General features: G+C 43.3%; 3 protein-coding genes and 1 long non-coding RNA gene across 14 annotated transcripts; 3 read left to right on the top strand and 1 right to left on the bottom strand.

The window, feature by feature from the left end:
• The first annotated feature begins 49,061 nt into the window (after positions 1-49,061).
• ABCA1 (ATP binding cassette subfamily A member 1) lies at positions 49,062-139,503 on the top strand. Of its 3 annotated transcripts, none has more exons than XM_052700350.1 (50): positions 49,062-49,214; positions 64,310-64,450; positions 68,763-68,856; positions 72,495-72,636; positions 73,372-73,493; positions 91,218-91,339; positions 94,317-94,508; positions 101,082-101,168; positions 105,727-105,967; positions 106,562-106,701; positions 107,377-107,493; positions 110,419-110,607; positions 111,436-111,641; positions 111,724-111,900; positions 112,374-112,596; positions 112,824-113,045; positions 113,649-113,853; positions 114,403-114,516; positions 114,965-115,136; positions 115,683-115,814; positions 116,326-116,465; positions 117,814-117,951; positions 118,491-118,711; positions 119,171-119,243; positions 119,647-119,849; positions 120,562-120,610; positions 121,485-121,598; positions 121,949-122,097; positions 122,776-122,900; positions 123,316-123,414; positions 124,468-124,654; positions 124,809-124,903; positions 125,322-125,354; positions 125,917-126,022; positions 127,004-127,078; positions 127,383-127,552; positions 128,745-128,922; positions 129,480-129,595; positions 129,683-129,827; positions 131,048-131,171; positions 131,746-131,875; positions 132,002-132,122; positions 132,294-132,356; positions 132,814-132,920; positions 133,315-133,456; positions 134,569-134,703; positions 135,307-135,410; positions 135,550-135,642; positions 135,829-136,072; positions 136,278-139,503. In XM_052700350.1, exons 2-50 carry the CDS (start codon positions 64,382-64,384, stop codon positions 136,416-136,418), a joined length of 6,786 nt encoding a protein of 2,261 aa, XP_052556310.1. In that variant the 5' UTR covers positions 49,062-49,214; positions 64,310-64,381; the 3' UTR covers positions 136,419-139,503. The 3 variants fall into 3 exon arrangements, with proteins under 3 accessions (XP_052556310.1, XP_052556308.1, XP_052556309.1); XM_052700348.1 differs by having other exon boundaries at positions 121,946-122,097; XM_052700349.1 differs by lacking the exon at positions 49,062-49,214 and adding an exon at positions 58,493-58,605 and having other exon boundaries at positions 121,946-122,097.
• Positions 139,504-140,227: 724 nt separating this feature from the next.
• Positions 140,228-148,022, bottom strand: NIPSNAP3A (nipsnap homolog 3A). Its single transcript, XM_052700422.1, has 6 exons — positions 147,883-148,022; positions 146,625-146,832; positions 142,511-142,672; positions 141,606-141,755; positions 141,128-141,214; positions 140,228-141,017 (listed from the first exon to the last, which is right to left on the bottom strand). Exons 1-6 carry the CDS (start codon positions 147,949-147,951, stop codon positions 140,941-140,943), a joined length of 753 nt encoding a protein of 250 aa, XP_052556382.1. The 5' UTR covers positions 147,952-148,022; the 3' UTR covers positions 140,228-140,940.
• A 4-nt stretch (positions 148,023-148,026) lies between these two features.
• Positions 148,027-161,112, top strand: LOC128089237 (uncharacterized). The gene is made up of 3 exons (XR_008210462.1): positions 148,027-148,111; positions 159,608-159,774; positions 160,450-161,112. It is a non-coding gene; the product is annotated as an uncharacterized LOC128089237 (long non-coding RNA).
• Positions 161,113-164,612: 3,500 nt separating this feature from the next.
• Positions 164,613-284,407, top strand: PSD3 (pleckstrin and Sec7 domain containing 3). 9 transcript variants are annotated; one of them, XM_052700354.1, is made up of 19 exons: positions 170,523-170,705; positions 175,504-175,612; positions 187,529-188,597; positions 189,762-190,154; positions 202,458-202,664; positions 202,769-202,849; positions 206,151-206,263; positions 208,705-208,763; positions 212,654-212,743; positions 236,521-236,564; positions 247,716-247,909; positions 251,611-251,681; positions 257,742-257,899; positions 258,785-258,929; positions 262,386-262,529; positions 268,405-268,545; positions 279,872-280,048; positions 281,668-282,657; positions 282,744-284,407. In XM_052700354.1, the coding sequence occupies exons 1-17, from the start codon at positions 170,538-170,540 to the stop codon at positions 279,980-279,982; spliced, it is 3,297 nt and encodes a 1,098-aa protein (XP_052556314.1). In that variant the 5' UTR covers positions 170,523-170,537; the 3' UTR covers positions 279,983-280,048; positions 281,668-282,657; positions 282,744-284,407. The 9 variants fall into 9 exon arrangements, with proteins under 9 accessions (XP_052556319.1, XP_052556314.1, XP_052556313.1 ...); XM_052700359.1 differs by lacking the exon at positions 170,523-170,705 and adding an exon at positions 164,613-164,724 and having other exon boundaries at positions 281,668-284,407; XM_052700353.1 differs by having other exon boundaries at positions 281,668-284,407.
• Positions 284,408-287,284: the final 2,877 nt, after the last annotated feature.

The following is a 287,284-nucleotide window of genomic DNA, read 5'->3' as shown; positions in this document are numbered from 1 at the left end:
ATTCTTCTTGAACTCCATGAGGCCTTTTGCCCTGGGAGGCCTGTTCCAGTGCCTAACCACCCATTTGGTGAAGAACTTTTTCCTAAGTTTTCGGGCTAATTTCTCTCCTCCTTCTTCAGAAGAAATCAGAATCAGAATCTTCCTCAGCAGTGATCAAAAGGTGTTTTTAGTTAGCAGTGTCACCACCGCTGTGCTGAATTAATCCCCAACTCTCTGCTCAATTGCAATAGAATACAGAAGTCTGCTTTCTGACAAAGCTCTCTCCTTCTCCTCCAGCTTCCTCATACCTGCATCCTGCTTGACATGTTACTGACTTGTGGAAAGCTCACCCACAACCTGGCAAAAGTAAGAGACTGAAAGAATTCAACTGCTTGGCACTCAATTTTCAAAATGCAAAAGCGCTGTAAATGTCCTGTAGGCAGATGTAAAATTCTCTTAAAGAAGAGGATTGGGCTCTGCACTCAAGGAGTCAGGAGTCTGGAAGCTCTGATGGTCTTCTTCAGATGTAACAGAAGGCAATCAAATTTATTTGCTGAAGTTGCAGTTTCCTCTTTCTGAGTTAGTCAGTCTGAGGGTCTGGAAATGTTACTTATTCGAGTTCTCGCTTTTGAATCTTATTGTGATCTTCACTGCCTCTTTCTTGTGTACTTGCTACAAGCCTTCAGTGATGCTTCAGACCTCTAGTGCAGTGGGCTAGCCCATCACATGCTATTTTTAACTAGGCAGAGTCAGCATCTGCACAGAGAATGAATCCACAGCCTCCTCTTCCTTCTCATCATTTACATACTAAATAAGTCTGCTTTTTGGGAAAGTAGTGTAAACAATTTATGGGCAGATGGCACTATTTTCTTTGCTAGCTAGACAAAAAAAGATGTAAACTTTCTGAATTTCAGAAAAGTTTCAGTACTGTTTCTCACATTATCCTTCTGGACAAATGTCCAGCATACAGCTAGAGAAAAGAAATAATGCAATGGGTGAGCAATTTGCTGATGGGTCAGGCTCAACGGGTGATAGTAAATGAGTTACATCAAACCGAATTTATAAACCAGAAGTCTGAGTATATCCATTACCTTCAGAGTTTCATCCCAGTACAGAAAAGGTACTTTAAATACTTGCTTTAATTACATTTAGAGGTAATTACTTGCTCCATGATGAGCGCTACATGAGTATACTGAGTAAAAATTGGCCCTTCTGTTCCCTGACCCTCCCCTCCTCAACATACAATCCCAGTGCTCCTCACTCCCATTCAGGTCCCAAACACCTCCTGGCAACAAACAGTATGTTGCACTGAGCTCTGCGCATGGCGATTGTCTGATCTGTGCCAAGCAGCCCACTGCCTACAGCTCAAAAAATGTAAGGGCTGGGTTCTGCCTGTGTTGGGAGGCAGCAACATCTGTCTGTCTCCTCTGCCACGTCTCTACTCTTACATCTACATTTACAATATAAGTAACTTTTCTGTTTAGTCGAGAGGATGTTCAGTGGGTTAAGAATATGCTACACTGAGACTACCAGAAAAGGAGATGCTTTAGTACCAACTCGATTTTCTTAGGAAATCAAGCTCACAGTACAGGATATAAATCAAAGGCCTGCATTATCCTACACTTTTCTCTCATAACATGTTGCAGAGCAGCAGGATAACAAAAACATCACAAAAATAGCTGGGTTTAAATATTGAGCACGCGTTGACTTGCAAACCATAAGCAACTACTTTTTCTCATGATTTGTCTCATAACAATCAGAAACTGTGCTGTACCATTTGTCAGCAGAACTAGCAGGGACTGGAGTCAGGGTGAAACATTTCAGAGGAAGAACATCTTCAGAAGGAGTAGAAGGAGTATGAGCTGGTGGTACGATCACCCTATCAGCAAATGGTCACTTCTGTGGGCCACTGTGAAAATGCAGGCAAGTAGAGTCCTCAGACAACAGTCCTTGGCTGCCTCATACAATTTACATTGAGACAGGGAATGCAGTCTTGGAAAAAGGCCAGTTGAAGGAATCTGTTGTAAGCTGTATAGAGAAATAAGACTTTCTTGGACAAATCTGCCATGGTAGACTACGGAGTTCGGGTTTCTCTTGAGATATAGGTTTGAAAGATATTGTTGTGTGTATTTGAATGTGTTTTTTTATTTTTTATTTTTTCTTTTTAGTATTAGAAAGAGATTTTCAACATAACTCACTAAACATTGGCTTATCAAGCTGAGAAGTCAGAGATACTGTCTCTGTATTTTTCTCCAGGTTGAGATTCAAGCATGGAAAAGCAAATCAAAAATAGAGCAGATACCTCTTGAGTACTTTTGCCAAAAGCAGAATTAAATCCAGATCACAATAATGTGGAGAGTGAAGGACATTACATGTTTTTGCATGTGTTAGATATTAAAGTGGCAGTAAATCAGAAAACCATAAAAACTAAGAGTCAGCTATCTAGATGGAGAAACTACACTCTACATCAGGACTAGATTTAGAAGTTTTGTAAAACTCTTGGAAGCAATTAACAGCCAGCACTGTTCTGGCATTAATATAAAGGTCAGTGTTATCTTGAGAAATTCTTAGATGTGAGTGACAAGGCTGGACATCACTGTCAACTATCTTGCAAAATGTTCACTAGAGACTTCGGGTTTGTGGTAAACATTACCTTGTTTGGATGACATTTTATCTGAGCCTTTTCATTTCCAAGATTCTTTCTAAGAAGCACAACACAGCCTCTGTTGGTTTCATGTAAACCTCAAACACTTAAAAAAATGTCTGTAGATGCACTCAATAAACAAAAGTTTGAAAAGTGCTGAAATCCAGGAACTTTCCAGTGACATTTCCTCCTAAGATGCCTAGGCCTTTTTAAAAAGCCTGAGTAACAGAACTGGTAATACTTCTGTGTGTCCTTTGCAGCTTATCAATGTCTAGTGCACACTGCAGACTTTCCCTTTGTGGGCAGGCTGAATCAGTCACCCTGCTATCCATACAACTATTTTTACAAATCTTGAAGGAATTCTCTAACTTTGTAATTGCTGTCTCCATAAAATTTGACAGTTGTTTTTGTATGGTTTTGGAAATTATAAGGGAAATCATAGAAATCTGCAGCATGTGACTGCTGAAAATCTGTTTCCCATAAGACACTACCAGGATACAAAAACTGAAAGTTGAGCAATCAGGAGTTTCTGCTCTAAAGCAACATGCTTTACATTTGGACATGCTTCCAACATCAGCCCAAGGCTTCACTGTCTTGCCATAACACTACATCCATGACTTGATCTGTCCTGACACTCAGCAGTGTGCCCCAGACCTGAGTGCAGTTAAAGCTCGCCTGTCCTTTCACAGAATTGTAAAATCAAAGAATCATAGAATCATAGAACGGTTGGGGTTGGAAGGGAGCATTAAAACAATCTAGTTGCAGCCCTATTTCTACAGGCAAGGACACCTCCCTCTAGACCAGGTTGCTAAAAGTCCCATCCAGCCTGGCCTTGAATGCTTCCAGGGAGGGGACATCCACAACTTCACTGGGCAACCTGTCCTAGGATCTCACCACCCTCGCAGTAAAGCATTTCTTCCCAATATCTAAATATACCCTCTTCCAGTTTAAAACCATTTCCCCTTGTCCTGTCGCTACCTCCTTTATAAAAAGTCCCTTCCCATCTTTCCTGTAAGCTTCAGGTACTGCAAGACTGCTATAAGGTACCCTGAGAGTCTTCTCCAGGCTGAAGAGTCCTAGGTCTCTCAGCCTGTCCTCAGAGGGGAGTGCTCCAGACCTCTGATCATCTTCGTGGCCCTCCTCTGGACCTGTTCCAACTTCTTGTCCTTCATGTGTAGGAGGCCTTAGAACTGGATACAGTACTCCAGGTGGGATCTCATGAGAGCAGAGAGAAAGAATCACTTCCCTCAATGTGCTGATCATACTTGTCTTGATGCAGCCCAGGATACAGTTGGCCTTCTGGGCTACAAGCACACACTGTCTGCTTGTCTTGAGTCTTTCATCAACCAACACTCCCAAATCCTTCCCCTCAGGGCTGCTCTCAAGCCATTCTTTGCCCAACCTGTAACTGTGCTTAGGATTGCCTTGTTCCATGCAGAACCTTGCACTTGGTCTTGTTGAACTTCATGATGTTGGCATGGGCCCACCTCTCAAGCCGTTACTGGTCCCTCTGGATAGCACTCCTTTCCTCTAGTGTGTCAACTGTACCACTCTGCTTGGTGTCACCTGCAAACTTGCTGAGGGTACACTCAATCCCACTGTTCATGTCACTTACAAAGATACTCAGTACCAGCCCCAGCTCTGATCCCTGAGGAACACGACTTGTCACTGGTCTCCACTTGGACATTGAGCCACTGACTGCAACTCTGAGTGCAACGATTCAGCCAAATCCTTATCCACCGAGTGCTCCGTCCGTCAAATCCATTTTTCTGCAGTTTGGTGAACGGGATGTCACGTGGAACATTGCCAAACACTTTGCACAAGTCCAGGTAGATGACGTCAGTTACTTTTCCTTTATTCACTGACACTGTAGCTCCATTATAAAAGCCACAAAGTTTGTCAGGCATGACTTGCCCTTGATGAAGCCATGTTGGTTACCACCAATCACCTCATCTTTATTTTCCACCTGCCTCAGTAGGGCCTTCAAGAGGATTTGCTCCAAGATCTTGCCAGGCAAAGAGGTGATACTGTCTGGTCAGTAGTTCCCTGTATTTTCTTTTTTCCCTTCTTGAAAATGGGGGGTTATGTTTCCCCTTTTCAAATCAGTGGTGATATAGGATGATACAGGTTGGTTTGCTAAGCAATAGGGATTAGTACATTAGTTTAGCAAAAGGAATTCATAAGTGATAGTTCAAAAACTATCCATTTTAGCTTTAGTGGATGTCTTGTTTTTTCTTAATAATTTTGCATTGGGGACATAACAGAATACTTTTATCTTCTGCCTCAATGATTTTGCCTCATGAGAAGTACTGGAGTCACCACAGAATAGTTTTATTTTTTGCCTCAAGACGTGCAAGGACTTTTTCCTTGGGTTCCATATGCAACGTTTTTAAAAAACAGCTCACTGTGGCCTAACAAGCAATGGAAATCTTTCAAACTCGTGAATGAAAGTGAGTCAAAGTTTTCCATAATGAAGCTGATGGTGTAAAAAGGGGAAGAAGTGGATGGGCACTTGACCACCCTACATACCACTGAGCATGCCCAAAGGGACATTAGCACATATCTGAGACCTTGGAAAAGAACGAATATGTATGACAATGCACTGCATATGTATGTTGTAACTGTATAAATGCTGAACCTGAACTCTGAGAGGATGCACTTGTTCGTCAAGTTGTCTGATGCGCATCATGAAGAATAAAAGAATGCCACTTTCTAACACCACATTCGAGATAGAGAGCTTTCTTCATGTATTTCAGATGACATGGGAACTTCACCAGATTGCCATGATCTTTCAAATATGATGGACAGTGGCTTCATAACTTCATCTGCCTGTTCCCTGAGAACCCATGGATGCATCTCATTAGATCCTATGGACTTGTGCACCTTCAGGTTTTTTAGATGGTCTTGAAGCTGGTTTTTACTTACAGATCTACCTTCTCCAAGTACTCAGCATTGCTTTCTACAATTTGGGTGGTGTGGCTAGAGCTCTTGTTGGTGAGGACTGAGGCAATGAAAACTGAGCAGTTGAGCTTTCCTCATATCCTTTGTGACTAGGTCACTGGTTTCCGTTTGGAGAGGGCCCACATACTCCCTGACCTTCTTTTTATAGTAATATGCCTGTAGAATTTCTTCTTGTCCGCCATTATGTCTGTGGCTAGATTTAATTCTGTCTGGATTTTAGCTTTTCTAACCTGACCCTTGGCTGCTTGGATGGCTTCTTTGTGGTCTCTCCAGGTAACCTGTTCCTGATTTCACTTCCTATGGACTTTCTTTTTGAGCTTAAGTACAGGAGCTTCTTGTTGATCCACAGAGGCCTCCTGACATCCTTGCCAGCCTTCTTTTTCTAAGGATGCTCTGCTTCTGGGTTTGGAGGAAATCAGCTTTGAATACCAACCAGCCTTCTTGGTCACCTCTTCCCTTCAGGGCTTTCCTCCCAGGTCACACTGCCAAGCAGTTCCCTGAAGGGTTCAAAGTCTGCTCTCCTGAAGTACAGAGTAGCAAGCTTGCATCACACCCTCTTTGTCACACTGAGGATTCTGAACTCCATCATTTGGTGGCGTGTCCTTGAGCTTCACATTACTCACCAGCCCCTCCTCATTGGTGAGGAAGAGGCCCAGCATAGCACCTTTTCTTACAGATTCCCGTACTACTTAGAAGAGGAAGTTATCATCAACACATTCTGGGAACCTTTTTGCTTTCTGGTGCACTGCTGTGTTGCCCTCCAACAGATACCAAGGTGGTTGAAGTCCCCTATGAGAACCATGTTTTGTGAATGTGAAGCTGCTCCTACCTGTTTATAGAGGGCCTCATCCACTCCATCTTCCTGATCAGGTGACCTGTAGCAGACTCTGTCAGAGATTATTTCTGAACCTTTGTCTCAAAGCTTATTTTGGACGACTTGGACAAGTCCAAGAAATCTTTTGTTTGAAGACTTGCAAGCCAGGGGCTTGCAGAGAAAAGCAGTTGCTAAATGGCCAATGAGCAGCCTTTTGTGGGCACATCTGGAGTGAGATAACCATCCAGAGAACCTGCATGCCCACAGGTACTGCACATGACTCTAACCTAAGTGCCCAGGAATGCCATACTGGCAGAGGATTAAAAAAAAGACACCGACAACCAAGGAGGGGTGTGCCTTATATTGGATGCCTCTTGGTGTGGTACTTAACTGCTGCCTGATTCTCCTGGGTCTGCTACCTGAGAGTTGTCTGTTTCCCCTGGATCCACTCTTAGTTAAATAATCACCAGCCTTTCCCTTCCCCGTTACTTCAATTGACAATAAACAGGTCAGATGACATTTGCCCTTACTTGTGTCTCACTTGAGGTATATCAAAGAATCACCCCCTCACTCTGACGGTCAAAGCAAGACAGACTCCCACTACAGTGTCTCCTTTCCTTTCCTTCCCTTTAACCCAAACCCAAAGCTCTCTGTCAACTCCTTATCTATCCACAGGTGAAGCTCCATGGACTCCAGGTGGTCAGTGATGTAGAGGGCAAGAACCCCTCCCCTTCTCCAATGCCTGTCTTTCCTAAAGAGTTATATTCACCTATTCCTACATTCCAGTCATCCCACCATGTCTCAGCGATGTCAACCACATCAGAGCCCTCTGTGACATCATAGCTCTCTTTCCCCATCACTTTGCTCATCTTGTCTGTCTGCAGGCACATTGTTCACAGTTCTGCTGCTGTTACTAGGAGGAAAATTCTTAGGAGTCCCAGGATGTGCAGAAATGTCACATATCCCCAAGCGAATCAGGCACATCCATCTGCAAGCAGCCTCCTCACAAAGTTGTCATTATGTCTGTGCAGCCAATGCACTTGTCAAGGATATCAAGAGTATAAGGCAAAAGGAAGGACACCTTGAAAGTATTTGGTTGTAATGGAATTCTAGATAATTTTTAGGTGAAAGGCATCTCTTTAGATTGAATATGATTGAATATTTATACCCCAAAATGTGATTAGATCCTCCATTCATTTGCTAGTTCAGGTGCAATAGATGATGCAGGAAGGCATATGTTGAGAGGAGATGTAGTACAGGTAGATACCAGGTTCATAGAAGCCAAGAACTCTCTCATATTTATCCCAGAGCTTACCTCCTCTTTCTGGTGGTTTTTATACCACTCACCATTCCTGTCTCTTGCTCCTCATAAATTTGGGTAATAAGTATAACATATATCTCACTAGGTTCCCTATGGAGAGCAATTAAAACTTTAAAGATATGAATGTTTAGCATTGTTTACAGACCATCTGGAGACAGGAAATGTAATCCATACAAAGAACGCATTTTCTGTGAAGGGAGAGCCTTGAGAGAGAGTGTCAAAACGAACACTTTGCTGTGGTCCTCACAACAAGAGAAGAAATACACTGATGTTTGTTTTACCTGCTGATTAAGTATTGTCACAGGCAGAGGAATTAAAAATAAATGTGGTACCAAAACTTGGGGAATTGGTGCGTGCTTGCCAGGACAAGAATGAAATGTGCATGGGAGCTCATAAGGAACCAGAGAATAAAACAGCTATGCTGGTGACAAAAAATATGCTCTTTATCATTCAGAACAGCTGTTTGCTGGATAGTGGCCCATGCTCTGCTGCTCTTCTGGGAAAGCTGTTAGTAGAAAATATTCTGAAGTAAATCATTAGAGATGGAATTAGTTAGCATTGTGATGTGAACACTCTAAGAGAGGATAAAATCGTTCTGCCTTTGTAAATTATACTTCTGAAGCAAATTTCTTAGGAAGACTAATGGAACAGATTTTTTTCCCTGCTAGGTTCCCAAACAATATAAAGCAGCAGAGCTCCCTAACTTCAGTGCTGTAAGGCTGAGACATAGGCTAAGGGAGGATGAAACAAACCATTCATGTTAGAGAACTGAAGTTTTCTAAATGGCTTTTTTGAAGTGCCTTGTTAAGGACTATTGAGGCTGAAATCCACAGGCTGAAAAAGCTCTGAGAAAGGTTATCGTTTGGTTACTAGCTAAGAAATACAAGCTTCTCTCCTATTAAAACAGAAAAACCTGCTGCGAACACTACCATTTAAGATACCTAAGGGAGAATAGGAGAGTTCTAGAAAGACTAGTAATAATGTAGCAGTAACACTTCTTCCCTCCCCATTTTGCCCCATTCTCCTGCTGACTTCATAGTCCACAAGCTTCCCATCCTGAGAGCACAGGCAGAATCACTGACTTCCATGAACCTGACTGATTTTAAAAAGATAAACCTGTTTCAGCAGCAAAACCCAAATATAAAAGGAAGGGACTGAGATTAGAAGGGAAGTGGATCTTTATAGGTAGGTCACACCAAAAAGTAATTTGTTTCCATGGAAACCACAACAGACACAAAGACTGTTTGATAGAGCAAATTCTCATACAAAATGCTATTTTTTCAACATAATCACCACCATTAGCTTTGCATTTTGGCAGTGATGAACAAGTGCTTGCATGCTGTGCTTATAAACATCTGTACCACAGGAGGTGACCTTCTGTCGGTGCTGCCACCGCTGAAACACACCACCCACCACTTCACTGTGCTCACACCACTGCTTGGTGTCCATAAACATTCACCAACTATTGATGAATGTCAGTGGGTGCTATCTTTTCTGCATGGAGGAATTCAGTGACGCACCTTTGCTTCATGTGCATTTCCATGTTGGACACCATTCTGACAGACTGCCCCTCTGCTGCCACCTGTCACACAGCAACAACAAGTAATGGGATGTTGGTGGGAAGGTTCAACTTTTGCTGTCCTACTGCCAGCATCTACCTCTGATGTCATGGACCAATATCATAACATGAGAGGCATTACTTTCAGAACAGCCCTCCTGTTAGTTCCAGCTGGCAGCATAAAATGGATAGTCCTTAGAAGAAACCCTTATGGGGACCTCTTACACTGGGGCAAGGTGAGAGCAGAGTGATGTGGAGAACTGTTCTTTCAGAATCAGGTTTGCAAGTACGAATTGTTCCGCAAGCTATCTCTGTGAAGCTGCTGTCATGTTGTCACTTGTACAAACACATAGCTGCGGATGAATGCCAGAAGTGGAATCCTGTCTTCACTGTCAGTGGAATTCCTTTCCTCTCCTTTGCTTCAGAAGAGCCAGGATTTCCCTTTTGTGTTGAAAACTGCTTCAGAACTACTTTTTAGTAGAAGCATATAGTCTGTGATATCAGCAATATGCAGCCCACACCTACAAACCCTAGCAAGGCTATATCCCTGTCTACTCACAGCAAGCACGAGCCATCACTAGTACACAGCCATCACTGTGAAACACCAAAACCTCTTGTGCAGTTGGGTAAAGGCGCACACTTTTATTCCAATGAGCAGACTTAAAGAACTACAGCAAGTTTTCATGGAGCCCATGACACTGATTTTTGGCACATATGGTTGAATGGGAAATGGATGTTTATGTTCAAAGTAGTACTGACCCAAACCTTCTTGCTTATTAGCAGGCACATGAGGAGCAAATATTTCTGCTGGTGTATTTACTTGTGGAAAAGAAATTTTACAGGCGCTTGAACAGTAACAGCACTTAGTCATTCTCCAAGGACAACATCTACAAAAGCAGCAAGTGGCACAAGATGAAAGCTCCAGCATTTCCTGGGCCAACAGGGTAGAACACAATTGCCTGCCTCATCAGTTTTTCTTGTGGCTTGTGCCATCCTGTTTAGAACAAAATAATTGACAGTGGAAAGAGATGCTTTCTTTATGGTGTGCAGTCCTACCTTTCACCACCTTGAACCCTGTCATTATACCTAACGCGTTGTTAAAACCTTTTTTCTCATTTTAATTAGGTACTTCCCAACTATAGGGAGTTAAATTATTGGGGTAATATTCCAATGAGCACAGAATCCTTAGTATTTTCCTGGACAATTAAGAGTTGAACAAAAGAAAAGAGAGTTCATGGTTCACTAAAAAGTACACAAGTTTACACAGAAGCAACTATAGCAATGGTTTGGCTTTGGTCTTTTTCTCTTTTCTTTTCTTTTCTTTTCTTTTCTTTTCTTTTCTTTTCTTTTCTTTTCTTTTCTTTTCTTTTCTTTTCTTTTCTTTTCTTTTCTTTTCTTTTCTTTTCTTTTCTTTTCTTTTCTTTTCTTCTCTTCTCTTCTCTTCTCTTCTCTTCTCTTCTCTTCTCTTCTCTTCTCTTCTCTTCTCTTCTCTTCTCTTCTCTTTTCTTTTCTTTCTTCTTTTTTATTTGTTATTTATTTATTTATTTTTAATTTGCTATTTCGTATTTCTCATACTCATAGAACAGTGATCAAAACTCTAGCGTGCAGGACCCAAAGCTGAAAGAATTCACAAAGCTAGTCTGATTTCCAAACACTAAGACAATACATACAAAGAGGCAACTGACAGCTACATGTAATCAGAGACAATGGAAGCCTGTCCTACATTCAGAATTTCTAAAAACTATTTAATATTCACAGTATATTTATGTTCTTATGTTGAAACACACAGATTAGATTTATTAATGCAACCTTCAGTGTCTTTGAGCACAGTGATTTGTTCGGTAGCATCTGAACTTAATGGTATAAGTGGCTCAAGTCCTTATCCTTCCTCTCCTCCAAGAAAATGTTGTCCACAAGTGGTGAGTCAGGAGCACTGGCAATGTGTGTGAAAGTGTTTGCTATTTTACATTTCTTATACTTTAGAGTTTTAATGATAGCAAAATCAAGCACTTCAGCCTTCGAAATATTTTACAAATTCTGTCAGTCACACATCTCATGTGATTGTTTACGTACAAGAAAAAGAAGGCATGGCAGTCAGGTTTGCTCACCTTTTGTTACCAGCATTGTGTAAATTCCAGGTGAATGATATCAGCTACATCCTGGATTAAACAAGAATCTTGTGTACATGAGATTGGACTAGGACTTTCTTCCAACATTTGCATAGCCCAAGGACAGGTGAGTGTCACCTAATTGTAGATAATGTTCCCCACTGAAAGACGGATTGTTGAAAGAATGCAAGGGAATTACTGAAATGGTATTTGTTCCACCTTGATTGCTTTAGGCTTCCTCTTTTTCCTTTCCCTTTTCCTTTTTTTCTTTTTTTTTTCTTTTTTTTTTCCTTTTCTGCTTTTTTTTTTTTTTTTTTTCTCTTTTTTTTTTCCCCTCTTTTTGTAGAGAGTTCATTAACATTTTCAAAGTATCTCCACTAGAGACCTCATTATAACTAGATTATTTGAAAGCCAAAGGATATGTAAAAATAAAGAAGTGGTAGCATCTGCCAGGCTGGGCAGACAGAAACTCCCCTGGGATGTAAACACTGTGATAATCCTGACTGCCTCAAATCACACCATCACCATTTGTTCAGTAGCATTCTTCTGTGAACAGAGATCATCTACAGCCTTGCAGTGAACCAAATAGGAGCAGTAATTGTATCACTGTCCACTGAAAATGTTCTTAGAGGGTGACATGCAAGAACATGCACAAAACCAAAGGGTATGTGGGGAGGGTAAAAAAAAAACAAGGATGACTAAGGTTGACCAAGGATGACCACAGCAAACTGCAGTGATAATTCAGTCTTCCATATTCTGAATGGTTGAGGCTGGGAGGTGGAGGGGGAAGAGGAAGTTCACAGCAAGAGTCTGCAGGCACTGGTCAGCAGCTTCCAACACCTTAATGACAGTACTCTCTCAATAGTCTTCAAGTGTTACTCAAAACATAGTTGTTACGAAGACAACAACCAGCAAAAACTCAGCTTGTGAACATTTCAAGAAAATGGCTGATGTCTTTATTTGCAAAGATGTGTATAGCACTGGGTCCAGTTTTATATGGGATGCTATAAAGTGTTTGCAATTGTCCATACAAAGGCCTGCCAGCAGAGCGCTGTTCTTTTATCATGTAAGTCATGCCATACTACCTCAAAGTACTGATGTCAATTTGGCTGAATTTCATTAGATTAATTAATGGAAGGCTAATAAGGACAGAGTGAATATTCAGTTTATGCCTGAGGAAGTCCTTAAAACTCAGACCATTGAAAGATAGCAGAGTATATTGGGGAGGAATTTTCTGTAAGCCTTTAAGAGAGAGAAGCTTGGATCAATGGAGAGAAGGTGGATCAATGGATACCTTTTCTGATACATCTTAGATTTGTTGCTGAGCCTACAAGTTACTATTTGACAGAGTTGGATTGCTGTTGACATTTCCTATCTCTTGCAGCGGTCTAGTTTTCATTTTGTTTTCTGTAGACAACACCTTTGCATGCATCACACTCTTTTGTCACCTTTTGGCCCTTCCAGAAAAGTAAGACAGCCGTAAGGTTTAATCCACTTTGTTCCTTGTACCTCAGTAACTATCTAGGCAAAAGAAAACAATGTTCTATCTACCAAATTATTTATCACCAGATTACTTTAATATCTAGCATTTTTCCTGGTTGTTCCTTGAAAGATACATGTTCAGGCCTCTTATTTAGGACTAACTTCTGCACTATGCTGGGAATATTTGTGGCCAAGTAACACTCAGAACTGCATCTCTCACATAGTACTGGCAAAAACAATTACATTCACCTACTAGTAAATGTAAAATTGTTCTGAATCTAGATTGATTTCAGGAAAAAAATAGAAAAACAAAGGGAAATGTTGTAATTTGTACTTTGCATTTCAGCTCTTAATTTTATGATTTACCAACATATGATTTGTTTTGGATTGAACCAGAATGATTATCTATGCAACTTTATGTGGGATCATCAGAGAAAAAGTTCATTATTTGTTTATTCTGACTTAGAAGATAGAGGTTCAGCTTCTACATCTACCATTGCTTTTCAATATAATCTTGAATACTTCATTCCATATTCATGCATTCTTTTATAAAATGAAGATGATATTTACAGTCTCCTTTACAAAATGTTTAGAATTGTATGAATGAAGTTCACTGTAGGAGATCTAGATTGTATGTTATTATCCAAGGGAGAGACATGAGATTTATGTGAGTGTCAATCACTGTTTTCATTCACCTTTTTCTGAAGGTATTTCTAACTCTTCTGATGCAAAAGGTGTTGGAGCTATGAACAAAATACAATTCAAACCGCAGAAATCAAAACACTGGTAAAACACACACTGGTGATTACTAATGGTCACCAGAAACTGGCGTTAGTCTCTTAGTCACTTCTTCATTAACAATCCTTTAGAAAAGTAAAAATGAATTACAGACAGCAATTTATTTTTTCATGGTGCTTTAGTACAAATAGGCTTGATCTAGAGAGTACCACGCGTTTTTCTTTTCCCAGGGAACTGCACAGTGTTTTACAGTAGTAGCTGTTGTCTGTATCTGAGCATTTAGCACCCTCATAAGCATGGAAGTAGCATACCACGAGAAAAGTTACTAATAAGAAGTATCCTTTGAGTCTTTCACTTTGCTGGAGCAAAGAAGCATCAGCGTGAAAATTGAGATCAAGTTCCCTTTCTCTTTCCTTGTGCAGGACTGTGTTTATACCTAATACTGCCTTATTCAGGGTAGAGCTGCTACAGCACAGCACATAGTTAAGCCTTTTGTTGACTGTTACAAACACATTTGCAGTTTCTGCTGAAGTTCTGCAAAGAAAACCAATACAGTTAGTGGTGTGACAAGCTAACTGATCACAGAAAGAGTTCCTGGCTGTATATCATAGCCAACTGCATTCAGCTCCTGGTCTTCAGATCAAACAGTGCCCATGGTTGCTGGTGACTCTAGACATAGGTGATCACATCCACACTTACATAATGCGATTACTTTTACTGTTTTCTATGATGTTCAGTTTGTTGTTGTTGTTTTTTTTTTTTTCCCCAGCCTGGCAGCATGATATTTCTAACCAGAAACTGAAAAGGCTTTGCCTGAGGGCATGCATTCTGGGACAAGGCTGACAGTGTATATGTGGCAGACCTGAGATGCTGCTTTATCCAGCCTTACGACTGGAGTGAGCCACTTCCAAAATTACATTTAGACCTTATATGAGAGGGAATTAGCTTGCTATCCACAAAAAGCAAACAAACCTCTAACCAATCTAACAAACAAACGAGCAAAAAACTCAGAGGATTACATGAACAAACATTTATTTGTGTAATGGATATTGATCAGGGAAGAACAAAAAGGAATGAGCAAAGGAACTAAGTAGTTCAGTGCAGATATGTACCTTCAGAAAGTTATTCCAGATATTTTTATGGAATGAGGAAAGAAGGGGAGAGTTCCTGGATGAACAGACGATGATTTAGAGAGATAAAAATATTGCAATCACTCACATTAACGTAGGGTTCTAAGTAAGGGTAATCAGGCCTTCTGGCAACAGGAGACACATACCAGAGTCCTCATGTAGTAGAGAACCACAAGCAATGCACCACACAATATGGAAGATTAAGAAGGTAGGGCTTCCCAGGGCTGTTTACAGATGGGAGGTATTATTGAGCACCACGGTCTGATTGCACCGTAACATTAGGAGTGGTTAGCTTATTGACCTCAGGGCAATCTGAGACACCCTCAGACAATTTTTGCCTTATTTCATCTTCATATGGGGTCTGGATTACCCAGCAATCTCCACCTGTAAAAATATTACTGCCTAGCACAAGAACTGCACCTGGAATTCACAGTCTATTCAAGGACATTGGTCGTTCACTGCTTAAAGACTTTGTGGTAGGACGGACTCCACTTTCTTGCTTTTTATCAAGGAATTAAAGTAAATTCATTCACTTTTAAAAATGGCATGTACAGAAATGATGAGATGTGCAAGTTTTAAAGAAGTGATCCTTTCAACACGTACTCATCCTTTGGGTCATACAGGCTAGAAACTTGGACTAAGAAGAGTGAACATATTGCGATTCTGGAGAGAAGGAGGATTTAGGTTGGACATCAGGGGAAAATTCTTTATCCAGAGAGTGGTGAGGTGCTGGAACAGGCTGCCCAGAGAGGCTGTGGATGCCCCGTCCCTGGAGGTGTTCAAGGCCAGGTTGGATGGGGCCCTGGGCAGCCTGGTCTAGTATTAAATGGGGAGGTTGGTGGCCTTGCCTGTGGCAGGGGGACTGGAGATTCATTGATCCTTGAAGTCCGTTCCAACCCTGGCCATTCTATGATTCTGTGATTCTGTGAGGATGATCTCACAGAATCATATCTCACATCTCATGGATTTCTTGCTGAATTATTTATCTTTGACAAGTAGACCAAAACTGAACATGGAGCCACTCTTGATGATCTCAGTAAAATAGGCAAATCGGGTGATTAAAGATAATTGCATGTTTTTGTCATAACTGGGTTTCTCTTGAAGAACTGGTCAAATAATATAGTGGAAAGCTCTGTGGTGAAAAAAAAAAACAAGACACATTTATCAAAACAAAAAAAATTCCTGTCAGAATATGTCAGCACTTGTAGTGTGCTTAGTTATTTTAAAAATGCCAGTTATTTTTGAGTAAATTATTTATTATCTCCAACTAATTTTACTTTTATAAAGCTCTGAGTTTACTCTTCGCTGTAGGAGCTCTTAGGATCAGACTTTCATTTAGAAGTGTTAAAGCAGTTTGAATGTTCAGTACTTCCAAAGCTGAACAACTAGGATAACTGATAAGCAGAATTACATGCAAAATAGCAATCAGACACGGTTTCTATTGATCCATGCCCAGTAGAAGACACCTATTAAACTTAGGCAAAGAGTCAGACTGTGTGTTTGCTTTGCAGAGATTCTCCAAATCTCCTTGATCAGTAAGTAAATGAGTGACATATTCAAATGAAATAAGAATGACTAGTAGCCAAAAACAAAGTTTAAAAGCAACAATGGATCCTAACTAAGCCTCGTCTCTATTTGTAAGATGTTTTCTTCATATTTACCCATTTTGTGAATCAACCATCTCCAGTTCAGAACTTTGCATAATCATTCACACAGTAATATTGCTCATGCATAATCATTCACACAGTAATATTAAGCCCCATGCACAGAACATGCTGAATTTTGTGATGATTGTAATATTTTTTGTTTAACCTTTTTCCTAAAGGAGCTATAAAATAGCATCAGCCTTGATTACTATTTGAGGCATACTGCTCTGCAGAATAGCAAAGTTCCCATGTATTGTGTCCTGACAGATTTAATATTTGGGGCTTAGCATGTGTCAGTCCTCCTTCAGCGCTGAGTATGGATACCTGCTCCAAAACTGCTTTGAACCTTCTCCTGTATTTATGATGTCAATACAGATTTCTAGACAATCAATTTGAAAATACCAAATCATTATGTGCATCACTCAGAATTTTTCTGCTTCTAGGCAACCAATATGAAATCTCTTAATAGTCTCTGACTTCCCGAGGCAGATGTCACATCTCTGGAGAATTCTGCATGTTTTTTGGAGGTCTGGATGTTACTCTACTGCATGTCTGGCACATGGTACTGTTACATCTCAGCTGGGTACAAAGCTTGGGACTCACTTCAGGTATTGTGTTTATTTAGCTGTAAAGGCATTCTAATAATGAGAGCTATCCCTAATTATTTTTTAAAGTAGCAAGTACTTATTCTGTGCAGAGCAAGATGTGATTCTAACACAGTGAGGTAGTGTGTAACAGGAATAATAGCCCTGGTACAACAGCAGAGACTGGTTCTGATCTCAGATGATGATCAGTTAAAGAAATGCAGGCTTGCAACTGGGCAAAGCATTTTGTAGGAGTGATAAAAAGTGCAAAGTTTTTGCAAACATACAACTCACCATACGTAGTAAAGTCAGGTGCAATGTTACAGGTCAGTGAAGAAAGAACAAAGTTTGAAAGCATCATAGAAAACATCAAATATGTGAAAAGTAAAAGAAGAGTGAAAAACAAAGATGAACATTGTATGCCTTCTGGCAAAGGAATTTGGATGCCACTGATTTTATTCTACCTCTTCTCCTCCATCACAATGGAAACTCTTAGTACTAATACTTAGGCAAACATAACCAAGGAAAAGGTGTGGAAACCAAAAACTGTTTAGGTTAACAACATTATTTTAACTATGTCATTACTGAGAATGCCCACATTCTGGCATCAAGGAGATTAGAAGAGCAGATGAAGATGCCAACCGTCGTAGCTGTAACTGCAGGAGCTTTACTTCCTGAGAAGTTCTTAAATATTAAGACCCCTGTTGACATGAATAAAAGAGGTTAAGTTAGCAGGGCTATTAAATTGTGGTAACACAATCGAAGGATGGTGGGTAATACCTCGTGGGCAATGTATAGTGAGTCTCCCAGTAATGAAAGAATTAACAGAAAGAACACAGAAGAGTACTGATGTGGGGTCAGAAGTTCTACTTGAAGCAGTAAGAAGATACATGGTGGAAATTAATAAGTTATTTATTGCCAAAAGTATTGCCCAGGGGTGCAGAATTTATCTTAAAAACAATCTTGAAATTCAGAAGAACCACCTCCTCAAGAGACATAAGAAGGTGTTCTGTAGCTGGGAAATACTGGCAAATTTATTTTTCTGAGTTACTAAGGGTGAAGGGTGCAAATATTTGTTGGAATTGATTGACGCCTTTTCACAGTGCCAAACCAACAAAGCAAGAGAAGTAGTCAAATTTTTACTAAAAGAAATAATTCCAAGATTTGGGATTCCAGTCAGATAGAGGACTTCATTTTGTAGCAGAAACAACCCAAGGAATATCTAGGCTCCTGCAAATGAAATGGGACTTAACATATCCTGTTGAAAGCACAGTCAGAAGATCAGAAGAGAGAATGAATCAAAGATTTAAAAGATAGACTGGAAAATTAAGTCAAGAAACACAATTGAAATGGGTAGAAGTTCTCCTTTTGGCACTGCTGAGGACTTGAACAGCTCCCAGAGTTAGGGAAGGAGTTAGTCCTTCTGAAATCTTGTATGGAAAGCCACACAGAATCATAGAATCATAGAATCACCAAGGTTGGAAAAGACCTAAAAGATCATCCAGTCCAACCATTTACCTATTACCAATAGCTCCTACTAAACCATGTCCCTCAACACAACATCCAGTCTTTCCTTGAACACCCCCAGGGTGTGATTCCACCACCTCCCTGGGCAGTCCGTTCCAGTGTCTGACCACCCTTTCTGAAAAGTAATACTTCCTCATGTCCTGCCTGAATCTCCCCTGCCGTAGCTTGAAGCCATTCCCCCTGGTCCTATCACTAATGACACGAGAGAAGAGGCCGACCCCCAGCTCACTACAGCCTCCCTTCAGGAAGTTATAGAGAGCAATGAGGTCTCCCCTGAGCCTCCTCTTCTCCAGGCTGAACATTCCCAGCTCCTTCAGCCTCTCCTCACATGGCCTGTGTTCCAGACCCCTCACCAGCCTTGTTGCCCTCCTTTGAACACGTTCCAGGACCTCAATGTCTTTCTTGCAGTGAGGGGCCCAAAACTGGACACAGTACTCGAGGTGCGGCCTCACCAGAGCTGAGTACAGGGGGACAATCACTGCCCTGTTCCTGCTGGCAGTCCTGTTTCTGAATCAAGCCAGGATGCCATTGGCCTTCTTGGCCACCTGAGCACACTGCTGGCTCATGTTCAGCTGAGCATCAATCAATACCCCCAGGTCCATTTCCTCTACGCAGTCCTCCAGCCACACCGCCCCAAGCCTGTAGCGTCGCCTGGGGTTGTAGTGGCTGAAGTGCAGGACCAGGCATTTGGCCTTGTTGAACCTCATCCCATTGGTTTCAGCCCAGCTCTCCAGCCTGTCCAGATCCCTTTGTATGGCCTCACTACCACCAGGTAGATCCACACTTCCAGCCAACTTGGTGCCATCTGTAAACTTACTGAGGGTGCACACAATGCCCTCATCCAGGTCGTCAATAAAGATATTGAAGAGGACAGGCCCCAGCACCGACCCCTGGGGAACACCACTCACAACCGGTTGCCAGCTGGATTTGACTCCATTCACCACCACTCTCTGTGCCCGGCCCTCCAACCAGCTCCTTACCCAGCCAAGAGTGTATCCATCCAAGCCTCTGGCTGCCAGCTTCTGCAGGAGAATGCTGTGGGAGACAGTGTCAAAGGCTTTGCTGAAGTCTAGGTAGACCACATCAACAGCCTTTCCCTCATCCACCAGATGGGTCACTGGATCATAGAAGGAGATCAGGTTGGTCAAACAGGACCTGCCCTTCATGAACCCGTGCTGGCTAGGCCTGATCCCCCGCTCATCCCACACATGCAGCATGATCTCCCTCAAGACAATCTGCTCCATAACCTTCCCTGGCACCGAGGTCAGGCTAACAGGCCTGTAGTTCCCCGGATCCTCCTTACGACCTTTCTTATAAATGGGAGTCACGTTGGCAAGCCTCCAGTCTTCTGGGACCTCACCAGTCAACAAGGAGCGCTGGCTGATGATGGAAAGCGGCTCGGTTATCACCTCCGCCAGTTCCCTCAGCACTCTCAGGTAGATCTCATCTATACAATTGACTGTGATAGATGATCAGATGCATGTAGCTGGTTATCAAATATTTACTGAATATCTCTTGTCTTTGGGAAGAGTTCTTTTGTCTCCCTATAGATATGTGCAATTAAGAAGTGCCCCCGGGTGGTCTGGTGCATTTCTTTAAACCCAGAGACCAAGTGTATCTCTGCACTTAGAATGACAAACGTTTCTTGGAGAAGTTGAGAGGTCCTTAGCTGGTGACCCTAACAATAAATACTGTGGTAAAAGTAAATGTGATTCAATCCTGGATTCATTACACCGGAATGAAGGCACATCCACAGGAGAAGCAGGGAGCTGAAGAAGTCCATTCTCTGAAGCTAAAAATCAAAAGAAGTACATGAACTGCCCTTAGAGTAATTTGAATACCCATTTAGGATTGGACTATACTCAGAGAATATTGTGCTTGTAACCTCGATTTTATTCATTCTATATTTTATACATTTATGTAACAATCCAGATTCACTTAAAGAAAAAAAACTAATGAACTAAGGGTATGACACTCTTCCATTACCTTTGGATGATTGAGAAAAATGAGGAAAGCTTATGGGAACCGGGAACTTGTGGGATCAGAATCTGTTTCATAAAAAAATCCAAAAGACAGTTCAGGTTGCTAATATGGCCAATGACTGGGCTTGTTCTCATCTTCCAGAACATGCCAACAGAGAATTTAGCATTAAAATGAGGGGGCCGTACAGTAATTAAAACTAGTTGTAGGTAGATAAAAAGTGATAGGATTTCTACAGATTTGGAAGAAATATGAAGGCAGGGAAAAACACTGTATGAGGTTCAGAAGGACAACACATCTTACGGGTCTGAATAAGTCAAATCGTTGACTTTCTGGTTCCCTGATTTAAGTTCATGGAATAAGAAAATCATAGCAACTGCATTGCAAGTAATGCCAGCTTTGTCTGTCTGTGTGTTACATTGCGGTGTATATATCTAAGCGTTGCTTCATGTTGATTAACAAAATTTCAGAGGAAATGAGAGTGATCTAACCTGTATTAGATAAAGGGGGAACTGTCAGTAAGAACTGACCTTTGTACAAATCTTTGCATGTGTACCCTTGTAAGAAATATGTACTTTCATCTAAGTCAGGATTGTCGTCCTTAATACTGCTGAAGTGATTAAGTAGAGGAACACTTAGTCACAATGCGATGACTAAACTTGTCTTTGAAGATAGGAGCATCTTGAGAAAAACGTGTAGTTAATCCACATGTGTAGCTAACCTGCAGGTAGGGAGGTCAGCCCTATATTTAACAGACCAACTGTGGCTAAGAGGCTGTATTGGGCTACTGGACAAGAGATAAAAGATTTTTGTCACCATAAACATTCCATTTATTTTTTATTTTTTGTTTTTGTAAAATGTAGTCATACACAGCTAGGAAGTGAATATTGACGTTTTTTCTATGGATTTTCCAGCATACAGAAGTTTCTAATAATTGTGGTTTATCTTAATGGCAGGCTTTTCTGTGGAATATCCATTTTAAAAAGTTGTTTTTAATGCTATTTCCAGTCTGATGAGACTGAAAAATAAAAAAAAAAAGGAAAAAAAAAGCAACAAAAAAACTCCCACAACAGTAAAAGCATTTCTGCAGTACTTGAGAAATAATCATCTGTACCATTATTTGTATTCTTGTAGTACCCATTAAATCAAGCCCTCATTGTGCCAGCTGCTGTGTGTAATAGGACAGTCCCAGTCTGGCTGAGAGGGGATGGATTGGGTAGGAAAGTAGGAAATGCATGTGTACAGGAAATTGGGCTCTGAAGTGGCATCGAAGAGTTTCCTGGTACCTGAGATATGCAGTTCTATACTCTACCTGTTGACTTACCTTGGATAGCCCCTACTTTCATATGTCTTTTCCTCCTGAAATAACAGAGCAGAATAAACAGCCATGGCTAAGGAGAACTCCATTAATCTATCTTCAAAGTATCAGGAAAACATTTTAAAAACATATTCACATGCTTTTTATTCTGCTTCCCAGAGATGTTCTTACATGGATCAAATACTTATAAAACCTGTGATTCACTTTTTTCTCACAAAAGGAAATTAAAAGCTTGGTCATACAAGTAGTCCAGGCGGCTCTAATAGAGTGCTAACTCCTGATGTGAATAAACTGCAGTGCTCTATTATGCATGCACAATCAGAGCCCTCTTACAACATCATAAACTACAAATCTGTGCTAGCCAAACATGTTTTAGACTCAAAGGCAAGATCTGAGACATGAATTCTTGTTGCTTAGCTACCAAAGTTCTCCAACAACAACAAGCAATTCCAGCAAAAACAAAAAACCCTATGCAGTGTCTGTCAGTCAGTCCTTGGCACTTGTGTCACCTGCACCCCAAGTATTCAGGAGACTGACTAAAACAGTGAAATATGAAAATGACTTCTGAGGTCCAATGGCAGAAGATGTGCAGAAATAGCTCATGAGTCTTCCATTCCCTGCAGAAGCAGCACTGTGAGACTGCAAAAAGCATCATGAGCTGTTCTCTAATGCTCCCTCTGCTGATACCAGAAACCGTAACTTGCTGAAGTGCAGTGCAAAATGTGAGTGAGAATAAAATATCCTGAAAAGTATCAGCCATTCACCCTCTTTGAGTCACAAGCCCGTCTCCCCCAAAGCTCCAGTTCCTGGTGTTAGCGAGAGGGAGCACTAGAGAACAACTCATGGTGCTTTATTTCCTGTGGATATAAAAGCTGCTTGGATGATCCCAATGGAAGGTGACAGACAAACCCACTGAAGCAGGTCCTGTGGCAAAACTGAATGTAACCACACCCACACATGTCCTCCAAGTAGGACTAATGAACCATGGCAGACACACATCAGGTTGGTGATGCTAACACTAGCAGACGGAGATTTTTTTAACTGAACTCTGAATAATGCCGTGTTTGCCGTGAGGGCTGCAAAAGGATTACATTTAGCTAAATGCAAGTGGACATAGAGAGTGATAGGAATTTGCTTGAGGGTATTGACTTGTTCATTCAGGTGAAGGAAATGATAATAATCTATTTTAGTATCCATAGGTGTTCTGAGACTTACCTGCATGTAGGACAAACCTAATCACATGCCTGAGTCTTGTGAAATAGTCCAATCACATGCTGGGGCAGAAAAGAAGAAAACAAATGCATAGGAACTTAAGCTTGCTGCTCATGGGAACTCTGGAGTTTATGGTAAAGCGCCTCTTCTTCCACCCACCTTGAAATGCACACAGAGACACTGGACCTGTTCTGGCATTCCTCTGTCCTGGCAGCTGCAAAAGGCTGTGCTGGAAAAGAGAAAGTTATGCACTGTAAAAGAAATCCCAGAATGAATGTGTGTGAAACAGAAAGGTGTAGAGAGGCCATAGCTAGATCAGATCTGACCCCATTATTTTTTCTTCTTTTATTTCTTTTTTTTTTTTTAAATTACAATAAGAATTTCTAAACTCATCTCAGCATCAGGGCAGTGCAGTGGTGTCTGCTCTGCTTTCCACACTTCCAATTCCCTGCCTGCTGCTCTTCCAAGTTTAAAAATCAGCAGCAATCCCCAGCTGTATCAATGCAAATACACTAGCAAGCCAAAGGGCACAGAGGAGACCTTCCCAGCTCAATGTTTGGCTGAGGTGAAGAATAGGATTTAGGTCACAGGACCATGGGGTGGGACAGGCTGAATAAAGCGGGTGTAACCAGTCTCATCCTCTCATCTTGTTTGGATTCAGCTCCTCTTTCCCCTCTGAGTTTAGCCTTTGGACTAAAGCTTAGCCTCAAGCTTACAGTGTTGGAGTGGCAGTGCTTGTGGCACTGCTGTAAACAAGCAGCTTTCAGTTCCCAGAGCAGGACCCAGTCGCTGGCTGCGGGACTTGCTGAAAGGTTCCCTGGCACCACTCCGCCAGGCTAAGCAGCTGAGCCTCCACAAGACAGTTCTTTCAGTTGATCTGTTGGTCTTGTTTGTGTTTCAAAAGGCAATCCTTCCAGTTGGCATGGAAGATCACATGGTGAGAAAAAGCTGTACAAGCTGCAGCTGTTATCTTAGTTTGGTAAGTCTCTGCATCAGAGGTGCTATTGGAAAATGTCCCCAGGAAAATTAGGGTGAAAATCTTGCCTGAGATCTGGAAGTAGAAAACACAGTGATTTAAAAGCCACTCTGTTTCCACACTGCTTTGTGTGCTGCGACTGCAAAGGAGGTGCTTTACAAGCTCTAGGACACTGAAGTAGTTCTGGATTTCACAGCAGAGTGGAAGATGAAGACCTATCAGCATTGTGCTGGTGGCATCCTGTTGGCCCACCAGTCCCTGGCAGCACTTCTAAACAGGCATTGTGAGGTGGTCCTGCTGATAGACTGAGGAGAACTACAAAGCATGTCCATACCTAGGCTGGGCAGCCATGCATACCTCTGATAGGAAGCACAGAGTGCTGCGGACACTGAAAAGGCCAACAAGCTCTGAGTAAGGTTTTCAGTAACACTGAAACAGCTTTACAACTTGTCCCTTCTTTGCTTGGCAGATTGCTTATGTTTGCACCTAACAATGAGGCCCTGGTTCCAAAGAAAAGCCAGCACGTTTCAGAACCCAGCTGTCTCTTGCCTATTTTGGCATATATTGCCTTGCAAACCAGATGCTTTCTTTAGTTGATATCTATTGCAGAAAGAGGAATTTTGCATTTCCCTATTTCTCTGAGTCACGGCAGGAAGATCTGGTTTTGCTGTGCGGCCTCTTGCAGTGCATGCCATAATGAAAGAGCTCTTTGTCGGGTTACTGCAGTTCAGAGCCACTTGCCAAGCAGTGCTGCTCCATTCCTAGCACAGCCGCTGCTCTCCTGACATGGAGGAAGTGCTTCTGCAGCAGAGCACAAGAGAGTACCTGAGAACAGAAGATAACGGTTATGAAATAGATAAATAGTCCAAGCATGGGAGGGTAACAGCAGCAGTGGTACTCTCAAAACTGACAGCACTGCTACATCAATTTATTTACAAGCAGATGGCATCCTGGGTTCCCTTGACAAGAATCAGGAAAGGCCAAGCCAGCTCAGTAAAAATAAGCAGCCTCCTTGCAAATGAGAGCTCTCAGTCCTCTGGGAAGGCCTGGGGAGATCAGAGATGTAGCTCAGGAGCAGACATCTGCATGTTACATCAGTGAGGAAGAAAATGGAAGCATAGCTGCTTCTAAATCAGCAGGCACATAAAGGTCAGGGAACCAGCGAGCTCCCGGCGTGCACTGATTCTTAATGTGACACATTTTGTGACTGTCTTGAAGGCCTTTGGTAAGAGCTGAAGATAATGTGGCTGAGCAACTGCAGTTATAGTACTTGAGGGAAAAGGGAGAGTCTTGCTTCCTTCACTTGATTCCTGGGTAGTGCTGAAGTAAATGGGCACCTGGGATGAGCAAAGTCACAGCAACATGACTGGTTCCTTTATACCTCCTCTTCCATTTATTTCAGTTTGGTTCTCCTCCATATTTCTCTCATTGAGTGCTAAGGGAGATGTCCCTGCAGATGCAGGACTGGAAAAAAGAAGCAGCAGATACCTCCAAGAGGCCATTGTAAGCCCTTTCTGCACTGTGCTCGCTCCAGATGGATTGGTGCTCTCTGCAAGTTCTGCATCATGGACCAGGGGTAGGCTGAAGAAAAACTAGTGCAGGTTCTCTCCAGGCTCATACCTGTCAGGTCTCAAATTTTCATAGCAAAACAAGATAAAAATTTTACAGTTCTCCAGAATCAATCTGCCCCTGTGAGCAGTTTGTAGGAATGTATGTTAAATCCAGAAACTGACGATGGTGGTTCCACTGTGCTGAGCTGACCCAGGTGTGGTTTTGGAATCTGATTCACCCATTTGGCTATCACAGAAGACAATGAGTTCCTTTAAATTCTGGTAAAAAGCAGATGACCATTACTGAAAGTGGTGTCTTTCTGCAGAGTTGTCACAACATAGAGAAACTGCTTCTGACATAAAAGGGGGACTGTGTGAAAACAGGGCTGTGGAAAGGAGGGATATGTTTCCCCCAGGGTAAGAGGTGCTCAGCTTCATCCAATTGGGTGAGGAGCATTTTTGCTACTACAGCTGTGTTGTTACTTCTAAGCATGGTGAGAGATTACAGCCCCTTTCTCACATTTGCCGCGTGTACAGGAGCTGCAGACCTGCAAGAGCTTATCCAAAGCACATGTGGCAGATGCATGACTCATCCGGTTTTTGTACAGAATTAGTTCTGTGCATGGCTTGTGTCAGCCTGTTCTGTGAAACCACTTCCTTAATTTACTTTGTCTAGATGTCATGGCTTAATCACTTAGTGTTGAAACCAATCTGGGGTTACAATAAGTCATTCACCTTATGTCTGAATGCAGGCTGTATGCGCAGAATAAATTAGAGGTAGATTTTCAGCCTCGCATCCATATGACTTCATCAGGAATAATATTCCATGTTGCAGAATACATTCACATTATGTAGGACAGGTTTGTTTAACAGCTTAGCACTAAGAAGTTCCAGAGAAATAAAATTGCCATGTTCTCCACACAGCTCAATCCCCGCTGATCCATGGACACTGGCATGGCTGGGTAAAGGCATGGAGCTGTGTCAGGGGAGGATTGGAAGGGTTAGGAAAAGGTTCTTCCCCAGAGGATGGTGGGTATGGAATAGGCTCCCCAGGGCAGTGGGAATGGTCCCGAGCTACCAGAGTTCAAGGAATGTTTGGACACTGCTCTCAGACATGGGGTTTGTATTTTGGGTGCCCCTGTGTCGAGGCAGTGGTTGGACTCAATGATCCTTGTGGGTTTCTTCCAACTCAGGATATTCTGTAATTCTGTGATTCTCTTCTCATAATGCAGGGGATGAGGATCATTATCTTCTTCCTCAAGCCTAGCACTGCTGAGAGGCCTAAATTTTCCCTTTGTGAAGTATTCTCCTGAGCACATACTTTCTCATGCTTTTCCAAACACTGTCCTGTAGTTGCCTGGCTCCACTGTCAATGTGAAGGACACTAACATGGGTGTAGCTCATTCTCACATTCCAAGGGCCTTCCCAGCACCAAAACTTGGATAAAAGCCCTTTGTGTAAATAAGATCTTGTGGTATGACCGACTTGCAAGTACTGTGAAGGAGCAGGCTGGGAAAGAAAGAAAAGCCCTAAGAGGCATTTAGCAGCCTGTGATTTGGTTCCTAGGCTCAGAGGCACAGCCTGAGGGCATTGGGACCCCATGAAGGGGCTTGAGGCAAAATTAGGACCTGCGAAAGATGGCTGACCTTTGGTAAACCGAGCAGCTGGCCTTTGCATATGTGGTTAGAAAGCAGGAAGAACTTGTGGCCTGTAAAGCCCATGGTCTTGCAACAGCTGTGGGCAATCTGTGACAGATCCAGTACAAGCACATAAAACACACTCAGCTAACCCAAGCTTTCAAAGAGTTTACCTTCAGGTGCCAAAGGGAGCAAGCATCAGCTTATGGAGCAAGTCTTCTTTTTCCAAAGGAATGAATCAGCAATTTCTGCAGATCACCTGGAGGCTGACTCAACTCTGGTCCTCCGTGAAAGGGCTTGAAAGGGGCTGATATGTCTGTAAATAGTGGCCTTCTTTAAAAGAACAGATTTGGGACTGGGTGGGCAAGGTGGGGGTATGGGTAGGACAGCGAGTACATGGCACATTAGTGACACTTTCACATGCACAGTGCTGTTCTCCTGACCTGTGTGGTTCCTTCAGCTTGACCCACGGACTATCCAGTAGTGATTATTTGCCTCTATTTGTGCCGGGGAGGTTCAGGTTGAATATTAGGAAAAAATTATCCACAAGAACAGTGATGTCCAGATTGGTGGTGGAGTCACCGTCCCTGGAGGTGTTCAAGAACTGTGTGGATGTGGCACTGAGGGATGTGGGCATGGCGGGATGGGCTGGTGGATAGATGTGGTGGCCATAACAATTCTATGATCTCAGTCACTTAATTGTCAGTGGTATTTTCTCACAGTTTCTACACAGTTTCTCACATTTTCTACACTGCTGAGTAGGACTAGCCTTTGTCTCCACAAAGAATACTCAGAAAGCCTGTTTTCAGAAAATTCCAGTAGCTGACTGTGCATATTGCTCTGTTGTCCTGTTCCAGCCTCCAATAGCAGGCAGAAAGAGCAGCAATGTTCCACTTCAGAAGTACAGTTTATAACACTGCAGTTCCTAACAGCTGGATTTTTAATACCATATGAGGAGAGAAAGCTCCTCTGTTACCCACTCTGGTGAGAATTCAGCCATGGGTCCACGCAGCACAGCAAGGAGGGTGCTTGGAGAGGAAACTGTGGTGCACACAGCACATAACAGCCCAACACAGAACAGCAATGCACGGAAATGTCTTCCATTCACCGCTCCAGCTGAGCTCAGCATCAGCCTCCACACCGTTAGGATGAACTGTGAACACATGAAGCCAGAACGTATTCCTAAGCAGTTCTACTCAGTCTCCATCTGTGTTGAGGGCGCTGTGTGACAGCAGTGATGTGTTCTCAAGGATGCCATTATCCAGCTGCTTTCACAAACACGGAGGTTTTGAAATAATACATTCTTCCCAACTCGCTCCATATGAGATGCTCTGAAGGTTTACATCAATCATATTTGTCCTTCTCCACTAGGACACACCGGCATCCTCTCTGCACTGCTCTCTGTTCTGTTCTGTTCTGTTCTGTTCTGCTCTGTTCTGTTCTTTTCTGTTCAGGCTGAGGGAGAGCAGTTCTGTGACATTAAATGCATTTACATGCAGTGGTGGGCTGCTCCAACCACCTGTGCCTGGAATGGCCACTCTTGAGCCAAAGCGTTGGCACAGATCTCAAGAGAGAACAGCTGAGTGCACAGGGGGCTCTTAGTGAGGGACAGAGGGGATGAATGCAGACAGTCTCGCTGCACTTAGAGGAGGAAATGGATGCAGCTCATGTTCATGCAGTTCAGACACAGAGCTGGGACATGCTGTACTGAGCGCTGTGTTTTCTCTATGTTGTTGTAGTTGCCACACTTACTGCAGCCTATGGCAGATCAGTTGAGCCAGGTGATGTCCTCAGATTCAGTAAAATCAATGTTTTGAGATTAAATCTACTGATCTCCTACATCTCCTGTTCACAAGAGATGGAAGTGGTCATATGGTTTTCATTAGTGCAGTCCTGTGTGAAGCACTTGCAGTGCTCCTGGCACCACACTTCTGCTCCACCACAATGGCTGCCACCCCCACCTCTTAACCACTGTGTGTAGGAATGAGATTCCAGAGAAGGGAGAGGGGATGAGTACGGGGACACAGCTCTGCTTCTGCCGCAGCCGCAGAGCCTCAGGGAGCAGAGGGGACATCACGAGGACGCAGCAGCACTCGCTGATCATCCCGAGGGAGAGACAGCTGCAACTCCCCGGGCTGTATTAATGGTACCGGGGCTGCTCTGCAAGTAATGCCTCCGATTGTATTACGCTGGCTTAGTTAATGGTAGTTACTGTGTGGGAAAACAGCGTTCTGCAGCCGAGAATTTGTTCTACCAAATAATGGGATTGTACTTTTGGTGTCTCTTGAAGTTTCCGTGGAAATAAACAGGAGGCATTACTTTTGGAGCGACCACTGCGGAACCTTCCCCCCACCCCCGCCCGCCTCGGGCCAGCAGCCGCGCGAGGGTGGAGGTAGGGGGGAGAGGGGGGGAGGAAGGAAGCGGATCCGCGCATGCGCGGGGCGCAGCGGCTCTTCCTCAGGGCGTTGACACAGAGTTACCTCTCACCTACTTCCCGGCGCCGCGTCCCGGCGGGGTAACTAGCGGTCAAGCGGCGCGCATGCGCAGTGACGGAATGCAGCGGGAGCAAGGCGGCCGCTCGCCCTTCCCCCCTCCGAAGCCCCCCTAGCACGCGTGGCCCTGCTGCAGACCCGAGCCCTCCCCTAGCCTCGGGAGGGCCGCGGAGGTTGCAGCCCGGGTGACGACGTCTGTCGATGCCGTGGACCCGGCTGGAGGGGGTGCGGTGTGCTGCCGCGCCGGGGTTACTGCCGGTCATCGTCCCCGGCGCGCTCCCGTGGCGCGCTCCCGCTGCCGGCGGCTTCACGCGGGCGGCGGTGGGAGGGTGCGCTGCCGGGTTACTGTGGGGCTATGTTGGATTCAGAGGATCGTGGAACAAAGTCATGGAATCGTTAGAGTTGGCAAAGACCTTTAAGATCACCAAATCCTACCATCATCCCATCCCCACCGTGCCCGCCGACCACGTCCCTCAGTGCCATGTCCACACGGTTCTTGAACACCTCCAGGGACGGTGACTGCACCAACTCCCTGGGCAGCCTGTGCTACTGCAGCATCGCTCTTTTGGAGAATAATTTTTCTAATCCAGCCTGAAATGCAGCCTGGACACAAGGCTTGTGCTGGTGCAGCGGGAGTTTCAGTAAGGAAGGACTAATTCTGAGGAGAACTTTGAGCTCGGGCCAGGCGCAGAGCTCAGGAGGGATTTGGGAAGCCTCCAGGCCAGCACCAAAATGCTTCTTCTGAGCTGGGGTAGTGCATGATGAGGGAAGGAAGGCAGCTGGAGTGTGTTGCCATTTTTTGTAGAAGCAAAGTGAAATTTGCACACTCACTTTGGAAGAGCTGTTAGGTTGCTGGTAGTGCTGTTCCTGGCACACATGAAGCTCACACAGCAATTTTTAAAAGAGAAAAAGTGTAGAGAATGTCAGTGCAATACACAAAGCCCGACCTGCAGGACACAGCTGCTATGTGAATGTTGTCTTCGAATCAATAAAGATAAAGATACAAGCCACCTAGGCTTCAAAACAGCCATCTGTATTCCAGATATTCATCACATGGCTGTTGCCCATCCAAATGGGTCAGCAGTGACCTGAATCCACTGGGAAACTGATGGTTTGGGTCGTCCTGGGTTGGTCCTTGGGTTGTCTGTTTGTTACATGTGGGTTGACCCTGGGCGGTCCTTGGGCTATCCTTCGGTTGTCACTGAGTTGTCCTCAGGTTGGCCTTGGGTGGTCTTGGATGATGTTTCGGTTGGCCTTGGGTTGTTGTTGATGTTGTACCTTAATTTTAGGAATGTTTTTAGTATGTTTGACAGCAGGATAGGCCCCCAAAGTAATCCTTCCACTGAATAGCAGAGACCAAAACTGAAGGAGATTCAGTCTTGCAAGAATAATAAGATCCGTGTTTGTTTTCTACTGCTCCATAAAAGCAATTGAAGTACAGCATAACTGTTGTTAAGTAGCTACAAAAGAGGTGACAGAAACACTTTCCTGCTTTCAGAGACTGTGCTTTACTCCTACTTAGCTTCTTAATCTATAGCGCACACTGACATAAATTACAGAGCATTGTACAGCAATGTAAAATCAAAGCAGTAAAGGATTTAGGAGGAATGTTTATTTGCTATTAGGAGCAGCTTTCCCCACGTACTCTCTTGTGATTTGCTATAAAGTTAACTGCTTTCGTTGTTGTTTTTCCCCTCTTTGTCTTTCTGCATTTTCCCTGGATCCACCGCCCTCCCCTTTCAGACTTTCTCCTATTTCCAAAGCACTGATGGATTTCTTTCTCTCAGCATTCTGCTGCTTACAGGCTGCTGGGTTGAGTTGCTTGCTGATCATCCCTGTGCTGGACAAAGGCACAAGTCAAAGGGAAATATTTAGATTGCAATGGGAAGCAAAAGGGAAGTTGGAGCTATCATTTATCATCTTTACAGCTTTAAAGATACTCTTCCTTCCTCTCTGCCCCCCATCAGATTGCCCACACCTGTTGATGTGGATTTTCCACTCATATTTGTTATCTTTCACTTCAGGGATATTTAAGGGAAATGGCACAATTGCTGTTTTCTGAGTACAGAACTGTCTGGGGGCTCATTATCCATACCGGTGGACCCTTTGGCTTCCTCACCTGCCTGTGAGCTGTGGGAAGCTGGAGATGAAGTACGCTGAAGAAACACTGTTGAAGACAGTTTTACAAATGCATTTTATTACTTGCACAAGAAACTCTCGACAGGGGCCAAGTGCTTTTTTCAGCAAGTTTGCCTGTGAGAACCAAGAGGAATCCACGCAAAATAAAGTCCATGATGAGAATTAAATTTTCTAAGCACTTTCTGTGCTCCCGTTCCCCTCTTCCTGGTTGTTTCTTGTCACTCTAGCCCAATGTCCTCTCAGCTGCAGCCGCAAAGAAAACTGTGCTCAGGGCAGCAGTGTCTCCTCTCCTTCCCTGCCTCATGCTGTCTCGTTTGCTAGCAGCACTCCTGTCCTGCTGTGTGTTAAGATAGTTTTACAATAACTTGCCACCTGGAATCCTGAGAGGACTGTTCTTTAGAAGGGTATTTTCTGCCCTAGGTAGAAAGCCCATGCTTCTGCAGCGCTTCAACAAGACAGGTCATGTCTTTCCAGCTGGGAAACTAAACTGGGGCCTGCTGTAAACTAAGTTCCTTTAAAAATAGCATGGGGATCCAAGTGAATTTCCTTGGAAGTGTAATTGGAGCTTTGTTTAATGGAATTTTCACTATCTGGCCCACAAAGTCAAGAACTGTCTTGTATGTCAAGTTGAGATGTCCTCACAAGTCCAATACACTGAAGACAGCAGCTAGGATCTTCAAGTGTTCATTTCTGTCTTCCCTTTTAGAATCAGAAAGCATATCTGTAAGGAACTAGAGTTATTTCATCTCACACTAGGGAGTTTCTGGTCAGATTTATTTTCCTCATTAGCAGGAATATTGCAGAATCATAGAATCATAGAATGGTTTGGGTTGGAAGGGACTTTTCGGATCATCTAGTTCCACTGGGACACCTCCCAGTAGATCAGATTGTTCAAAGCACCATCCAGCCTGGCCTTGAATGCTTCCAGGCAGGTGGTCGTTATGGTCAAGTTAAGACTTTGGCCATCTAGCAGGGATTTCATGAGTAGAGTTCCAGAAAGATTTAACCAAATTGTACATGTGATGAAGAAGATGGATATTAAGGGAATTATGTGAATTAAGGGATTTATCGCGAGATGTTCACAGCATACACAGTGAGCATACACAGTGGGCCCGGTGTGTAATAATGTTTCTATGCTTCAGGAACTGTCTTCATACTCTGTTTTAAAAAGAACTTAGAGGACTATTTGCCAAGTTACTGGCTAGAAGTCTCACACATTAATGCAGTACAAACATCAAAATGTAGGAATTGTCATAGGCAGTAAATGATAATGATAGTAAATGCTTTGTGTCAGCTGGAGATAAGGTCCTGAAGCAAACTATCACTAAGAATGCAAAGTCAAAAAGAGGAGAAGTGGAAATTAGTTGTCGTACCACAAGCTTCTCTCTCCAAGCAATACTGACTTCTGAGCTTCTTTGTTTTCAAGTGGGTGTTCAACGTATCTTAAAGTAAGTGGTGAACATTTCTGTGTGTGAGAGAAACCTTGTATTTTTCTCTTTCTAAATTCTTGCTAAATAATCAGCCTGTGTCCCACAGTGTGCACACAGGTACTGGGAGGCTCACACCCATGCAACCACATGCACTTGATTGCAAGGAAAGGGGATTTCAAGCCATCTCTGGTGGTCCTGCCCAGTACTGCCTGGGGATTGTCAGTGCAGTGGTCAGCACTGTACATATCTGAAACAGCATTCAGCAGCAGAAGTTTGGCTGTGAAAAGAGTTCTAGCAAGGCTGTGCATCTTTCTTTTATTTTTTCTATTCCAAAACGGTACCACAGAGCGTTGAGCATAATGAACAAAATGAATTCTCTGGCACCAACAGTTCCTTACAGCTTACAGATCTACACTGCATCTAAACAGCCTTGTGCTGCGAACAAAAGCTTTCCTATTGGAGAAGTAACTCCCTTCAACTTCAAGAACTGCGCCGAACTCAGTAATCTCTTCCTGTTCAACATCTGAGGAATTGAGAGGTTTAATATTAAAAAGAAAACAAACACCAAGATATCTACAGCAGGGCAATTTAGAAGCCGATAGTTCTATGTTGAATCAAACGTGGAACAGAGCCTTCTTATCTGGGGAAGTGAGCAAATTAAATTTTTGTTAGTGAGAGCATGATTATTGCTTTCCATCACATGCTGCTTATTTCATTTTCCCTTCAGAGCCTGTAACATGCTCTGGGCACTGTGGAAATAACAATTCTTTCTGTGCAACAGAAGCACATTCCTTTCTTTACGTGTAATTATCTGTTAGCAATAACTTACAGTTTTCTGCCTGGGTCTGTGTTTTGGCTTTATAACTGCAGCTTGTTGAAGAGACGAAGTAGCACATAGACAATAAATGCAGCTATTTAGGAGTTAGAAACATACAGGAAATCACTGGGAAATTTCTACAAGAACTTTCTACAAGAATATTTTCCTGAATAATCCTTCTGATTGCCATAACAAATCACAAATGTGACATTTTAGTGTGGAATTGAATAAAACTCTAAATCATATGGCTGAATCCCTTGTTCCTGGACTTCACACCGGAGCCTGCACTACAATGCAGGCTGAATCAAGCAGCCCCACGCCTTCCCTTTGTTTGCCTGATTTCCATCATGGGTGATTCTCCTGTGAACTCACTGCAGCTTCTCATATCCTACCAGATGTTGCATTAAGTTCAGCCATTTCCAAGGGAAATAGTGGAGAGGGGAGATGGAGGGAGAATGCCCATACCTCAGACACACGCTTTGAATTTGTAAGATTTATGGGCTTAATGTTCCTTCCTCCTTTTTCTATTCAGTTGACATGGGGAGGAATACATGTCGTTCCAGCTTTTACATGACCTCATCGTACAGCCCATGAATCCTAAGCATGCTGCTTGGTGCAGTCTGGGGTAGGTGTTGTCCAGGAGGACTGCTTTATGGTTTCAAGTTGGTGCCATTCAGTGAGTGTGCAGTACACACATTTTTCCAGACATGATATTAACAGTAGCCAAGATACAAACCCCAGTGCAAGCAGGCTCTGTGTTGGACTGCAAAACTGCACACACACTAGAGAGATGCTCTAATCATGAGTAATTGTTGAAATTCTCTACTTATTATTACTTGAGAATTTCTTCGAATTGGTCTCTAACCTGACAGGAGGAGTCACAGCCAAGAGTGGAAGGAAAGTTTAGAATTGTGTACCCCCCTGGGGACATCTGGGTGATTTTGCAGGGTGCAATGATAAGTCCTTCTTCTGGAGGGAAAAAGAGGAGGATTTTGTGGGAGTCTTTCGCTATCAGGGAAACCTGTCTCATCCTGACTTGCTTTTCCTGTGATCACTGACTTCTGGCTGTGGATATGGGTGACACTGGTTACAAATGGTATCTGTCCGGCTAATTCACCGCTGACAAAAAGTTTTACTTCTGGTTTGTTAGTATCCATACACACTTTGAAAGAGATGTTCTGTTTTAACCATAGTTTTACACCATTAGGGTATCTTGAATTAAGTGATGCCCGTATCTTCAGTGGCAGTTACCCTTTGCATTTTACAGCCTGACAGTTTTGGTCCATACACACACCAGACAAAAGCAATTACGTCCTTTGGTTTGCATATCTCTGCTCAAGTCAGGAAACATTCAACCCATTTCTGCTGCTGTGCTGTCAGAATAACAACAAAAAAGGTTGTTAGAGGTAAACAAAAAATCCCACCACGTGTCCTTTCATTTCTTAATTTCTTCCCATAACTTATTTGGAAGAGTTTCTTCACATTATTTTTAAATTTCCTTTGTTGAGCCTATGCAAAGTGTTCATTGGAGCAAGAGGGGGCTAAGGGTTTTTTATAAAGAAGAGACCCAAACTTCACGTTTTACACAGTACTGGGTGATCAGCACTCTGTGCAAAGCTCAGTTTGTGTATGGCTTTTGTGGCAGAAAAAAAAACTGTGTGTTGTACGTCGTAATTTGTAACTGACAGTTCCTTCAGACAGTCTTCCTGCATCTAAAATTACATGAAAATCCTGGAAGCACAGGAGCTCAGCCTGACATATACCCTCATGTGATGGATATGCAGGGACAAAAAGTGTGATGCCAAAGTTTCTGCTAATTTAAAAAAGCTGTGACCTAATATTGCACACATTTCTTTGGATTTATCTTCAGCTGGAAGGGGGATATTCTCAGAGTACACTGCTATGTCTCAAAACAACCACCCTCCTACTGAGAAGTGCTTCTGCTTTGTGGCATGGTTTCACGAAGGTTTAACTTTCTTTCTTCGTCAGTGCTAATAAACAGCAGGGAAGGGTAGAAAAGTAGAGGAGAAAGAACTGTATGTTAAATAGGGCAGAGTTAGGAAGATCTGATGGGGAAAACACCTTGGTTGAAAATAGAAGAGCCAGGCCAGTAAGAAGAGGCTTGTTGGTAAAGACCTCTTGGGATAAGTTTTAGGAGAAGGATAGAAGACAAGAGGATTTTTCAGCACAGTACAGAAAAGGAAATGAAATATCAGGGAAGTTTCATTTTCCTTTTAAAACGTGATTGTTTGTTAACAGCTGTTACAGTAAAAGGAGAAGTCACCTGGCAAAAACTCTTTAAATGTTACAGAATCACAGAGTGTAGGGGTTGGAAGAGACCTCTGGAGATCATCGAGTCCAACCCCTGCTGATGCAGGTTCCCTATAGCAGATTGCACAGGAAAGTGTCCAGGTAAGTTTTGAGTATCTCCAGAGGAGGAATTTCCACAGTATCGCTGGGCAGTGTGTTCCAGTCTCTGCCAGTCCAGCTCTGTCACCCTCACAGTGAAGAAGTTCTTTCTCATGTTTGTTGGTAACTTCCTGTGTTCCAGCTTGTGCCCACCGCCAAAAGGAGCCTGGCTCAGTCCACTGGACACCCACCCTTCAGATATTGATAAGTGTTGATAAGATCCCCCCTCAAGCTTCTCCAGATTGAACAGTCCCAGATCTCTCAGCCTTTCCTCGTACAGGAGATGCTTCAGACCCTTTAATGGACTCCCTCTAGTAGTTCTCTGCCTTTCTTGAACTGGGGAGCCCAGCTCTGGACACCGGTGCTCCAGATGTGTCCTCACCAGGGCAAAGTAGAGAGGGAGGATCACTTCCCTTCATTTGCTGATGACGCTAGGGCTATGCTATAGTTAGAAACAATGTGTTAGCTGGCAGTCTCCGTGAAGACTCTAAAGACAAGACCTGGCAAAAATATACTGGCTTACATGCAGGTGTAATAACCTCTACAGCAGCTTAAGCTGGAGGCCCAGAACGATGGCTTTTGGGACTGTTTTTGGCTTGATTTCTGTTCTGGAGGCATGGTGTTTGTTCTCTACTGCGGCCAATCTTCTTGTGGTTTTATACAAGAAAATCAAACGCAAGTGGGAAAACAATTACATGAGCCTTTATTCAAAGACCAATACAAGGCACATATGAATGAAGATAGCCCTTATCCTGGCATTTCATCAGTTTTGAGTGCTTGACTTTTCCACCATCACAGTTTTCCAGTGAGGACTTGTGTGAGCATATTTGTGTGATGCAGTGAGATCCTTTGCCCAGGAGATGAGGAGTTAAACCTCTCAGCCATTAAAGCACTGGACAGCCCTTCAATGAATAAATAATTCCTGGGCATATATTCTCTCAAAGCTTGGCCAAATGGTAGTTTACTTCATGCACACTGTGTGTGTCCATGTTGTAAATTTGTTTTTTTCCTTACAGTGTAGGGCAGCTCTAAGTCATGTTGAGTTTGAAGTGGTGATACAATGGCACATGGAAAAGGAGGGATGTTTTGCAGTAATTAGTCATATTTAAAACATGTCCCAGCAATTCAGCAATTTGAAAAAGCAAACTTCCAGTCTGTATGTGCCAGGCTTTCATCATGCTCTTGCACTGGTGTAACCTAGCTGGGAGCATCACATGTGCCCTAGTTTATTCCATGACAGATCTCAGCTCAGTGAGAGCAGGGAATGTTAGTACAGGCTGGGGATGGTGAGAAATAAAGGTTGTCTTCTTATGGGGAAGAAGTTGGGAGGAAAGGATGAGAGCAGATGAGGTTTGAACTGATATTAACACTAAAACACAGTACTTATTCTGACAGTATTTTTCTTTCATTCCAGCATGGAAGTTCATCGATAACTGCTTTTTACTACAGTTTTTCCTTGGGACAAATATGGATGAAATGGTTTAGAACCCAGTCTTGTCAGAGAGAAAGAGACGTAACAGTGCACTTCAACTAGATTCTCACCCTTGTATAACTTACATACTTTCATTAAAACCAGCAGATGAGGATTCATCCATTTGCTTAAAACTCATTGTGTTTGGGAGAAATTAATTAAGCTTGTGAGAATTTGAAGAGTGCAAACTTCGCTATGAAGAACTGTGTGATTTCAGCCACCCTGATGCTGCCTTGCAGTCTGGTTGAAGGTGTGCAGAACTTAGGTGCGATTTTCATGTGGTAGAGGGGTGCTTCTCACATAAGTTTTCCTAACAGAAGAGTTTGGCAACATTTTCCTTTAGTACTTGCATGCAGGGCCCTGGTCTAATGCAGTTCCATATAAATTGTTAGTGTTCCTGGAACTGCTCTAACTGGAATCTTTGATTAGCAGAAAGTACAGCCATCTTGACCTGTGATTACATAAAAAGCTGAAATGAAGTGTCCCCTCCTTCCTTTTACCATCTGCTCTTGAACTGATGTGGGAGGAAAGATGAGGACTGATTATGTCCTATTCGTTACCGAGTACTCTCCTTTATTCTACATTTACATAGAGCTGAAAAAAGGCTTTGACTGTAGCCAGTCTCCACTGATAGAAAATAATCACTCATCTTATACAGAGCAGTAGGGAGGAACTTGAGTCAAAGGTGAGTGACAGTGATTTGTGAAAGTGCCAGCAGTGGGGTCATTCTATGTATTGGTTTGCAATGCCTCTCTTCTATACCATTATTTTGATGTAGTCTTGCATTCAGCCTCTACTTCATGGTCATATGCAGCCCTGAGTCAGTCTGCACATCTTAAAGAACTGGGAAAGGCTGGCCATCTGCCGTGTACTGCTGCTGCCAAGATTCCTTGGAATATTAACAGCGAGACAAAGCCTAGCTGCCGGCAGTCTCCATCTAGGAAGCACCAGGGAGCACAAATGAAAAGATGCAAATACAAAAACGGACTCTGCAAATCAATGCCAGGAACAAAAAACTGAAAGGGACGTGATTCTGAGATTCTCAGGAAAGTATGATTCAAATAGATTAGGTTTACATATGTGGTTCTGATAATGCATGGTACAGAAGGCAACATGCAGTTAGGTGGGAGCCTATTACTGTTGATATGTAAAGGCATGGGTTAAAACTAGAGTTTAGTTTCTCTTTTTCATAAAATCAGCTTTGCTTTTTCCTTGATTGTCTTTGATTGTCTTCACTGCTTTTCCTCAGCAAATGGCTTAGGTGCACAGGCCCACATACTCTCAAATCTTAGACGCATGCCAGAAAAATGACTAGTAAGAATGTTCTCTGAAAGCGCAGTATAAATTGCAAGGGGATATGTTAACTGTGTCTGTCCCACTCCTTTCACTTGCCAATTCCAAGGAGAAAAACTCCATGCTTGAAACATCTTTTTGTGCATGTAACCTATCAAATAGGAAGCACATCTACGGACAGTGGTGAGTCACTCAAGTCTCCAGAGCCTGTTCCACTTGGTAGAGGAGCCAACAACTTCTGCCCTGCTGGGATGTCTTGAGACCTGAAATGCAGAAGCTTGCACAGAGCACTAGTAGTGGTTATCGTATGGGCAGTACACTCACTCTGTCATTTCCAAGATGGCTTATACTGTGCAAAAGGAAAAAGCGCCTGAAAATTCCTCACCAGTGGACTTCTTCCAAGCAGCTACAGCATGATGGGATCTCCTGTAAGAATAGGGCTCCAGCAATGCTTTATAGGGCCCCCAAGCCCTTCTGCAGCTTCCCTGTGGCAGAGCACTGCGGTGTGTGCAGCTGAGCACACTTGCAGCGCAGATCTGTGCAGGTATGCTTTACAGCTCTGTTCCTTCCCTTCATGGGGAGAGCAGTGTGGAAGATGGTGGGAAAATCCCTTTGGAAGTCATTTTTTCCACCCAGGATCAACGAAAATTTAAGCTTTTTCTTAACAGGATTCTACATTAAAATGCCATGGGTTATCATCCAGGAAATTAAAGGTGTATCAGAGTAAAGATATCATGTAAATCAAAATGGATTCCTGCTTCCTGCTGCCATTCACTGGTGGGTTGTGCTCAGTTTGTAAGCTGGTGTGTAAGAGAGGTTATGTTCCAGCTGCAGCCCAACAGGGACACACCTGCACTGGGGCAAGAGCAGATAAGCTGCTTAATGCAGACAGGATCCTTAATTCTTAAAACTGACCCAAAGAAACCCCTGAAAGAACATTTAGATTTTTTTTCCTCTGGATGGAGTTTGTTCTTGTGTAGGCAGGAGGAGAATGCATCCACAAATCACTGCTGTTTTTTTTGTCCGTGTGTAATGAGCTTTGTGGTCAGAGAGAACTGATGAAAACATTGATAATTATGCTTTGATTTATGGTTGGTACAAAACTGAAACGTTTGTATGTTTTATGTGTTTGTTTAAAGTCTTAGATTTTTTTTCCTAGTTCTTCCTAGCTTTTATTCATTGTCTTTTAACTTCAACTGAAAGAATGGTAGCAAGAGCAAGGGAAAGAAAGAACGAAAATAGAGTACTTTTGTGTTATAGTTTAGGTTAAGAAAGTATTTGTTTTTTATTCTGTAGACAGCAAATGTTTTCATTTTTATTTTGATAGGCCAGTTCTGGAGACAGAAGAGTCTAAATGACTTTCCCAGTTAGCTCTCCAACCGTTGCTCCATCCACGCAGTCTCAGATTTCCCAGCTATAACGCCCTTCAGCTCGTGTTGCTACATATGATCTGCTATGCAGGAATCCATCTTGGGCACAGTATTTCTTTATTTACGCAATGTTACTTGCATACATCTCTCTTCTCTTCCCACTGCTCATATGCCTGAACTGTAATTGCATAGAGAGGAGTTTGCATAAGCTTTCTGCCTGTAGAGATTTATTTATCATGAATACTGAAGCATATACAAACAGACCATTAATACGTCCTTCAAACAGTACCCTAATTATTGTGTGCAGTGTTTAGAAGTAAACAAGGATAACTGGTAAGGTGTTGTGACTACACACCTGTCACTGCTGTGTCCCAAAGACATTTCAGAGCGTACTGGCAACTTTGAAGGTACTGTGTGAGGAACTGACTCAGTTGTCCATTAAAAAGGACAACAAAGTAGGAAAATCAAAACTGAAAGACAAACCCCAAAATTTCAAAGGCAGTCTTTGAGAAAATTTGAGTGAATTATTTAAAATTGCTTCAGAAACTTGGACAGCCACTTAGCTAACTTGTGGAGTCCGAGAGCAGCTTTACCTCCATGTAGCAAAACCACAGAACATGCAGTTGGACTGCACCAAATCTCTGTCAGAGAACAGGGAAAGCCTAATCAATAGAGGGTGAATCTGAAGAAGACTGAACTTCTTCTGTGGAAGGAATCTATTGACGATAAGCATTTATTGTAAACGAGATCTCACCTTTTGTTAATAGACATCCATATAGTTCCTTGGCTTTCTAAGACCAAAAAGTGGTTACGTGGAAAGGAAAAGAACAGTGATCACATATGCCTAGTTCTCAGTGAAAAATTATTTGCAGAGAAACTGTATATTTGCAGGGGAAATATTGTAGTACTCAGTTAATGAACCCAGTGTGTTTACAGGAAATACAATCCTGCATGAATGGGCGAGACCTGGAACCCCTCAGATTAATCTCCAGTGATTGCAACCAAATCTCTTACAGCATATGAACACTGACATACGTCTACAAAGATATATTGGCTCCTACCTCCCTATGATTATAGCAACATGTAATGACTGACCTACTAGAAGCACTAATGGAAAAAATGTTTTTACAGAAATGAGATAGTGTATGTTTCCTATATGGTTTTTCTGATGGCAGCTTCTTAGGAGTTAGTACCATTTTGGACTCCTGCACTGCGAGAACTTGGCAAGGTGATATTTCATGTATTTTAATAATAATTAAGAAAAAAAAAAATCTACCAAAACTTAAAAACGCTTGTTGATCTGGTGGTAAACTGTGGGAGGGCTTTAAATGATAGCATATGTGTTAAATTTGCCTTGCAGCTACTTGTATCTTCCCCTTCCTTTAGTGTGCCATATGCACCAGCCTTCTATTCTTTTACGTAGCTCTTTGGCAATTAATATTTTTGGGTGGATTAACCAAAATTGACGTGATTAGGAATCATTTGCACAGCACATTTCTTTTTGGTAGGCTACAGTGATTCCTTATCCCATGCATGAACAAAGAGCAGTCCTGGAAATCTCAGTCAAAACATTTGTCCCTGGTCATCTGGGATACCAAAGTCAGAGTTTTAATACTGGACAGTAGACAGCATTTCACACTTGGGCACACCATGTGGGGATAAAGAGGAAAACTATCTGGGATATAGTTTTCCATGTGGATCATGTTCTAGAGCCCTTCTGGAAATGTGCCATAGATGTTCCTCCAGCAGCCTCCAGGAAGGTTGCTGGTATCCTGACCAGCAACTGCACAGTTGCTTGTACAAAGACGAAAAGCAAGTTAGAAACAGCACTTGCAGCAATAGGACTAGTCCCTACAGCTACTCACTCACTCAGTAACAGAGAGGGGTGCTCAAGACAAGCTTAAGCTCAACTATCGCCTTTTGCTACAGATGCTATTGAGAGAATTAAGAGGCAAGGGGGGATAAATACCTTTTTATTCAGATTCAGACCAAATAATCAGGAACTGACTCTTCTCAGAGCCAAGAAGGAGACAGTGTCTGCAGCACACGTTGGCTACACCCTAGATCCGGCCCCGGATGCCTGCAAGTAGCTAGAGTATGCAGAGGTCAAGCCTGCTGCCTTGATAAAAGAGCTCAGAACATTCAGAAAGTGAGGCTACTTCAGAAGGGCAAAATATAATGTCAGAACTTGAAAGTGGCCCTGTTTTTTTTTTTTTTTAATGTGGAAGCACAGTGCTCAGCCCAAGCATAATCTAGTGAGAGGAAAACAAGTTAGGCTGTACAAAGCAGACTGCCATGTCTGTCAGTAAGTGTGGAAGTCAGCTGGAAATTCTGAGCAGCTCTGGAAAGATATGGGTTTGAATAGAGATCCTTCATTCTCCAATGTGACTTCAGCTTGATGTCCAGGGAAGTGGCTGAATTGAAAAGACGCCTTTAAGGCTCAACTGTAGGAGGTGCTTCTCCAGATGGATGAACAGAAGTAAAAGGTAGCCTCCACTCTGTCTCTGAGAAGAGTTGCCCCTGGAAAAGGAGGGGTAGGAGAGGTGTCTCTTGTCTCTTGGAAAGCAAGACCCCTGCGGGATGGCATGGATGCTCAAAAGCTTGCTAAAACTGGGTACTTATGGGCTTGTTAAAGGCAGAGGTGTGAAAAGAGGAGAAAACGGGTCTTACAAAAAATGTGATTTCTTCTTCAAGGATGCTGAATTTCATAGCAAGCAAGAATTCTGTATCTTCCCTTCTCAAAGACATGAAGACACTGTCAGGTTAAGGAGTCAGGCACTTTTTCAGCTCCACGCTGCAGGTTTGATGGGAACAGAGCAAGCTGGAAGAGGTTGTTGTGAGCCTAAAAGTACGACTCTTCTTGGGTGGAGGCCAAGGGGCTTGCTAGCCTATATATTGCAGTTCAGCAAAATAAAACCTGCCAGAGTCTGAGGATGGCCTGTTCTGTGTATAAGTCCTTTGAAAGGACCAGAGCTAAGGTATGGCCTGCGTTCCTCCATGGCCTTTTGTTGCTGAAGCGGGCAGAATTGGTATGGGACAGTCCCTCCTCCCTTTCCTTCTGGTTCACAAGGTGGGTTTGAACACTTGACAGTGCCCTTCCTTCTCTTCTTGAGTTTGTTATCTAGTGAAGGAAAAACATCACTTCCTGAGACTAAACCCCCCCCACCACGAGGACTTGCACTGAGTGCTGTGGTCTGCAGCTCCAGATCAAGGGAAATGTGGTAATCAGGGACTAACCTGTCTCCACTTACAGCTTAGAGGGAGCACTGGTGGCTTCTGCCATCAAATTCCCAAATGCACATCTCAACTGGCTTATGGAGGTGCCCTAATACATCCTCCCTATATAAAGGGCAGAAACTCTTATAGCTCCAGTTCAGGAGTCCTTATCAGGCAAACAGTTCACTGAGCTTCCTGAGCACTGATTTAAATAAAGATTTTTGATAATTCAATTCTTTATCTCTCTAAAATCATTGTTTAAGAAAACAGACAACTACAACTAATACGAAATAGCATTTGGCTGGCCACAAGGAAACATTTGAAAGTAACCACTTTAATTTATATTTCAAGGGCTAAGTTGCTGAAGTTTAAACCAGTTCATTGATTTCACATAAGTTAAGATTTGTCCATCAATTTCGAAGCCATATGGCATCCTTTTATTCAGCTTTCTTTGCATTTGACTTGGTCCTGTATCTGCTAGACTTCACTTCTGTTTTGTGGTGGAGCTTGGCTTCCTTGTTCTATCCACTGAGGATGTTACTAGAATGAACATTTTTCCCTGGGTTGAAGCACAGAAATTTTCAAGAATGGGCTTTGTTCACCTTGCATTTTTAAGCTGTCCATAACTAACCATTCAATTGCATTAATTACACAGAAACACTAGCTTGTACAGGCCAGACTGTCCTTATGGAAGTTGTATGGCGATGTACACATAAAGCCCTCTGAAGCATTTTTCTGAAGGAATAGCATTTGTTTGAAATGTGGACAGTTGCACAAAGGAATACGGAAACGTTAACAGAAAAATGTACACATGCTGCTTGCCATTATAAGGTGTACCTCTGGGGAATATGAGAAAGGAATAAACTTAGTATAAAATTAGAATCGCTGTGTCAGGTATATTTTAATTGGCAACACTATATATTTTCTTTGCTCTTCAAACTATAGGTTAGACCTGTGATTTGGGAAAATCAGCTTGTTTTTGGCAAACTGAAAGATTTTTACCACTAAGTATTTGGCTGCATGTATATTTTACATCCAAAATATAGTAATTTTGTTGAGTGAATCTCACGCTTCTTTACTGTGTATACAGATAACTATAGATGTAATTTTGCACGTGCTTGTATTTAATGCTAAGCACTTATGGCAAAGCTGTGTTTGTGGGAATGGACCTCTTCTTAAAATAACAGCAGTAATTTGGCAACTAACCTTTGCCAGAGACAGTTTTTAAATCACCCTTCTTCAACACAAAATATGTTGCATTAAGAAATGTTACTCATACTACTTCAGCTGTGACTTGGATTTGCCTGAGATTCAATATATTTATGTTGTACTAAAAAGATTTAGAAATATCTAATTAATTACTGAAAGCAGATCGAAACATACGTTTATACAGAAGGATAGAGAGAAGGTTCTGTCCTCCATCAGGCACTGGAACAGCCTGCAGCGTACTTTGTTCAGAGGGCACAGTCTTCCCAGGTTCAGCACTTGATATGGTACAGATAAGCACCTCAAGGCTTCCTCCCTGCATGGTGGAGAACAGACAGGTCATTAAGACTTTGCAGGTGCTTTTCCTTCTTTCCAGCTGGAACGGTGTGTCTTGTAGACTGAATATTGCCTCATTTTGTGTTAATATGATGAGGGGAAAAACGCGAGCATAGCAGGATGCACTGAAAAGCCTGATGCAGTCATTTGTACTCACTGGACTGTAAATCAGGCTAGAGTGACTAACTCCCATGTTAGGAAGTATAAATTGAAGATGAGATGCTCAGTGAGAGTTTAATTTGCTATAAAATAATAACAGTGCAGCTATTTCTTACTAAAAATTAGGAGTCTCTTTCCAGGAAGGCCTTACGAAAACTGTCACCTCAGCTGACTCAGATACTGCTAATCAAGGGAAAGAATAAAACAACACAGAACAGATGCTTGAAATGCTGACTAACCTTCACTGTGTACCCCAGAAAACAACACAGAAGATTCTGGAAGCTAATGTTATGCTCAAGAAGAGGAGATCAAAACTCTTCAAAAAGTACGCTTTTTAAACAGACATCCTACTAATCTGTTATCTTCCCTCCTTCCTGAACCAAGCCTTAACTAGTTCATCTGGATTTAAAAGATTTCCAGGTGAGATGTTTCATCTCAACAGCTGACTGCAAAGGGTGTATCAAACAGTGGCATTCTTTATTTCTGAGCTCTACCTTAGAGCTCTTGTGTTCACAGCAACACAGTTCTTGTGTGACTGGCTGAATCGTCTCTCTCCTCTAGCGTCTAGGTGGCAGAGCCATCAGTCTTGCAGGCTCAAGAAGTTTTGCCCTGTAGAAGTTACCAGTAAGGAGGAACAACTTCCCCTCAGCAAGAACACAGTATGTTCTCAAATTTTCAGTTCCACCCCTTCATTCCACTACAAGTTATCTTTTCCATGAAGAACAATTTTCAAGTTCTTTGATCTCTTGTTGTGCACCTCTGTAGCCTTTTCCTTGCACCCAGCCTTGGACCAAGTATGAACTGCCTCTTCCGGACCTGCAAAAAGAAGATTGCAGTGAAAGTGAGTGAGAAAACTAGCCTCTGGAAAAGAACAGGTCATGTGTGATCTGGAAAGGCATGTCATGGGAGCTGTGCTTTGGGCAATACTGGCAGGCTCTGAAATGGATGATGATGGGCCCTCAAAGGTCTGCTGGCTGTGGAGGACCCATAGAGAAGCTGAAGAGCAGTGGAAGGCAAGGAGTGGTGGAGGAAGTTGAGTAGAAAACAAGGGGCAGTAGAAAGAAACCGTTGCACAGAGCCTAATGTCCCTCATTGCCTTATGGAAAGAATTGAGAAGGACTGAACATAACATTAATGGAAAGCAAAAGGTATTGGGGCTGGAGAGCAGGTAAGAGTGGTGTTTAACTGGAACAGGATTTGTGGAAAGGTCAGAAGGGTGTTCCCCAAAGTGTTTAATTGTTTATAGTGACTTGACTCTTGTCAGACAACCAAGAAAATGTAAATTTGATAAATGCTGTCCAGTGGCACACAAAGATGCTTTTGGACCAGGTATTTAGCGAACTCAATTAAGTACTCCATTTTCTTCCAATTCTTTACTGGAAGATGGATGTCTAAATGCTTTAACAGTTGACACAGATGCTGATTTCCAAAATTAAAGGAAGTCATCCCTTCTGATGATGTTTAAAACACCAACTCACTTTCCCTGGAGGAATCTGATTTAAGGAGCCGCCATCACCAGGACAATTTCCAGTCCGTTTTCAGCACTCATATCAGCAGTAAGGCCACTAAGTGTTTTGAAAGCCCTACCCAGTGTGCTCCGCTCTGTTTCAAATGTTTCATTGCATGGGATGAGTCCTAACATCCTGCTGATAATTAAAGTAACTATACGCTTCCTCCCTGTGTTCTGAGCAAATATGCTGAAATTATGCTACAGTTTAAAACTATGATCCAGTAAACGTTTGGAAAAAGTGCAAAGATTGAAAGCTATAGTATATAGTGAAATCTGTAAGCTGCACTTACAGATTAAAGACCTACAGATTAAAGACCTAGTGCTTGTTTCAGTTTTGTAACCAGGTGAATGCATAGCCAGTATGTCTCTTTCGATCAGTGAAGTTGGGCAGCAGCTGCACTGGGGAACTTCGGATCAGAAATGGGGTCTAGCTTTGTGTTTCCAGTCCAAAGCTCCTCATTATGATGGTGGTTGAGGGAAGGAGCATGGGTTGCTGTTGAAATGAATGTCAGCTTCCATTCAGTGCAGAAGGACGTGCATTGTTAGTCTGAATATTTTCTGCTGTATAAGACATTCCAGTGAATAGCATTACTTCAGATCACAGTCAGTCCAAGATCTCTGGAGGTTGATGTCAGGTATTCCTATTTCTGTGCTCTTCTAAGAACATGCAGTTTCCTCAGTAACCGTGGATCATCCAGGTTGCTCGTAATGAGGCAGAGCATTAACAACAGCATGTTCAATAACATAATTGACTTCACTGTGGATGAGCAATGGCAGTGCATTATGTCCTTAGAGGGAACCATAATTGTCTGTCTTTTGTGCATTGTTGTCATTCATAGGGTGTCTTATGCAATGGAAATGCACTTCTATGCTTTCATAGATTGCAGAGCTTCCGAGTGCCCTTGACATGTACTGAGCAGACGCTTTAGAATGGGTCCGATGAAGGTTGCTGTTTTTCTGGGAAAAGAGCCCAGCTGGGAGGACAAGGAACCTTGAAATTGGTAATTGCATATGCTGTTTCTCAGGTGGCCACTTGTGAGTTCTTGATTGGAGCAGGTGCAGCTGGGCAGTGTGAATGTTTAAGATGGGGTCATCTTGTTTTTTTAAAGTTTGTGAACTTATTTTGTCCAAGAACTGCCTCAGAAACTGACTCTTGATGGATGAAGAATCAAGCATCTACTTTCATGGTTCCTTGCTGTTTCCTGACCAAGTGACACGGACCAGAAGTTCTACTTCTCCTGAAACTGCTGTTGCTGGTAGTGATGTGTTAGCTGGGCACCTGAGGATGCAACCAGTGCCCACCTCGTGCTGTCTGGTGGCACCTGATGCAGGGGCCAGTGCAGGTGAGGAGCTGAGTCTGGTGAGAGCACAGGGCTCTCCCTTGGCCTTTGTCCTCCCTTTCACTTTGAATGTTAGCAAAAATTCCTTCTCCCCAAGAGTGGTGTTGCAGTTGCTCGGGCTGCCCAGGGAGGTGGTGGAGTCACCGTCCCTGAGGGTGTTCAAGAACCATGTGGATGTGGCACCGAGGGCAGGGTGGAATGGGCTGCTTGTTGGACTTGGTGATCTTAGTGGCCTTTCCAACTCTAATGATTCTGTGATTTCCACAGACCAGTTAGCAGCCGGCCGCGATGTGCGGGAGCCGCACTGACCCCAGCCCAGCAGTAACCCTAGGGAGTGCCGTGCAACCCATGCCTTGCCGTGGGTCCCCCAAGCAGCGTGCGGTGTGAGGTGGGCACAGCACCGCAGTTTGTTTTCGGCTGCAGCGAGCACACCCACATGCAAATCGACGCGTCTCCGCCTCCCAAACATCGGCGGCGTCCCTTGCTGCGGGAGGAGAGTGAAAAAAAAATAAGGAAAAAGACGAAGGAGACGGGAAAAACAAAAAGTGGAACGTGGAAGGTCGGGGGGAAAGAAAGAAAGAAAGAGGAAAATAGAGAAGAGGGAGAAAAGGGGAAAGAAAAAACGATTCCAGGCGCTGCCCGGCTGTGGAAGGGGCGGGCGGTAACGCCCCGCCTCGGGCTGCCCCGCGCCGCCCTATAAAGACTCGTCGAGGGACGCGGGTGCTTGGGAGCGGGGCCGGCGTCGGGGCCGGTGTCTGCTCGGTGCGTGGCAGAGCTGAGCTCGGGAGAAGTGGAGCGAAGCGAGGCGGCTCGGCTCGGTGCGAGACCGAGGGCGGCTGCCCAGGGCTCCCCGGCCCGGAGGTAGGCTCGGCACAGCACGGCAGCGGTTGCGTTGGGTTAGCGGCACCGCTCGTCCGCGCTCCGCCTGGAGCAGCGTCACGGGGCAGAGGGGAAAAAGCGATTAACTTTTTTTTAATTCTTTTTTTTTTCTTTTTTTTTCTTTTTTTTTTTTTTTTCCCCCTTAGTGTACGTAACTTTACTGGGAATAGCTAGAGGGGCGGTAGGGGATCGGTAGAGGGCTGATGCGTTTTGTTTGTTTCCCCCGTCCTCCCCCCTTCTCCCTCTAGAGTGTGTGTTTATAATTTTGTCGTTATTTTATTCTAGCTGATCTGAACAGAGCAGCTCTGTCTTGGCAGCGCTCGCGTAGGGCTGCTCCAGCGACCCGCCGCCCGCCCCAGCGCTGGCGGGCGCCGGAGGCTAGCGGGGGGCTCCGATCCCCTTTGCACCTACGCGGAAATCCATGTCGCTGAGCGGGGAGTGGAGAGCGGGTGTGTAAAAATAATAACAATTCGATCCCGCTGCTTTTGTGATGGGCAGGAGGCACGACTGCATGCAACAGATCTCACCTCTGCGTGCCAGACTGTTGAGAAGCTTGAACTGCTTCGTTACAGCCTATCGTCAGCCCCCTGCAAAGCGCTAGTGCTTGGTTTTGGGCGTGCGTGATCGCTCGGATTCTTAGGTCCATCAAGAAAGATACTCTGATTATAGACTGAAAGTTCCTATTAAGCGCTATTTCTGTCTGTCTTAAACTATTCATTGTCTGCCCCCCTCCCGCCCCTCTTCCCCCACCCCCCACCCCCCGAGCTGTTAGGCATGGAGACTTCATGGCTGTGTAGATCAATTTGGGGGATCAAAGGCTGAGCTTTAATCTGTTGGAATAGATGTTACTGGAGCCTGAGAGATGTAAACCTGTGCTTACGCGCCTAGCTGAATTTGAGCTGGTTTTGAAAATTACTGGTATAGATTAATACATTAAGGTGCAGTTAGGAGGCAGCATGCAGAGATATGTCCGTGCTTGTACAGCAGGGAACAGCCGTGTCTTGGGCATGCTCCATTAGCAACAGATGGCCACGCATGCTGTCTTGAGGCTTTTCCTAAGTGAGCAATCCTGCTGAATTTTGAAGAGGGGTAATGTAATTAGACACACGGTGCGGGTGCTTTCTGTTTGTTGTGCCACGGACTGGGAGCAGTGTTGTGTGCCGAGATGTTCTTGTGCAGCACAATGTGGTTCTGCCACGTCCCTGCAGGCTGTGGAGCTCAGCCTGGTGTGGTCTGCTTGGCCAGCAAGGAGCCCGCTGCCTTCACTAGCAGTGCTTCACTGCCTTGTTTGTCTGGCACTTGTAGTTTGGGTGGGCTGGTTATGGGGCAAGTGTTACAGGTCTGCTCATTCCAAACTGTGGGTAGAGGATTGCCTGGAAAATTTTTTTGATTCTGCCTGGAAAGCAGAAGTTGCATGGTAGAACTCAAATTGAACTTTAGAATCATAGAAGCATTAAGGTTGGTAAAGACTTCTGAGGTCATCTAGTCCAACTGGCCGCCTACCACTAATATTACACACTAAACCGTGTCCATAAAATACCATATCTACACACTTCTTGAAAACCTTCATTCTCCCACCTCCTTGGGATTATGGAGAGGGAGAGCTGTTAAGTCTTGCTGATGTTAGCATTATCCTAAAGACTCCTAGGGGAAGAGGGGCAGAGGCCACCATGGACCTCTAACAGCTGGATAGTGGAAGCCTTAAGGGCCCCAGGCTTCAATACTTTTGTTTAACTTTGGAAGTTGGGAATATATCATGCTAGAAGATGATAAAAATATGTTTGTTGGAGGTGTTCTGTGGGGTATTTGCTATTTTTCAGAGATTGTGGCTGTCCATATTTGCAATTGCAGTGTTGTGTCTGGCCCCAACTGCTCGCAGTAACTTTCCCTTGATGCATTACTATTGAAGCTCACGTGCCTGAATAGTATTTTGTGTGAAACAAGCACCTCAGGTGCCATTCTTTGTAAGACTGTGGCGTTTGCAGGAGTCTTGGCAACCTTTGGCTATCGGTCTTGGCTTTCCTCCAAACTGAGCAGCGGTACAGGCAGGCATGGTGAGAGCCTCCTGGTGGTCTCCTTACCCAGTGGGACTGGGGTATGCTTGTAGATGAGTTTGTCATGGGCTGATGCTGGCCAGCCTGTTTGGTAATGCCAGTTTTGTCTTCGGAAACCTCTTCAGCTCGATTCTGCTGATGTGAGCAGAGATCTGGTCTGGCCCCTCTCCATCCTATATCACAGGGTGAGTGGGACTGGTCCCTGGTGAGGTGCTGAACTGCTGAAGTTGGAAAGACTTGAGCTTATTTTCAAAGATAGAAAAAGGACAATGTTACTGTGGCCTTTGTTCTGGAAATAGCCTGTTCTCTACTTCCTGGGCCTCACCCTCACCATGTGAGCCTAAAGCAGTCCACAGATGCTGTAATAACACCTCTGTGGCTTGAGGAAAGCAGCTCTGGACCTTCTATGTAAGTGACGTACACAATGTCTCATGTGTGAATCAGGTGTGATAGGTACAACTCGGGATGTGGGTTCTCCCTTGCCTGCCTCCCTGCAGAGCTTGCTGGCAGAGGGGGGCCTGCAGAACCAGGGCAGGAACAAGGCCAGTCCCCAGCCTGTGCTCTTGCTGGATGGGATGAGCTCTACTTCTGTTTATCAACGCAGGCTGCACCAGGCAGGTACAGTGCTCCTTAGGGTGTGGTTTCTTCAGAACTTTAATCTAGTGTAATTGGGGGTTGCTGCTGAGCTGCTAATGGCCCTACTTCACCTCCTCCAAGAGCTGGGTCTCTGTCTGTCCGTGTTTTGTTCTCTGGGCTGATGCTAAAGTTCACCAACCCAGCGTGACCAAGCTTAAAATTAACTTTTCTTTCTGAACTTCCAGATGAGGGAGTTCTTTCACTGAGGGATAGAAGGGTTGAAAACATTTTTAGCTAGGTGATTCTTTAGCATCCTGTGCTCGGATTGTGGGTTCGTGAATGCTGGTGCTGGCACAAAGATGGTGACAGGAGTGGAACAGAAGGGGAATCAGACTACTAATTTGTTTAAGTAACCTTGGAGCAGGAACCATGGTGTCTGTGTAGGTCTCCTAGGCTGGGTGGCGCTCCAAATCCTGAAATAAGACTCTTTCTCCAGGTCTAACATGGTAGAAAGTTGCTGAATTGTTGTCTTTGAGATTATCATTTTTGTATCTGCTGAATATTTGAATCCTGAATTCTTGAAAGTTTGCTATGTTGTTATCTAGAACAGTTGTGGTTACTAAGGACAAGGATTATAAATACCGTGATAAGATTCTACTTGTGGTGTTGAGATGTTCATCTTAAAAACTCAAAACATTTGGTATTCTGTTGCTGTATGTCCTATAATGCTGCTGGCTCTAGGAGGCCTGTACAGATCAGCTCAGAAGAATTAGCATGAATTGAACCACTGACCAGAATACCCTCTTTCTCTTCATTTTTCGGGTCTCCTTTTCTAATGAAAGGTAACAGTAAAGCCAGACCTGTCTTTTTTTATCGCTTGTCTTAGGGCAGGAAAGATGTGAGTTTGCCTCAAGGAGTGAGGGTGAGACAGAGTAGGATGGAAAGCTGTTGATGTAGCTTTTCTCAGACAACAAACTAATTCTGTAGGAAAAATAGGAGCATTCAGATCTTAAGATTTATTGAGTTATTAGTGAAAAGGCTTGATCATGGATTATAAGAAGAATGTACATCAGTCTGAATGGTATAAACATCCATACACAAGCTGACCTTTTTCCTCTTCTGTTATTTTCTGGAAGAGTATTGCTTAGCAGAGCTCTATCTAATCCAATAAGAGATCCGTTTGTGTTGTGCTAACTTTGTTAGGGAATGATTGTCCTTAGCCAGAAAGAGGAGAGCAGGAGAGCCTTTCCAAGACTGTTCTGGTTTGAGCTAGATAGCAAGGTCAGTCTTTTGGAAAGAGCAAACAAAGCCAGAGCCTCTGACCACACGGTTCAGAGATCATTCTGGAGGTCTGTCTTCCTTTCTATCAGGCAGAAGGCAGGCAGTGTTGTATGGAAGATAAAGAAGTGGCCCAAACCAGCCACCACCCTGTTTTCTTGGCTCTGAAATTTTCTGAAACAATCTGAAATTTTATTTGCCCATTTCCCAGTGAAAGGCTATTACTGGAAGCTGGAAGGCAAGCTGTGCAATTAATATTCATTAGCATTCTTGGCTGTTAGTTTAGTAATAGCCAAAATTAAGCTATGTGTAAGGTCTCAGAGCAACAGTGGTGGCGGTCAAGGTGACCAACAAGACCCCGGGACCAGGATAACCTGTTTTCTAGCAGCAGCACCTGTCTCATGATGACATGCTTCTGTTCCCTGACTCAATGTTGTTATAAATATGAGATCATAAAAGCTTATATTTCACAATGAAAAAGTGAAAGTGTTTTTTTTCTCAGCTGCAGCATTTCTATTTTTTGGTAAAGACTATTAGCTGAGTTGGTCATGTCAGCAACCAGATTTAAAGCCCAGCTTTTTAGATGTTGCTGCTGCTTTTGCAGGTGCATTCTTATGCCTTCAGAAGAAACAAACAAATTATTATACATATATTTTCTCTGAGAGATGTATTTGTGGGGAATATGTTTATGGATATGTCACTGGCTCTTTTTCTCTTCCGTGTATTGTAATTATGCTGCCATAACAGGAGTCCGGTATAATTGCTAGTGGAAAGCAGAATTTAGAATCAAGTTTGATTGGATTTAAAAACAACAACAACAAAAAACCAACAAATCTCCCTTTGCTCACGCAATAAAACAGCAGCAAGCTTTGATGTGTGCAGTATGGACATTTCTTTCTGGTGGAGTCAAAGTTCAAAATCTAGTTCTCTTCTAGGTGAACTAGATGAATTTGAACAGATAAATTTGGTTTTAAACCAAATTTGTTAAACTAAATTGATCTTGCATTTCAGAATTTATGCTACCACTGGGTAATGTACTTTTTATCTAATTCATTTGTTTTAAAGTATTTTTGATATTTTAATAGCAGTTCCTACAACCTTGCTTACCAGGTCTCACAAACCTATGGAGATATTCCTTCTAAGAAAGTAGTAGATATATTTGGAGGAATTTGGATTTATTCCCTCCAGAAATAAATAAATAAATATAATATAATATATATATATTCACTTGTATACCAGCTGTCACCAGATTTCTTCAGATCTTGTTTTTTCCTTGTTTTTTTTGTTTTTTTTTTTTTCCATCCCCCCATTACTGTGTCTTCCAGAGCTTTGTTCACAGCTCTTTTAACGTTAGTCTTAGTCTTCACCACTGTAGCTGTCTTCCCAGTTGTGTTCACATGTAAAACCAGACATAACTTCTGTCAAGTGGATTCTCTGTGGGAATGTGCTCTGAATCCAGTGAAACTTTCTTTGCATCATTTAGGACTTCATAAGCTCAACAGAAAATGCGTGGCTTATATCCATTAACAACTTGCAGAATTGTTTTGTTTATACTTCTCTTACAAGCTTACTCTCTTCCTTCTGGTATTTAGTGCCACTTCTGCACCCTCCCAAAGCATTTTCCATTCTGAGTGCTTTTGCCTGAAATTGAGTAGACCAGTTCTTCACTTTTGTGCTTAGTCCCTTGATATTGTTGGAGCAATCTAGTGGACCTCTGTCCTGAAGCCCGTATGAAGAAGTGTAGCTTAGGTTTGAACAGATTGTCACCTTTAGCTCATTCCATCAGCATGTGTGATGTTATAATAACCACATTGTCGCTTATTTCACATCTGTTCACTGGCTTGTTGACCTTTATGGGAGTATGAGTTGAACGATTGGAAGTGAACAATATAATCTGTGTGGAACAACTTGTTTCTTGTGGATTAGGCAAAGAGAAAGGTTTGCACACAGCATTCTGGCAGCACACCCAGCTATGTGCCCAGTCCCACACCTGTCACAACAGGTGCGCTGCTTTCATTCTTACTGTGCATGTCAATTATTTTTGTTTTGTTCTATGAGTAACATTAGAGATAAGTGGTTATTGAATCTTATCATTTGCCAAGATTGAGCAGAAATTTATTTCTCTTTAAAGTGGGCAGTCATTACTTTCAAAAGCACCTGGATTCCTGTTTACTCCTGTGTTGAAATACTAGCTTTTAGGTCTGTGCAGTTAGGTGGTTAGCAGCATGAGAGCTGAAGCCGTGTTTGGGTCTGCCTGTTGTAGAGTTTCAAGGATCAAACTCTACTCACAGTGGCATAAAATACAGCCTTTGCCAACTTTCTTCTGACAACATCATTTCCTTGCATTGTGCTGCAGGCTTTTTCTTGGCTGAGGCTTTTCTGCATAGTTGAGGGGTATTTCTGTCGTTTTATCTTCCATAACCTGTATCTATGAGACATGTGTCAGTGCAGTTGTGTAGATATCAGGCTTCACAGTGAGCTTATTCCTTATGGCAGAGAGTCTTAAATACACCAGAAGGATATTTCACACAGCAAAAGCCATATTGTGTTCTGTTTTGTTTTTGGACACGTGCTGGTTCATGACGTGCTGGTCCCAGATGGCAAAAACTGAGAAGAGAATAACAGTAAAATTTCCTTGGATGGAGCAGACATACATCTCAAATTACAGTACCAGTCTTCGCTGGGTTGCTTACATCCTTACCTTCCCCCAGGACTGAAGAACAAGCTACAAAAATAAAATATAGGAGAAGGCACTCTTTGGCAAATCAAACAACCAAAAAAACTTACAGAAGTGATGGCAAAGCTGTGAGGCATGGCACCCTGGCTCTGGAGATGATACAAGCACCCCAGTGATATCCCAGCCATTCCAGGATGGGAATCTGCATTGCCTACCAGTGTACACAGTCGTAAGCCAGATCTATGGCTGATTCACATAGATGAAGTAATTCAGTGATCAGGGTGCGTGGAGCAGGGGATGGTGGTCAAAAGTTTTTCTAGCTAACACCCTCTGAGCTCATGGATTTCCTTTCCCAAAAGCTGAGAAGGGTGATGACTTTCTTGAGGGAGCTCTGTGTTTCTTCTGTGCTTGGAGGCAGCTGCCAAGCAGAAAACCGTCTTCTGTAAAGTGAAATGCTTAATCCTTTTTCATGTTTGAGAAGATAATGTCCATAAACAGGATGCATCAGCAGGAGAAAAAAGTGGCTGATGCTGTGCAACAGAGCTTTTTGCCGACTGTGCCGACAGTACTACACTTGCTCAGAGATCAAAGCCTAATGGCATGAATTGAGCTTGAATGTCACAATCATTATTTTAGCAGGTTGTTCTATTACTTCTAGATTCCACAGCAGAGAAAAGCTCATTCTTTGGGATTAAAAAACAAAAAAACACCAAACAACAACAACAACAACAAAAAAAAAAAACAAAAAGCAAAACAAAACAAAAAGAAACACAGAACCAAGCAAATACGGACTATGGATCTTGGACATGGGCCATGATAAAGTAAATCATCTTTTTTTTTTTTTAATGTGTGTGTGTGTGAGAAAAGTAGAGATGCTTACTGTAATAGGAATATCAGAATGTTTCATGTGTTTCAAAGTCTCCCAGTGGAATTTAGTGGTGTTTTGTTTTTTTTTTTAATATTAAAATAATTGGCTGCATTTCTTCTTAAGTGTTATATTTGACATTTGAGTAATTCCTCTCGCTGAAGTGCGTGACACAATCTCTTGCCCATGCCCTTCTTTGAATCAGTCCAGCTGTGGCAAGCTCAAGTTTTTCTATTGCAATGGAGCGCACGTGTTTTCACCATTTCACCTTCTGAACGTGCTAGAATTAATGAGAACCAGTTGTTGTGGTCATTCTGGTAGGAAGGCATGCTCCAGTGTGAACTGGGACAGGTTTTCAAAGCAGCTTGGCATGTTCTGTCACAAGGGAAGTTTCTAAACATCGTCCCTTTCTGAAAATGAGGCACTGCTGACTGGAAAAATGTAGTCCTATTTGTATTAAGGAGTTCCTGTAGGCTGGTGCTCAGGTCTTTGGGAAAATATCTCTTGTGGTTTATTTCTGATACATTGCTATGCGCCCACCTGTGCCCCACAAATGCATTCTGGGGCCTACGCTTTGTCAGAAGGAGGAAATGAGAGCTGTTGAAGAGCTCAGGGCCAGCATTTTTAGTGCTCTTGATACTCATTCTGGGTATGACTTTCGAAATGGTCTCTGCTCTGCTATTTATAGCTGGGCTTTCAGAGATACTCAGCACAGAATATGCTGACTTTTTAAAAAATCAGAGTGCTTGTTCGTGGTGCCTGGACTAGATACCATTAGAAGCCCCTTGCCCAAATGCTTGGGATGCCAGATTTCTGTCCCTAACATCACGTTGTATTAGTTCCAGTTCTTGTCAGAGTAAGATCTGGGCTTTCTTCTCTTGTAATTCCTACTGCAACAGGCAAAGCCTAGCGCTGGGCTCTTTTATGTGACTAATTGTTTTAATAGCAGCAGTTAAAGCAGATTGTGAGTAGCTATTTTCTTGTCATGTTGTGCTTAAAAGGAGCAGTCATTTTCTTCCAGCTGTCTCTAACCTTCTGTGAAGCACAGCCCCCTTAAATGAAGAGAATTCATCTGTTCAGTGTTATGTAGCTGTGTGTATGGTGCTGTAAGGATCCTGTGACTAAGTGAGATGCAGTGCCTGCATTTTGTTTGGGCGCTGGTGGAATTTCAAGAAAACGTTCAATCAGCTTCCCAATATTTTGGCCCTGTGCCTAATGTTAGGGAGTTGTAGAAAGCTTGGCACACACTCATCAGGAGGAAAAATGAGTCAAACTGGTTGTGGATTACCATGAAGCTAAATCTGAAAGTGCTTCTGTCATACAAATCATTGTTATTTTATAGGGCAGATGGCCACAATAAAAACAATGTGCTAGTTGTTTGCAGTATTAGTAGGTGTTGAAGAACAAGGCCAGAATGTGTTTGCTACCAAACCTAAGGCCAGGTAGTCAATCTGTGTAAGGTGATGTAAATTAGTCAAGGTCCGTGCCAAGGACTGCCAACCAAATATTGTTGTTTGTAGTCTTGCCTGCTGACCCGGAAGATTTCCAATCATATCGTTAGTAACAAGCAGTTGGTGTAAACATGATCTGGGTGATTTTGAAGAGGAAAGCCCTTCTCACTGAATGAACTCTTAGGTAGGATAGTAAACTTGGCCTGATATTCGTCTGGCAAATGGGGAAAAAAATGGAAGTCCTCTGTGGGGAGGTTACGAAAGAATTGCTTTTTTCAGTGTCTGTGTGGCCTCCCTGATAATGATCTTGCATCCCAGGCATCAGGCTGCAGGTTCAAAGCTCACACCTCCTCTGCTGACCCTGCATTGCTCTTATTGCTGCAGAATCTAGCAGTGCTTAAACCAGGAGACAAGTGTGTAGCATCTACTGGTTGTGCTTTTATCTTTGCCTTTGCTTTGCTTGGCACTCCAGGTGAGTTGTTTGAACGTGCTGCTAATGCTTTTGAAGGCATCTTTTTTGTAACTTAGTTCAGAATGTTGGATTTAGAAGGTAACTTTAAAAGGTCAGTGTTGTTATTCCTAGAAAAGTATTATCGTTAGGGTACAGCTTCCCTTCTTCTCTGAAGCTCCAGTAGATTTTGAGATTTTTGACTTCTTGAGAAACTTAGAGTCTTGAATGTCAATTTTGCTCCTATTAGTCTTGCAGACTTTACCTGAGTTGTTCTGATTGTAAAATGGGCTCTACTCTTAATTCTTCATGCATTGTCTGTTTCTGCTGTGGAGATTATCTCTAATTAGGTCCATAACAGTGGGATAAGTGATTGTTTGCATTTGTCCTCAGTCACTCTTTGTCAAGCATAATCTCAACTGCTCTGGGACTAATGCTCCTTTTCCACCTCCTATTTATTGAAGTTTAGAGAAAAGTGCTTTTTTCTTTCTGGAAATGGTGGAGGTTTAAAACAAAGGTTTCTTTCTAATGTTTGTCTTGCTGCTTATTCCTTCTTACAGCCTGAGGCTGTAAGAAATAAAAGTGGATGTGTGAGTCTCCTGACCACAGCTACTAGTTGGAAAGAAACTATAAGCTGAGATCCAGGTATTCTGCAAGAAAGCAGCCGGGATGTTAGACCCTGATTTGGGTGATGTAGTTCAACTCCTGGCGCTAATCAGTACCTGTACTCCCAAAATGCCCCGACAATTCTCTGACAGGTTGTCTTGTTTGAATCAAATTGTCAATTTGAGGCACACACTTCTCTCTTGCCTTCTGTCATGGTGACCTGATCTCAGTTGGTGGCATATGGAGCACTGGGAGGGACTTTGCTCTTGGATCTGGGCTTTGCAGAGTTGAGGTGGCTCACGACACTGTTTGCTCCATGAAGTGCAGCTTGGTTCTACATAAAGGAGATAAAGTCATTTCTCAGCCTTCACCAAAAGGACTGTGTTTCTGCTCACAGCCAGTGCTCTTTTCCTCAGCTGTCCCATTTCTTTTGAAGAGTGGCTGTTTGATTTGGTAGATACATAAAGAAAGGCTGTTGGTGTTAAGCAGATGTACAGTTTTTCATTTGAGGTTGTGTGTGTAATGTGCTACGCCATGTTTGCTTGCAGTAGAGAGACAGTAATGGCTGTAGTAGATGTATGTTGCACCCAGCAAACAATGTTCTGTTTGTTTGTTTGTTGTTTTTTTTTTCCTGTCAGAAGACATTATTGAATTAGTATTCTCCATGGCTGCTTGGTCTATGGAGAGCTGCCAGTGGTCGTAGCTTTTGTAATGTGGAAATCTGGCCAAGAGAATGGGGTGGAAGGCTTCTAACTGCTTTCATAGCAGCCTGTGAGTCTTTTTAAACTAGTACAAGGTTTTAGGTCTGCTGACCAGGGCTTGGTTTAAGTCATTGCTGGAGATTCATAGGTTCTGTATCCTTTTGCCAGAATCCTGAAATGTTCCAGTCCCATAAGGTTCGGTAGGTTTGCTTTGTTCCCTGTATAAATAGTGATTTCTTCTCCAGGGGAAAGGTTTTTTTGCCCCCAGAAGAAAGCAAACAGCTGCATTGTTTGCAGAAAGCTGCTTTTGAAAGCTGTTTTATGTTTATTTAGTACAGACACCAGGCATGGGGGTGGGGAATTGGTTCTCTTCCACTTGACCTTTTTTTCCTCTTAATATCTACAGCTGTAAAAATACATAGCTTTGTGTTTAAGGCTGATTGGGTCTGGGGATTTTCAGTGTACCAGCTAATGGACTTTTCAGTAGCCGTTTTAGTCTTGATGATTGTGATGGTGCTTATCTAGACAAGGTTGGTCAAAGTGTTTCACTGTCAGCATTTTCAGAATTCATCTCTTCATGTATTTTTCTCCTAAAGTGATTTTTGAATTGCACACTCAGATGGAGTCATAGACTTATAGGTCTGGAATTCACAGGGAGTTTCTGCAGTGGAGAGAAAAGCCATCTGCAGGGACAGTCCATGGGACAAGCACATGGAGACAACTCTGTCCAAAGATCTGGGGGAGCATTTGGATGCTGCTTTTGCTCAATGGCACCTGTGAATTGAGAGGATTTGGAATGCTTAGAAAAATAGCATGCTATGTATATGAAGATCTGAGCGGCACGCTGGTAGGGCATGCTAGGAAGCTTGTGTACTAGTTTATTGGCTGGTTAGATGTGAGATGGCCTCATGGTCCTTTTAATTGGCTGTCTGTTCAACCAAGTTCTTGTTGCTCTATCTGCATGTTGCACAGGGCATGTGTCTGGATTCAGTAGGTTGCTGTAAACATCCATTATGCCTGATCTACTAGACAGCTACCAGGTGTATCTCAAAGATGTGGGCAATTTGAGTCTCTCCTGGTATCCTCCATTTTGTCTAAGCTGTGCAGTTGTGTTGAGGAGGTGGAGGAATGCTGAAGCAGATCTAAACAAGAACAGTTTTCTGAGTGATGAATAGAAGTAAACCTCTTGCCTCTAAGCTTACAACTGCTGTTGTAAATGCACTGGAAAACTGGAAGTGTTCACACGGTGGAAAAAGTTGGCTGTGCAAGTTGGATATCTACAGCAAAGACCTTTATGCACCTAGGTTGCACTACCTATTACAGCTTAGGTAATTGTTCCAGCTTTCACATTGCTTATAAAAATGAGTGGGTTTTTTTGTTTGGGTTTTCTTTTTTTTTTTTTTTTTTTTTGTGGTAGGTTCAGTCTTGGCAGGTATAAATCCCTTTCAATGGAGATGTTGTTTCCTGAGATGCAAGGTACTTGTATTGCTGTGGCAAATTCATGCAGCTTTTCTTGTGCTAGACAGAAATATTACTGCTTTTTTAGAGGGTGAGAGTGATCCATGGTGCTCACTGCTGGCTAACAAAATTTTCCTTAAGTGTGATATAGAAGGAAAACTAGCTGGTGTCTGTGGACTTTAGAACAGCAACTACTAAACAGTGAGTTGGGTTTCCCTGTTGTGTTGTACATCCTAGATGAGCCTGAAGTGAAATACTGGTGGACTTCAGATCCAGCTGAGCTGAGAGAGTTGGGTCTGCCACTGTTTTCTGTGTTTCTGGTTTGTAATCCTTGCTTTCCGACTGGTAGAAGAACGTTTGAAATGTCACTAACCCATTTTTGCCTGGGATTTAGTTTGAGCAGCGTTTCCTGAAGCATTAGTAATTCAGGTGAACCTAGTTAACTTGTATCAGCAGTGAACCAAATGTGACAGCCTCTGATACAGATCAAAATTGGAGACAGATACAAGCATCAGCAAAACCTGGGTAACCCCATCTGCAAGAGACCCTGGAACTTGAATGTCTCTGAAGCTGTAAAACCAGCGTGGCTGGAAGAAATGGAACTGGGCGCACTTTGGGTTCAGTTTTTGTGCTCTCAGTGAACATCTGGTGGTAGGACTTGTCTCTTTGGTTTATGTAGAGACTTAGCTTGTCGTGTCAACACAAGGGACAGGTTTTCCAATCATCAGGTACCGTCCTTACAAACGGCTATTTTTGCCTTATTTAAAACTTGTGTGCAGACAAACTGGCCTTGCTTGAAAGCCAGCACATTTCCTTTGTTCTCTATAATGTTTAGCTGAACTTTATAGAGAGCTGAAATCCAAGCAGGCACAGCCAAGTCTTCCTAGTTGCACAGGTTTCTGCTGGTCAGCTGAGGGGTGTTAAATGATCAATATGTGCCCTTATGTCACTGCAAAGCACAGTATGAGCCCTACAAAGTCTAAAAGCATTTTTTCCACATTTTGGATCTTGGGGACTGCCTGCAATTGCAAAGAACTAACATTTGGATTTCACCTGGCATGGATAAAGCCTGCTACCCTGTAACTAGCTCAGACAGACCTAAACTGCTTCAAATTCTATTCTGTCTTTATGAAGAGTATTAAAGTGAAAGAGTTGAACGTAATTCCATTGAGAAGCCAAAGGTCTCTGCTGCACCCTGCAAGATCCTTCCTGCTGTCTTCCTGGTGGAATTTGGTCTTTAGCTGTATCTGGTAGAAAACACTGGGAAGTAGTTTGTGGCAGATCATTAATTGTATTACAGAGTGGCATTTTTATGTTGTTGATATGCTATTAGTTGTTACAGTACCTCACTCGAGTGCATCTGGGAGTTCACTGTCTACCAGGTAGATGTGCACGCAGCTGGAACGTGCTAATGTCAGGAGTTCCAGCCAGAAGGAAGCACAGGGTAGGGGGAGGAAAGCTCTCCTGCCAGATCAGCTGGGCATCTCTCCGTGAAGAGCAGCATCTGCAAGTACTGTTCACTGCAGTGAATTATAGCAGCGAGCCCCTATTGGCTGTATGCTCAGCTGCCTGTGTAGAGACATGAGGTTCAATTTGTGGGTTTTTGTAGGTTACTGTTCTGTTACTGTACTGTCTGTTACTGTTCTTACTCCCTTATTCTGGTGTGAAAAACAATGCTGTGCTGTTATGATCCTACAGTGTAATTTTCTGTGGAATTCAGCATGGTGACTAATTATTTCATTTGTAGTGTTTGGGAAACTTTCATGTAGCAGAGACCTATGCTATACGACAACTTTTTAATTTGCTGTTGTAATAATGGATGTAGTTGTGGGTAAAACTTAAAAGCTGCAAATACTCATTAACTCAAAGCTGGCATCCAGAATTGCTATATCTAATCTAATCTTCTTCCAATGTGAGAATGGGCAGAGCATTTCCTGAAGAAGGCTTAAGTTCATAGTGTGTTTGTGGGTTTTGAAAACATTTTCAATGCAGTTTGCAGTCAGGCATGCAACTCTGAATAATAGGTCTGTGATAATGGTATGTGGGACATGAGAATCAAAAGCATGTGTTCCCACTTCAGCAGATGTTAGGGGGAATGGTTATCTGGTAGTGTGCTTGGATTGGTTGCTAGTTGTCCTGTTAACATTGAACCTGTCAACAGAATGTATTCAGGAGCATAAATCAGAATTAATTTGCTGTGAATTAGTTAAATCCCTGCATGGACACTTACTCAGAAGGAAAGTACTCTTAATCTGAAGTAGCTTAATCTCAAAAGTAAATTAAGCTATTCCAAATGAATTCTGAAATAATAATAATAATAATAATAATAATAAAAGATTTAATGGCTTTCAATCTACTGTAAGCTCATCTTTGTATATGAGCCTTCCTGAAAGTCTCTGTGTACCCAAGCTTATGCTGTGTTATTATTAAAAACCACCAAAGAAGCTAATGTTTTTCTGAATCCTTTTTACGTTCTCATACATTTGCAAGGTGCATACTGAATGTGCACTGCTCACAACAGCTGTGGAGACCAGGTGTCTGCAAGACCCTAAACTGACTCAATAGCAATTGTCCATTCACTTTATCCAAATATGAATGGCTTCAGGGTCACTTGCTTCCAAGGAGATGCACTTTTCTCCCTTGCATGTTAAGTGTGTAGCATTTTCTTCTACAAGCAAATGTATTAGTTGGAATGCCAAACAAAGACATACCTAATTTGGCAACATGTTTTTCACCACTAGAAAAGTAAATATGGAGAGAAGCTTTTTGCTTTAAATCTGAGCTAACTTGAACCTATGAGACTTGACTAGAGTGCACAGAGAAAGAGAGCAGATGTATGGGAAATATGGTGAGGGGCTGGCTGCAAGGCTTCATGAGCTCACGGAGCACAGCCTATGCCTTTTTCTGTCTTGTTGCCTTTTCTCATCTCACATAATTTCTCCCTTTGAACTCTTGCTTTCTAGTTAATGCCTAGCCACAACATCCTTGCTGTGTACTGCTGCTGCTGCACAAAGGGAGGAAGGCATTGTTGAAAAATGATGGCGTTTTGGACGCAGCTGGGATTGCTGCTATGGAAGAACTTCACCTACAGAAGAAGACAGACTGTAAGTATTAGCCAAAGAGTTTTTTGGTCTAAGTTACAGCATTGTGGCTTGCTTGTCAAGTGAAATAAGGGAAAATTTCCTGTGTATTAGTGTTTCAAATCTTAGAGGATCCTGGCAAAACAGCTGATCTGCATTTTCAGAGAGCTGACTCAAATCCTTAGCAGATAGAAGTGAGGGGGTTTGGAGTTGTTCCTGAATGCTGGTGTGTCAGAGTACTGAAATACTTCTACGACCTGGCAGGGAGGGATGTAAGTCCAGTGCCTCTGTTGTGACCTGCCTGCTCCTCAGGAAGAGTACTGTCAGGCTGTGGTTCTGTGACATGGACTCTAAACACTTTTGACTGCTGTAAGCTGCAACAACAGCAGAGAAATTCAGCCACTTCGTAATGTGGCCAAAGGTCTAATGGTTGTTTTCCCAGTGCTGGGACCTCTGCTAGAGGCAACAGCAAGCATTTTTGATCTCTAATCAAGGAGAGGCACACAAGCCTGTTGTGAAACTTTTCAGCGGAAGGCTTACTTACTTTAAGTGGTTGGCATGAGACATGCTCTCACATTTGTGTAGAGACAAATCCAGGCAACTGACACTTTGCTTCCAAGGAGCATTCTGATTAGCCTCAATGCTGGCCTCACTATCTGTTATCAGTATGGAACATAGCTGTTACAGTAAGCAGTAAGCAGCAGGAGTCTCTCTGTGTGGAGACAGGAACAGCGAAGCGTGGATCCAGTGCATTCTCCTCAAGGCCTTCTGTCTTAACATTAAAGAGACCTCACAAGATGCTGTAACTTCTGCACACAGTTAAAGCCAAAGAAGGCACAGTCCCTCTAGGGGTTTCAGGGGTAACTGTGTTACACTGGGCCATGTTCTGTGGAACAGGACTGTGCAGAAGAGCTGTCCCATTAGATCTGACCTTGAGAAGGCATGAGCAGAGAATGCAAAGGGAACGTTAGCTACTGAGGTGGTGAGTGGAAAGTGGTGTCTCTGATAAGCTTTCTGAACCCTGCAAATGTCAGGGTGTTTGCCAGCTGTCTGGGGCTGGGTTGCTTTAGAAACTGAGAGTCACAAGGGAGAGACGGCTATCATATTCGCTGGTGGAGATGGAAGCAGTCTCTGAAGTCATTGCTGAAATGTCTGAGACTTGCCACTGAATTTGTGTCCTGCGAATTCAGAGCTGAATGTGTCCCATTCTTAAAGTGCTCAAATAAAACCAGAGAAAGGATTGTTTGGGTCTTTTTGTTTGTTTTTTTTTACCTCAATGTCTCTGGTTACAGGGCTGTCAAGGGTGGTGGGAAGTTGTATGCAAGTGGCATGTTTTTGTCCTTATCCAACCAAAAGCCTTGATCTTCCAGGACAGGGAGCCCATCTTATAAGCTGTGTGCCACATCAGCCTTAAGGAGTGATGCTGCTTGCTCTCTTGTATTGGGGGGGTGGGGGGTGCGATTAATATCCTAACCTTGTGAACTGCTTCCTAATTTATAAGAATGTTGCAGTGGATTGGAGGAAGTAGTCTCAACAGTGGCTACAGCTCTTCAAAGTACATACTTTTCTCAATTACTCTAAAAGCCTATGTATCCTAGGCTCTTAAAGCTGAAAATACTTTCTTCTCCCCCTGGTACTAGCAGTCTTACTCTTGTCCTCTCCCATACTGGCTTTATGAACTTTGGGAATCCATGGAGATTGATGGAGCCTGTGTGGCAGTGCATGAACTGGTTCTACCAGGAGGAGATTTCAGAGGAGCTGAGTGCTCTGCTGAGGAAGATGGCTTTTTTTCTCTGAGTCCTCTGAAATTAATGCATCTAGTCTGAAAGTTATTTGAAGCAGTCTGGCATAGCACGTCCTGCCAAGTAGCTGTAGGGTGGGCAATAGAAGTTCATTCAGGTTTTCAGCAATGCCACAAAAATGCAAAAGGCATCTACTTGTAAGCAGAAAAAGACCTTTCTGTTGGTACTTCTGTCATGATCTTGGATCTGTTCGGCTATTTTTTGGTACTTCTGGCACCTTCTGTATCAGTTTCCTATTGAGTAGCCCGAAGGCTACTGCATACAGTCTGTACTGTATTATTAGTCAATTCATAGCAAAGGCAGCCTATCATCACAGGTTTTTGTAATTTGTCTCCAGAGTTTTGCTCTAATGTTTTTAATTTGAGCTTCATCTGCAGGTATCAAAAGGGAAGACCCATTAAACAAAGACAGGGAATTACAAGAACATCTCTTCTAGCCATGCTGGTCTCATGGTTGAGCAGTTGTCATCTATTAGGAGACCAGCATCATGAGTTTTCTGGCAGTGCTGCTCAGACATTTGTACTTACTGAAGGTGTAGCCCAGAAATAATTTGATTCCTCTTGTTTTTCCCACAAGAAGTCTGATTTCCTTTGCTTCTGACTGAACTCTCTCTTCTGCTGCAGTGAGTTTGGGCTATGTTGCGAAAGCTGGGTCCAAAGCTCAGCCTGACGTGTGCAATTCAAGCGTTACTTTGTACTGGATTACTTCCAACAGTGTTGGAGTGGGGGGAAGGGGGTACACAGGGGGAGAGCAGGGAAAGAATCATGTGCAGGGTTCACTGTTGTGAAAAAGCACTGTCTTCTTCCTGCTGTCTTGCAAGTGAGGAGACCTCTCCAGCTTGCATGGCAAGGCTGATTACCAGCTGGTAGCTCCTTGCATTGAAGCTGAACCATGAAGATGAGGACACTGGCGGGAAATGAAATGGGATTAGTTCTTGCTCAACTGATTTCCTGTTGACAAAGTATTGATCTCAATATTTAATGGTATCTTCCATTACCAGCCAACTGATACAGATTGGACATGCTTCAGGAACTAGTCTCAGTTAAGTTATGAGTAGCTTATTCTGGCCCAGGTGCTGCTGTCTGCAGAGGTCGTGTTCCTCCCTTTCTTCCAAGGGGGGACAGGGGCGGCGGAGAGGTGATGCTTGGATTCACTGTTCACTGTGCTGGTCTAGTGGCTGCAGTAAGTGAGGAGACTCAATTTTCATTATGTCTTTAGTGTGAGCCTGGGTCAGGCACATCCCTTTTGGTGTTGGTGTGTCTGTCTTTACAAAGGCAGCAACATATGAAGAGTGGTGGTGTAATTACTGCTGTGGGAAGTCTAGGAAGTGGTAGGGAAAGGAAGCTTCTGTGCTTTAGGAATGAAAGGAAGAGGCTTTGTTTTTTTGTTGATTAGTGTAAAGGGCTGTCCAGAGGTCCAAGCTCTGTACTGAAGTTCTACATATGCATTAAGCTTGACCCCATGTTTCAACAGTTTCTGGCTGTGTCTCGTGGAGCATCATTTCAGTGCAGCTGTGATAAATTGGTCTTCAGCTGCAAATATGCAGCTGATCCAGTCCAAACGGCCTCCCTCGTCTGTTCTCCTTTTGCCTGTGAGTTGGGAAGGCTGGAAGTGTGTGTGCAGGCATATGCAGAGGTGTACAGCACTTTGCATGCAGCATACACGTGGTCGCTTTCTGGATTATGCAATTAGCCATTTCTGGCTGTGCAGCAGAGGAGCTGGGGTGGATGTTTCTCTGTGCAAGCCAAGGCTGAGGCCAGTGCTTTGTCTCTGCAGCTGCAGGAGAGAGGCTGCTTGGGCACCCTGGGCAGCCTCTGCAAACCGAGCTGGTATCAATCTGCCTCCAGCGTAGCGTGGTGACATTTATAAGATGCCTGCTCCTTACCAGCAGATAGGGTGACACAGAGGGCTGTAGGGCATACCAGAGCACAGCCACCAGAGCCGGCAGAGGGAATGGCTTGTGCTGCTTCTTGGCCTGTTGGTGTCCTAGTGCTGAGCATCTCTGGCCTCTGGGAGTCAGACAAAGGTTCTTGATAACAATATATTTATCTAGCAGAGAAATTAAAGGATTTAGCGTAGCTATGCACTGGCACAATATTCATCCCTAATATTAGGGTAACAGCTGAGATGTTTATTGTGAAGATGGAATAGAAGTGCTTCCCACTAGCTCTAAAATACGAGGCCAGAAAACCAGCTGATTTCTGGGAAGAGTCATAGGGAGATTTTCTTCAGATTTCTTTCAGATTTCTTTCTTTCAAGGGATGAGGAGAACTAAAAAAAAAGCCAAAAATAACCCTTGTTAAATGCATCAAATTCAGTCTTGCAACTCGCCTGTATCAACAACAAATGAAAAACCTGTAACTTTTCACTGTTCTCTGAAGTTGTAGGAGCAAACTTTTTGGTCCTGGAATGCATAACCAAAGGGGTGTGAGAATGTGCTTGCAAAACTATGCTGTCTTAGAAGTGGATTGTACTGGAAACTCTGTTCTGCCCTGTATTTTGGATATGACATTTTAATGCTTTGTTGTTTCCAGTTCCAGCTGCTGATCGAAGTTGCTTGGCCTCTGTTTATCTTCTTCATCCTGATCTCTGTAAGACTTTCATATCCACCCTACGAACAACATGAATGTAAGTACCAAACACAGCAGCTGCACAGAGACTGGTTGTTATTTCAAGGCTAAAAGGCAGCAGTGCCAACTGGCAGGAGACAAAGATCAGGGGTAATGGTTGCATACCTCTTTGTAATCTTCAGAGAAGTTTTAGTGGCTGCTTTCCTTCAATCTTGGGAACTGAAGCATGTTCTGACAAGTTAATGTTCCTCGATGACTGTATTTTGCTGCTGTTTTTCTTGCCCTTGCTGTTTTTGCATATATAATGTTTTAGCCAAGGAATTGCTGTGGAAATGTGACAAGGCTGCAAAACCCACACAGAACCTAAGCTTTATTTCTCATTCTTGTTCTGCATGTGACTGTATAAAAAGAAAGTGGTGTTCAGATCTCTAAGAAAGCAATCTCATTTTCAGACAGTAACGTGGGCTAATGTATTACATAAAGGAACAGAAGAGCAATTCCACTCCTAACTGTACAGTGTCAACTTTCTATTCAGTAGATTGAGCAGTCGCACATTTATGGGAAAAACCATTGTAGTTTTCTCTTTACATCATAAATGGGTACATTTCAGCTTTTCTGTCAAAGGGAGCTTATTCTTGCTCTGCAGATGACTGTGGTGGTAGCCATTTGATTTAGGAAGCAGAACTCACTGAAGCAATGTGCTTAATCTTAAATGCGATTGGTAGTGATTTCATGTTTCAATTAGCTGACTATGGAAGAGCTCTTTGTTTATCTTTCCTTTGCCTGATTACTACAAGGTAAAGGCTAAGGGTCAGCGCAGCGTGTTTCTGGAAGGCACTCTGGATTGTTTCATTCTTAAAATAGGTAAAGAACTAGCTCTTATAGCACTTAACCCTGTGGTTTTTTGAAAGTATCTGGGATATTTTATGTTGCTTACTGGGCTTTAAAGCTAGCTTTTCAAAGTTTAAGTGCTAATAATGTCTGCAGCTTCCTGATGTGGTTTGGACACTGCTGGTCTCGCTCACTACCTAACTCTCTTTGTTTTGTGACTGGCAGGGTAATTGAAATTTCTCTAAATGCAATCTTGTACTTTTGTGCTAGAAATTCAAATTACCTCTCCTGACTGTTACAGTAGAACTAGAAGAAATGCCTGCACAAAGGATGTGGAGCTTGAGAGAAATAATACACATTTGCTCATTTGGTACAAAGAACTGCAGCAGTCTCTTGCTAGCTTATACCAGTTTCTTGGTACTTCTTGCCAGCTTTGGCTGTGCTGGATGTAAACTCAACCCTAGCAAGATCTGGTTTTTTTCAGCTGTTCAGAGTGAGTGTAATACAGGATTGGGACTGTTAGTTGTTAGCCTCTTTGTACATCCTTTGGTCTGGCACCTGTTGTCAGAAGAATTTTAATTATCTCTCACCTGTATTCCTTTTTCCTTCCCATTTTTATTGACTAAAGTTTTATTTGTCTTCTCCCTCTGTTGGCATCAACAATAGTAGAGTGGTGAGTATTTACTAACTTAAATTCACTCTTTCTGGTTAATTCCTCCCCTGTTCTCAAAAGCTTTCAGAAAAATGGAAACTAAATTCTTTCATTTAAGTCTGGATTGGTTTGACTGATTATTCATTCACTGACAGATATGGATATGTTGTGTAGTAGAACTTTTCTTTTGCTGGGTGTGAGCAGAGATGCTGGAAAGAAACCTTGAGTTCATGATGGACCCTGTGGCAACATTGCATGCCTTTAGGGGAACTGGATTGTTATCTGTGGTGACAGTACTGTGTGCTGTTACAAAATGGCTTACAAGTGAGGCTTAATCATAGCAGTAACAGAGCTTCATGCAAGTGCTTTGCAACCTCCAGACAGCCTAGTTATTTTAGTGGTACAGTTTGTTTAATAAACTGATAAGAATTTCAGCTCTCTTTCAGCAGAACCAGGGGTTGCACCATTTTTCTAATCTGACTTACCAGACAGGACTTTTCTTTCCCTGCTCATATGAGTAACCTTTTTCTGAAAACTTTAAAGATAGATAGGTGGCTTTCACCAGATCAGCCAGAGGAGACATTTCAAACTGTGATAACTGCCTGTCGTCACTTTCATGTCATCAGGGTTTTGTTTCAATGTAGTGTATAAGTATCTTTATCAAGAGGAACTTCTAGTGAGGCTGCTGCTGTGTCTTGTTGAGCTTGACTTTTCCATTCCTGTGAACCCTTCAAGACGTTCAAAATGCACTTCATTTGGAAGAAAAAAAAAAAAAAGACCAATATATAGAAGAGCTAGATGTGATACAATTGGAAAGGTTGTTCTGATAAATTGTGCCTTCTGACTAACACAGCTGTCTTAGAATCAGGTAATTCCTGCTTTACTCTTCTTTAGGAAACTGCATTTACATGCTTCACTGAGTTTAGAAAAATTACCATGAATTCTTGTATGTTCTTGTTTTCATGTTGCTTTTAGTTTTATTTTTTAATCCATGTAAAATTTTATCCATGTGAAGTAAAAGGCATGGAGAAGAGAGAAAGTATTTCTTTGAGAAATTTTAGGAAAATAATCCAAATGTTCAAGCATTTTTCCTTTCATACCCTCCCCATACTCTTCTTACAAAAACAGAAATGAAACAAAAGCCAGATAATTCAGGTAAATAGTGTTTCTATTTTGAAAAGAATACTAGGAACTAATAGTCCCCTTGGTACTGGAAACAATGAACCTTTGGTTTCCTCATCTTTCTCCTGGACAGAGTCCTTGCCTTTCTCCAGGGAGGGCTGACAATCTGCCTGTCTTCTCCCCACTGCTGTCTTCTCCACCATCTGTACTGTCCAGCCTTGTTGAGTTTAAGCAGCTCTAACTTCTCATCCTTTGAGGACTTGGTACTGCTGTGGCTGTGGGGGTAGCCAGCTACCTCCCCATCTGACTGCAGGCATGTGAGGATGAAACAGGCACAATAGTGTAAGGTTCTGGGAGCAGTGGATGGGGAATGTGAGTCTCAAAGTCTTGAGGAGCTGTCTTACATGAGAGATAGTGAGGAACAATGTAACATCCCTTCTACTCCCTGGGTGGGGTAAGAAAGCAGGTTCATTTGTGGAAAGCAGAGTGATAAGTCATCTCAGAAGCAGGATTATATGATAGAAGCCTTTCTTCTGGAGTCCGTGCGATTCACAGATACAAATGTCATACTGGTGGAGTCCTGCCATGGGCAGTTCATTACTGCTTTAACTCTCACCAGATTTTGTAACGTAAACAGGATGTGAATGTTGAAATATGACATAAGTAGGTCTTCAATAGCAAGAGTTGAAAACTTGTAATTGGTAGGCAGGTGTATAAGTGTTGGAACTCTGAAACTCAAACTGTTATGGAAGAGCAGTGACATACTTATCTCAGGTAAACCAACACAGGCAACTCACAAGTGCTGACCTTGTGCTTTTGCACTTACGATGCATGCAAGTGAGGAGAGAATTTTGAAAACAAAATAACCAGAAATAATGGTGCAATGTTCCTAACAAAGTGTAATTTTTAAGTGGAAGAGGTATGTTTGTGCAGAGAAGTTAACTCAACCTTTTTGAAGTTGACCATTATGCTCTCTTAAAAGCAGTGTGAGGCAATAAGCTGGACAGAATTGCTATTGCCCTTCTCTACTACATAGTTTTATGTCTATCATGTGTATTGTCTGTATCCTAACTATTGTGTTTTGGTTTTAGGTCACTTCCCAAACAAAGCTATGCCCTCAGCAGGAACATTGCCCTGGATACAGGGGATCATCTGCAATGCCAACAACCCTTGTTTCCGCTACCCAACACCAGGGGAATCCCCTGGTATTGTTGGAAACTTCAATGCGTCCATGTGAGTCTGCCTGCTTTTTCCCTATCTCTTTTCTCTGGGGAGCATATGGAAAGGGCATATTTTGAAGTCACCAGTTCTTTGTGTAACTCTGTGCTGTTGAGAGCCAAGTCTGTTGTCTTAGTGATCATTGTGAATTCACTCCACAAAAAGGTGAGATGCAAGGTCTGTTTTTCAGAGAGCCCTTTTCCCTGGCCGACAAACCTCTGAGATGAATGGTGTAGGAGTGAGAAACAGGATCTGATGGGACTCTCCTTCTTGTTTATTGCTGGCTAATGTATTACGGGAAGCTCCACTTACGGTCAGCATTGTTACACCCTGCCTTGTTTGCTGAATTTGTACTGTCAGGCCTGCTGAAGCTGATGCAGAACAAAAAGTGCCTTCAACCCAGAAAAACACTTGAAAAGGGATAATGGCATATTTAAAATATTGAGCTTTTGTGTGGAAGCAGTTAACAAGCAGCAGGAGGCCCTATCCATCCTAGTCTGAACTGCTTTCAAATGCTTGGAGGTTACTGACCTAACTTGTTTGACCCTGCTTTAGCAGTCATCTTTAATAAGGTTCCTTAATTTTCCCAGGAATCATCACCAAAGAAAGGGTTTGTTGTAGTGGAGAGAGCAGTGTCATAACTGAAGGGACTGAAGTTTAAAACTGGGACATGAAATTTTGTCTGTGAATACTGGCTTACAGAGCTGATGACTGCTGCTTTTTTTTTTGTTGTTGTTTGTTTTCCACCAGTGTTTCCCGCCTATTTTCAGATGCCAAAAGGTTACTCTTGTACAGCCAACAGGACACAAGCATAAAGGATGTCCAGACAGTCTTGGCAAAACTGCGGAAACTGGGAAACTTCTCTGGCTTAGGTAATGGCACGGCAGAAGGAGTCACCTACGTCTGATGTTTTTTGTCTAGTTAATTCTGCACATGTGTACATTCAGCATCTCTGCCCATGACAGGGAAACTGGAAGGTCCCCTCCGAACTAAGCCATTCTACGATTTCTGAAATGTGCAAGAACAGGAAGGTGCATGCTTATAACTGGTTGCTCATCAGTCTCTTTCCCATCTCTCAGAAGGAGCTTAAACCTCTCCAAGTTAGAGCTTTGTGTGCTCTTTAGATTATTTTGTGGAAGAGAAATGATGCCAAGGATAGCAGCTATTTTGGGTGTGATATTGCAGTCCTAAAACTTGTTGAAGTGAATTAAAATGCTTTCTTTCTTAAAGAACTTTAAGTGGTGGGTGTTTTGGAAAACACTACTTACTTTACTGTTTTGTCAGTGAAGCAACAAACCCCTTATGGCTGGAATTTACCCCTTTACTCCATAAGCTAATTAAGTTGTGATGGAGAGCAAATAAGCAGAAGTTGATGCTGGCTTATGGTTTGCTGACTATTCTCACTGTCAGATGACAATCAAATCTTCATTTTTCTTCTTGGTTTTTAGTTTCCCTGGGACAATTTGGAGTGGGATACTTTATTCTCTGCTATTGTCCAATAAGATTTTGAATTATAAATTCCAAAGAAAGTGTTTTGTCTTGAAGGTTCTTTAATATGTATCATAAAAACTGAAGATCTTTGTTTTCAGCTGACATAGGAAGATCTGCCATGTTTTCTTATCTGTCCAAATGAAAAGGTGGCTAGTGTGAGATCACACAGAAAGCTTGCAGCAGATCTGGGACTTGCAGCATCTTTACCCAGTCTTGGGGAATGTAACTGGTTTCTCATTATTGCTAAGTTTCTCTGACATGGCAACATGCTAGAATTTTTTTGGGTACTTTTCTCTGAAAGATTATTTTTCTTGGCTAATTTGTTGGTGCTGCATGCTTCTTTCAGAAGCAATGGAAATGAATGATTTGGAAAAAAAATACTTAGTGGAGCACAGCCACTGAGTGCTTTCATCTACAGTGAAAGCAGTCAGTGGCATTTCAGAGCTTTGTGCAAGTTGTCCCTCGTTTTACAATTATAGTGCTCTTTTCATCTGGGCATGACTCATGCTCCATGAAGGAAAATACCATGGTGGGCTGTGAATAGTTTCACGTGTCTAATGTGATCTGAGCATACTTTTAAGACTGAGGTATCCTTTTTATGTTCTTTCCTGTGTTTCTCAGTACATTGTGAGTCACTTTGAAATTGTCTTGTTACTGACAGGTTGCCAGATGTATGCTGGCTGTACGTACAGGCAGGTGTGTAAAGGCTTTGTCGTGGATCAACAACTCTCTCCCCTTCAGGGCTGTGAAGAATCCTGATGTGATCAGATGTGCAGGTGTTGGCGTGAGCTACTGCTTTCTTTCAGCATTACTTGTTGTTTACTAATGTGTAAACGACACACTTCATAGCAGGACTCAAAATCCGCAGTGCCAGGCAGCACCATTTTTTTTTTTTCACCTGAGTTTGGGGGGAGGAAAGGATATGTGGTGAACACAGGGATGAACCTGAACACAGACGATAATAAACATAATCAAAATCAGCTACAGCGACTGTATTCCTGAAGGAGAGATTGAAAGCACTTTAAAAGGGACTTGTCAAACCCTTGGTTTATCTCTGTGGTATTCTGGCAACAGCAAAAGTTGTCACCAGTGTCTGCATTGCTGTCTGCAAGTTAGATCTATCAAGGAGAGAAGATAATGGTGTTTTGTATTGAAACATGCAGTGAGCATCAAATATGGACATCTGTAAGAACATGATCAAATCTGTAAGCTGAAGCTCTCATTGCTGGGAAGGCTTGAGGGGGAGGAGTGATTGCAAGAAACATTTCTCACAGGGAGTATTGTACAGGAGAAAAGTCAGAATGCTTGTGTTTCTTTATACTGCAAAGACTAGAGTACTGACTGCAAAAAAAACAAGTGTCTGACAAGTCATCAAAGATCCTATTACTGTAATAAAGTAATTCAAATGTGTAGCTTAAAAAATCCTATATCAAGCCTCTGTGTCATTAGGGTGACAGACTGTCCATTGTTAGTATGGCTTGTAGGGAACAAAGCTTGTTTGTCCTTCTCATGATATGCTCATTTACAAAGCCTCCAGCCAGGAGGTCCCTTCTGCCCACTCTTAGGCTGGCTGATTCACTCTCTGGCAGCATGCATGAGACAGCATCCCTAATCTTAAAAGTGTCTGTGTTTATCCTTAGCAACACTTAGATCCCTGTTGTGCTGCTCTTCATGGAAAGGTGTGAGGAACGGCTTAAATCCCCTCCTCTCTGAGATACTTCCCCCACTAAGCAAAACCTAAGCAGATTGGAGTGGTGAATGTCAGATGAGAGCATGCTTCCAAAACTGAAGGGATGCCCTGAGTAATTAAAAGCCTTCCGGTGTACAGGAGTAAAACTCCTTTGCCTACTTTTGTTCAGTCATTTCCTGCAATTAGTAGGAAGGCTGATTACCTGATGAGTTGATCTTTTTTTTTTTTTTTTTTTTTAAATTTGTAATACCTGGATGTATACAAATATAACTTTGCAGCTTGAATTTTCCCAGAGATTAACAATATGCTCCGTTGTGACAGGGACTCACCTGCAATCTCTGCAGCTCCCTCTTCTTTTAGGCTGGTTTGATGTTCATTTTCCACACGCTTCCATTGCTGCTTGAAACTTTGAAAAAAGCTTCATGATCACCATGTAGGCAGTCTATGGGTCTATTTCTTTCAGATGTTTGAATTGGTGAAAAGAGAGTTTGTCAAAGTCCTTTGTCTTCAAACTTGTTTTCAAAAACAACTTTCATAAACCAATGTCCAAACAGGGACTGTTGGTGTTTAAACTGAAATGAAGCAGATTCTGAAGGCCTGGGAAGGGCACTTACACAGGTGGGCACCTGAAGGCACAGGAAGGGCACATGGCACTTACACAGGTGCCAGGAAGTCAGGAGGAGCCTTGGTTAAACACATGAGGTAGGACCCGGAGATTTTCTTAGGCAGTGCTTTGCACTCATGCCAACAGCCTTTGTGTCTGTTGTTTCTTGGTGTGATGAGAGGTGATCCCTCGGAGCAGGTTAGTCTTCCAGGAGCTAGAGAAATGGTCTGCTCTGCTCCAGAGCTTTTCAGTTAAGAAAGGAGGGTGGGCTCAGTTGGAAACAGCCAATGCTGTCTGTACAACACCTTTTCTTGCCAAGAGAAAACACTAACCAGTGATGAGAGGGACTTCAGCACCTGCAGCTGCATGGGGACTCTGTTCATGGCTGCTTTCAGCAAGCCATGAAATCTATGTGGATGCGCACACATACCACAGCACAGTCGATTTTGTGTGCAGATGCCAATGCCCTCTCCTTGCTAGCAGTTGTCACATTTCTGTCCAAGAATGTCACCAAGGTCTTCAACGTAAATATGATAAGGTGAACTACAGATCAGAACAGAGAGTCAAAGACCTTGGTGACTGCTCCTCCAAGAGCATGACATGGCTGTTGGGATTGCAGCCTACCATAGGCTTGGCACACTGGAAACAGGCACTGGCTTTGTAACAGTCCTCAGCACTGCTTTAGTGGAGGATAAAGTGGTACAATAAGCATTCCTTCTGTTCTGGAAGGTGGAGGTACTGCTTGCTTTTGGCTCTGAGGCATCCATTCTTTTTATCCTCTTCCTTACAACGCTTCCAAACATTTTGCTCAGCAATGCCATGAGATAATAAAAATCAAAAGGTAAAGTTAAAGGCATCTTCTGTGGTTGTTGCTAGCAGTTACATATAGAAGGCTGTTTAGCTGGTGTTTACTTCATTGACTCTTAGTTTTCAGTAATCCCACAGGACACATTTTTATTTTCCTTGAATCCAACCCAACTAAACAGTAAGGGAGCAATGAAGTAGGCAGGGGGAAACAAACATTGCCTAAGAAATTGCATCAGATCTTGGGCTGTTATTCTACACGTGCCCTCCCTTTCCTGGTTGTTTGCTAGATTACTGTCACCCACAGTTTAGGAGAAACGTCAGCTGGATGGCATCATCTGCTGATGTTGCGCCTTGATGTCTCTAAGACCTGTACAGACAGATGTACAGGCTGATGGGTCTGTGGGAGGTCTGGTCAGGGCTAGTGGTGCTACTTCTGTTTCAACAGGTAAAGAGTGATGAAGGGTGTGGGCTAAACAGTGGCCTTGGGAGAGGCTTTCTGGTGGTATGTGACCTGCTGTATGATTATTAGGATGCTCAGGGAAACAGGATGTTCTGCATTATCTACTAGATGACTTTGAGGTGATAGATAGCTCCCTCTTCAGTGTCTTCTCCCTAATAAAAATAACTCCACACCCTCAAGCTAAACATTTGAATCTGTTCTTCCACCTTCTTGCATCTCCATAAGTAAGCAAGTTCCCTCCTTGATTTATTTGGAAGGATCCTAGCAAAAACCAGCCAGGCTAGAATGAGGACTAACAAACCGTAAGTCTGGCTTTTGTGCCCAGAAATACAAGTGGTTGCAGGGTAGCATTCCTGGTATCTCATGGTAGGTTGTAAATACACAATTGGATGATCTGATACTGTGCTCCATTAGTGGCACATGGATCCTTGCTTTTCCTTCAGGCTGGGGAAATGCCATAAAAATATTGCCCTGTGGTACTGGTGGAGCAATCATGACTCTCAGGGATGTTCTAGGAAGTCCAGTTGTTGAACACGGTTTACTTTTAATGTGTTTTCGGTATGTGTTACTTTGTGTTAACCCTCAGCAGAGCACCCTGGGAGGTTTTTGGCAGTCTCCATGCTGCTGCTCTCAGCTCAAGGCGTGCAGCCAGCAAGGGCAGCCCAGATCTGTTTGGAAACAGAGGTAATTCTGCTTTGGTCAGGTGCAGTCTGTCAGCATGGAGCGCGTGGAAGAAGCTGCCAGCATTGGATACTCAAATTGTTCTGTCATGTGCCGTGTGGATTAGTTAGTTAGAAGACTCAGATGCGTACAGCAGTTTTCCCATGTCTACCTCCTTACCTTTTTTTTCACATCTCTGAGTCTCTCAGCAGGCACATATGTGAGTGTCCTTAGATATATTTTTTTTTTCCTTCTTTGAGGTGAATTGGAATTGTGCAGGCAACTGTGAATCTGGTAGAAAAACCTTTCCAAAGCCTTGGAAGAGCAGTTGAAGTCCCTTACTACAGGTAGTGAGTGAAGCCTCTGTGTCAATCCAGAGAGTTCATTTTCTCTGTTCTAAACTCCAGCAGGTAGGCTAGCAGTCGAGAGGTACCAAGACTGAAAAGACTTATTACAGCATTATTCATCCCAAATTTTGCATTCTGTAGTTAGCTGTGCAACTTTTTTGTTAGAGACATGGCATAGTATTTGCTGAACTACATGTTGGCTCACTTATCACTTCCACTGAAGTCTGCTTGTGCTTTTCTTAATATTTCAGAGGTTAAGATGAGATTAAAGTAATAAAATATTGCTGGTAGAAGTTTGGGTATGAAGGTCTACTCTACTATTTATTATTAAGAGCATCTTTCTTGCTTCCTACATGAACTTACGGAGATTTTTATTGTGCATTGTGGTTACATGACTGTGCCTACAGGTTGGGATGGGTAATCAGATACAGAATAGTATGCATTGGTGTCTTGTGTTTCTGCAGAACTGGGCTTTGTTGCCTGATTTTGGTCTGAACTTCCCTTCAGCAGAGATGTTATTGTAGTGAGAGGCATAGGTAGAATATCTGTATGTGTGAATGTAAGAGGGAAACATTAAAGAACCTTTGGAAGTGGAATTCAGAATGTCCAGTCAGCATTACATTATGTCTGGCCTTCCTGTAAATGATGCACTGTAAATGATGAGCTTGAGTAAAATAATTCAGAATCCTGTGACAGAAAACAATGTTCCATGTTAAAAAAACATACAAGGAAAATCACAAGCATGTCAGCATTGGTCTGTGTTGGCAGAGGGCTGCACTAGCATTTTGGTTGCTTTAAGGCTCACTATCCTGATGGTGCCAGCTTATAATTTGTCTGCACCATAACCACCAGTGCCCATAGTTAAAATTTGCCACAGTGCTTTTACAACAGACTAAAAAAAAGTTTAAAACATCATTATACTTTAAAGGCACTGTGTTTATCTTATCATTAATTTGTCTATATACAGTAGTGATAAAACCAGAATTGCTTATCATGCTTTTCACAGCATGTTTGGTATCAGCTGCAGAAGCAGGACAGCAGGAGATTTCTAGCGGTTTCTTTAGTTTCCTAAAACTCTCTTAAGCCTGTTTTTTCAATGCTGACTGCTATCCATACCCTGCAAATAAAATCAAGTGTTAAATGAACAGTTGCATCTTTCATGCTATCCTATTATCTCACTCACATGTAGAAATAACCTTATCAGCAAAGCTTCCTAACAAAAGTATGTTGCTGAAAATGCATTCTCAGTGCTAACTCCACTTTGTGTTTATATTCTCCGTTCTCCATCTGAGAATTTCTGGGTTTGTTCTCAGTGACTCCTGATCTTGGTAGACTGCCTAATTTGTAGAAGATTGTGTTTGTAGCCAAACTGAGATTGGATGAGAGAAGGAGCAACAGAGCGCTAACAGCAAGCACAGTATGAAAGCAGTCTCTTGGGTTCAGCTATTCTCAGGGCATTTCCATAGACTCTCACATGAAAGTGGCTGTCAGGACATTGCCACAGCTGGAAAAATCCCTGATCTTCTTGGTATCTGACTTGGTACTGAGGATGGAGCATGTGATTTTGATCAGACCTACTGTATCTCCAAAGTTAATATTTAATTCTGAAGCCTGTTCAGGTAGTAATACATTTAATCTTCAGTGTGCACTACAAACATTTATTATCGAATTCTACAGCATCCCTATGAGTTAAGTAAATAAACAGCTGCCAAGGAAATGGAGTTGTCCTTTTGCAAGATAGTAACATGTGACATAGTTTTAAATGTAGTCAAGGTGCAGTAAACGATGCTAGCTTGGAAATACTGTTGATGTTGAATCAAGGTTCATTTTTATCCAGGCAATATCACTGTTTGATCACTTTCTGTGAAAGTCCATAAAAAATGAATTTCTGTAGGCTGCCTTTTTCATGAGCATTCTGTTTGATTTACTTATTTTTGTTCTAAAATAAGTGATTGTCAGTGTTGGGATTCTGACTAAAATCAAACATCATATTCTATCTCCAGCTGCCAAACTTCTTTGTTGCTTCAACAAACAGCAATATTATCTCCAGTCCTAACTTTCTTAGTGCAGCTACATATTATCAAGTAGTGATTGCATTTTTTGGGAGATGAATTTCTAGTTCAGGTTGTGTTTTCTGCTTGTATCACACTTTGCAAGTTACTTGTTCACAGAGTTGGAAAAATCCTTTGAAATGGAGTGAAATTGCTGCAGAATACAAAGACAGTACACGTTTTTATGTTAACTGAATTTTAGTAATTAAGTGAGCTTGTTAAAACTGAGTATTGCTTGTGCCTCTGTGGAATGAGATTCCTTAGCTGAGGAAAAATAAGTTCCACTGCAGGCTTTGCCCTGTTTTTTTTTTCATTGGCATTACTGAGGTTCATGTGAACGGTATTTGGGCTGACCTGTGACATATATCCTCTATAAACAACCAAAGTTTCTTCTCCTTTCTGTTCAGCTTCAATTTTAAGGATGATGCAATAAAAGACCCAATTATAACATCCTTTCCTGTTGGTTTCTTAGCTTTACTGCTCTTCTAAAAAGGTAACTTTCTAGAGGCAAATATGCTTAAAAATTAGATTTCTGTTGACAGTGGTAGAGGGTTTGCATAAGCACAGTCAGTGCAATCAGAACTTAACAAGCATAACCTGTTACACCTCAAGACCTCCCTTCCATGCAGTTCTCTATGTATTTTAGCATATTCCCCTTAAACCTAGTTGGACCACATCTGAGGCTGACTCAGCACACACATATCAGAAGTGGATTTGTTGATGGGGCAAAGATAGTTTATGGTGAAAATAGCAGCATCTCAATCTGGATTATTCTTATGATTTGTATCAACCACATACTTAGTAAAGAACCAGCTGGTATCTAACTAATAAAATGGCACTTCAGAACATAAAAAAGAAAAAGCCACCACCAAAGCCCTTTGTCACTCTCAGCCAAGGTATGTACATGAAAGAAGGGTGCCCCAACAGTTGTTCTTGTAGTACATGCGCAGGTGTGTGACATCATCAGCAGTCATCAGATACCTCTGCTCGTCTATGTTATTCCCTTCTCTCTTCACACACTTGCTTACTGCCCAGCTAGTTGGGAAAACATTAATTAGGGTGCTGTAAAGCCAGGGAACAGAAATCAAGACAGTGGATCAATTCTTTAAGCTCGCAATTGTCTTCATCTTCATCCATGCTGCCTTTCTTTTCACGTTGTTTTGTACTAGTAGCTGGTGAAAGTAAAAGAAATAATTTTATTAAGATGTCCGTGTAGGTAAGGCTCAAGGTTCCTGTATCAGAACACATTTTTCTTCCACTTGATTGGGCAGGTCATGGATTCTGAAATGTATAGGACTGTGCTTCTAAAGCAACAAGTGGCACTGCTCTATGCTGTGTTTACTTGTAATGTTCTTGTCCTCTGCATGAAACAGGTGGCAGTAATGTACTCCATGATGCATTTTAAATAGGCAGGATACCAGTACTGAAGAGAGAAAATGGTCAGTATATGTTCCATCAAGAATGACGCTAAACTGAAGAATAAGCTCCTCAGGCTACCCAGGCAAGGTCATTTCTGAGCTTGCTGATGCTGATATAAGTAGCAATGCAGCATAGTACCTGAGATACAATAGACGTGATCTCTGGCTAAGACTTGGTGTGTGAATTTGGGCAGGCCACTTCCACTGTGTGTCTGCTTTTCAAACTGTGTTTTTCAAAGGCTGAAAAAGTTGTGGTTTTTTTTTAGCTATTTTGAAATGCTACTGCTCAATGATCAGGAGCTGAATGGTTGCAAAGGTTTCCCTAAACTTGTCAGAGAACATATTTTCTTGTTCCAGTGCTGAAGCTTGATTCTATTTTCCTTTGGACTTGAACCTTAAAAACAAAACTGAGCTATGTTATGACTAGCTTTCTGATGTTCATCTAAATTGAAGCGCAGGGAATAGTCGTGAGGGTTGAGGTCTTTTAGACATAGGCATATGTTCAGAATAAGTAGATGGTGCTCCTGCTTAAATTAATTGAACTATGGTGATTGGCTGATGCTTGTAAATCTTCAGTATTTTGGCTGTCTTTTGGATTGGTTTGAGTCTGGGAAGCAGTTTGTTCTGGAGCTAGCTTTTGCTGTTGTATGCTTGCTTGAGGAGCATGAGGACTTTGCCCTCAATCTAGAAGTTACGTCGTTTCCCGACAGTAGGGAAAACAAGATGCACTGTGACATCTTGTTGACATCAGACCTGGTATCATGTTAAGCCAGATATGAGCTGAGTTTCCCCAAATCTGTTCTGAGAGCAAGGAAGGGAGCTGTGGCAGGATGCAGCTTTACACTCAGAGAAGGTGTGGCTTTTTTCTTCTTTCTTACAGTGCAGAGCCAAGCAGTGGCCCTGCAAGATGGCCAGGCTGTTTTGATCCTGGGCAGCTTTTCCTGTTATTTTGCTTACAGTTCACCAGTACCCATACAGGTTTTGTAAGGAATGTCTTTCAAACTGTACACCTGGTGCTGGGCTGCTGCTGTTTGGAGTAGTGTGGTGTTGCTTGGGTGATTCTGCCTGCTGCTCTGTATCAGCTGTTCTGATACAGGTATTTTCTGTCTTTGAGTTGCAGTCTTCCAGATGCTTGCTCACGTATCCAACTCATGAAAATCCTTCCACTATTAGTAATGGTCATCTGATTAAAATGTCCAGTTCTGCTCTTTCCTATGAGTTGAATTTCCACTGAATTTGAGGTCACTTGCCCAAGTATAAGCAATGCTGGACTGGGTTCTTGTTGGTCACAGCTAGTACTTCCACTTAGATCCATGATTTTTGATAGCATAATTTTACACCACGCATTCTCACAGCACTTTGCCACTGGCATACTGGTCTTTGTTTTGTTTTGTTGTTTTTTTTTCTTCTGAATGTGACCATTCCATTTGTTTTCCAGTCTGTATTTATTGATTTCAATGTATTTTATTGTGTCTCTGAGTTGATGTTTCAGAGTATTCAAAATCTGCATGTTATCTAGGGCATAATGTTCCTAGTGCAGTCAAAATCTAAGCCTTATTTTTAGCAACCAACCCTTACCTTCTGGCTCTTTAGAAGCACTTCTGTGGCATTGCCAAGTATGTATTTTTTACTTCTGAGCTGGATTTGAACGTCAGAAACCTTCTCCATAGCCTGAAACATGTTCTATATATCACTTTTGAACATTTGTTTGTTGTAATAATGAAGCATCATATCTAGTCAGACCTAAGGTATGTTATCAGGGTTGACAAGCCAGTTCATAGGCTGGGAGATGTGTAGCTTATCCTTATTTTGTGAAAAATAGCAAGAGAATTTTCAACCTGTTTTAAGTGACGTGTGATTCGGAGCTTTGCTTACAATCTGCTTCTGAAAACAGTGAATGTATTTGACTTTTCTTAAAGCCTGCTTCATTTATTGTGCTGTTTGAAGCCCAAGTAGTTGTGGTTTTGTTTTGTTTTGTTTTCAGTAGGCAAGCTGTATTTCACAGTTGTCTGTGCTGATAACACAGCAGGGGAATAGGCAAGAATATCTTCTGTGGTATTATGCAAGACCTGGAGAGCGTGGGAGCTGGTGTGCATCCCTTCCTAGAAGCTTTGGAGGCTGCATTTGTTCACCATGTGGCTTTTCACTTCTTCACTGATGGAGAGGCTTTCTATTCCATTTTTGTCACACAAGAGGGTTTTTGGGACTTCAGGTAGTACCTAAGCAGAGATACAGCTTTGTGTTTCTTGCTGACTTTCCATATAAGTTTGAAGCTACCTTAAACTGTCTCTGCATTCTTGAAGCCGACATGCCCTGAATAAAAGCTAACCAATCTCTTGTATCAGTGCAGTGTGTCAGCTGTGCTTTCTATCAGAGCGGTTGTGCTGGCTGCTTTTTTAAAGCCCTTCTAAGCAAAAATGCTACCTTAAAGGGGAATGGAGTTGGCTCCAGAGCAGCCTGCAGGTCCAAGTTGCATGCTGACCTCCCAGTACTTCTCTTAATGTGCAGCGGTGTTTTGTCCAGTGTTTACATTTGGCTCATGGTGAGCAAAGCAACAACCTTCTACTGAAGGTGCCAAAGATGGCCTGAGAGAGTGCTGTGTCAGGAGTTCCTGATTAGCAAGTTCAACAAATCAAAAGATCATCCTGCCTGCATCTTCCAATTCCCTGTTCCCTGTTTCTCCTCCTGATCTTCTTCTAAACTCTGTGGCTGTTTTACTACACCATAAAAATGAGCTTGAAATCTCTCCTTGTGCCAGAGATAGACATGCTGCAGCAGTGGGACTTGTCTCTTGATGACAGTAAAATAGCATGATTGGTGGACCTCAAGCAAGGTGAACCTCTGGCAGGGGGAACCACTCTGATGTGCCTGTTAGCTTTGGTTATCCAATCACTTCTTAGTTCTCCATACTCACTTCTTCTGACAGTTTTCATCACAACAAGCAGGAAGGACGAGAGTAGTGAGCCCCCTCTACATGGGGGAAGGAAAGGGCAGGAAAGTGAGTACCTGTGGAACAGTGCATACCTTTATTCCAGGAGACATCCTAGCTACTGGAGGTGGATAGGAGGCTGCCACCTCTCCATACACTTCACCAGAGGACATAACAGAAACATCAAAATACAAGACTTTTGTTAAATGAATGCTCTCTTGGGTGTCAGTGAATGCCTCCACAGACAGCACTGTTACGTTTGTGATGGACAAGGCAGAGACTTATAGCCTACTATGAAAACACATCAAGCCATGGCTGCAGAGGGAACATCACTTTGATTGCAAGCAAATTGGACTTGTGTTTTCACACGGGAAGATTCTGCACAATAGGCCTGCTGAGCTGCTTGACTTCTTATCAACAAACCAGGACACTGCCTTCTAACTTGTCCAGAGGGCAGTTTTTGCTCCTGTCAGTCTCAGTAGAGATACAGGCAGTTCTGAGAGCTGTTCCCACAACATAGGGTGACGAATGCCTGCAAGGAAAGGAAAATTTAAACCATAGTAGCTGCTTTTAAAAAAAACTGTGTGTGTGTATATATATATATGTGTGTGTGTGTGTGTGTGTGTGTGTGTGTGTGTGTATGTGTGTGCATATCATATGTCACTTGATCATGCTTTCCAGATATGCTGCTTGAAGCTAGGGTTATGAGGGTGGATGAAAATTTGCTATCTTGCCAAAGCACAACAGTAGGTCATTTGGAAGCTCTACTTTTCACAGTAGGCTGTTGGCTTAGTGGGGTATAACACTATAACAGACTCATTTATTAGGAGATCATGATTTCCTTAGGATGAGCATCAATTCATGAGTCATTCAGGTTTCAGTTACACTGTTATTTTGTTCAGAAGCCTCTTTTTATGGGAAGTAGCCTCAGATAGTTCTGGTGTATAAATCAGTGGTGGGTAATGAGTGTGAAAACCAGATGAGGCATACAAGTGCACCTGTCACTTATTTTCTGAGGAATACTTCCTGTATTTTCTATGGAAAAATTAACATGAAATTGCATTGCATTAAAACCCTGAGGAGATGCTCTACAGCTCTCTCTCTACAGAATAGTAGTTTTGTCCCAACAGGTAACCAGGTACTGTGATCTGAACCTTCTTCCCTCACTGATTTCTTCTTTGTGTACTTGCAGAAGCCTGCTGTCCCTAATAATACTAAGGCTTTATTAGATGAGAAATGAAGGGCCATAGTTTCATAAAAGCTTCTCTGTTGTGTTGATGCTTGGATGTAAGGAGCACAGACTTAGCCAAAGAGTAGTAGACCTGCAAACTGCAATGGATACGCACCAAATAGCATAACTGTTTTCTGCCCTGAATGTTCTGTGAGTAGAAACTGAAATCCCCTGAAGATAAATAGGCACGCTTGTAGATGAAACACACTGCCATGCTTTCTTTTTAGTTTCTAAATTAAATGGCACAAATCCCCTTTTTCCTCTTCCTTCTCCCAGTTTTGTGTATGGACTTGCAGCCTCTGAAGCTGGGAAGTAAACAGGATATCTGACTATCAGACTGTTTTCAGTTGGTTCAAGTCAGTTTTAAAAACTGGTTGAAAATCTGGCTTATTGTAGATCATAGGCAAAGACCCTTTCAGCACAAAACTCACAAATTGAAGTCAGACCTGGTGAGCTTTGTACTTTACAGCTCATTGAGAGATGTTGAAATAACATTTGTGTGCCTTTTATTTTTAGAAGGCAGTGTTCAGGATATGAAAACTGTAGCCACAATTTCCGTGAGGTTTTTCTGCACTATTGTTTCATTTTTAAAAGACACTGCATCATTACATTTCTGAAGGCAGATATGAGCCCACTGCACTTCCAAGAGAAGCTAGAAAGAATTGGAGGGACATTTAGCTGAACACTCCTGCTCTCTAACCTATATCCACTTTTTTTTTGGTCTTTCTTGTCTGCAGATGTTCTCAGTATTGCTGGAAGTAGTAGCAGTTTGCCGTGGGACTAGTCATGGTCATATAAATACTAAGAGCAGCAATTTAAAATTGGTTACTCACTTTATCTTCTCTTGCTCTCCTCTTCCACATCAACTGTGTTAAGAGCCTCTAAAAGTAGCTGGTGATGTGTTTCCAGGGTGAGGAAAGTAAAAACCTCTGACTCTGGAGAATGTGTGAACCACAGTCACCTTCTTCACTTCACAATCTTCACTTCACAGTTCTGATCTGCAAGGATGTTAGACTGTTTTATCCATGATGTTTCTCATGATCTCACGTAGCAGTGACTTGCTATTATTTATAGTGAACATCTTTTGTTTTCCACCTTAACATAACCAGTAATGTAGCCAAATGCGGAGGTTCTGTTCTTCTTCTCAAGTTCATGTAGATGTACTGAGCCTCTTTTTCTGTTATCGTCACACTTATTTGTTTCTGAAGCTAGAAACAACCAGCCTAGCTCTGTGCACAGAAGTGAAGGTACATAAAGAGCTGAGCTGTTGGGAAACTGTCTTGAACTCAGCCCTTTGCATTCATTTGAAACAACTGACTTGCCCTGTATTTCATGAAGCCTGCATTTGTGAAATGCTGCCATGTGTGATTGTCTAATCCTGACCTGTGATTTCAGAGAGGAAGGGTGGTTTTGTGGTTAAGGCACAAGACTGCCAGCTCTGGAGACTTCTGCTGGAGACTTCCTTGCGTGACTGAGGGGAGACGCTTCTTCCTGCCCTGCATGGGAAGTGGTCTGTCTTCCTGCTTGTTTCATCTGTATGGTCACTATCTCCTGCTTTGCTGCTTCACAATACCTGAGTTGGAGCTAGTCAGAACAAAAGCATGTCAGTACTACTAGGCATGCTGGCGTGAAGGTGCTAATTCATGTTTTATAAGCACAGGCCTTGTTTGTTTTCTTTGCTGTCAGCTTTTTTTCCTTTGGGGTCAGGATTGCAAGTGCAAACATAGTCTATTGTGAATACCATCTATCTCACAATTTCTTCACTGTGAGACAGTGACATTGATTGCCATCCCACCAGAGAGATGGTTGACGTCAGATCTGATTGTGTTTGAGCATAGTGGCTCAGTCTGACCTCAGTTTGTACCCACTTTTGTGCCTGGGGCTCATCTTGGTTTGTGGGACCTGGGGATCTCAACAGGAGACTGTACCGTGTGGTGGTGGTGGGGAGAGCCTGCGGGACTGGTTTTCTCTTGTAGGTGATGAGAGGTTGTCCTTTCATGGCAGCAGAGCATGGGGGATGTCTTTCTTATGTGCCCCGTGAGTGCTACAGCTGCATTGCTCTGTGTTGGCTGGGTTTCAGTAGCCAACCAGACAAGTGCTTTTTGTCAATCTCTAGTGGGAGAGAAGATGCATCATGTTTGAACTGACACATTTTGCCTCGCATTTTTTGAGTAACTTGATAGTGTGTCTAGTGTTTGATTGTAAAGTGTGTTTTTCTACTCCAAGCTTTTGCATTATTAGGTAAGCTTAGTATTAGCCTTCAAAAGACTTATCTGTTTCTTTTGTTTACTATTTTTAGCGTGGTTCTTTTAACTAATGCTCTTATGTTTCCTTAGGCCCTAGCGGGTGAGCAACCTTGTGGGAGAATGATTGTTTTCAAGAGGAAATCTCTATTAACTCTCATATTTTTTAAACATCCAGGGCAGGAACTTAGACTGATGCCAGTGACTGTTGCTTTTGCGTGGCTTCACGTGCAGGTCATTATGCATGCCTCCACGTCTGAGAGTGATTGCATGAGATATGGAGCCACGAGCACTAGAAGTGGGATTGGATAGGGTGAGGGAGGATGTGGGGATGGCTGGCTGTTTGCTGTGGGTGGTGCAGCGTGACCGTGGTGTTGGGGTTTGGTCCTTTGGTCTTGCAGAGCTCCCATGTGTTGTCTCAGGAGGACAAGGGTTATGACATGGGATCATGCCCAGCCAGCTGGAAGCTAAGTATCGTCCCACAAGCTGTTCTGATCACTTCACATGCTGGTAACTTTATGTTCTGTTCCCGTCATGTTTTTTTCCAAACGATGATGATAACTCCTTCAGGCATTTGTAGGAGTTTCCTTAGAAGGCAGCTTTAATTTTCAGCAAATTGTAGTGCTGAGCAAGTCTGGAAATACTTGGCATAATAAAAAGGAAAGGGAAAAATGCCTAGTTAAGTCTGGATTGGTTAATTACAGCTGTGGAAGATGGCAGGTCGTTCATTCCCATCACAATTGTGGAGAGGCCAGCAGCAGTCATGGTGCTGCTCACGTTGCTTGCCTGCAGACACCTACTGCTTACTTTCACAGGACAGGCTCAGCATCCCTGCTTTCTCCTCTGAAAAAGTAAACAACCAGCAAGGAAGATATGAAAAAGTGGGAAGATTATTGCTTTGCTGCCTTTGTTTTTAAAAGTGAATGGCCCCTTTAGGAGAAGCACAAAACTCTGATCAAGGACAAAATAAATTAAAATGCTTGCAAACATCTGATCTTCCCATGCCAGGGTGCTTTCAGCCAGCTACCCCTTTGTCCCAACAGTTTCCGAACTGCGGATGATCTCACCAAAAAAAAAAACAAACAAGGCCCAGAAGTGTTCGGGGAACTCAGTGCCCTTAGGAAACAGCCGAGGAATCAGGGCTGGGGGTGACGTTTCTTTCGGCCTCGGTGAGCAATCCGGGGAGCAGAATGCTGTGGTCCCTACAGCGGCAGCTGGTTTCCGTGTGAGGAGGGCGGGGGAGAGAGAAGCCTTCGTCCCAGAGTAACCTCTGCATCGCCTCGGTGGAGGGCGGTGGCGGCGGTGGCTGCTCGCACGGAACAAGACGACAGGACGTTTGTAACCGGAGATGTGGATGAGGGAGCAATGACCGCCAGTAACCCCACGTGCTACGCTGCCAGAGCTGAGTGCCTAGCAGCCTGCCTCACCGCCTGGCCTGCATCAGCCCGGGCCCTGGCATGCGGCAGTGACCTTGGCTCCATGGATGGCAGCCAGCTCCTCGCGAGGGTTTTTCCGCAGGGTGGGTTTTCATGCAGGTATTGCCAGCCCAGTGGAGTGAAAAGCACAGCAGGAGGGAAAAAAATGCCGTGTGTAATGGCAGCTGATGTTCCTGCCAGAGGGGCTGCCTGCGTGACTTCCCTGTCAGGGCATGCTCTCTGCTGCTGTTTGCCGTGGGTTCTTGTCTCTCTTCCTCCAGCAGAAAAAGCAGCATAACGCCCAGCTGGCAGGCTTGGCATCTCCTGGATATCCTCACCCCAGTAAATCCCACGAGGCCTCCTCTTTCAGCTCTTCTGGCATAGGTGCTTTCCTCATCCCAGCTTATTTAAGCATGGTGAAGAAAGGGCTGGTCTCTTGAAAGAATGAAACAGCATGAGGGGCAGTTGCTTAAGCTGTAGGTTTGTGAACTTTAATATTGGACGTGGATTATAATTTCCAGATGATTCCCCTCTGCTGCCGGGGAGGTACAAATTTGTTTTAAAGCTTAAAGCTCCAGTGCCAGTGGCTTCAGAAGGTGAGGCCTTGGAGAAATAAAACAAAATAAGAAAATGCTTGTAGAAATGCTGACAGAATGGTTGTTTCTTAAATTTGCATGTGTTCCCATATTATCTGTTTTCTTTGTATCTGAATATGTTAGACTGTGACATAGTTTATTGTAGAGTACAAATAGTAGTTGTGTAGAGTGCATCCAATAGTTACTATTAGCATTAAATATTAGCATTAAATACAGGTCAGTAAATCCCTCCGAGGTCCATGAACCAGCTGGATCCTGCATTCAATAACAACATAGGGATTAAGAGAAGCTCCATCTTTGTACAAGGCTAACACTGGAATAGGTTTCACCCCAGAGCAGGGGGACAGGTTGGTCTGCTCCATTGCTTCTGTTTCTGATCAGCATGCGTGCAAATTGATTCCACACAGTAAACAAAATTGATCTTAAAAATTCCTTTTATATTTTTTTAGATAGAGGCATTATAGTTTGACATCTCTAAAAATTACCGTTCTTTACAGAGCATTTGCAAGCAGCTTCTACTTTCTCTGTGCTATTGTTTATATAATCCCCTCTCCCCTATTTGTCAGCTTTTGCTTTTCCTGTCCAATGCTCTCACATTAATTTCCTTTTGGCTTTGCTCTGACTAAAATGTTGCTTTGTTGTGTCACCTTGCAGACATGAAGCTTCGGGATTTCCTGGTTGAAAATGAGACATTCTCAGACTTTCTCCATCATAATGTGTCCATGCCATCTTCTGCAGTAGAGGAGCTACTGAATGCAGAGGTCAATCTCCAGAAGGTAAAGAGCACTTTCAACCACTATTATAATGGTTACTATATTGTTTGTTTAATTGTTGTGCTGAGAATCCACAGCGCAGGACCCCTCTGTGCTAGGTGTTGTACAAAAACAGAGGAATATGTAATCCTCATTTCTCTCCTCCTCCTCCTCCTAATGCTCAACTTACTGTCTTATTTTTGTAAGCTGTAAAAGGACTCTAAGACCCATATGAAAGTATTTTGATCAGCATTAGTAAGTAGCCTCGTATCCTTCAGGTTAAATGGAATTTCCTCTTTCCCATTTCTTTTTTTTCCCCCCCCCGCCCAGTGAAACATTCGTTGTGTTGGTAGTGCTGCTGGAACTGTTCTTCTTTGATTAGAAATAAAAAAAAAGTGCTTGTTTTTGTTCTGCTGCTGAGCATGGACTGGATTATGGTTTGTGTGCCACTCTGCCATGGATTCCTGTGCAGCAGAGGGAAGTATGTTTTTTGTTCTGTGACCAACTCTTCAAGAAAGACAATATGTTGTGTAGCACATGTGATCTCATGTGACTGGACTGGAGGCCCTGTCTATCACTGTCAAGCTCAGAGTATTTTTTTTACTAGCCTGCATGAATTGGTCCACCTCTTGCAGCATTCTTTCTGCTGCAGGAATCAGATCTGGTTGCTTCAGATTTCAAAAGAAGACCTGTGGTCCTCTTAAGTCACTGTGAGTGCAGGAGGAGAAGGAAAACCATCCAGTGTGCTTCCCAGCTCCAGACCAGATCTCTTCTTTGAAATGGAGTGATGAATAGTTCTTTGAAACTTTGTTTTCATGTAGTTACAGATCTTGCCTGCTTGCACATATTGTCTCACCCTTCAGTGGCTTCTGTCAAGCCATCTGCTTCAGCACAGTTTGACAGCTAAACATAAAAGTTATAGATAAGTTGTACTAAGAGGAGTGGAAAAATTTTTTACCTGTTCTAAATAACAGGTTTTGTTTTATTTGAAACAAATTTGGTTGAAATTCATAGTAAATTAATACATGCTATGGATGGTTCTGGAAAAGAGTGACCAAAAGAGTTGAACTGGTTAGGTACTCATTCTCCCTCAAGTGATGGAAAAGCAAACAGATCTTTTAGCAGGCAGAAATGCTTGCTCTGATCTTGCACCATGTGACTGCCATTTTGATCGTGCTAGTACTGGTAAAACTGACAAAAATATGAACAGTGACTGAGGATGGTAGAAGGATTTGTTCCTCCTTGTTTTGGACTCATGTTGTGCCGGTGGAGATTCAGATTGGACATTAGGAAAAACATCTTTGAAAGAGTGATCAGGTGTTGAAACAGGCTCTAGAACAGTCTGCCTAGGGAGTGGTGGAGTTATTACTCCTGTAGGTGTTCAGGAAACATTTAGATGTTGCAGTAAGGGACATGGTTCAGTGGAAAATATTGATGTTGGTGAATGGTTGGACTGGATGATTTTGGAGGTCTTTTCCAACGTTGGTGATTCTACAGTTCTGTAGTTTTCTGAGTGAACGCTGAGACATGTTGATTTTCTGTATGACCACTCAGGGAAGTTGTTTTTCATTGAGCCCACATCTCCTGAAACTCATCCCAGTTCCATAGAAATATCCTCTCTTGAGCATGATTATGAAGTGATACTAATAATGCTGGCATAAAAAAAAAAAAGGTCTATTTCAGAAGGCTAGTTGTCTTGATGCAGGAACTATTCTGTTTATTCAGTCCAGTGTACAGCATAAAAACATCCTATTTTTGGCATCTGGATGCAGACTAAAGTTAAAAGTTTGCATAAGTGTTGCGTTAGAAATTTCAATCTCATCTGCTTGTTTTCTGAACATAGTGCACTTTTTTTCTCCTGGATTGTTGGTGCCCTTTTGGTTTTGAAAGACAAGAAAATTCTCAGACTTACCCAGCATGATTCAGGAATTGTTAACTCTTCTGGGATGTAAATCAATTCTCTTTATTTGTTGCTGGAGGTTGGGCAATTCGTGTTGGGTATTACAGAAGAACAGAAGATATGAACCATAAAGCTGATGTTCACAGCATGTTCACAGTAAAATTGTTAACTCCGTCTAGCCCCAAGGTAAACAAATAATCTTTTCAAAATAAGATTCCAGATTTTCCCTGTGTTCATCATCTTTATGAAGTGTGTATCTGTTTGCCAGGTACATATTTTTTTGTTCAGCAAATCCAGATGCTGTACTGACCTTTGTAAAGTAACAAACTTGGCTATTAGGGCTGAAAGGTACATGTGATTATTCAGAATAATTTAATGCATTTTCTTCACAAACAAGGTGATTCCTTGCAGATGAGTAAAACTTATCCACTAGCAATCCATCACCTTAAATAAAAATATGGCCTTAAAAAAAGACTCTAGGATCTTATCTCTTGTTTTTTTGCAGTCGCTAGAATAATTCTTATTTTGGTAATAGATTATCTGCCCCAAAACATTGCAAAATGCTTATCTTGGCTATTAGTAAAGAGATGTATCAGAGCTACAGGAGAAGGTGATCCTGATCCTGACCACACAAAAAATGTGACTGGCAAATACATATAGCTAAGGATTTTGGAATATAGGTCTGTTGCCCTTCACATATATTTGCCAGACTTGTGTCTTGACACAAGCCTTTTTTTTTTTTTTCGTCTCTATGGCTCACTTCCCAGAAGACTGAAGATTGGGAAATGCATGTGCCATTGGTTGGAGGAAATGGCTGCTGTGGAGGACAGGATTACTGTTGCTCTGTGCACGTGTGCAGGAATGTGGAGAAAGACCTGCCTCCTCCAGCATTTTTTCTCCCTGTACTATGAAGGGAAACATGTTTTTCTTGGAATTTAGAGTTGTGTATGGGTCAAGATCTTGCAACTTGTGGAGAAAAATGCCCTCTTCCCTCTATCTGGAATTGTTATGATGAATGGTTAGTTCTGTAGAGGTGATAACCAGCTTTGTGCAATGAAACCTGCACGTGGGGAGATTCATATGCTTTTCTTGCTTTTCTAGGTCGTAGTGTCTGGCTACCGAATGCAGCTACGAGATCTCTGCAATAGCTCAGCGCTGTCTGAATTTCTTACAATCCAAAATCGCTCAGTGGCCATGGACTCTGAAGTTTTCCTTTGCACCTTACCAAAGGAAACACTCCATGCAGCTGAGCAATCCTTCCGTGCTAACCTGAATCCTTTGAAGCCTCTTCAGGTGAGTCTGCTGGTCACACTTCTGAGAAAGCAGTCATTGACACTGATATTTTCAAGGGGTTTCAATCTGGGAATTTATTACTGTATTTTCAGAGTGAATTCTTTATTGGTATGAGGAAGAAGAACTGCAGTCTTTAACTCTGAAGCTTGAATTTCCTGCCCCTTCCGCTGCAGTATTATTTGAGTAGTGTAAATGCATGTAAACTATATTTAATTTGTCAAGAGGAGAATATTTATGTTGTGTAGTAACATACAAATGCTTGATTGTCACTATGTTTTGGTCAAATGTAGTATCTCAGCTGAAGTTATCACAGATGTTACACCAACTCCTGATGAGTACCGAAAATTCATTGCTGCAATTACCAATGGGTCACTGAGTGCAGAAGTTCTAGCCAGTAGCAGGCCACAACCTCTGAGCAGATTTAATTCAAAGAAAGAGTCAGCTTTTAAATACTGTTTGAAAAGTTGAACAATTAAATGGATTTTGGAGCAAGTGCTTCAAAACTCATTGAATTTCAAGAAAACACATAATTTATGGGGTATTTGGAGTTTGGAGCAGAATTAGTTGTTTATCCAAAGCATAGAAAGGATGCTTTATATTAGGTCCACAATATCTGGACAAAGGCAAAAGTTTTTAGAGGTTAGCAGTGAAAGTATCAGAGGGAAGGGACCACAGAACTCAGTGGTAAACAAACACTTTCTTGTCTGTACTGGAAGAAATAAACTTCAGCTGTGGGAGTTTTCCAGGTTTGACGAGCCTTTCAGATCAGAAAGTCATGTACCACTTGTTTGTCTTTGTCCCCAGTCAAAGAGAGATCATTAACAAGTACTGGAGTCACGTTACTGATCAGTGCAGTGCACTGTGGTCATCTATCTTTCTCTGCAGCTCATTTTCTGTTTTCCATATGTCCTTCATCCACATTTGTTCTTTCTTTCTAGAAGATCAAAAGTATTGAGAGATGGGGTAACCATATTGAAATCGCTCCTGAAACAAAAATGAGCTATTTTGAAAATTGATGGCTATAAGCATTTTCTTATGTACAGTTATATGTATATTTGTGCATGTACTTTAAATCATTCAGAGATTTTTAAGACTGAGTGGAATGAAAGTTGCCAGTTAGTACCACTCAGCAGTGATCTTCTGGGCCCTCCAAAAGACTGAGCATCACTTTTCTCATTTTTGGAAGTCTTTATCTGTGTCTCATTTATTACATCTCTATTGTTTACTGCTAAAAGAAAACAGTTATAAGCAGCTGTGATTGTGTCTCCTGGCAACAGCCATGTAGATAAAAGACAATATGTGCAAATTTGGCTGACTTCTGAGAAGCTTGTTCATGATCTCGGCTTCACAAAAGGCCAAGCCATGAAGCCAGCAGTAAACCTGTTGTGAATTGTACACTATCTTATAAAGGTCCATAGTTTTCTTCAGAGAAGTCTAACAGGCTAGTAAAATCTACTGTAATGCCTTAGTGAAATAAGACCAACAGGCTTCAAAATGGCAAAATGAATAAAATATTACTAGGATCATGTCGACGCATTTGAAACTTAGTGGCTTTAAAGGCTAAAAAAACTGCTTTGACCTGCAGTGACATCTTGGAACAAAGAATGGACTTTCTGTTCTTAAACAAAGAATGCTTTTGATTAATAGATTATCATTAAAGGCACTGGGGGTCAAATCTTGGAAAAGCATACTGAAGCTAGCATGCACTCTATCCACTGCAGAGCCTTCAAACCAAAAGTAGCAAGTTGATTGTCCCAGAGATTTGTTTTTAATTTTTTGCTTAATCTCTTTGATGTTAGTAAGTAAAAGTAAGGGCCAAGTCAGATGCAAGTAGTACAGAAATTTAGAGGTTGTTTTGTGGCTTGTGATGAGACCTGATCTCTACTGGTTTTTGAAGAGTCAGAGAAAAAGCATCTTAAAATAATAGGTTGATACTGTTGGGGTGATGGGGACTTTCAACAACATACAACAATTCTATAAATGTGGTACTGAGGTCTTCAACAGTAACACTCAATTTTTTCCACTTAAATATCTGGAAAGTAGACTGGCTGTAGTTTCTTGAACACTTCATCTGGAAAACTCAAGGCAGCATCCACGTGTTTGTTCTTGCCTATCTACATTCCTCTTTGCTGTTCTCTCTGCAAGACCGTGCAGCAAATTGCATTATGGAATCAGTTCTGGATTATAAGTGACTAACATGACTGTGTGTGGTGAAGGATGAAGAAGGGGTTGGTACAAGACTGGGAACCTGGTAGTTGGAGTGTGCGTGTTTGGATTGAGACCCCTATACCATCATTTGCTTCTACCATCCGTAAGCATTCTATGCACTTGCAGGCTGAGGGAGAAATAAGTGTTCAGGTAACTCATAGCAAGACAGTAATTATTGGCAAATTTTGAACAGAGCACAGTTTTAAAAAGAAAATTACTACAGCTGCACAGTGAATTGCATGAGCTCTGAATGTCACAGCAGTGCAAAGAAAGTTTTAAAAAATAGGCAAAATCTGAACATTTGTCTTTGCATACCTCCTCATCTCTTCTATCCAGAACAGCCTGAACTTTGCACAAATTGGACTAGTACAGTAAAGATAAAGGACTTCCAATTAAAACTGTACATGAAGCTTTCTAGCTCTGCAGTTCATCCTCTGTGTGACTTTCATTTAGCTGGCTCTCTTGGGTAAAAATACAAAGTCAAGATGGCATAGGCTTGGAGGTTCAGGTGTGCCTCCTTGTTCTCTGTTACATAAGGACTTATTTGGGCTGGGCTGTTTTGGTGGAAACATGGAATTAAATTAGGAAGTGATCACAGACTCGCATGGCAGAGGATCCACTTCACTTCTGCATGGGCTATTCACGTGTTTATAAAAGCCAAATTCAGTTTTCCAGGACTCATGTGCCAGTTTTCATTCATGAAGACCTTGTTCCCAACATAAGAAGTGAAGACCTTAGGACACTGTGTAAAGGATGATTGCAAGCTTGTCTTCTTGAGGTTTGTCTTCCACTGGATGTGCTCAGTGAAAATGAATTGAGGCAGGATAAGCTATCTGGGGAAAAAACAGAGAAATTGAACCCCTAATACCATGTACGCAGTTTGTCTTTTCAACTTTCTCTCTGTGCTTGACCAGCAAGTTATCCTGTGGAAGAACTCTGCAATTTGGGGAAGGTTACAGGATCCCATACTTAACCAAGAATGGTGTCAATAAGTCGGAGGTATTCCAACAGACTGATGTTGTTCTGGGAAAGGGCTCTTAGAGCATAAAATTACTTGTCTGTGCAACAGCTTTTACCTTCTTAAACCTCTCCAGTTTTGTAAACAACTTGAGGGGAGGAAGTTAAGTGGCAGAGACAATTGAAACTGCTCCTGTGGGATTTCATCTCTGCAGTGCTTCTCGAGAAGGGCTTCATTGCATTCACTTCCAGTGGTTTGCAATAAGTTACAAATATGTTGTGGCTCGTGTACTGTAGTGGTCCTGGAAGGAATATGGGTGAGCACATGAAAATCCAGTTGTTCTTTTCCCTTCATAATGCAGTTGGTATTTTGTCATATGATTAGCGTGAACTAAGCATCGAATAATAAGTGCATTTCAGTTGAAAAAATGGCTTTAGAAAATGTAAATACATGCTGTAGTTGAGCTTGTGGCTTTCCTTGCTCTTTTGAGTGTTTTCAGTGGAGCACAATGACATCATGATTTCAAGCAGCTGTACTTTTGGACTTCCACTCCCAGGAAACAAAAGCAGAAACATAAAGCATGTGATTTTTCTGCAAAGTTCAGTGTTAAGTTTCCACTAAGATCAGCGTAAAACTGTGGTAACTATTTCAAAGCAAACACAGCAGAGTGGTGTTGCTGAACAAAGGCATTTAGGTGTTGTGATGTAACAAATAACTGGATTATGTTATGACCTTTTGACACTTTGAATACAGATGTATTCTCCTGCATATTAAACAGTTGTGTATCGCTTTGAGCAGGAAAGGACAGGTATATTCAGTGCTTCTCTTGATTTTGCAATCAACTGTAGTTACCTGAAGTATTTCCCTAATTTGAGTCCTGTAAGTGCACACATGCAAGCACAGAATGAAGTCAGTGCAGTGTGTAACTCCAGAGTACTGAGAGATTTGCATGCCCTAAAGGACAGGTCTAGATGAAGGCAAGACTTACCAGCTGCTAGCACAGTAATTGTATGGGGGCAGTTCTGTTCAAAACCTGTAAGAATGTTCTTTCTGCCGTGTGCCTAGAGAAGACAGGTGATGTTTTCCAGCATTTCATAATGACATCAACATGTCATTACCCCCACACTGTTTTAGTGCAGCCACCTAGTAAATACACTGTCACAGTGGGAGTGATCTTACTTTAAATGAATCTTAATGTTCAGTAGTTTTGGTAAGCTTTTTTTCTTTATGAAGTTTTCTCAGTCTTTTTCAAAACCATGTTAACTTTTTTCTTCAGCACTGCATAACATCTGCATAATTTCTCCATTTTGGCTGAGTTGTCTATGAAGTAGTTCTATTGGTTTGTTTTAAACTGATACTCAGAATGGAAGTCCTCTATGATGAGGCACGGTGAACCATCATCTCCTATTCACACTCTCCATCCCACTTGTAATTCTGCAGACCTCTGTCATGTCCTGTATCTGTCATTACAGTTTCTTTTGGAAGAACTGTGGGCTGTTGTTCTTCCTTCAGAAGCCATTTGTATCTTAATTGTGCTTGCAGTCCTTTTCTGTACTTGTATTCTTTTAGAGGTGGAGGATCCAAAATGGCACTTAGTTCCTGAGAAATAGGAATGGATTGTGGAATTATATTTATGTTGACCTGTCTTATCATTCTATGCTTAAGATCTCATTCTAATTTTAAAATCTCTTTTTTGAGTGACAGTAGATACCCAGGGATATTTCAAGGTAGAACTGTCTCCTCTGCATGTACTTTACTTTGCAGCACTGAATTTTATTTGGCATATTATAACCGCATGTCAACATGAATCCTTTCACTAATCCTTTGCAATTCACTTTTGACTTTCACTGCTCTGAACCAATTAGTATCATCAGAAAACTCTTCCTCATCTGCCCCATCCCCGAATCATCATAAACAGCACAAATTCCTTGCAGAGCTGGATGAGGTGAATGGAGCTGACCAGGCTTGTCTACTGCATTAATCTAGGATGTTCTCCCTCATCTCATTGCTAAAGTGGTAATGTAGCTGCACAGCTTTGATTATTTGCTAGCTATACTCCTTCAAAAAAGTCTTGAAGGTCTTAGCCTGCAGGAATTTGAACTACTTCTCTTCTAGCTGGATTGGGTTATTGTTCATCTGAACCTTAATGCCTGTGTTCAGTAAAAGTTACTGAGAGCCTCCCTGAATTTACAGCTTCCTTTGAAGCAGGCTTGAACTGAGCACTCACCTGTTAGCTAGGTATAAATACCTCAGCAGCAGATCAGTGGAACAGTGCCATTTGCACCAGCTGACACTTACCAGCTTACTACCCTTCAGCATATCAGCTAGAACATATGAACATTTTTGCTTCCAGAGATTGCCATGGGGAAGATATGAAAATAGAAGGCTTCAGCCCAGAAGATTTCTGCTAAAATCAAGGGTCTCCACTATTCCTTTGTGTCACAGTGCTGTAACCTTAGCATGCTTTCAAATGTCGTTACGAAAGTGAAATCTTAGAAAATTATTTCAATCCTCTTTTCTCTGAAAAAAAGGATTGTGTCCATGTTATTAGGCTAGAAGATCTTGATGCTTCTCTTGCATGAAATGTTTCACATACATGGTAGTGCTTTAACATACGGAAATATAGTAGAAAGAACGAGAGATAAACCCAGGCATATCAGTTATATGGAGAACAACTGTAAAGAAAGAGCTGTCTTCAGTGGGTCCCCTAAGGCAAGGAAATCCTAGAGCAGTGCAGTTTCAAAAAGGTGTGCTATCCATCTCTGGAAACTTATGACTGTTTCTCTTTTGGTGGTGTACTGGTGGCAGTTACTTTACAAAACCAGGTTCTTTTAAAATATATCCTTGATTTAGTCTGAAAATATCAAGGCTTGATGGGAGGATTTTGGTGATTAATATTATCTGAAGGTAAAATGTACTGTGTGGCAAGATTTCTGAGCATCTGAGCTGGGGAGTCCCACTGAAATCTCTTGTCTACCAATTGGTATTTCCCTCCCTTTTTATATACTTGATTTCCCCTTCCTAGGACTGGTTTACAGGATTTCAGGTCAGTTGGCATATTGCTTTATAGGCTGTCCTTGTTCTCTGACCTGAAATAAAAGCCATCTATGCTGTAAGCATATATACATACACGTAGCATCCTACTGGGATGGCTATGGCTATCATGGTATCTATGTGCCCAGGCTGTGGGGAATGGAACAGGTGTCTCTGTTGCATTATGGAGCACTGAAGCCTGTGACAGCTTAAGTTCAAGGCTGCACAGAAAGCCAGTTCACTGTTTTCCCCATCAATCACTTTGCCTTGTAAACAGTCCTTACCACCTTTCTTTACAAGGGTGTTTACAGTGATTGAATTTCCTTACTGCTGGCTGCTAGTGACTTCCACTTTCTTTTTCTCTCTTCTTGCAGAGACAATTTTTCTTTAATTCCTCCTTGCGGGATCTGTCAGAAACTGTGGAGGCTTTGAGGGACAGCCTGGGAAAGCTTGTCAAGGAGGTAAGTAGCTTTTTTGTGTCAGAAGAATACCTCAAGATGTCCTAACCTGTCATCAGGTACAAGGAGTGCGCTTCTCCTTGGTGCAGTCAAAAACAGTCAAATCCCTTGCTGTTTTCTAAGCTCCCTTGTCATCCTACGACCATACACTCTGTATCAGTAGAAGTAACATCTCTATGCAACTCCTCAGTGCACAGAACTTTGAATTACAGGCACCATAAGAGTTTCTCAGGTGTGTGGCTGTAGATTGGGTCCTCCCAGGGGTGCAGGAATTAAGTTTTCTGTGAGGCTTACTTTCTCAGCAGTTACCTTTGCAATGTATCTGCTGACTAGCAGCACTTTGCAAAACTGCACTGAGAGGTTTGTCTCCTTTCTGTTTTTTTTCAGTCAGTTGCAAGCCATGCCAGGCCTCTGGGTTTTTTGAGAATATGGTGTGTGGAAGAAGTGATGTATGTAATTTAGCAGCTACAGGGTGCTCTTTGCCATTTGTCTTCAGAGAAGTAGTATTTTGGGGCAGAGGCTATGTTCTGCTATTTGTGGGACACCCAATGCAATGGCATCACAACACTGGCAGAGAAAGGCTCCAGCAAAACATTGGTTTGCAGAGGCATAGTGGCATTGTAGAGACTGTATTTGTTTTTGCAGGTGAAACGATGGATTAAGACAAAAGCCCTGCATGCCTAGTGTGAGTCAGAAGTCCAAAACCATTTTTTATTTTCAGAGCCAGAAGCTTATCTTAGTTGCTTTTGGTTGGCTCTGACTTTGAATCTGAAGTACTGCTACTAGGCAAAAACATTCTTTCCCTCTAGCAGAAATCGCAACCATCTAAACCAAACTGTGCCTCCTCCTCCCCTCCGCGAGATTTCCAGCCTGTGTCAAGCCAGCAGCGCGCAGCGAACGGCAGTAACCCCGCGTGCATGTGGAGGAGCAGGTCACTCAGGGTTAGCGTGCAGCCCTCCCACGGAGGGTTGGCTGCGGAGCCAGCACCATGCCCGCCAGCAGTCACTGGCACGTGTCCTGCGCCAGCTCAGAACCTGCTGCTGGCTCGCAGCTGCTAGGAAATTAAGGTGATTCCAGGACCAGCTTCAGTTAAGACCATGGCAGAGCTCTTGCCGGGGTGAGGGGGAAGGCTGCCCTTAAGAGTTTGGTTACAGCTGTTTCCCGTTACGTCACTTAAGCTTGCCTTGTGTTGCTTTTTTTTTTTTTTTTTTTTGCCTGGGATAAAAATAATTGAAACCATGTGATACTCAGCTTGCTGATGTGGCTGAAAATGTCCTAGGATAGCGTGCCTTTTGTTTGGCAGCTGTTTTGGGTAGGTCTACCTTTTATTCTGCCCCATTACTGTGCAAACAAAGGCATCATTTTCCTTGGCGTACTGTGTGAGCTGCTCCAGATGGCTTGACCGAAAGTTACTCCTTATTGTCTGGCAGGCTGATTTCTGCATGAAAAAGAGGGACTCACTCGCTTGTTTCATAGGGCAGCAGCTTGAGGGGGTGGAGAGAGCTATTGTTTGTGCCACGTCTAGAAGCCTTTCTAGCAAGGAATTTTAATTAGGGACTGGTCTGAAGAAAATATTCGTCTCTTTATGTGAGGACTGGTTAGATCTTTGTCCCTCTGCTCCTTAAATCAACCCAGGAGAGCAGATTAAACTCTGAGAGCAAGGGCAACTGTGAGGAAACACCCAGCCAGCTCTGATGTCTGGGAGAAGTAGTTCAGTAACGTTTCCAGTGGCATGAACAGAGCAGCTCTGTATATTTAGTATGAGATTGCTGGTGCCAAAGATGAAACAAAGCTGCTTGCTCAGACTTTGTTTTGAAAATTACACACAAAAGTACCTTCATTAATGCAATCCCTCTGCTGGGTAGTTAACACTCAATGGCAATTAACTATGCTTTCTATTTCTGTACTTTTTCTTATCCTAAGGAGTTGGTGGCACTTTAGCTAAAGACGCTGACTTTTTACTGAGGAAGAATTGTCTGCTCTGCCTAAAATACCAGAAGCTCTCCTAGGTGATCCTTTTTCTCTCAGAGAGTGGTCAGGCACTGGAATGGCTGCCCAGGGAGGTGGTGGAGTGGCTGTCCCTGGCAGTGTTCAAGAGGCGCCTGGATGAGGAGCTGCGAGATACGGCTTAGTGCCTTGTGGTAGCAGTGGTAATGAAAAGTTGGTTGGACTAGATGATCTTGTAGGTTGTTTCCAACCTTGTGATTCTATGATTTGAATTGGAGACTCAAAGTGTCATACCTGAAGCGTGGCCTTGGCCTTTCTTGGTTAGAAAACATCAAATCCACATGAGCATATTTAACTGCAGCTGTTGGCTCAGGTTTTTTTCTGTCATGTCCTTGATGTTAGCATCCTGCCAGTCATTCTGAACCTGTGTAGCCAAACTGATTGGCACTGGGGTACAGACAAAGACAGGAGCGAATACTGAGGAGATGAAAGGATGCCTGAAGCAAGTCTGGACACAAGCACCAAATCCCCAGGTTCTGGCTGTTCTCACAGCTGTCTTTCATCGTATCAATGTGTCATGTGTTTTTCGGCAGCTAAAAATAGAGACTCCTTGTGTATGTGACACAAAATACCTTTTGTTAAGCATCAAGAATTTTTGTCCAGATGTTGGCACATATGAAACATACGCAGTACTACAGATGAACACAAAGGGTCAGGCTTACCTACAGCGTAAGGCCAGAAATACTGGCTCTGCTTACATTGGGTGGAGTGAGATTGATCTGTTATGAGACACCATTGCTTTCTGGGTTGTCACTGGCTGGCTTTGCCAGCTGTCCTAGATTTTGAATATCTGCATTTTATTTAAACTAAGGTGTCTAAACCAAGGCACAGTCAGCAAAATTAGCAACAGGGCTTTGAGTGACTCTGAAGACAGAACAATTGGGCCATCAGAAGTTGTTTCCAAGATGCATCTGAAGAGTAATTGCAAATAGGTGTCTCACCAGCTCTGCTTGCCCTTATTAGTGCATGCAGCTATTCTGGGCCACACAGCAAGAGCATCACAGTTCATGTCACCTGATATTCAGTAGCCGGCAAGAAATCAGATCAAATGCTGGAAAAGATTTAGGTAAGAATAGAGAACCACCTGTGGAATATGTTACCACAACACCGTGTAAATCCATGGGTTGCCCTTGTGTTCAGTATGGAGTACCAACGTAGGTACTTTGCTTCTGGAAAGCAGCAGAAGAACTGGCAGTTCAGAAAAGGACAACGGAGACATGAAGAAGTGGAATCACTTCCACATACAGAACAAGAAATATGTGGAGAATCACCAGCCTGTTAAAGAGATGAGCTGGGGACAGGACAGAGATGTATAGAGTTGAGAACAAAAAAAGAGTAGAAATACTCACTCTGTGCCAGTGCAAAAAGTATGGCACTGAATGAAGCTAACAACAGCCAAGTTTAGGAGAGGGAGAGGAGGTTCTTTCCAGTGATGTGCTAGATGCTAAATATTTGCAAACATTCATGTTTACTGTGCATTAGCAAATAGACAGAAATTCTCTGAGATGAAAATACTGGTATCTGGAAGGATACCTCAGGAAGTATCTGTTCTTTGCCCTGCCTATTTCCTGACATCCGCTTGTTGTCACCATCACAGAGATACTGAGCTAGACTTTGAGTGTGTGTGGGCACACCTCTGTTTTCTTACATCCCCTGCCAGTCTGAGAATGGAAGTTCAGGGTAGCATAAAAACACTGTTTGTGGACTTGCATTGACTTTTTCCTTGTGGTTAGCCAAGCCATATCCCTGAGTATGGAGATGTTAATACAATGTCTGAGGCCATTGCCTGCTGCTTTTGTTCAGGACAGCTTCTTCAGGTCGTTCCTGTGCCAGATAAATGAGTCCCATAGTGTGCATCTTCCTAGCTATGAGTGCGTTTCATCTCTGTGCCAGGTGTCATGCAAACAGGACTAGAGAAGGCTTCTCACTGTGGTTGACTGCATATGGTGTGGAGAAAAGGCTTACACTGCAATCAGATCTGAGGCTGCAAGCTGGGCTTGTTTTCAGGGCTTTCTGTAAATGCAGTTGAAAGAGGAGAGAGAGGTACTGGGGCAGGGGCAGCATTACTGACCTAGGAGGTCAAACTTTCTGCCTGGTGTATATCAGGGGAGGCTTGCTGAGCTCGGTGGCATTGTGCCAAGTGATGCCACCAGCAATCCAGGGCCTGCAGCTCAATCAGGCTGGGTCTGATTAGCTGCACTTGCTCCATGTTATTTCCTTATTCCCTTTTCTGCCTCACTCCACCCTGGATTGAAGGGACCCTGCTGGAATGTGAGCTGTTGTGCAACTACATTCGAAGTAACTTCGATGTGAGAGCTCAGGGAGAGCAGGAATCGCGCAGAAAATTGTGTGGGTAAACTTAGAATAAAGAAGAGACTTTACATTTTCCCACTGTAATGGAGGGAAACATGCTTTCCCTGGTCTCTCCTTTTTAGTGCTGCATCCAGTAAGGTTGAAGAACAGATGGGTAATTTGAAGGAAAATGACAGGATTTTTTCCCTTCAGTAATCCAGTTCCTATCCCCATTTCCATTCTTCTCCCCCTTATTCTCCAGCTGCTGAGCATGAAGAGTTGGAGTGACATGAGACAAGAGGTGATGTTCCTGACCAATGTGAATGCCTCAAACTCCTCTACACAGATCTACCAGGCTGTGTCACGTATTGTGTGTGGCCACCCTGAAGGTGGAGGGCTCAAGATTAAATCGCTCAACTGGTATGAGGACAACAATTACAAAGCACTTTTTGGAGGCAACAGCACTGAAGATGATGTAACTAATTTCTATGATAACTCCACAAGTAAGTGTAACCCTGTCATGGCAAAACATCCCATCTACTCCATGGCTGCAATGACTACTATTTTCCAAACTTGCACCGATGAAAACAAGCGATCTTGAGGGTCAGCATATACCCTATTGTTTCAGAAGACTATATACATGCTGTCTGAGCAGCCAGCTGTTGTTCTCTGCATGTACTCTTAGGGACAGGGAGGGTATCAAGATGCAGGGGATTCTCAAGGGTCTTGTGTAGAATCCGGAAAGGCTGTTTGGACACTTGCTGTGAAATGGGGTCCACTGTCACATGCAACCTTTGAAAATGTGTCATTTTTCTATGCAGATTTTGCCTCTGTCATGCAATGAATGGATTTCATAAGCTGTGCAAATGAGTATGGATGTTATTGGTAGAGACTGTGCAGATTCTCTGCACTTGCTGAGCAAACTGTGAAAGTTTAGGGTGAAAAGGGCATTTTGTGGGTTTGTGCAGCAGCAGCAGAAGTTTTTTGTTCTGCTGTTCTGCTGTCAGCAGAACTTTAAAGTGCACACAAATGGGGCATGTGCCTCCTGCAGTTGTCACAGTGCTTCTCAGCTGCTCACCCCTTCCTCTCCTCCTCAGCGCCCTATTGCAATGAGCTGATGAAGAATCTGGAATCCAGCCCACTTTCCAGAATTATTTGGAGGGCTTTGAAGCCTTTGCTGATTGGGAAGGTCTTGTACACTCCAGACACACCAGCCATAAGGAAGATCATGGCTGAGGTAACTCTAACTCTGTCCTCTGATATGTAGTGTGAGATATGTGCTCTGACTGTACAGCTAAGCTGCTCTGTGTTAAATTCAGTCCAAATGCAAGCCTAGAAAGGATTGTCCACAAAGCACAGTGTCCCTAGTCTCTCACCTCCCATGCATTTGCTGTCAAAGGCTCAAGGAGAAAAAGCCAGGCTGAAATCTGTTTCTGCATCTTGCTGGAAATATTTCTAGTGGTGCTTTTTGATTTCTCGCAGACTTTGCAACTCTAATGTGGGATATGGGACTGGGAAGGACATTGGTAAACTATGAGGGGTCTTCTCCACTGCCTGCTTAACAGCTGATCCTTAATCATTTCTGATAGTGGCTTACCTAATGTTCTCTCTAATTCCCCAAACATCCTCAGACCCTCTTTTATTAAATGGGAAGAGGCTGCCTCTGTGTGCCTTTCATCTCCAAACAGGAAACATTCTCCACCAAGCCTTAAGCCCTACTCAGTCACAGGCACTTCTCTTTGTATTTTTCCTTCCCTGTGCACAAGATTTTTCTTACTCCCATCCTTGCTGAAGCTGAATTGCTGTTTGAGTATAAGCAATACTCAGTACTTGGTAGGTCAACACACCCTTTCAGCCACAGTGGATCTGAGCCACATTTTGGAAATAACCTTCCTCTCTTCTTTGCCAACAGGTGAACAGGACATTCCAGGAGCTGGGAGTGTTTCGTGACCTCGGGGGGATGTGGGAGGAGATAAGCCCAAAGATCTGGACATTTATGGAAAGTAGTCAGGAAATGGATCTGATTCGGGTCAGTATGCTGTTCTTACCAGAAACACAAGCATCGTTTTCTACAGTCAGTGATAAAATATTTATTGTAGATAATGCTTCTTTGTTGATAGTATGCATGTGACCCTCTTTTTGAAACAAGCTGTGACTGTACCATTCTTGTGTTGTGCTGAGCACTCCTCCATTTAACAACTTTCCACAGTCAGGAGCAGAGTGTGTTTAACAGCTGTTTCTAACCTACCTCTGTGGGGAAATGTGTTGTTTCTTCCACACTGTTGCTCTGATGTTCTATAAATATCTGGCCGATGGTATTTTTGTAAACTGTGGACCTGTGGAGTTGGTGACAGGTTCAGCTGCCAACGCTGTGCACTCCTCTGTAAAAAATGCTCTCTACAGCAGCTGCTCTCATGATAGCAACAAAGTGAGCTACCGTATGCCTAGATCAGATCCTAGAAAGTGTTGTGTGGCCTCAGACTCTTCTGAGTGCAATAAGATTTGAATGATTATTGTTCCAGAACTGAACCTAGATGCCTGGTGATCATCTGGCACAAACCTTGTGAAAACTTTTTTTGGGTTAGCATAGTACACTTTAGTAATAGTTGGGTGTCACAGGGAAAGAGGAAACATCACCCTATGACTTATCACTTCACAATACGCCATGCTTACAAGATCATGAACAAGGGGTTGAGCGTCTTGTTTGGATTTGACATGCTTTCTGCTTGCCTGTTGGCTCCCCAGAGCATTGCGGTTGGTGTAAAGTATGTATTATTTGTTAAAAGTACAAGAAGCTATGTTCACACTCCTTCCCTCAGTTGTAATTCTGAGGAGTGAGTCTTTGCACTTCTGTGCTGGGTGGGTGTTACACAAAGATCTCTCTAGATCTTAAGCCTTGAAGTTCATTCTTACTTTATTCCAATGATGATGGGCAGAATAGTCTCTGACTGATCCCATTGCACTTCCCCTTGAATGGGACATACTAGGGATAACAGTGACATCATTTTCTTTACTCCTGTGCCTCTGCTAGATTTATGAAATTTAGTTCTGTAGATGCTGGCATCAAGAGAGGTGAGAATCAAACCCAAACTGTTTGCTGAAGGGTGTGGTCAGAGTCAGCATTCAGTTACTGGTTTGCAATTGCATCAATATTCCTACTTGTTTGAGGGTTTTATTGATTTAATTTTTTCAAATGAGTCCAGACTTGACTGATAACACTGTTTTTTTTTTTGCTTGTTGTTACAGTGGTATGGGTCTCTTTGCAGTTGTCTGCTGCAGCTGATGGATTCAGCAGTACCCAAGCAGCATACTGCTAGGTTTAGAGATGCAGCATGGGTCACTTGTACATGGATAGGCTAAAACGTACGGCAGCCTGTTTAGGGCTGCTCTTATCTGTTGTTTGCAAGTCCCTGAGGCTGCTGTACTGCTGGGTGATTGTCAGTTCCTAGCTTTCTGGACTGTGGAAATGGTTGGGTATGTTTCATTCTGTAGAAGTAGAGGAAATTGCTTTTCTCACTGATCTCAGGCATTTGCAGCCCGATGCTAACTCCAGGGAGAACAACGTGTGCCCCCATCTCAAGCTGATGTTCATTTTTGTTGCTGCTTCAGGGATGATGAGGCTGAGCCTCTTGGCTGCAAGTGTGGTGCCCTCACTGCAAGTCAGAGTAGAGTGAGAGCCTCCAGAGATGAGTGCAAAGAAGGGAGCTGGTGTGGCCTATCCTGTTTGTTCAGATTTCCTCTTTGTATGCTCTTCTCTGTCAGCTTGGTCTGATCTGTTTTCCCAATTTGTGATTCTGTTTTTGTAACCATGTGACCTGGTGCCTTCTGGCTCCTTACTAACAGCTGCTCATGGGGAAGCTCCCTCACCTCTCCATTTTCTTCACTCCAGCAAAAAATTCAATTTCCTGTTTTTATTGGTTACAGTTTTTAGTTTTCTGTATTGTGCTGGCTTTTTTCCTCTCCTTTAGTTCAGCTGTAGTCCTTACAGCTGCCTTCCTATATGCTGTTACATTGCAGCTGACAGGTCTCAGTTCTGCTTTAGTGCCAAGCGCTCCAGCTCAGACTTCAGAGTGTTGCATATACATGTGGTGGGACCATAGCTCATCCTCTGAGAAACTGGGAGCTAAAACAGATAAAAACATCACTATTCACAGTGGGAGAGCTGAGAGGCAGGTCATCATTGCTGTTGGAGGCTGTGTCAGTGACTGGTGTCAGTGACGCAACAGAAAAACACATAAGAAAGCCACCTGGCCTTTGGTGCTGGTATTTCTGTTTAGCAGCTGAAGGATTCAGCCCCTCTGTGCCTTCCCCATCTCCATCCCAGTGGGGAGCAGAGACTTGCTCAAAGAGGCGAGCAGAGCTTGGCAATCACTGGTCAGCCAAACGCATCTCTGAAGATATTTCTTGGTTCTCTGTAACTTGCCTTTGAAAACCGGTTGGTTTTCAAAGAGTGTGAGAAGTGGGGAAAGCATGGATGGGGCTTTTTTTCTGCTTCAGCTCTCTCCTGCCCGATGAGCCCGGTCCAAGGCTGCCACCTAGGGCAGAGCAGGGCCTGGGCGGCGCAGGGTTGTGCGTGGCTCTCTGCTGCCCTCTCCATGGAAAAGGTGAGGCAGGACATTGAGCAAGCCAGCCTGCAAAGCGTGCCTAACAGCTTGTTCGTGGCGTGCAAGACCAAGAGGTACCCAGAGCTGTCGGCCCCCGGAGGCTGACCTACTCCGGAGAAATACTCTGGAGAAATAGACTCACACTATAAAATAAGGGTATGAGTAAGCAGTGCAAGGAGACAAAGCAGACAGCAAAAATTAGACTACCTGTCTGCTGGGACACCTCCAGTGTAATGTCAAGGCTTCCTGTACTTTTTCAAAAGACAGTAATAATCATTTTCATGACAAGATGAGAGATCCAACAGTAATTCTTAACATAACTATTTCCCCTTTGACAAAAACAACTACAGACGCTGCTGAAAAGCAAGGATCTCTGGGACCTGCACTTGCCAGCTTCCAACTGGACAGTGGAGGATGTTGCCCATTTCCTGTCAAAGCATCCAGAAGAGTTTGAGACAGATAATGGAATGGTGTACACCTGGGTGGATGCTTTCAATGAGACAGATAGAGCTATTCAGACCATCTCCCGCTTCATGGAGGTAAGATTGTGCTGTGGTGTGGCAGGGAGCTGGGGACAGCTGCAGCTGGAATTCTGCTCACTGGGAAGGGTGGCTCCAGGGAAGGGAAGGTCAGTGCTCGTCAGTCCCTGTTCTGAAAATTACCAGTCTTGGTGGGGCTGAGTGCACAGTGTGTTAGAAAATACCATTTATTCAGGTATCTTAATATAGATGTGGGAACCTAACTTTAGAGTTTGTTCTTGAAGCTCTTGCTTTGGCTGTGGCATGTGGTTTCCCACTCTGTTGTTACTGAGCAACTGAAAATGGTTGCATGTATCAGCTCGTACTTCTTTTGCTGGGGCCCACAGTGGAGCTAGCAGCTGAAGCTGAGGAAGATGTAGCTTATAATGAAACTTATCTGCTTGTTCTTCAGTCACCTTGGCAGAGGAGTGCAAAAAGAAACAGAACTTGGTGTGTTAGAAGCCTGGTCCAAAGGCTTTGGTAGTCTCTCCACTGGCTTTTTAGAGGCTTTGAGTCACACCTTGATTATTGTTAACAGAGGAAAATAATATGAAAGTGGATGTTTGGGTTGGATCCTATAGCTACCATTATAATGCTTTCTAACTGCTTGTCCAGAAAAGACCTTTGGATTATATGCCAGTGACACTTGCTTGCCTGGTGGGTGACCAGTAAGCAGTATAAGATGACATCTCTAGCAACTTGTTGAGCTAGTGTGAACCATTGCAAAGTAGTTCAGCACTGCAGCCTTTTCTTGGGTGTGGCATTGGTATTACAGAGTTCTTTGTCCTTCCTACAGTATGTTCTGGTTTAACCTGATCCCATAAACACTCCAAATCTGTCCCTTTCTAGTGTGTCAACTTGGACAAACTGGAGCCTGTGGCCACAGAAGTCCGGCTTATAAATAAGTCTTTGGAGCTTCTGGATGAAAGGAGGTTCTGGGCTGGTGTTGTCTTCACTGAAATAGCTCCTAACAGCACAGAGCTCCCTCAGCACGTGAAATACAAAATACGCATGGACATTGACAATGTGGAAAGGACCAACAAGATTAAGGATGGGTGAGACATGACAGGCTGCTTTGCGAAGAATTTCTTACAGGGTTTGATGATTTCTAACTGAAACATCTTTTTCTCTTGGCAGGTACTGGGATCCTGGTCCCCGTGCTGACCCCTTTGAGGACATGCGCTATGTGTGGGGAGGTTTTACCTACTTGCAGGACGTTGTAGAGCAGGCCATCATCAGGGTGCAAACAGGCACAGAAAAGAAGACAGGAGTTTATGTGCAGCAGATGCCTTATCCATGTTATGTGGATGACATGTATGTATACAGGCTGCTTCAGAAGCTTATGGGATCATTCTGGGTTGGGAGGCATGGGCTTTAGTCACTCTTCAGGCGTGACTTACTGTGTTATTAGTGTGGGAGCAGATCTCATCTTCCCTAATCAGTGGGCTTCTGAAATTTGGGCTTTGGTATGGTACACTGAGGATTTAGGATATGTCGTGATTTTATAGACAGTTGAGAGTAGTCCCCAGGAAAAGCAGCTCTTTACACCGGCTCCATGGAGTTGGAACTACAACTGGCTCCTGCTTGGGGCCAGTGTTGTGCTGTAGACCCATCTGCCTCACACTGTTGTGAGACACTGATGCTGTGTCATAATCTGCATGCACTTAGGCTGCTTTGTGCAGTGAAGCCTTATCAATCGCTATACTTCACTAGCCCTTGAGAGGTACCCACAGTCACACTAGTGTTTCTCACTTTGTTCTCCTGGCCCCTTTCCTTCTTGTTCTCAGATTTCTGCGTGTGATGAGCCGTTCTATGCCTCTCTTCATGACTCTAGCCTGGATCTACTCAGTGGCTGTGATAATTAAGGGCATTGTGTATGAGAAAGAAGCCCGGCTAAAGGAAACTATGAGGATTATGGGCCTTGACAATGGCATCCTTTGGCTAAGCTGGTTCATTAGCAGCCTCATCCCCCTCCTCATGAGTGCGGGTTTGCTGGTGCTGATCCTCAAGGTGAGCTCCCTAGTTTGATCTCTGACAGCAGAATCCAGAGCATTGGTATGCAGTGGCGTCTGTTGGCACACTGGGGAAGAGGTGGTGGATGCTGGCTGGTCAGCAACTGTTGTGCAAATTGCAGCAAGTCCAGAGTCCTCTTAGCAAGTAGTGCTGTGGGCCTCCTTGTACTAGAGCCATATCAGAAAGCCCTTTCAATGCCTGATGTACCTGTTGTTCTGTTCCAGATGGGGAATCTACTACCCTACAGTGACCCTAGTGTGGTGTTCGTTTTTCTCTCAATCTTTGGCATTGTGACCATCCTGCAGTGCTTTCTTATCAGCACCGTGTTCTCCAGGGCTAACCTGGCAGCTGCCTGTGGAGGCATTGTGTATTTCACACTATACCTACCCTATGTGCTGTGTGTTGCCTGGCAGGACTATGTCAGCTTCTCACTCAAGATCTTTGCGGTAAGTCTTAAGGAGACTGTCAGGGCACTGGGCCTCTACCACTGTGGCAGTGAATCACTCTTAGTTGGACACTAATAAGTAGTGGGTAGGGAGCAATGGGAAGGTGATTTACCTTGTAAGAGTCTACCAAAGTTGGGTGAAGAAACGATAGAACTGGCAGGGAGGATTTTGTTGCTTTAGGTAGGAAAGTAATTCTGCTACATTAAGCTCCCTTGGTCTCTCTGTATGCTGTGGTGTTATAGGACTAGATATGCAAGATTGCAGGAGTTATCTGACTTCCTTTTCCGCAGTGCTTCTTATCTGCTTGGGAAGGGTGACCTAGTGGTATCTTGCCTTGTGTGAAAGTCCAAGCATAATGGAAGGAGTAGGAAAACAAACTAATTTCTAGAGAGTGGTCCACCAGAAGTTTCAAGCTTTACTTTCTTGAATAGAACAAAAACAGCTTTGCAGTTCCTCTGTGCAGATCTAGTCATGATCTTCGGACTTTTGACCTTTCCTCTAGGGCCTCTCAACCGTGTCCTTGAGCCCTACACTAGAGATGAGGTGCCCAGTTATTGAGTAGCTGTGAAAAACATGTGTCTTGTTCGTGCCTCTCATTTGCAGAGCCTGTTGTCACCTGTAGCCTTTGGCTTTGGTTGCGAGTACTTTGCACTGTTTGAAGAACAGGGAGTTGGTGTTCAGTGGGACAACTTCTTTGAGAGCCCACTAGAAGAAGATGGCTTTAGCATCACCACATCTGCTGTGATGATGTTGTTTGACACGTTCCTCTATGGGGTCATGACCTGGTACATTGAGTCTGTCTTCCCAGGTGAGGTTTGCTTCAGTGGGAAGGGTTATAACTTCACACTTTCATGTCCTACTACTTTGACAAGATGCAAAACAAATGCTTTTTTAAGCAGAGCTGCAGAAAGATCGTGGATTAAAATCCCATACCACTAGCACAGACCTGTTGTTGCAAGCTTCTATCAGTGACTGTTGCCCCTGTTCCCCACCACAGAAGCTGTGCACTATTGTGCTGATGGCTAAGCTAGCCCCGGGAAGTTTGGTGCATTTCAGCTCTTCTTTTCTGTGAACTCCTAATACTTCAAACACTGCTGGCTGGGTGTGGGAGGGTGGAGAGGGGTGAGCATTGATGATGTTAGCACCACACATACTGGTTCTAGAATAGAACCTCTAATCCTAAAATGAAAATTCCAGAAAAGAGATTGCGTATACTCTAAAGGCTGGCCATAAAGATCATCTTAGCCCTGCCTAGCCTAGAGGCTTGTGGAAGGTGGAATGCTTCCCTTGCTTTGAAAACTAGGATGAAAAAATGACCAGCTGCAGCTGAGTTCTTGTAATGCTTTTCTCTCTTTAGGCCAGTATGGGATTCCCAGACCCTGGTACTTTCCTTTCACAAAATCCTATTGGTTTGGTGAAGAATCCCAGGACAGGTATCACCTTCATCCTGACCAGAAGGGGCCCTCAGAAGGTAAGTACTGGTTTTGAAGGAAGCTGCAGGTCTCCTGTTTCGGAAGGAGAGTTTAAGGGCAGATGTACCAGCCTGGCTAAGCTGGAAATTGGTTATCCATTTGTTCTCAGTTTGGGATCAAATGTTTAGAGAAAGCCAAGATACTTAGCCAAGCAGGTACTCCAGCCTCGGATCTATGAATTCCTCTAGTTTCTGTTGACTGTAGTGACACTGGAGATTCCTGTGCTCCTGGTGCAATCTGTAGAGTGAAAAGAACTAAAAGGATATTACGTGGAATATTTCTGTTACTGAGTAAGAAATGTGGTCAATTACTCACATTGCTCATTTCCATTTGCATGGATCTCCACAGGCTTAGGGGAGTGTGATGTTTCTTAGAACTCCCACGCAGTTAAATGATGTTTTTAAAACCCATCATATCCCCTTCTACTTTGCTCTGTTTTCCTTCTAGTCTGCAAGGAGGAAGAGCCTATGCATCTGAGTCTTGGTGTCTCCATTCAGAACCTGGTGAAGGTTTATCGTGATGGCAAGAAGGTTGCTGTGGATGGTCTCACACTGAATTTCTACGAAGGGCAGATCACATCATTTCTGGGACATAATGGAGCAGGGAAAACCACTACCATGTAAGATTAATGTAATACCTTAATCTGGTGGAACTGCCTCTAAATGTTACTGTTCCTTAATGTTCCGTCAGTACGATGTAACTACTGTACAAGTGAAGTGCAGCTCCACTAAAGGTGCTTCACTGATTTGAGAGGAGCTTTGCTGACTTTCTCCAATTGTGCAACTGTTTAGAAGATGCACAGATACAGAGGATTGAAACTGGAGGTCATTCAGGTTGAGGCTGTGCCTGAATGCGTTTGCTGGCAGCATTTTTTAGTAATCTCATTTGTGATTCTGACTTACTTGTGAAAGGAAATGAGTTGAGCTTGAAAGGATGGGAAGCTTTTAGAGGAAAAAAGGTATTTCCTTCAAGCACCACCATGGGGTGTGCTTTGATCACTGCATTAAAACCACTGGAGCCAATTTTTCATCCATTAGTAATATGTATCTCTTGGACTACTTCCCTGGTGGGGGAGCTCCCAAAGGCTTTCTCTCATTCTTCACTCATCCGTTGTATCAAGTACAGCAGCCACTTCTTAGTGCTGGAATCTGTTTTTGTTCCTCAGGTCCATCTTGACTGGCTTATTCCCCCCTACTTCTGGTACTGCCTTCATCCTGGGTAAAGATATCCGCTCGGAGCTCAGCACCATCAGGCAAAACTTGGGTGTCTGTCCACAACACAACGTGCTGTTTGACTTGTGAGTAGCATCCATGTGATGCAGGGCTGCTGCTACTGAAAGTTTGGGTTCCTTAGGAAACACTAGTGTTATTTGAGCTAAGACAGCTGTATCTTTAGCTGTGTGAATGGTGACAGACAGCAGGGTGGTGTGAGATTGGAATAAGAGTGTTCTAATCGTTAGTGGGTTCATATGTGCCTATGAATTATTAACATGAGCATTCAATCTCATCTTTCTCCTCTCTTCAAAGAAATCCACTACACTAAAGTTAACTTGGTTTAACACTGCCTGCTGAACTGGAGTGTTATGGTTACTTTGTTGAGCCTTTTAAAAGGAGTATTATTTGCACTAGTGCTGAATAGCAGCATTCTGAAATCAAGCCCAGACTTGAACGTACCCAATCTGTAGCTGCTTTCAACAAACTCAGTCTTAAAAGATGTTTACCTAAGCAAACAAATATGGTTTGTGTAGTGCTAATGCAAGGATGAATTCCAGCTCACATCTGTGCCCTGAATTTGCTCTTGTTCCCTAGGCTGACTGTGGAAGAGCACATCTGGTTCTATGCTCGGCTCAAAGGGTTGCCAGAAAAGAAGGTAAAAGAGGAAATGGAGCAAATGGCAATGGACGTTGGTTTGCCTCACAAATTGAAAGCCAGGACAAGCAAACTCTCTGGTAGGTTCATCAGCTTTTACATTTGTCAGCAGCTCCCTCAGCTTCAGAAAGGCTCTATCAGGGAGGGCCTGATAGAGGCTGCATCACTGGTCTTGTTTGGATCCTCCAATCAGATATATAGGCTACTGCACAGTTAGGCACTTGAAAAAATCAGCTATTTATTAAATATCTAATCATCATATATGTTAGTAAACTTAACAATCCTCATCATATTTATGCTATCCAATACTGTAAAAAAAACAATCACTTTTTCTGAGTATTCTGTATTTGTTTCAATCTTGACAGGGGGCATTCCCTCATACCATGGAATCTGAATCTATGTACCTGTAATATAGCTACCCATTATATATGTTCTCCAAATGCTTACTAGAATATTTGGGTTTTACAGGCTTAGGTGAAGGTGGCTCAAACCCTAAACTTCAAGTAATTTGACCCCTATTTCATAGAATCCTAGAATGATTTGGGTTGAGAGGAGCCTTGAAGATCATCTAATTGCAACCCCTCTGCTAAAGGCAGGGACACTTCCTGGTAGACCTGGTAGCTGAAAGCCCCATCCAGCCTAGGCTTGAATGCTTCCAGGGAGGGGGAATCCACAGCCTCTCTGGGCAACCTGTTCCAGAGTCCCGCCACCCTTACAGCAAAGAATCTCTTCCTAATATCTAGTCTAAATGTATCCTCTTGCTGTTTAAAGCAATTTCCCCTCATTCTGTTGCTACCTGCCCTAACGAAAATATCCCTTCTGAACACATGCACTTCTTACGTTGGCTTTTTTTTTTCAGTTGATGTCCTTTCCCTTTGTTAGGAATACCAGGATTTGTGTATCAATCTGTCCCAGGTATCTGAGGACTGGAACTGTTTTGTCTCTGACTCAACTATCAACACATTTGGCTTTAGTAAGGGAGAGCAGATTGTCACAGGTTGGATTCATATTGAAGAGTATAATATGAAGTATAGTGTCACTGCTGCCTCTGACACACTCCCACTGGAGGGGAATCTCTTGGGCACCTATTCATTCAGCTCAAGCTTCTAGAGACACACTCCAGATCCTCAAAATTTCCTCTGAGCGAGGAATGTGGTACTGCTGATGTTAAGATACGTATGATTCATTTGTAAAGGGGTTATAATGTGGTTTCCTGTAGAGAAATTGTGCTCCACTGGGAAAAACTATCCTGATGAATTAATCTTTGTCCTGCAGGTGATGAGACTCTAAAGGCATAAAACAGTATCAGCACTCAGTCTTCTCAGGGCTTTATTTTGCTTTTTCCTGGAGAGCTCAATTTCCACTGTGTTGCTCTCACTTCTGTTCTTTGCATCAGCCTGAACCCCTCTTTCTTGTTGCGTTTTTCAGGTGGCATGCAGAGGAAGCTCTCAGTTGCCTTAGCCTTTGTTGGTGGCTCCAAAGTTGTCATTCTGGATGAGCCCACAGCTGGAGTGGATCCTTATTCCCGGAGAGGGATATGGGAACTGCTTCTGAAGTATAGACAAGGTATGTGGGGTTTTTTTGTACTCCTAGTGAAACACTGTTGTGAAAAGCAAAGAAAATGAATCTCTGATTCACAACTGTTCCCAAAGTAGCAGTTTGTCTTTGCAAATCCATTGTTGCCTGCACTGAGAAAGGAACAAAGAGTTTGTGGGATAAGCACATTCTGCTCTCACCTGTCCTCATTTTTCATCCAGTTCAGGTCAGAGCTCAATGAACAAAACTCCTCACTGGATTGTCAGGATACTTAAAGACAAACCCATGCCTTATGTGCAGCACTGTCCTGTTTTACTGTAGCCACGATTGCTGATATGGAGTTAACCTACTTGAGCTGTGGCAATGATGTGCAAATAGTGGGGAAAATATACTTGTGACAGCAGTTGTGACTCTTTTCCATATGACTAACCTTGCTCAAACAAACTACAACTTGGAAACAAACCTCCCATTCACCTTCATGACAAAACCCAGATGGTAATGGCCTTTCTTGGCTTGGAAACACAAGTGTAGTTGACTTGACAGTAGTGTCTTCCTTTGCTTTCTTCCAGGCCGCACTATCATTCTTTCCACACACCACATGGATGAAGCAGACATTCTGGGGGATCGAATTGCTATCATTTCTCATGGCAAGCTCTGCTGCGTTGGTTCTTCTCTTTTCCTGAAGAACCAACTGGGAACAGGCTATTACTTGACCCTTGTCAAGAAAGATGTGGATTCCTCTCTGAGCTCCTGTCGAAACAGCAGCAGCACAGTGTCCTATCTGAAGAAGGTACAGCAAACTCTTCCTGGTTATATTGGTCTTTCATGAGTGAAATTTTAGACTTATAGGAAGCAGCAGTTAAGATTTTACATACCAGAATGTACTGAAGAGAAATCTCTTTAAAAGAAGGTTTGCTTTCTTTCATAGGTACTATGGCAGACCACATCTACTTAAACAGTTGTGTGGAATGCATGCCTCCATTATAGTTTCTTTCAAAGCCATTGTTTCCAAAGCTGTTTGAGAAAGCAGGATAGATGAAATGTGCACTTCTCTAACACTTACGCCTACTACTGGCACTTCTTGTATGTATTTTAGTGCTGTGTAAAGCAGTTTACTTTCAGACTCTTCTGTAGAGTATCTGGCGTGCTGCAACATTTGCTTAGAGTTACAAAGATCATAGCATCCAGACATGCCTATTTTCTAACTAAACTAACATTTCTTACTGGTTATCTCCTCCTTTGTGGCCAGGATGACAGCGTCTCCCAGAGCAGCTCTGATGCAGGCCTTGGCAGTGACCATGAAAGTGACACCCTGACGATAGGTGAGGCTTGGAAAAAGAGTATGGTATTCAGTCCCTGTGATAACATTGTTCTTTCTTTGACCTTTAACAATAGCCTTAATTTTGTCCAATTATTGTAGCAATGCAGAGGCTTACTTATCAAGATCACAGACAAAGTAATTTTAAATCCATAAATATTGTAACGTTTTTGTCTAATAAGCCACTTTGAGTTCATTTTGACTATTGAAGATGGTATAGTTACTACACCTGCCATCAGTATGACTTGTAGGGCTGCCAGTAGCATGTAAAAGATCTCTCAAATTCTTTCCAAAGTTGTCCCATTTTGCCTCCTTTCCTTCTGACGGGGTTTTTCAGACCGAGCTCTTTTTCCAAGTGATGAACAGAGTAAAAAGATGAACATTACCTTTTCCTTTGTTTCTTCTAGATGTCTCTGCAATTTCAAATCTGATTACAAAACACGTCCCAGAGGCAAGACTGGTTGAGGACATTGGTCATGAGTTAACCTATGTCTTGCCATACAAAGCTGCTAAAGAGGGAGCTTTTGTTGAGCTGTTCCATGAAATTGATGACCGTCTTTCTGATCTTGGGATTTCCAGCTATGGCATTTCTGAGACCACTTTGGAGGAAGTGAGTGAGCTTAGGCTTCTTTTTTCCACTTGAACTAGGGAAAATGAATCATGGCAAAAGTAAGAAGAAGGCTGTCTTCCTGTAAATATCTGCCTGTTTGTTGTGGAGCAGGCAGCTCTGTGCTCCTCTCCAAAATGGATTCTCTTCTGTACCATTAAGGCGTGTGCATTAAACATGGAAATGTAATACAGGCAAGCATAAGTCCTTTGTACTCAATTGCACATTGCTGAGATGTTATGTGAAGGTTAGCCCCAGATTGGTTTGTAATGACCGTGTAAACACTTTTGAGGTATTTTTAGGGGTGCTTTATACTGCACTTAGGTAAAAGCATGCATTTTTGATACTTGAGATTGTTCTTTAGAGAAACCCAATAGCTGTAGGCCCTTGTCAGAGGAATGTGTAGGACTGTTACTTGTGACTGTTTTAACTGACAAATTTAGCACTGAAATCTCTTTCAGACATAGGAAATAGCTTGTATTAAAGATATACTGAGAACTGATTTTGGAAAGGAGAAACAGCTGCTATGTGGTTTCAGGCTATGCTTCTGAAAGCCAGAGAGGAAGTTCATGCTCCCATAACCCAGGGAATAAACCCTGTATCTGTTCTTATGCTGCACACATCAATCTTGGGCTCTCTCATGGCATTTCCTGAAGGAGTCATCACAGTATTGCTTCCCTTCTAATTTTAACTGACACTTACCATGGTCTTTCAGATCTTCCTCAAAGTGGCTGATGATAGTGGTGTGGATGCAGAAACTTCAGGTGAGTGTTGTTGTTTCCTATGGGGTTGAAGGAGATTTAAGGGGGAGATACTGTGACTTGTTTAAGCACGTGGCTGACAAAGTCCAGAAATCACAGCAGTAAGGTCACAGTGGAGGCTTTAGCTTCCTGGGCAGGAAAGAATCTAATGGATGTATCAAATGAGGAGTGTTCCTGGCCTCGGTAACTAGATTTGAACAGGTGAGTGACCTTTACATAGAGGTGTGTCCAGCTTTACAGTGACACGTGCTTTGGTGTGACACTCCTTATTTGTGGCTGAACTGGAACTCTTCTGCAGTGAGATTTTTTTTTAATGACCTAAAACAGCTGTTCTTAGTATGTTTTAAGTGTGTTTGTGTACTGTTGCTTTCTGCCTACTCACATGGAGAGGTTCTAGTGTTTGAGGTATTGTGAATTTGAGTGACACCGTCTACTCTGAAGAGTAGGAAAAATTACTGACAGGGCCAAATCACAGTGCTGTCTGACTTTTTTCTGAGGGTACCTCAGTGCTCTTAAGCATTTCCTGAAATACTAATGCTAGTAAACTATAATTGGCGACACATGCATATTAAGCAAGTATTTTCCTTGAGTGAGAGCAGCCTCAAGTTTCCATGGCTAAATAAAAGTAAATAAATAAGTGTCCACAGCACTGGAAGAAACTTCTAGGACAGAATGTGAAAGTTGATGCATAAAGCACATGACCTCTCAGAGTAGCAGTCATGGTTTTAGCTTTTCCTGAGTGGAACCACTCCAACTCAGCTTCTCAGTCCACAGATGGAAGGTCATGTAAAATGAAAATGATATTGCTTTGCTTTTTCTGGTACTAATTGGAGATAAATGGATGCAGATCAGCTAACCATTACTGCTTTATTTTCAGATGGGACATTGCCTGCCAGAAGGAACAGGCGTGCCTTTGGAGACAGACAGAGCTGCCTTCGTCCATTTACAGAAGATGATGCATTTGACCCTAATGATTCAGACATTGATCCAGGTATTGCTGGTTCTCGAGCCTATTTTCTTCTTGTGAACACTCTTTCACATTACAAATAGTGCAGATTACAAGGCTGAGAGTGACAAAGGAGTAGTGTTTTATTTGCCTTCAGAAATCATGGGCAATGCAGTATCCAGCAGTGCCTGTTCCATCCTCCTGTTAAGACTCAGAAAGATAAAGATGTAAATGCTGTTCTGTGAATTTCTGTTGCTTTCTCTGCTTGTTGCTCTCTTTTATGATAAATGAGAGTTGTTGGTCCAGCCTTCACTTTGTTAATTCAGTACAGAAGTTCTGAGGGAATATCTTTGTGGGCTTGCAATTAAGAGTTCTTTCTTGCTTCTTGCTAGCAGAATCCAGAGAGACTGACCTTCTCAGTGGCATGGATGGGAAAGGTTCCTACCAGATGAAGGGCTGGAAGCTCTCCCAGCAACAGTTTGTGGCTCTGTTGTGGAAGAGACTGCTTATTGCCAAGAGAAGCCGGAAGGGCTTCTTTGCTCAGGTAAAATCATCCAACATGTGCAAGGTTCCCTCAAAGGAGACAGCTCTGGACCACATGCTTTGTTAAGGGTTGAAAGCAGAAAGAAAACCTGAGAAGATCCCATCACCAAAACTGGTCTGCACTGACATATCTGAACAAAAAGGGGCTTGTGCAAGTGAAAATCTTACAACCAAATGGTTGCCTGCTATTCTTGCACGGGAAAGATGCGGGTGAGGTTCAGATCCAAAGTCTCTAGCATGTGGAGGCTGAGTTGTTCAGGGCTGAGGATAAACCTTGCCTTGATGTCTAGAGATGCCCTTGGTAAGTCACAGAATCACCAAGGTTGGAAAAGACCTCTAAGATCATCCAGTCCAACCATCCACCCATCACTAATGTTTCCCCACTAACCGATGTCCCTTATTACAACGTCTAAATGTTTCTGAAACACCTCCAAGGACAATGACTTTACCACCAACCTGGGCAGCTCATTCCAGTGCCTGACTGCTCATTCAGAGCTTAAACGTTTTGTGACATCCTGAACCTCCCCTGACTCAACTTGAGGGCATTCCCTCTAGTCCTGTAGCAAAGATTTTATTTGGAAGCTGGAAAAGTCTTGAGCAATTGAATCGCTTGAAGCTAATGATGCCTCTGGAATGTTCACCTTAATAAAATAGGCTCACTCTCTGATTGTAATTTCAGATTGTGCTGCCAGCTGTCTTTGTGTGTATTGCTCTCATGTTCAGTCTGATTGTTCCTCCCTTTGGAAAGTATCCCAGCCTGGAATTACAGCCCTGGATGTATGATGAGCAGTATACTTTTATTAGGTATGTTCCTTGTGGCTCAGAATTGATGCTAAATCCTAAAATTCTTTTCTCCTCTGCTGAATTGAATTACTGAGTACCGAATTCCTTATCTGATTGTTTAAACTTGCTTTCTGTGATTAGTGCAGGAGTACATTTTAAAGGTATCATAGTATTTTTTTCTTAAACCTTTTAATACCTGTCCTAACTACTAGCAAGGCCATTTCAATTTCTTCATGGTGTTATGAGTTTAGTGATACTGTGCACACACAAAAAACAAAGACAAGTGCTCATAGACCAAGTGTCCTGTATACTTTGATTTCTACCTATGTTCTTTTCCTGCGGCTTTTCACTATGTTCTCAGCTTTGCTCTGCTGCTGTTTTTGTTGCATGCCTGTTATCCTACTGACCTGGTGATATTTCTCTGCTGTATCCATAGTAATGATGCTCCAGAAGATGCAGGCACTCAGAAGCTTTTGGATGCCCTTCTCAATAAACCTGGCTTTGGAACACGCTGTATGCAAGGACACTCCATCCCGTAAGTAGAAGTCAGTGCTCCCAGGAGAAGCCAAGCCTTGGCTTCTGGTCATTCAGTGGATTAAGCCAGCTTCAGGGTTTGATACTTCAGCATTGCCAGGGCAGGATTTAAACCAAAAGGCCTATATTTGCATTCCCCTTTTTTTCTATTTGGAACCTTCAGGAAAGTTGCTGGCACAGGGCAAGAAAGATCTGAGTGCAAGTCCTCACTGACAGAGAAGGAGCAAAGATGATAGTCTCTCCCTCAAATTACTGTTTGGTTCTGAATTAAGAATAGGACCTAATTGTGTTGCTGTATGCTTTTGACTAGCTATTCACACAGTCCTATTTCTGAGTGCACTACAAACCCTGGTTAACACCCCCACAAATGCCAGCAGACAACATGGAGAGCCAGCAGCGTTTGCATTACTTCCAAGCTCTGACACTGTCTTGCTGCATGGCCTTGGGCAAATAACTGAAGATCTGGGTTGCTTGTGCAGATAGAATATACAGCCTGGGATAGTCTGTGCTTAGGCTGGAAGAACCACTGCTCATCATCTTAGGTCAGTGGAGAAGGACGTTGGAACCCTTTGCCCTAAACGTTGACCAGTTGCGGAGAAGTAATTTGTCAGACATAGGAGCTGAATTATTTGGCTGTGGGTTCTAGGAGAAGGCTGCAACTCATCTGCCCTCTGAGGCTGCCTTGAGGGACAGCTATGTTTTGATGTCCCTAGGGCAGAGAAGCTGTCCAAGAAGCAGCTGTTTGCTGTGATCTTCTCTTAGCTCTAAATGCAATGTGTGCTGGGACTGAAGTAGAGCACTCTGTTTGCTCTAAGACTGGGGAGAGTATCCAGTACAGCTCAGTATGAGCAGACTCAATCACTTTAACACTAGGATTTGTTAGAACCTGGTCTTTTGTTCTGAGCTGTTTGTTTCAGTGAAATCAAGCGCTGTTTGAACTGCAGCCTGCTTCTTGTCCTGAGTACAGTGGCATCTGTTACTTAAATTACTATTAAGCAAAAGCCACCACTGTTGTTTTTAAAAGTGCATTTGCCTCGCTTCTATCCTACCACAGAGACACTCCTTGCACTGTGGGACAGAAGGAATGGACCACAGCTTCAGTCCCAGACTCAGTCCTGGAAATCTTGAGTGGCAACTGGAGCATGGAGAACCCTTCTCCATCTTGCGAGTGCAGCAATGAGAAGATCAAGAAGATGCTACCTGTGTGTCCCCCTGGTGCAGGCGGGCTGCCACCCCCACAGGTAGGATGGATCTTAGTGGTCCTGAAGTAAGAGATGGTTCTGGAGAGCAGAGTGGCTGAGTCTGGTTACTGTGGGCAGCACTGAGCACAGTCTATCTGATTTGGTTGCTGTATTTTCTAATGGGCATTTATCTCTGTTTCCCTGGTGATGCCAGCGAGAACAAGACACTGCTGACATCCTCCAGAATCTCACAGGTCGCAATATATCAGACTATCTAGTGAAGACCTACGCACAGATCATTGGGAAAAGGTAACTGATAAACACATCGTGTCTCCTACATCTGCAACAAATAGAGCTTGCTGTCAGTAGGATTCTGCATAACTCAGGCAAATAGTCCTGGGCAGTGCATACTTTCCAGCAGTTGGCCAGACTTACTCAGCTGAAACTATCCTGGTCCACACGTAGTTCAAATGTTCTTGCTTTATAGTGATGACATGGCAGCTCTGGGGAGCAGAGATGGCATGTCCTGAGCCTTGCTGGCAGAGTGATGGATAAGTTTGGGTGCATACCCAGAGATGCAGAGTCCTACCCAAGTGGGACGTAGAGTGATAAATGTATGTGCCAGATGTGAGGGTGTACTGCACTCTTCCCTGGCTGTGCCTGAAGCACTAGTAGCAGTTGTCTCTTTTTCCATACATAACATCTGCTTTCTTTTCTCTCCTGGCAGTTTAAAGAACAAAATCTGGGTGAATGAGTTCAGGTGAGTTACTGCTTTTTCTCTAACTTGTATATGTCCACTAGCCACTAAACAGTGTGCTCAGGACAGATTAGCTCTGCTTCACAGTTCATTATATGTGGCTCTGAATTGTTCAATGTCTGGGGGGCACTGTTAAGGATAAGCTGGAACAACCTCAAGGAACATTGCTGAAAAACCTGCTGCTTTATGTGGAGAGCAGTACCGGCTTGAAAAGATTTGCAATAGCAATATTGTCCCATAGGAGGTACTGTTTTTCCAACCAAGGGAAGCAGGAAGATGCCCTGCTTTGCCTGCTCAGGCAGCACGACAGCTGCATTCATGTCTGTGTCATTGCAGACAGAGCATTGTAGTCATAAGCTGAGTATTTAACCTCAGAAATAAGGAGCAGGAGACAGCAGGGCTCAACAGCTGTGTGGAAAGATTATACTTCGCTCTTTTTGTAAGACTGGAGACATTTGCCTCAGTTATGGTGCAAAAAAAGGAGACAACAAGAGAGGGAGAAGTGGTCTTTTCTGGAGCTGAATGTGTAGTTTGGTCTGTGCTTCAACTCTATCTGTGCTCCTAGGTATGGAGGCTTTTCCTTGGGAGCCAGAAGTTCCCATGTGCTTCCTCCAAGCAATGAAGTCACTGATGCCATTAAACAGGTGAAGAAGATCTTGGAGCTAGCACAGGTGAGTAGCTGTTTCCATAAATCCAGGTTGCACTCATGACAAAATTCTGTTATTTGGGAGATTACTTGAAAACTGTAAGAGGAGAAGAGTGTGTATGTTAGTTAGAATTCCAGTGGCTTCTGCCCATCAGCTCTGAGGTGAGGTTTTCCAGTCTGAGTGTTTGAGAGCAGCAAAAGGCTCAGGACCACACGTATCTGACACTTGCACAACCTTTCCTTTTAAAGAACAGGTTTAAAGAACAGGTTTCCTTTTAAAGAACAGGTTCTCCCTGACACCAGCTGAAAGCCAATAGAAGTAACAGTGGAAATAACGGCCACCTCCAAGTGTTTTTTGGCAGGATGGGGAGGGCTGTCTTAAGGGAAATAATAAGTTGCTGCTAGCTCTTTTAAAACCTCATTTCAGTGCTTCTGTGCTGAGTCTGTCCTATCTCAGAAAATAATCTTATTTTCTGATAATAATTTTTCTTATAATAATATAATATATATGTAATATATATATAAATATATATATAAATATATAATATATATATTATATATATATATTATATATATTATATATTTATATATTTATATATAATATATATGTAATATATATATAAATATATATATATAAATATATTAATATATAATAATATTTTCTTATAATAAATGCTTTCTTCTGAGACTGCCTCTAAGCTCCATTGTCTCTAGAAGTTACCTGCAGTCCTGGTTAATATTTGTCCCTGGGGCAGAAGAGAAAAAAACAACAAAAAAAAGAACAAGCCTAAGGCTGACCTCTGCTACTGGGATTGCAGAAAGGTATAGGGGAAGAAGAAAGCTGTGCTTTCTTAGCCTTCTTACCACCTCTGTCTTTGAAGATTCTGGCTGCAGATTTGAAAGAATACTGTTAGAGCTGTGAAAAACCTAGTCTGATTCCCAGAGTCCAGGACAGCAGGGAAGGTACTATTAAAGAAGAAGTAACTGTCTTTTTACTGTTTTACAGGGGAGTTCTGGTGATCGGTTTCTCAACAACTTGGCAAGTTTCATGAAAGGACTGGACACAAAGAACAATGTGAAGGTAAATCAGCCACCCTCACTGCTCTGCCTTCTGTTTTAAGCTCTGATAACCTTGGGTTATTTTTAAGTAGCCAAGCCCCAGCAATTTGCCATAGGCAATTGTGCAGGCTAGAGCCCCTTCGAGGGGCGTACTTTTCCTTCCAGAAGCCTCTGATGGTTATTGGTCAAACTATATGTGCAGTCCCTGAGCAAAGTATCTACAAATAGATAGAAAGAAGTTATAAGATAGAAATTAAAAGATAGAACTTCAAGAGGGAAAACTGGTATACCTGATGCCTTTTTGACACTGATGTGGTCTCTTGCAGGTGTGGTTCAACAACAAGGGTTGGCATGCCATTGCCTCCTTCCTGAATGTGATCAACAATGCCATTCTTCGGGCCAACCTGCAGCAAGGCAAAAACCCTAGTGCTTATGGGATCACCGCCTTCAATCACCCCCTCAACTTGACGAAGCAACAGCTCTCTGAAGTGGCCCTGTAAGTCCTAATGTGAATACAGTTGGGTTTGGGATAATCAGCTGGTGATTACTGGAACCTGGCGATGTGAGAAATGCTGTAGTGTCATTGATGGGCAAGTCAGTAGCTGATGGCACTGAGATTTTACTATGTTGGCCTTAATGCCTGTATCCTGGACAAGCTGCAGCATGTGCTATTGAGCACTTGCTCATAAACCAGCACTACTTTTTGACTCTAGTTTAACTCCTTACTACTCAAGGAGGATGAATAACCAAAACATAGGAGTCAGCACCAGTTAAGTAAGGAATATAGAAGTTGCTTACTCTTATCATGTAGCTTGTAGTAAATATGATTGGGTGTCAATATATAAGTAAATGTCTGTGATTCTGTGATATGAAACAGCCTATCACCACTGCTGTTTCACGCTGTTTTCACTCTGCTGTGTTCTCCAAAGAGTCTGTAGGCAGCCAAGTTTCACAGAGAGAAGAGAAATTTTTTTGTATGAATGTGGTTTCTCAGTGCTGTGCAAGCTTTCTGTGTCTGTGTACCTAAAACTGAGCTTTTGAGAATAAATGAAGTCCTCTCATTTTCTCCTTCTTGACTCACCGTGGATATGGTCATTCTTTTGTCCTTCAGTACGACTATTTGACTAAGATTGATAGATGCTGTTTAGTTTTGCTCACTGTCTCAGCCTTGGGGTCTTAGACCAAATTACTGAGATACTGACAAGTTCTTCACTATTACAGACTGAACCAGAACTCATAAACTGTGTGCAAACTTTCAGCACAGCAGTGGCTGATGACAGAGACACCTTTGAACGTTGAAACGAAACCATGCAGAAACAACAACAAATCCTGACGTTAATAAATACGTTATGTGGGAATACATTGTGTGGGAATACATTATGTGGGAAACAAAGTTATGTAGGACAGTGGTGAGGAAAGGAGAAGGACTACTGTGTTGATGTGACCAAACCTTCTGCAGGTTGTGGTGATGTTTTTGATACACTGACAGGCTGTGCATATTGCCTTCACTGTACAGATGGAGAGCATCTCTGCAGTTAACATGGCCTGGTATGGTCATCCTTTACCCTGCAAAATGAGAACAGCAAAAGGAGAATGAATTTCTGCATTGCCCCCATGAACTGCCTCATTTTGTCTCAAGGGAGACAGCACCAGCATACAAACACTTTGCTTTCCTTCTTTTTGTCCAGGATGACCACGTCTGTGGATGTCCTAGTCTCCATCTGTGTGATCTTTGCCATGTCCTTTGTTCCTGCCAGCTTTGTGGTGTTCCTTATCCAGGAGCGTGTCAGCAAGGCTAAGCATTTGCAGTTTATCAGTGGTGTGAAGCCTGTGATCTACTGGCTAGCCAACTTTGTCTGGGATATGGTAAGGGCTGAACTCCGTGGCTGTTCTAAACTGTCCTCCATCCTGTGGTTGCAAGGTGTCTCCTGAAGTGTAGAGTGTAGCTAGGGCCAGTAGGCATTACATTAATTCATCATGTGATAACTGTTCTGCCTTTGACTTCTGCCTTTGCTCTCTTGGGCAGTAGTGCACCTAGATGGGACAAAAAAGGCTGAACTGAGGATGGGAGGGCAACCATAAGCTCCACCATTAGGTGTCAGTGACATTTTTAATGTCACTTGAAAATATGTGACCCAGAATGTTGGCTTGCATAGCCCCTTGCTTTGCTCATTCAAGGTAGACTTTTCAATCTGTTATGTCCAGAACCTGTGAGAGTCTTATCAGCTACTTCTAGAGGACCAAGAAGTATGAATTCTTGTATACCACATTGTTGCTTACATGTGTAATGCTGCTATGAATTTCCCCTTGTGAGTACACTTGGGAACTCTGAAGGATGTTGAAGAACACTGGTGCAGAGCAGAAAGATGTGTTAGTTTTTGTCATCTGGAAATGAATCTAAAGCTGTATTTTTCACCTTCCAGTGCAACTACATTGTTCCAGCCACACTCGTCATCATCATCTTCATCTGCTTCCAACAGAAGTCCTATGTATCCTCTTCCAACTTGCCTGTGCTCGCTCTTCTTCTGTTTCTCTATGGGTAAGGGATTCCTTCTCTGCAGGATGATGAGGGAAACATTTAAGTTTGGAAATTACTTACCTGATGTTGTTGTCTTTTGTCTTGCAGTTGGTCTATCACTCCTCTGATGTATCCAGCCTCCTTTGTGTTCAAAATCCCCAGCACAGCATATGTTGTGCTGACCAGTGTGAATCTCTTTATTGGCATCAATGGTAGTGTGGCCACCTTTGTCCTGGAACTCTTCACCAACAACGTAAGTCTTCCCAGAAGCTCTTCACTGTCTTGTGCTGATGTAGAGCAGAATTCCACATTGGTGCCATGTTGCCCTGACAAACTCCCTGCTTGTTACCCTTACTGCAGTGTTGTAAATGTGTTTAAATATGTTTAATTTGAATTTCTTACATGTTCTTCATTGGGGGGCAGTTTCTATCTACTGCAGGGCATTTCACGCACTCTGGTTAGTTGTCCTCAGTTTTGCTTTCAGAAATAAAAATCTCACTGACTTCCCTTTTGCATCTCATTTCAGTTTTTTCCAAGGCCAGATGCCTAATGGGGAAGGTCCAAGTGTCTCTCATGCCTGTATGTAACACAAGATGCCTTAGCAGGCCCTGTTTGACACCTTAGTGGAAAGTACCTCTAAGGGAGCCCTGTGGGATTAACTTGTTGATTGCACCACCTGCCTGTGGGCATGAGGCAGCACTCCTTGATGGTGATCCCTTTTGCTATAAGGCCTATTTTATCTCATAGAAACATGCACTTTCTTAAAGATAAGTGCCTGGCAGAACAGTGAAGTAACCACTCATCGGGACAGGGGGCAATGTGCACTAACTGGAACACAGGAAGTTCCATATGAGCATGAGAAAGAACTCTGTTCCGAGGGTGACAGAGCCCAGAGAGGTTGTGAAATCTTTTTCTCTGGAGATATTCAAAACCCATCTGGATGCTTTCCTATGTAATCTATTGTAGGGAACCTGCTTTAGCAGGAGATTGGACTTCATGATCTCCAGAGGTCACTTCCAACACCTCCAATTCTGTGATTCTGTTGTCAGTCTGACCTATGAACTAAACCACCTGGAAAAAGATTACAGCATCCAGTATTGGCTATGGAGGGGCTACCTGCAGCCAGTGAGATCACCAGTGTGTGTAACCGCAAGTTTCCCATCTTCTCAACCTGCAGACTTTCTGCATGTTGCCTTTTGCAGGCCTTGCCTTTTAGACTGAACATTTGGAGAAATCTCTTATTTGGTGTAGATTGCTTGCTTTAATAGCATCTTGAGCAAAGCAGGAACACTGACTGTTTGGAAGAGCTGTGGGGCTGTCTCTTGGCAGAATATTTCTAATCCCTGTTTTTTTGTGGGATTGCAATGCTGCCAGCTGGCTGCAGGTGGTCGTTCACAGCATGACATCACATCCAGCAGGTGGTGGCTTTTCTCTGCTCAGGCAACTCACTGGAACTTAATTTTGTCTTAACAGAAGCTGAACAACATCAATGACATCTTGAAGTCTGTCTTTCTCATCTTCCCTCACTTCTGCCTGGGGCGGGGTCTCATTGACATGGTGAAAAATCAGGCTATGGCAGATGCTCTGGAGAGGTTTGGTAAGTGAAATTGTGAGAGCCTGCTCTGGACTAACACCTTTCGTTCTTCTGACTTTTCAGGAGTTCAGAGTACACAGTTTGCAGCACAGAGCTTATCAGAGCTGGCAGGTATTCTCAGCTGCCCTCTTCAAGCTGTTTCAAACACCAAAGAAATCAGGCACATGGATCCCAGAACTTTCAGTTAGAGTCCAGATGCATGGGGTGAAGATCGCTGGGCTAAGTGGAAGGAGTGGCTAGCATTCTGAGAGTTGTTGTGGTTTATTTTTTTCTGGAATGCAGATGAGAGGTGTGAGTCAGTTGCCTTGTGCTTCTTGAGAATATGGGCCAGCTCTTCTTTGGTAGACCACATTCTTAGTGTCCAGTCAATTTCTCCCAAGAGAGCATGCTCAGACCCAACTTTGCTACAGTGAGAGATGTTTACACAGTCACAACTTGTATAGCTTGTCCCCAGTCTCCTCTAGCTGATTGCTCTCAGTTCTCCCACTGCCTGAATTGATGAGCTCTACAGGAAGAAATGGTATCAATCTCCTCTTGCTCTGGAAAGGTGACTGTGCTCGTCTTCTCATCTTGGCAGGCGAGAATCGTTTCGTGTCCCCTCTGTCGTGGGACCTGGTGGGAAGGAACCTGTTTGCCATGGCAGTGGAGGGTGTAGTCTTCTTCCTCATTACTGTGCTCATCCAGTACAGATTCTTCATCAAACCCAGGTAGGTTGTCTGCTTCACTTTCCCACTGCAAGCAAGTAAAGTTTTCCTTGGTATTTGCCATGAAGTGGGAAGAAAGATTAAGATCCGTCATCTCCTCCCAAGGCTTTACCATGTTACTCTCTACAGGCCTGTCTATGCCAAGTTACCTCCTGTGAATGAAGAAGATGAAGATGTAAACAGAGAAAGGCAGAGAATAATAAGCGGAGGAGGACAGAGTGACATACTGGAAATCAAGGAGCTGACCAAGGTAACAGGTTTTGCATTTCTAAGACCCATTTATGCAAAACTGTGCAGTTTACCAGGAATCTCATTAAGAAAAGTCTGATGGAATCAAAAGGGAAGAATATTTGTAGTGTTAAATATGTGCAGGTCTAGTTATTGTTTTCATTTGCATTGTTGTTTTTTTTTCTGGTTTCAGATTTACAGAATGAAACGAAAACCAGCAGTTGACAGGATATGTGTTGGAATCCCTCCTGGAGAGGTAGGCTTATTTTGTCATTCATACTGCTTCAGTATTTTTCAGCTATCTAAGAGCAACACACAACACATAGTAGAATGAAATTAGAAGCAGGTGGTGTTCAAATTACACAAAAGCGAATGGCCTGGAAGTTGAAGCAGTTTATGTCTCAGTTTCTCTCTGCCTTTGAAGATGGTAGAGAACTCTGCAACCTTTTAGGGCTAGAGGTCAAAGCATGGCACTCTCTAAAGCTTAGCACAGACACACTAAGCAGGCACTGCACCAAGATAATGCTATAGCTGATGCTTTTTCCCAGCGTGAAGATTTACGCTGAAAATGAAAGCCCAGTTTATTCAGAAAATGCACTGACTTCTTCCATGTTATCTTGAGAGTCAAGGCTGTTGCCTCCAGACTTCTCAGTGATGAAAACTATAGGGCTGGATCCTGTTCTCAGTGCTTTTTTGCTTTTTTATATCCCCAGTGCTTTGGACTTCTGGGAGTAAATGGTGCTGGCAAGTCATCCACTTTCAAGATGCTAACTGGTGATACAGATGTGACAGGAGGAGAAGCTTTTCTCAAAGGAAACAGGTAAAAGATGATACATCTTTCACTGCTCTGTCTTAAAGAAGCATCTTTGCTGCTTCCTTCTTCAACTTTCTTGGTCTTTGTTCCACTTCCAACAAATCTAAATGCTACCCCACTTTTTTCTATCTCAACTCTTGGGCCTTGGCCTTTTGCTGAGTCTGCTAAAGTACTGCAGCCATTTAGCATAGTGGATTTAGTCTGGTAGTTGCTTCTGAGTACCTACTCTACCACGTTTCAATGTCATATTTATAAAAAGAAAAGAAAAAGAGTTTGGTGAAGACAGACTTCAGGAGTCGTTATTAGTCCTGTGATTCCAGACCCATTGATCCACCTTTCTCTTATCATCTCAATGTTGTGTACTTGTAAAATCATAACTAATGGTGTTCTTATTTTACAGTATCCTGTCGAACATCCAAGAAGTCCATCAGAACATGGGCTACTGTCCACAGTTTGATGCTATTAATGAACTGCTGACAGGGCGAGAACACTTGGAGTTCTTTGCACTCCTCAGAGGTGTTCCTGAGAAAGAAGTTTGCAAGGTAAATGAAACACCACAGAACTACCCCAGTGACAAACTGTTGCTGATTCCACAGCTGCTTCCTCATATCCCACAGTACACATAGTATTATAGTGATCTGCTTCTTTCTGAGTGAACACACTGTATCATTAAATTGCTCCTGTTTCAGCATTCACACATAGGCTTACACTTACAGTGTAAGTCAATTAGTAACAGTTTTACAGGAGCATACAACACACTTCTCAATTTCAGTTCCTTGGGTTGGCAGCAGCTTTCACCATTTGTGTCTTGGATTCTGTAGAACTGTTTCCAGATTCAGTGTCCAAAATGTGCCCATACAGCCCTGAGAGCAGTGGCAAGTGAAAACTGCAAGCTGCTTTGAGGTTGCGGGCTCCTCTATGCTGTGCTTCAAGCACAGGGACCTGGTTCTAGTTATGGTGCAAATAGTAACTGAATCTCTTCGCTAAACACTTTTTAGTTGTTAAACTAAAGCAACAAGTGGCTGACAGTTGCAGTGTATGTACTACTGAATAACGAATCAGATCCTCCCAATATATATGAAGGGCTGAAATGCACTGTAGTGCCAATTGCTGTGTGTCAGGAGAGACGGTGTCCTTGCTGCAAGCCCATAGCAACTAAAAAGCTAGATAAAGCATATACTGCTGAGACCACTACACTAGTAGTTAGCAGGACTAGGCTGATGCTGAACTGCATGGTCACTTCTGGCCATGGTCACTGACTGCCCAGTGCAGTGGGCACAGCTTCAAGCTGCAGTAGTTCCAGGAGTGTTTGGACACTGCCCTCACTCACAGGGTTTGGATTTTGTGTGATCCTGTGAGGCCAGGAGTTGAATTGGATGATCTTTGTGGGTCCCTGCCAACTCAAGATATTCTGTGATTCTGTGAATCTATGCTAACTAGGCTGCAGCTGTCTGATTGTCTGGGCCCTCAGGCTGGTATTTATACACCTTGATCTGAGGGTGAATGGGGTGTTTCAAAACCTGGAGCTATGCCAGATTAAAGCATTGAGTGAGTGGCCCTTCTGAAAAATCATCTTAAAGCCAAAGCTTGTAAGGAAAATCTCACTGTGTAGATGTTGCTGTGAATGACTCATGAAGATACTGTTCTCTTGTAGGTTGGCGAATGGGCAATTCGGAAACTGGGCCTTGTGAAATATGGAGAAAAATATGCAGGCAACTACAGTGGAGGGAACAGGCGCAAGCTCTCCACAGCAATAGCCCTCATTGGAGGGCCACCTGTGGTATTCCTGGTGAGTCTGCAACCTTAACTCATTAATGTTTTCCTCTAAAAACAGAAAAACTAGGCTCAGATGAAGACTGCCTATTTTGTGACCAGCAAAGTCTAAAAATGTCATCAGTCGCCTAAATATAAGCAAAGAACACAGGGAACCTTTATTTGGGACTGCTTGAGCCTATTTGAATGTATACTCAAACTATAATGTGTCTCATGGTTTCTGCTCATGAAAAATCAGTGGAGAAGTGGAGATCTCAAACATGATGCCAAACAGTTAAAGCATCTTCACCACTTGCACAAATATTTTTACATGCAGAACATTAAGGCCCTCTAGCATTTTCTAGCTCAATTTAAACTTGAACTGAATTTAGCTTGTTTTAGAACTGACTTTTTCGATATGTTACAATTGCAGAATAAATAGTGCTTCTCAGTTCTTCAAATTTTAAATTAGCAAACGTGCTTTTGAGCAGAAGTTGTTTTCCCATTTTAAAAAATGTATCGAATCCCTTACTGTCATCTTTCACAGTACACATAATCAGAATGGTGAGGTCATTTCAGAGATGAGGTATTTGTTGGTGGCATGGAACAGCATATCCTATTTTTTGTATGTATTTTGCAGGATGAGCCAACAACAGGGATGGATCCCAAAGCACGCCGTTTCTTGTGGAACTGTGCTCTGAGTGTTATCAAAGAGGGGAGATCGGTGGTTCTTACATCTCACAGGCAAGTATCAACCCTTGTATCATACTGCAGGTATCATACTGCAGCTATTGCATCTGCTGGGGCTGGATGCAAAGCTTGGCCCAGCTGCTCGGCCCTCCAACACTCCTTCCAGAGCTAAGGAATTTAATTCTTTCTACAGCATGGAAGAGTGTGAAGCGCTGTGCACTCGAATGGCGATAATGGTCAATGGGCGATTCAGGTGTCTGGGCAGCGTCCAGCATCTAAAGAACAGGTAGCTATTTTGTTATCATTTACATCACAGAGTTGTCTGCGTTTTTAGAGCGATACAGTCAGACTTAATTCCTCATGCAGCATTCCCACTGATTTTCTGGCTGTGGGAAAAGATGCTGAATTCTAAGCTGTACGTCTGTTTCAGTGCCACTTATATGAACTCCTCTGCTGGCCTTCTTGTGTACAGGTTTGGAGATGGTTATACCATAGTGGTGCGAATTGCAGGGGCTAACCCAGACTTGAAGCCAGTTGAGGAATTCTTTGGGCACGCCTTTCCTGGAAGTGTCTTGAAGGAGAAGCATCGCAATATGCTGCAGTACCAACTTCCCTCTTCGCAGTCTTCACTGGCCAGAATATTCAGTATTCTCTCCCAGAACAAAAAGAGACTCCACATAGAAGACTACTCTGTTTCTCAGACCACACTTGACCAAGTAAGTTTTTAGTAGCCTGTGTGCCAAAACCATGATTCTGGTGAGGTAGGAATAAATGAGTCAACTTACCTGACCTATCTTGTAATGGCATTTCAGCAAGCTAGGTACAGAATTCCAGGACTAGTCCAGAATGGACTCAGTATATAGAATGCTCTAAATTAGTGAAAATCCAGAGTAAGTGTGTGATATGGCCTTTTTCTTGCAGGTATTCGTAAATTTTGCTAAGGACCAAAGTGACGATGACCACACCAAGGACCTGTCATTGCACAAAAACCAGACTCTGGTAGACATTGCAATCCTTAATTCCTTTCTGCAAGACGAGAAGGTAAAAGAAAGTTGCGTGTGAGCCAATTTCAGCCAGGAAATAATGAGCAGAATGCAAATTTCCTTTGCCTGGGGATAGGTTACTCCCAAAGAAGCTAGAGGGAGAGAAACTGGACACTCTACTGATAACCATTCAATGCAATGCAATTCAATGCAATGAAAACAAAATTCCATTTTAGGGGCAGTGCCTCATGGAGTCGTCTTGTACTGTTCTCAAGTGAAAGACTTGAATTTAGCTCATTACAGTACAACTCTGTGAAGCTGTGGTAAAGCACCCACCAGATGCTGTGGACTTTCAACCACACTGCATCTTGTCCTGTACAGTATCTTTTTGTTAGGGTTGCAAAAACAGTTCATTAAGGAATAATGGCCAGTGGTTATTTATTGATATATTAAAGACATGTATGTTTTACTCTTGAAAACATGCATGTCAGGAGTGGGAATTTCCTGGTGCTACGTCCATTGCTGGCAATGAATGCACCAAGACAGTCAGTGGCAAGAGAAGTCACCAGCATTGTGACCTTTGTTTGTGAAAGCATACCTGACCAGCTGCTTTTCCTAGGCTGGTGTAGGTCAGTTGGTGACATCTGGGGTCACGAAGCAGTGCTGTGCAGATGGGATGGCAAGACATGGGCCATCGTGTCTGTGCATCTACTTCAGAGTGGAGATATGCAGAACTGTGAACCCTACAAATGCACAGGATTGTCCCACCAGCATCACAACCATTAACCTACTCTGACTGGGTTTTCTTGTAGTTAAGTACTCTCCTGCTCCTTTGAGGTACTGCAGCAGCTGCATGAACACCTGGCAGAAGGGAGTGGGTGAGAAAGCAGACCACAGCAGCAAACTCAGGAGTTGTACCAGCTGCTAATACCAAGAGCAAATTCTAAATCATGATATGCCACTCAGATATGTAATGTCCGCTCTTTAACCCCTGCTTTGCAACAGAAAGGTACCCATCATCTATAGTTACTGCTTAGCAAAAGAGTGTTGCCATTTCTGGCTTTGCCAGATAAAACTAGAAATGTAGATTATTTTTTTTTTTAACAGTATTATTTATATGACTTTGAATAGGTTGGTAGCATAATTAGGGATTGAAAGTGCTTTCAGTTGATCTTTGTAACCCAAGTATTTCTTTATGCCTGCAATGCTGTGCTTTCGTTCTCTATTCAGCAACAGCTCCATTCGTGATGCAGGCAGGTTTCACTCTCTTGCAATTAGCCACTATCTGTACTACGAGTTGTTCACGTAAAATTTTCTGTCATGGAAGCTGGTATAATATTAGATTAATGTGCAAGTTTCTGCTTCCGTTGTGCAGTGTAGTGTCAGTTGGCAGGCGATCCCTAACTGGAGCACACACTCTTAATTCATGTGAGAAACTGCGAGTAGGAGAGCCACAAATGACAGCAATCAAGTTGTAAAGTTTTACGAGGCCAGAATAATGGTAGAGGAAAGATTGCATGGTGAGAACAAGCAGTTCTTGTTCATCTTGTACAACAGCCATTGGAGAGTACGCTTTTGTTAATAAACTTATGTGCCCTTCTGTCTCGCTTTTGCATTCAGAAATAGGTTCAGTAATGTGGTATGAACCCAAGCATAGTTCCTGGGCAATTCCTGTGTGTCATGCCTTAAGTACCTGTGCAAGTTCTGCACTCACTTCTAATGCTCCACCATGAATGCGTCATGGACCATTTTCTTCTTTGAATGCCCATAGCAGCACAACAGTGGTGAAGAGGCTGGAGTGAGCCTTAAGAAGGTTGAGTACATATTTCTAGGTGTACTTGATAACATTGACCAATTCAGCATTTTTAATACACGGACAGTTAAATATTTAGCACAAGTCCCCCGTCCCTGCTGTGCCCTACTTTTGGATAACATAATAGCTTACTATATGTTCTGCTGAAGTGCCTTTTTCATACTAATTATTTTTTATCTGTCAATTACATTGCTACGGGGATAGAAAGGAGAGTGATGGGGATTGGTATACCTCACATAAAACATGCTTTGTTTTTACCTTTGTGGCACCCTTACCCCCATGAGGATGTCTGCACCAAACTTCTATGTGCAGAACTATTACCAAGCAGCTGAGCTACAGCCATGACTTTTCAACAGCAGGCTGCTCATATGTTAAGCCATCAGTGAGACAAATGGCATGTAGTGAATACTTACCACTGCTAGAAATCATTATTGCAAATCAGAATTAAGTGAAAATCTCAGCATAGAGACAGAAGTGAAGGGCTTAAGTTTTGCAGTGCACGGATCTAGTGCATGTAGAACTACAGTGAGTTCTAGGAGGATTCATATTTGGTCTTAAAAGAGGTGTAGTTTGCTCTTTGCAACTGCTCATATTAAATGACTAATTTTGCAGCAAACAACGGTATCTTTTTTAGCTTAGCTGGCCAAAAAGAGATTCTTGGTTCCTGTGTCCTATGAGTGTCTTGCTCATAGTCTCTCACAGGTGGAAGTTTGATATCTGTGACAAAAAGAAAGACGTGGATGTTACCTGAACTGTTTCACAGCTCTAGTCCATCTTGTTTGTTATTTGTAGTCATACTGAACAGACAGCATAAAACAGCTCTTGTGCAGATTTGTCATGGATAACCTCAGACAACCATTTGCCTATTCTTATAGTTCTGCATAGGGAAAAATCACTCGAGTCACGTACAGTATGATTGTCAACCACTCTGGATAATGGAACTGCACTGAGGTGTTAACTTATTTTAAACTGTGTTACTGTTGAAATATTGCACCCTTCTTTATAGTACATTTGTATTTCAGTACGGAGTTGTTACACTTTTCCCCCATGGTTAAACCACCACTTTGTGCTTATCTTTGCCTCCTGAACTGTAGTTGGTCCTTCATTCCAAGCACTTTATGCTATCTGTAATGGGATCTATTTTTGCACTGGAATATCTGTTAACTTTGCAAAAATCGAGTGAGATTTCACAACTGAAATTTCTGACTTAAATCCTTACGTGGACATTTTCATTAAAGGAAAAAAAAAAAAAAAAAGTATCTATATTTGTATTTGCTAATAACTGTTATGTGAAGTATTAAGAGGCACTCTAATTGCCTTGTATTAAGTAAAAAATAAAGCTGTTCTGGAACCCTTGGTCTGTAAAGTGTCATTTATGCATGTACTTTTTTGAAGAGTGCTGTTCAGAAGTTCATGTGGCCCCGTTTGCGTTTGGTGTGAACTTTCATGCATAATGTATGAGCAGGTTCCAGCATCACCGCAGATTAACATGGGGCACGTGTTTTTCAGGTAGGTAAGTGAGGTGGTCCAAGATTTCAAAGGCAAGCACTGCTTCAAGCTTCTACATTTACTTAAATAAAAAAGGTCTCTAACAAATCCAGCAGAAGATAATCTGTGCAACTGTCAAATTCAGCTATAGAGCTTGTAGGCATCGCAGACCTATCTGGATGTTAAACCCAAAGTCAGGTACCTGCCCCAGAATGTTTCTGTCACAGAGATGCAGCCATATTGATAACTGCTCTTTGCTATAAATATTCAACACCTAATTTCACTGCCAAGGCAAAATGTTGTGTTTGAGCATAAAGGTTTGAAATACCCTTAATCTTAGCTAACATCAGATTAAAGGACCGCCCCTCAGCAGGGGGTGCTTTCATACCAGTATACACACAGTGTAACCAACTTCACAGCCTGTGCAGCCTCTGTTCTGCTGCTACACGATGTAGCAAATCAAAAAACGCCTTAAGGGCTCCAAGACCACGATGCCCAAAATGCAAAGCCTGCAGAAGCCTGTACTTGCAGAATGGTTTTTACTGGAGGTCCAAAACAGTAAGAGCTTGACTGGTAAACACCGTAACTTTCGCTTTATACAAATTTATTTGGTTTTCAACAGTCTGGCAGACTGTATTTCAAAGATGCATAGATGAGGTGAATTTGAGATACACAAGTTTAGCACTCTGAAGAAGTATTAAAATAAGCAAAACTACAGTTGTTAAAGAAGTGTTTACAGGATATAAAATTAAAGGGTTGAGGTTAGGAAAGACTCAATCAGAACACCACCTAAGCAGCTACACTGTAGCACTTGCTTGACACAATTCCAGGCACAATGAAGTTTTACATTACTAAGAATTAATACAAAGCATCCCAATGAGAAGCTTGATTAAAATGTAATTGTGTTATGAGGATGCATGGGGGCACTCCTTGAGCCAGTACGTAATACGACTGATGCAATGATTACAAAAGTCACCTGCCCTGAGCTGTAACCTTGGAAAACCTCTAACTGGGCCCTAGCAGCTATGCAGAAAAATATTAAAAAGTGAAGGGGTTAAATTAAAGATCTGTAAAGTTAAGTTTCATGTTGGAAGTGATACAACCTGAATTCTACTTCTACAGATGTCGGACCATCACCGTAAACAATAGGGGTGCAGAATTTTACTGTGCTGGTGATCAGCATTTTGCATCCACTCTGAAGAAAATCCATACAGTTTGTGAGGGTATGACTGTGATGATCCATGCAATGGTTCTTGCCAATGGTGCATCTATCTCAGCTTTTCCACCATCATTCATTAGGCTACTTCAGTGGTGAGCATGCCAGAGGAGTCAGGAGCATATTCTGCTGGGATTCCAAGAATCTGACACTGTCCCGTACTGAAATTAAATGCACGTTTAATTAAGAAAGAAATCCAGTGAATAATAATACTCTTCTCAGCATGCATGCAAATAACACTATTGAGTTCTCTAAACCCATCATCTCTTACCAGCTGCTACCACTCTGGCATCTTCATGGGCCCTGTGCCTTCCTGCTGCCCGGTGATCTGGGCTCTCATTCCACCAGATCACGTGGACTGAAAAGTACAAATAAAGTCAGCTTGTCGCTGTTGCTGTTATGTTGTAATGCAGTATGCAAGTCCTTGCTGTTCACCCTCGTGTGTTAGATGCCTTGTAATGAGCAGAAACAGTTCACCAAGCAAGAATGTGTTGAGATGATCCTTTGCTGAGCCTTTAAAAGATTTGACTCTAACAACAGATCAGAGAATATTTTAAAATTGCACCACTTGGCTTAAACATATAACAGAATACACAAAGCTGGGTTCAAGGATTGTTTACAGGACTTCCATGATCCACAGCAACATTTTTTATCAGGCCATCCAACCCTGAACCAGGACAAGAAGTTTTTCACCTGCCCTCCCCATTCCTATACCAAAGTCTGTATTAGAAACCGAGAAGTAGTGTTACCTGTGTTAAGTAACCCATACTCTGTGTGGAAAACACCAATTAGCTTGGTGTAGCCTGTGTTGATATGAGCATTGATTGCAGCTTGAAATGCCTCACCCCACAGAGCTGGCCCACCAGGCTTCATTTGAAAAGTAACCCATTCATACACACCTAGAGGAAAAGGCAAAAGAAAACCTCAAGGAAGGAAATTAAATATCATTTTTCAGTCTTTTCATAGCCATGCTTTCATTACTGTGAAACCAGTACTGGTAACCTTGCTACTAGAGGAGAGAAGGCCACGAATTTGCCTCCTGCCCAGCCTGCACAGCACCTCAAAAAGAATCACAGGAGCACAACTGGATGTACACAGAAGCACCAGGACCCAGCAGTACAGAAGGACTCCCACACACCCCAGTAGAAAGATTTTCCTAAGTCAGTGTATAGTCAATACTCCTAGTATCACAGTTGCTAAAAAGAGAAACAAAATATATAAAGACAGGAAGTCTACAACCAAGCTATGATCTATGAACTATGCTTGCCTTCTGTGTACCTTAGAAAGCAGATTTGGGGGGTTTGGTTATTTAAACTGTTATGGACAAGGAGTTGCAACAAAATAAAGTGACAAATGAGACAAACCTCTGTGAAACAGAAAAATGTTTTTTTTTAATGTTTCTGGGAAGCTGATGGTGGACAAACTAAGCCAGGATGATCACTCAGAGCACTACTGTGTGGTGGTCATTTTGCATTTTTGTTTGTTAGTTCACACATTGTCTGAAATCTTACAGCTCCAGTTAGTTTTTTTTTATACACAAGCGCTTGTTACATAAAGGGTCATAAAGTTGTGCAATACCTGGTTTAAACTTTAAGCCACGTTTTGTAGTCAGTCAGTATCTGTAGCTTTAATCAGAAAGAGAAGATAAGCTCACCCCCTTCCTTTGGAGGTTTCCCAAGCTGACACCAGGGTACCAGATAAGCAACTTCATTGTGCTGCTTTTCTATCAGGGGAAGAGCTGGAGAGATGAACTGTCCCTGCCACTCCTTGTCATTGGCTAGTGCCTGCCGGACAGCTGTTCTGTGGGCAAAATTATCTGTAAGACAGAAAGAAAAAAGGAAGAAAATTTATTACCACATCGGCCAGTTAGAGAAAAATACAGCATCTGAGATTGGAAAGAACCTCAAGAAATATCAGTGTCTCGAAATCGATAGAAAAATGCAACAATTATTCTTAGCTATTAAACAGAAGTTAAGAAGAGGGATGATGAAAACAAGGAGAAAGAATGCTATCACACCTAACATATATGTATGTAACATACATATATACATATATGTTATGGAATAGGAAACAAAAATAATGGGATTTTTCCTTAGTTTCCCATCTTAAATGTTTCTGATAAACTATTTTTCAACAAAAAGAAATGAAAGAACAAAGTAAAAATTCCTGAGAAGCAGGAGAACATCTTCTGAACCACAGACACATGTAAACTCACTCCTGTCTGCACATAGCAACTCCCTTCCCCCTGAGGACAGAAGGACGATCCACCACTTTAAGAAGGCACTGTGAAAATATTTTATTTCAAAGAGCAGACTGCTACCTTTGTAAAAAAAAGTTCTGAGTATACGGGTAAGCCCCCCCTACAGATACACAAAGAAATGACAGGAGTGCGCCTTCCCATGGCTCCATAAACCCTTGGGTTCAGAGAACACAGCCAGCACACCCTTTCTCAGCTTTTTTTTCATGGTTCAGCAGCACTTTCCAGCTCAGAAAGTTGATGACTGCAGTGTCAGAAGCCTGTTGCTCTCAATGCTGAAGCAGCAACACAGCACTCCATGCATATGGGATGATCACACTTGTGGAGCAGCCTTCCAGCTCAGCACAGTGTAGCTTCAGGAGTTTAACCACACAAACTGCATGCTGTTTTGTTTTATAGGGCTGATGCTATGCTGTACTAGAATTTGTGAGCGATTATACATACATATAAACAAACACAGGCATTTGCATAAATATGATCTGCACTTACACAATTTGCATATGCATAATGTAAAGGGAGGATATAAGAAAGAAGGGGACAGAATCATTAGAAGGGACTGCTGTGATAGGACAAGTGGAAATGGTTTTAAAGTAAAAGGGAAGATTTATATTGGCTGTAAACAAGTTTTTATACAATAAGAGTGATCAGGCACTGCCACAGGTTTCCCAGAGAGGTGGTGGATGCCCCATCTCTGGAGACACTCAGGGTCAGGCTGCACGGGGAGCTGAGCACCTGATCCAAGTGTAACTGTCCATATTAACTGCAGAGGAGTTGAACTAGATGGCGCTTCCAACTCAAGTGATTTTATAACTCTGTGATCCTATTGAGGAAGTCTCAATTCTTTTCCCATCTGTTCTGAGACTCGGAAGATGTGTTGTTCAGGAGCTGGCCCTACCTGAGAGGAACCTACTATAAACAAAGCACTCTTATGCAGCTCATCTCATGCTGGCTTTCTATGTTAGAAGAGTGTTTCAGTGTTGTTTGGCTTGAGAGCAGGAATGATAATGTTGAATCTCTATGGATAAGGATCAGGGTAAGGGCCAACAAGGCAGACATCCTAGTGGGGGTCTGTTATAGACCTCCTAACCAGGATGAAGAGACAGATGAGGTGTTCTACAAGCAGCTGGCAGAAGTTATGCAATCGCCAGCCCTTGTTCTCTTAGGAGACTTCAACTTTTCTGATACATGTTGGAAATACAGTGTAGTGCAGCCTAGGGGGTTCCAGATTGTACAGAAGCTGGTAAGAGAGCCTACCAGGGATGGTGTCCCACTACATCTGCTGTTCACAGAGAAGGACTGGTGGGAGACTGAGAGATGAGGAGTTTGGGAGCTGCCTTGGGCAGAATGACCATGAAATGGTACAGTCAGGGGGTGGGGGTGGAAACAAAACTTCTACCTTGGACTTCTGGGGGGCAGACTTTGAACTATTCAGGATCGTGGTAAGGAGGGTCCCTTGGGATTCAGTCATGAAGAGAAGATGGTTCCAGGAAGGCTGGTTGCTCTTCAACAAGGAAGTCTTAAAGGCACAGGAGCAGGTTGTCCCTCTGTGCCATATAATGAGCCAGCAGGGAAGAACACCAGTGTGGATGAACAGGGAGATTTTCCTGAGTCTCCAGAATAGAGAATCTACCTCCTATGGAAGAAGGGACGGGCAAATCAGGGAGAACACAAAGAATTTGTTAAGATGTGCAGGGAGAAAACTAAAACTTGGCTACTGAGCTAAAAGAGAACAAAAAACATTTTTACAAATATATTAACAGTAACAGGGCTAAGGAGAATCTCCATCCTTTACCAGATGTAGCAGGGAATGTGACTGACAAGGATAAGAAAAAAGCTGAAGTTCTCAATGCCTTCTTTACATCTGTCTTTAAAAGTCAGACCAATTATCCCTGGGGTACTCTACCCTGACCTGGAAGTCTGGGATGGGGAGCAGAATAAACACCCCATGATTCAGGTGGAAGCAGTTAAGAGACCTACAATTCACCTCAACTGCTACAAGTCCACGGGGATCCTCGAGAATACATTTGAGGGTGCTGAGGAAGCTGGCAGAGATGACAGTCAAGCTGCTTTCTACCATCTATTGGCATTCCTGGTCAACTGAGAGGTCTCAGAAGAATGGAGGCTTTCCAGTGTGACACCTATCTACAAGAAGGGTCATAAGGGGAAACCAGGCAACTGCAAGCCTGTCAGCCTGACCTCAGTCAGGAAAGGTTATGGTGCAGATCATCTTGAGTGAGATCACACGGCACATGCAGAACAACCAGGGGATGAAGCCCAGACAGAATGGGCTCATGAAAGGCAGGTCCCGCCTGACCAACCCGATCTCCTTCTATGATCAAGTGACCCACTTGGTGGATGAGGGACATAGTTTACCTAGACCAGTTTGTGGCTTGGACAGGTACACTCTTTGCTGGGCCCAGAGAGTGATGGTGAATGGAATTAAAGCCAGATGGTGACTGGTCACAAGTGGTGTTTCCTAAGGGATCAGTACTGGGGCCTGTCCTGTTCAGTATCTTTATTGATGACCTGGGTGATGGCATTGAGTGCACCCTCAGTAAGTTTGCAGATGACACCAGGTCTCTGGGAAGTGTTGATCTGCCTTGAGGTAAGAAGGCCCTACAGTGTGATTGGGACAGGCTGGATCACTGGGCTGAGGCCAATGGGATGAAGTTCAATAAGAACAAGTGCCAGGTCCTGCACTTTGGCCACAAGAACCCCAGGCAACACTACAGGCTTGGGGCAGAGTGGCTGGAAGAATGTGGAAAAAATGGACCTGGGCATGTTGGTCAACACCTGGCTGAATGTGAGTCAGTAGTGTGGCCAAGAAGGCCAATGGCTTCCTGCCTTGTAGAAATAGCTAGCAGGAGTGGGGAAGTGATCATCCCACTGTGCTCTTCACTGGTGAGGGTGAATCTCAAGTGTTCAATTTTGGGCCCCTCATTACAAGACAGTGAGTCCTTGGAGCATGTTCAGAGAAGAGCAACAAATCTGACAAAGGGTCTGGAGCACAAGTTTTATGCAGGCGACTAAAGGAACAGGATTTGTTCAGTCTGGACAAGACAAGGCCCAGGGGAGACCTTATCGCTCTCTACAACTCTTCTCCCACATAACTAATGACAGGACTAGAAGGAATGGCCTCAAGTTGTGCCAGGGGAGATACAAGGTGGACATCAGGATAAACTTCTCAGAAAGAGTGGTCAGGAGCTAGAATGGCCTGTGCAGGGAGGTGGTGGAGTTGCTATTCCTGGAGGTGTTCAAGAAATGTTCAGATGTTGTATTAAGGGACATGGTTTAGTGAGGAAAATAGTAGGTGCAAGGCTGGACTGGATGATCATGGAGGTCTTTCCAACACTGGTGATTCTATGATTCTATACACCTGCTCAGAGGAAAGACCACTTTCAAGAACAGCCGTAATCAATCCACCAGACCAAAATTGCACTACGGTGTGGATTTTTTCAGCTTTTGTACTCATGGTACTGCCTTCTGACACTCTGAGCAGTGCTGAGCATACCATACTTCCAGACGTGCACAGCCTTGTTCATTGATCCCAGCTCTGCTGTCCAGAATCCCACTAGCTCTGAGTGAGCTGTGCGGAGGTGCAGGTACTTATGAACCAGTTCCACAAAATCCTTCATCTTTGATGGCTTAACATCATACGTGCGAATTTCATAGAAAATGCCATTATTCTGTCTGGGTCCTGTAGCAAGAGATGCGAGTATCTAGAAGAAAATGTTAAGAAAAGTAAGTAGAACTAATTCTCAAATCAGAAAACTATCTTCTGTCCCCCTACTAGACTGTTTTTGTTTGTTTCACAAAAAGGTGTTGTTTTACTACAGGCTGAGAATGCTTGGAAACCTCTGCTGCAAGAGTATCTTGTGACTTTTTCCTTTGGAAATACTTCCTGTGTGTATTATTCACTGCAATCATTTCTGGCAGTGCAACAAACCACAATGTGCCCTCTACCTTTCCCATGAACTGTTTAATTATTACCCTGTACCAAAGCAGGAGCTTCCCAGAACTGCTGGGACAGACAGACCCCAGCACAGAAAAGATGCTAAGGAAATCAAAACAGAGCAATGGGAGTGGGATAAGCGCCGATCTCACAACTTTCTTAGTGTCATTATTTGCAGGATGTGTTCTTACCATGACAGCATTTGGGTACAAAAGCAAGCCAGGCATCCTGATGATTGCCCTTTGAAATCTGCCTCTTAATATGCCTTCATTACCTTCAGATTCAAGGAGACGAAGCTCCTCCTGGCCCTGTTTGGCCCAGCGCTTGGTCAGACTAAACCAGCGCTAGGGAAGCGTGACTAACTACTTCAGAACGTTTTCGAATCACTGCTTTAGGTCAGAACTGAAAACACAAATTGCCGACGACAGAGGGGAAGCAGAACAGCCCGCTCGGCGCGGGGCTCAGCTTCCCCACCACAGCTCCTCCTCGCACAACGCTTCACGGGAGTCCCGGAGCTCGCTCACTGTCCCAGCCGAACAGACACGGCACCCATCTCTGCGATGAGGAAATAGCAGCACTCGGCCCCGTGTCGGCTTCGGACGCCACCGATGCCGCGCATCGGAGAGCTCCGACTTAGGAGCTCTCCATACCGCGCCGCGCACCCCGCGGTCCAGCCCTGCCCCGCCGCCCCCTCGCACTTCCATCCCGACAACCGCGCATCTCTGCTGACCGCCCGCCCTTGCCCGCTCGGCACCGCGCTCCGGAGTGGAAAATGGATCCCGGCCGGCCGCCCCGCAGCCCCCGCCCCGCCCGGTACCTGAGGACTGCCTCGGGCGAGGCGGGCGGCGGCGGCGAGGGGCCGGCGGACGGCCGACGGGGAAAGCATGGCGGCGGCGGCGGGAGGCGGGGCAGCTGGAAGTTGACAGCGCGTGGCTCGCGGGGTGGGACGGGAGGGAGTGGCGGCCGTGCGGAGACAAAGCTCGTCGCGAGAAAGTGCGGTGCTACGGCGAGTGGTGTCGTGTCGGCGTGTGCGTGCGCGGTGGAAGGTAAACCTCCCTCTGTGGGTTGCAAGGACATCCAAAGCCCGCCCAGCCCCAACCCGTGCCGTGGGCAGGGCTGCCCCCCCCCAGCTCAGCTGCCCAGGGCCCCATCCAACCTGGCCTTGAGCTCCTCCAGGGATGAGGCACCACAGCTTCTCTGGGCAGCCGTGTCAGGGCCTCACCATCCTCTGGGTAAAGAATTTGTGTCTAACATCTAACCCAACTCCCCCTTCTTTTAGTTCAAAGCCGTTCCCCCTTGGCTTTCTGTCACTGTGCTTCCACGAGTCTCCGTGCTACGTGCTGCCCATCACCTCGCTAGCTGTGCTGCTGGGTGAGCAAGCAGTCAGTGGTTTCCTGGCATACGCACAAGGCAGCATTCCTGCATGAGATGTACCCTCTCCGTCTGTTCCCATTAGGCCTGAACATGTAAATAGCCTCTTGTTTCCATCTTCCCAGCTGTTCCATATGAAAATCTGAGAAACATCTTACCAAACTCAACATTCTCCTCCAGGTTTTTCCTGGCCACTTTTTGTTTCTCACCTCATCTAAACAATCTGTACTGTTTGCAAACATTTATTCAGTGGCAACCACTGGAATCAGTGCCATCTCTGCCATTACACCAAGGAGAGTCATGGTTGTGTTCTTTGCACATGGGGATGTGCTTAAGCCACAGTTGTTTGTGTTCAGATGCCCTACCAGACAGGGAATGGAAAATGAGACACCTGCTGTCATGTTTTCCCTCTGCTGGAGAAGGCTGTGTGATAGTGACACTGTGCTTCCCCTCTCTGGGAAGCAGGTCTGCTTGCATTTATCCGCTCCACACCCTAAATATAGGCTGAGTTTTGACACAACTCCTGACTACAGCCCACAGCTGTCCAACCTGGCTTAGGGCCTCATTGGAATAAGATAAAGGGGAGAGTAAGGGCACGTAGTATCTTGAAATGAATTAGAGAGATGCTTTACTCTGCTACATTTTTAAAAGCACTGGAGCCTGATGCTGTTTATCGCAGCCCATTGTGTTAATCTTTATAAGCACCAGGAGGAAGGAAATTCTACTGTATCAAACATAGTCTCCACTCATCCCACAGGTAGCTACATCATGAACTGTGCAGCAGGCTTCATTGCCTCTTTGAATTCAAAGTCCAAAAGAAAGTATTCAAGTATTCCCTGTCCTTTTTAAAGGCATTAAAAGCTTGATTAAAAGATTTTTCCTTTATTTTTTTTCCCCTGTGAAATCTGTAATGATTCCAGTGGAAGAGAGATGTTAAAGACAACACATGCCTCAAATCCTCTAATTGCCTTAATTTTTTTGTCCAGTAAAATAGTCTTATTCCAGACCTCTGATTCAAAGAAAAAAAAAACCACCACTACCACCACCACAACAACAAAAAACAACCCAATCTTTTGTATCAACAGCTCTTGAATATTATGTTCAAAGACATTATTAATTGCTTGTGCTTATTAGACCATTGTAATTTTTATTGTTCACCTTAGAATATCTCCACAGAATATTTTTAAAACTTGAGAGTGAAATATTCCTTTTAGTTAATCCCCTTTTAGTTAATTATACAAGAAAAAAACAATGTCTGCTTGCACATTTTCACAGATGGGGCAACATATGGTGGCTTCTCCCACTGTGGGTATTTCAAATGCAATGCAGCTGAGAACTGTAAGGTCTGTGCAGGAAAAGAGTTGACATGATTATGCAGATAAAGGTTTACATGGGGAAGACCCAGCTGGGTTGACTTTTGACTTCACAGATATTATCTCAATTAACATTTTCCCCTGTAAAATTAAAGCTGAAAAAGAATGGGGGGGAGGGGGGAGGGGAAGCCAGATCCTCTTCCTTTCTTAGGCTACACCTCTCTATTGCTGTTAGTTACTGTTAGTTATTTGCCTTTCTTTCGGTATATAATAAACTCACTTTTGGAGGTGCAAAGTGAGTGTTTCTCCAGGATTTGGCCAAACACAGGTTGCACTTTTATTCTGAAATCATGTTTGCTCATCACGTCAGATTTGGCAGAGGAAGATGAATTCTAACACAAGACATCTTCCTGGGGAAAGCAACGTTCATTCATTCCTACCTTGCTATGCCATGCCTTTTCCAGCCCAGAGAAGAAGCAAGGATGTTGTCAGGGTGGGAGAGGCTAATATGTTCTTGGATGGCTTGTTTCCCCCTTTCCCACCTGGGACCCAAGATGAATACCAGGAGGCTGCTCTCAGAGAAGCGCATCCCCTCACAGCCTTGCTGCTGTGCCGTGGGAAGCCTGTGCTGCTGGGAAGCCCTGGCTGTCCCACTCATCACTGTTACACCTGTTGCTCAGCTAAGCATGTCCTCTTCAATGCCCAGTGCAAGATGAGAGTGCTGCTGATTTAATGTAGGCCTAGTTCATTTGAGTGGAGAACTACCCATGGCAGCACACAGCAAACATGCAATTTTTAGGCATTCTGTTCTTTGTGTCTCGTTGTAATACCAGTAATACTCCTTAATGACACTGTCCCACACAGCCTGTAGCACAAATACCAGTGGCTGCATTAATGAAAGGAACTCTGTGATGCCTGTTTGGCCTCCCTGGGTTTAAAGACAGCCAGTCGTTTTCTTGTAAGCAAACTCCTCTGCCCTAATTCATATCCTGAGTTTGGAAGTAAGTTCTGGAGAGTTTTTAATCTACAAAAAGACCCCAAAATAATGGATGAGAGTTATGAGCAAGGCTGAATCAACTACTCCAACAACTCAACTCTCCCTTCTGCTTTTCTTAATGCAATGCTTAGATAAAGATCTGTTTCCTGTAGAAAAAGTCTTGTTTCACATACCTGTAAAGGTAGTTCCTTCTTTCAGTCTGCAGAAAATAACTTCTTTCAAAGTTTCCTTTCCCTGTAGTTGCTTTGAAATGAGTACTGATTATAGACTTCTTTTTCTGCCCTCATTGCTCTTTCCTGACACCCTAGAAAACTTGCTTATCTTGGTACTGCAGGATGAGAAATACCCCTGTATTACAATGTTTTTTGCCAAAATTCAGTAGGCACTGCTGTTGTTTATGGTAATAAGTTGTAGGTCTATTAATTGCACATTGGAAATCTGCAGCTGTTGCAGTAGTTGTTTGCTACCTCTGCATGTGGCCAGCTTGGTCTCTTTACTACATCACTCCTTCCAACTGCATCCTGAGATGCAGCTGAAACCTGGATGACTTCATCTACCTCTGAGAGAGCTATAGTGAACGCAGGTTGAACGTGCTGAGCAGGATGTAACTTGGTTAAATAAATTGATAGTCTAAGAAGATGAAAACCAGGAACAGAACAGACAAGTTCTGCTGCTGTTCTCCTCAAAGCAATCCCAATAGTATTAGACAACAAGGGCTCTGAGACACATCACAGCATTCCTGGTACTGCAGGAGCAACTGTGGTTGCCTGAATAAACTATAGGTAGGCAGGTATGAACTGAGTGAAAACACAGCGTGAAGAACATTTACAAGTAGGCTTGGCTTACCTGGGTACTCTGAAGTACATCAGCACCCACTCCGTTTACAAAAAAGTACCGACTTCTTTTTATCAGCTAACCCATGTGAGACTCATTCTTTCAAAAAACAGAAAAACCAAGAAGTGCTGCAGTCTTTTAATATATACCTTCACTAATATTTCAGAAAATGCTCTGAAATGACAGCCTCTGTGATTGTTACTGTAGATAGGTATCTCTAACAATTTAGTGTTTTAAAACTGTAGTAAACTAAGTCTTCTTTTAAGTTAGGAAGTGGATAAAATTCTTTGGGAATCTTTGTTTAAAAGTCTGTTGACCAATATTGGTAAAGAAAATTGATAATACGCAAAGTTCCACTCTGAAGTGCAAGTCTTGAATGGCAGTACATATTTCAGTGATTCCATGTAGACCTCTAATGCAGTTATAAAAAAGACAGAATATCTATCCACGTGGAAGCCTGTCATCCATCACACTTTACAACATCTGCCCAGTCTCTAACTTCATATTACATTGGTCACAATATGATAAGATAAACAAGTTAAACAGACTTGTCTGTCAAGTGAAAGAGCTGTGGACTGCAATTCAGTTTGCCTAGGACCAGACAGAGGCAAAAGAAGAACTTGGGTTTTTGAAACTAAGTATTTCTAGTTCAATTTCTGTTCAAATACATGGTCTGTGAAACTAGAACATTTTCCTCATACTGGTGACAGGCAGCTCCAGTAATCACTGCTCACCTCTAGTGAGGACATAGACTTCTGTGGTTTTGCTTTATCCAGCAGGTAGACCCATCTTGACACAAGCAGCAGGACTTATGGGAAAGGCTGAGCAAAAGCCAGTGCTGTTTTAAGTTAGAGAAGATACTACTGAGAGATCACGTGATCCTTCTGCAGGTAATTACAAGAGTGCTTCAAGGCAGTGTAATCTGTTCTCTCTGTCCATGGTGGATAAGATAAGAACCACAGGATGAAATTACAGCAAGGGAAATTTCAATTAGATGTTTTCCACTCCTTAAGACGGTGAAACATTTGCAAAGATTGCCTGGGACAAAGTAGGATACCCAGGTTTGGAAATGTTGGGGATGGTTACATGGTGTTCATGCATTTGCATAGCTGGTATGGGTCAGATTAGCATTTTAAACTGAACTGTCGACGCAGAGTAATAGTCCATGAGATGTGCAGCGCTCATACTCCCAGGCAGTGACAACAGGGATATGACAGATCTCTTCCCTCTGCTCTGAGGAATTACTCCAAAAACTGGGGAGCATTAACAGTAAAGATACCTTTCTGTAAAATGGTAACCCTTTGTTCAACCCTTTTGTAAGTAATGGATTCACTTATGGCCAACCTTCCTAAGCACCATCAAGCTTTGGGGCAGCAATTTGTTTAACTGTTAATGTGTTGTGCTTTGATTGTCAGGCCAGTTAGCCAGAGAAGAAAATGGAGTCCTCTAGTTAGCACTAGTAGTGTTTCAAAAAGACCCACTGTGTGCTGGTGTTCAGTGACCAATAATGAGTCCGTGATAACAGTGCACGTCAATAATGTGGAACTTCCACCAATGGTAACAAAAAGTGTGATATTTTGCAAAGTCTCATTTCCTGTTGATTTGCTCTTTTGCCTCTGCCCTATGCAATTCTATCAATATTTCCCATTTGTGTTCTATTGGATAGCTCTAGCAAGCAAGAAAAGTGCCTGAATTTGTATACACCACTTGCTAGTCCTGACTGCTGCACAAGGGATGTGCTTTTCCATGTCTCAAAACAAGCATTAATCTAGTTCTGATTTCCATTAACCTAATTTTCCCTGAGACTTCTATCCTACTTCTGTTTGAAATTAGCTATCCAATTCAAAAGGTACTTCAGGAGACAGGCAGATGAACAAACAGATAATGGGTGGCATAATCTCATAAGCTCCAATTTCTTAGACAACTGAACTAAAAAGAGTGCTCCTTTATGAGGCTGTTGCTGCCTGTGTATTAGTGAAGTCTGACACTCAAGAGAAAGTCTTAACTTCAAAAAAGAAACAACAACCAGGAGGTCTAATCCAGTACAAGCCCAGGCACACACAGTGAATATTAAAGCCCAACCCAATTGATCTAGTTGGTCTGAGGGAATAGCCTCTGCCCAAAATTCAGTACTGCTGTCACTACTGCATCAGCAGCCTTTAGGCAAAGGAGATGAAAACAGAGTCTTTGGCAACCTCTTTTTGCAATGTAACCTTGTATATACCATAATTCTTCTTTTAATGTCTTTCAATTCAGAAGACATACTTGGTGAGGTAATTGAAATTCCTTAGGCTTCATGAGGTACCACTGCATGGCTTGAGGCCCATAGCTTTGATATAAAGATTGCCTCTAGCAATGTTCATTTTACATTTCAAAACATATTACCTGCATTTCCTGGAGGGAAAAGGATTCTTGTCATGCCACTATGTGGTACAGTCATTTTGCATCATCACAAGCCTGTAGTATTTGTTTTCTTTGGATATAAAAACATTAATTAAACTAGTCCTTCATTTAAGCAAGTCACTTTATCAATAACGACTTTCCCAATACGTAAAGGAGAAGGATTTTCCTTTGTTTTCTTGGCCATTTCTAGCCTCCAGTATAAACCTGGCTGTATATCATAGGTATGTCTAAAGAATTGTTGCATGACAAGTTCTTTGGAAAAGATGTACTTTTTTATTTGACATATAGGAAACTGATCTTTGTTTCAAGAGAGCAGCTAACATATCAACAAATACTGACTTACGTAAAGAGGTTAAGAGCTCCCATCCAACTCAGATAATCACTTCAAATTCAATTCCAAGATGTGAGTTAGATTTTTAGTTTGAGGTTACTGATGGAAAAGTGTTCCTTACTCAGGCAGTGAGGGAGGAAGGACAAGCCTGAGTGATGCAGTATATTGCGACATATATCTCCTTTCTTCATGCAGTTCCAACAGTTCAGGCTCAAGAACATAGGGAAACCTGAGCTGTCCTTGAAGGCTCAGCTGAGCAAGGCTTACTCCTGAGATACTCGTTCTAGCTGACAATTTTGTAGGGACTACGAATGGGTAAACGTGCTGCAGCTCTTGTCTTAGCATTGTGCTTGAACAGTGTCTGAAAATGTGAATATAAATCTGGGATATTTGGGTTCCAGTTTTATAATGCACTTACATGCTTGGTGAATATCCTGCATTTAATCATCTTCAGCACATTGGGATTGAGAGGTGCTGTGAAAGACATGTGGTTTATTACTATGTAAAGAAGAGATCTTTCATATTGACTCTAACATTTATTTGCATCTGTGCTCTGATCACGTCATTTAACTGCTTTACCTCAGTTGTTTCATCTGAGAAGTAAGAATGCTGGAGCTTGACCTTTTACCAGGCAATGTAGGAAGACTAATTTGTAAGTGTGTGCCATGGACTTCAGAGGAGTCTGTCAGTATGAAAAAGTATAACTCAGAATTGTTTGTCTTGCACTTGAAAGCACTTGCACAGAACCCAGATCCTGAGCAGAGCTAACTGCTGCTACTGCTGAAGGCAATTCACTGTGCTCAGCAGAATTGGAGTCAGACTGAAAACTTAAGACTGACAGTGGAAATCCAACATTTGGGAAGAACCTAACATTTTTAGAACCACAGTAGACTTCAGAGGCCAGTGCAGTCAGTGATAGCTTTCCACTGACTCCAACAGGCTTTGAACCTAATTTTCTACCTTCCACAACTGACTCAAGTACTTCTCATCACCAAGTCTACCTCTTCATCTTCTACTTTGCTCAGAAAACAGGAATCCAACGTGCTCTTCTCACCAAGAGGCAAGTCTCTCTCTTTTGCAGCAGAAAAGGAGGAAAACAGAATGTTGCTTTTGCGTCAGCTATCAAAAAATGTAGTATCCTGATTAAAAATTTAAATGGAAAAGAATTCTGAAGGAATGGGACACATATTTATGGAATTGAGTGGCTTTTTCCCTGGAGCTGAATTTGGAATTGGATTTGATCCTGAGATAGTTATAGAATTGTAAAGCTGGTTTTATGGAGCTGTAAAAACTCAGCATGATGTTGAAGGAGAAAAATTCAAACTCTCAAAAAATGGAGTAAAGAAGGATTTTTGGATTCAAGGGAGCCAGGAGCAGCACATCAGTTTCATCTACAGATTCTGGATCCACATGGAGATGGTGACTCCATCCATATGGATTCGGAAATGACAGACAGTGTCTACCAACACACTCAGCTGTAGAGATAAAACCTGCTTTATGGGAAATCAGATCTGTATGCTAGAGAAATGTTTATGTAATTAATCTCATGCCTTCTGAATTCCAGGTAAGAACTTCCTGAAAGTAAGAGGAGTAAAAGAGATAGATGCTATATGGCCTACTAGCCTTGATTTCAGTGCAGCCACCTATGGTGTGGAGGAATATGTATGAAAATCATGAAAACTAATCCTGAGAGCTAGCAGAAGAAAAGGCAGGAAGTGTTTTATCCAGTTACTAATGAAAAATTAAGGTTATTGGTACAAGAGAGTAGGGTAAGTGTAAAGATAATAGCAGTTCATTTGATGAAAAATGTAGAAGAAAAGCTAATGGAAAGTGATGCTTCTTGGCTAGAGCATTCTGTTTGCACAGAGTTGGCCTCACAAGATCTGGCATTGGGCACAACTTCCAGATGGTAGGCAGGATTGAGAGTAGTGTGGGTGGGGACTTCCTCCAGCTTTCCTGCTGCTCACACTGCAAGTGATGTTGAATGTCAAGACTGTATACCCATCCCACTGATGCAGGGTTGATTGCTGGCAGGGGCAGGCTGGGAATAAACAACTTTCTGGGGAGGAAGCAGTAAAAAGCGTATAAATGGTTGCTTGAGAGATAGGGGATGGGAGACTGTGAACATATGTCTATGGAACTGGGACCCTTCTTTAAGGAGGCAGCAGTGGTAAACAGCAGAAGGACAGGGGAACTGAAGCTCTTGTGCTGGCATCTGCTGTTGGGTGCTGTTAGGAGACCAGGGCTGTGAGGAGCAAGAGATGAGATTTCTATTGAGAAAATGGGGAGGTACAAGAGAGGCTAAACATTTAGAGGATGTTTGCTGAACTTGATACATGGGGAGGGAAGAAAGAGTGTGGAAGAGTTTAAAAGGCGATCTAGGTCTTGGTTTGTTATAGGAGCTCTATAGGAGACTTATACAAGAAGAGTGGGCAGGGCAGGGTACATGCCTTCTACTAGAACCTCTTTTTCTACATCCAGTTTCTGTAGGTAACTCTAGACATATACTCCCAGTCATCTGATACAAAGATATTGCCTTCCTTCTTACTACATCCTCCCAAGAATGATCTTGTTGGACAAGCTTTCCATCTCTTTATGAGACTCTTTAAGGTTGATGTTAGTCCATGAGGCTCTGCAGGCCTTTGTTTGTCAAGCTGCTTCCAGAAAACCAGCCTTAGAGTGAAGAAAATATTTTGACCTCTCCTTCCCCGCAAGCTGACAACAGAACCTTCTAAGATGCAAGCTGGAATCTGTTGCCATGTTGTACCTGAAGACACCTGAAGTCTCTGGTGTCACTCTCTGACAGGACACATGATATCCTCAGCTCAGATCTTTTTTGGTTTTGGCTCCTGTTCTCTGCTGTGGGAACTGTGTCTTTGTTGAGAAAACATGTCAAGAATACTGGCTACAGAAACCTTTCACTTTCAGATGAAGTCATTACCAGTTTGCTCACATTGGATGGGCTTGCTCTGTCTGAGTGAAATGTGCTGTTTTCTGCATGTAAACTTGCATCTATTGTTTGTGTCTCATGTGTTCAATAAACTGAAAGATCAGAGGAGAGATATCAACGTATGCAGTCTTTTCTAGCCATATGTTACCTACATCCACTACCATTTTGTGTAAGGAAGCAGATTTCGTTCCTGTGACTGCATGTCTTCCAGCATGGAAACTGCATTCCTGGAAAGATTTTACAATATCAGATGTGAGGAGGGGAGAGATTTAGGAAGTGGAGAATGGATGTGAACTGTGTAGGAGACTGAAAATGCTGTAAACGTGGTCTTTATCGTACACATTGTTGGGACCTAAGCCAATGCTGTTCTCCTAAGTATGCAGGCAGACACAAGGAAACACTATGTCCCTCACTGGAAAGCTGAGCATGGCTGCTTGACATCTCACTTGCCTAAGGGGCTCCATTGTGCTCACTGGACCAAAGAAGCAAAATGAGAGGAAAAACCTGCACATGGAAGAATTTCTCATGCCAAGTACAGTCCTGCTACTTATGTTGAGAACAGACAGTGAAATGCAGTGTAGATGGCTAACCCCATTTCTTCTGACTACCTTTCCAACGTAGTGAGGCTTTATTTAATTGGGTTTAGTAGTTTTATTCTTAATGGTGTTAATTTCCTCTGCAGCTGCAGCATTTCATTTACTAAGCTGCTGCATGAATGTCCCAGCGTTGCAAGCCATAATGATCCTATTTTTTGGAAGACAGTAAAGTGTTATGTTTACCTGACTCTGAAGGCTGTTTGCTGCATACCAATGAAGTCATAGCTATAACTGCAGCAATCTTCCTCTGTTCCTCTGACTCTGGTTTTCCATACACTGGTAGCACTGTTAGAAGGTACCACTTCTTCTACAAAAAAAAAAAAAAAAAGATGCCATTAAGCACGTCACACTCATTCCCTCAGCTCTCTGTAGCTCTGTAGCTTGGCATCTGAAGTACAGTCTCAGTCCAGTCTGAATAATCTGTGGCAGGAAAGAAAAAGGCACATGGGGAAAACCACACAGGGGGATTTTAAAGAATTCCAGTGTCTCAGGAAGCCAAAAACACAAAGCCACAGTATCTTGGCTTGAAATGTAAGTTTCCTTTGATCACAGCATACTACACAGTTGCAGTATTTAGCATCCTTTTTTGGAGGTCAAGACCAGAATGATTTACGTAAGACTGACTAAGGTTTCCCTGGAAAGGATGCCATTTTGTAGAATCCAATATGCTATTCTGGAGGGAAAAGAACAGCCTGTGAAAATACCACCTAGAGCGTTTCTCTTCTGTTCGAATGCAGTTTGGTCTCCTCCCTTGTGCATTGCACTGATTGCACTTTTGAACACCTCTGTACTTTCCTTAGTGCCAAAGATTTGTTTAATGTGCTACTGTTGCACATGCAAAACTTTTTCTTCTCTTGGTTGTTAGTCCAGATATGCTACTTTGCTTTGCCTCTGAGCAAACGTTCAGCATTACCATACTCAGATACAAGGCAGGGAAACCAGAGGGATCTAGGATAGATGGGATTCTGAGTAGAAGGCCCTTTAGAGTAATCATGCTTAGCAAAGTTCTTCCAGAATTATTTTGAGATGGTCTGCAATTGGTAGGTTAGATTAAATAAAGCATATAGACAATGCACTGACATGATGAACATCTGCCTGGGTGCTACAATCTGAGGACGAAAGGGAATGGCTAGAGGGACTGGTTTCAAGCTGCGCCAGGGGAGATTTAGACTAGATGTTAGGAAATACTATTTTTCTGAAAGAGTGGTCAGGCGCTGGAATGGGATGCACAGGGAAGTGGTGGAGTCAGCGACCCTGGAAGTGTTCAAGGAACATTTAGATTTTGTGTTGAGGGATATGCTCTAGTGAGTACTACTGGTGATAGGTGTATGGTTGGACTGGATGATCTTGTAGGTCTTTTCCAACCTTGGTGTTTCTGTGATTCTGTGAAAGGTTTATTCTTCCTTACATCCTTCCTTTGCTTTTCTGCTGCCAGCTAGTGTTTCCTTTGGGACAGAGCTCAGGATATATGTTTTAGATGTATGGGGTGATGCATGATCTGTACTAGATGGCAGGTGAAAAGACCCTTCCCCCATAACCTCTCCAGGTTGAAGCCTCCCCTTGCTGTATGGATAACAGAGCAAATAAACCAACCTGTGATTCCTTCTTTTACCCATTATATAACAGGTTTGAGGAAGGGAAGGGCTTTTAGTGATTTTAGAAATCTCCCTCATTAACACAGATCCAGCCGTGGATATAATACTGAGATCCTAGGAACTAGCTGAAATTTGCTTTTCCCTGTCCCCAGTGTTGGTGTTCCTGTTGCTGAAGTATGCTGGACTCATGGATCTGGCTCCTTGCTTCCTGCTCAGAAGCAAGATGGAAGGATTTCTCTACTCCGAGGGATGGCTACCTTGCACTCTCAGCCCTGGGAAACAGCCAGAGCAGAGCTGAGGAGGACCTGGAAGCCCAGGGGTAACCAACCACTTCTCTATCACTTCCAGAGCTGTCTGGGAAGAACACTGAAAACCTCAATCTGACTAGGACTGATCCCTGGATTCTGCACCCTGCAGAACATTCAGAAGGGTTTCCTGGGTCACCAACATGCATGGGACTGCCACTTGTAGATGGTGCTGCGAGGGAAGGACTTAGTGATCTGCCTCTGTTGTGGTCTCATCGTTCCACATAAATTGCCAGGATCCATGGTCCTTAGAGGCTCCTGGCTGTTTGCTAGGGAAGTAAAGGAAGCTCTTGTCTGTCATTGGTGACATGATCAGAAGCACAGACATGCTGCAAATCAGCTGATTTTGGGACTCTGCAGAATCTGCTACAGAGAAGGCCAGAAAGAGATGAGGAAGGGACATGATTTAGAGAGGAATAATAGAGATTATTCCTCTTATCAAGAGATCCAGGAGAAGTCTTACAGAGCAGGGGCATTCATCAGGATTTCCTGTGTTGTCCTGTTTGAATGTGGCTATGAAAGTGATTACTAAAGGACAGAGAGAGTAACAAAAGGGGAGATACCTATGTTCTGAAGATTTTCAGAGATAAATGTCAGGTTGGAGATCTGTAAAGAGGACTGATGAGATTTCCATCAAATGTTTTAATTTTGGCCAGCTACAGGGCAAATACCATTATTTGTCTCCACAGGCAGGGAATGTCTATCATTCCCTTTCTTCCCAAGGAACAGATGAGATGGAGGAGGAAGCAAAGTGAAATCTCTAGAGTAGAGAAGAGATGGAGAATCTGGAAAAAATATGTTTCCCAGAGTCCTGAGTATGGCAAGACTCTAGGGAGTTGTCAACAGAGGAAGAAGCAAAACAAGAATCAGTTAACCCCTGAAAGAGATTTCCAGCAGTCTGGTGTGAAATGCCACTACAGGTAAGAGAATCTGCAAGGAAAGCACTAGAGGAAGTTCAGTGGCCCTGGCATGGCTTGCAGTATCAGTGCCATAGTAATGCCTGCTAGCCAGCCCATAGGCACACCAACCCATCCCTTGCCATGACTCCACTGTCACTCAGGGCTTTACTGTAATGATTTATTATTGCTGTCACTTAAGAAATAACAGAAAGGTTATGCTCTCTTTACACATGCCCAGCTTGTGGACCTTACCTCTATATCTACTGTTCCCCTTGTGCTGGTAGAGCAACTTTTCCACTCTTACGTAAGAGTGAAAGGGTTCTGATGGTTACTCTGTTTTTCTGAGTAAAATAAGAAAAAAAATGTTTTTGCAGCTGTTTCCAGAAAAGACCAGACACACAGAAGAAAATCCAATAAATGATTAACTCAGTCTTTCCATCTGCGGATAATAGTGTCTCTGGAGTTTTTGTGGTTTTTGTTGTTGTTTTGTTTTGTTTATTGCTAGCCTTTTCTTTCCCCCATGGAAAGAGGCATTTTCTGTTTGATTTGAAATGCAGTGTCCTGAGCTGTTTTCTGGCAAACACCTGGATGATGTGTTCCTTCCACCTTTGAATGAAGAGGAATAAATTGCAAGTTAGCTTCCTGTACTCCTCTCATCTCCTTGTTAGAGAATAATGAGCAAGAGAGCATGTTTATAGCCAAAATATTATATCTGTCCCTTCTGTTGCCTTTGCCTGCCTCTCACAACTGTTTGTCGTGTCCAGTATTTCCCAGTATCACCTCCACTTCCCTGCATCCTGCTTGCTCCTGCTGACAACCAGATCACCTGCCTTTTGTCCTCAAACCATGTTTACAATCAGTTCCAACTCACCTGTGCTGCTGTGGAACCCATGGTGCTGGCAGTGACCTTGACTCTGAGATTTGCAGCACCTTAGTCTCTGGAACAGGCTGGACATTCCTGCTGAGCTTGCTACTTTCATCAAAGTTGACTACTGGATTTCTGCCACCCCTTTTTTTCTTCCCTCCCCTCCCCTCTTCTCCCCTCCCCTCTCCTCTCCTTCCTTCCTTTCTTTCTCTCTCTCTCTCTCTCTCTTTCTCTCTCTTTCTCTCTTTCTTTCCTTCTCTCTTTCTCTCTTTCTTTCCTTCTCTCTTTCCTTCTCTCTTTCTCTCTCTGTTTCTCTCTTTCCTTCTCTCTTTCTTTCTCTCTCTTTTTTTTTTTTTATAACCTAGATTGGGCTGTCAGGTCATCTAATTTCCCTGAGAACTGCTTGTCTATAGCAATATTTTGGGATTTATTATTGCCTTCATGCCATAAGCGATGATCAGTAGTGTAAGAAATACCACCTTTCCCTGTGCAAATCTCAGGGGGGTTGATGCCAGAACCTATCATCCTCCTTTGCAGTGAAGTAAACTTACCCAGACTTACTGGGTTACTGACTTACTGACTTACCTTGTCAGCATGACAGAGGCCTGTGGATCATCCTTTTCCAAGCCAGTAAATATTCTCATCTCCCAGCCCAATGGCAGACAGCATATTCCCAGCAGCCCATGTCTGAGTGACTCGGGCCAGGTGCCATGGCCAGAGAGAAAAGGTCAAATTCTTATCAACGGAACACAAATAGGAAAAAAAGCAAATCAAAGTGCAACGGCCACCTATGCATCTAGGGCTGGGCCGTGGCCAGCTGTATTGCACAGAGTAGTGCCAACACACCAAACCCCTCAAAAAAGCATCTTTTGCTTTCAGCTTCCTGCTGGCCAGCACCAACATTACCTCAGCCTGGCCAGAGAGAAGCCAGATGGAGCAAATCGCCTTCTCAGAGATCCAGATACTGGGTGTTTTTTTTTTCTGCTGCGTCAGCCAGCTCAGATGTGGCACAGATGGGGATCTGTGGCCTGAAGGTCTCAGGATCTCTGGGGAACACACAGCAGATGGGACAAAATGGCACCAGGGTAGAAAGGCGTGTGGATCCTTAGACCTGGCTGGGAGAGGGGTGAAGGCCGATAGCTCTGCTCCCTGCCAACCATGGATGAGTGGGTGAGGGTCTTACCTCCTTACTCCTTTGGGCACAGGGCTCAGCTGCAGGCTGCAGCTCCAGCACAACACATCACACCCTCAGGATCCATGCCAGCCACTTAGAGGATGGGAAAGCCATGTTTACAGCTGGCTGTTCGTAGAGAAGAGAGATGGCTATAAGTTACCTCTGGTCTGAGGGACCAGGTGGCAAAGGCACCAGGTGGCCTGCCTTCTTCAGGTGGCACAGGTAGGAAGCAAACATGGCAGTGTCCAGGTGGATACAGAGCTGTAGATGGTTGGAAGAGGGTTTTGGGCTTAGAAGAGCACTGCAAGCCATGTGGCCATGATGGGAGGAGTGCAGGGCCAGGCTGTGGATGGAGCTTCCAGACTGGGTGGAAGAGCAAAGGGATGGTGGACACGGACCATGGCCTGATCTGCAAAGCATAATGCCCACAGGTGTGACCAAGTGCCAAAGCTGTGATGGCTGTCCATGCTGGGATGCCCCATGTCCTGCACATGCAGGTATGTCCCCAAAGGCAGAGCCCCTCACTATAAGGCATTGTGACCATGAAGCATGTCCAGAGAAGGGCAACAAAGCTGTGAAAGGTCTGGAGCACAAGTCTTACGCTGAGAAAACTGGGATTGTTCAGTCTGGAGAAGGCTTAGGAGAAACCTTATCACTTTCTACAACTCCCTGACAGGAGGCTGTGGCGAGATGAGTGTTGGCTTCTTCTCTCAGGTGACAGCAACAGGACAAGCTCAAATGGCCTCAAGTTGTGCCAAGGGAGGCTCAGCTTGGATAGAAGGAAAAATTTCTCAGAAAGAGTGCTGAGGCATTCGAGCAGGCTACCCACTGTCCCTGGAGGTGTTCAAGAACCATGTGGATGTGTCACTGTTGGTGGGCATAGTGGGGACGGGCTGGTGGTTGGATGTGGTGACCTTAGAGGTCTTTTCCAGCCCTAATGATTCTATGATTCTCTGATACTGCACCACCACTCTGCCCACAGCCCACGACAATCCCAGAACTGCAGATGATAGGTAAGGTGTCACTGGCTGTGAAGATGTCCTAGCAGAGCTGCATATGCTGACTACGAGTTGGAAAGAACTTTCAATCATATTTCCACCTCCATCAAACCCTGCAGATGCCCAGTAGAAAGCCCAGAGAAGTTCTGTTGGGTTAAAGAAATGGAAGCTTTCAAATGCTGCAGAACAAAATGTAAGTGAGGAAATGAGCATCCTCCTTCCTCCACTCTGCTAGCCTCTCGCCTAGCTTCTGCCACAAAGCCCATGACATCTGTGCATATTTTATAATGCAGCTTCTCATGGGGAAACTCAGCTCTCACTGAAGGGACGGGTTGTAGTTTCTGGTTGGAGAGCCCCAGCACGCAACTGTATGGTCAGAAACCCGAAGCTTTGAGACAACTTCCAGTGAACTGTGAAAAACAAGTCAGAGCCGAGGGTTCAGATAGGCTGCTCAGAAGACATCTGTGCTCTTTTGCGCTCTGCATCAGGCTGCTTGGAAAAGCCCCTGGGCTGGAGCTGGGTATTTCTGTAGCGGCTGCAGGCGAGCTTCACAGAATAGAGAGCGCAGAGGAGAACAGCACGTCCTGACGCCCGCGGGCTTTTGGAAGCGCCTCTCACACACGCCGTCGTTATGGGTACGCGTTCTGTTTTGCGTTTCGCACTCGGCTGCTTTCGGTAATCCCGAAATTCTTTTTTTTTAATCTTTTTTACGAGCACGTGGTACCTCTCGTTCCTCTTCCCTTTCACTACCTCCCCCCGCTGCCTTCCCCTTCCCCCCTCCCGTGCCGCCCGACTCCCGGCCCTGCCCGCCCCCGCCCCGCCCCGCCCCGCCGGGCCCGGCCCGGCCCGGCCCCGCCGCCGGCCTGCTCCCGCCGCGCCCACCGTACAGGGGCCGCCCGCGGCCGCGCTGCCCGGCTCCGCCGCCGGCGCTGCGGCCGGCTGGGCTCCACGGCGCGGCGCGGCCTCGTGGGAGGGCGGCTGCGATCCGCCGTGGCCGGCGATGGGAGATGGACGGAGCCGGCCGAGCGGTAAGGGCGGCGTGCGGAGCGGGAGCGGGGCGGGGGCCGCCCGCCCGCCCGTCGGGGGCACCTCTTCCCTTTCGTCTACTTGTCCTTTTCTCCTCTCTTCACTTTTTCTTTCTTCTTTTTTTTTTTTTCTTCTTCCTATTACTTTCTTTTTATTTTCTTCGTTTTTTAATCTCCACTTTTATTTAGCTTTTCCTTCTCTCCCTCCCCCCCTTTCCTTTTCTCTTTTAACTTTAACTTTTTTTCGTTTCCTTTTCCCCTTTTTTTTTTTTGCCTTTCTTTTTTCTTTTTTTTCTTTTTTTTTTTTTTTTTTCCCCTTCCCCCTCTTCGTTTCACCATTTATTCTTTTTTTTTTTTTTTTTTTTTTTTTTCCTCCTTTTCTTTTTTTCTTCCCTCTCTTCTCACATTCCCCTAAAGGAGCAAAATCTCAGAGCCCGCCTGCTCTCACTGCTACCAGATCCCCAGCCGCACCAGCCGCCCCAGGGAGGCAGCGCTGGGACTCCGTCCCGTGGCTGGGACCCTTAGTCTGCATCCTGAACGATTGATTTTGCTTCTATCTCCGTGTAACTTGTCAGTATAACAAATAGGCACTCTTGCTGCACTGATAGGCTCTTCTAATCATGCCAAATTCTTGAATTAAAGAAGATTTAGTGCAAAACCCAGCAAGTTAGTACCATTGTGCTTTTTGAGTAAAACAAGGGTTCAGGCAAATTCACCAAAGATACAAAGTTTTACAGCATGGAACTTGGACAGATACGCTCTTGCACAAACATCCTCACAAGGTGTTGTTATCTTAAGCCTTGCTGCAGTGTGCTGGAGCTGTGCTTCTCAGTGTGAGCATGTGGAGTGGTAATGATCTTGAACTTTACACAAGCTCGCTTAAGATGCTAACTTCTCATGCAGGCGCATTATTTTGATGCCATAAACAACATAATGGGGCTCCCACAGGGTGCCGGTTAGTACATTGTCAAGCAGAGCACATTTATGTGCTGTTGAAGCGATTTGGGTGTGTAATAGGTAACTGCTTTTGCAGCTTCAGTCACCATCAAAACCATTAAAGGGCCATTAAAACAGGGAGAGAAAGTCAAATACAATATTTCTAATGAAGATGCTTGCTGCATACCCATAGTTGGAAACAGTTGTAATATACTGCTGATAGTCATCCAAGCCATTCTGGTTTAGCTGGTAGTAAGGAATCTCTTTTATTCTAAGAGCTTTTTCATCAGTCATATCCTCAGTTGATGTGCATTAGCAGATGTTGCCATTTTAACACTAGTTGTACGTCTGACTTAGCTCTCTTAACTTTACAGACTGGGAATTTGGTGTGCAATGGGTGGTTTGGGAGTATGCCTTTGGTATGAGAGGAGGTGAGGCAAAACCAGGTAGGAATCCCTATGCAAATACCTCTGTTCAATTATAGCGTTGGTTTGCTATAGAAAAGAGTGTAAGAAATTCCTCTGTGGTAGTGGTGAAGTTGAAAACAATTCCAAGTATGCTATGTATTGCTCTCTTCTAAACTTGACGTAAAAAAAAAAAAGTAAAATAAAATCAGGACTTCTTGATAGATAAAGAAAGAAAATTCTTGTACCACTTGCCTGAGTGAAGGAGGTCCTCTTGTGCTGCTGGTGCCAAGCAGATTACCTGGCTTACTGTCGCCATTCCTAAACGATCAGGTTGGCAGGAATGGCATTGAGGATCCTCACGAACACAGCTGATACCTTATCTTCCTCTTCCTTCCTGGAAGGCTGCTGAAACTAGGGGAGCAACAATTTCTTTGCTGTTGTCAAACTGGGTGGCTACAAGACGTGGGTGTAGTTCAAAGTGTTTCCCTTTCCTACTTTGTCCCAGGAATGGTCCTTCTATTGCCCACATTTCCAGGAAAGTTTTGCCTTTGGTTTTGCAGTTTGGAATTAAGAGACAGTTTGGGCTTTGACTCCCGCGGGATGAAGAGGCAGCTGTCTTTGGGAGGGTTGTGGTTGGTGCCACAGAGCATCTATGCAGGCAAATGGTTATCTTGATGAATGTGCTCCTGGTCCAAGTGCCAGGAGTTCCAGTAGTGAGGCTGGTGGCTGTGGCAACTGGAATTGTGGCTGTCAGCATGCAGGAAGGATCCTTTGGCTATGGCTGTGAATAGTACTTGTGTGCGGCATGGGTGGTGGCCTGAAATGATTTCTGCTCTGTAGAGATACAGGCTGGCAGGCCCTGGAGCTATAATGGATGTTTTAAGTCACTCCTCATTTTGTTTTTTGGAGTTCCTCTGTTGTAAGGGTTCTGAGTGAGCAAGTGACTTGGGTTCTTGTGAAAGCAGTCTTGGCTACACTAGGTAGAGTGAAAGAAGTAAAAGGAAGGGAGGGAGGAGTCAGCATCTGGTGCATAATGGTAGATGGGTCTTTGGGGTACCTGGTAGCAATCTGCTATACCGCTGTGCTCTACCTGAGGTTGGGGAAGCCCATGGCTGGCCAAAGGTTGAAGGTCAGCCAGTCACACACTGAAGCATCCCACTACATGCTGGCCCTGTGGCAGTGAGAGCAGCAGTGAGTCTAGTGGGACCTCCTCACTGTGGCTTGCAGACCATATTGGAATAGTAGAGAGATGCAGCCAGACCAAGGTAAATCTTGAGCAGTTTGTGTCTTAGTATTTAAATCTCATTCTGGGAGAATTTCTGTGTTCTGGGGCCTATGGTAGCAGAGATTATTTCCAGTCTTTTTCTCCTATTTGCATTGGGATGAGGCTGAGTGGTGGGTGTAGATATAGCATGCTTCAGTGGGATGAAAAAAACTATTTCAGAGCAATGATAAGTTCCGGTCTGATACTTTTAGCCTGGCCATATATGTCACATTTCTCTCAGGAGTGACACTGTTTGAAGTATGCTCTTGCAGGATGTTCCCAGATGCTTTTTGTGACCGTGTCCCCTCCTAGGTCAGAGGCTCCTCTTGCTGTGATACCAACTCCTGCAAGAGACCACGTGTTCTTGAGATGCTTTTGCATCTGGGTCTTTGTGGTCTGTGTCACAGCAACAAGAGAGATGGGTCATGGATGGACTTAAGTGCAGGGTGGAGCGGAGTTTATTCCAGGTGAGGGTAGGTTGCTATGGGGTTGTATCAGAGGAATTGTCTAGCCCCCGAAGCTTGAATTGCTTCTGAGTTGACTGTACTTCCTGGATGCTGTAAGCAAACAAACCTGCTGGGGCACAAGATCAAGCTGTCCATCGGCGGAGCTCTGTGTTACTAGCTCCATCAAGCACCTTGGACACCAGCTGCAGCTGCTGGAAATACGCAGTACTTGCCATAGCTTATTTTGCAAAACTATACTGGAGAAAAGTGTTTTCAATGCCATGAAGGTTGGGATTAGCCTAAGAAAGCCAATCTGGAGCAAGCTCTTGGGCCTGGGCTGTCAAAGCAGAAGCAAGCTGGTAGCAGTCACAACTTGAGAACTTCATATTAAAGCCACAGCAATTTTTTTGACACTTGGTAAAAGAACTGAACAAGAAGGTGCTGTCATGAGTGAGCAACACAGTAGTGTGGAGCGCTAAGAAAACAGCCCAAATGGCAGAGATTAAATAATGAAAACCTCCCTTTGTGGAGGAGCAGTGAATGTGGTGTGCTCTCCCTTCTTAGCATGAAGTGGCATAGTGAAAGAAGTGGCTTATTTCCAAATTGTACCCATTTTTTTTTTACAACAGTTTTCGAACAGGAAGTGTCACTAATAACTGCGTCTTCCAGGTTGGGCAAAGGCCAAATGCAATGGCAAGATGCACTTAAGCCTGGAATATGGCTGTGTTTCAGCCTTTGCAGAAGAACCATTAACAAGGAAGGAACTTTTGTCAGAAGATAACAAATTCTACTCTCAATGAGTTCTGGTTTTCATCAGCTTTCTTGTGTGTGAAGTGCCTGTGGCCTAATGGAAAAGAAAGATGAGCTGTGTATCAGCTTCTCCACCAGTGGGACAGTTGTGCCAGCTGGCCCACTTTATGCTGCTTGCAGGGAATGTGTAGCCTTTGGTGTCTTATATCTTTCTGCCATGGCTGGAATGGCCTGGTGGCTTCTGGCCATCTGTGGGGTCACAGCTACCGGAGGGTGCCTGTTGCCCATGCTGGCACTCCCTGACTCATACTTCCTTAGCAAGCACTCTGCTCTTGCAAAAACATCTTTTCAGTCTCAAAGCCAGAGGCTCACATACATTTCATTGGTGTGACCTCCAGCTTCTGCCTCAGTTCTGCAAGGGGAAGATGGATCAGCTCAAACTTCAGTCAGATTTCTGATCTGAGTAACTTCTGTTAAGTCTAATTAAAACTCTGAAAGAACAGTGGAGGTCAATGCTGTAAAATAAATACAAATATGTGATATGAAATAATCACGCAGAGTCAAACAGCTCTGGCTGTGTTAGAGGCAGATATATACACATTTTTACATGCTCTGATGCTGCATTGCAGCTTTACGGCTTGTCTTTCTGCGGAGGAAATGCAGGTTTTTACACCTTTGCAAATGTAACTTCTTCCAGTAGCTCTTCTGAAGAACGATTAGCTTTTTGTTATTTTTTTCCCCCACTATTGAGTTTCCTGAGCTTGAGATGCAAAGAATATTTTAGTCACTCTGAGCTGTCTTAGACCAACCATGTTTGTAACACTGATTTGAGAAAGGAAGATGGTCTCTCTTGATAAACCCTCTTTCTTTACTTCCATCAGTAAACCAGAATGTTTTAGTTTGGTGTAAGAGGAAAATAGGTGCAGCACTTGACTTCTCCTAGTTCTCAGTCTCAGCAGGTGTTGCCTAGGTTTTGGAAAAAAATTAGTTGTTTAAAGATACAGATGTAACTTCTGGTATCCTCATGAGGAGCCCTATTTTAGCTTCTATAGGGCTGAAATTCATGTGGGCAGACTTGTAGTCTAACTGAACATTGTTCTGCCTCCTGAGATATCTAAATATCATGGAAGTGCAATACCTACTGAACAGAAGCAGTCTGTCAGTTTGCTAAATATACTCAGAACAGATTGAAGAAAAAAAGTAAACGCAAGATTTCTAGTATATGCACTGATGAATTCTCAGAATAAAAATGCTGGCTTTGTGCAGTTTTCCTTAAATCAGGCCTCTATCCTAATGCTGTCTGATATGATGAAGGTGAAATACTTGCCTTGTGACTTCTGACTATTTAGATCTTTTTGCTCTGTTTTCTAAGAAGATGGTTCTTTGTACAGTGAGCATCAGCATACCTCTCAGTGAGCTTGCTTTGACTTGACCTGCACGCATACTGTAGAAATAATACATAGATGTCCAGAGGTCCTTACAGCATGCATCAAAAAATCACTGACTTGGCAAATGGAAAATGCTGAGTGACCTTTAAAGGTAAAGTGTAATCATAAAGACTTTAAATTAAAATGCTGTGCACATTCACACAGTTACAGCTCAGACAGTGTCAGCCTTTGCATATTAAAAAGCATTTAATTCAGAATAGCAGCTGAGTGCTTCCTTACAGCTTCAACCAAACAACAAAGCAAGCATTTCTTTAAGAGGAGAAAAACTGACATACAGGTGTAGAGCAAGATTAACAGACTGAAAACAAAATCTACCTGCAGCTGTTTGATTCTGCTGGTACAGAATGCATTTTTAGTTACTGTTTCCATGGCTTTTCTAAGAGGAGACTCTTGTGCCTAGTTTCTGAATTGAGCCTCTCATCAGACACTGAACTTTTGTGAAGTGTGCCTTTGAGGAGGGAGAACAGCCTTGATAGTATCTGCCCTCTTAGTTTTTCTCTCTTCAGCCTGAACGCTTCCCAGGAGGCAGTTCCTGGTAAACAAATTCTGCCATGTCCTGAGCGCAATGAGAAGCCTGCAAAGCCCTGATTCCTTTCGGCACATTCCTGGGGAGCGGGCACAGGGTGTGTGCCTGGGAGAGCCTAGCAGTGGGGATGAAGGAGCAGAGCCACCTGCCTCAGTGCTGAGCCTAAGGCCTGCCTTGTACCGGGACATGATGAAGCCTGATAAGCAGGTAAGAGTGCTTGTTGATGATGGCTGGGCCCTCAGTCAGCCCAGGAGCCTGTAGGTGGTTGTGGACGTCAGCAGGTGCCTGGAAAGGGTTTGTCTTGAGGTTTCCTGAGGAGAATGTGATGGTCTCTACCTATGTGGAGGACGTGTATCCCTTAAGTTTATTTGGCCTCTTATTCTGCTCCTGCAGGCTTCTGGCTTCCGTGACACTGCTTTGAAGGGAACACTGTGGTTTGAGTACAGACTGTTTGAGGAACCATCTCCTCCTGCTTGGTTCAGTGCTGACTCTTTAATACCTTCTTTTGATGTCTTCTGGCTGATGTATTAAAAGAGGTGGTGAATCACTTTTCATAGGCTTTTCCAGACCCCCTGTGAGTGCGTGCGTCTCTGCCATGCATTTCCAGCCAGTTCTTTCCTTTAGTTGAAAAGCTATACCTGATTCAGTCATCCCTTTGTATAATCCAAAATGCTGGAGAATGATTATATGGATTGCCTTCACATTAGTCCTGTTCTTTCTCCCAGACCTCCTGGCTCTTCACAGACCTCCCTGTAACTCCCCTGCACCTTTGCTAATGTTGATATTGCTTGCTTCAGGTGAGATGAAGCCTTGCAGACCTGCTCTTTTCAGTCTTAATCTATTTACTATTGCTTTAATTTAAAAGTTGCGAACACACATATTAGCATGTAGGAGTGTGTGTGAGGAAAACAGAACATGGTGTACGAGGTCGTACAAAAATAAAAACTACAAACCATCTCAGTAGTCTTTTTATGAGCACCAGTGTTCTCTCAGTTCCCTCTCTGCTGCCAATGCATTGGCTTTCAGAAGCTAGCGTGTTTATTTTAGCTCCAGCTTTCCCTATTTCATCCTGTTACTTTGGAAAGTGACTTAAGAAAAGCTCAACAGAAATAGGCTTTTCAGAACAATTAGCACAACCTGCCAGAAGCACTAAGGCTTGCTGAGTTCACACCCACACAGGAATTCTAAATGTGCTTAAAAACCAAGGGGTGACCGTTAGTGGTGCCGGGTGATTGGATGGTTTGTCCATCCATGGCAGCAGAGGCAGAGCTCTCATTGCTGTGGAGATTTGACCATGGAATGGCAGCTTGATGTGGACACTGTTGGGAACCTGCTGAAGAAGGCAGCACATCTATCAAAACCTGTCCATCATTTTTGCCTCTCTCTTATGTATTTCTTTTTATTAGCAGTTCCTTTTCGAGTTACTGTGTTTCAGTGAATCTCTGAGGGAGATTCTTGGCTGTGGAAGAGAACACTGACACAGGTATTTAAATTGCTCCTGAAAGCATAAGCTCACCAGATCAGGGTATATGATAGGCTGCTGAAAGGCATTTTGTATCTTGCCAGAGATGCGGGTGAAGAAGTGAGGATTCTGGGCTGAGGAGTGGTCTGTGTGTGCGGCTGTGAAGTCATTCACAGCTGATGCTGGATGTACTTAATTCCCTTCAGCCTCACAGCAAAGAGAAAGGTGGTAAACTTTGCCGGGTAGAGCACTGCACATAAGAGAGTAAAGAACTGTGGCTACACGCCTGTGGCACACTGTAGCTGTAAACCCCTCATCCTAACTGCTCTTTCCCTCTTGGATCTCCAGAAGAACTAGAGTCAAGTAAGCCTAAGAACTGAAATCACCTTTCTTCCTCTGAATGGGGTGGCAGAGTTTTATTAACAAACCTTATAGGGAATCTTCTGAGGGAACTTTCACTTCTCTATCCTGGTGCAGTCCTTAAGGAGAGGTCCCCTTCCTCCTGAGGTATTTTTAATGTGACTGGTCTCCTGCTGTCTGTCTTACTCACGCTCCCTGAAGAATCAAACTTGTTCACTCCTCCCATTCTGATTTTTCCTAAGCGCCATGTTGTCAGGTCTCTTCTATGAAGTCACTGTGGTCTGTCTCACAGCGTCTGGCCTGTTGGGCCAGAGACAAATGCAGCCTCTTCAGCTACCAACCGAGAACCATGACCCAAAGGATTAGGCTTGATTAAATGTGATCAAGTATGCAGAAAGTACTGCTAGAGAGGTGGGTGAATGGGCAGGGACTTGCTGCTCTTCTGCCTAGAGCTCAGTCTGGACTGAAAAACAGTGTGTTTGAGGCTTATGAGAAGTGTATGTACAGCTGGACTGATCCCAGCTGGACTGGGATTGATGCTTTGAGTGTCAACTTCTGTGACAGTGACAATCACCAAATGCATCAAAGGTGGTGGTTAAAGCCCTCTGAGGGAAGCAATTAAGAAATGAGCTGACCGGGATGCAGATTTCTTTGCTCTTTAGCTGAAGGAGAAGGCTTAAGCAGGAGTTTTATATCCCTTCCAATCTTGCTTGCTTTTAATCCTTGCTAATGCAGCCTGGAAAGCTCCATGAACATTTGCCCAGCCCTTCTTTGAGCTCCTGGTTTCAGGGGCATTATGACTTCAGCAAGATTTAGGTGAGTGACAGAGTGAAGAAAGGAAAGGAGAGCTAATTCTTTTCTCTTGATTTTCTGCTTTAACTCTTCGTTCTGTTGTCTCTAAGGAAGAAGCACAGTAAAGCAATAGTCTTAAAACCGGCTCATACCTCACAGCATTCTCATTCTCTCCCTCTTTTAAAACCGGCTCATACCTCACAGCATTCTCATTCTCTCCCTCTTCTTTCTCTAATATCTCTTGTTTAGATGAAGTAATATAACCTTGTTGCTAAGCCTGGGTCTGGAGGCTGTGAACTGCTTTAGGTTATGCCTTTCAGGTGGCAAGATGAAGGTCTTACAGACCCTACTTGGACATCTAACTTTGAAAGATTGTCCTGTACACTGAAAAATCATTCACTTCTACTAGTTATTGGGTAGTGAAGAGAACATCGCGAGCCAAACTGTGCACAGTGCTCTTTATGATAAGGTATGGGCAAATATAAGCCCTTGAAAAATGTGTTTGCTGGCAGGGAAGCTCAGTACAGATGTCTGTGAAGTTCTGAAGAGCAATGCTGAGAGATGGAGATGCTGTATTGCATAGGTACATAGATCAGAAATTCCTGACTGCCCAGGAACTGGAGCATTCTGCCCATTTTATTTTACTATTTAATTCATCTGTGAGCAGAACTTGGCATCAGCTAGAATTCTAACCACTGCATCCTTAGCATCAGTCTGGGTACAGTAGGTCTTTGTCTGGCTCCATAAGCTGCTCCTGACCACGATATCTCCAACTAAGAGCTTTTTCCTGCATGCAGCCGTCCCTTTTCCAGTCGTTCCTACCACAAATCCTGCAAATGAATGCAGGCCTGAAAAAGTAGGAGAGACGTGGAGACTTCTTCCACACTTCTATTATCATGCTTGTGATACTATTCTTTACTCTAGAAAGTCCTTCTATTTTTTTTGTGTGTATGTGTTTTTCTCGAATTATTTGACAGGTTAATGTTAGCAGGTCTATCAGAGTAGCTATAAGAGTCGTAGTGGTAAATAGAACAGTGAATGAGTGATGAATACATCCAAGAATGTCACAGATGATCTACTGCTCAGTTATTAAGCATGTGTGCTGGTCCAAATTCTTCAGCACTGGCTCAAGGCAGAGAGGTGGGAGAGGTAATTGGGGAGAAAAAAACCCAGGAAAGCCGGGCAGTGTTGTAGGGCATGTAGCAAGATGGTTATTTGCCAGAATGGTCTTGGAAGAAAATGCAACTGTTGGAGAGCTGGCCTCAAGGGAAAGCATAGATTTGTGATTTCATTTATTTCATCTGTTAAAGATCATGTGTTATCGTGAATTATGTGTCTCCTATATTTTGAATTTCTGTTCGTAGCTGACGCTTACCCTCAGGTATTTGATGGAAGTGCATAGAAGTTATTAATGTCCTGGGGGGCAGAATGTTCCATAGGCCTTTTTTTTTTTTTCTTTGGAGTTCCATAGGCCTTTTTTTTTTTTTTTTTAGTATTTTTGTAAGCAAAGTCCTTTGCCATGAACCATGAAATGACTTGATATGCTGTAAGAACGCTGCTTCAGACATAGGGTATGAATACAAAGATTGATGAAGAATTTATAGAGTTAATGATTTATTTCATCTGTCACCTCAGAAACAAGAATTACAGGCTCTGTCTTGCCCAGCTATGTAGAAACTCAGTGCTGATTGCAAACAGTATTTGCAGTACAGTGTATTTCTGGAGTGTGTTTTGGAGATTTGATTTGTCCTCACCTCTCAGAAAACTAATTTTAATGTTAGTCATGCAGCCTTTCTTTCCTCTGAGAAACTGGGCTTTACCGTGTCAAATTGCTTCTTATTAGTAGGAAGTGGTGGGTGGAGCCTGTGTGACACCCGGGTGCTTGATCTGTCCATCCATCCATCCCCCCAGCTGCCTCCTTGTGAGCCAGGAGGATTACCCCGAGCCTCCTCCTGGCTAAAGAAGCACGTTTAACTTGTTTGAAAAAAGGTTTGTTTGATCAAACAAACCTTTTGTTTGATCGTAAACAGAAGGTTGGGTTGATGTAAACAGTGGAGGTCGGGTGTAAACTGCCTGGCAGAGACCCTCAGACATCTCTAAATACCTTTCTACATGCCTCACTGTCCTTTTACCCATTTCTGACTCTCCCTGCTGTAGCTCTTACTCCTCCCTTTCACTGTCCTACTCTTTTCCCTCTGAAACAGCCTGTCCTGTTTTTCATGGGGGTTCTAGCTTTGTAACATTCTCAGTTGAATTTACAGTTTCTGATACTCTCGCCCAGGCACTTTAAACTTTACCTTGCAACCTACCTGAATGGATCTCGTGTTCCTGCTGCCATTTGTTTTTTTTTCCACTGAAGATAAATAAGCTTTGTTTATTTTGACTCTGCAGGCAGAAGCACTTGTATGGGATAATGATATATCAGCTCATGCCCAGTCTGTTGCCAAGGCCAAATATGAATTTTTGTTTGGCTTGGAGGAAGAGAAGCCTTCAGAAGTGGGTAAGTGCTATTTATCACTAATATGTGCAAAAACAGACTGAAGACCTTTGGGAAGGAATTGCAGAAGCTGCTCCTGATAGCCATGCAAGGGCTCACTTGCTGTGCCATACTGCCCTTCACCAGAACTCAGCGTATGTGCCAGATCAAAAGAGCCCGATGTTTTGGCCATGGCAAATTAAAGCAGTTCTTTGTCTTAAGCCCTTATCTTTCTATTTGGCTCAGCTGGGCAGCCTTGATGTGATGGGGGCTCATGTGCCAATCACACACACAGGTGATGGGGGTGGTGGATGGAGCCTGGCACTTCTACACAGTGGAGACATCTCAGCCATGTGTCTGTACTCCACATGCCAAAACACAGCTCTGCCTGGCAGTCCTTCCAGGAATGCCCTGTATGAGCTGCACGCTGCTGTTCTGACAGCCAGAAGTAGATAAGATTTTAATTTAGATACTCTAGGTATACCTGAACTACTCCCTCCACTGTGTTCAGTAATTAATGTACTCCAGATGCAATATCTACTGTTATGCCTAAGGATCAGTCTTGTTTCTGTACTGTTCTTTCAAACGGAGGGGTGTATCCTACCTTTCCCCAACCCCAGCTGAGATTAAAAAAAAAAAAAGTTGTTACTGTATCTGTTTTTTGTTTTTTTTTTTTGCTTCATTTTAATTACCACCAATCTCTGCCATCTTTGCAAATGTATTTCCTTAGGCTGTTCTCTTTGCACCTTGATCCCTTCTAATCGCAAACTTTCTGGAATGTCACTTTTAATTAAAGATGATTCTCTTCCTACTGGAGAAGGGCAGCACAGAAACAAGCTGTGAGTTCCCTTACTTTAGTTGGGGGAAAAAAAAAAAAAAGAAAAAGCGTCAGTGAAGTTTGGAAAGCGAGCAGTATGTTTCTCCTGGATTTCCTAAAGATAGGTCTTCCATGTGGGAAATCCTAATTGCAGAGCAGTTGGAGAGACAAAACCAAGCAGACGTCTTCATTTAGGAATTTTAAAAACTTCTACAAATTGCTACAAACATGTAGCATATAACATTATTACATGAATCACAATGACCTCATTTCTAGTTTGGTAATAGACAATGTGAGAGTACTGTCAGCAGGCATTAGTACAATTCTGGAGATTGGCATTAATGAAGTATGCTGTGTCTAATAAATCCAAGTGAATCTATTATAGTTACTAGCCAAAACAATTAGCAAGCATGATAGGCATTCAGAGTCATTTGACTACTTAGCAATAAAAGAAAGCGTGGCAAAGTATCAGCCAGAAGTATGGGCTTATGTGTGTTCTTCACCATAGTTTTGCTGTGTCGCCTCTTGCCTTGTATCTGAATTACCTTCTGTACCTTTATTAATTAGAAAATATTATTAGGGGCTAACAATTAATGAAAGGGAATGGCTCCAATGGAGAATATGCAAATAATTTAACAGTGGTTAACATCTAACATTTGTATAGCAGTTTTTGGGTATGATTCACAAGTGCTTTTTCTATACCATTATGCCTAGAGAATGAATGTGATAAATACCACACAGAGTCTCAGAAAGGGTCCCTTACTTTGCAGTAGGGGGTTGCTTCAGCCAGAAAAGAGAGAAGATGAACTCCAAATGGGACCTTAAGGAGCCTCCTTGGCCCGTGTTCCAGCCACTTTGTCTGGGTAGAGATCTGCAGTCCTCTGTTTGTCCCTTGGGTAGTGATAAAAGTTTACTAAGCCATACGCCTTCTGTTGTAAATTTTCCCCAGCTGGGCTGAGGATATGTGCTCTCTTTGAGGCTGCTATTCCTCCTGCCCAAAACTCAGATTCCCTACTGTGTGTTATTATGCCTACCCTGACCTGTTTCTTGCTGTCATAGGCAAATGTGGCCTCCTCCTTCTCCTGGAAGATGCTTGACAAAAACAGATGCACAAAGATGGCACTGCTCCTTCTACTTGTTTTCTTCAAACCAGTGAACTTTAGTTTGTTCTTCACTACAGATTAATGAGTATGGAGCTGACTGACTGCAGCAGTACAAACTCAGGGCCTTGTGCACCAAAACCCAGCTTTCTTTGACTCAATATATACTAAATATGCTGTGATAGAACTGCAGCGAAGGGTTGGGAACTGTTTCAGTGGAAGCAGCTATGTCTGGAAGTCTCTCTATTTGTGGAGAGGGGGCAACACCACTGAATATGCAAACCAATTTGCTACTTTCTATAGTTGCTTTTAAAAGAAAGATGTTGTGCTTTTCATGTGTCAAAGTTTGTAAGATTTCAAGTGAGTGAGTGACAAGGATAGTGGCCAGGAGCAGCACTCCTGTTTAAACTTAATCAGGAGAACAGCTTGTCACTGTGAGCAGTAAAGCTGAACTTTCTTTTATCTAACTCAAAGAGGTTTCACCCATGCTTTGGCTGGCCTCAGAAAACGAGAACATGATACGTAAGCTGCTGAACAGCGTAATTAGTTATGCCTCCTAATTCGTCCTTTCTCTCAAAAACAGTCTTATTTGTGAGACCCCGTTGGATGCTGTTGAGAATCTATTTTTTTTATTTGGGTACTGAAATGCTTGTATTGGATAAGACACTTTAAAAAGAGGGGAGAATGACTGGGGGAAAGCATGCCAAACACTTCTGTTTGCATAGGTCTCACTCTGGAGACAGCAGACATGGTTAACAAGCTTATGGTCATTTTCACAGAGGAGAGGAGAAAAGAATCCACTTAGATGCATATAGAAGAGATGCTTAATTGTTGTATTCAATTGTGCATTCTAGTAAAGCTGCCACAGTACAAACACTTTCTCAATTTTCTCTTTAGTACCCTCAGTCTGCTTTTATCTGGGAGCTTTGTAATCTCTGATAATCTGTACGCAGGCTCTGTCTTTGGTTTGTGACTTCTGTCTGGCTTCTTTTCCTTCTCCTCCATTGCTGGTCCTCCTCCTGCAGGGAAGTGGGTAGATGTATCCACACAGAAGCAGATTCAGGCCCCCTGCACCCTTGTCTCATTCAGTCGGGATAAGGGGACGTGTGTTTTCCTGCAGAGCCCTGCTCATGGTCTCTGTGGCCACGTGCCCCAGCACTGCCTCACCAAACTCCTCAGAAGTGCCTCAGACTCCTGCCTCCAGCAAAAGAAAATATTTTCTAAAATCTGAACTCTGTGGGAGTGCACAAGACGTCTTCTCAGCATCGCTAACATAAAGGGCGCTTGTTGTTTAGGTCTGAAAGCATATCCTCCTCTGGATCTGGCCATGCAAACAGTGGTCTCTGTTGAACAGCCCCATCTCTTAGGCCTTGGTAGGCTGCAGAGTACTGATTTTTCTGACTTAGCACTTCATACATCTAAATGCCAAAAAAAGAGTCTTGACAAAATGACAGTCCTAAAAAGTGTGTCCCTTATTTTCGAAGGAGCCCTACAAAATGACTGCTCAAAGAAACATGTAATCCAAGAAATTCCTAATGCCTATCATATGAAGAGAGAAATCCAAGAAAATATCTTCGTAAAATGCATGAAATCTTTTCTCTGATACTTCTAGGAGGGGAAGCTGTTAGTCCTCCTCTGTAACAGAAAGCTTAATCTTTTTCACAAAAAAAGCCCTGTACAAGTAGTCCTGGGGTTGCTATGCAAATCTGGTCTTTCCCAACAGCTGCTGGGAAAAGCTTGTTTTTGAATTCCTGGTGAAACGAATAGCTTTTTGGAAAGCCTGTCACTCACTGTTTTGTGTACAGTGAGGTGTCATGAGGCAGCTGAGCTCATTGTAACAGCTTGCTTCTGCCAAAAGGACTGGTTCCAGCCACACACTGCTGTGCATTGCCTCATAGTAACTCTTCTGTTCTTTTGATTTCTTAGCAAGCTTAATCCAGCAAAAACTTGGTAAGAAAAGGTCTAACAAAAGGCAAAGTCTCTCCTGGCAATGCATGCTGAATAACCTCTGCAAGTGATCAAACAGTGCCAGAGCTGGCACACAGAAGAGAAGGAAATACATACCTTAACCCATGTGACAATATTTATTCTTGAATGTGAATCATGGAGATGAGCGCATTTGCTGTAGATTTCTCTGACTTGTTTCAAGACCTAAGGAAGAGCATGGTGTTGTTTCTTTGTATGTCTTTTTTGTGGTCCTAGATGGCTGATTTAAGCAGCCTTAAGAAAGTTATACCTGTAACTTATAGTAAAATATCACTAACTTTGTAAGTTCTTTGCTCTTCTGCCTTGCTTTCTTTGTCTTCATCATTTTGAGTCATGTATGTCCATCTCTGCTACATCTTCTTTGCGTCTGCACAAACATGGCACCTTCCTGACCCTAAGTCTCAAAACTTCCCTTAGATCAGATTTATTTGCTTACATGTTGCACCATTCTCATATTTGTGGGGATGGCTAACTGTAGGCTTCCTCAGCATTTTAACCACATCACTTTCTGTTTCAATACCCCACCCTCTGTCATTTTTTTCTTTCTCACTCCTCCCGCCTCCAGGCGGCATTGAAAGTCTGTCCTCCCCAGTATGGTGTTTTTGTCTGTGGCTTTTCTTTCCTGAAAAGGTGCAAAAGGGCATTCTGTGAGGACTGAAGGGCTGCCAGATTTCTAAGTCCATTTTGCAGTGACAGAGCCCCTGAAGATAGGTATGTACCTTTGAGATCCACTCCACAACATTTAGCAGGGATGCACTTTAAGACTGAAATCTGGAAAGCTAAGATGCGGTGCTCACACGCTCAGTGGAAATTCAATGTTATGTACACTTGAATCTGTAAGCTAAATTCCTATTGTTACTAGGGTCCTACCATTGTTTGTGACATGCTGAAGACTGGCAAGGGTTTTTAAATGATAGTATGCATTACTACTTTTTCTTGTGGCTGTCCCTGATGTTTGCTGTCTCTGCCGGGTAGTGAGACATTATGTGAAGCTCATTGCTCTGCAGGAAGAAATTGCACGTCTTGTGACCTGCACTTTAACAAGTTATCATAACCTAGAGCTGCAGGGAGGAGATTGCCACATCCTTGACTCAGTAAACAACAAAGCTGTTTGAAGGGCAGGGGTTTAGTAGGAATTATAGTTAAAACATGGGCTATTTGTTTATTGATTTTAAAAGCACAGAATTAAACACTCAATGGCTAGGAAATGCCAGATGGAGGCAGTAATTACCTCTTTTGCTGGCTGTGCATGATAGTTGGGGGCTGGTGTTGCCAGCTGCCCTTGGTGCTGGCTGGTCTCCTTCAGGCACCCTGATTGTACGTGGTGCAGGCAAAGCACAGCAGCAGCTGAGTAGAAACGTTTCCCTGGCATGATGGAGCCCTGCTCATGAGCACAAAAGGAGGGTCTTTGGTGGCTGATGTGATGCCATACGTGGGCACAGCGGGGCACAGCTGCATTGTTGCTTGTCCTTGCCCTGGGCACCTCTCAGCCCCATCACTTTTTGAGGAGGATGAGGGAGGCAGCACATAGGCATAAGCCCTCTGACAGGTTGTTGTCCTGGTTCATCTCTAAAGTCTTCTGGAGGAATAGCAGCACGTTGTCCTGCTCCTCAGGGAGTCTTGATAATGAACAGGTAGAATATTATAATTGCACAGGTAGATGGAGTTCTGGTGTGGTATCATACTGAAAAAGCATAACATGGTACAATAAATACTTTTCCTACTCACCATCTGACACAGAGCAGCTTCTGCTCTGGAATCCCGTGTTGTTTATTTAAGACTGCTCAGCTTCCTGAGGAAGGGAATCTTGTTCACCCTGCCAGTTCCTGAAGAGTTCCCATGCAGTGTCCAACCACACCTTCAGCAGCAAAGCCTGAAGAGACACATACATCCCTCCATGCGCTATTTTTATTTTAACTGTGTAACTTGATATCCAGCTCCTCGGATGTGTTGATGAATGCATAGGATGCCTTCTTTTTAGCCTGGTTTATTGATCCTGAATCTCAAAATGCAACAAAGAGCATCCTTTCCTGTGGGTATGTCTGGTTTCCTCAGTGGTTGCTGCGAGGACCAAGAGTTTCTCAGATTTGTGACGAACTGTTGCTTTTTTTTTTTTTTTTTTTTAAAGACATCATTGCTACCTTGAAATCTAGAGAGGTTTTTCTGTATTTCTGTTTCAAGGATTTTTGCTGCTTCTTAAAAGATTTGTTAAAAACACAGTATTTTAAATACTTAAATACAAGTGCATACAGGGAGTCCTCCCTTGGTAGACTGTGAATGTCAAAGCAGCTGTGGGTTGTCATTGCTCCAGAAGATTACTCTGTCAGCTGGAGGTTTTTAAAATAATTCTTGATATCACTACATCTGTCTGAACCTGGAAAATCATCTGTTAGGAGCTTCCTTTCTGCAGTGGATAAATTGTAATGTTTGGATTCTTTCTGGATTTGCCATTTGAATTTGGGGATCAATGTTTATGCTTTCCAGCTTTTTAAACCCCAAAGTTGATGTTCTGACAGTCACTGTGGGCTGTATTGAAGAAGAAAAACACCTTGCATTTAGCAAGACTTACCCATGTCACAACAGAAGCCCAGTTTTTCCCTTTGTATTCCCTCCCATTCGCTCTCATGCTAGAACTGTTTCACTCTACACATTTGCTTTCCAGGGTAATGACTCTGGGGACTAAGCTATCTCATTGACCATCTGCAGCCCATGCAGCAATTTGTAGCATATAATCCCTCCCACTAAGCTCTCCCAGCACGTGCTGTGTGTTAGTTTTGGACTGGGTCCTGTTCTGAGCTCAGTGTGGGCCTGCAGTCTGCTGTGGCAAGGTGCCATCCTTCTTGCAGCCTGAGGAACAACGAGGTGCCCAGTGGAGAACTTGTAGTTCAGTGCAGTTTGAGTTACAACAGAAACTTTCAAATCCCATTTACCTCTGGGGGGAAAAAAAAGAAAAAACTCTGTGAAAGAAATTAATAACATGCTATTCTGGTCGTTGCTTTCTTAATGGACAGTATTTCAGTGTGCAGCCTGGAAGCCCTTCTCGGTCTCCTGTTCACATGCAGTGGTGACTTGTGCAGAATGGCAGGTTGCAAGAGCTGGAGCACTGCTTGCAGCTGGAGAGGCTCTTGGTATTGTATCTGATGAGAGAGCAGCTGTCCCATGGCAGACTGAAGATTCACCTCCTGCAGCCTCTTGTGGCCAAAACTAGAATTTAGGGAACAGAGAACTACACACAGTGATACTTCTCTGGTAAGGTCTTCTAATGTCCTATGGGCCAGGGGCTTCCTGAGCAGCAAGAAATAGCTTGGTGGATGGAGTCCTGTCCTATGCTGGTCAGTGCAACTGTGGACTCAGTTTGGGCTGTTGGCCTCCACTGGGTCTGTGTTTCTGGGGCTTGTCTGTAACCTTTTCTGATCCTCTTTTCTTTGGGGTGAGGGATTTCAGGCAGCATGATTGCTTCTTCTGCTAAGGCCCTTCTGGTTCCCCTCCACATTCCTGCGTGTTTGCCAAAGAGAGTGTGGAGAAAGCAGTGGCGTTTAACTTGCACCTATTTTATAGGCCCTACTCCTCTCTCTGCTTCAGTCAGCTCCCATATTTCCACCATGCTGTGTTTTGCACTGTGCTGCTGGGCAGGTGGAGGCCTGGCTTCAGCTTTTCCTGGGTAAGCACAATGTCCAAAAGCCCAGAGCGGCTGCAGGCTGCCTGGTATGTGGATGCCTGCAGTCTGATCAGAAAAGCTCAGTGCTCGCATTATGTAAATCCCTTGGCTTTGGCTAGCAGAGGACTATCAGGGCATGGAGAGTGACATCATTTGGAAAAAGAGCTGCTGACAGCAATGGAGAAGCATCCCTGCTCTCCCACAGGCAGGGTCTGCTCCAGCTCAGTCTGCAGGTGCTGCCCTGTAGATCTGAATAGTTCTAGGTGAAGTGCTAGTGTGCAGTCTGCATGGCTCCCCCACCCTCTTTGTATGGATGCAGATAATGATAGTGCTGCAGCGGCTGTGGTCTGTTCATTCAACTTTGTCACCCAGAGATCATTTCCTTGTAACGTACACATTGTTTATACTGCCCTGATTTGGCTTTTACAAAGAAAGGCGACAAATGTCTGCAGTAGAAAGAGGTCACTGCTGTGATTCTGCATGCAGCTTCACCCACACATTGCTAGTGATCATTGCTGAGAGCTGCAGAGAAATAGGATGCAAGATGACTGCACTGTTGTGTGAAACCTTCAGCTCAGTAATGCTGAAATGCTATCAGACACCTTCTGCTCTAAAACCAACACAACACTCTCAGGATCACCATTCTGCTCCTTTATTCCTCCGTGAACACTACTAGAGCAAGCAGCAGTTAAGCACAAGCAGGCAGCCTTCACTAGAGGAGATCTTTTTCCCCCTGCAAGCTGCCAAAGTGGACTCCTTAGCTCCGGCGATAGACTGAATGAGACTGCAGTTCCCCCATCAGTTTCATAATATTCAGAAAGCTTCCATTTACATCACTGTGTGCAGTGCAGGGCAGCAGCTGCCAGGAAATTTGAAACTATTTCGATTCCAGTTGACTAGAACAGCAGCAATTGAATTAGCTGGTATCGCTATAGATAAACTGATGATCTGTGCATTTTATTTCTTTGACCAATGGGTAACTGCTGGAGCTACAGTAACCTCTGTGAGTAAGGAGACTGTTCAAGCAAATATATCTGATTTCTCTTCCTAGCTAATATATATATATATATATACATATACATATATATATAAATTATGTATAGAGAGAGACACTCACACCATTCTTTTGTAAAATGTACCTGTGAACAGAATGTCTGTCTATGCTTGTAACTTGTATTTTTCTTCCTAGAATTTCCTTCTATTATGCTGCAGACAAGCTTGATTGAATTGGAGTGGTTATTTATCTGTGAAATATCATATCTATGCCTGATGTAAGTCATGAATTCTTTCAGTCTCTAGTCATCAGAAAGGCTGCCAGTTGCTGTTAGATTATATTCGCCCGGTCTCTGTTTTCTAGCCACTCGCCCCCATGGTATTTTAGCCTTTTCTCTCATTGTAATTTTGCTCTGTTGAAAGAAGCTGCTTTCAATGCAAAGTAGAAATCGGTGTTACCTGATTATGTCCTTTCATTGTTTGTTTGGTGGTGGGTGTTTTTTTTTTCCCTGCGCATCTTCAGTGCAGTCCTTAAATTTTGTTGTTGCTTTTCTAGTCTTGTTTGTAATGCAGTCATATTGGGGGATGGGATTAGACAGGATATGCCAGTAGCTGCAGCAAGACATGATGCTGTGGTGGTGGATGGGAATAAGGGAGGAGTTTCCCTTAAAGAGCTCAGCTTGCTCCAGACACTGGCACCTGAAGAGATGTGCTGAGCAGTGGGAAGGGTTTTGCCTCTTGCAGGTGCAGGTGGTGCTGCTGTCCATATGGAGCAGAGACTGTGGCAGTGTTGTGTGTGGCTCTACTTCATGCAGTGGGAACAGGCTGTTGCTTTGGTGCCACATATGAACTTTTTCCATTCATCTCTGAATGATATAATGTTTCTCCAGGATGCTGTGAAAGCAAGAAACCCGTTTGTTTGTGGTCACACTGCAGTGCAGAAGTCCTGCCAAAGCTTTGCTGCTGTAGACATCATGTAGAAAATGCCTTAATTTTATACTGTGGAAGTGCTTCACTCTTGCCCACATGAAACACTTGCAGCTTGCGTGTTCTCAGAGAGGCATGCCATGCTCCTTCCCCATGTGTCTCTGTGCCTGCATAGATACCTGCCTGTTCTACGTGCCTGGCTTTTCCTGAGTGTACTGAGGTTGCTGGAGGGTAATATTTGATTGGGAGTAGCTTATGGAAAACATTTTGGAGGAAAGCAAACCGGAAACTTTCTTGAGACTGCTTTCTGCTGTGTGCAGCAGCCACCGGCGATAGAGGAGGCATGCAGCAATGTGTTCACCATTCAGGGCTAGAAATAAGGCTGCTTCTGTTTCCGTCAGCTCGGTTCAGAAGCTAAGATAACAATTAACAGAGACGAGTCTGGCCGCTTGGCATAAGCTGTATGTGGGGCTTTGTTGGAGATTGGCCTTCAATATGCATTGGCTGCATCTCAGCTCCATGGAGGTCTGGGGGGTGATGCACCGGGCTCATTTCAACTGTTGGGAGCCTTTTGCTGGCTTGAGGTTGAGCTAGTGCTGGTGCAAGTATGAAAGCTCTGCAACCACACAGCATTGTTCTTTTCATGTCTTTTCCTGGCAGAAGCATGTCCAAACGGTGACCTGGTGCCGGTGCCGTAAAACAGACAGAGAATGCATCCCCGGTGTGGTTGTGCAGCTGAAACTGTGTGCAGTGGGTGCTGTTTGTCTGGAGCTCCCAGAAAAGGCACTACATCTAGAAGTGCTCATCTTGGGGCAGGAGACTTCGCTGTCTTGTTACTCCTCCAGTGCAACTGTGAGCTGAAAACCCTGCGATGGAGCCAGACTAGCAGTGTGGTGTCGACAAATTTCTGCACTTCACAGCCATGTGGGATCTTACTGTTTGGTCTGAGGCTGCGTGAATCTTGTAGCAGAGATCCTTACTTGGCCCAGACACTGTCCTCAGTGGCAGCCCAGTCATCTTGATGAAATCTGACACACTGAAGTTTTATTCTGGAGTGAATAAATCAAGGGTGCAGAGATACCAGAGAACCTACAAGGAAAGAAACTGTGTCTTGGCACAGCCTGAGTCTGTCAGTTTGATCCAGGGCATGCTCACCTCAAGCGCAGTATTGCAGTATTAACCCTGTGGTTAGAGCTACTGTCTTGTTAGCTGCCAGGTATGGGCTGCTTCATCTTGTCTTGTCTGTGTATCTACCACTGGCAGATACATAGCCACACTTGTGTGATGCTGAACTCGCATTAAATTATCTTCCCTCTTACCTTGAACTCAGCCTGTCATTACACAGATATGTGAGTTTCTTCTCAGCAGTGGCTTGTGGCCAGGTTGGAGCGGCAGCAGCCATGTGTTTGTAGAACAGCACCCAGAGATACACCTCAAACAGGGCAAAGCATCCAAGTGCAAGTGGATAACTGGTTTCAGAGATGTCCCTTGTAATGTTTTTCAGAGTAGTGTTTGGATCTAGTCTCGTTATTTGGTTTAAAGCAATTTAAACCTCAGGCCAGGCCTTTCTCTAAGTTTACAGTGAACACAGCTGCAGCTGCTTTTTCTGAAAGCTCATCTCCTCCTTGGACCATGATGTCAGGTGGCCAGATAGGCATCAGTGTGCCATCCATGCTGATTCATCCTCGCTGTGAGAACAACTGGATCTGTATTACCCAAGAACAATAGGGGCCACTGGGTACTCGGCTCCTTTGAAAATGCCACCGATTGTTTTCTCTCCCTCTTTGTTTACTACATTGGTTTGAGAAGCAGCATGAGGAGAGAGTGCTAGCAGGCTTTTTGTGAAGCAGTGAATTTACTTTTTCAAAGAGAAAATGAGAGCTACTTGGTATGCATGCATTTGTGTAACAAGACGTTCAGTTGCCTGAGTTGCTAAAGCAGGAGGGTGGTACTGGCAGAAAGTTGAATTACCATGTAATTTACATAAATGGTTTTGTAATATTTACTATGAGGTGTGGCTGATTACCTTCCTTGTGTTTTATCTTAATAAGTGAAAATTACCTAGAAGTAATTTTTAAGTAAAAACTGATGTGCGTATGACACATGCTGTGGATGGATGTTGAACCTCTGAATGTCTGCTTTCTTCAATTTTGCATTTGGCATGTGGCCTTAGATATTCATGGGCCACTGGGACCCTTTCCGAAGTGTAGCAGACATTTTTGGCATTCCTTCCTCAGCAGTACACACTTCCAAAGTAGGGCTGCCCAAAAACTCCTTTGTAAGAAGAATCAGTTGTGGATAACAGCAGTGTGAGCACGCAGAAGTGAGTTAAACAGAGTGGTGTTTTCCCTTCAGGAGTGAACGCAGTTGCTCTGTTATGAAAAAGCTGGGAGGGGAGGTTAGGCTTTTTGCTTATGTGTATACTAGGTAAATCCATACTCTATTTTCTTTTTTTGCAGGTAGTGGCCATGGAAGTAATACTTTGCTGCCCCACACCATCATCAATGAATTTCCAGAATACGGCACTATGGAGGCAAGCAGAGATGCACTGAGGACTTCATCAAAGAGCCAGGCAGAGCCTGTGACTTGCAGTCCAGAAGAACGGGACCGTTACCACATACCTGGCAGGCCTCCTCCCCAGTCTGTGGCTTCTGCAGATGAGCCTAGAGCTCAGGTTAAGGCAGCACAGCTGCACACTGCAGAAGAAGGTTTGCAACCTGTGGGTAACTTGCCAGAGATTATGAAAATTTCTCAACAGCTAGAAGCAACAAAAGTACAACATAGAGCAAATACTTCTCTTGATTCAGAGACGCACATGGAAGAAAAGAGTGTTCCTGGCTGCCAAAATGTGCAGACAGCCAGAGAACCAGTTGCAGCAGGCCAAGAAAAACCCTCAGACATGCCTCTTCCATCTAAGCAAACAGCTGAGGATAAAATGCACTTGATCATAGAGAAAGATCTGGATACAATATGGACTGGTGAAAAGCAGTCTGAGTCCTTGCGAGCCACCAGTAATAAAGCTGAGGAGGTCCACACAGCAGAGGAGACAAGTTGTCATAGACCATCTGTGACAAACCTGGAAGCGGCCAGCACAGTGGAGGAGTGGGTGCAATCTGAGGAGTTTTCAGCTTACAGTCAAGGCAGAATGAAAATGGGTCCTGAGAGGAGGCTCTCTAAAGAGGCAGCTGTGAGCAAACATGTAGAATTTCAAGGGGTGGAGATTTTATGGCTGCAGAAAGCAGAGGACCAGAGCAGAAAGAAGCATTCAGTGCTGGAGACCACATCTGTGGAGAGAAAAGCGTTCCCCAAAACATCGAGCCACTCTGTGCCACTGATGATTGCCTCCAGCTTGGTCACCTTGCCAGACAGTGCTAAGTGTGAAGTCTGGGAAGAGCCTGGGGTGGGAGCTGCCCGTGGAGCTGCTCCTCTGGCACTGCTTGATGAAACTGGGGAGGATGAAGTTTTTGTGAAGGACAAGAGGAACCGCAGCAAGGAGGAGACCACTGTGCTAGCGAGAGATCATGGCAGGTGAGATGGTGCCTGAGTGGTATGTGGGGGGAAGGATGAGTGTCTCTCTTTGCAAGCATGGGACTTGTGTCTGCCCATTTGGGAACAAACCATTTGGTTTGCCATCAGCAGCATTTTTCATTTGTCTTCTGCCTGCAGCATGGTGGAAACAGTAATGTTTAGTGTACGGTCATGGGCAGTGCCAGAAGTTAGCTGAACCCAGTCCACACCACAATGCTGGAGTTGGAAATGAGGCTCAGATTTGGAAGCGTGGAATTGTCTTTTGCAATCTGGTAATGATTGTGTGATGAAGAAACTGCGGCATATCATTAAATTTAGGCACTGCATAGGTCTGCCCACATGTACCCTGCTAGACGTTTTGGTTTTGAGCCAAGCACATGGAAGAGTAGTATGGGCCATTCTTTGTAAGGGTGTCCTGATTTGATTGCTCTTCCTTACTGACTGTGTGATGGAATGACAGGTGCACCAGTGTCTGTGAACCAGTCAGCATGTGTCCCTTTGGGTCCCTGAGCACTTTGCTCTGGTTAGTGCTAGAGCCATTTCAGCCCTGATGGCACTGAACACTTGAAATCCGCCCCTAGGTCTCAGGCCCTTACAGCCACATGAGGGCACGCAAGTCTCATCATGAGGCGTGTCAAAAATTGCTGGATTGTCTCAAATGGGGGAAAGCTTGAAAAAATAACCAGGGTGCACTCTTCCTACCTGATGCTGTGTGAGCTGTGGTCTTGCAGGATTCAGCCCAGGATCTTGCTTGCTTCACAGTTTTGAGAGGCTTCCTCCAGGCCAACAGAGTGCCCACCTGGGCTTGTGGCTCCAGCTTGTCTCAAGCATGGCCAGTGAGAGTGGTACTAGTGGAGAGCTTGTGAATTTCTGAGTGGAGAAACTGACATTACCTTACATTAGGCAGTACATAGTGCTTCCCCTCCTGCCTCTTGCCCATCAGATTGAATCTCACATCCCCCAGACTGTAACAAAGCAGAGAGGGAGATAGTGCTGTTGGAAGTGGAGGCAGCATGAGGAGAGAAGCTAGTGTGTTGTCCACTGAATGCTCTCCTGTACAAAGCACAGACCTTTCTTTTCTCAAAGGTCAGGAATGAGGAGGTCTTCTCAGTAGTCCAACCTTAGCTGCCAAACTGAAACAAGCTGTTTGTGATTCATTTCTAGAATCATGGAGGAGGGAAAAGCAACCATGGGAGGATATGAAGATGTGGTTGGACAAAGGCAATCTGACGTCTCCACCGATCTGTACAGCTCGCAGTTTGAAAACATCCTAGACAATACCTCTTTATACTATAGTGCAGAGTCTTTGGAGACATTATACTCGGAGCCTGATAGCTACTTCAGTTTTGAGATGCCACTCACTCCAATGATCCAGCAGCGTATGAAGGAGGGCAGTCAGTTTTTGGAGCGGACTTCAGCCTCAGGACAGATGGATGTCTTTCATCTTCCCCCTGATGGGGAAGCAAAGAGCTGCTGTGAAGAGATCGCCAATGGCTTAAGGAATGTAAGCGAAGCACTCTTCAGAGGAGATGTCACAGAAGTTCCTCATTTGGGAAGGTAAAAATAGTGGATGGGCTTTCTGTGTTTGTACTTAATTTTTCTTAATCCTTGTATACTTCAGCACACCATTTCAGAGTGTAATTATGATCCTGCACACTGCGTGCTTCATACACTAACTGATTTCTAGTGTAATAAAGTGAGCTGTAGAAGAGAAAAGAGCCATCCAAACCACTGTTTATTAGGAAGTACAGATGTGCAAATTTTTGTAGGTTTCTCTGTGATGCCTGCAATAAGAAAAAGGATTAGTTGTGTTGTAGCATCTCTGGGATCTGTCACAGAGAAGTTAGTGACCCAATACAGATGAATGTTCTTGTTTTCACTTACATCTGAATTTACCAGCAGCAATTGTAGGAAAAGTAAAATCCTCTGCACTCTGAGTTGTCCAAGCGAACCCATGATCTGAATGTTAAAGTTGTGTCTCTCTTTTCCTCTCGAGATCAGCAAGACTTTTTCCAGTTATTTCTGTTGAGACGAGGCTTGGCTCCCACTTTGCCCTAGTTAAGTGCACTAGTTGGCTGATTGTCTTAACTAGTGCACTAGAAACTGACTGAGAAAGGATTGTTGCAAAAACTTTGAAGATTCAGGCAAAGGGAGAGACAATTAAGAAGAGAGTTATGGGAGAAGCAAACACTGGGCTAAGTAATCAAAAAATTCTGTAAGTTTATGCAAACTCGCACCATGAGAAACTTTCCTCATAAGGTGTTGTCAAAGAGAAATGGGGAGATGGACAGGTCACAGCACAAGGATACAGCCAAAAGCAGTGGAGGAGTGAGAGATCTTGCAAGTGACAAAGGTGCCTTGAGTCTCTTTCTTCCAGAGACAGGACATTATGTTAGTAAACCTTAGACTATTTCCTTAGATGGGACTGTATAGTCTGAGCTTTCCTGGGCATTTGTAGCAGAAGGTGTTTTATGTGTTTAGACCTTTTGTTTGCAAGTGTAAACTATTCATTGAGCAGAGGTGGTTTTGTCAGCTTCATGAGGAGCTTAGAGTTAGAAACTGAGGTAAGTCCTGACACTTGCAGCTCCTTCCACTGAAACCTGCAATTGCTGTAAGACTGTGGAGTAGTGGAAGACGAGCAGTGTGTGCACTCTGTTACTCCATCATTGTTGCCTTAGGTGACCCTCATGCTTAAAAGTGTCCTCAGGTAAGGTTCACACGGGCTTATCAAGACAGCATGAGGATGAAGTGAGCTCAGGCAGAGCTTGGGAACGTGCTGATTGCCCACCTAGTGTGGATTTCATTAGGAATTAAGTTCATTTGAGTTTAAATTTGCAGTGATAGAGAAATACTAACAGAAGCTTTTTAAGGAGCTTCTCTCCTTACTAATAAAACAAACATTTTCACAGAAGTGTGTTTTAGACCAAGTGCTGTTGCCATCTGCATGACTCTGTTAGGTACAAAGCCTGAGAGTTTGCTTTCTTATGGTGGGTATGCATAAAAGAATGTAGTTGCAGCAGAGCAGCCAGCCACAGATGTGCCCAAATCGGTGATTCTCCAGACAATAGTTTAATTAACCGCCCCCCACTATGATAGTCTAAAATTGTACTGTTTTATACCGGGGCACAGATGGCTGGTAAATCATGTATGCTATAGCATTGAAGCCACAGAAGAACTGTGGTGTTGCAGCATGCTATTGAGGAGTGAAGTTTGAGTGCTGAAGGTTGCATAGGGTTTATTTAGGTGATTTGTCAAGATGGAACATTACTGTAATGCTCAGGTGAACCAGACACAGCTGACAAGCGAACTGCCCCATCCCGGTCGGTGCCCGCCTGCAGTGCGGCGCGGAGCCGCCGGAGGTCCCCGCGTCCTGCGCCCTGCAGCGGGGCGAGCGAGGGGTGGGCGGAGCAAGCGGGGGGTGGGCGGAGCAAGCGGGGGGTGGGCGGGGGCTCCCAAGGGGGGGGCGGGCTGACATCGCGCTGCTTTGCCCGCCTCTCCTCTTCTGCCGGAGCCGTGCTTCCAGCTGAGAGAAACAAAAACCGAAAGCGAAAACGCTGCAGCTCCCAATGCGCGGATATTCCCATGATATGTAGAGCGTGTGGGAAAGGGTGTAGGTAGAGTACGTTTTCCAGTACCTGCCTTAGTTGGTGAGGGAGAAGGCTGTGAATCACTGACAGTTCTCGGTTCCGTATGGGACGAGAGGGTGCATATGGAAGCAGAGAGCTTTACATCTGGAAATGGCACGCGGCGTCCCTGCTGCAAAAGGAGAATCGGGGGCTTCTGGCGGCCGTGCTGCCTGGGAATGGGGCCGGCCCGCGGTTTCGAGCGGCTGTCGGGGAAGATCGCGGGCATTAATGGCACGCGGACCCTAGGTGGCGTGAGGTTGTGATGTACAGCCTGCAGTGACTCCGTGTTCTGCTGAGCGAGCGGGAGGATAACATCCTTCCCAGCTCTTAGGAAATCACTGGCTCTGGGAGGGGTCAGCCCTGGTATGTAAAGGCCAGTCACATGCCTTCAGAACTGAAAAAAGAAAAGAAAAAAAAGAGAGAGAGAGAGAGATTAAAGGCTTGCGGGCTGCTAGTTCCTATGGGCTCCTCTGCATCCGGATACTTCATCCCTACCAGCTGCTGGCCATGGCTGAATGCAGTAAGTGTTTGCGCAAGCTTGCAGGACTGAGCGTGCTCCCCTGGCAGGGGCCGGTGTTGCTGCCCTGGGCTACAGCTGGCCAGGGGAACCTGTGCAGCCCTTTGCAGAAGCAGTCCTTTCCCAGCAGAGCTTCTTTGCCCTTTGCATCTGGCTCAGATGTGAGGAGAATGGGATCCTCAAGAAAGATGTGTGTGCGTTTTGTGTTCTTTTGGGAATGACTCCATCTCCTGTCATTTTTGTGGGGTTTAATCTCTTTCTTAATTGTGTATGAGACATTTCAATGGGGAAAAACAAATTTCTGCTCTTGAGATAGGTTTAAGTCTCCCCAGCTGGCAGGGACTGAGAGTGTATGTGAGGTTCTGGACCTGGAAATAGCCTTCATCTTGTTAGAACAGTATGGCACAGCATGCAGTGGCAATAAGATCGTATTTGGGTGGTATTTGGTCCTCTTACCTGTGAGCTATCCCTGCAGCTGCACCTGCATGCCTGTGTAGGGCAGTGCTCCTGCATTGTGTCGGCACTGTGCTGAGATGGAAAAGGGGCCCAGGCCCAGTGCCTGGGATTTATTCTTCCTGGGAGGCAATAAAGAAGAGTATTCTCAAGATTCTTCCCAGACACTGAGCCTGAGTTTGTGTGACCCAAAATAGGTGTAATCATTCATACTTAATCAGAGTGGGAGAAAGGTTATGTATTTCTAAAACAATAAGCTATAACTCACTTTTCCCTCAGGTGTCTTTGCTATGTATGCAGTGAGCAACTGAATATCACTATGTCCCAAAGCAAGCAGTTCTCTCTATGATGATCGCTGTATTTCTTTTCTGTTTTCTGACTTTACACAGAGAATTTGTTTTAATCTTTTTTTCTGCATTCTTTGTAGCAGACTTTGCATTCCCTCTTCTCTTGTATACTACTGTCAGAACAAAAAAAGGAGAAGATCCAACTTCTGGCATTTATCCTCCTGAATTGTCTTGGAAGGTGTGGTCTCTTGGTAGGACATAGCCCAACATTTTTCCAAATCCAAGGAGAGAGAATAAAAAAATGTCTTTAGCAGCTCCAAATACTGAAACAGACAAAATATTTGCCACCTGCCATCATCTTCAAAGAATTGCTGCTGCTCAGCAATTTTTGCACGTTCTTTGTTTTTTGTTTTTCTTTCTCTAGAAATGCAAACACAATTTTAGTCTCATATGCGTTCTTTTGTAATTCAGGGGGTGGTGGTGGGAAACAAACTCCCTAAAGCAATCTGCTGGTTTTCCGAACAGATGCAGAAGAATGTTGACTGTAGTTCCCAGTGATTGTCAAGTTACTCTTAATGGATTGGACCTCTTAAGTTCTCATAGTAGTTCCCAGCTGTTTTCTTTATTCTGCATATGGATCATTTCCAGTGCTTTCCTTACTCCTCTTTACTAAACTTTGTGATAGATAAAGTCAGTTTTGAATCTACACTGAATTTACACTTCTGGCTTTCAGCTTACACCTTGCTTTTATTTTTCCAGTGGTAGCTTATATTTGATTTTCAGTGTAAATGTGAGATGCAGAACTTGCATACTTAATGGGTAAACTTTCTTCATTCATTTTATTAGCCTCTCCAGCTGCAGCCTGGTAGGACTTTTCCCTTTTGAATACTCACCCTATGACTTGGCTGTGTGTTTTCATTCAGCATGAAATCTGCCTAAGATCCCTAAGCTGTGAAGTGGCTATGTGTTGGCCTTCATGTGTGACATCACAGTGACACTGGGGACCTAGGAGGGTGGGGCTGTCAGAAAGTACCACTACTCTTTATTCACTGCTTTGGACCTATGGAGAAGGATGCAGTGAATAAGAACAGTTGCAACTTCCTCTCAAGCTGGTATTTTCTTGGTTGTGTGCTTGCTTATGAGCTGGCTCTGCTGTGATGAGTGGGTAAGTCATGCTGTGCTGGCTGCTGGCAGCACCTCACAGAAGTGGAGATTTTCATAGCTGCCTTTTTCCACCTGTTCTCACCCATTTAGAAAATTGAAGTTACTTCTCAAATCACTGCAATGACAGCACAGCAGTTGCAGTTTCAGGAATTAGGAAATGAGCTCATCTTTTTTTGTAAACATAGGATGATGCAACCCTCTGGTGGAAGTTGTTCTTTGGAAAGGGTTGAGGGGACTAATGGAAGCAGAAGTCACTCTTGAGCCTGCCTGTCAATGCATCTAAGTTGTTGTATTTCTCAGGTGCCTTTTCAAAGGTGCAGAAAATGTGCTATGCTCATTGTTACATTTTTTCTCAAACTGCAAGAAGGCCTGGAGTAAGGAGGATTTTTCTGAGAAGTGTTGCTCACTGTCGTTACAGGATAGTGAGTGTATCAAATGTGTCTGCAGCCAGACAGCAAGCACACACATACTGGAGTGCATTTTCTGTGCATGGCTGGCTGAATCCATCGGCTACTGAGATGTGAGGAAATGTGATAGCCTGGCACAGACGCACTAAATCCAGGTGAAGACAATATGGCACAACCTGCAAGGATAGGTTTCTTTGGAATGATAGAATCATAGAATCATTAAGGTTGGAAAAGACCTGTAAGGTCACTAAGTAATTCCAACTGTCAGTGCATCTCCGCCGTGTCCACCAACCACGTCCCTCAGTGCCACATCCACACAGTTCTTGAACACCTCCAGAGATGGCGACTCCAACACCTCCCTGGGCAGCCTGTGCCACTGCAGCATCGCTCTTTTGGAGAAGTTTTCCTCATATCCAACCTGACCCTCCCTGGGTGCAACTGTAGGTCTTATTGGTGTTACCTGGGAGAAGAGGCTTACCCCCACCTCACCACAGGTGGAAGTTTGAGAAAGTTTGAGGACTGATAAGATTTCTCCTTAGCCTCCTCCAGACTAACAATCCCAGCTCCCTCAGCTGGTCCTCATATAAGATCTGTGCTCCAGTCTCCTCACAGCTTCATTGCCTTTCTGTGAACTTGCTCCAGGGTCTCAATGTCTTGTAGTGAGGGGCACAACAATGAATGCAGTACTCAAGGTTTGGCCTCACCAGAGCTGAGTACAGGGGGGCGATCACCTCCCTGCTCCTGCTGGCTGCACTGTTTCTGATACGAGCCAGGATACCCCCGGCCTTCTTGGCCACTTGAGCACACTGCTGGTTCTCAGCCCCTCTCTGGGGCTCTTCTGAAGCTGGTGTCACTATTTTGGCAGGTAGGGATTTGTCCCTTTGTCACATTAAAAATGTTAGGCCACTTGTCATCATAGTGTCCCCTGCTGGAGGGTACTTTGGTAACTAGTGGTGAGGCTCTCATCACACAGTGCAGGTTTGCCCTGCTCTGGTTAACACAGTGCTTGTGGTGCAAGTTCAGTGAGACTTTGTAAAAGTGCCTCCATCTCCTAAATAAACTGTTGTTTTAGGCAAAAAGGGCTGCTGATTCCTCGCCTCTTCAGTTCCCAGCCTCCTCCAAAAGCAAAGCAAACAAAACAAATACCCAGGAGCTGACAAAAACAAAAAAAAGGTGGGAGGGAACATGGAGCAGCTGATCAGTTCCCAAAGCACTCTGTATAAAGCTGTCAACAACTCTGCTAAGCTGGCACGTGTTGGCATTCCTCCATTAAAGTCAAAGCCATGTGGGTCAGAAAGCCCCTGTTCACCCAAGCCCAGGCGCCTGCCAGCCTGAGGCAGTGCCGAGTGCAGGTTGCTGCCATGTCCCTTGGCCACATCGGGCTGTCCATCAAGCCTCAGGGTATCTTGTGGGTTCCTTTCCTCCTGCTGCTTTGTGGCTGTTGGGATGGAGGGCAGGCATAGTGGGCAGCAGCGCTTGAAAAGAATGGGGACCAGAGCGCACTTTACCATCTCTAACCCTACCATAGCGTTGAAAGGAGCATGAAGTTGAAAGGAAAACAAACCTGGATTATTTTTAGTGAAACACTTGTAGTTGGGTGGCAGTGAGCCAGTTTAATAAAGGACATACTGTCTCCTAAAACGATTGTAATCTTGTCTCTGTGTGGAGGGACTTTGTGTCCTAGCGCTGCAATCCAGTAAAGGCAGCATTTACAATGCAACCCTACCAGAATTGGCATGTTCAGAACATTTTAGCAGTTAGCTCTGCATTTATGATTAACAGGAATTCTTTTAATCAAAGAAAAAGGCATCTGATCTTAGGGAGCAAGAGCTTATTTTTAAGCAACACCATTCATTCAGTGCTGGAAAGTGACTTTGCGTATATGTTCATTGATAGGCAGTAACAGACTGTAGGGTTTATCTGTTTTGTTTCCACTCTTTGTGACATGAAGGAGCTTGAGTACCTCTCACAGCTCCTTGGTGTCTCAGGTCTGTGCAGTCTATGCTCCCTCCATGTGTGCTCATGGATATCTCCTGATCTGCACAGCAGCGAAGTGCAGCTGCACCAGTTCTCAAAGAGTGATCTACTTCAAAGCATGCCTTTGAAGAGAACTCCTTCTTAGGACTTCAAAGCTGATTAAACAGTTCAGAGTGAAATTGCACAATGAGTCATCTACCAGGAAAAAGCATTACTTTTTTAAAAACCTCCCGTGGTCTAATTTTGGAAGAGCCCCAGAACTGGAGGTGACTGGTAAATCACTGCTTGATGTGGTTTTGGGCTCACTTCTGGCTCTGGAGAACCTGGTTCAGAGCAGCTCTCAGCCTGTCATTTGCAACAGCAACCAAGTCGTCATGCCCTCCTGCTGCCAGGGTTTCATTTCTGTCTAAGGCCAGGGTTGAACCAACCTGTTCAAGCACTTCAGCTCCTTCAAAATACAGCTCAGCCAGTGACACAAATTGTTCCTCATCTGCTCTAACGCATGGAAGCGTGTTGCTGGCTGAGTATGAGCATTCCTCTGGAAGTTTGTGGGGCAGGACTTCATTCTCTTAGGGAGAGATTTTTCACACAGCCTAGCTGGGCTCAGCAATCCACGCTGTTGTCAGTGACTCCTGTGTTTCTGATGTCTGTGCTGTTCTGCAAGCTGAGAGCTGCCATGGGGGCTGTTTGGGAACCAAAAGGCTTGGAGTGAAGGCATTTCAAACAACGAGCAATGTAGCGTGTAGCGTTAGCAGCCCTGGTTTTGCTCCCTGGCAGATGCTGCGTTCCTACTGCGGACAGCATTTGTTCTGGCCCTGGCTTCAGTGAGCCAGAACTCTTCTCCACCCTTCCTTATTTTTTATAATTGCTATGGTTTTGCTCTGATAGACTTTGGCAAATGCCTGACTTAGCCTGCTTTGAAGCAGGGCTCATAATAAGGGCATGCATGTTTGTTTGAGAGAAAAAAATGTGTTATGAACTGTGTTACTGCTGCTTCCCTCCTCCTTTCTGTCCAAAAAAATCCAGTTAGGTTGAGCCCTGAGCATTTTCTGGCTGGTGGCTGTGTTGGCTGCTCTATTTGATATTTGAGTAGGAGCTCTTTCCCCATAGTGCAGAATGCTAATGTGCTTTTCTCTGGGACAAAATTGAGAATTATTTCCCCACAGGTTTGCTGAAAATTAAGAGCATCCCAAGGTCTGATGTGCCTGACACTGCAGGTATTCATCTTGAGGTTTCCATCTGCAGTCCTGTAGACTGGGAGATAGAAACTGAGATGCAGCGTGCCTGGACCCTTACCTGTGGGTTAGTGGTCTTGCTCTCGTGCGTTTGGGAAGTTCTATCTGTTCACCAGCCCTCTTCAGCATCACTATGAAAGTTTGAATTTTGCAAACAGCATCAAAAAGACAAAAATGGAAGTTAGTATAGAGGATTCTTAAACAGATCAAGTGTGCCAAGTGCTGAGCACAGTGAGATACCTTGGTGCTAGGAGCTAAATCCCCATGCACCTTGACAGTAATGAAGTAAAGAAAATGCTATGAAAAGTTTCAGACCCTTCCTGGCTGTTGAGGCATGCTTTGGGAAAGCAGCTTTGCAGATGTTGCTGTCTGCATGTTTCATTTGTGAGTACAGAGAAGTAGATGCTGCTGTTAGCACTGAATTTACTGCAGTGGCTGTTCATTGAATTGCTGTAATTTCTGCTGGAAATAGTTGCCCAGGGCATGTGCATGCTCATGAGAATATAGGAATGCTTTGGCAGAAGCAGCAGGGAGGATGGTCATTGCTGGGGGCAGAAAAGAGGTGTCAGTACCTGATTTCAAGCCAGAACCCATGCACTGTGAGGCTAAAGAGGTTTGTTTTTCTGTAGCTTCTGTTTCCTGATAGAAAAGATCAATACAAGGATGAAGATCAGCAGCTGTTGCTGTGAAGGCAATTTGGAGTGGTACTGTTGCAATTTGGCCTTGAATACAGAATTAAGTGAAATATAATTTACTACATTTTCAGCCCACTTTTGTCAGTAAAAGTTTCTCATTTTGTATGACGAAGAGTAAAGCTGCATGAGAAATCCATGTCCAGTCATCTCTCTGTTTAAAGCCCTTTCTTGTCTCTATTTAGCTAGTAATGCTGCTGTGGACTCCAGATGTTTAGAAGCTGCAGACCATAGAAGACAAGCCTGTCTCTGCAACATGGGTCACTCCTTGCCTTTTGTTTAAGTCCCTTATAGGCACTTTGCAGAGGGAAGCTGATGTCAATATCTGCATTCTGCAATGAGGGATGGATGGAAAGAGTATACCTGCAGAACCTGGAGGTGCCAGGAGATGTCACCCCTTCCAGGCCCTGTTGAATTGACCTGTCCAGGAGGAACACAGAAATGACAGCTTGCTGTAGCCATGCTGTGAACATAAGGTGTTTATATACCTAAGCCTTTGGTGGTACAAGCAGTGTCTACTCACTGTGTAGGAAACTTGAGAATTGAAGTCTCTTTCCAGTTTCCCAGAACACGAGGCTTACAGACAACCTGTGTTATTGATTTGACCACCTTCTTGTATTTATTAATTAAGCAATGTGTTACTTAATTGCCAGAAGGACAGAAAGAAGCTGTGATTTGATTATGTGTGCCAGGACTCTCAGTGAGAATGAAGAATTTAAATCGGGGAAGCTGGTGGGTGAGGTTTTTACGCAGCTCTGTCAGCTTCTTGCTGAGCTTTCACAGAATCACAGAAACACCAAGGTTGGAAAAGACCTACAAGATCATCCAGTCCAACCATACACCTATCACCAATAGTTCTCACCAAACCATATCCCTCAACACAAAATCCAGACATTCTTTGAACTCCTCCAAGGTTAGTGACCCATTCCAGTGCCTGACCACTCTTTTAGGGAAGTAGTATTTCCTGACGTCCAGCCTGAATCTCCCCTGACGCAGCTTGAAGCCATTCCCTGTAGTCCTATCACTAATGACACGAGAGAAGAGGCCGACCCCCAGCTCACTACATCCTCCCTTCAGGCAGTTATAGAGAGCAATGAGGTCTCCCCTGAGCCTCCTCTTCTCCAGACTGAACAACCCCAGCTCCTTCAGCCGCTCCTCATTCCTCCGTCTGTTCTGCATTGGAATGGCAGCCTGAGAGGCACAACAGAAGCCTGCAGCTCCTGCATGGTTCATTTCACCAAGTGGCAGACACTGGCACTTCTCTTTCTAAACTTCTGGAGGTTTGTGGTAATACTGACTCTTGCTGTGCACTGGTTCCTAACAGAGTGCAGATGTTCCTTGTCAGCTCTGGCCATCTTTCCAGGCTATAAATACTGCCTTTAGTAAAGAGTGGTGGTGAAACAGGCTGTGATTTATGAATGAGGTTGCACGAGTTGGCCTGGCTTTTGAAGTAGCTTTTGTGTGTGGAAAGCACTATGGGTGTGTTAGCTCACCTGTTTATTCTTTGCTCTTGTTCAATGGTAAGAGATAGGTGTTTGAAACCTATTGTAGCAGGTGTGAACGGATAAGGTGTTGCTTTGGCCACATGTCAGAGGAGTTGGGAATTTGCTTTCTTCACAAGATTGGAGTAGACCAAATTTAGCAAATTTATAAGGAAATTTCAGATGTTGGCCAACCTTTTGTTGAAGAGGGCTAAAGAGATATTCCCCAAATCAACACTGTGAGGATATTCTTTTTTATTTGCTTTCTGGGTGGTTTGTGGGCAGAGTTCTGAAAGCTGTGTTTTCGTCATAAATCCCATGATAGACCACTGAGAATGAAGCCCTTATATTTATGCTTATGAAACACCTTATTATATACACTTAAATAAATGCATATTTGTAAGAAGAGGATGTCTGTTTTCCCCAAATACTCAGTTAAAATTGAAGAAAAGAAAAAAAGAGGGGGGGGGGGGTGGAAAACAGAAGTTGTACTGAAGGTGTGTTTGATTCTTCCATTTGATGTTACTCTGTAGGTAACGCTTCTTCCTCTAGTAGCACTGCATACCTCCCTCAATTAAACCGTATATGAAAAGAGAGGTAAGGCACAAGTGATGGTATGTGTTGAAGGTGGTGTGCAAAATAGCAAATATTTTTGTTCTTAGTTCACACTGCATGAAAATCTCATCACTGGAGGGCTATAAAGAACCTTCCAGTAAACTGGTAGGTAATTGCTGCTGGAGTGTTCAGTTGTGCTGACTGTGGCTTGTCAAGCCTGAAAATTGCAGTGGCATATGAAACTCTGGCATGTCAAAGTGTTGTGTTTAAAATCATCTTTAACTCATTCCACTCATATCTGCCCTGCGCATGGCCTCTGCTGATCACACATTAGCTCCCTGTAAACTAAGACTTAGTGGAAAGAATTTCTGTATAGTACTTTTTTTAAAAAATAGAAATGCTGTCACACACACACAGAACTGAGATTGTGCATAAATTTTCACACAAGTATCTGGGAAAAGCTTTTGCAGACTTTTAAAAAAAAGGTTTTTCCATGTGCAGGGAAATGTATGTGGGGGTACGCTTTCTTATGTAGAAGGTTTTTGCCTCTTTGAGGGGACAAGCAATACACAGCTTAGCCAGAACTTTCCTCTGGCAGCAGAAGTTGGAGGAATCTATAAATGTGTGATTTATATAAGGTGCCCTGGGACTGCTGAACATGCTGAATATCCTGACTCTGAGCAACTGATGAGGGAAATCACTACTGCCATGAGGGAACAGGAGGAAAGCGAGCAGCTCTCTGGGCTGGCCCGGTGGTTTATGTTTCTCTCCAGTTCTCCACACCAAGCTCCTTTCTGCAAGTCCTGCTGCTATCACTGGTGGAGCCTCCTGATGGGATGCCTTCCGTGTGTGGGCTGCATGGATGCTGCTAAGACTTCTGGGGAGGTTATCTGGGGAGTAGCATTGTTTCCAGGACAACTGGGGAAGAATGAGGAAGGGACTTGTGCTGATTCAGCATAGAGCTGCTCAACACCCTAGCTGGTTGGCTGCATTTTCCTGTGAAAAGTAGCTAATGGCTCGCTTATACAGAGGCCTCTTTACACTGTTCTCAAACGCATTGGGTACCTGCTGCTTGCAGATGATTGGATTAAAAAATACTAGTTCAAGAAGTAAGTGAGAAGCCATTATTGTCGGTGCAGTTGTGGGTTGACTGTAGCAGATGGCAGATTTCTGTTCAGTGAGCAGGTTTTGGACACGGCGTATTCAAAAGGTGAGTCTGAAGCACAGTGTGCTTCTAGAGTGGAAAACCCGTATTCGGATCTCCATGTTTAACTGTTATACTCTAATGGCGATTAAATAAATGTCCCTGTTCTACATAACTCCTTCAATTAATTGATACTTGCTCTATCACGTAATATCACTTTTGTACTATTAATTACCTTCTATTCTAAGAGGAATTAAATCCTTCTCAAAGCTGTGTGTTGTCGCCTTACTTTTTTTCTTCCCACATTTTTTGTATCTGATAGGGCTGCTGGACTACAGAATATGGTGTTAGACTCCAGTGCTGCCATGGGGAGCAATAAACTTCAGGAGAAAGATGCTGTTGGAGCCCTTGGCCATGATCTCAGCAATGGCAACAGCAGCAATTTGGAAGCAGCCAGGCACCTAGCTAAACGCCTCTACCATCTGGACAAATTCAAGCGCTCTGATGTGGCAAAGCATTTGGGTAAAAAGTACGTGCTGATGTGAGGACATATGTCCTGTTGTTCATGTTACTGATTTGGGGGAGTTCACTCTTGAATGACTAACTTTTCTTTTTTTCCTTCTTTGTTCAAAGCAATGAATTCAGCAAGCTTGTGGCTGAAGAATACCTTAAGTTTTTTGATTTCACAGGCATGACGCTGGACTTCTCACTCAGGTATATGCCTCTTTGCAAACCTGATGTTCTTGTTCTAATGACTGTGCTGTGTGCTCTGCTGTCCTGACTGAATAGTGGGAGTTTTAGATGGTAAAGAATGGAACTGGCATATTCTGGGATGGAGCATTTCTCTCCTGTTTGGCTTGGCATGCCACCACTGTAGCACTGTTGGAGCAGTGGCATTTCCTGGAGAGGGTGATCTTTGGGTGGACCTGCGTAGATATGATCCTTGATCCTTTTCTCCTTAACAGGGAGAAAAATGACATATCAGTGAACAGGAGGACTGCCAGGTGGAGCTGAGGAACGAAGGTGTTGCTCATGCTGAGCTGCATTGTGCTCACTGACTTTTTCACTGATGCTTGCTCTGCTTGGGTGCAGAGTGCAAAGCAGGGGCCAGGATTTCATGTGGCTCAGCAGCCCTCTTGCTGTGTCCCTCTGAGGCACCTAAAAATATGCAGAATGGCAAAAGCCTCTGTACTGAAAATGCCTATGAGTGTTTGGTTGCTGCCAGAATGGGTGTTTGAAAACCCCTCCTTCAAGTTTTGTTCCTTTTTACACCAGAATTAGGCCTCAGTTTGTTTTCAGGATTTTTTCTTAGGAGGCAGTGTACCAAATTTTTGTAGCAGTGGCCTATTGGCACAGTTGATGGATAGTTAAATGCTGACAGAAAAAGAGGAGGGACTTAAAGTGAGTTTCAATCATCTGACTTGGGTTACTCTAGAGGGTTATTATTTTTCACTAACTGTACAAACCCCAGAAGGCTGTGGGTTTTGTCAGTCTCCTTACAAATAATTTCCAGGAGGTCAGCTGCCAGCAACTGCATCTGAGCCGTGCCTCCGTCTGCAGGGCGAAAAACAGCACTCAAGTCCTGCACACTAACGGCAGTGGGAACACACCTGCAGAAGGGGTTAACAGAGTGCTACAATTCTGCATGCTCCAAGGAGCTGAGCACCAGCCCCCTGCAGGGTGGAGGATGCTGGTTCCTTGTTCTGGGTGTTAGGTGCCCTGAGGCGTGATTCTAAATATACCCGTCTTTTAAATTGTGAAATCCAACACCTAATTATTTTGCAGCACATTTTTAGGCGGTCTCTTCTCCCTGTGGATCTCCGGTTAATATTAATAGTTGTGACCTTCTCTAAAATATGCTCTCTCTGGCATGATACTTAGATGCTCAAAGAACTTGAGCCAAACTGCAGAGGCTGTCAGGCACCGTTAGCGCATAGAACAGTCTGAAGTCAAAGGATCAGCACGAACCCCAGTGGTATGCTACCCCACATATGCAGGAGTGAGAAGTAGCTGTGCCATTACTGCTGGCTTGCTGGTGAGCCGTGGTTTGTTAAAGCATGGTGATGTGTTGGCACACCACAGCCCATAGCTGCAGCCCTGACCCGCATTACCCCTCGACTGTGTGAAGCTGTTGTACGGTTTGTAACACGGTTGACGGACAGTCCAGGATACAATGACAGTCATTCATTGCCCAGCTCTGCTTCCACATGCATGTCACCTTGTGTCACTCATGCATCTTTCTTGTTTATTTAACAAGTGTTCCACCATTTGCCAATCCGAGGGGTCTTTCAGATGGGTAAATGTCCTGAAAACAAGGAGAGGCTTGTAGGTCTCTGTTGACAAGCATGAGCAGGGGCTATTGCTGGAGAGAGCCCGAGCTCTTCCAGCTAGTTGTCAAAAAGTTCCATTAGGGCAAGAAATAGGGTTGGATGAGAAATCCTGTAGAGACTCAATTGTATGTACTTGTGAATTTAGTAATTTGCAATACACTGCATGTGAAATGAAGTTATTACCAGGCAGATCACACTCTGTATGGGTGTGAGATGGATTGTGAGACTGCAAGTATGGTCTGTCTCTGACCTTACATCAAAGAAAAACAATTAATATTATTCTTCCAGGTCAGACAGACTTTCAGTGCTTCAGCAGCATATTCCTCACTTCTCAGATCTGGTGTTTCAGTCCTATGAAATATTTAAAATTTGTCTGTTAGGCACTCATTTTGTGTGCCTTCTTGCTTCAGACCCAAAAAGTCTGTGCTTTCAGGCTTTTCTTAGAAGCATCTTAACAAATGAGTGTAGCCTGATAGCACTGAGGTCATCTCTTGGCTGCAGATGTGGGGATTTGGGCAAATGCAGTAGTTAAAAGAGATGGCTCTGGGGAGCCATCCACAATGAGGCCTTCCAGTAGTTGAAGGGAGCATATAAACAGGAGGGAGAATGGCTTTTTATGAGGGTGGATAGTGATAGGACAAGGGGAATGGTTTTAAACTGAGTCAGGGGAGGTTTAGGTTAGATATTAGGAGGAAGTTTTTCACCCAGAGGGTGGTGACACACTGGAACAGGTTGCCCAAGGAGGTTGTGGATGCTCCATCCCTGGAGGCTTTCAAGACCAGGCTGGATGTGGCTGTGGGCAGCCTGCTCTGGTGGTTGGCGACCATGCCTGTGGCAGGGGGGTTGAAACTTGATGATCATTATGGTCCCTTTCAACCCAGGCCATTCTGTGATTTTATGATGCTTGATGAGATTTGGCTGCAAAAGGCTAGCTTTTCTAGCAGGAGCAATAGTGGAGTGGGAAGAGGCAGATGAAGAAGTCCCTTCTTTTTGCACAGGCTGTGCCCCTGTATGCATCTGCCCTCTGCCCAGGACTCAAAAGCAGTAGCAGGGCAGGTTTTGCTCTTTCTGCTACTGATGCACAACAGGAGAAATTTCTGTCCTCTTTCTCTCGTTTTCTGCAGGGCACATGGCCACACTGCCCTTCTGCAAGGTGACTGTTGGGTCATGGCTGCTGTGTTACATGTCCCACCAGAGTGAGGATTTCACATTCTGTCCCAACTCCAAGTGCCACTTCACCAAGTGCATATGCCTCACTTCACTGCCTGGATTAGTTCCTCTGATTTTGATGGAAATAATGATGGCTGTAAAGTTAAAAGGTGTAGGCAAAAAAAGGGCAGAGAACATCCTGGATGTATGTTGTACATGACCTGTTCCAGTGTCTTACCTGAAGAAATGAAAAACACTGAAAACTAAGAAAAATTAGTTCAGTTATTAAATTTGCTTGTTAGCTGGTGTATTCCATGGTTAAGACCAGTGGTAGTTTAACTCCTAGTTCATGTACTGTGATGTTGGAATTAACTGTGCATGGGTTGATAGTCTTTTCCTTGACAGGCTTCTTGGAGCCAACTGTTGGGCATGTGCTTATGTATTTCTTAAGCTCTATAGCTATATATGCTTCCCCTGTCTGAGGGGGATAGAAGGATTTATGATTTTAATTTCTCCTTTCTATGCAATTCTTTTAGGAGTTTCTTTAAAGCCTTTTCCCTTATTGGAGAAACTCAGGAACGAGAGAGAGTTTTAGTCCACTTTTCCAGCAGATACTATCAGTGTAACCCAAACACCATTTCTTCTAAAGGTAACTTTGCTTTTTACAAGAAGATGTTTAGTCTCCTTCTATCCTCCCCTTGTTTGTATGGTTGCATGTAGGGTGATGTATAACTGTTGTGCCATGCTTTAAAAATTGCCTGTTGTTAGCATGGAAACCCTTCATATTGTCCACACGTAATCATGTGTAAAGATCTTTAGGCATCCTCAGTGTAAATTCTTAGTTGATTTAAGATTTAAGATTTAAGTGCCTGCAGTTCTGTTTTTCGGTCTCACTGGCTCTGAGTGTGTGTGGGTGCCTGCACTCTAGCTACAGTAAATGAGAATGCCACCTTATCTGGAGGTGATGCAGTTCACTTTTCATACTCCAATCCATGCTTGTTTCTTCTCACATACTGATGCTGCACATGCCCATTCTTGCCAGTTACGTAGGTGAATTTTGGGTGCTGTAGACCCTGGCGAGTTTTCATCTTTACTAACATCAGTCAGAGTATTGCCTCCTTGCCAGTGTTTTCAGTCATTTTGGAAACTGATGAGAAAAATAAACAAGCAAGCACACAGATCGAACTCAAAAAAGTTGGCATTCAAAAGGAGGGCACACTGTCAGCTGGCATGGCTCCTGCGTTCAGTCAGCCACACCAGCAGTGGAATGTGACTGTAATTCCAGTGCTGGCTGATCACACACTGAGAAAGCTGAGAAAGGAAGGAGGGTGGAAAAGAAATATGCACAGGCTGAACTGTGCCTCTGGTTCTCTAGTGTAACTAAGGAGAAGCTGCTGCATTTGGAAGTGCTGTCTTGTTTACTTACCCCTTGTTTTGTGGTTAACCCTTGTTACAGTGAGATGGTATTTGCCATTTGCCCTCATTATATCTTTTTAGCTTCGCTGGCTTGCCTGTTAGACAAGAGAATAGGTAGCAGTAAGGCGTGATCTGCTCTTGTGCTATCTCTGTCCTCTTTCTTATGCCTTTCTTATTTTAAGTCAGGACAGGCAGTAAGTAAGAACAAGCATGTCATTTACAGATTAAAACAATGATTTGTGTTTTGATGTGGCTGCCTTACTCTAGTCCAAGTTGCAGAAAGTACATTTCCAGTTCAGAGCCTGAACAAGTGTCTGGATTAAAGTGAGTCCTGTAGACTTTGCATAGAGTCGAAATTTGTTGATGCTGAATTTCCACTGTCAGTAGTTAAGTGGTGCACTGCAGAAATGTGGTGTTTGTTTCTTTCAGTGGAAATCCAGGATTGCATTTGTTTTTCTCTTTTCTCCTTTTCCTTCTTAATCCTCTGGTTATATTTGTGATTTGGAATTGGGAATGCAAGCTGCTGTGGAGAAATGCGCTGACCTGAACAGAGGCACCACAATCTCAGATTCTAGCTGCTTCAGACTTACTATTGTTAGTGATGATAGTAGTACTTCTTTCACTCTGTGCTTTGCTAGAATTCTGTCACATTGGTTGGGTAGTAGGCCCTGTACGAGCATGATAAGAAAACATAGTAGTTGTCTTGAGGGTTGTCTTTTTGTAAAGGCCTTAGGCCTGTTGATCACACAGTCTTACTGACTTTTAAGATATGTATATCTCCGTCCACCATTTCTCTTCTTTTACAACACGGGAATCTGTATGTGATTTGGCTACAAGAGATTTTAATTGCAGCTCACTACAGGATGTCTTTGCTTTATAAGTGATCATTTTTCTCACCTCTGTGAGAGAAGATGACATCTGGTGTTTATAAACAAGAGAACAGATAAGTTTTTTTCGTAGTGTAATAGATGTTTGGAAACTGAATTTAAGCATTTGGAGATTGAATTTAAAAGAAATGCATGGAAAATGAGGAACATGAGAGTGGTGTCTACTTTTGAAAATGTTGATCCTTACTGACATTCCAAGCTGTATGGCAGTGACTCTGGGAGTGCAGTCAGGAATAGTGTGTCTTTTCTGGTGCCTTGTGGAGGACCTGTGATCAGGAGGTCATGCAAGACCTCCTTAGACATTGCTAGAGTACTCACTATCCAGCACGAAGTCTAGGCAGTGAAAATAAATGGCTGAAGTTATTCAGAATTCTCCACTGAACTGAGGAGGGGTCCAGAAGGAGAGAAAAACAAATACAATTGTTACGTTCTATCATACTGTACGGAAAAATAGCTGTTTTCTGTCTTCACTTTCTGTCCTAAACAGATAAAATAAAAAGGAATTAATTCAAGCTATGGTACTGATGTCAGCATGGTTTCCTGTCTAGTTTGCTTCATTTGTGGGTGCTGCAAGATAGTTTTGACATTCATTAAAATGTGAAAGAAAGGTTGCTCTGTTTTGGCAACTGTGGAATTACCTCACTGTTTGTTTATTTATTTGTATTTCTTGATAAGCAGATTACCATTAAAAAAAAAAACAGATTCAATTAGACTGTGGGGCTTGGTTTCATCCATCCTTAAGGGTACAGTCTTGAGTTTGCATGTGACTGGTTATATCTCTCTGCAGATGGAATTCACTGTCTCACGTGTGCCCTGATGCTGCTAAACACTGATCTGCATGGCCACGTGAGTATGAACAGCTTCGTATAGATTCCTGACAACTCTGTGCCTGGAGGTAACAGTCTTCTGGCAACAGAATCCCCTTGCTGATGGGCTGATTCTAAAGTACTCTGAACATCTCTGTTGCAGACAGCAAACAATGAGGTGGTTGTTCTCCCTGAAACTGCTGTAGTACAGGGCAGAACTGTCCAGCATGCCCAGGAGTACACAGGTCTAGGCCTGGTGTTGCACCTGATTTTACCATTATGTGTGAAGAAGCTCCTTGTCATTGAGCTCCTTCTTTTCTTGTCTCATCACCATTCTTTCCTGATGATGGCAGGTGGTTCTGACTGGGGAACTGTTGTTGGGATTGATTTCTCCTTTCCAGTGTGTAAAAATACTTGGAAAAGTGGAAGAAGGAAGAGAAGTGAAGAGAGACTGGGAAAGTCACAAGGGGAAGGTGTTGGTTGTAGGCCTTATGCTGCAGAGGGAAGATCTGGTAGAACCAGAGTTCTGCTCAGCCAGGGTAATTATGAGTGTGCCTGGTGGAGGGGTGTGGATACCCTGAGCTGAAGCCCCGCATTCCCCCAGCAAATGCCTCTCCCCAGTGGCTGCCTGGGGGAAGTAATTTTCTAGCTGAAATTTTCTTAGTCACACTGGAGCAAGGTGCCAGCAGCCCTAGGACATGTCTTTCAGCTCTCATGGTGCTGAAATAGGCTGCTATGCATAGTATTCCTGTGGTGGGAGGTGTTCTCTGTCCTTACACAGCAGGGATGTGGGTTGTGCAGAAGGTGACAGAGGCTTGTCCGTGGGGACAGGGGTAGCCTGGGCTACATGGTGGTGGGTCTGTCTGCAAGGGTTGCTCAGCCCCTGTGGGGCAGAGCTCTCTAGTGGGTGCAGGTAACAAAGCCAAGGCTTCTGTATGCTTCTCCAGGGATTTTGATGCCCGCTTCACATTGATTGAAGATCCCATTGATCTGAAGATAGTAGGAGCAGGAGAGGAAGGGGAGTTGTAAAGAATTTTGTCCCTGGAAGCTGGGCTTACCTTAGCTTAGAAGTGCGTGGGACAGTGAGTGGAATTTGGGGAGCATGCCTCGGTGTAATTCTCAACCTTCTCTGCTTTCCTTGATTACATTGCACTGCCTGCACAGGTATTCTGTTACACAGGGTAGCAAACAGCCTGGCACAACAGGGAGGGAGGACTGAATATTGTGCCTGAGCTGGCAGTGTTGCGTATTGCTCTCTGTGATTCTTTAGTGGGCTTTTTTTAGCCCACTGGAGGGAGAGAGGTGCTCTGGCCCTTCATTGCTGCTGTTGATTTGCAGCTGAAACTGGGATGGTTGAGTGATATACAGTGTAACGTTGGAGACTGTATGGAGCTACATGTATGGAGCTCTAATGTTTGCCAGACTTCTGCATATGTGTTGCTTCTCTCTGTCCCTCTGGGATTTCCTTTAATTTTGGTATTCTTCTGTTTTTCTTTTTCTGCATAGCTGGTAAGTTAGGCATTTCTGACTTGGAATGCAGCTCCTTGCACAAATATACTAATTGCCTGTTTCCTAACAAAGACATAATGCTTCAACCTGACCTGCGCATGATTCTACAAGAGCAGAAAAGTTTGAGCCTGTCTACACTGAGCTTTTTTTGTTGCTGACAATACTAGAAGTAACTGCAAATACTTTTGTTTCATAGTGAGCTCGATTTCTTGTGAGGCCTCCAGTCTGTACCTTCCCTTAACTCTTGTAGACAAACTCTTACTTTTTCCTTTATTTGCCCCTGCTTTACAACACTTCTTTCTCTTCATAAATACAGCATTTTTGCTAGCTATGTCTTGGAGATGCATGCTCGCTTTTCTGCAGGCAGGCCATTATCCAGACTGTAAGAACATGTTAGAGAGGTAACTGAGTTCAGGGTAGCTCTAGACTTCCACACACATGTTTTGGAACCTGCATGGCACTGTGTGGAGACATTAGCTATGGTCCTGAAGCAAAACAGCCATTCATTTGGAGTACTAATTATCTCAATAAGTAAACTGGACCATACTGCAGTTGGGCTTGGTCAGTGTGGAGAATTACAAACTGCTGTGGAGGAAGCAAACAGAAACAGTCTGATATCTGTAACAGGGAAGAAAGAAGGTGTTTGCACGTTTATGAGAACAGCTCCAGCTTGCGCCCAAAAACTGCACTTATGAGCTGTATTCAGCAACCAGAGGGCTAGGGTTGTAGCCCTACTATGTTGTTAAGATCTTTAATGATGTGGGAAGCGCTGTGTGCCCCTCTGGAAGTAGGCGTATTCCTGCATGTCTGCTTTTTGCAGAACTATATGGCCAAAGACTGTGGAATCTCCCTTTGCATTAGATAGGGTTGATAGTCAAGGTTTGGCGAATTCCCAGTTTTCTCTAGGCCTCTGTTATGGAATGGGAGTAGTTGAGCAGCCCAAGCAATCATGTAGCTGTAGCATTGAATAATCTATGTTACTGACTCATCCCTTTCTTAGCTTTTAACTTCTGTCTGCATAAAGCTCTTCCAGAGTAGGCTGTCAATATTTCACATTTTATTGGCAAGGCAGGGCAGAGGGCATAAAGTTGGAAGGCTGCTTCCTCAGGGGAATAGTAAGCAGTCTGTTTTGCATGCAGAAACAAGGCAGGTACCTTGTAATGCACTTACATTAGTCAGAGGGAGCAAGTGCAACAACACTGCTTATTGGGACACAGTACTGCAGGTGGAGGTTTGCAGCTTGGTAGCCTGATAGAGGCTAACTCAGTTGACCTAGTAGATTATGGTTAGTTTTTATTCTGAGCCAGGGCATACCCTGACCATGGAGTAGACTCACCACCTTGTCCTCTCTGGCATCTGTAGAAATACTGTGGTCATCAGAGAATCCTGATTTCCCATTGTTCCTGTTGTGTTTCTTCTTATGCTTTCTTTTTGATATTACCATTTCTGTCTGCACACAAGGCTTCCCACATGCAAGTTTGGGGTTTCTAGCACACGGGGCACTAGGGAGACCTAGCACAGACGCTTTCACTGATGGCTGACTGAAACTGAGATTCAGGTGCAATTTAAGGCAGCCTCAAGCCTCCACGTGAGGTGATTTTGGACCAGCAGGCATTTGCTGAAAGACTGTGGCTCAGCTGGATAATTTCAGACAATGAATGAAGTAGAAAAAGAAAAAAGTATTACCTGGAAATGTCAGAGAATCATAGAACATTCTGAGCTGAAAGAGACCACGGATCATTGTGTCCACACCCGGCTCCGTACAGTGCTGCCCAGGATTCAAATCCTATGTCTGAGAAGTTGTCCAAACACTTACTTGATTTTTGGCAGCTGCGGCCTTGGCTACTGCCGTGGCAGCCTGTTGGTTGCCTACTGCCCTCTGGTGAAGAACCTTTCCTAACACACCCCTGATCCTCCACTGACAGCAGCTCCACCTCAAGTTAATCTCAGCGCTGTGACTCAGAAAGTGGGTGCTTCTGTGTATCTAACTGTTGCAAGGCAGTTGCTACTGGACGATTGGAAGGCTAAGAGAGAGGTCTGGAAAGAGCCTCAGTTTTTTGTTTCTTTGTGCCTCGCAACAGATTCAAGTAAATATTTTCTTTCAGAGACTGAGAGAATCTTTGGAAACATGGGGTGGAAGGCACAATGCGTATACCAGTGAGCTTTAGCACCACCCTGTTCATTACTCTACAGTACTTAGCTTTTTTCTATTCAGATGGGCCCAAATGCACTTTGCTGTTTCCAATTAAGTTCACAAAGAGATGCTTGCCTTTAAGTAATGTTGGCAATGACTTCTTAGTAACATCTGCCTTGGGCTTGATTTAAAGCTGGGAGATGTCATTTATCTGAGATGTTGCATGTTTATGTCGTTTTAGGAAGTAGCATGGCTGTAGTGCTTTGTTTCTCTGTTATCTTTTCCAGAACATTGGGAAAAAGATGACCTGCCAAGAATTCATTGCTAACCTCCAAGGGATGAACGATGGTAAAGACTTCCAAAAAGAACTGTTGAAGGTAAGAAATGAACTGCAGAACGTGGGTCTCAGTATCAGTGAGACAGCTCACACCCTGCTTGTGTTTTCTGAATTGTAAAACAGACTGTATTTCTTCTCCTAAACTATATGCAGTATATACAATGTATATTCTATTGTTTTCCTTCTGTCTTTACTTGAAGGTGACTGAGACTACATGCAGCATGAACAGTCAAGACCTATCTTCAGTGGGGCTAGCTTCAGAGCCATATGTCTTAAAAGCTCAGGTGGCCATGCAGTCTCAGATTGCTGTCTCTTGATTCAATCAGAGAGAAGCAGCCAGTTGGTTCTGACTATTGAATACATAAGGACTAATCCTGAATTGTGTATCTGGAAGGCGAATGGTTTTTCATCAAAGGTGCTTTGGGGTTTTCACGTCAGAGCAGATGTAATTTCAGATTACAATGTGCTGTCTGGTACAGACTGCTTTGCTTCAGATTTTATTCATTAAGTTTATGCCAGTAGTTAAATCTGAAGAACTGGGAAAGAGGCTGAAAAAGGTGGATCTTGTTTCATTGTCGGTAATAATGAGAATGTTTCATTTCTCTTTTTGTGTGATTGTTGGCATGAAACAGCAGTCTGTTTGAATGAGGAGAGGAGTGCATACACCAGAGTTCATAATTTTTTTTTGTAATGGAAATAATAATGAGAGGTTGCTGCATCTGAGGTCTGACCCAAAGCCTATTGAGGTAAATCAAAAGAACTGCTGCCTCTTCTGTGGGCTTTGTAAGGCCTATTGTGAATTGCAGATGAACCTGCGTAACTGTAAGTGGCAGTCTTTGTTTTCTGGTAATTGGTAGTTTCTCCAGTTTCTCCAGCTTTCTGGGGAGGACAAGACCAAGTGCCAGGTCCTGCACTTTGGCCACAACAACCCCAGGCAGCACTGAGGCTTGGGATAGAGTGGAAGACTGTGTGGAAAAAAAGAACCAGGGAGCATTGGTCGATACTTCACTGAACACGAGCCAGTAGTGTGCCCAGGTTGCCAAGAATGCCAATGGCTTCCTGCCTTGTATCAAAAGTAGTGCAGCCAGCAGGAGCATGGAGGTGATCATCCCCCTGTAATCATTACTGGGGGGGGTGAACCTCGAGTACTGTATTCAGTTTTGGACTCCTCACTAAGAGACACACATTGAGGCCTTCATATGTGTTCAGAGAAGGACAGCAAAGCTGTGAGGGGTCTGGAGCTCAAGTCTTATGAGGAGTGGCTGAGGGAGCTGGGATTGTTCAGTCTGGAGAAGAGGAGGCTATGGGGAGATTTTATTGCTCTCTCAACTGCCTGAAGGGAGGTTGTGGTGAGGTGGGGGTGGGCCTCTTTTCCTGCACAGCTGGTGATAGCACTAGAAGGGAATGGCCTCATGTTGTGCCAGGGAAGGTTCAGGATGGATATCAGGAAAAATTTCTTCTCAGAAAGAGTCGTCAGGTGCTGAAATGGGCTGTCCAGGGACATGGCTTAGTCACCATCCGTGGAAGTGTTCAAGAACTGTGTGGGTGTACACTGAGGGACAAGGTATAGAGGGGAAATATTGGTGGTAGGTGTATGGATATCTTGAAGGTCTTTTCCAACCTTGGCAGTTTTGTGTTTCTGTGATTCATTGTAACGAACTGGGAATGTAAACTCAAACCCCTTGTTATTAGTTTTCACATCTTTATTTTTAAGATCTGAACGCAATGCTCATCTGTCAGTAGCATCGCTTGATTTTTTTTCATGGAAGTTCATTTGTTACTCTGTCATAGAGAGACGTGTTAAGATTAATTTTCAAGCTAATTGCAGCCCTTATTGAATAAAAAGATCTCCAGGCTGTGTTTAAATAACCTTCAGAGTGTACTGAGGAGAGATTTCCACTGGTTCTTACCTGCTGTTTATTTTTCTGCTGACAGAAGTACAAAGTTGAGGCTGAATCTTGGTGTTTATTATTGACCTTCAGACTAATGCTGAGACTGGCTGGCTCTTTGCCAGCCCACTGAGAGCAAGAGAATGGGACTCAAGATGTGCTGGAGGCAGTAGGATGGAAGAAACCTGATGCCAGCATCCTGCTTCATTTGAGATGTTCTGCCTTTCTCTGCTTGCTGCCCTAATGCTTTCGGGACAGATGTGGCACCCAGCTGTGGTTTGTCATCTCACTTGTCTGAAGATATTCTAGATGTTCTGCCCCTTGTTCTATTAATGTACTGGTGAAGAGAAGCAGAGTGCATGGCAGTGAACATGCATTTCAATTGCTACATTACTGTGTCCCCAGCAGCTACCCTGACACAAGTTGTGTGATTACAAAGATTTAGCTGAAATTAAATTTGCATTAGCGTCAATAAATTAAATTCACAGAACCCTACTTCAGCACAGTGCTGAAGTGCTTTTGGCTTGCTGGTGTGTTAGCAGGACAGCTAATGACAAGCAACTGAGGCTGCTGGCCGATTCCCTGCAGCTCTTCAAGGTTTCTGTGAGAGAAGGACCATTTCCACAGGGTGGCAGTGTGCCCCTGTGAGAGCGAGATACTGACACCCACGATGTGGTTGGGAAGTAATTGTGCTTTTCTGCCTCTGGTCCTCCTGCATTCCCCTCATGGCTCTGAGATGAGCGTTTCATCACTGTACAAAGTCTGCAGCTTTGCATAGCCAAGCCCCAAAGCAAAGCTGAGCAGTGTTGGAATTGCAAGAACAGGGGAGAGGTCTTAACAAGTGATTTACAAGTGGTATTCATCCAGGACTTGGAAGTGCACTGCAGCTTTTGTGGTGGGTCTGAAACACAAAGTCAGTCAGGGCTGCAAATCGTGCTTGAGATATCCAGAACACTCAGGGCTTGCAGGCAGAAGTCAGGTCAGTTGCTACAATTTCCCTTAGTTCCACTGAGCATAAAGTGTAGCCTTGGGTGCTTGTTTCGTCAGAATGGGAAAAAAGGCTTTCAGTGGGCATGTATGAACATGTGAGGAAATTCAGTTCTTCTTTATACATGATCAGCCTCAGAAAACTTTGGATGTGAGATCTGATTGCACTTTTCTCCCTGCTATTCCCATGAAGGACCCTACCTTTGTTTTATTTTTTATTTTTTATTTTTTCCCAACAACAAGGCCACTGTAGTAAACATCATCAGGCATTGTTGTTCAGACCATAATTCTCAGTGTCATTGACAGTGCTTTGGGAATGGGGATTTTCTTCTGGCTAGCAGGCAAATGAGAAATGCTAATATGGTTTCACTCACTGTGTGTTTTTTTGTCTGTTCATTAACAGTGAAAATGGTTTCACTTTTGTACACCCATCTGCACAATGGCTCATCTCTTTTTCCTTTTTTCTCCCTCCTTCTGTTGGAGCTGAGGTTGCCTTTAGAGCTAGGACCCATAATGGCAAGTATGCCCAACCTCTGATTAACAGTGTGTTTCTCCCTATGAGATCTGCTTGCAGTATTCATATATTCAGTGCTTTGCCAGGCAGACAGATAAATGCACCTTCCATTTTATTCCATTTTAGTTCTGGTTTGACCATCTGTCACACATCCCATTAATCTGCCATCAGCTGCTAGTAAAGACCAGAAGTAGAGACAGTAGCCTGATTTTCATTACGTGCTGTCAGTGCATGTAGACCTGAGTGTTGTAGTTTATACTTATTGCAGAGTTCCTGTATACCTTCAAAGTGGAAGCAACTCCTTGTAAATAAGAAGCAGCATCCCAAGCTGTGATTCATTGAATCACAGGACTATCTTTGTGCGGCTGACCGGTGTTAAAGGTGAATCAAGCCTTTTAAATCCAGGCAGATTAAGGTTATTGAAATGAAATTTTTCAAAGTCAAGAAAACCTTTTGTAACTCCTGTTCTTTGGCTCTGAGCTCTCACACTCAAAGCATACAAATAATTTTATTTTATATCAAGCTGGGTAAGGTGATCCTGAATTACTAGCAGTGTTTTCTTTTCAGCTTTGATCTGTAGCAAAGGTCACTGTGCCATTGTGAGTCTAAGTCTTGGAAGGAGGCTTGTGAGTACAAAGAATTGTGACTACCCTTGTTCTGGCTGGTGCTGCAGTACTCTGGTATGGGTGGGCTCAGTGCTTACCCCTAAGGTAGACTGTGAATGGCTTTCTTAGCAGCATTTACAGATGGAGACAAGTGACAGATTTTACCAAGACCAAGAAACGTAGAGAGACTCAGCCACAGCATTGATCTCTTCAGAGCAGGTGTACCTGAAACCCCAGGTTAGCTACTGCAAATGCCACTGTAGAAAGTGAAAAAGCAGGAGAGATTCTGCACCTCCATTAGTGAGAGTGAGCTGAACACATCAGAAATAGTTACAACAACAACTGCATCAAATATGTGGGCTATTAGCCAGAGGGAATCCATTACCAGATCATTGTTTGTTTATTCCTAAAGAAAGGCAGGCCATGGTTAGTATCCAGCAACTTTGAAGGGAAATGAAGTCACTCTAGGGGAATATCGGGAACCTCAGGAATCTCGTCCCTACGCTGCAAGATTAGCTTACTGCAGCCTAATTCCTCCTTGTGCTCACACCAGCTTTAACCTGATATAGTCATACCATCACCACTGATTGTACTGTTATCTAACTATTGTCTTCCTTCACTTTGTGAGAGTGGCTAATGAAGACAAAATAGTCTAATTTTGGCCATGCTTCATTTCCCACAGGCAGTGTGGCCCTACCTAATGCTGTGCTGGTAAAATGGTGGCCACTGTGTCTTCCTCTTTCTTCTTGTTCCATAAGGGAAGCAATAACAAAGAACTTTCTTATGTGAAGAAAAGTGACCCAATCCTACAGAGTGTGCCAAGAGCCATCTCTGAAGAAATGGATCCCTGCATTTGTTAGGCAGTACTTCGATTGTGTGATGCTTTCCATCGTAGGAAAAATACTTGATTGTTAGGCCATGTACTGAGATCCCACCTGCCTGTGTTGTTCCGCATGTGTCCAAATTCCTTGGCATCTGTAGTGTCTAAGATAACTTGTTTGTGGAGAATCATGGGAGTTCGTTGTGTCACAATTGCATGGGTTGTGCTGGAAGGAGCTACTAGGAGTCTACCTTCATTTCTGTACATCTGCAACACCCCTGCTGTTCCTGACTCTGGTGACTCTGTTGTGCCCCAGGAGGAACACTGAACACAAGCTGTACCTGTCCATGTGTCTTCTGGTGGAGGTGGTGGCTCTTATCCAAGGTATCAGGCAGATCACCAAGCTGAAGGGGCTGGGATGCTTGACAGGGACTTGGCTAGAGCCCAGTAGGGACTGCTGATGGAGATAAGGCTCCAGTCCTGCATAAAATATCTGCTTTTTCTCAAAGGCTATGTTTTTGGCTGGGCTTTATCTCCCAGGGAAGCGCTGTAATCAAGTGACCAAATTAAGTGGGAGTCACTGGTGCTGAACTCTTCTGAAGAACCAATCTTCCTTAATTTCCTAAATGATATTAATTCTTGATTAGGATTCTTGGGATATGCAATTTCCTATAGAAGCTGCAAGGTAGAGTTTATCTCATTTTACTGTCAGTTCCCTGCACTTTAATTAAGGCTTTTTTTTTTTTTTTTTTTTTTTTTTTTTGCCAGTCTTTGTCTCCTATCTCTCCTCCTCTCTTTCCCTGTTTAAAAATCACCCAAGGCAAACACTCAGTTAAAAGACAATTGTAGGCATCTTGCTTGATCCTTTCCCATCATTTCAGGTGTTTTGTGATGAAGAATAAGCATCAGTAAGCTAACTTTTTGTTCCCATATTGTTTACTCAGAAGAAATCACACTAATCAGGCTGCTGTGTACACTCCTAATTGTTCATCTGCAGTCTCTATAGTTCCATTTTATGGCCAAAGCTCTTCAGCAAGGAATTTCCACCTTCCTGCTATTGCTGAATGGAAAAGAGAGCCTGTTAAATTCACAAGAAGAGAGTTTGTAACAGCATGCCAGAAGGGACAGTGTTTATTGCTGGAGCACTGTGCAGCTGTGGGCAAGGCATGGGAGGGGAGAGGAGAAAATGTCTGTCCTAGAAGAGCCAGAATTCTGCTTGGCAGGAATCAGGACTTACCTCCTTGGTTCCTCTCCAGAATGAAGTTTTTCCTTTTTAAAATGTTTCTGCTGGGATAATGTTTCTGGGTCAGCTATTTCTTATGTTTGAAATGAAAGATCGGTTACTGAAGGCCTCTTTCAGCTGCTAGGAGACAACTGAGTCTAATCCAGTGGCATAAAAGTCAGAGAACGCAGGATAAAACCATTAATCCTTGTCTTTAACAGTTGTTTGTGAAAACCTACTTTGCTTTCCATCACCAAGAGCCACAGTAACAGTGACTGAAGGGAACACCTGGATTGCTTTTGCTTTCCTCCATCCTCAGTCAGGACTTTCCTGCAGCGATTAGCTTTGATTGCTTTGGCATGTAATACTGGGTGTTGTAGCTTATCCTCTGTAGGATAGTAACCAGCTCAAGCATGTCTGTGCAGAACTGTCAGTTAAGCCAGGTTGTGGTGATGTGCACACTGCTTTAGGTTCTGCTAGTAACATAGATTCTGACACTCCTTTGCCCAAGGCGACATGTACATCTATTTAATTTCGTGTTCCTGGAATTTGGTTCAATTCATATAAAATTAAAAACCCCAAAACTGTATGTGTCTCCCAAACAAGCTCAGGTATTATGTCTAAGAAAGCAATGAAAGATAAAAAGAAGTCTAATGCTCTCCACTGCCTTTCTGCCTCTGAGCAGGGAAGGTAAAACTTTCAAAAGGCCTTAAAGTGTAAAATTTTGTAATGATGAGGCAGGAATGATGATTTTTCTGTGTAGTCTGGAGGTGGTCTGAGGCACTGCTTATCTTGGTAGGAAGTGGGCATTTAGAGATGGGTCTGTTTCTGCTTCCATGGCCTGCATTTCTCTGAGTTATTTTTCCTGTCCAGCCTTTTATCTCTGTGCTTTTGGAGTGTTATTCAGAAGATTTCTCCTAGCCCACCAGCCTTCTATGTCAGCAAGAAGTGAAATCCAAGCAGTTGTCCAGGAGTTTTCTGCTAGGACTAGCTGCAATTACATGGCTCAATACCAGGCTCCTAAGAATGCTGGGGAGGGAGAGGGAGGGATTTTCATCTGTGGATGCAGAGTCTCAATAGTATCTTGTACAAGTTGATCAGGCGAGTGAATCATTTCATGTTTAGCTTTTCCATCTTGTTGGGTAGCCAAGGATGTCAGTTCTTCTCTAGTTTAACCAAAATGCTTTGCAGCTCCCAAGCACAGATGTTTCTGTGTGGACCTTCCCGTTTCTTCTGCTGTCACTATGAAAGATACAGAATGGTAGTCTTCAGCAGTGCTGTGCTGTGCCACCTTAAAGAAGGAATTTCAGGCTCTTTTTGAGCTGGGAAATCTCTAATACAATGTCACACGTACATTTTGGTCCCTATGACATATTACTCCCACCTCCATGTAGGTAGAAAACAAATTCTGAAAAACATTCTTTGATCTTCCACCCACTGATCTGCTTGAAATTTTAGTTCTGTACAGCAATTCAAGGAGTAGGAATATAATTTATACCATATTTAAAAAAAAAAAAAAAAAAAAAAGGAGAAAACATTACTTCCAACAGTTTGGGGAATTATTGCCATAAATCTTTGGTATTCCTACCTTCTGTTAGTCATCACACTTTTGCAATGACATGGGATTTCTCTGTGACCTAGATACACTTTCAGGCAAATGTACTATGTTGCCACTTGACTTTCTATATGTGTTTATATATATATGTTTACAATATTTATTTCATTTTATTAATATTAAATATTTAATATTAATATTAAATGGATATTAAATGGAACATCTAGTTTCCTACTGGGATCTTACTTCTTTGATTGACAACATATTTCTAAGATCTTGGTAAAAATGCAAGGCAAATCCAAGGCACCTGTTTTCTGCTGACTGATTGTCTTTGGCAGGCATTGTGAGGGCTGTGATGGCTTGCTCCTGCGGCTGAGGCAAGGCAGACATGCCTTCATAGGTGTATGCATTGGTGGAGGACAGGGATGCTGGAGGCTATGCCTATTTATCCTCTGTGGGCTGTTCCTGCCACAGAGAAAGGCATGCAGTGTAGGCAACACCCATGTGAAACTTTCGTGGCTCTCAAAGTGGCCTGGATTTTTATTTTTATTTTTATTTTTATTTTTATTTTGGTGTGTGTTTGTGTTTGCTGTGTGAATCACAGGGAGGCATTGAAGAAGGGCTGTTTTTTAATGCAGTCCCGAGGGGAGTGCTGAGTGGTGAGGGGTTTAAGTTGTTGACTGTAGCGTGCTCTCTGCGGCTATAAAGGCAGCAGTTGTTTGTGGCTGACAGTTGGCTTGGCAAGGGTGTTCAGTTTGCCTTATTGAGGCCATTTAGGAATGTTTTTTTGTGGGGGGATGGGAGAGATTTCTAGATTTCCTTGCTCTCTCCTCTAGCTATATTTGGCAGCTTTAACTTAAGGAGTTTGGTGGTCTCTGTGAGTTGATACTTATTATATGGCTCCATTCATTTCTGCCAGCTGTATTTGCAGTACATCCTAGTTTCCAGAAGAATGATGCAGGAAGATAAATTTTTTTCCTCTTAAGACTATGCTGCTTGGCCAAGGAACTCAGTGAGACCCCAGTCTGCAACACTGAGCTGTTTCGTGATATACTGTGAAGAATCTAAAGATGGGTAACTGCATTCCTTTGCTTGTAATGCTAATCACTGTAAAGAGGGCATGGTTTCTTTGAATTTCTGTTACTGTAAAAGAGCTTTTTCCATTAAACTTGTGCTCTTCCATCATTCTCAGCAAAACAGTACATCTTAGGAATAATTTATTTTGGCTCAAGGTATAGCATGAATTCTGGAGAAACAGAAGTACTAGAATTGATTGATTATTCCACCAGCCAACGTGGTTTCACTCAGGCTGCTTTTAGTGACTTAGTGATGTAAAAAGCCAGTAGTAAACCTTAGCATCTGTGGCTGCAAGTCAGCCTCTATCACAGATGTGCTTCTGGCCTGCTAAAGTAAAGCATACAGTTTTAAGTTACCCTCGTGGGCACATAGGAACAGTGCTTGTATTTTTATGGTACTGTGACTTTATGTGCTTTGTTTCATGGTTGAGGTGGTCTCAAAGTACATGCCAATGCAGTTACAATAGCTTAGTTGACAGGGGATAGCCTCAGGCTGTAGTAATTTGACCAGTTTCTATTGTAAGGATTACTTTCCATACTGTATGAGAAATCAGTCATCTCCAGGGATTCCTTCAGACTATGTCACACAAGTACTACAGTATGACCTGCAAAAGACTCTTTCTTGAGGACATCAACAAGTGTTTTTTGCTAGTGAATCTGCTGACAGTGAGGTAAAACCAAGCATCTCTATAAATCTTGGGTAATAATCTCCTGCAGATAGTGGAAAATATAACTATCTTATGGAGGAAACTAGGAGGATAATTTTGAAAATTTCAGTTGATATCTATTGTTCTCTCACCATACATAAAACTTGTTACCATTAGGTTTCCGTGTTGACCTTGTTGCTTATGCATGTAAAAACAAAATTGTCGCTCTACTATTTCTGCTATTAACAGGGATGGCAGTTGGAGACATTAAGATTTAATCTCAGTTGTCAGCTCCCCTTGGTTATCAGACCTCAGAAATCATTATTTTAATATACTGTAATGTCAGTTAAGTAGTGTCACTGTTGATCAGTTGTTGAGCTTTAGTTCTGTAGCCATCATGTATGAGCAGTTTATCCAGTAAAATTAACTTTACCCTTCACATCTGTTTTTGGGGAGAAGAGCAAAACAGGCATGAAGAAAGAAGAAAAGCAATCTTCTTATGAAAGAAGATTTAATGTTTATTTAGCAAACAAGAGTATATAAAAGCAGTATTAAATACTGCTGCTTTCCTGTGCTGCACAAATATGTGATTACTGACTCTTGAGTGTGTATTTTAGGTAATTGATGTGTGTATGTGTATTGTTAGCTTTTGTTGATGGTGTTGTCACTGGGTTCAGCTTCATTTGCTTTAGCCCAAAGTTTCAATTCACCTTTAAGCTTATGGTTTGCATGTTAGAGATGCTGGTAGAAGGTATCCATGAATAGGGTCACTGTCCTTAAGGTCATCCATGTGATGTCACCATGCTGTTCTTGCTCAATGCCAAACGAGCATCTCTATTCTGCTCCTTGGCTACCAACTCTTTGCTGATCTCTGATCAAAGAGAAGACCATGGCTTCTTGCCTCAACTGGAAATTCCATTGGGTGCAGACAGCTTTTATTTTTTTTTTTCTGGTATTGCACAGACATACCAGTCCCTCCTTAAAGAAATTACTTTTATCCACCTTTACATTAACAATCCACTTCTTTTCTCCCTCAGAAATCCCTGTTGTTTAGTTACAGATGCAAATCAATCCTGCTTGATATTTCTAAAATACTGGGAACTCTAGTGTTCAAGAGTGATCTTTCCGTAGAGAAAAAGCAATTACTGTGTACACAGGTCTACTCGCTCAGTCTAGACTATATGACTGTATTAAAATTTACAGATGAAAATTAGGGACACTGATAAAAACCTAGGTTAAAGATACTTATGGTTTCAAAAGCATTGACTCAAGGAGCTCTCTGTGTTTGAGAGTATTAGCCTACAAGTGTTTTCCATGCTCTGTCTTGAGGTGAGAGGAAACAAATATGAACATGAGGCAACCTGTCATCCTTGATATTTTGGATTGCTTCTTACTTACTGCTGAACCAGACCTGGTCTCCTGTAAATTCAGGTTCCTATCCTGCCTTAGGTTCTGCTGACCTTAGCTTGGAGAATGCTAGATAGTGAACTACTGCTTAGGTGCTGTTGATGCTGGCAAGGGAAGAGAATTGTTTCGGTGATTCAGTCTAGCTTGTGTTTAATAATGAAATTGCTCTGTAAGTTGCACACTGGCCTAGGTCTGCATGCGGTACCTAAGAAATATAATTATTTCAGATGCATTGAAGGTGCTTGGGGAGGTGGCCTTATAAATCTGAGAGCAAGATTATTCTGCCTGGGCGGGGGGCTGGTAGGTTAGGGAGTGATGTGTGGCCATTTATGTAGCACCTGTTGGGACCTGCTGCTTAGCTCTTCTGGAGCTGTTTGATTGGAGCGTATTTCCACTAAGAAGATTTTCTTGAAAAGCTTTTGCACTAGCAGTGGATAATATCAGTTGGGTTAAGTAGCATAAAATGCTTTCTGGGAAGTGGTACAAGTAGCTTTGAGCATGAAGTTGATTGTTGTCAGAGTAGAAGAGTCTTCTGTTACCTTCCTTGCAAGGTCAGTTTGTGTAGAATGGCTGGAGTTCATTTGCAGTGTGGTGCTTAAGTGTGAGATGGGGATGGCCCTTCTAGACCAGACTGTCATGGAAATTCATTTTGCTCTTTCACTAGATGGGAGAAGTCAATAGTCAAGCAGGATAAAGGCTGGACCTGTGGAGAATCAGAAATTTCTCAGGGAGTTTTTGTTCTGATGTTTTCATTCCTTGTTCCCTGCTTCAGTGAGCACTGCCCTTCAGCATTGCCCACAGCAATCATGGCCTGCAGTCAGCATCTGTGTTTATAGCATCTCTGGTGTAACATGATCAAAGGGTGACTGCTGGTGCATGCTGGGGAGAGAGTGGTGTCTTCTGCAAGCAAAAACACATCTATGAACGTAATGCGGCTGTCTAGTCATTTGTCCTCTCAGGCCTGATTGCAAGAGGGTGGGAGAGTGTAACTATGTAAAACACCCACTCAGTTCATCTGCTTCTTATTTAGTCCTGGATGCTGCAGCACAGATGGAGGCTAAGCAAGCTCTTGGCTTGATTCTACTGAGTCTGAGTGGGATTTGAGCATGAGACAAGGCGAGAGGCCATCCACCTAGCTGGCAGATGTGGTTCAGTGTGAGGTATTTGTGCCAGGGCAGTGGCCTCTTGTCCTTTGCCGCAGTCACCACTGGCATGTAAGCGTGCCACATGGTGAATGTAAGGCCTGGCTTCTTGGGGCATGCTGCTGGTTCACTGGGGAGAGGACAGAATGAGGGATAACTCTATGGGCTTCTCCAAAGAACCTGAGCATGTGGTGGTAGGTGCATTATGATGGGACAACAGGCTCTGGGATCCTCCAGACCTGTGACCCTGTTGCTGGCCTGGCTTTGCCTGTCATGGGCCAGGTTGCCAAAGTCAATGTTAGCCAGGGTGAGGACCTCATGCTGTCCTGCACCCTGATTTCTTGTGCTGCCTTTTCAACAATCTGCTTTCCCTTCTAGAGTTCAGGACAATGTCCCATTTGACTGCTCCTGCCTTGGCACTTGTAGGAGCTTCTCCACCTGTCCCAGCATGTGTCCATCAGCTGCTGCGACCGCATGCTGAGCATAGTAGAGTTAGTTCTCTCTTATTGTAGCATGTTGCCATGGCAATGTTCAGTCTGCTGCGCTCTGGGTCTCCAGGAGCCAGAAATCATGGTGCTTTTGCAACATCGAGGTAAACATCTCCCTTTTCCCTTATATACACATCCACCCTGGTGACAGCACTGGCTACAATTGATGCCGGCCTCCCTTTATCCCATGCCTGGGAGAGCACAGCTCTAGGTGCTGGCAGCATGTCTGACCCACTAAGAGGTTCAAGCAGTTCCAGCTGCACACAAGGATGCTGGCAATTGCCCCACAGCCACGGAGCCTTGTGGGTTTCCTGCTGGGGAGGAGCAAGGTGAAGCTGGAGGATACGCTTTTCTAGTAGAATGATGTGATCACAGATACCAATAATGTCGGGGTGAGAGCTGGACCTACAGCTGCCTGCTCTCAGACCTGCTGCAGATCTCCATGGAGAAAGCATCTCTTTTCCCCAAGCCCCTGCTGGAGTGACAGGCCCTGGCCAAGAATTAAAAATACCTTGGGTTGCTGAACAAATTCACTGAGGATGGATGTAATGGGGGCATCTCCATGAGGCTTGTATGTGTCCCAGACTTCATCATGATGCTGTGGGCTTTCACTTGTTCCTCCAGTGCTTTGAGAACCCATCAGTATTTTAACATCTAGAAGCCTGTAGCTGGCAGGTGATTAAACACTCTTTTTGCAGTGTCCTTTGTTATTTCAGACAGTAATGAGCATGGCAGGCTGTTGCAGGCAGGGAAGTGTGGCTGTGTGAACTGAAAATGAATCTCTTGCTTGGTATGCTGGCATTTGTTCCAGCATCTTTCTCTCCTCCCCTCTCCCTCTCGCGTGTGTATGAAGGGGGCGTCTGTGCTCGAGAGAGGAGTGGAGCAGGGGTGGAGTTTCTGTCATCCCTTTTCTTTCTTTTTTTTTTTTTCCTTTTTTTTTTTTTTTTTCCCTATCCAGTGACGTGAGCAATGCCTGGAACAATCAGGCTGGCTCCAAACAGTGTGCCTGAAGATGCTGGAGGAAACAGCCTAGTGCTTTTTAAGCAAACACTGATTGCTTGAGCCTGGGCTCTCCAGACATAACCTTTTCCAATTCCTCTTCAGGGGATTGGGAAGTGCCATTAGCTTTCTTCACCCCCATCCCATCCCATCACTTTTGGAAATGATTGGAGTTAACAGTGTTCAGAGCGCCAGCAAAGTCCGGGTGAGAGCCACAGGTTCAGTGAAATACTCCCGAGAAGAATCCCTCTGGCGGCAATCCCATCGGTCAAAATCTATGAAAATCTCCAACTCTTCTGAGTTTTCTACTAAAGAAAGCAAGGTAAATAGCTAAATATTTATAGTGTTTCTCTCTGCCAAGAATGAAGGTGATGATGTTGAGAAGGTTATGCAGGAATTAAGGGCTTTGGATAATCTGCAGTGATTACAGAGTTGCTGTCAAGTCAGAAAGATCTCCGGGCTTGAGGAGAGACTGAAAGTGGAAAAGATCGGATGTGTGTGGTGGTAGTGGTTGGGCTTTAAAGGAATGCCCTGTCACTGAGCTTGGTGCAGTAGTAAGCAGTGAAAACTTGCTACTGAATACTAATTGGAGCTTCAGGAAAGGAGACTGAGTTAGCAAGCAACATTCTTGCGATTATCCATCTAATGGGAATTATGAAAAATAGTTTTTGCTCTTTCTCTGCAGGTCTGTATTATAGTAGGTATGGATGGATGCTAGATAAAAAGATTGTCTTATTTGCATGTGTGACTAAACATTGCCGTCAACTATTTATCAGGAATGCATCACTTCTGTGCTTATATGAATACGATTGCCTGTCTGTTAGTGGCACAGGCTATGCCCAGCTGCTACAGTGGTTGTGTTCAGCATTTCCTTGCCCAGCACAGTTGTTTGTTTCCTAGATGAACAGCCCCCACTTCATGCAGTATCACTTCTTTCCATATGCCATCACTACTGAGAGGTACCTGAGAACCTCTGGGCAGAGCTTTAATACCTGTCTCCCTCCCAGATATGCTCAGTGATTCTAAGGATTGGATGAACTTTATGCAGTGACCAGATATGCCTCTAATTTTATTCCTTCTGCAAATTGATCCTATTTGGGATTAAAAGATAAAATCGTTTGGTGAGGTATGCTGAATGAGGATGAAGTATTCCAGGACAGAGAAAGATGTTTAACCATGTTATGAATCTGCATACATGCAAAGAAGCAGGCATGCACACAGATCTCCCTGTACTGTCCCTTCTCTAAATCTTCTGTCTGTTCTGACAGAAACCTCCTCTGCTATCCTGAAAACATCCTTTCGCTGTGCAAGAGTTCCTGGCACATCACACTCTGCCAGATTACAGCTTATATGATATTTCAGAGGCTCAACTGCAGAGCTTTAATCAGAATGATGCACACAGAAATAACTGATATTCTATTCGGTCTTGATCTAGGAATTTCTGTTTTGAGAGACATATTCACCATAACTAAGAAACAGTGTTAACAGTAATGGTTATGGCATGGCCATCGTTCTTGGTCTGTTGCTGATGCAGCGTCTCCTGCTTAAATGCTGCTACCTTGGCATGTGCCAAAATAAGGGCTGGGTCTTGCAAGTACCCTGCTCTTGGACATGCTTTCACATTAGGTACCAGAATAATTTTAGTCTATTTGCTGGGAGGATTTCTGTATGTGAAGTTTCTGCCTGTAAGAGAAACTTGGGTTTTTGGCAGTGAGTGAGGCACCTAATCTCTGTACCTCTCTGCTTCCTGTCCCATGCTTAGTGCCCACTGTGTACACATGGTGTAATGTCCTCAGAGCGGAGACTTTCTCCCAGGGGTGATGTCTGACTCTGATAGCTGCTGCTGCAATAGCAATCACTGTGATCATCCCTCTATAATATTCCCATTTCTCCCTCCTGAGTGCTGAGCATAAAAGGTTGTGGTGAGGGGTACAGCCGCTTGAGCTTCTGGCTCAAGAGGTTTGAAGTATATTGCAGGTTTGGTTTTGTTTGTGGCTCTCTTGCCTTATTTCATGTTAAGATATCTATCTATGAAGTACCTAGAACATGTAAAGGCTGTTTTATGGAGAGCTGAGATGGTTCTTTCTTTGTCCATCATTGGTACCTGCCCAGCAGATAGGATCATAAGCATGCATGATTTTATTCCTCTTGTCTATTTTCCTCCTTTTGTCTCTATTACAGGCTGTAACATTTCTTGTAGACAGGATTGCAAGTGAGATTTGTATTTTTGGCTCTGTCACTGTTTGGATGTGTGATTGTGGACAGCCCTGTTCTTTCCATGGATCCTTTCCCCCTGCTGGGCTTTGTCTGACCAACTATTTTATTCAGATGTCACTGACTTAGAGTCGGTTGATTTGTGGTTGAGTTTTAGCTCTTCTCTACTGCTGTATCACTGGAGGTTATTGCCTATGTGTACCATTGTGAAGGAGGTCTTTTAATTGGTAAAGTCCATGTGTACGTGCTTGTACATCACTTATCACAAAATGCGTTCAGTTCTGGGCTGGATTATTATTAATGTATATATAAATTTTTGGATGATGGTACCATAATGATCCCCTCTGTCTCAGAGATTTTTGTTTGTAAATTTGTCCTTTGTCATATTCTCTGGACTTGTTTTCCCCTTTGTCTGTACTGCCTTGTACTTTATGTGCTCCCAGTACAAAGGAACTACGGTACTCAAGACCTGTTTCCCTGTTTCTGTAACTGCTTTAGCTGCCAGGGTTAGGAGACATATTTAATCTATTTGTGCCCCAGAACTATATTCCACTGATGCCTTTGCACTTAGATCACAGTTTATTTTGCTAATCTAGAGAGTATTACATACCCTTGTGCTCCAGCCAGTATGAACAAGGCACGAGCATGGTGACTGTGTGTGAGATCTGCTTTGCTTGCTGCCAGTATCAAAGAGGTCATCCCAAAGACCCATAGTCTCCCTTTAAAAATTAGAAAATGTTTCTGTGAACTTGCATGCACGTACAGTTGTATGTAAGAGAATAGGTAATACGTGCTGGGTGTATATTATAGGCAAGTATCACAGTCTCAGACCAGCAAGAGAATCTGTGAAAAGAATATTGTAAACTGATGTTTTCTTATTCTCTGGAGAGCAGTCTCAAACCTGGCCTGCAGGCAGAATGAGTTGGAGGACCTCAGGGTCTTCTATGTGATCCAGCATGCTCAGCAATCTCATCTCCTGACAGACACTGATTTCCTGCAGCCATAGGTGGAATTGCAGAGCGCCTGTACCTGTCCTGCCTGCAAATGCACAAGTCTAGTAAAACAGTGTCTGAAATTAGCAGTGTGGGTGCTTCACTATCAAGGAACATCGTCCTAGCATTTTTCTGTTCGTTTTTAATAATTCAGTATGCTGCCGTTACTAGTATCATTAAAGAAGCACTCTAGCTATTACAAGACAAATCTTTCTAGCAACTCCCTTGTGTCAAGATTACAGAGGAAGTGTTTCTTGTATGGCATTAATTTCGTGGCTCTTGGGAGCCCCGGCTAACCACCTTTTTCTGTTTAATGATGATGTATCTGACACAATCTTTCTTTTTTTTTTCCTGCCTTCATTCCCATCTTCTTCACATAAACCAGATTTTTTAACAGAGGAGTTTCTCTTAGAAATGTTCTCCGGTTGGTGACGCACTTGAAATTCCCTGGGTGAAATGATCTCTTTTTCCTTCTTGCTAAAACATTTCTATCAACCCGATCTCCACCCACACCAAAACAACATTCATTGGTTCCATATGCTGCTGAACAGCTCTGTGCTGTTTTATGAATAATGTATGCCGGCTTGTTAGAAGAATATTTGTTGTACAAACCAGTGGAATTTAAAATTGAGAGTGATATCAGCAGACATGCCTTGCTGTGCACTAACCTATGGGCCTGTTGGGGTACTGCTTTGGCGTCTTCACTGCACCCCTGTGACAGGAAGAAGGAAATGCTGCATAAGGCATCGAACATGAGCAGACTTTGAAGCTAGTAGGATGCTACAGGCACTCGGTGTTCTAAGTCCTTATATTCAGCTCACTAGGTGTTACAGATCCATGCATGGAGAGAGGAGAAAATGTAAAGATCCGAATGTTGGGGGAAGGTAGCGAATAGGAGATGGTGAAGTAATGTAGATCAAATGCAGCTAACATTTCTGGGAGAAGGTCATTCTTCAAGGTGTATATATCTTCATATAGCAACGTATCTTACTCCGTTCAAACCTGTCAGAAGGTAGTGACACTGAGGGACATCCTGGTCTGAAGGACTGGCATGTTAAATACAACACCTATCAGGACTGCATAATGACATCTGTGGTGTTTGGTGTTTGTGGTGTTTTGCTTCTGCGATCTACTTCATTCCTGTAGTGTCTGCTTCATAAGTTGTGCTTCTCCCTCCAGTAAACGGTGTATGGTGGGAGCTGGACTGGTGCCTGGCTAACTGCTGTAGTCATTGGGGTAGAGCTGATGGATTGGTTCTGAATGAGTGAGAGAGCTGCATCGGCAGCAGCATCTCAGGGAGTGGAGTGAGGTGCACTCTGTTCTCACCTCCCTGGAACACAAAGTAGACAGATGGAGGAGATGCTTCTGAATTTGTCTTGCCTTAAGGTATATACAGACTGCTTTTTCCAGTGTTAGCTAGCCCCTTCCCACATCCTGCAAGCTTTCCTGCTTCCAAGCTGAAGAACAGGAGATCTTTGTCCAGAGTGCGTCTGGGGCTCACTTGTGTGCCTGAAATCAACCCTTCTGCTACCAGCCTGAAATGAAGAAGAAATGTCCTCAGACAGGACTTGTGACAGTAGCTGCAGGGTGATGTGGGCCAGCCTCTAAGAACAGAGTTGCAGCTTCATCCTCCATCTCCTGGCTGGCTGGAGCATCTGATGGAAGCTGTAAAAATCACTTGGTACATCTCATAGAATCATAGAATGGTTTGGGTTGGAGGAGACCTTTAATTCCAATCCCCCCCATTTTAGACAGGGACACCTCCTGCTAGACCAGGTTGCTCAAAAAAAGCCATGTTCAGCCTGACCTTGAATGCTTCCAGGGATAGGGCATCCAAAACCTCTCTGGACAGCCTGCTGCAGTGTCTCACAGCCCTCACAGTAAAGAATTTTTTCCTCATGTTTAGTCTAAAATTTACTCTCAGTTTAAAATCATTTTCCCTCATCCTGCTGCTGTGAGAATTCCCTCCCCAGCTTTCCTGTTGGCCCCCTTCAGATACTGGAAGGCTGCTATAAGGTCTGTCCAGGGCCTTCCCTTCTGCAGGCTGAAGACCCCCAACTATCTCAGCCTTTCCTTTTAAGGGAAGTGCTCCTGGCCTCTGATCATCTTCATGGCCCTCCTCTGGCCTTGCACCAACAGCTCCGTGTCCTCCTTGTGTTGGGGGCACCAGAACTGGACCCCAGGTGAGGTATCAAGGGAGCAGAGTTGAGGGGCAAAATCAATTCCCTTGATCTGCTGGTCACGCTTCTCTTGATGCAACCCAGAATACAGTTGGCCTTCTGTTGGCAAGCATACATTGCCTGCTCATGTTGAGTCTTTCATCAACCAATACTCCCAAATTCTTCTCCTCAGTGCTGCTCTCAAGCCATTTTCTGCCCAGCCTGTATCTGTGATTGATATTGCACTGATTCAGGTGCAGGACTTTGCACTTGGCCTTGTTGAACTTCATGAGGTTGGCATAGGCCCACTTCCCAAGCCTGTCCAGGTCCCTTTGGATAGCATTCTCCTCTAGCATGTCAACTATGTTACTCAACTTGGTATTGTCTGCAAACTTAATGAGAGTGCATTCAATCCTCCTGTCTGTGTCGCCTACAAAGATATTCAATAACACTGGTCCCAGCAGTGATCTCTGAGGAACGCCACTTGTTGCTGGTCTCAACTTGGACACTGAGCCATTGATCACAACACTCTGAGTGCAAGCACCCAGCCAACTCCTTATCCACTGAGTGGTCCATCCATCAAATCTGTTTTTCTCCAGTTTGGTGATTGAGATACCATGCAGGACAGCGTCAAATACTTTGCACAAGTCCAGATAGCTGGTTGTTCTTCCTTTATCCAGTGATTCTGTAACTCCATCACAAAAGGCCATCAAGTTTGTTGACATGACCTACCCTTGGTGAAGCCATGTTGGTTACCACCAATCACCTCACCTATATTTTCCATGTGCTGTATTTACATTTCCTGCAGTAGTCAGATGGTTCTTTCCCAGGAATGACTGTAGAAATCAGAGCAAAACTGGATGTGAGCAGAGAGCCTGACAAATGAAAAACAGGTCTGGGTGATTCTGACTCTCCAAAGTTGGATTTGGTTTTGCCTCTTTACCTATTTGGCAGTCATTTCTGCTGCCTTGCCTTTTGTGCACAAAGCAGGTGTAAAAAAAAAGTATCAGTGGTGTATTTTCTTCTTAACGGGCTTTTCTGGATACATGCAAGTGTGACCATAAACTGGCAATTACAGAAAATATGCTTTAAGAGCCTGTCTTATTTGATCTTTTGAAGGAAGGGCTCATGCAGTGCCCCAGGAGGTCTTCATTTTCTTGTGCTCTCTTGGCCAGGCTTTGTTACCTGAACAGTTTACCTTGAGGAGTACCTTTGCATTCCCAGTATCTTTGTTCCTGCGTACACACCTGGTTGTGTCTTCCTCTGCTTTGCATGCAGAGTCTGACTCACAGCACAGCAGGCAGCTGGCAGGTGCTGAGAGCAGCGTGCTTAAATGGGTTCAGGTTTTTGCATGTGGCAGAATTTTGAGGAACGTAATGATGCAAAGTGACCTTTTATGTTTTGTTTCTTGTCAGCTTTGTAAATAAACGGGAGTTTTCAGGAGAGCTTTCTGCTTAGTGTTGTTTCCAATTGCAATAAAGATACTGATTGCTGAGAGACTGTTGAAATCTAGATTTCTAGTTTACCTACTTACCAAAGGGTAAATAAGGATGGAATTTAGTGACTTCTGATGGAGCTATAAGCTTTTTGCTTTCTTTTAAAAAAAAGAAAGTCCACATTTGTTGTCCAGTTTATGAACAAAGAAATCCCACTTTATTTTTTTTTTTTTAGACACTATGAGTTGTTAAGCTAAACTGTAGCTAAAGGAGACAGCATTGGAGTTGAGAATGATTTGTACTATTCTGTTCTATACTCCAGATAATTTGTTTTATTCTCCCTTGAAAACTACTCTTGTTTCTCAAGGAAGCTTAGAGAAGTGCTGAGTATGATGGACCCAGAGATCAGCAGTTCTCAGAAAAGTAAAAACTCTAGGCTATAGACTTCTGAGTTCTGTAATATGGCTTAGAAGGTAAAACAGTGATATTGGACACTACTGAGTTGCTGGTAGCTGGGGGTCTGGATCTTGTTTACAGTAGCCTTGGGTGCTGAGAAAGAGACTCTCCAGTCATATCAGTCCAGCTTGGAAAGTGAGACCAGTGAAATATTAGTTCTGACATTCCCTGCTGTGATTTTGGCTTAGGTGGTTAATCAGCTAAACACTTCCCAGGCAAGCAGGTAAGAAGCTCCAACTGTTGTCAAGTTGTAACTGTGCTTTAAATCAAGACCTTTTCTTTGTATTCCAGAAAAAGAGTCATGAGTTTGTAAAACCTATCCTTGAACCTAGTCAAGTCCCCCCCATAATCTCCGATCAGCTTTGTTGCAATTTAGTGAAGCACTTAAGTGATTGTGTTCAAGTTTGTTTGATTTAATCATACTCTGGAGAAATGTCTGCTGAAAAGAGCTGCTGTCTGAACTGGGGTCTTGGGAAACAGCCATGAAATGACAGAGCAGGTGCTGGGCTGTTCACATCTGCCACTGGTTGCAAACTATGGGAGAAGGAAAGTAATCTCTGTATCTTGAGAAAGCCCAGCAGATACTGGGAATATGCTAATGCATAAACAGTGTTGGAAAGAGAATGCAAAGCAGCTCTGAAAGGCTCGTGCATTCAGTGGCCAATGCACAGCAGTCTCTGCTGGAGAGGTGGGTTGAGGGGTCCTGTTTGAGTGCGGATGCATCACCATTCCTTAAGAGTCTGCTCACCAAGTTCTCAGTGAACATGTTCTGTACACAGCTGCCTGAGCTGCGGATACTTTCTAAGGTTTGCTCTTCCATTTTGCAAATAGTGGAGACTTGCTGAGAGGTTGCATTTGACGCTCCATGGGGGACACAGTCCTGTTTCCAGTATATGCCATATGACTGGATTGTTGTATGTTACTCTCTAAAGAAGGAAAATGGAGTCTGGCTCAAATGTAAAGATTGGGACAAACACATGTCACTTTCCACAAGGCAAAAGCCTGGAGCATTTGTTGTTCCTTCACCAATCTGGAGTTCTGCTTTTATGTGTCTTGCTCTTTGGCTGCAATGATCCTTAGAGACCTCCTTAGCAGCAAAATCCATAAAAAGCAATACTGCACAGGGCAGGTGTTCGTTTTCAGAAATTGTGACCTAATCTGATATTTGGGCCAGAGGGCAACGAGAGGCATTTCTAACACCTGAGGGCAGGCTATGTTGTAAAAGGCTGTCCAGCCAACTGGGGGAAAATTCTATCTCTTTACCCTGTACTGAGAAATAGCTTTCTGTCTTCAAACTATCGGAGAACACTTTAATAGTAATAGAGGAAAAAGGCCAAGTAAAAAATAATAACAATGCCTTAATTAAATCATTGGAAGTGTTGTGGCTTTTAATTTGAAGTACTGGGCAACCACAGGCAGTCAGTGCTGCTTTTCTGCTTATGTGGAAAAATGGACTGCTGGCTGCTGGCTGGCTGTAGGAAAAATGTAAGCCCTTTGTGGGTGTTTTTTTTTTTTCTTTCTTTTTTTTTTTTCCTTCAGAGTATCCTTACAATCTCTTACTAACTCACATCTGAATATTAACCGAGTTGCCTACAGGATGCCACAAAATCCCTTTCCTTCACCTTCATATGGCTCTTAGCCTTTGGGTTAGAGATTCTCGTACAGATTTGGATGAACAGACAGTGAGCACTCAAGAGTTGAAAATGTTTCATCACATTGCTATGGGTAGTGCAGGAAAGCCTTTAGTGGTGGGAACCTCTCCAGCAGTGTGAGCAGCATGGGAGATGATTCCTCCTGATGGTCATATCTGTTCCATTGCTCTAAGGAACCTACTTCTATGGTACAGAGTGCCTGAAAGTCGTTAAATATGCAGCATCAGCATGAAACAAGTTTTACTAGTGTGTTTGACCTACTTGTGAATGATTCAAGCAGGCCAGATTTTCACAAAGCTGAATATTAAGAATCTTCGAATAGATTGTGCAATATATGGAAAGGAGTCAGTGGATCATAGGAGGAACAGTGGAATATTTTCATGGGATTCCCATTGTGAATTCCATTGTGATAAACACACAAGACTAGCTTCAACTCGGTAGTCTTCCAAATTATTCTTGGTTTGGGTCAGACTTAAGACTATTTAAGTGCTAACGTTTCTGTTGAGCATGTCATGGCTATTATAGTATGTGATTTTCAGACTTCTTCGTACTTGATGTGCTACTTTTTGGTAATCATGTGCATCAACAGTTCTGCTACACATTAACATATTTCAAGGTTGTGTAGGAGTTATGTGCCAGAGGGAGTAAATCTAGCTATGTATATAAGGTAAATCACAAATGTGGATTATAAGTGCGAGAATCAGGGACATTCCATACCAAAATACTTTACTTGAGTCAAGTGCCCTATTTGAACAAATCCATTAGCTTATAGATATTGCAGGCTTTTATCCATTGTATGTATCATCTAATGAAGAGCTGAAATCAGATATTCTTATCCAAGTGATGCATATCCTTTATCTCAGAAGAAACCTGTCTCAACTATTTGATCTTTCCCCAGGCTTAATTCACCCTGCCTTTTTGTTGTAGGCTGAATTATCTGTGGTTATCAACAACAGAATTGGGATCCCTGTTGTCAAACCTACTAGCTTCTGTCCTTTAATGTAAAAGAGTAATTTTGTTAGCAGATAGCAGTCGAGGACATTGAAATAGAAAAGCTGCATATAGTTTATTTTCTGTTTTACACTTAAATTAAATATATTTATATCTGAATGGGAGGAAGTATTCACGTGTCTCTGAGGTTCAGAGGCTTTGGATAGTTATTCTGGTATATTTTTATGGGAAAGCCCATTTGGTGAAATCTTGTCCTCATTGCTGTCAATGGCCAAAACATCTGAGTTCAGCAGGAATTAGATGTGACTTTGAATTTCATAGTGACATGCAGGACTCTAGTTGTGTGGATTTTGCAAACTTTTGGGATTATTTAAGAATAAAAAATAAAATGATTCTGTTCCAGAAAATGAGTGTACTCTCAAACTCTTTTGTTGTTTTTTTTTCCTTGAACAATTTCTGCTCAAGACTTTTATCTTTCCGTAAGCAGATGTGGTTCTTAATCAGAGACTGCTCACTTGCTGGTAGAGTTAAGTAATTTTTATTAGCATATTAATGTATGATTAGCAGAGATAAGAATAATTACATCTCCTTTCTTTCCCTTTGCAGGCCCTCTACAATTCAATCAAGAATGAGAAGCTTGAATGGGCAGTGTAAGTATACTGCTTGGGATTTAGAAATTTAAAAAATAGTATCCGTGTAGTAATCTTTTTATAATTCCTACTTCAGTATCTGAGTAGGCTCCAAAGCCTGCAGAAAATAGCCAGTGTATGCACTCAGTTTGCTTTTCGGTTAATGAATGACCTGGCAATACTGCCTCATCTGTTTCTCCAGTGTGGAGAGAGTTAGTGATAGGAGCCAACTGCGTTTGTAAGAAAAGAGGACATTTCATTTAGTAGGAAACTGCAGCCTGAAAAGAGAGAAATTAAATCCTCCATTGTCCAATGACTGCATAAATAAAACAGATGTTGATTTCACTCTTTATCTTCCAGTACATTGTGTCAGAACCACTGAATAGAAACACACGTCTTGGATTGAGTTTCCTGCTGTTGGTTTATTGTCTTGGTTTGTCTTCTGATTAAATATGAATAACCTGACAACAGTCTGATACGAAAGATGATAAATTGAGCAGTCTGATATCTGCTGATACTAGCTGCTTGTGACAGGCTAACACATGTTAATTGCTGAAATACTGTGGATAAGAAAGAGCTTCTATTTCTTACTATGTTAAATTGACATTCCTCTGTGATTAGGTTTTATGTGGTGTGGGTATACCAGCAGTGAGTAGAAGAGTCTGCTTTAGATCTTGCCTCTCGAAGAGCAGTGGATTCTGGTATAAAATAGAGGAATGACATCTTTATTTATTTTGGCTGTACAGAATACTTGCCTGCGTGGATTTACCTGAAGCCTCACCTTCCTGAGACTACATGTATATGCATCTTTTGCTCTAGCAATCCTAACACTGCCACAAGTCCTGCAGGCCCACTGGTTTCTGATCTTCCAGAAGCTTTTAATTTTCAGGTGGCTCTCTTGTCAGGGCATAAAACCATGCCTGTAGGGGCTGTTAATTGCAACTGAGACTGGAGCCCCTGTTTGGAAGTCTGTTGGATAAATTTGGAGTCATGAGGAAGGAGTACTGGTAGTGAAGGTCACCAAGAAACGCAATGTCTATAGAGCCTTAAAAGAAGCAGAGTGAGTGCAAGAGTCTCACTTCTCACAACAGCAGAGCTCTTTGCAGGATACTGTCATAAATATTTTAGACCCAGCAGAATCTGCTGTATGACTTTCACGATCTCAGAATTTTCAGCTCTTTGCAGGAGACCGTATTGTGTCCACTGGGCAGCTTCCAGATAGGAACTGGCTCATACCAACCTGGCACTGCTCCCATTAGCTTCCATCAAGGTGATTTATAAGATAGCCTGGTCTTGTTTAGGCAATAACTCCTTTGGCATTTACATAGCCCAGTACATATCCCTTGATAATGAATTATTTTGAGGAAAAAAATGCAAAGCAAGCTGGAGGAAGGGGAAAACAGAATCTTAAATAAAACTTTGGGGTGCGGATATAAAGCAACTCAGAAGGATACTGGAACTGATGTGAAAATTACTGTGGTGAGAAATGAAGCTAATTCTTGACAAAGCTAAAGAAGTAGTACCTTTAACTAGCCTTAGGCAGCAGAGATCTGTCTGGAAGAGGGCGTGTTAAGATGTCTCTCCTTACTATTAGACAGCTCTCTGCTGATGTAAAGTAACTCTAGAGAGCCTTAAGACTGCCTGAACTGAAGGGAGAAGACACATTACTTTCTCTCGAAGAGAAAGGTGGTGGGAATGAGATGTGATCAGTTTTGCTGTGACAGATCCGGGATGATCTTCACAGATCTTCTTTCCAAAGAATATCCGTTTGCTTTCCCTGACGGAGTTGGCTGGCAGAGAAGTGAGGCAGTGTGGAAATAGGACTGCAAAGCCTCAGCAGAAGCTGCCTCGTGACCCCGGTGTGATGAAGAAACACCTTTCCTCTAGTGAGAATAACCTTGAACCTCTAAGATTCTTATTTATGAGCTAGGCAACAGTTTAAGAGTGTCACCATCAATGCGTTGTTGGGGGATTAATGACCATCAGTAAATCCTTAGGCAAGGGAGCCTAATGGTGTTGAGTGTGATGGGTAGAACTGTCACCTGATCCTTATCTCTGTAGTTACAAGCTAGACATATCATCATCCTAGATGGGTCACTGTCCCTTTCTAGTAGAATTACAGTGTGGTCGTAAGCCCACTAAGAGAAAAGACTACCATTGATTCCAATTCTGTAGTCAACAGCAGTGGCATCTTAATCAGCAGATGTGCTCCTTATTTATTTCCTCAGGCGTTCTGTAGGAGGAATATTTTTTCATACTTTATGAATAAAGAAACATGAAAACAGCTCTGGAAAATTGCACTGCAGCTCTTCTTCTGCAGTAGTTCTAGTTTTGAGTTCTCCAAAATGTTAAAAGCAAGTCAGTAGCCATGATCTGTAAAACAAATGGATCAGACTCTGAATTCATGAAGTAGATGTAGATATGGAGAGCACTCTCCTCCAGATCCCAGAGTTTTTGTTTACTTTTCACAATAGAACTGCCAAGAAATGTTCTGCCATTTACTTTGATTATTTGCTATTTCCTCTTGCCTTTATAAAAGCAGCATAGGAAAATTAACACATCAGATATGACTTTTCTGTTTCTTATCCTGTTCCATATTTCTTTTGTACAGAATACTGTTCTAGAACTCTCCTGTGTGTTGTACTGTGGTTCATTTCCTCAATCACAAGTCAAACATAAAGTAGCAAGGAGAAATCACTGAAATATTGGTAGAAATTCCTACTTACCACAGTGAATCTAGTTAATTACCATTAGTCATTGTTTCATCCACTTAGTCTAATATCCTGATTTCAGTGTGCTGATGTCACAAGAACCCTAAGTTGGTGCAACTTAGCCATGATTATTGTGTTGTAATTTCTCATGCTTCTTAAACTTCGCCAAGGCTTGTGATTTTTTTCATAAGATTTTTCATGATTACCTCTTGTTCTGCTCTGCATCTCCTCTAAGGCTAAATAAATTCAAGACTCTGTGAACAGTTATGTTGAGGACAGATAACACTGAGAAGAAGGACCTGGATGTATTCTTCTCAGGCTGTAAGGGCTGTTGCAAAGGAGAAAGGTGTGAATTATTCTTCATGCCCGTTGTGGGTGGGCTTATGTTTTAAAGAAAGGAAGTTTGAATTTAACATGAAGAAAAACTTTCTATCAATAAGCCTTGTAACCCTGGAAATAGCTTTGACAGTACAAGCTACGTATGTTTACTCACTCAGGTTTTCATGAACTATTTGAGCAAATATCAGAAAGATAATGGATTAGGAAAGGTGGGTCCAACCTTGGAGCCAGAGAGATAGATTAGCTGATATTTTAACATCCCTTCAATCCCATTGTCTACAGTTTTACAGCCCAGGTTTTGTAGGTGTTTCTCTTCCTTTGGCTTTTGCACCAGTTATTGCCAACTGGAAGGTGGATAAGCAAAAGGAGTTTGATTTCAAAGAAGCCAGAGCTGAATGTTTGATTTATGTGATGTCTGCATGGAAATGCAGCAGTGAACTTTGTTGTTCTCCTTTATTTGTAATATTATGTCTGCTTCCTGTTGCAGACAATAGGAGTAATAAAATAACCATCTTAAAATAGACAGAGTAGTGATCTAGAATTAATACATGAAATCCCAAGTTGCTCCTTACAGAATCTCAGTAACCAAAGGCTGCATTTGAGCTAGTCATAACGTGATAGCTTCCTCCAAGCAGGACAGTACAGCTTTCAAGTTTCCCATGGTCTATGACCAATTGATGACACAGTTTTCTTTCCACAGAAGTTCAGTCATGAAAACACTAATCAACTGCACTGAAAAATCAACTCCTTTGAGCTAGACAGAAATAAGTTTTTTGGTATTACTTTGAGACAGTAATACTGGAGAAGAACAAGGCTATGGAAAAAGGTTTCTGCCGAATTACTTCTGAGTTTCCTGTTACAAACTGGAATGCTGAGATGGGCTGATTGTAATGACATCTGTGTTGAAGCTCAGATTTTTCTAGGTGAAATCCAGAAATCTCTCCCCATTATGACTGCCTTTTTTTTTTTTTTTTTCCCCCCCCCCCTCAATGTCTAGGATGTTTTCTGTTTGCAAACTAATTGATTTTATAGACAAGTCAAGTGGTGGCTGCTTGGCTCTTGTACAATTAGGCTCCAGCCCTTCTGGCAGCACAGGTGAATTGCCTTCACCTGTGCTCCTCTGGCTGACTCATTGCTCGCCTCGGGTGATCAATCGGAGGTTCAGGCCATGATTCAGCAGTTTCCATACAGCTCTCTTTTCTTCTGTCCTCTATTTGGGAAATATGTCATTGGAAACTTCTTTCCACTGGTTTCTTAAGTCGAGCTCCTGATTGTAAAGTTATCCATCCAATAGTTTTGTATAATTATATGCTACAAATATGAATATTCTTTTAAATTTGATGTAATTCTTTTAAATTAATGTGGTCAGTCTTTTGCCTAGCCATGTCATGTAAGTTTTCTACTTGAACAAATGAGAAGAAAAATGGAAGGTTTGACCATATCTTTCCTGTTGAAAGTATTTTCTAAGGCAGATCCTCAAATCAGACTACAGAGCAGTTCAGAAGTGTTTTTGTTACTGATAAAAGTGGATGTTGTTTTCCTCCAAGACCCCAAAACCACGTTGTGTGGCAGCATCTTTATTTCTGGATATGTTTCAAAACTGTTTTTAAGAGGCAGGCATTTTCTATGGTTGTTCTAAGATCAAGCATGTGGGAAACTACTCTTTCAATTCAGCATCTTCAAATGGGAGAGCAAGCAGATTGTTGCTTTGGTTGTGCTGCTTCTCAGGAGAAACCAGTGGTATGATTTATTGTTCTGTCTGCAGATCCTTTTCCAAGGAGATAATATAAAGGAAGATGAAGCTTAAGCTCTTCCTTTTGCAGATGTCAGTTACCATAGGGAGAGTCTTGGAGAAGCACTATTAGAAGCCTTTTCTTGTCACCAGTATTCTGCCAAGCTGAGATTATAGTAGTCGCTTACCATCCTTAGCCTCCACAAGAGGATTTACAACCATTAGCCTCTTTCAGTCCTCAGAGAAGTTCACCAGAGGTATCAGTTCCTGGCCTAGAGCCTGGAATGATATCCCTCTGCTGGGAGGGACAGAAAGGACTTAAAACCTCTTCACGTTCTTGCAGACTTCATGATAATATCTTGCTAATGAAATCTGTGTTAGAACCAGCATTTTCACCCAAAGGCACAAAGATTATTCCATATCTTGTATTAAGGCATTGAGCTTGGCTTTGACAGGGATGTCATCACTGCGTGTGATAATAGATCCATGACTTGGAGTACACTTGCATAGAGACACTAGATGTTGACTGTTATCTGCATCACAAAAGACCTTCAAGCTAGGGACATTACATGACTTGAATAATCTCTGAGAGTCTTCTGAGATTAAGGAAGTAGTTTTACCCTTCACAATCTAGAATTTCAAGAAAAGATCAGTTTTCAGGTGTATGTATCCACAGGCCAGCTGAATTTTCTGCACCTATTCCTTCTTACAACCATACCCTAAAGCTGGTGCAGAGTAAACTCGGTTTAACATATCTTCATTACAGCCTATCTATTTTTGGACTGTTCTTCGAAGGAATTATGTTTTGTACAGCCCTACAAGAACATGTCAGCCTTACATGAGTTTGGGAAATGAGCCAGGCCAAAAAAACAGTGACTGATGTTCCTTAGCTGCTTCCCATAACATAAACCAGAAGGCCAGCCACCTCAAGGGTGTGTTATCAGGGATCCTCTTGAATCTCTCTAGAGAAATATGTGCCCTCTGCTCCCTTTTCGTTTCTGAAGAGCTTTATATACCAGTGAATGCAGCATGGGTAATAAACAGGTATACTTAGAATATGTTTGCCACTGCAGTCATGGAGACCTAGAGGAACTTGCATGATTGGAATGCTGTCAGGGGTGACTACATACTTTTTAGGGGAAAAAAAAAGTCCAACAAGGTGAGATGGGGGAGTCACTATATGAGACAGCACCTAGAACATATCCAGCTCTGCCTAGGGGTGAATGACAAACACGTGGAGAGCTTGTGGGTCAGAATTATGGGGCAGGCTCATATGGGTGACGCTGTTGTGGGTGTTAATTACAGGCCACCTGATCAGAAGGAAGAAGTTGATGAGGTGAGTTGATGAGCTGCTTTCTTCAAGCAGCTGAAAGTAGCCTCACAATTGCATGCTCTGGTTCTCATGGGAAACTTCAGTCACCCTGATACCTGCTGGAAAAGCAACATTGCCAGGGATGCATAGTACAGGAGGTTCCAGTAGTATGTGGAAAATAGCTTCATAATAAAAGTAGTGGAAGAACCAGCGAGGAGAGGTGTGCTACTGGAACTTGTTCTTACAAACAAGGAAAGATTGGTTGGGAACATGAAGGCTGTGGGCAACCTCACATTTAGCGACCATGAGATAGTTTTGTTCAGGATCTTAAGTGGAAGAAAGAAGGCAATTAAGTGGGATTGCAGCCCTGGACGTCAGGAGTGCCATCTCTGACCACTTCAGTGGCCTACTTGGAGGTATCCCATGGGCTAGAGCACTGGAAGGTAAGGGGACCTAGGAGAATTGGTTGACATTCAAGCAGCACTTCTTCCACCCTCAAGATTGGCGTATCCCTAAGAAATCCTACAAAAGTTGCTGGAGAGCTATGTGGATGAGCAGTGAACTCATGGAAAAACTCAAATGGAAGAAGAAAGTCTATGGAATGAAGAAAAGGGGTCTAGCCATTTGGAATGTAGGAATATTGCCAGGGCTTGCAGGGATGCCACAAGGAGGGCTATGGCCCACTTGGAATTATATCTAATGAGCAAAACCAAGGACAAGAGAGCCTTTTTTATGTCAGTAGCAAAAGGAAGACCAGGAAAAATGTGGGCCCACTGCTTATTGAGGTGGGTGCACTGAGAATGGAGAAGGCAGAGCTACTCAATGCTTTCTTTGCTTTACTGCTAAGACTGCTTCTTGAGAATTCCAGACCCTTGTCACCATAGAAGAGTCTGGAGAAAGGAAGTCTTTACCTTGGTTAAGGAGTATCTGATCAGAGATGATCTAGGCAAACTTGAAACACAGTTCAGTCGACCCTAATGGGATGCAGTCATTAGTGCTGAGTGTGCTAAGCCATTACACATAATCTGTGAAAAGTCATAAAGAATGGGAGAGGTGCCTCAGAAGTGGAGGACAGCTAGTGTCACTCCATTTTCCAAAAGGACGAGAAAGAGAACCTGGGAAACTACAGGCTAATCAGCCTGATTTCTTCACAGCTTATTGGTAATGATACAGCTTATTCTGGATGTAATCTCCAAGCAAGTGGAAGAAGAGAAGATGACCAGGAGTAGTTAATATTCACCAAGCAGAAATCGTGTTTGACCAACCTGGTAACTTTCTACAACGTCATCACCAGATCACCAGGTTAGGTGAGGGTAGAGCAGTGGATGTTGTGTACCTCAATTTCAGCAAGATTTTTGATGCTGTCTCTCACAACATCCCTGTAGATAAGTTTAGGAAGTGTGGTATAGATGAGTGGGCAGTGAGGTGGATTGAGAACTATCTGCCTGGCAGAGCTCAAAGGGTTGTGATCAGTGGTATAGGGTCTAGTTGGAAGCCTGCAGCTAGCATGTTCCTCAGGGATTGGTACTGAATGTGTTCTTGTTCAACATTTTCATTAGTGGCTGGGGCAAAGAGATAGAGTCTGCTCTCAGTAACTTTGTTGATGATACAAATCAGGGATCTGTCAGGGAGCTGACAGATCAGAGGGCTGTGTTACCATCCTGCAAGACTGAGCAGACTAGTGAGTTGAGTGGGGAGGAGCCTGATGAGGTTCAACAAGAGCAAATGTAGAGTTTTGCACCTGTGGAGGAATAACTGCACCAGTACAGGCTAGGGACTGACCTACTGGAATAAATCAGAGAAGGACTTGAGTGTCCTGGTGAACAACAGTTTGGCCATGAGCCAGCAGTATGCCCTTGTGGCCAAGAAAGACTATGGTATTATTAAAAAGCGTGTGGTTGTCAGGTTGAGAAAGGTGACACTCCACATCTGCTTTGCCCTGGGGAGGCCACATGTGGAGTACTGTGTCCATTTCTGGGCACTCCCCAGAACAAGAAAGAAGGGGAGCCATTGGAGAGAGTTCAGCAGAGGGTTACAGAGATGATTAAGGAGCATCCTCTGTATGAGAAAAGGCTGAGAAATCTGGGACTCTTTAGTCTGGAGAAGGCTGAGAAAGGGATCTTATCAACACTTAAAATATCTGAAGGGCAGGAGTCAGAACATGGGGACTATCTCTCTTCGGTGATGCCCAGCAGTAGGACAAAGTACAACAGGCACAGACTAGAATATGAGAAGTTCAATATGAATATGAGAAGACTTATTTACTGTGGGGATGACAGAACATGTAACAGATTGTCCATAGAGGTTGTGGAGTCTCTGTCTCTGGAGGTATTCAAAACTTACATGGATGATTTCCTGAGTAACCTACTTTGGAGAACCTGCTTGCGGGGTCTGTGATCTTCAGAGGTCCTTTCCAACCCCTACCAGTCTGTGATTTTTACAGCTATTTATCACCTTTTTTGCTGACTAGTTTATGTAGGGGTACATGCTTGTATCAGTCCCCAGTTGACTCCATTCCTGACCAGTCCTATTCTAATTTTTGAGGGTGTGTGACCGAATACATTACCTGAACAGTTCGACTGCTTTGAAACTGCTCCCAGTCCTGCTTTCTTCTTATGCTTAACCACTGAAGTAACATGAAACATTTGAAGAAATGAGTTCTGGAGCCCACGGAGAGGCTAATCAGCTGTTCTTCCATTCTTTCATGTCCTCTGTAATGAGTCCCTCTACCTCTGTTGTTCCCTTCGCTGCACCTGATGGACTTGCTTATATGTCTTGACCTCCAAACAATCAGAACATTTAGCTCTTGGGTGTGATAGGCTTCTGAGTCTCAAAGATGTCCCATTTTTAGTGACAGCTTGAAGGACCATTTTAAGGCCTGTTCCCTGTCCAGTAGGCAGGACAGCAGATAGTATTTTATCCTTGTCTGTTCCATCTTCAGTTGTCTTATAAAGAATTCCTGCTTATTAGCTGCCCTAGAGGTGCTGACTTTGAGAGCCCTCCCAGCAATAGCGCTGGCTAGAATCCCTACTGGTCACAACTGCTGTAGTTGCTTGCATAAGGGTGCAAGTACATTCCCACAGGACAGGATCTGTATAGGACAATGTGCTCCCATGGACCAAAAGAAGATAGTGCATTCCAAAAAATTGTAAGCTGACAAGGAGAAATCCACTTTATCCTTGTCTGAGATCCCAGAATTCACAAGCCTGAGTGCTAGTGCCCTACAGAAGATTTTAGTCTAGATTAGGCAGTATGAAGTACACAGAGACTTGTGTTGAGAGAATGTACTCCTGAAATGGCCAGATATAAGAAGTATTTGTCACAGTGGTCTGGCCTTGCCACCAGCTAGTCAAAACAGGAGAGGAAAGGTGGGTACAGTCAAAATTATCAGGATTTCCTATATTTTTTTAACTTGGGACAGGGCTTCAGCAGAACTCTGCACAAAGAAGTTCTATTGCTTTGACCAACAGGTTTATCGCATCTCTCTCTGTTCTGGAGTAGGAACACATGTATTGATAGGCTAGAAGATGGAAGAACTGGTGTTCTCTTGCAGGAATCTGGTTTTCCAATAGAAGTTTTATTCCCCTTACTAATCAGAAGATTTTGCCAGCCAACATCATGATTACATATAGTGCACCACTACCTACATCTCTACAACTGAATCAAATACTTAGGACCTTTCTGTTGCTCTCTGGCTGAATGTGTAGCACTCATATCCATACTGCTGATAGATTTCACCTGTGCCTCTGGATTTGTTTTCCTTGTTATTATAACCGTCCATTGCCTAGATATTGCTTCAGACTAAATTCCATAGGAAACCATTTCAGCAAGGGTTGGGATGTCATAGATGATCGCTGTACCTGCAGTGTCTTGGAGGATGTTTCTTTGGATGGTCATTTGCAGACCATGATTGCAGCATGTCCCAGAAGGAGACTGATACATGCCTTGCTACTCCTTGTCTGATGCACGACTGTGTACATGTGCACATTTGGAAGTTCTGCTTTGGGTTACGTAGTTTGCCATCTGTGCAGATCATTTGGGTCCAGTGAAATGCTGCAGATTTTCACTTTTCCTCTCAAGTAGCTATCATTGCACTGAAGCATTAATGACCTTTTTTTGTCAGATGCTGGATTTAGGAGAGACATTGCTACCATATCCTTCAGTTACCAACTTTTCAGCCTACTTGGTGCACCTTTGTCAGTCAACTGGAAAGAAACGTGCAGGGACTTCAAAAGAGACTGGGCTGTACTGTAATCTGACACTAGCCATGATTCCTCCAGATGCACTATCCACCTAGATCCAGTGACCGATTGTTCTCTGAAAACAACATGGACATCCTTTGTTTTTTATGTTAACTTATCCTTTTTGCTCTTGGCTGACAAGCAAGGAGGCGTTCACTATCTGGGCAGTGCTTGTGACTTGCTGAAATAGATCGCCTTGTTATTCCCAAGGGCTGTGTTGAGTACACTGTACTAATAAGTAACGTTTTGAGCAGCATTCTGTTTCTAAGATACAGATAAGACAATTCACCTGCTGTAGTTTTTATTTTTAATTTAATGCTTTTATGCTAGTCTATAGAGGAAATTGAAGAAAAGAAAGTAGAGCCTGTGTATCATGTGTGAAGTTAAGGAATAAGTCCTGGTGATCTCTAGTAATCTAATGTTTCTCATTTACAAGTGAATACTTGAAGAAATCAAAGGTTTTTCAGGAGAACGTTGCAGGCAACTGTTTTCTATTATAGCACTCAGATAAGTGGAAATAAAAATAAGTGAAGCTGTAGGACATAGAGCACTTTAGAAAGCCTGTCTTTTGGAAATATAAAAGGCAATCTTGGCCATTCTTTAAAATTCAGCTCCTACAGCTGTAGGCTGTTCTGGTGAAGTCGATTAACTTTGCTTATAATGATGTTGATGCTTTGCTTACAATTTGTCTATGTTATAGTGTACATCTGGGTTTCTCTTACATAAGGTTCCCTATGAAGAAAGGGGTAAGTGTTGACAAGGAGCATGCAAGATTTACTAAAATGAAACCTTGCTGGTCAGTTGCTCATTCATTCTCGTATTTCATTACTCATTAAGGGATGAAGAAGAGAAAAAAAAACCTCATTCAGATGGTACAGATGAAAAAGATAATGGGAACCAGACGAAGGCTGTAAGTCGGATTGGAAACTCTAATAACCCATTCCTGGACATCCCTCATGACCCCAATGCTGCTGTGTATAAAACTGGATTTCTGGCTCGGAAAATCCATGCAGACATGGATGGAAAGAAAAGTAAGTATCCTTCACATGTAACATCATAACTCTCTTCCCTGTATAACATCGTATCTCTTCCTTGTAATCTCTGCACTGTACCACTTAGGATGAGACTGTTTGCTTTTCAAGGTGAATAGTGCTGCTTCATTAAGGAAAATTGCAGCAATAACAAACAACCCAGCAATTGGATTATCACACTCTCACTATCAGGCCAGGATTTACAATGTTCAGTTCCATTTGCATCAGCTCTAATGCGTGTGCCTATTGAGTAATGTGGTACAGCAAAGCAGCATGAATCTTTTGTGCTCAACGAAAATAGATCTCATGGTTTATAGAAGAGAAAACAATTTCAAGTGAATTAGAGCTATTCAGTATTGTTTTGATAATTCTCCTTTTCCTCATGTGGTACCATGTTGTTTCAAATCTCCCCTCTCCTCTACTTCAGCCTTTAAAAAAATGTTGTTCATCTCTGCTTGGAAGATCCTCTAAATGTTCCCTCCTTTCCTGCTCTTGAGTTACAATTCTGTCAAGTCTAGCAGTGTTTGGTAACATCAAGAATTATGCCATGCAGTTTCATAAATAGTCTTTGTAAATATTCTTTGTAATAAGCCTGCTGTGTTTCTTATTTACTTTTAATTAACCTTTTTCTTTCTTGTCCTACTTCCATTCTTGGAGCACTAATTATCACAGGTGTTTGATTTGCCTGCATGCATTTTGTTGTTTGGTTATCTTCAGTTGCTTGTTTTCTAGTAAGAGTCTTAGAAACAGCAGAGGCTACTCAGGACACCTGCATTTTTCCCATTTATTGTTGAAGATCAGTACTAATGGTTCATAGTTGTGGGGTGAATCGTGAAGAGAAAAGAGAATCCTGACTTTGTGATTAGTTTTCAGCAACTGCAACTCTATCTAGTTAAGCTAAATGGTTTTGCACTTGCATGTTGTGCTAGTGTATTTTAGAAGGTACGTTTGAAGGACTGTGTTTTCAACCTGGAGGCTAGTACAGCTAGTACAGCTGAATTCAAGTGGTGGTGATGTGATCAAACTGACCTCATTCTTTGTGATGAGTGGATGTTGTGAGTAGGTTCTTCTTTATTAAATTTGTTTATTTAACCTTAATAAATAATTGTGTATGGTTGCCATGATTAATTTGTTTAATTACAAATATTCAGAATCACTCATTATTCAGCTCATTGAATGTTGGCATTTTTGAGATAATCCTTTCATGAATAAAAGCCAGTTGTAGAGAGGAAGGCCTGGGAAATTACAGACCTGTAAGCCTTACCCTTGGGCCTGAGAAGATCACAGAACAGATCTAGAAGCTGTGTTAAGGCACATGCAAGATGAACAGGTGGTCTTCGACAGCCAGCACTGCTTCACCAGTAGCAGATTATATCTGACCAATCTGGTATCCTTCTGTGATAGAAAAATAGCATCAGTGGACTAAGAAAGGGCAACAGATATTATCTACCTGGACTTCTACAAAGCCTTTGACATGATCCCACATCACATCTTTATCTCTAAATTGGAGAGAGAAGGATTTGAAGAGTGGATAGAGAATTGGTTGGATGATTGCAGCCAGAGGGTTGTGGTTAACAGATGTCCACGTGGAGGCCAGTCATGAGTGATGTCCTCAAGGGTCAGTCTTGGAACTGGTGCTCTTCGACATCGTTATCAATGATGCAGACAGTGGGATCAAGTGCACCCTCAGCATGTTTGCAGAAAACGCTAATCTGAGTGGTGCTGTTGGTAATACACTGGGAAGGAGTGCCATCCACAGAGACCTCTGCAGGCTTGAAAGGTAGGCCCATGTGAAACAAATGATGTTCAACAAGGCCAGGTGCAAGGTGCTGCCCTTGGGTTGGGGCAGTCCCAGATCTGTGTACAGACTGGAAGAAGAATTCACAATGAAGAGCCCTGCGGAGAAAGACTTGAGAGTTTTGGTAATGGAGAAACTGTACATGAGTCAGCAGTGTGCACTACTTGCAGCCTGGAAGGCTGAAAGTTTCCTGGGCTGCATCAGCAGAGGGGTAGAAGCAGAGAGGGGGAGGGAGTTGTCCCTCTCTGTTCTGCCCTCGTGAGGCCCCATCTGCAGTACAGTGTCCAGGCCTGGGGTACCCAGCACAAGAAGGGTGGGGATCTGTTGGAGCAGGTCCAGAAGAGGGCTGCAAAGATGAACAGAGGGCTGGAGCACCTCTCCTGTGAAGAAAGGCGGAGGGAACTGGGCTTTTTCAGACTGCAGAAGAGAAGGTTCCACAGTGCTCTTCCACAATGCTCTTACTCATCCACAATGTTCTTGTGGCATTCAAGTACCTAAAGGGAGCTTATAAGCAGGAGTGGGAGTGACTTTTTACATGGCCTAATAGTGATAGGATGAGAATGGCTTTAAATTAAAAGGGGAGATTTAGGTTGGATGTTAGGAAAAAACTCATTACGCAGGGGGTGGTGAGGCCCTGGCACAGCTGCCCAGAGAAGCTGTGGTGCCCCATCCCTGAAGGTGTTCAAGGCCAGGTTGGATGGGGCCCTGGGCAGCTGAGCTGGTGTGGGCAGCCCTGCCCACAGCATGGGGTTGGGGTTTGGTGGGCTTTAAGGTCCCTTCCAAACCAACCTATTCTGTGATATAGTTTTATGAAAACGTGAGGAATCTGCCCAACCAGGACGCCTGCAACAGCAGCTTTTGTCTTTATAAGTATCCTAACACACTGTTGTAATTCAGGAGAGCTTAATTTATGTAAAGATTTCTAAAGTGAAATTCTATTTGTTGCATAATACGAGTAGGAATAATGTCCACTGTGTGAGATGCGAGTGATTAACTTCTGGAGCAAATGAGTAACAACTTTTTCACTGCCACTTGCTCAGATCAGAATGGGATTCCTTTTTCAGGGTGCTCTAGTCATGTACAAGCTATTAGTTGCAGTATTTAATATATATGCAAATGGATGTTGGTCACTGGTGTGTACTTGGTGGAGAGTGAACTTCAACGCATGCTTCTGGTCTCTGTCTCTGTGACTGTACAGCACATGCCTTCTTTCCCTGTACCACAGCTTTCATACTTTTTCTCCCTACAACACTCTTTTTTTTTTTTTTTTTCCTCTTTTTCTTGTCCCTATGAATTTATAGGTTGGATGTGTTGCTTTTGTGATGCTCTTCAGTGTTACTTCAGATTTCTTGAGAGGTGATTTTTGATTTGGCTCCTTTCTGCTTCCCCTTTGGCTTTCCCAACAGCTGTGGAAAGAAGGGATAGAATGAAGCAGGTATCTGACCACTCAATGCCCACTTGGGTGAACAGCAGTTGCAAGAAGGAAGGATGCTCTTGGGAGGCATTGCTTTTTGGGCAGTGTCGCACTGATTCTGAGCAGTGGCTGCGACCTGCTTTGACATGGAGAAAGGGTGTTTCCTACTAAAAACATCACCACTGTACAAACCTCAGACCTAACAGTACAGGAGCAGTGTCAGTGCCAGAGCAGAAAGACCAGATCTCTCAGGCCTGCTTTCTGCGTTGCTCCTATTCCCTTCTGATCCAGTCTAGTGCTGTCTTCAGGGTTGTTTTACTCTACCTTACAGCAGGTATTTTCAGGCACTGTGCAGGCTGAGTTGCATTGTCCTTTGAAAACGAGAGTACAAAGGAGGTTTTACACAGGACTAATGTAACTCTCCTGTTGCCTAGACAAAGTGTAAAAATGGATCTGAGTTAAATGGGTTTTCATTTGTTTTCTTTGCAGCTCCCTGGGGAAAGCGAGGCTGGAAAACCTTTTATGCTGTGCTGAAGGGAACAGTCTTGTACTTGCAAAAGGTAGGAGAAATCACTATCTTTTGGAAACTTATTGAAGGGGGATAAAGCAGCAGGCATCCTCTCCACTCTCACAGCCCATCTCCAGGTTCCTTTCCCTCTGACCAGCAGTGTATCTGCTCTCTTTGTGCCCCATCCTGTTTACATGCACACTGAGATGTGAATTCTTTTATTACCGTGCTCCTCCATTTTTCAGTTTCAAATTCAGTCTCATTGTCACTATCCAGATGTGCACCTTGTCAATTCCAGTTTATGCCATCACTGTCACTCATGACTGACAAAATAGCTAGCTTCACAAGCTAAGACAGCATCGTCTCTCCGTGTCTTGCACAGATTCCTCCGGGCTGCTTTTAACACTGCAGTTGATATGTATGACTTCACCTCCTATGAGGCTGTCCTCCTTTCCAGTCTTTTCACAGTACACTTTCCTGCAGTGACTGCAAGAGCAGCTGCAAAACTGTTTAACAGCAGCTTGATCTTGGTAGGAATCTGCAGCTTATGCTCCATAGCAGAATTGGAGGATACCATTTTTTTTCCAAAGCAGGATAAAACACTTATTTCTAAAAAAATTTTACTCTCTGCCAGCAAGAAGTCTAAAAAAAACGTCAGCTTCAAACCCTTCAAGTCTTTTGGCGCAAGCTTGATTGTAATACAGCTTTAACTATAAGCTTTTTTAAACTGAAACTTCTCTTGGAAAGTGAGATGGAATATATGAGCAAGAACTGAGAGAATCAAATTTTGTCAGTTTGTAGATTTTGAAGCCTTTGTGTCTCCTGCCTAAGTGTAATGTTCTTGATATAGGTGAGTTCTGTCCAGGTTGCTCTGCATTGTAGAAATATGCTCTGCTGAAAGTGTTTCTGCATTTCCACTGTGTTTTGCAGCTGTAAAGAGTGCAAGTGCATACTGTTATTTCCTCCTTCTTTTTTCTGGGTTTCTGATGTTATTGTTTTCTTCAGAAGCAGCATGGTGTATTGGATCCGTGATAAATTGGATCCATTTCTTACAGCACAGGGTTGATGAGGTGGCTGGTCTGTGCTCAATGCCTGTTTGACAGGGCTGAAGTGCCGAAGCAGACCGAAAATCTGGAGGCAGGAGGAAAGGTTTGGGCTGACAGTTGTGTGTTACATGCTCCAAAGCCAGTGTGAGAGACTAGAACCAAATGTCTTGAACTGCAGCTAAGCCTTCCCTCTGGTTCTTTTCCTGGCAGCAGCTTCAGATTTTATTAAAATGGTCTATATGGCAGGCTTGCATTTTCACTTTCTTGAGTGAATTGCAGTCAGCTGCTTTGATTTCTGAAATGAGTCATGTTTAGCATTTATCTGAAAAGACTGGATGGTTCCCTAAGAAGTAAGAAGGTTCTTGTCCATAGCATATGAATTAATTTTTTATTTGATCCTTGAGGGGGATTTAATAAGCTTTCAAGGGGAAGAAGTGGAGGTGCTGTCCATTTTAGAGTCTTAATTAAAAACTTCTGTAAGTGTCACTGTAATATTAGTTAAAAACACTTAGACAAAATTTACAGATGTTGATGTATCATGCAGATTTTCTGCAGAAGGTTGCTCTCCCCACTGTCACCTTCCATCTCTTGGTAAGCATGAGAGTGATTTCACATCTGGCTACACTTTTGCAGAACAAATACATTGGTGGCGTTCTTGCTCTCATTTGTTTTTCAGTTGTGCATCTTGCATTTGTCATGGCACTTGAATTCAGTGATTACAAGATGGTTACTCTGCAAAGTAGCGCTCTCCCACATAGCCCTGAATCCACTTTCACTGAAGCTGTAGCAAGGGACAAGCTAGACTTTTAATTCAGCGCTAGAAAGGTTGACAGAGAGGTCTGATGGGAAGTGACTCACTCCCTGAGTGATGGGGCAGCTGTGAGCCTCCCGAGGGTGCCTGTGACCCCTGCTCAGCAGCAGTGCCTCATGCAGCATCAGTGAAACATCCTCTGATTTCTCTTCAGCTCCAGAAGGTCCAGCAGGGCTTTGCTCCAGCCCTGAAATAAATCTTGCATTGTTGGGAATATGCTATTGTGGAAGTTGGCAATGGTAGGGTTTTAAAATATATGGCTAGACCAAGTTTAGAGATAGTAAGTGCTGATGAATTATTGTTTCCTTCTGCAATATACTGGGAGACAGAAATTATCCCAATTTCATGAAGTTGAGGAGGATTTTAGAGCAGCTTGATTTCTGTGTAGAAATGAAGAACTATGGTGGTAGTTACGAGCAAGGGATTTCCTTCTCTCTGTTTCCCTTCTCTCCTAATTATGCAGTGCTGCAGGGCAGGATGCATACCCATATGCATTTACAAGATTTCCCTCTGTCTCTCATTATCTGTATATTTGTGGAGGAAAAAGCTGTGATGATAGTTTCATTGCACTGAGTGCTATTCAAGCAGAGAGAGAGAAATCTCACTTGTGTATGCCCACAAATAAATGTATAGGCCTATGCACTTTTTACTTTCTGTGCTCATCTGTAACTCAGCTGTTCCTTCAAGACATTGCTCTAATATAAATATTAATAGTTTGTAACAGCTGTGATTCTCCCAGTGGGTAGCGTGATCCCGATTCTCTTCCCATTCTCTTTGCATAGCAGACTAATTCTTCTTATTTTGCTGTAAAGTCTATAGATGAGAGTGGTTCCTAAACAGCGGTCATTTGAGATTTACAGGGAGGTTTATCTGGGCAATCTTGTCTCAGTGCCCTTTCCTTTTTTTTTTTTTTTTTTTGTTTCATTGGAACAGCTCCAGTGCTAATTACTGTGCTGCATATTGTTTTATTTTTAATGAGTAATTTGTGAGAGAGAGAGTTTCTGAATTAGCGAGCACAGAGGCCACTGGAGGGGCTCAGTGGAAGCATTCACAATTAGCCAACTAAACATGTCTGCACAATATTATATAAAATTAGAGGTTTGACATGTTTGGGCTGTTGGCCCTGACTCTGGACATCCTCAAGCCAAGGCTAATTTCCTGCCTTCAGTTTATAGCAAGAGGAAATCGCAAAGTAGGAGCTTGACAGAATGTCTCTTCACTGGACTGACATGGGATGTGATGTGTGTATAGAAAAGGGGCTTATAAGGAGAGGACAGAAGGCTGCCCTCGCTTCCTTGCTAGAAATTGCGTATGAGCAGCTGTGCAGGACGTGGGCCTTGTGTTTTGACTCTGCTCTGAGGTTTGCAAAATCTTCACTCTTTGATGTGATACTTTATAATCTTGTGGGATTTCAGCTATTTTTGTGTAGTTATTATCAAATATGTTTCCTTTGTCAAAACTTACAAAAAAAAAGGGAAAGTCTATAAACGGTATAAAGTGATCAGACACAAAACTTTCTGAAAGGATTTTGCATCCATTATGTGAGTTGACCAGAGGTGTCCACTCACGAATACCTTGGCTGATAAAAAGCCAACTGCTGTAGTTGGGTGTGTCAGAAAAGGATGCAGGAATGTGTGTCCATCTAGAAACTGGGTCAGCAGAATGTAGAAAAGTCATTTGTTAGGAGTCTGAGAAAGATGAATTCAGCATGTAATTACATTGTGTGCAACATTCACAGCAGATTTCAGTTGATATTGAGGTCACATTTCCTTTCTGGTTCCTTATGTATTTCTTGCCACTGATTTGGTCTAACTTTAGTGAGCTGCCTTTCATTCCTGCTCCACCTCCACACTGATGCTCGCACATGTGCTGTCCTTGGTGGCATATGAAATATGGATGTTCCTTTGCCCCTAGCATTGCTTGCCAGTTAAGAAGAGTTAAAGGTCTTAAAGGAAGAATTCTGACAGCACATTCACATCCCTTCAGTTTTCTCTTAGGCTGGCCAACTACTGGTAGACATTTGTGGTATGCTGATGACTGCTTTTGGAGAAGCTGGAAGGGACCCATCTGTCAAGGTAGAGTGCAACCATCTGATCCAGTGGGATTAGCAAGGATCATAATGAAATCTCTCTGTCAGTAAGGAGGGGCTCTGAGTCAGTGCCACTTTTGGGACTGCCCAAATGTGGAGTTGTTCTGGAACAGATTTAGACACCAGTGAGTTGTGGCCATTGGATTCATCTTAGAGAAAGCTGAGAGGAACCAAGCATGGTGGTAGCTGGCACTGTCTCGAAGCAGTAATTTGAGGAAAGCCAGAATATCATGCTCTGAGGTCTAAGTTCATTTCCTGGCTTTGATTTTTTTCTCATTCCCTGGATAGTGGAGCCAGTCATTTCCTCCAGAGCAACCACTAAAGAAATCAACTTTTCTACTTTTGAAGGAGGAGGCTTGCTTCCTTCATCATCAAGATAGAGCTGGGCGAGGTGTTGGCCAGCCTTCTCTAGTTCTTACCCTTTAGCTAGACACCTTCACAAATTTGCCTTGAAGAAGGGGTAGAGAGTGTCCTCAATGGGAGTAGGCAGAGTGTCTCATGATAGGAAGGTCCATCCAGTACTTGCTGGGACTTGGCAGGACCTATAGCCAGGAGGGCAAAGGAGCATTTGCCTTAGCTCTCTGTCAGGCATTGAAAACTCCTTTTGTCACAGGTGATTAGCTGAAGACTACCCTTTGGACATAAGCGCAACAGTTCTCTGCCTTTCAGCTCTGTGCTCTTGCCTTGATACCGTTGGAGCTGTTGATTGTGATGGTGTTGCTGGTTAGCTGCTTCTTCCCTGGCTTACTGCTGAAGTGTCTAACCGGCAGCAGGTTCTAGGCCTAAACTAGCTGGACTAGCCTGGAAACTGGCAGAGTAGTGGGATGTTTTGCCCTCCCTTCTGGGATATGGTCACCACAGGTGGTGACTGTCTTTCCCTGAAACTCATCCTGGGGAGCCCCAGACAAACCCAGCCTCACTGATAAGAGCACAGATGACCTCAGCAGTTGAAGCTCCTGTCTGTATACCAGCAGATAAACCATGTAAATTAATCCATTAATTCAAAACGTGCATCTTAAGCAGCTTTTCTCCAAGAGAAGTACCTTGCTGGGTGTTTAAGCTAATGCTGTCCCTTCTGTATGATTTGTGTCCTGTACTCTGTTGTCCACTAAACTCCACCTCATAACTCTTGTGTTCAAGTGAAGGGATCAATAGTTATGACACCTGCAGGGAATTACTTTTTTGTTTTGCGGCCATCATACTAGGTTGCTTCAGATGACACTGATTTCTGGTGAAGTCGTAGTCATTTCAAAGGAAAGATGTAGAATCAGTTGCTGGCTGCTTTCCTTGAGAAACATTGTACAAGATTGCTCATGATTAACTTTTCCTTAAAAAGCTTCTGGCTTGTCTTATATTCGGGAAGCCATTTGTAGTGGAGTGTGCTTTAAATTGAACTTCTGGCAACGCAATTATTGTGCACTTGCCCAGCTCCTGTTGCTCAGGAGATCAAACACTGCTCCCAGCAGACAGCTGCAACACAGAGAAGTTTGACTCACTGTTTTTATTATTTTCTGGGAGTGGTACCGTGTTGCAAACCTGAACAATCCTGTGCTTGCCATTTGCAGATCCTGCTCAGAGAAGGTATTCCCTCCTGTGGGTCATACAGATCTATGCTTCCAAAGCAATAATGTGGTGTAATGTGGTGTAACTAGAACCTGGCCTGTTAATCCCAGGGATTTTTATTTATTTACTTATTTTTCCTTTATTAAAGACTAAAGATAGATATGGATTGTAGAAAATGTGCAAAGGAACTGTGTGATGGTGCTGGATTCATAAGGCTGTTAGTGTGTTGGCAGACCAGCCATTTCTAAGTTTTCTCTCTAGCATCATAGCAAAAGAGAGATTTAAAGAATGTTGCTGTATTTGCTTTGTGGAGACTGGTAGGGTGACTTCTACACTGTTAAGGACAAGTAGAGCTGTGGAAATTGAGAACTCCAGCAGCAATAAGCAGTTGAGTAGTGGAGATGGAGAGCTGGCCGTGAAGGATTCCTGAAGTGAGGACAAATAGTCCACTGCTGATTCGGAACTACTTCTCTTCCTTTTGGAGAGACCACGTACTTTAATAATGCTTTTCATCACTATGCAACAAGGTTTTTCTTTAGATTAAGGGAAAAGGAGTAGCACGTGGAGAAATAAGATGTCATTTTCCCTTGCTAATTTCTGTAGGATGAGTACAAGCCAGAAAAGGCTTTGTCGGAGGAAGATCTGAAGAATGCAGTTAGTGTGCATCATGCACTGGCATCCAAGGCAACAGACTATGAGAAGAAACCCAATGTCCTCAAGCTTAAAACAGCAGATTGGAGTGTCCTGCTTTTTCAAGCCCAGTAAGTGCTCTCTTCTGATTAGTGCCAGTAGTTGAGGGAAGAAGGCATTTCTAAAGGAGGGTTAAATTCATGCTTGGACAGGTTAAAGCAGAGGCTTAAAAGGTTCGATCTGTTTATATGATTAGAAATAAGATTAAGTAGTGATATGATTAGAGTGCACAAGTAGTTCATGAGAAAGAAATATCAGGTTTTAAGAGGCTTTTTAATCTAGCTGAGAAAGGCATAACAAGATGCAGCAGCTGGAAGCTGAAGCTGCAGGAAATTCAATTTGGAAACAAGGCACAAACTTTGAACAGTCAGAGTGATTAATCATTTTAACAGATGACCGAAGGCAGTCTTGGATTCTGTCTCCTGATGTCATCAGGACTTAGCCGGATATCTTTCTAGAAGATACACTTCAGTTAGAAACAAAGTTAGTACTTAATACAAGAATAATTTGATTAAGCTCTTCAGGCTGTGATATGCAGACAGAACAGATGACCTTCTTTTGGTTTCTGGCATTGAAAACTGATGCACAGGTTTTTTGCATTAGCCCTTATCTACCAAGATCCATATAGAACCTCCTAAAGATCTTAGGAGATCTTATCTGCAGAACAGATGAAACTTAAGACAAATGTCTGAATCAGGGCGTTGACTGCCTCTGCTCCTTGTTGCACTTGGTTTGGAATAGGAAAAGATGCATGCTGGGGTGAGTTATGGACTTACTCATGAGCTAACCTGTGAATGAGGCACCTAAACTAACCGCTCTCAAAAGACAGAAGACTCAGCAGACTCTAAAACCTGTTCAACTCTTCTTACTCTCACTTTGAAAGTGCCAGTGGAAGGGTAGGAAAGAGGGAGAGGAGGCTGAGTCAACAAGTGCTTGATATGTGTTTTTTCCTCCAGGAGCCAAGAAGAAATGCAGACCTGGATCAACAAGATTAACTGTGTGGCAGCTGTCTTCTCTGCACCACCATTTCCAGCAGCAATTGGTTCCCAGAAGAAGTTCAGTCGGCCACCCCTGCCAGCCACCACAACAAAGCTATCTCAGGTGAGTTGTTGTCTAGAGTGTTGGTAATGAAGATTGTTCTTGACTGGTGGGAGTCTGGGAAGTGGTCCCTAACTTTGTTTTGCTCCTGTCAACACTAGTATTTCTAGGAAAAATAGAACATCTGCTAGGAAGGTAGATCTGTTTGTTTCCTGATTCAAGATTCTAAGTAGAGAGAACGAAGAATTAAGTTGGCCCAAAGAGGACATTGAATAAGCGTTTTGCTCCCCACTCCAAAGGGAAAATCAGAAAAGGCTACTGAGTGCTGCTCTGTTATTCCCTTTGTCTAAGCTTAGAGGGACAGTTTGAGATATGGTGCTATCTGGAGCCTTTCAGCAAACAGGGAAGTCATGGTTCAAACATGACCTGCGGTTGTTTGACCTCATAGTTGTTTGAATCTCCATCTCTAGAGACAGTCAAGGTCAGGCAGGACAGGATCTGAGCAACCTGGTCTACCTGTAGATAGCCTTGGTCTTTGCAGAAGTGTTGGACTAGGTGGCCTCTGAAAGTCCTTCCCAACTCAAACAATTCTACGATTCTATGAAGGAACATGAATATAATTCCTTTATATTTCTGATGAAAAGGAAGAGTCACTAGTGTAACCAGTACCAGATATGGGATTTTCATCCCATGAATATAGTCCTGCAAAGGACATTTCAAATACCATCAAACTGGTGTTATTTTTATGAGTGTGTTTATTACCACTGATTTCAAAGGAAGTAAACATATTTCTGATTATTTGGATTACTGCGATGGTAAAGGATGAAAGATGATTCATCAGGCAAATATCAATTTTATTTCTCCTCTAATACTTTTCTGGAGGTCCGTATCGGCTGAGGAAGTTCTTTTCATATGTTTGTTAACTGTCACATGAACATCCTTGGTCTTCCCATATGATTATGTAAACTTTTACGTTCTGCAACGACCTGTGTCAGGGAGTTTCATAGCTCTGATACTTCTTGCATGAACAAACATCCCCTGCTTCTTTCAACCTGGCTGTGCCTGATGCTTGCACCAGTAGCTCTGTGTACTTTGATGTGATACATACCTGCAATTTCTCCGGCATAGGCAGGAACCCACTTCTCACTGCATTGATCAGGTGGCAGAGGGGAGAGATCCCAATTGTTGGTATATAATTTTATGAGTAAGCTGCTATAACTTTTTAAGTCATCTCCTCATGCTGGATTGCTTCTTAAATGCATTTTTGCCATCTTCATAGCCTAGCAACACTCCCTAGAAACCATTATCTCATAATCTGCATTTCTCTAAGGGGGTGTTTTTTATGTCGCCCCTGCTTTTTCCTGCTCTGTGGCAGTAGCCTTTCTTCTTACGATGTGGTGACCGACTTTCCATCTTCTATTCTGGGTTAAAGTTTAAATCATGTCTCATACAGGATAATAATAACTTGTCCTTTTGCTCATGCATACTTTTTTATATATACTATCTGGGGTTTCAATAATTTTCCCCCAGACACACAAAAAAAGCATTTTTACTCATTGTTCTGTATGATTGTTCCATTTAGCACATTGTTTCCCAGTCTCACTGTTTCTATTTAATCTGGAAAGAGATAAAATAGAACACAGCCCTGTGGTTTGTGTCTTGAAGAAAGGGAGGCACAAAAAGTGGAATAAGATAAGCTGTTTTAGCTAACGGCAGAAGAATGTTAACTGTTCAAAGCAGATAAATTCAAAGACAAGCAGAGGCATGTCTGCTTTTATCTGTCAGTGTGGAAAAGCTGCCAGCGGGCTGCTTCTTATTTGGCAGACAAAAAAATATGAATTGTCAAATGCCTCTGGTTGCTGTTTAGGATTCTGTGGGCTGAATCATGATGCACAGTACTTCTTCAAGGGGCCTCTTCCTGGTCAGGCAGAAGATGCAGTGGAAATGTAACATAGCTGAGGGAGGGAGGATGGATATGACAATTTCCATGCAATCATTGTACCAGCTTTGCTTTTAATGTCTGATCTCAGTTAGCCTGGGGGGATGTGACAAAACTGTGTATAAGGGAATGCCAGTGTAGAAAGGATTTAGTAACTTTGTTTTCCTTTTTTCCTGGGGGTGTGAATATATACACAAATACACCAAAGGGCTGCTGCCCTAGAAATTACAATTGCGAAATTAAGAGCTTCTCAAAGACCTTCTGTCATCAGAGTAGAGAACCCACTGCAATAGGATGTCCCTGAGACCAGTAATTTAGCACAAAGAGTGTTTAGACACTTACAGAAAGAACAGTGAGTTCATGATAGTTCCTAATAGCAACAGCAGTTTCTGGAAGCCAGTAGGGATCAGTTTGAGCCTACCCATGTATAAACCACGGCAAATTACCCACTTATTTTCTTCTACAGTCTTCTTGGAAAGTAAAAAAGTGAAACACAAGATTAGCTGGGGCTCAGCTATCATCCTATGTAGAAGTTTTTCCCGTTTCTGCACTTTTCTGCAGCTCAAATTATGTGAGCTGAAAGGCTTAGTCCTTGGTGTTACTTATAGTGCATTGCAGGTATGTCTGAGATAGGCTTGAAGCTGCAAGCTGCACATCCACACCACTAGGACACTACTGGCAGCAGTCCTCTCTTCTGAGGCTGGGTAAGTGTCTAGTAACTGAGCTAGGTGTTACCTGCTGTTATGACTGACTAGATCATTAAGGTCTGCACAGTAGTATCTATATTTTGGATTTACCTAAATCAAACATAGTTTTAAATCCAAGCATAGAGATGGCCAGAAGGCCATGCAGCAGGAGCTGGAAACCTTCTGAGCTGAGGGAAGGTTGGCTGACAGATGGACTGGAGGAAGTGAGTGGGCCTGGGATTATGATAAAGGAAATTAGAAAGGAGAGAGTAGCAGCTCTTCACTCTTTCCAACTGCACAGTGGGATAAGCACTAGTAAGCAGCTTAGTAAAATGAGATACCTTTTTAGGAGAGAGCAGCCCCTCTTCTTCTGGACACATTGCATTGTTCTGAACAAATGAAAGCCGCAGACTGGAGAGCATTTGCTAGTGTAGAAACTTAAGGAAGGGCTCTGATGCCATATCCTTTCTGTCCTGGAAAAAACTGCCTATGTATTGCAAAGACCTGAGGCAGGGTCTTTGCTTTTCTCATTCTGCCCTTGGTCCGACTCCATGTAACAGCCTTAATTAATTTGCCAAAAAATGTATTAGAGCAGAAGTGTCATGTTGTCAGTAACGCTCTGCAGCAAGCTGCTTCCGTTGCTCTCAGCAAGGCAAGGGATGACAAGTTTGCTATCTTTCCCAGTGGCATCTGCTCACTGCTGAGTTTTTCTGCAAAGTTGGCCACTTTACTTGGATGCCTTTGAGAATGCTGTTGGGGACAGAGCTTTGGGAAAAAAGGTCTGATCAATCTAATTAAGATTATTTAAGATAAAGCAAAAGTTCTCTTTTTACTTTTCTTTACTGATTGAATATTTTAGATTCTATAATTTATGTGCCTAATGTGTTTCTGAAGGATGAACAGCTGAAATCCCATGAAGCTAAGCTGAAGCAGATCTCCACTGAACTTGCTGAACATCGCTCCTATCCTCCTGACAAGAAGCTCAAAGGCAAGGAAGTAGATGATTACAAACTGAAGGACCACTATCTGGAATTTGAGGTATGTATGGGAAACTTTATTGCTTTTACTTTTTGTGTATGGATGAGGCTGGTTTCATACTTCTAATATAATCCTGTAGTTCTTCAATTTTCACCTTATTCCAGTAAGGACGATTTCTTTCTCAACAAAAAAGTCACAGTGGTCCCAGAAGTCTAGATATGGGTCCTCCTTTTGATAAAGACTTCCTGTGACCTTGGCTGTGGGCTTAGCTCCTTATCTGTAAAATGGAAAAACGTGACCCTCTTTGCCTCTTTTTATCTTTTTGAAAACATGACAAGCTTTTTAAGCAGGAGCTGTCTCGTGTTGCAAAGCCATGTGTTGTCCAGAGTGATGGAACTTTACTATAGCACTGCATTGATGTCATTGCACATGGTGAGTTTGAGATGTTTTGTTCAAGGCGTGTGGCTGGCCAATTTGCTTTTCTACATTCCACATATCTGAAATGATCTGACCAACAGTCAAATGAGGAAGTGGCTGATAAGCAAAGGGTACACAGTGATGTGAACAAGAGAGGCTTCATAATCAATAAAAGAGAACTAAAGCAGAGTCATCTCACATATAGCACATAATTAAAGAAGTGCTCATAGGACAACATTATAAGGAAAGCTTTCATACCCTTCTTGGGCAAGCAGAAGGAATTAGACGTCTGTGCTGTTGCAGGGCTACAATCTCATTGAGACTGGAGAGATTCAATAGGGTAGTTTGGACAACAGAATGCTGCCATGAATGGATACAGGCTTTTTAGGAAGGACAGGCACAGTGAAAATATCTTGTATGTGATTTTGCTGCTCACTCACACAAAGCTTTGCTGAGAGCTCGTGGATCAGTATTAGCATGTGGAGCAAGACAGGTGGCATTGTATTGCCTGTCTGATAGGGCACTTTCAAAGATCTGCAAGAAGAGTTGTGCTTGCAGGCCCTGGTCTTCCTGCAGAATTTTGACCACCTTATTATCCACTTAAGAGACAGCACAGCAGGGCACAAGCAATCCAGGAGGTTTCTGGAGTGCATCAGCAACAACTTCCTAATGAAGTGATCAAGCAGCAGTCAAGGAGAGACACTTCTCTGGACCTTTTGTCTGAACAAAAAAGAACTCAGGCACATGAACTCTGGGGACAACCGTGGCAGCAAGTTACTATGAGATGTGGACTTCATGATCCTGGAAGGAGAAGTTAAAGAATAAAATCACAACTGTGAGCTTCAGATCTGTTCAGTGAACTGCTTGAAAGAATCCTATGGGATACAGCCCTCAGGGGGAGAGTGCTCCAGGAGAGCTGGTTAGTTTTTAAGTATCACCTCTTCCAAGCTGAGGAATGTTCTGCACTAACAAGCAAGAAACCAAACAAAGGTAGCAGAGGCCTTTGTGAATGTAGAAGCTGCTCCTGAAAATGAAGTACGTGGAGGTGGAAGCTGTAGAAAGTAACAGTGGGAACTTAGAGATACTGTTCAAATATCAAGTTTGTGTTGCTGGTTTTAAGGAAGCCAAAACCTATGAGAAGTTGAATTTGGCAAAATGTAGTAAGGTCAAGAAGAAAGGTTTCTATAGGCACCTTAGCAGCAGAACAGCCAGGGAACGTATGGGTCCTAGTTGGAGCTTATAATGGAACAGCAGACTTGGTCACAGTGGACAGAGAAAGGTCAAAGTAGTCAATATCTTCTTTGTCTAGATCTCTATTGGTAAGACCAACCTTCACCCATTGCAAGCCCCTGAGCCTAGTGAATAAATCTGGAGCAAGAAGCCCAGTGAGTAAATCTGGAGCAAGGCAGATTTATGTACTTAGGAAATTATATAAATTGGACACAAGTCTGTGGAATCTGATGAGATTCACCCAAGAGTGGAGTTCTCAGGGAGGTGAATGATGTAAATGGGAGGCCATTCTCAATTACCACTGAAAAATCATGGTGACTAGGAGAGGCTCCTGAGGACTGGAGGAAAGTTGATGTCATTCCTATTTCAAGAAGAGCAAGAAGGCCCAAAAGACTACGGGCTGGCCAGATTCTTCTCTATCCAGGAGAGACTGGTAAAGTAAATTCTCCAGGATACCCCTTCCAAAAAGACTGAAGACAAGAAAGTGACTGGGTGTAATCAGTTTTTGTTTATGAAGGAGAAATCATGCCTGATCACCATCATGTGAAGAGAGAACAGTGGAAATGGTTTATCCTGACTTTAACATAGATGTTGTTGTTACCTTCTTTCATATCCTTAGATAATCTGATAATGAGTATTCTGGGAAAGTGGGCAGTGAGGTGGCTTGGAAGTTGATGGTCAAACAGTTATGATCGGTGTTGAACACATCAGTCAGTTGTGCACAGTCAGGCCACACACTTCTCCTCCATGGGGGTGTTTTGCAACTTTCTTTTTGCAAAAGAAAAGTGAGCTATCTGAACATGCAGAATGGGAGCTTTCCACCAGTTTTGTAATTTCCTCACCTTCCCTTCAGAACAGAGTGCTGTCAATGTCGTGCAAGGAACTGGTAGCAGACCTTGCTGCATGAGGTCCCTGCAAAAGGGCAAGAGGCAGGTGAGGAGGTATTTTATAGTCGTCTCTTTCAGGCAGAGCCTGCTGGCTGACTACACCACTGATCTGTGTACAAAGGGCCAGGCTGATACATCCCCAGAAGAATTGCAGAAAGGACCTCTTAGTTCCCAAGGAAGCAACATAGTCCCATTAGGGAGGAAGAAGCCAAATTTATTTTCTTCAGGTCCTTGTAATTTTTCCTCAACTGCCTCAGTTTCCGTCATTCTTATTCCTGATGTAGCTCCTGATATGGGGTTTCCCTGTGAGTTGATGCGACCAAGGAGTTGACTGTTCCTTGTTCAGGGATGTGCCTTCAGGGATTTCTCCCTACCTGGTGTCTTTGCTTCTTGAAACCAAGCAACGACCATTTTCTCTTTTCTTGTTGACTGAAGAAGTACTACTCCAGATTATGATTGTTCAGTATGGCAAATATACGAGCAAGAAATCTTCTGAGTGCTGTTAGGTGAGAGGTGAAACTAGGAGTTTGATGGATGGCTGCCTTATCTCTTCTTTACATGCATTCAGGCTGCAGAGATAACTACTTTTAATTTTTGTGCCATATTTCCTTGACAGAATTTTCTAGATTTTTTTTTTTTTTTAAGGAAATTTCCACCAAATTGAATACTTAGCTTCAAATGTCAGAACATTAATAGAGCAAGTTTGGAGATGAAATCTAATGAGAAGCTTCCAGATGCATTGCTTAATTGATATAGAAATGGCAAACACACACTATCCAGCACAAAATGGCCACTGATGAAAGTGCAAGGCAGAAACTAGTCCTTGTCCCCTAGTGTTGTTTAGTGCACCAACAAAAAGCAGAATTCCATATGGTGGTAATGTCTCCCTCACCCTTGATGAATATTATACTGATACTAGCCTTAGAGCACTTTATTGGCTTCTTTTTTTGCACCGATGTCCCATGTATTTCACGATGAATCATCCATCAGCCCAGTGCATTGTCTGAATTCTGCTTGCTGTTTCTACATTTCCTTTTATATTGTATGACACATCTTATCTGCTTAATGTGTTTGTCTTTTGCATTGTGGAGCTGGAGCTCCAAATATGGAATTTATAAGAATGCCTTTTCTTAATTTACTTTTTAGGTATATTCTGCCTATTAGGTCTTGTTTACTCAGAGGGCTTTCTGGAAACACTGTCACATTCTCTCATGTTTTGTTCTTTATTATTCTGCTCTTCACAGTAGTTATCAAGCTTTTAGTCTTTCTGCCCTCAAACAAGTATTATTACCTGAACTTTTATTATGAATTAGAAGAATTTTCACTAAATGCTTTTTCCTTTGTCAGGAACATAACAATTTGGCAACTGTTTTCAATGAAAATGCTTACACCCTCCTTCTCTGGCCCACAGCCCACTGAGGTCACCTTGATTACAATGCTTGCTTACAACCTTAGTGGTTTTATCAGGGTCAGGCTGTTGAACAAATGCCAAAAAATGGGTTGATCAGTTCTTAGCACCTTCTGCCACAGCTAATGTGTTAGAGGCCTTGCAGTGACCTTTCCTTAATCTACCTTCTTTTTGTTGGTTGCCAAGGTGTTCTGTGCAGAAAGATGTTGTCACAACAGAACAAAAGCTTCACTTCAGATGAGAATCCAGAGCAAGCAGGAATGGTTCGTGATAAAGCGAACCTCTTCCATACAAAAAATGCAAGTGTTTGGACAGAGAGCAGCTTTTATTGTTCTTGTGAGTTGTCCTGTCTGGGGAATGTGCCCTGCTGCTCTCTCATCTACTCCTTCTTAAAGTGTGACATCTTCTCAAGGGCTCAAAGGTAGCCAAACTGGTAGAGTCTGAGCTTAGATGGGCTTGGTTTTGATTTCTGCCCCTTGGGCTAAAGCCAGAAAAGCAGGACCCACTGATGGGAATGGAGGGTTGCAAGGGACAGCTGTAGCCGTACAGGTAAGGATTTTTGTTGTCCCTTAGTTCATTTTGCCACACACTATATCCATTTATTTCAAGCTTACGACCCATTACAAGTGGTGTCCCCCAAGGGTCGGTACTGGGGCCCATCTTGTTTAATATCTTAATTGATGATAGTTGAAGGGATGAGTGTAGATGAAGGGATTGAGTGTACCCTCAGCAAGTTTGCAGATGGCACCAAGTTGGGAGATAGTGTTGATCTGCCTGAGGGTAAGGAGGCCCTTCAGAGGGATCTAGATAAGCTGGATCGCTGGGCTCAGGTGAACGAGATGAGGTTCAAAAAGGCCAAGTGCCCAGTCCTGCACTTCGGCCACAACAACCCCATGCAGCACTACAGACTTGGGGATGAGTGGCTGGATGATTGTGAAGAGAAAATGGACCTGGGGGTGTTGGTTGATGCTCGATTGAACATGAGCCAACAGTGTGCTCAGGGGGCCAAGAGGGCCAACAGCATCCTGGCCTGCATTAGAAATGGTGTGGCCAGCAGGAGCAGGGAGGTGATCATCCCCTGTACTCAGCACTGGTGAGGCTGCACCTTGAGTACTGTGTTCAGCTTTGGGTCCCTCACTACAAGAAAGACATTGAGGCCCTGGAGCGTGTCCAGAGAAGGGCAATGAAACTGGTGAGGGGTCTGGAGCACAAGTCTTATGAGGAGCGGCTGAGGGAGCTGGGAATGTTCAGTCTGGAGAAGAGGAGGCTCAGGGGAGACCTCACTGCACTCTACAACCTCCTGAAGGGAGGCTGTGATGAGGAGGGATTTGGCCTTTTGTCCCAGGCAACAAACAGGATCCGAGGAAATGGCCTCAAGTTGTACCAGAGGAGGTTTAGGTTAGACATAAGGAAGAACTGTTTCTCTCAGAGAGTGGTCAGGCACTGGAATGGCTGCCCAGGGAGGTGGTGGAGTTGCTGTCCTGGCAATGTTCAAGAGGCGCCTGGATGAGGAGCTGCAAGATATGGCTTAGTGCTTGTGGTAGCAGTGGTAATGAAAAGATGGTTGGACTTAGGTGATCTTGTAGGTCGTTTCCAATCTTGTGATTCTATGATCCTATGTTTTCTGTGAGCACACAGTGTCTCAGTATATATGAGGTGACTCCATGTGGCTAAGGTCAGAAAGCTCCTTCTTGGTGTTGTTACTCAGAAATAACCACGCATTCTAGCTAGCTGAGAGCCACCATTCAGATTGGAATTTGTACGCTGCAGAACTGAGTGTTTTAAATTGCACAGCATTTCCTTGAGCACAGCCTGACCGAAATCCTTTTTGCACAGTGCAATTTACATTAGTCACCATTGTTCAAATCCATATTAGACTCCTTACTTTCAACATCACTTGAAACTTGAAGCTATTACGTCATCTAGATAATCTTTCAAATGTTTCTGCAGAATTTGTCGTAGACTGATTCAGCCCTTTCTTTTCATTTCCCAGAAAAATCGCTATGAGATTTATATTGGCCTCCTGAAAGAAGGGGTGAAGGAGCTGCTGAGTGGAGGAGAGAACGATGCGTCAGGACTGAAGAAATCCCACTCGAGTACGTCGCTCAATCAGGAGTCTCCAGTTAGTGCCAAGGTGAAACGCAATGTCTCAGAGAGGAAGGACTACAGGCCAGAAACACCCAGCATTAAGCAGAAGGTCACTTAGGGTGGAAATGACAACTAGGGGAACAGCCATGCAGCAAAGTACCGGTGGTCAAATTTTTTCCGGCTCAAAATCTGTCATACATAAAAATAAGTGCATCTGCCTGAATGGGGTGTTAGTGACATTTTCTATTGTATATTTTGCTGTTTCTGTGCAGATTGTGGGAGATGTCTTTGCTCCTGCTTTGCTTTGCTCTGTTATTTTATCATTTAGCAATTGAAGCATTGGGACTTTTTTGTGTTCTGTTACTAAAGGAGCTGGGGGAAGGGTAGAGCGCTGTCACGTATATTCTGTCTCTTCCCCATTTATCTCCTCCCATCGGCATGTGGCTTTCATCTCTCAAGTCACTTGTCACTTTATTTACATGGTGGGTGGGAAAAATAACTGGACAAATGCTGCAGCATTGTGAATATGAGCGGTAGCTGTGAGAAATTTGTACGAACAGGCAGCTGCAGAAGGCTGGATAGAGTCTAGAACAATGGGAACAGTGGTTTCCTGACAATGCAGAGCACGTTGGTACTGGTAATTAGCAATGGGTGCTGTAGTAAATAGCCACTCTTGCTTTTTGTTATTGAATTGACCCTGGACTCAAGAACGCAAAGGACTGCAACCTGGCAATCTCTTGCAATGCTGGGATGACAGCATTGGAATCACTTGTTTGCTTCTTTCCAAGCAAAAAGTCTTCTCCTGAGTTAGCAGGGTGGAACGTGTCCAAACCTGTGCTGTCTCTGTGGTCAGGGCGATGAGGAATTACCAAGTTGGAATGAGCCACTGGGTTGCATATGTGTTCTAAAGACAAACGGCCTCTGTGTAGTTTTTAACTATACACTCTCACTTAGCTGCTATATAGAGCCTTATGATACATTGCCTCCTGATGCTCCACTTTCCAGGAGTTTTCTTGTTGGTACGTGCAGATGCATGCAATTTCTCTGATAGTTACAGAGTACTTTGCTTTTTCTCTTCAGGAAACGATTGTCCCCACCTGCTCATTTTTCTGCTTTAGCTGATATGCAGGTGGAAGAGGCTAGGGCCTACTGGAGAATGGCACTGACCTTTTCTCACTCGGAGCCAGGATTTGATGCAATCCTGGTTACTCTGTGCTGGAGGCTGGCACAAGGCAGCCTGACTGACACATCCTACCCTTCACCTGCCAGTTGCCAGCTCACCTTGCAGTTCCAGCACATCCTGCTTCAGACTTTTGGAAGAAAGTAGAGGGTGGGGAGAGGCTGCCATGGGTAGAGCTTTCCATACTTCCAGACCCTGTTTGCCCCACAGATCCTTGCAGTATTTGGCAGTCTTGAGTGCAGAAATGTTGCACAAATCATTTGTCTGCTTCCCAGTGCCTCTTGCCTTATGGAAGCAAGAGCATTGGCTTGCCTGGTACTGTACAGTCTCAGTTTTAATCTCTGATGTGATACTGTCTTGCTGGGTGAGCTCAGACAAGTCTCTCCCTTTTCACCTTACCCTTGCCACATACAGAATAGTGTAACCATTCTGGCCCTTTTCACAGAGCATCCTGAGAGGCAAGGTTGAGGCCAGCTGAGAAATGTTGATTGCTAGTATTTTTGTTATACCTGGCACAGGGCAGCTGTCCTGATGGATGTGTAACATATAGAGAAACGTCAAGATCAATACAAGGACTATTTAGAAATGTGATGGTATTTAAAGCCCAAATAATGTAGGGTCACACATCAAGAAAAATCACTGTCTGATTGGATGTGCACTCTGCCAGACTTCCCAAAGTGCCCACGTCAATTAGTCTAGTTTGTTGAATTGCTGGTTCCATGGACAGACAAGGGAGCAATCAAAGATAGGAGAACCTTTAACAGGTGCCATTTGACTTGCCTCCCCCACTGAGAACCACCATGCTTTCCCAGTGTGCTCACTGTTGGCTGTAACCAAGATGACACGCTCTCAGATCGTCAGTCCCTGCAGTTGCAGCCTGGCAGCGAAACCAGATGGGACTGATGCCATGTGTGATGTTGCATTTGCATGACACACGTGATGTGCACATTTGGAGTTTGCCACAGAGTGTGGTTGCTTCGTCCAAGGAATCGGCAGGTCAGCTCCTAGCCCTGGCAATGTCTGTAAATACTGCAGTCCTGAATAGAAACTGTCAGCGCTTGTTTAGTGCTATAGCTATAGAAGTTCTGTGTGATTATTGTGGAGCATGTGTTCAGTCCTATTACTCAAGAAAGATGCTTTCTTTCACTGGAGCCAGAGGGACAGAGTGCAGCGTACTGCACTGGGAGACTCACTGTGTGATAGTGCTTATTGCAGGGGATTGTTTGAATTAATCGTATCTGGGAGGTAAAGAGCTCCAGGGGGGGTGGAAACAAAACCAGGAGGAGATCCCTGCAGCTGTTTGTCATACTCTGGTGGTTTAAAACAAACAGTGGAGAGGGAGGTTATGCTGAGATGGAAGAAAGACATATTGTTGATGCTGAATGCATATTTGAGAAGAAAACTTGCCCAGCTGTAGATAGTGGCATTTCATAGAAAGTGTGCAACAGAAATAGAAAAAGGGCTCAGGTTTGTAAATGGGCCCTGCTTGACTTTCAGAGCGGAGTCGTCTGTGTGAGCTTTTCTAATGCAGCCTGGAATATGCACAACAAACCTCTTGTGAATACAGAGTACATAGCCTTAAAAGGTGAAGAGGCAACATTTAAATTTTTTTCTCAGCTTTTAAGATGTTCTGGATGCTGTAGGCTGCAGTTAAATTGCTGAGCTCAAAAAGAAATGATTCCCGTAAAATGCATTTCCGAGCTTTGACAGAGAAACTGCTTAATTCCTTTTCAAAGTTGTTGCAAAGGAGATGATTTGAAGTAACAAGAAAGTCAAGAAGTAAACTGCAAAATTTTTTTTTTTTCAGTTTTTATTATTTATTCTCCATTTCCAGGTACACTTGCAAATGGATTAGGGTGTAAGCGTTAAGTCTCATCTGTGCTTAGTAAATGCAGTTTTTCACTATATTTTTTAGTGATTAAAAATCTGTTCGAGCTTGGAGCACTCTTGGTGAGATTGTTGAGGCGTGCAGATTAGTTTACTGAGAATTTGTCAGGTTCTGCTTCAGTTTTAATTAATGTCATTTTGCTCCATTGCTTTACAAATTCTAGGCATCCCAGGCAGCCAAGTGAAAATGCACATTTCAGAGGCCAAGAGAAAAAGGAGATGCTGTCGTGAAAGCCTCCTGGACTCCCTTAGGAACAGGACCATCTACTAAGCAGTACTGTCAGTTGCTTGCTTTTTTTTTTCCCCAGTGCTACTGTAGAGGATGGACACATGCTCTCAGGGGGCATCAGTGGTGCATGTTGTTGGGTGATACCACGGGGAGCCTGACTGGATGGCTTTGCATGGTATCAGTACTGGCCTCTCTTTGTTGAATGTTTGACCTCCGTGACTCAGGAACTCTGTTGTAATGTGCAAGAGTATACTGCTGAGTTCCAACATTCCCCTGCATGCCTGGCTGTCCCCACCTGATCTCAGTATGAATTTCTGGGGATGTTCAGTGTGAGCTGGAGTTAAATGGGGCTTGTTTTGGGCCCTGTTTAGCACAGGTGGAGCTGTGTCTAGATGCTCAATGTTAAGACATTGCAGCACTGGCTCCTTCAGCTGCAACTGACAGACCACCACCAGTGTGTGCAAGTGTACAGCCCCTAAGGCAGCCTTTGCGTTGGTGCCTGCAGGGAGGCATCGTTCTTCCTTGCCATCCATCCTCCCTGCTGCAGCATGCCGCCTGGAAACCGTCGCTCAGGCAAAGCCTCTGCCCACGTCTTGAGAGGGGGATGTGGAGAAGGGAGCAGGATTGGGCCAGCATCCTTCTCTGAAGCACTGCTGGCTGCTCACGTATGTGGGTTCCTCTCCTGGCTGACGAAGGAGAGGCAGGAAGGTTTGGACTGTGTCCGGACATGACAGGAGAGAGGGGAGGGAGGGAAGACATTTTTGTGCTTCTCCCTCCTCTCCTGCAACCAAAGGTGAGATACTCCCCCAAAGCCAAAATTGTGCTCTCCTTTGTAAGGCAGCAGGATGCTGAGGTTTTTGTCAGCAGTGATGTGAAAGAAAATCTCTGGGCTGGCTTGTATGCATCTTGCAGATAAATCACACATGGACCAGTGAACATGACTGCAGCTTTTTAATCCAGTATTTATGTTGTGTCTTTAATTGATGTAGAGAGATAAGTCAGCCAGCAGGGTGATTAATGTAGCAGAGCTGTGGGGGAACACTGTTCAGCTGTGACGCCAACTCAGACACTTTTTCATCTACAGCCAGCCACTTGTAAATGGTTACCAGAAGCTTTCTAAGAGCTGTAACAGCTCATCCCTTAAGTGCTTTCTCCTTGATCCTGCCCACTCCAAGGGTGCTGCCTGTCCAAGTTTACAGCTCTTCTGGAGCTCAATGTGCAGCAGAGTGCTGCTTTGAGCAGGAATTTGAGCTAGCTAGCCTCCAGAGGCCCCTCATGACCTGGATCATATGGTGCATTCCTGTATTGAGGCTGGTTGTCCATCTGGCTTGAAACAACCAAACTTTTGGCTCACTCCAATGGGACTGGACACCCAGTTGATGAGAGTAGTCACTTTGGTGAGTAGGTGTCTGGGGCAGTGGAGAAAGTCAGTTGCAGCAGGGTTATCATTGCATTTCTGCAGTGTGCTTCTCAAAAGTGGGTAAGGCTTTTTTTTGCAGACAACTTGTAGCTTACAGTGTCTGCATTTTCCATTGCTAAATCAATTTTGGCCTTATCACAGTTAGTCTGACAGCTCCTCCTCCTTTTCTGTCAAGCTGCTCCTGTCTGTCATCTTAGCACCTCAGCTGCTTCTGTGTAACAGGTCTCTTCCCTTCCATGCTTGCAGAAATGTGGAAAATTTGAGTGTCCCATCTTGCCTGGAGAAAACCTGCTCTGAAGCAGTGCTGCATCGAATAGATAACCCTTTCCCATTCTGCTCATTTGTAGCCTGTATTCCCCAGCTACATTTATAGCTGGAAGGTGCGAGACATGAGTTTCAGACTCCTGTATTCCTCTTGTGTTGTGCTGCATGGATGCAAGGTTCCCCTCCCACACTTAGACCAGACACTTGTGATGTTCCTAGTCACCTCTCTACAGTTCTCAGAGGCAGAGGCAGTCTTCTGTGGGGAAACTGACATGCTCTTTTGCAAGGATTTGGGTACTTTCCCAAATTCCAGGTCATAAATTTCAGGGAGCTGTGTGGGGAAAAAAAGAAAGAAAAAAAGGCATCATTTTCAATCCGTGTCCCCAAGCACAGTGAGACGATGTCCAGAAATACCATCTGCTTTTGCAGAGGCAAAGGCAGTATAAACACCTTATCCCCAGCAATCTTCTAGGCGGCTGCCTGTTGGAACTTTACTCAATGTGGATCTCTTGAAAAAACTCTGGGGTGCCACATTTTCTCTGAAATGGCTGTTCTGAAGTCCACATTTCACCAGTATTCCTAGAGCGTTACTGAAGCTGCTCAGCATGTGCTTCTGGTGTCAGCTGCCTGGGCTGCCACAAAGGGCAAGCTGAGGTGGTTGTGTCAGAAATGTCTTTGAAAGAAGTGATCTCTGGCTTATGCTTTATACAGAGTATTATTTATAGTGTATATTTGTGCAGTTTGCCTTCGCTTCTCCTCTCTGAGCTCTCCCAGCAGCATAGGTATGGCTTATGAACTGCTTCACCTGAGGTTTCTGAGCATTTGCTCCAGAAAGAAGAGGCTTGTCAACCTCCAGAGAAACTGTATTTCCTAAGCTACGGACCAGTACATGGGATCATTTCCAATATGGCTGATGTTACTGAAGGCATTCAGAAAGCCAGTGCCACCATCCATGGCTCTTCACTTCCTGGATCCTGGGGCACACTGTGCTCCAGTATTGCCTTTAGTGCTGGGGAAAATTAGAGATGCTGGCTTCCTTTTGCACATACACTGCTTGGGAAACTGCCCTCAGTTTCTGTCACCAGCTGGTTCTCTCCCTTGTGACTGCAGCAACCTTATCCCGGGGTGTCACGGCTTCATTGGGAAGAGGCTACTTTAAATATGAGTTAGGAGGAGAGGTTGCCCTGGAGAGATGTGTCTGGAAGCCCTCTGTGAACGTCAGCTCTCTGTTGGCCCTGCCTGCAAGTAGGTACCTTCATTCACTTTGTTAGCTGCATTTAAGCTCTATGTGAATTATTGGATCACTTTCCTTAACAAGTCCAAGTTACAGCTTTCTCAGAGGCTGCACTGTTGACCTGACTTTGCTGCTGTGGTCAAAAGGAGCAAATGTAAGCCAGCACAAAGTGTTTCTATCATTCCCTTTGAGTAATGAAGTGTTCTGTAAAAGTTATAAATTGTTAAACAATAAGGGACCTACCATGGCATCTGCTGTTAAAGCTGTGCCAGGAATCAGCTGGAGAACGTGCCTAAGGTGTATTTAGCCTGAGGAAAAAGTACAGTACTTGGCATTGCATGGTTTAGAAATGCCACAAATTACAGCCACACAGCTTTTCTCTGACATTATCCTTTGCAACTAGCAGCCACTTTGTAGCAGTGATCCTGTCTGTAATTCACCTAAACTAGACCAGCACAGCAAGATGCATTTTGCTCAAGCAGACAGAATTTCAGCTTTGCCTTGGGCAATGTGAATATCCTTGTTTAACCACTTAGCAGCTAGCCACCTGCTATGGAGACATGTTGGACACAAAGTCCTTTGTCTTCCCAGAGCCTCTTGCTGGGAAAAGGGTGATCTGTGGTTCCCAGTCTGTGCTGCTTCACAAGCAAGGCACATGCTATTGACAGTAAAAGTCTTAAGTCACTTGCACACTTAGGAATACTTGGTGCTCAGTGCTGTGAAGTTCTGAAAAATTGTGGGGTGAGAACGATGTTGGATTTTTGTTTTTATTTTATTTTTTCATGTGTACATATTCGTGACAACTGTCCTCTTACTTCAGGCTAGAAGAACAAAGTTTTTTGGCAGTTTGAAAACTTTAAAATCAATACTTTCTGTGTGAGGTACAATCTGAGGCTTACAGTATTGGTGAATGTGTTTAAGTGATGCCTATAGATGTGTGTATGTGTTCCATAGGTATAGTATGGCTTCTGTGACTCAACACTCCAGAGCCTGCTGTTCTTTTCTGAGGCTTATTTTGGTCAAAGCACTTAAGAAGCTGCACACTTTGTTAGGATGCTTGTTCTAATTGTTCTCAAAATAAGTTAAAGAGTCATCAGAGCTTTTGCAGAGTTAGGCTATCCCTTGAGCTGTGCCTCAGTCTCTGTTGTGTTGCCCACCAGGGGCTGTGTGTAGCTGAAAGCAAAGGCATATATCTGAGAGTCTAAGCAAGGATCACGGGGTTCTATTTTCTGCTAGCTCAACACTGGGTTATCTCCCCATTTCTGTTAGCAGATGCCTGTACCATGAGCATCAATGCCTACTTCTGAAAATCACACTCTGAAGATCAAATATACAGCTTTACTTCTGAAATTGTTGACCTCTCTCTGTGAAAATTCAACAAAAGGGCGTCATGTCCAAAACTGTGTCCAAGCAGGACAGGTGCCTGTGATGTCTCCTGCAGACAGAATCACGCAGTAGTAGTGAGGGTTTCTTTCTGCAATTATACAGATTTCAAGAAGAGTGTTTGTTTCATCAGTGGGGAGAAGAAGACCAACAGGAGTGAAATATCACTATAAGGCTTCTTGTTTGACTCCCAAAGGTTTCCCTTGTGAGATCTAAACAAGTTGTTAAGAGGATGCTGGGCTAAGTAAAAGTATAAGGAAGGATTTTCTAGTGGATTTTCCAATTTGCTCTAGCTGGTGCAATGTTAGGACTATCTGCATTATTCTAAGAAAGAAGAAGCAAAGCCAGAGGGTAGGATTCTTACCTGGAGTCATAAAAATCTTACCAGATGTTATAGTGTTAGCTCGAAGTACTCGAGTACTTGTGAAGTCATGGCTGTATGCTTAATTGGACCATGGCCAGTCTTGCAAGACTAAGATGCAAGTTGACTGCAGCGGAGGGTGAAATTAAGAGGGACATCCTCATCATCTTCCTTTGGATCAGTTGTGATCCTTTCCAGGCAACAAGCTCTCCCTTGGGTTACCTGCCTCCCTTGGTGATGCAGTGAGTAGATGAGTTCAGAGTTGTAGTAGAAATTGGCACTTGTTCTCAGCCTGAGAAGATGCAGTTCAGAAAAAGCATCTAATTAACAGTTTCTATGGTGTAGTGCCCCTGTGGGAACAGTAACCCTCAGCAGCAGTAGTGCAAAGACCATCTTGCACATGCATGTGTGCACACTGCCCATCTCCTTTGTGCAGACCTAACTTTACTGGGCCAAACAGCAGTCCTTGCAAGATCTTTCCTCTTGGTGGCCTCCTGTCCCTTTTGCCAAGTGTAGGAGCCTTCTTTCTCACACTGTTCATCTCACTTTACTCTTATCACTGACTCAGTGGAGTTTCTTCATACGACACACTAGAGACGCAGTCCCAGTCTCACTGCTCTGTGGTACTTCTTGGCTCTGCTGTGAGGCGACATTGAGGTAATCACTCTGTCTTTTCCAGCAGCGTGAAATTTGCTGCTCTGACTCGTGGTGTGGTCAGGCTTGAGGCTATCTTACCGGGGCACTCCTTCCTGTCCCTGGGTGTGTTCATTGCCAGCAAAGCACCTTCTTCCCTGGTGGTCAGAGTCAGACTTCAATCAAATCCTGGTTCATGGGAGACATCCACGTGCTGCTGGTGTCCACAAGGACTCAAACATGTGCTTGCTTACACAGAGATGGTTTCCTGAAGCAGAGTTGTCACTCTTTTCTACAGGTACCACAGGATGCCCTCCTTTATTCTGCTTCATGTAACTGGTACTAGAATGATCATTTCCTGATAAATGAAGGCACTTAATCAGTCCTCTTCTCCGCGGAGGAAGGACTTTTGGGGATATTGTTATATCATTTGAAATAATATTTTGGAATTTAAGTTTACATTGCTTTATTTTTCACTTGAGGTGACTGTATATAAATATTTTCCTCTATTTTATCATTGCTGATAAAGTAAGCCTACGGTATACAGACAAATAATTTGCCTTTGATGTATTGAAACTGTGAGATATAAAGTAGAATTCTCTCTTGTGTCCATGTTCCTGACTATTACTCTGTTCCTCTGTGTTTTTATAAGCTGGAATAAGTGTTGCTTACGGGCAACAGAGAGCCTGCAAGCTTCTCAATAATTTTTATGTAATTGAACTCAAGCAACCCTAGTGAAGGATCTCACATATGTATAATGATATATGTATATGTACAAACTTTAGAAAGAAATAAACCAAATGTATTTCATCTTCTGCAATTGAATGGTTTCTTTTGGAGCCCTTACCTTTCCTTCGTATGCATGGGAACATGAAGGTGGTATTGGGGACTCGTAGCAACCCCTAGCTGGGCAGACCTGCTCGGGGAAAATGTGCATCCACCAGCTTGTACAGCTGTTCCCCAGAGCACCCTGCTCTCCTCTGGCAGTCAGCAGACTCCAAGTTTCCAGAGCTGGAGAGTGTGTGTACTGCATACCTTACAGAAACACAGTCTGGACCAGCATGCCTTGGCATGGCAGAATGCATTATGGCCCTACAAGATGTACAGCAAACACTCTCTATCACAGGAATCTTGAGGAGACATGTGGTTGGGGCCAGCAGTAGGGCACGTGCACTAGTCCTCAGTGAGGACAGCTGGAGTATCTCTCTTTGTACCTCTGCAACAGGTTGCCTTATGTATGGGCTGTTACAGAATGTATAAGCTATGAAGTTACCTCCACTTAGCTGTGAAAAGACAGGAAGAGAAATAAGTGATTAAAGATGGGTTTGCAAGCAGATGGATTGGTAGAGGGAGGCTGCAGTGATCACCTGTTCAAAAATGACCTCAACCATTTTACAGAACACTTTGCTTGAGATTTGCTTGGGTTGGAAATTGCTGATGGTCTAGTGAATGGAAGGAAACAAGACCCGTGACAGAAAAGCAGGACACTAAAGAAAAAGAAGGAATGCAGAAATATAGGTGAGAGTGGGTTCACCAGAGTGAGGGAGACTGCACAATGCATAGAAAGCAATTTTGTGTTTCCTGTTCTTGCACTGGATGTGGCTCATTGTGGGAGCGGAGGAGACTGATGAACAGGTAACAGGACACCTTCAATAGCAGGTTGGGCACAGAGAACCTTCACAACAGGCCTGTGAGGTTTTGTTTGGAAACAGTGGTAAGGAAGGTATTTTTTCTTACCAATATCTCTGTAAATGACCATCGTGAGATAAGTTGGTTTTTTTCCCCTCCTAGAAACTTGGCACATTAGATGAATGCAAGACTTTGAGGTAGTTACGCTCTTTTCATATTATGCTATGGAATATCAGACTTTTTCTTTGCTGTTCCTGTATTTCCTATCCTGGTTACTTTGGATACTTCAAAGCTCTGAGAGTTTCTGGTCCTAATACCTGTTCATGGGTTACTATGTCTTCTAAGAAAGGGCTATAGAATTGATAGTGGAGTGGGAGTTATACTTAGGAAGATGTATTAAATGCCTCTTCTAATGTCCAAATGAATGTTTGACTGTTTGTTAAAGGTAATGCCAGTGCTAATCACTACATCTTTTTCTATTTTGTCTTCCTAACTGACGAAGTCAACTCTGAGCACATTCTCTTTATTCTTTGTTGTCCATTTTCAGTTTACATTTCCGAGTAAGTAATAAAACTATCAAGTGAACCCAGAAGTTTATATATACAGCTAAAATCTCCACAGTCCACAGAAGCTACAGATGTCTTCAGCTATTTATAAATAATCTAGCATGAGAGAGTGACTTCACCCCAAAGTAAAGCACAGATAGGTCTAAAGTTGTCATGGATATCTCTAGGTTTGAAATTGGAAGAGTTCTTAAGATAGCAAAGTACTGATGTGCTGCGGTGGCCTCCTAAATGGCAAGGCAAGGGCAAAAATATCTGGAGGCTTTTAAGAGCCTGGAGCATTATGCGGAGAATGATATGATGATGACTCAGGTTTTTAGCTGTAGTGTCATTGCATTTTCCTGCTCTTTCTATGTTTGCTGCTAAACAGATATTTTTCAGAAGAAATTATACCACCCACCATACTAATCATTTCTCCCTAAAATTGGGCCATGCTAGAAAAAAATGGACTACTACACAGCAGATTGCCAGCCACTCTGAGATTGCTCTAATGATCACATTTGTTACAGGGTGTCTCTTCTGGTCACCATTCCACAGCTAATTTTTGGGTGCATAGGGTACACAGGTGATGTGGATCTTTCTTTTGTAGATCATCTCAAGCACACCAATTCCTCTTAGAGAAGATCATCAGCGGTACTACATGAAGCTGACATTGCCCCAGGAGGAACTTTGGAAAAAATGTGCTTGTATACAGAGGTAGCAGAACTGGGCCAGCCATGGGCAAGTAATACCAGTCTTACAGAGCAGCTGAAGCAGAGAAAGGAAGGTATGAAAGAGGCAAAAAGGTTGCCAGAAATAGAAACAGTGATGAATAAGGTAGAAAATCAGGTGAAGAACAACGGATGGGGGAATATTCTGAGGGGAGGAGTGCCTGTGCCTACGAATGATAGTGCTGTTGACTGACAGACCCAAGCCTGAGGCAGTTCCTGTGCGATGACCCATTGACTTTCCATCTGGACTGTGTCTGAAAAAATTGGTGTGGGGGTGGGGTGCACAGGGATAGATTTGCACTCGGGTTGTAGGTGATGTGGAGAGGGAAGCGCGGTGGATTTGTAACTGAGTGGTAGCTCTGTGTGACACATAGTATGGAAAAGCTGATTAAACTGATTAAAAGCTCTGTAATTGTATAATCGTGTAGAAAACAGTATAATTGTAGGCAAGTGAGGGTTTTGTGTTTATTGGGTAATCGATATATTCCTTATTTAATAGCTTGACCATTTTCTTAGTAGTGGTTTGAGTTGGTTTCTGAAATAAGTTGAATGGGGAGAATGGCTCCAGGACAGTTCCCTCTTACTGTAAACCACTACAAGTTTAATGACCCAGACAACTAAAGAGATGTTTGTAAGAATACTTGGAAATATTTGAATTATGCAGGAGCTCTGCCAGTGGCCACAAGGTTAAAAGGATGAATACTGAGAATGCAAAAATGACATTAAAAGGACATTTTGAGAAAACAAGGCCTGTGAGCTAAAATCTCAGTGACAGACTTCTGTAGTGCAGAAGCATTGTGTTTTCTCTAAGAACAAACATTACTTGTCTGCACTTGTGAAGGCACTGGGGGATCTTTATCCATGCAGTCTTGAAATGTAGGTGAAATGTACAGATGGCTGGAAAACTGCAGAAGACTGCAGAATATAGCATCAGGGATAGGAAGCTCTGCAGAAAAAAAAATGGCAGGGAGGGTTTGCAGTAGGGGAGAGGGAATGGTTTGGAAGCTGAAAGCAAGGAGAAAACTGAACAAGAGTGTAAAGAAATAGCATGGGAGGCAAGTGAACTGCATACAGATCCATCTATCATTTGAAAAAGCAACCCATTAATAAGAAAGAAGCAGCCACCTATGAAGGTTGCCTAGCACCTTCCTTTGTCTTTTGGCAAAAGGTTCATGTTCCCCCACTGTTTGCAGGGGAGATCTGAACACTGTCAGGGCTGCCATGAGGTCAGGAGAGGGTGCTGTGTGCTGGCCTTCAGAGAAGACTGCTCAGAGGCAGCCAAGATAAATACTCCTTTCTGTGCTTTGTAGCTTGGAAGACAGCAACATCCCTGGGTCTGTGCACTGTCTACTGGATGTGGAATGTCTTTGTTGGGAACAGCAGGGAAACAAACACTCACAGAAAGTAAACTTACCCCTGAATCACTGTGCAGAGATTGTTAAAAAAAAAAAAAGTGGAATTTGTGTTTGTGTGTTTTTCTTCCCCGAAGGAACAGTCTTTGTCAGACATAAATCATCCTTCTGTCCATTCCCCTCACCCTTTGATTCTGAGCTCAGAAGTGCTCATAGAGACATTCCATCACCTCTGAGAAGGTGAATATTTTTAATTGGTTTGAGCAAGCTTCACTCTTCTGCCCACATGTCCAGTGTTAAAGAAGAGCACTTTGTCTTTTCAGGTGAATTCCAGCCACGGCCTGCTAACAAGGATGTGTGTCTCTATAAATTTGTGGTGGATACAACCTGCAGAACAGGTGTGTGCCCTGTCAGTTGGGAAGTAGATTGGATGAGGTGGCAACTGGGGCACTGCTGCGATGTCAGGTGTGGAAAGCATTTCTGATGAGACAAAAGCACATGTTATACCCTTCTTCTATACCATACACTTCTCAGTGCATGTTGCTCTCCATCCCGTCCAGAGCTGTACTGTGCGGGAACATGAAGTACTGAGACCAGGGTGGATGGAGCCAGAGTAATTTCTGGAGTAATGCCGACACCAATTTTTACACCCCTGTCTTCTCCCAGAGTGATGTTTGCTGTGGTAGGCTGTTGAAGTGGGCTGTGCCTGGGGTGGCAGTACTCTCTCTGTCTGGGCTGAAACATCCTGCTGGGATGGTTTTGTGGGGGCCTCACAGCTAGCCAATGATAGCAACTATGGTGTAAAACCTGAATCTGCTACCGCTGCCGTTCCCACGCTGCGTTTCTCAGGCAACTGAGGTGTGGGTGGCAGTTAGAGGTTGTAATTGTTTCTGGAAAAAAAAAAAAAAAAAACACACACACAAATCAAAAAAAAAAAAAAAAAAAAAAAAACACCATGAAGAAAGAAGTTGTCTTTTTGTTTAGCTGCAATTTCTGAGTGCACTTTAGACAAATTGTCAGAATCCACATTCGTGTTGGCAGGGAACCAGACTCCCTGGCACGCTGATTAAATGGTGTGTGGGCAAAACGTAGGCAGATGATGGGGACCTGTACAGCAAAACCTCAGAGAGCCTTGTTTTCATTTGCTTTTTTTTTTTTTTTTTTTTTTCCTCCCTCCAAATTCCTTTTAGGATAATTTTCTGACCATCACTCATTGGCTCTGCTTTGAGTCTTGATCCTATTGACATTGGGCGCTGAGAAGATCAGTGAACCCAGAGCAGCAGCTGCTTGTGGTGAATAACCCTCACTGACAGGTAGGCAGGTAAACCTCTAAGAGCAGTGAAACTGCCAGAGAGACCCAAAACGTCAGACTACAGCAATAAAAAAGAAATTTTTACAGGTGGATTGGACTCTTTTCTTCCAGTGGACCATCTGGACATGAAAGGATGTTCTCTTGCTCCAGCTTCAGCCTCCCTGGTCAGTCTGTCCATGAGGACCCGGGGCTCTGACACCACAGGCAGCCACCCAGGAAGCAGTGGTGCTGAGGAATTTCAGACATTAGCTCGTCTGCTGCTTGAATCTCACAACTGTGGCATTTCCACAGTGTTGTGTGTGTAGAGTGGGGACCTTTGCATATCGTTCCCAGAATATCTTTCTATCTGACAAGGTGGGATCCCTTGGTTTACCTTGGCTTGCATGTTCACTAACCTTCTGTTTGTTCTTTTATCATTTCTCTTAGGGGTTATTTGCACGCTGTCAGAAAGGTAAGATGAGTTGATGAAGTCTCTGTGACCACAACATGCATCACATGGATGCTCTCTCTTTTCAGAAACACAATGATAGAGCTCCACTGTAACTCAAAGACCCTTCACTTCCGTGCAGCAGGTGATGCCACCACAAAGGGCTTGGCTGCATAGATGCATCTGAGGGGAAGTAACTGCTTTAAAATGCACGGGATGTACTGCATCAAACACTTTGGCACTCTGATTCAGATGGCCACCATGCATTCTGGCTTCTGGAGTGTAGCACGCTGTATCCTGCAAGAGTCTCTTTTAAACTCTGAACACGTTCTCCACAGCAGTTTGATTCACATCTTTCGCTAATTCCTCTTGAACTTTCTAAGAGATCTGGCACAAACAAGTCCCTAGAGGTATTTTACAGCCCTTTGGGCTCTTGCTGTGCTCATGATTCATCAGATGTCTCTTGATGTGATGTTTAGCTCAGAGTGTAGTCTGACAGGGCCTCCTTGCCGAGCATTAGGAGATGCAGATATCCTCCAGGGGACATATGCCAATCATGCAGTTTGGGACTTGTCCTCTCTTGATTTCAGAGGGTGCCCAGGCAAGAGCTATTTGGAAGCACAGGCTCCAGTCCAACCCAGCCTGATCTGCTGTGTGCTTGGGAGCCAGAAAGGTTTCACCCCTAGTTTCTCTGGGAGCAGACAAAGGCCAAGGCTGAGTGCATGTGCCAGTTCTTCCTGTACTATTTAAATGCAAACTCTCCAGGGCAGGGGACTCAACCGTGTACATTCAACAGTAATAAATATTAATCCCCATGATTTGCAAACAGCAAGGCTTTCGGGTACTGGCATGGCTTTAATAGAAAACACAAAAGGCCTGGCACAATGTTTATGAGCCCTGGAGATGGTTTAACTTGTTCGAATGCATACTTGGCTTTGAGTCACAGATGTGATCAATCAAAGGAGCAGTCCTTTCCTTCTGACTCACCAAGGCTGTTTCTCTGAATTTGAGGGATTTAAATACCCATTTGACTCAATTCAAGCTTCAAGTAGTTAGGCTTGAAAAAAATCTGACTGCCAAAACCACAGTTGTTGCAACTGTCTCTGACTTTGGTAAGGTCAGGGAGAGACGGCTTGGATGCTAAAGGCAGAGGGCATGTCTTTGTCTTTCACCAGCTGAGAGCTGACCTCTGTGGGCCATGCACTGCAGATTTGCTGGGGTGCCAAACCTGGAAAACTTCCCCTTTAAATTTTATCTGATCTGCCTTTCTTCCCAAAGAAAAGACTTTAAATAATTAAAAAAAAAATAAAAAAAAAGAAGAAATCATGCAAATGCTCTCTGCAGTAAGCTGTTCAAGTTTGCCATTCCATGCCTGGGAATCCTGATTTTGTCCAGGGACCAGCCTCCCTTATCCATTCAGTTCCTTCCATTGCAGTACAGTTTTTATTCTACATTTCCTCAGCAGATATACTGAGTCCCTGTAAGTTTCTGCAGCCCTTGGTCTATTCCACTTTGAATGATGAAAGGCTGCCATAGTTAATGGTCATTGTTGCTTCTGCTCAGGTTGTGATGGGTGTGAGAAAACACTGCATTTATTTGGCTGCTTGTATTAGCTGTAGTGTTGACTAGCTGAAGTTTGTCATCCTTTGTTCCTCCTTCCCATCTTTCCATGTGAAGGTTTCCCAGCAAATGCCTTTTCCTGTGCCATGCCTCTTTCTTACTGGCCCATTGGTTTTGTACTATTTGCTCTTGAAGAGATTCAGTCTCTATGCTCACCGTGGATTGGGTCCCTATCTGAGATCTCAGAGGTCTTCTCTGAGAGACAGTTTAGATCTTTCAGGTTTCTGTAATTGTAGACCTGTAGAAAAATCAGTGATCACCTTAAAAGTAAGCAGCCATATCTACAGAGGTCAAAATCCCTCTTTGCAGCCTGTCTCAGCTGTGACACCTACCGGATAAGGCTTTACAAATGACTAATGCAAAGCAGTATTTACATGATAGATTCTGCTCAGCCTTTGTACTTCAGACGTAGAACTATGAGAGTGCATCCAAAGGAGGGCTACAAAGATGGGGAAGGGTCTGAGGACACAGTGTGTGGGGATGCTTGAGCACCCTCAAGGCGCTCAGCGCAGAGCAGAGGAGCTGAGGGGAGCCCTCACGGCGGCTGCAGCTCCTCCCAGGGAGCGGAGGGCAGCGCTGAGCTCTGCTGTGTGTGACAGCGACAGGGCCTGAGGGAACGGCGTGGAGCTGCGTCAGGGGAGGGCGGGTGGGGGTCAGGGAAAGGGGCTGCACCAGAGGGCGGTGGGCACGGAACGGGATGCACAGGGCGGTGCACGGCCCCAGTGCTGGAGTTCAAGGAGTGTTGGGACACTGCTCTCAGATGCAGGGTTTGGGTTTTGGGTGATCCTGTGAGAAGCCAGGGGTTACACTTGAGGATCCTATGGATACCTTCTAACCTGGGATAGCCTGTGGTCTGTGCCCCCCAGTACTTAGATTGCTCTGGTTGCATCACATTTTATCTTTGCACATGCTGTTGTCCTGAAGGCAGAAATGAAGCAGAAAAAGTCCAAGTGATTGGCTCACCTGGGAATCTGTGAGCACATACATGAGGTGAATTCTCATCTCACACTCCAGGGTCACTCTCCTCTCATAGCTGCCTAGAGTACTTCAGCAGCTTTACCTCCTTTGTGAAGATCATCCCATCTTGGTCTTACTGTCTTATTCTTCACTAGTAATCTCAGTTTGTTTAGTTCTGAATTGCCAGCAGAGAAGACTTCACAACTTACCAGATCACTGCAATTATAGCATATCTGCACCTCTCTTACCTGAAAACCCCAGTTAATGTTCAGACAGATTTATTAGCGGTCTCTTGTATTGCAGTCATCACCCCAGCACTGTTATGCTAAGCAATATGCAAGCCCCCTATGGCTTCACAGTGTTATTTCAACCCATTTGTTCTCAAAAACTGAAATTCAGAGGTAAGTGCTTTATTGGGCTTTTTGCAGTAAAGTCAGGATGCACTGTCTGACTGCAGAGCAAAAACATTAGCAGGCAAAGTAGTTAAAACAGACAGATTAAGGAAGACAAAGAAAAAGGCACACAGATCATTTTGCCCACGGTCAGATTGTTGCTATTGTTTACTGTCCTATAAAACTGTTATTATGCACAATAAACAAAACCAGCAGTAGCTTGGATTGAGGGCAGAGGTTGGTGCTGCCCTGTTCAGTAGCCTTCATCCTGCCAGGTGGGAGGAGGAAAGCACAACTACAAAACTAAGAATGGAAGTTCTGCTCTTTCAGTGAGCTTGGAAGGATAGTGTTGCAAATTAAGATTCAGGATACCCCTTATTTAATAGAAACATTCTCCTATCCAATATTAAATAACATTACAGATTTTTTTTTTAAATTACTGTAGTTTACACTTGGAGTTTTAGGGCACTGCAAGAGAGGGTCCAACAGAGGGCCATTAAGTAGATGAAGGAATGGAGCACCTCTTCCATTCCATTCCATTCCATTCCATTCCATTCCATTCCATTCCATTCCATTCCATTCCATTCCATTCCATTCCATTCCTTACAGGAGTGAGAAAAGGCCGAGATTGCTGGGTCTGTCCAGCATCAAGAAAAGAAAGTTCAAGGAGGATCCTGGTAATGTGTATAAACACCTGAAGGGAAGGCACAGAGAGAATGGAGCCTAGTGCACAGCACCAGGACAGGGGACAATGGGCACAAATTGGAACACAGGAGATGATGAAGCACTGCCACAGGTTGCACAGAGAGGTGATGGTGTCTCTTTGGAGAAATTCAAAAGAGCCTGGATATGGGCCTGGGCACCTTGCTTATCTGTTCCTGCTGGAGCAGGGTTGGGCCAGATGGACCCAGATGTCCCAGCCAACCTCACACAATTCTGTGTGTTCAATTCTGTAATTTTCCTGCTTAAGCCCAGCATAAATTATACAGCATTGGCCAAGTGTCCTTACTAATTTCACTCTGCAAGCAATCATAAAACATTGAGGTCTGATATGAAATATTTAAGTTCTTCTCTGATTGTTTTTGAATCCTTTATGTATAATTCAAAGAATTCAGTACCACAGCAATTATTAACCATGGATATATTGGATTACAAGAAAGCTGTAGAAAAGAGAGAAGGATATTGAAAACAGAACGAGTTACTAAAACTAAAGCAAAAACTTGTGAATGAAG

The sequence above is a fragment of the Tympanuchus pallidicinctus genome, unplaced genomic scaffold (genome assembly GCF_026119805.1).
Source record: "Tympanuchus pallidicinctus isolate F22 unplaced genomic scaffold, pur_lepc_1.0 scaffold4, whole genome shotgun sequence".
NCBI classification, from domain to species: Eukaryota; Metazoa; Chordata; class Aves; order Galliformes; family Phasianidae; genus Tympanuchus; species Tympanuchus pallidicinctus.
This window is presented reverse-complemented; position numbering and strand designations above follow the sequence as displayed.

What these genes read in the sequence shown, in the direction of transcription:
- NIPSNAP3A (XM_052700422.1), bottom strand. Translation starts at nt 147,951, where the DNA reads ATGCTTTCCCCGTCGGCCGTCCGCCGGCCCCTCGCCGCCGCCGCCCGC. An exon ending in TCGCCCGAGGCAGTCCTCAG is followed by an intron (nt 146,833 to 147,882) that starts GTACCGGGCGGG and finishes ATTTTCTTCTAG; the next exon opens with ATACTCGCATCTCTTGCTAC. An exon ending in GTATGGGTTACTTAACACAG is followed by an intron (nt 141,215 to 141,605) that starts GTAACACTACTT and finishes TGTACTTTTCAG; the next exon opens with TCCACGTGATCTGGTGGAAT.
- PSD3 (XM_052700354.1), top strand. Translation starts at nt 170,538, where the DNA reads ATGAGAAGCCTGCAAAGCCCTGATTCCTTTCGGCACATTCCTGGGGAG. An exon ending in ACGCTGGACTTCTCACTCAG is followed by an intron (nt 202,850 to 206,150) that starts GTATATGCCTCT and finishes CAATTCTTTTAG; the next exon opens with GAGTTTCTTTAAAGCCTTTT. An exon ending in ACACTGATCTGCATGGCCAC is followed by an intron (nt 208,764 to 212,653) that starts GTGAGTATGAAC and finishes TATCTTTTCCAG; the next exon opens with AACATTGGGAAAAAGATGAC.
- ABCA1 (XM_052700348.1), top strand. Translation starts at nt 64,382, where the DNA reads ATGATGGCGTTTTGGACGCAGCTGGGATTGCTGCTATGGAAGAACTTC. An exon ending in GCTTCTGAAGTATAGACAAG is followed by an intron (nt 117,952 to 118,490) that starts GTATGTGGGGTT and finishes GCTTTCTTCCAG; the next exon opens with GCCGCACTATCATTCTTTCC. An exon ending in GTGGTTCTTACATCTCACAG is followed by an intron (nt 135,411 to 135,549) that starts GCAAGTATCAAC and finishes TTCTTTCTACAG; the next exon opens with CATGGAAGAGTGTGAAGCGC.